The 272148-nt window shown below is 43.7% G+C and overlaps 41 protein-coding genes, 1 long non-coding RNA gene, 1 other non-coding gene and 2 pseudogenes across 64 annotated transcripts in view; 17 read left to right on the forward strand and 28 right to left on the reverse strand.

The window, feature by feature from the left end:
- Positions 1-281: 281 nt before the first annotated feature.
- LOC127769314 (indole-3-acetate O-methyltransferase 1-like) lies at positions 282-4107 on the forward strand. Its single transcript, XM_052294857.1, has 3 exons — positions 282-371; positions 684-1100; positions 3490-4107. Exons 1-3 carry the CDS (start codon positions 282-284, stop codon positions 4105-4107), a joined length of 1125 nt encoding a protein of 374 aa, XP_052150817.1.
- A 2979-nt stretch (positions 4108-7086) lies between these two features.
- Positions 7087-21499, forward strand: LOC127770965 (indole-3-acetate O-methyltransferase 1-like). The gene is made up of 3 exons (XM_052296725.1): positions 7087-7176; positions 7306-7719; positions 20867-21499. Exons 1-3 carry the CDS (start codon positions 7087-7089, stop codon positions 21497-21499), a joined length of 1137 nt encoding a protein of 378 aa, XP_052152685.1.
- A 1706-nt stretch (positions 21500-23205) lies between these two features.
- LOC127772314 (indole-3-acetate O-methyltransferase 1-like) lies at positions 23206-25391 on the forward strand (annotated as a pseudogene).
- A 3830-nt stretch (positions 25392-29221) lies between these two features.
- Positions 29222-30683, forward strand: LOC127772147 (indole-3-acetate O-methyltransferase 1-like; annotated as a pseudogene).
- Positions 30684-44988: 14305 nt separating this feature from the next.
- LOC127769940 (dirigent protein 2-like) lies at positions 44989-46116 on the reverse strand. The gene is made up of 2 exons (XM_052295601.1): positions 45873-46116; positions 44989-45592 (listed from the first exon to the last, which is right to left on the reverse strand). Exons 1-2 carry the CDS (start codon positions 46028-46030, stop codon positions 45241-45243), a joined length of 510 nt encoding a protein of 169 aa, XP_052151561.1. The 5' UTR covers positions 46031-46116; the 3' UTR covers positions 44989-45240.
- Positions 46117-46580: 464 nt separating this feature from the next.
- On the reverse strand, positions 46581-56663 carry LOC127769939 (kinesin-like protein KIN-14I). Its single transcript, XM_052295600.1, has 23 exons — positions 55947-56663; positions 55460-55532; positions 54656-54787; positions 54282-54511; positions 53877-54204; positions 53273-53372; positions 52999-53180; positions 52785-52900; positions 52562-52664; positions 52106-52258; positions 51880-52026; positions 51607-51807; positions 50706-50870; positions 50499-50642; positions 50230-50370; positions 49928-50122; positions 49717-49843; positions 49427-49629; positions 49148-49330; positions 48922-49017; positions 48241-48438; positions 47335-47606; positions 46581-47226 (listed from the first exon to the last, which is right to left on the reverse strand). Exons 1-23 carry the CDS (start codon positions 56087-56089, stop codon positions 47034-47036), a joined length of 3825 nt encoding a protein of 1274 aa, XP_052151560.1. The 5' UTR covers positions 56090-56663; the 3' UTR covers positions 46581-47033.
- A 4123-nt stretch (positions 56664-60786) lies between these two features.
- On the reverse strand, positions 60787-64619 carry LOC127769334 (N-acylphosphatidylethanolamine synthase). 2 transcript variants are annotated; one of them, XM_052294885.1, is made up of 5 exons: positions 64323-64611; positions 63007-63134; positions 62088-62173; positions 61833-61970; positions 60787-61393 (listed from the first exon to the last, which is right to left on the reverse strand). In XM_052294885.1, the coding sequence occupies exons 1-5, from the start codon at positions 64571-64573 to the stop codon at positions 61106-61108; spliced, it is 891 nt and encodes a 296-aa protein (XP_052150845.1). In that variant the 5' UTR covers positions 64574-64611; the 3' UTR covers positions 60787-61105. The 2 variants fall into 2 exon arrangements, 1 of the variants encoding a protein (XP_052150845.1); XR_008016759.1 differs by having other exon boundaries at positions 61245-61393; positions 61833-61942; positions 64323-64619.
- Positions 64620-66339: 1720 nt separating this feature from the next.
- On the reverse strand, positions 66340-71083 carry LOC127769351 (uncharacterized). Its single transcript, XR_008016776.1, has 4 exons — positions 70762-71083; positions 67974-68081; positions 66581-67045; positions 66340-66475 (listed from the first exon to the last, which is right to left on the reverse strand). It is a non-coding gene; the product is annotated as an uncharacterized LOC127769351 (long non-coding RNA).
- LOC127769350 (flavanone 3-dioxygenase 3) lies at positions 66614-70749 on the forward strand. The gene is made up of 4 exons (XM_052294900.1): positions 66614-66784; positions 68013-68251; positions 68358-68942; positions 70096-70749. Exons 1-3 carry the CDS (start codon positions 66614-66616, stop codon positions 68926-68928), a joined length of 981 nt encoding a protein of 326 aa, XP_052150860.1. The 3' UTR covers positions 68929-68942; positions 70096-70749.
- Positions 71084-74617: 3534 nt separating the features above from the next.
- LOC127770977 (2-oxoglutarate-dependent dioxygenase 21, chloroplastic) lies at positions 74618-81114 on the reverse strand. 3 transcript variants are annotated; one of them, XM_052296738.1, is made up of 5 exons: positions 80983-81114; positions 80606-80695; positions 76061-80510; positions 75506-75744; positions 74618-75398 (listed from the first exon to the last, which is right to left on the reverse strand). In XM_052296738.1, the coding sequence occupies exons 3-5, from the start codon at positions 76241-76243 to the stop codon at positions 74819-74821; spliced, it is 1002 nt and encodes a 333-aa protein (XP_052152698.1). In that variant the 5' UTR covers positions 76244-80510; positions 80606-80695; positions 80983-81114; the 3' UTR covers positions 74618-74818. The 3 variants fall into 3 exon arrangements, with proteins under 3 accessions (XP_052152698.1, XP_052152697.1, XP_052152696.1); XM_052296737.1 differs by having other exon boundaries at positions 76061-80513; XM_052296736.1 differs by having other exon boundaries at positions 76061-80695.
- LOC127770978 (ubiquitin carboxyl-terminal hydrolase 3-like) lies at positions 80807-84020 on the reverse strand. Of its 2 annotated transcripts, XM_052296739.1 has the most exons (9): positions 83872-84020; positions 83638-83769; positions 82658-82702; positions 82382-82484; positions 82243-82301; positions 82074-82148; positions 81570-81618; positions 81405-81481; positions 80807-81196 (listed from the first exon to the last, which is right to left on the reverse strand). In XM_052296739.1, exons 1-9 carry the CDS (start codon positions 83965-83967, stop codon positions 81107-81109), a joined length of 726 nt encoding a protein of 241 aa, XP_052152699.1. In that variant the 5' UTR covers positions 83968-84020; the 3' UTR covers positions 80807-81106. The 2 variants fall into 2 exon arrangements, with proteins under 2 accessions (XP_052152699.1, XP_052152700.1); XM_052296740.1 differs by lacking the exon at positions 82658-82702.
- Positions 84021-87345: 3325 nt separating this feature from the next.
- Positions 87346-88660, forward strand: LOC127769638 (heavy metal-associated isoprenylated plant protein 39-like). Of its 2 annotated transcripts, none has more exons than XM_052295240.1 (3): positions 87346-87582; positions 87711-87786; positions 87967-88660. In XM_052295240.1, exons 1-3 carry the CDS (start codon positions 87571-87573, stop codon positions 88290-88292), a joined length of 414 nt encoding a protein of 137 aa, XP_052151200.1. In that variant the 5' UTR covers positions 87346-87570; the 3' UTR covers positions 88293-88660. The 2 variants fall into 2 exon arrangements, with proteins under 2 accessions (XP_052151200.1, XP_052151201.1); XM_052295241.1 differs by having other exon boundaries at positions 87726-87786.
- Positions 88661-90208: 1548 nt separating this feature from the next.
- On the forward strand, positions 90209-94272 carry LOC127769967 (actin-related protein 8). The gene is made up of 12 exons (XM_052295626.1): positions 90209-90673; positions 90774-90859; positions 91168-91238; positions 91398-91465; positions 91633-91694; positions 91951-92048; positions 92486-92567; positions 92876-93018; positions 93175-93323; positions 93403-93536; positions 93656-93774; positions 93868-94272. Exons 1-12 carry the CDS (start codon positions 90318-90320, stop codon positions 93958-93960), a joined length of 1461 nt encoding a protein of 486 aa, XP_052151586.1. The 5' UTR covers positions 90209-90317; the 3' UTR covers positions 93961-94272.
- A 697-nt stretch (positions 94273-94969) lies between these two features.
- LOC127769968 (ubiquitin-conjugating enzyme E2 28-like) lies at positions 94970-97340 on the reverse strand. Of its 2 annotated transcripts, none has more exons than XM_052295627.1 (5): positions 97181-97340; positions 96986-97065; positions 95861-95988; positions 95416-95520; positions 94970-95334 (listed from the first exon to the last, which is right to left on the reverse strand). In XM_052295627.1, the coding sequence occupies exons 2-5, from the start codon at positions 97053-97055 to the stop codon at positions 95191-95193; spliced, it is 447 nt and encodes a 148-aa protein (XP_052151587.1). In that variant the 5' UTR covers positions 97056-97065; positions 97181-97340; the 3' UTR covers positions 94970-95190. The 2 variants fall into 2 exon arrangements, with proteins under 2 accessions (XP_052151587.1, XP_052151588.1); XM_052295628.1 differs by having other exon boundaries at positions 97185-97333.
- Positions 97341-98432: 1092 nt separating this feature from the next.
- LOC127772209 (uncharacterized) lies at positions 98433-102232 on the forward strand. Of its 2 annotated transcripts, none has more exons than XM_052298220.1 (7): positions 98433-98615; positions 98706-98770; positions 98862-99066; positions 99800-99892; positions 100283-100370; positions 100767-101039; positions 101425-102232. In XM_052298220.1, exons 1-6 carry the CDS (start codon positions 98512-98514, stop codon positions 101037-101039), a joined length of 828 nt encoding a protein of 275 aa, XP_052154180.1. In that variant the 5' UTR covers positions 98433-98511; the 3' UTR covers positions 101425-102232. The 2 variants fall into 2 exon arrangements, with proteins under 2 accessions (XP_052154180.1, XP_052154179.1); XM_052298219.1 differs by having other exon boundaries at positions 98434-98615; positions 98859-99066; positions 101425-102231.
- Positions 102233-113857: 11625 nt separating this feature from the next.
- Positions 113858-115691, forward strand: LOC127770285 (F-box/kelch-repeat protein At5g15710). Its single transcript, XM_052295944.1, has one exon. The coding sequence runs from the start codon at positions 114022-114024 to the stop codon at positions 115282-115284; it is 1263 nt and encodes a 420-aa protein (XP_052151904.1). The 5' UTR covers positions 113858-114021; the 3' UTR covers positions 115285-115691.
- A 2194-nt stretch (positions 115692-117885) lies between these two features.
- Positions 117886-120529, reverse strand: LOC127770284 (phosphatidylinositol 4-kinase gamma 6-like). The gene is made up of 2 exons (XM_052295943.1): positions 120327-120529; positions 117886-120140 (listed from the first exon to the last, which is right to left on the reverse strand). Exon 2 carries the CDS (start codon positions 120018-120020, stop codon positions 118140-118142), a length of 1881 nt encoding a protein of 626 aa, XP_052151903.1. The 5' UTR covers positions 120021-120140; positions 120327-120529; the 3' UTR covers positions 117886-118139.
- A 1968-nt stretch (positions 120530-122497) lies between these two features.
- On the forward strand, positions 122498-126244 carry LOC127771832 (uncharacterized protein At5g50100, chloroplastic). The gene is made up of 8 exons (XM_052297774.1): positions 122498-122788; positions 123171-123301; positions 123965-124072; positions 124460-124516; positions 125375-125440; positions 125628-125688; positions 125846-125889; positions 125972-126244. The coding sequence occupies exons 1-8, from the start codon at positions 122662-122664 to the stop codon at positions 126005-126007; spliced, it is 630 nt and encodes a 209-aa protein (XP_052153734.1). The 5' UTR covers positions 122498-122661; the 3' UTR covers positions 126008-126244.
- On the reverse strand, positions 126100-129393 carry LOC127771831 (ubiquinol oxidase 4, chloroplastic/chromoplastic). The gene is made up of 9 exons (XM_052297773.1): positions 128974-129393; positions 128718-128889; positions 128546-128639; positions 128301-128416; positions 127960-128068; positions 127780-127848; positions 127315-127386; positions 127170-127217; positions 126100-126865 (listed from the first exon to the last, which is right to left on the reverse strand). Exons 1-9 carry the CDS (start codon positions 129096-129098, stop codon positions 126660-126662), a joined length of 1011 nt encoding a protein of 336 aa, XP_052153733.1. The 5' UTR covers positions 129099-129393; the 3' UTR covers positions 126100-126659.
- Positions 129394-130109: 716 nt separating this feature from the next.
- Positions 130110-133205, reverse strand: LOC127769673 (uncharacterized). The gene is made up of 5 exons (XM_052295286.1): positions 132809-133205; positions 132660-132732; positions 131969-132033; positions 131399-131508; positions 130110-130711 (listed from the first exon to the last, which is right to left on the reverse strand). Exons 1-5 carry the CDS (start codon positions 132935-132937, stop codon positions 130510-130512), a joined length of 579 nt encoding a protein of 192 aa, XP_052151246.1. The 5' UTR covers positions 132938-133205; the 3' UTR covers positions 130110-130509.
- Positions 133206-135790: 2585 nt separating this feature from the next.
- On the reverse strand, positions 135791-136890 carry LOC127769716 (ethylene-responsive transcription factor 7-like). Its single transcript, XM_052295336.1, has one exon. It carries the CDS (start codon positions 136519-136521, stop codon positions 135949-135951), a length of 573 nt encoding a protein of 190 aa, XP_052151296.1. The 5' UTR covers positions 136522-136890; the 3' UTR covers positions 135791-135948.
- A 3700-nt stretch (positions 136891-140590) lies between these two features.
- LOC127771420 (EH domain-containing protein 1-like) lies at positions 140591-144377 on the forward strand. The gene is made up of 15 exons (XM_052297333.1): positions 140591-140782; positions 140884-140963; positions 141170-141238; positions 141329-141386; positions 141532-141581; positions 141692-141731; positions 141832-141893; positions 141977-142090; positions 142398-142500; positions 142621-142670; positions 142783-142911; positions 143009-143260; positions 143455-143534; positions 143655-143781; positions 143897-144377. The coding sequence occupies exons 1-15, from the start codon at positions 140698-140700 to the stop codon at positions 144224-144226; spliced, it is 1629 nt and encodes a 542-aa protein (XP_052153293.1). The 5' UTR covers positions 140591-140697; the 3' UTR covers positions 144227-144377.
- A 125-nt stretch (positions 144378-144502) lies between these two features.
- On the forward strand, positions 144503-146242 carry LOC127771421 (uncharacterized). Its single transcript, XM_052297334.1, has one exon. The coding sequence runs from the start codon at positions 145088-145090 to the stop codon at positions 145769-145771; it is 684 nt and encodes a 227-aa protein (XP_052153294.1). The 5' UTR covers positions 144503-145087; the 3' UTR covers positions 145772-146242.
- A 4407-nt stretch (positions 146243-150649) lies between these two features.
- Positions 150650-153195, reverse strand: LOC127772048 (probable carboxylesterase Os04g0669500). 2 transcript variants are annotated; one of them, XM_052298023.1, is made up of 6 exons: positions 152853-153173; positions 152711-152763; positions 152504-152627; positions 152293-152414; positions 151098-151205; positions 150650-150998 (listed from the first exon to the last, which is right to left on the reverse strand). In XM_052298023.1, exons 1-6 carry the CDS (start codon positions 153142-153144, stop codon positions 150897-150899), a joined length of 801 nt encoding a protein of 266 aa, XP_052153983.1. In that variant the 5' UTR covers positions 153145-153173; the 3' UTR covers positions 150650-150896. The 2 variants fall into 2 exon arrangements, with proteins under 2 accessions (XP_052153983.1, XP_052153984.1); XM_052298024.1 differs by lacking the exons at positions 150650-150998; positions 151098-151205 and adding an exon at positions 151212-152115 and having other exon boundaries at positions 152853-153195.
- Positions 153196-153383: 188 nt separating this feature from the next.
- Positions 153384-154984, reverse strand: LOC127772050 (probable carboxylesterase Os04g0669600). The gene is made up of 6 exons (XM_052298027.1): positions 154650-154984; positions 154481-154533; positions 154207-154330; positions 154010-154131; positions 153799-153906; positions 153384-153696 (listed from the first exon to the last, which is right to left on the reverse strand). Exons 1-6 carry the CDS (start codon positions 154816-154818, stop codon positions 153565-153567), a joined length of 708 nt encoding a protein of 235 aa, XP_052153987.1. The 5' UTR covers positions 154819-154984; the 3' UTR covers positions 153384-153564.
- Positions 154985-155130: 146 nt separating this feature from the next.
- LOC127772049 (probable inactive carboxylesterase Os04g0669700) lies at positions 155131-157885 on the reverse strand. Of its 2 annotated transcripts, none has more exons than XM_052298026.1 (6): positions 157217-157885; positions 156958-157010; positions 156731-156854; positions 156529-156650; positions 156100-156207; positions 155131-155982 (listed from the first exon to the last, which is right to left on the reverse strand). In XM_052298026.1, the coding sequence occupies exons 1-6, from the start codon at positions 157389-157391 to the stop codon at positions 155827-155829; spliced, it is 738 nt and encodes a 245-aa protein (XP_052153986.1). In that variant the 5' UTR covers positions 157392-157885; the 3' UTR covers positions 155131-155826. The 2 variants fall into 2 exon arrangements, with proteins under 2 accessions (XP_052153986.1, XP_052153985.1); XM_052298025.1 differs by having other exon boundaries at positions 156100-156225.
- A 105-nt stretch (positions 157886-157990) lies between these two features.
- Positions 157991-161129, reverse strand: LOC127772046 (methylthioribose kinase 1). Its single transcript, XM_052298020.1, has 6 exons — positions 160791-161129; positions 160396-160705; positions 160073-160247; positions 159792-159993; positions 159156-159370; positions 157991-158471 (listed from the first exon to the last, which is right to left on the reverse strand). Exons 1-6 carry the CDS (start codon positions 161004-161006, stop codon positions 158297-158299), a joined length of 1293 nt encoding a protein of 430 aa, XP_052153980.1. The 5' UTR covers positions 161007-161129; the 3' UTR covers positions 157991-158296.
- Positions 161130-163666: 2537 nt separating this feature from the next.
- Positions 163667-166958, reverse strand: LOC127772047 (methylthioribose kinase 2). The gene is made up of 6 exons (XM_052298022.1): positions 166621-166958; positions 166214-166523; positions 165941-166115; positions 165662-165863; positions 164808-165022; positions 163667-164369 (listed from the first exon to the last, which is right to left on the reverse strand). The coding sequence occupies exons 1-6, from the start codon at positions 166825-166827 to the stop codon at positions 164195-164197; spliced, it is 1284 nt and encodes a 427-aa protein (XP_052153982.1). The 5' UTR covers positions 166828-166958; the 3' UTR covers positions 163667-164194.
- Positions 166959-169614: 2656 nt separating this feature from the next.
- LOC127769604 (reticulon-like protein B11) lies at positions 169615-172358 on the forward strand. Its single transcript, XM_052295204.1, has 6 exons — positions 169615-169800; positions 169888-170068; positions 170912-171053; positions 171174-171243; positions 171359-171534; positions 172134-172358. Exons 1-5 carry the CDS (start codon positions 169749-169751, stop codon positions 171511-171513), a joined length of 600 nt encoding a protein of 199 aa, XP_052151164.1. The 5' UTR covers positions 169615-169748; the 3' UTR covers positions 171514-171534; positions 172134-172358.
- A 2259-nt stretch (positions 172359-174617) lies between these two features.
- LOC127770491 (uncharacterized protein At4g06744-like) lies at positions 174618-176348 on the forward strand. The gene has a single exon (XM_052296228.1). The coding sequence runs from the start codon at positions 174665-174667 to the stop codon at positions 176117-176119; it is 1455 nt and encodes a 484-aa protein (XP_052152188.1). The 5' UTR covers positions 174618-174664; the 3' UTR covers positions 176120-176348.
- A 57-nt stretch (positions 176349-176405) lies between these two features.
- Positions 176406-179798, reverse strand: LOC127770492 (oryzain beta chain). Its single transcript, XM_052296229.1, has 5 exons — positions 179193-179798; positions 177827-178065; positions 177590-177730; positions 177046-177513; positions 176406-176735 (listed from the first exon to the last, which is right to left on the reverse strand). The coding sequence occupies exons 1-5, from the start codon at positions 179716-179718 to the stop codon at positions 176670-176672; spliced, it is 1440 nt and encodes a 479-aa protein (XP_052152189.1). The 5' UTR covers positions 179719-179798; the 3' UTR covers positions 176406-176669.
- A 2860-nt stretch (positions 179799-182658) lies between these two features.
- On the reverse strand, positions 182659-187375 carry LOC127769322 (OVARIAN TUMOR DOMAIN-containing deubiquitinating enzyme 7). Of its 11 annotated transcripts, none has more exons than XR_008016758.1 (12): positions 187182-187375; positions 186958-187067; positions 186722-186797; positions 186234-186383; positions 185923-185987; positions 185740-185824; positions 185468-185617; positions 185241-185358; positions 184235-184374; positions 183893-184125; positions 183135-183377; positions 182659-183058 (listed from the first exon to the last, which is right to left on the reverse strand). XR_008016758.1 is itself a non-coding variant. In XM_052294868.1 (11 exons), exons 1-11 carry the CDS (start codon positions 187245-187247, stop codon positions 183251-183253), a joined length of 1275 nt encoding a protein of 424 aa, XP_052150828.1. In that variant the 5' UTR covers positions 187248-187375; the 3' UTR covers positions 182659-183250. The 11 variants fall into 11 exon arrangements, 8 of the variants coding, with proteins under 8 accessions (XP_052150828.1, XP_052150826.1, XP_052150830.1 ...); XR_008016757.1 differs by having other exon boundaries at positions 182659-183068; XR_008016756.1 differs by having other exon boundaries at positions 182661-183052.
- A 334-nt stretch (positions 187376-187709) lies between these two features.
- Positions 187710-189611, forward strand: LOC127771068 (cysteine protease 1). Its single transcript, XM_052296885.1, has 2 exons — positions 187710-189169; positions 189363-189611. The coding sequence occupies exons 1-2, from the start codon at positions 187805-187807 to the stop codon at positions 189483-189485; spliced, it is 1488 nt and encodes a 495-aa protein (XP_052152845.1). The 5' UTR covers positions 187710-187804; the 3' UTR covers positions 189486-189611.
- A 1336-nt stretch (positions 189612-190947) lies between these two features.
- Positions 190948-192758, forward strand: LOC127771070 (probable phytol kinase 1, chloroplastic). The gene is made up of 6 exons (XM_052296887.1): positions 190948-191341; positions 191713-191780; positions 191872-192003; positions 192089-192204; positions 192330-192444; positions 192531-192758. The coding sequence occupies exons 1-6, from the start codon at positions 191027-191029 to the stop codon at positions 192727-192729; spliced, it is 945 nt and encodes a 314-aa protein (XP_052152847.1). The 5' UTR covers positions 190948-191026; the 3' UTR covers positions 192730-192758.
- On the reverse strand, positions 192716-196575 carry LOC127771069 (probable arabinosyltransferase ARAD1). The gene is made up of 3 exons (XM_052296886.1): positions 195919-196575; positions 194834-195087; positions 192716-193726 (listed from the first exon to the last, which is right to left on the reverse strand). Exons 1-3 carry the CDS (start codon positions 196565-196567, stop codon positions 193175-193177), a joined length of 1455 nt encoding a protein of 484 aa, XP_052152846.1. The 5' UTR covers positions 196568-196575; the 3' UTR covers positions 192716-193174.
- Positions 196576-197573: 998 nt separating this feature from the next.
- Positions 197574-204073, forward strand: LOC127771813 (plant UBX domain-containing protein 7). The gene is made up of 10 exons (XM_052297753.1): positions 197574-197811; positions 197893-198044; positions 198154-198279; positions 199797-199959; positions 200530-200607; positions 200708-200776; positions 200974-201117; positions 201273-201375; positions 203302-203576; positions 203657-204073. The coding sequence occupies exons 1-10, from the start codon at positions 197707-197709 to the stop codon at positions 203819-203821; spliced, it is 1380 nt and encodes a 459-aa protein (XP_052153713.1). The 5' UTR covers positions 197574-197706; the 3' UTR covers positions 203822-204073.
- An 8407-nt stretch (positions 204074-212480) lies between these two features.
- On the reverse strand, positions 212481-215224 carry LOC127769585 (trihelix transcription factor ASR3-like). The gene is made up of 2 exons (XM_052295178.1): positions 213984-215224; positions 212481-213141 (listed from the first exon to the last, which is right to left on the reverse strand). The coding sequence occupies exons 1-2, from the start codon at positions 215056-215058 to the stop codon at positions 212804-212806; spliced, it is 1413 nt and encodes a 470-aa protein (XP_052151138.1). The 5' UTR covers positions 215059-215224; the 3' UTR covers positions 212481-212803.
- A 2187-nt stretch (positions 215225-217411) lies between these two features.
- On the reverse strand, positions 217412-217484 carry TRNAA-CGC (transfer RNA alanine (anticodon CGC)). Its single transcript has one exon. It is a non-coding gene; the product is annotated as a tRNA-Ala (tRNA).
- A 559-nt stretch (positions 217485-218043) lies between these two features.
- Positions 218044-220565, reverse strand: LOC127769504 (probable adenylate kinase 6, chloroplastic). The gene is made up of 4 exons (XM_052295090.1): positions 220155-220565; positions 219572-219712; positions 218859-219131; positions 218044-218508 (listed from the first exon to the last, which is right to left on the reverse strand). Exons 1-4 carry the CDS (start codon positions 220455-220457, stop codon positions 218368-218370), a joined length of 858 nt encoding a protein of 285 aa, XP_052151050.1. The 5' UTR covers positions 220458-220565; the 3' UTR covers positions 218044-218367.
- A 918-nt stretch (positions 220566-221483) lies between these two features.
- On the reverse strand, positions 221484-224852 carry LOC127771985 (polyamine oxidase 4). The gene is made up of 9 exons (XM_052297950.1): positions 224362-224852; positions 223807-224011; positions 223605-223718; positions 223422-223509; positions 223223-223308; positions 223015-223117; positions 222770-222867; positions 222177-222606; positions 221484-222058 (listed from the first exon to the last, which is right to left on the reverse strand). The coding sequence occupies exons 1-9, from the start codon at positions 224387-224389 to the stop codon at positions 221747-221749; spliced, it is 1464 nt and encodes a 487-aa protein (XP_052153910.1). The 5' UTR covers positions 224390-224852; the 3' UTR covers positions 221484-221746.
- A 1079-nt stretch (positions 224853-225931) lies between these two features.
- LOC127771328 (polyamine oxidase 5) lies at positions 225932-229927 on the reverse strand. The gene is made up of 10 exons (XM_052297218.1): positions 229486-229927; positions 228217-228332; positions 227995-228083; positions 227798-227911; positions 227626-227713; positions 227457-227542; positions 227263-227365; positions 227073-227170; positions 226533-226962; positions 225932-226434 (listed from the first exon to the last, which is right to left on the reverse strand). The coding sequence occupies exons 1-10, from the start codon at positions 229517-229519 to the stop codon at positions 226114-226116; spliced, it is 1479 nt and encodes a 492-aa protein (XP_052153178.1). The 5' UTR covers positions 229520-229927; the 3' UTR covers positions 225932-226113.
- A 9387-nt stretch (positions 229928-239314) lies between these two features.
- Positions 239315-242278, reverse strand: LOC127770293 (protein DJ-1 homolog D). The gene is made up of 5 exons (XM_052295953.1): positions 242137-242278; positions 241928-242044; positions 240634-241074; positions 240152-240514; positions 239315-239696 (listed from the first exon to the last, which is right to left on the reverse strand). The coding sequence occupies exons 1-5, from the start codon at positions 242188-242190 to the stop codon at positions 239508-239510; spliced, it is 1164 nt and encodes a 387-aa protein (XP_052151913.1). The 5' UTR covers positions 242191-242278; the 3' UTR covers positions 239315-239507.
- Positions 242279-244030: 1752 nt separating this feature from the next.
- On the reverse strand, positions 244031-248022 carry LOC127770291 (zinc finger CCCH domain-containing protein 32). Its single transcript, XM_052295952.1, has 3 exons — positions 247625-248022; positions 246507-246617; positions 244031-246282 (listed from the first exon to the last, which is right to left on the reverse strand). Exons 1-3 carry the CDS (start codon positions 247769-247771, stop codon positions 244405-244407), a joined length of 2136 nt encoding a protein of 711 aa, XP_052151912.1. The 5' UTR covers positions 247772-248022; the 3' UTR covers positions 244031-244404.
- A 1879-nt stretch (positions 248023-249901) lies between these two features.
- Positions 249902-257149, reverse strand: LOC127770081 (auxin response factor 12). 3 transcript variants are annotated; one of them, XM_052295755.1, is made up of 16 exons: positions 256985-257149; positions 256696-256862; positions 256481-256590; positions 256267-256365; positions 256084-256140; positions 255810-255965; positions 255623-255707; positions 254750-254840; positions 254500-254664; positions 254295-254417; positions 253903-253978; positions 253543-253690; positions 251939-252933; positions 251645-251835; positions 250602-250724; positions 249902-250275 (listed from the first exon to the last, which is right to left on the reverse strand). In XM_052295755.1, exons 2-15 carry the CDS (start codon positions 256763-256765, stop codon positions 250628-250630), a joined length of 2463 nt encoding a protein of 820 aa, XP_052151715.1. In that variant the 5' UTR covers positions 256766-256862; positions 256985-257149; the 3' UTR covers positions 249902-250275; positions 250602-250627. The 3 variants fall into 3 exon arrangements, with proteins under 3 accessions (XP_052151715.1, XP_052151714.1, XP_052151713.1); XM_052295754.1 differs by having other exon boundaries at positions 255810-255962; positions 256684-256862; XM_052295753.1 differs by having other exon boundaries at positions 256684-256862.
- A 13065-nt stretch (positions 257150-270214) lies between these two features.
- LOC127771084 (phytosulfokine receptor 1-like) overlaps positions 270215-272148 on the reverse strand; it is a 3921-nt gene continuing 1987 nt past the window's right edge. Inside the window, exon 1 of the mRNA XM_052296906.1 lies at positions 270215-272148. This exon is cut by the window's right edge and continues 1987 nt beyond it. Coding sequence (XP_052152866.1) covers positions 270559-272148 — 1590 coding nt within the window. The 3' untranslated portion in view covers positions 270215-270558.

Below are 272148 nucleotides of genomic sequence, written 5' to 3' on the forward strand. Positions count from 1 at the left end.
ACCATCAACCATATGGCCATATGGGTTCGTTCAAATTCTGTGTACTACGGGCCCTAATTAAAATGACTTTATATCCCACTAAAAAAATGACATCATATTCGGTTCAACAAACCAGCGCTGATGTGTTCAATAAAAAAAAAGGCTGAAGGTATCATCGTGGCAAGTTATATATACGATCGATACAGTACAGCTTTGCCAACTCGATCCAACTAAATTACTCAGGAACAAGTTATACACATACACCCCCATTCTCCCGTCGTGCGGTGAATTCGCGATCAAAGATGCAAGAGCAGCAGCAGGACTTCAAGAACGTCTTCTGTATGGAGGGTGGCCAGGGCGAGTCCAGTTACATCAACAACAGCCAATCTCAGGTAATTAACAAATTAAGCAAGACTAATTAGCTAAGTAATACAAGCATAACTATATGCAATTAGAGGTGGCTATTAATTACTATTCCCTCTATCCTAAGATATAAGCATTTTTAAACTTCGATATAATTTTTGAGATGCTATTTTAACTAACAAATATCAATTTTAAATGATTGATCTTTTTTATTTTTAGCGATTAATAGTTAAGTTGAAAATGTTTGACTTAGCATTATTTTAAAAGTAATTATATTTTGGGATGGAGAGTATTAGTAAGATTGCTACGCCTGATCGAGCAAAGTAAAACTGCCGGTGCAGTCCCGAAACCTGAAAATGATGCTGTACGCCCTTGAGGAGACACTGGACAAGATCCAGCTCCCTCGTCACCGTCCGGGGAACAAGCCGCTACTGACGGCCGCCGACCTGGGATGCTCATGCGGCCAAAATACTCTCCTGATCGCGGACGTGATCGTCGACCACATGACCGACAAATCCTTCGGCAGCAAGGACGACGACGGCCTGGAATTCTGCTTCTACTTTTCCGACCTCCCGAGCAACGACTTCAACACCCTATTTCACCTCCTCCCACAGCAAGCTGCTGCCGCGGGCAGAGATGGGCGGCAGAGCCGGCGCTACTTCGCCGCCGCCGTACCTGGCTCTTTCCATGATCGCCTGTTCCCCGAGCGATCCATCAACGTGTTCACCTCCACCTTCTCATTGCACTGGCTCTCACAGGTACGCTGTATAATATACAGTTTAGGTTTTTTTTAGAGTCATCAAATTAATATACATCAAATTAATCATAATGAATGGGGAGTAGATTCTAATCCGTCGAGGGGAGATATCCCCTCGTGTACCTTTTTCTTTTAAATTCGATGCAAATGGTTGTGAAAAATTCTAAAAAAATTGACAATATAGAGTATAGCGATATCTACTAGTCCACCAAAAATAAAATTCAAATTCGACCTACATATCGAGAAAAAAAAAGACATTCAGATATGAACATTATATTATTATTCATATGCTAAATTTGTCTTTTTTAAATCTCAACGTGTGAATTGAGTTTGGATTTAAGATTTTGTGGAGTTGTATAGATATATAGTATGAGTGTTGCCAATTTTTTCCAGAATTTTTCATAACCGTTTAGATGGTTTTGAAGTAAACGAGGGACATCCCCTTTGAGGAATCAAAATAGTTTCCCCAATAAATCCTCCATTTTGTGTTGATCTTCAGACTAACTAGCATATCTTCTCACCCAATTTTGCGTGGAGATAAATATATTGTACATCTTTTCAGTAGAATTTGATATGTATACAATTTTTGCTTCAGTTTCCAATCAGTGGTGTGAACGTAGGATTCTGAGCGTGTGTATTCAAGATTTTCACAGTGAAATAAAAAAAAAACATTTTCTTTTGCGAACGCAATTTTTTTCTTTTAAAAAAAGAAGGGATAGCACACAAGTACTAATGAAAATTAAAAAAACGTTTGTGTTACTAATGAAAATATGTGCTAAATTAGGAAGATAGTACAGAAAAGAAAAACGTTTGTGTTACTAATGAATATGGATTATATTGATTCCAATGTGTTGTTCAATCTGAGAAAAATTCTTGCACGTTATACATGTAGTTAAGTATGGTTGGGATCAAAGTGAGCTACTCGACTGGTAAAATTCAGGTTTTGACTCGAGCAGTTTATGATCGAGTAGGATCATTAAGTTCAATATTTCGATCATTTGCTTAGTCAGCTACCTTGAGCTAATTTGTGAGTTACTTGTGTAGCTCGTTTAGCTTGTGACGTGTTGAAATTAAAAGTCCACTCCACATGCTAGATAGTGTCACGTATGACACAAGCAGCTCACAAACCACTTATTATAGTACAACCTTATATTGTCATGATACATAGCACGTCGGCCATAACTCCAATTACATAGGCCTATAAATCATACCAAATGTAAATTTAAAGGAAGTATATATCTATCTAACGTTCTATAGAAATTCCCCCAAAAAAATTTAAAATGTAAATTAATACGATACATTATAGTACAATAACAATGTAAGTACACATGTACCTAGAATATACTCCCTCCGGTTTCATTTTAATTGACGCTTTGAACAATGACACGCTCTACAAGATATACCTTTGACCTTATTTTTCTATTATAATATATACAATAAATAAATGCATGTTTATTTTTATTATAGTGTTTTGAAAGACAAATCTATATATGTTTTTCTAGTTTCTTTAAACTAAATATTTTTAAAGTTATTGATGGTTAAAGTTATAAAAGTTTAACCTTAACCTTGTTAAAAACGTCAATTAATATAGAACCAGAGGAAGTAAGCGGTATGTAAATAAAAAAAAAAGTTGCACTAGCTCAGTAGGGGGACGCACGCAGGAGCTATTGGTGGTTGCGAGCTAGTTCGATCGACGCCCACCTCACGCAATACGCTTTGGTTTTTAACCCATCCAACGGTCAGGGATCTTAAAGCCCATCGGATATGACGAACAATATAAAATATTAATTTTCTCCCAAAATTTATGTCAAATTATAAATAGCAAATCCTAAATTTAAAATCACTAGAAAAATACCCGTGCGTTGCGACGGGTGAAAGCTATTTTAATTTTATTATTGTTATACAGTTTAATTAAGGTGAAATTCACTATTAGAATTCACTTAAAATCATGAGCTGTAATTAGAGTCCGATCGCCTCAAGTTAGCATACGAGTTTTTTTTACAGAGATTTCTTATATGACTCTTCTGTGTTTCCAAAAGCAAACAAAATAAACGACTCAAATAATAATATGTATTTCCAAAAGTGAACGAACTTGAAAACCGACTTATACACAGATGATGTACTAAAGTACCGGCAAAAATGTCTTCAATTTTTATAATAACAAAGATGTATTGCGTCGTAGCAAGTTTAATAGTTTCAATGAGTCTACTCGAATTTCTTAGCGAACTAAGCTGGGCTCATTTTTAACTTGTTATGTTAACGAGTTGAGCGAGTCGGCTCATTAACTCAACCAATTTTCGGCAGTCAAGCTACAGTTCGAGTTAGCTTATCAACCACCCTTAAATGTAAGCAATAAGTGAAGAAGTTTAATTGGTTTAATTATTACACAGGTGCCGAAGAGAGTCGCCGACAAGCAATCGCCGGCATACAACAAAGGTAAAGTGTTCGTGCATGGTGCCTCTGAGGAGACGGGCACGGCATACCAGCGACAATTCCGGTTTGACATGATGCGCTTTCTACACTGTCGTGCCGCCGAGATGAAGCCTGGTGGTGCCATTTTCATTGTCAGCCTTGGCCGCCTATCATCCACCCGCGGCCCCACGGAGCAAGGCTACATCTATGAAGTGTATTGTAGCATGTTCGAGGACTCATTGCATGATCTCATCGAAGAGGAGATGGTCGATGGCGAGAAGATGGACAACTTTAACGTCCCCCTTTACGCTGCTACAGTAGAGGAGTTCAAGGAGGCTGTGGACGCCGACGGCTCGTTCAAGATCAACCAGTTGGAGCTCGTGATGGGAAGCCCTCCCGTCGTGGATGATCCCGCTAACCGCGGCGTGGTCGGGCGCATGGTAGCGAACTACATGCGTGCCCTCTTTGGGCCACTCGTCAACACACACATCGGCGGGGCGATGGCTGACGAGCTGTTCATCCGGATGCAGCGCCGCGCAGAAATACGTGCCGAGGAGCTTGTGGATGAAATGTGCTTCGCCCATATTCTATGCTAGCTTTCACTGGCGTAATGGAATTTACAAATGTATTATTGGATGATCTTTATATGAAAACTAGGTCTATTTTATGTGGAACTCTTCATATCTTGAGCATAATAAAAGTTATTCTGGATAAAATTGTTGGTTGTCTTATAAAATTCGGGCCCCATATATTAGCCGATCTTAATGGATATATTTTGTGGGAAACTCTTCATTGTTTTAGGCATAATAAACGGCCTTTTGGTTGGGTAATTCAATTTACCCAGGTTTGACATAAATTTTTGGCTAACTTGTCTAAGGTATGACTAATAAAATTAGAACCACTCGTTAGCTAGCATGAGGCACTCCTGCCACACTTTTTTATCTCAATGACATATGTGGACTATGTAATGGAGAATAAATCTTACCATAAATATGGTTATGAACTAAACAATCATCTATCTCAGTTAATTAAGAGATATGACAACACTAAGTAAGTTGTGGGTGTCAACTAAACAGTACCTAAAGTTCATCCAAATAAAAGTGTTTGTTCTCCTATAAAATTAGGCACCTTGTAATTTATCGAAGTGAACCAGAGTAGACCGTGAACATTATTTGGCCTGTACGAGTTCCGATCCTGTACGACTGAGGTGATATGTATGCATGCAGGGGCGCGTCATGCATGCGTTGGGTGTGCCGCCGCACGTAGATCTCGTGGAAGTAGAAGCGAAGGCTTTTGCATTGCCATCGCGGGATTGCGCGGGAGCCGGAGCAGGAAGGGAAACAACCGTTTTTTTTTTTTTTTTTGACAAATTGAACCTTTTCAAAAACTTATTTCGAAACTAACCCCTGCCAAAAACTTCAACCAAAAATAAACCGTCGGCTCCGTGCCAAGCTCATTGGCGCTGAGGTTGGGCGTGTCAGCGCCAAAGGTCCTGGCGCTGACCTCGTGCCACCATGGCGGCCGAGCCGATCTCCTCGCCGACGTGGCATCTACCTCAGCGCCAAGCACATCGGCGCTGAGCTGGCTAACTTCAGCACCCACCCGTCGGCGCTGAGGTGGGACTTAGCCTTTTCGGCCGAGTCCCGACCCAGCAGGCCTTCTGTCTGGCTTGCGTGGGGGGGGGGGGACCTCAACGCCAGCGGAAATGGCGCTGAGACTAGGAAGGTCAGCGCACTACATCCCCACCCACATGGAAGGTCAGCGCACTACATCCCCACCCACAAATCAACATGAACCAAATGGAGCAAGATTAATATGTGTCTTCCGCACTACATCCCCACCCACATTATCCAATTAACATCCCAATCCGAGCCAATAATTATCAAACCACGGTTGGAACCAAAACAATACGAAGTATCCAATAAAACATGGGGGAAATTAGGGTTTCTAGAGGAGTTTACCTTCTCAATCGATCCCCAACTCAATCCCGACGAAATCCCCTTCGATTTGAGTGGATTTGGGGGAGATTTGGTGAGGGGAGAAGAAAGGGCGACGAACCCTAGCGCGCGGTGGGGGAGAATAGAGGAGAGGCTGGCCGGGGGCAGCCTCTAAGTACCAAACCTCAGCGCCAGGCCCGTTGGCGCTGAAGTTTGGCACCTCAGCGCCGACGCGGTTGGCGCTGAGATTCGCCATCTCAGCGCCGATGCGGTTGGCGCTGAGGTAGCTGCCACGTCAGCTGGTTGATCGGCCCGGCCGCCACGGTGGCACGAGGTCAGCGCCATGCCCGTTGGTGCTGACACGCCCAACCTCAGCGCCAAGCGTATTGGCGCTGAGCAAACGGCCTATTTTTGGTCGAAGTTTTTGGCAGGGGTTAGTTTCGAAATAAGTTTTTGAAAAGGGTCAATTTGTCAAAAAAAACGGGGAAACAAGCAGAGAATGAGTTAGCTTTGGATCGTGATCTGATGGATGCCAGACGCCGCAGCAAGACGAGGGGCCGAAACGACCGTTGGATGACGATCCGAGGGCCACCGAGACGAGCAACCGGAAGGCAGCATAACCAGCTGCTAAATCCTCCCCCCCCCCCCCCCCCCCCCCCCGGGGCGCCGCTGACGGGTCAGCACACCGCAATGGCCACAACAATGAAAATTAACGCAATGAAGAAGGGGATTTCCAACAGGTTTGAAGATTTAATATTGAGCCCCCAGAATTACAAGGTATAACAGGACTATAGAGTGAAATTTGAACGCCTTCCTATTTATTCTCAAGCTCTGTGTAGGATTGTCATTGTGTGTGCACTGCTAGAATTGATCAAAGACCATGACTGGTTTGGCCCAAATACCAGTCCTCCAAACAAGCCTTAAATAAACACGTGATCCGGTGTGATCGTAAACGGATCACCCCAAGCATCCTTATCATCTTATTTTCAAACCCTGAAGAAGCCGCCATCCCACCATCTTCCTAATCCAAATTTCTATAGTCGTTATAATGACCTAAATAACACCTCAATGTCATGATTTTAAATTTCCAGAGAAACAAATTTTAGATAGGTTGTTTGAAGCGCTAAATTTTTAATTTAAAAAGACTACGTATACCCTTCTTTAGAAAAAGTGACCTAGCCGTGAACATTACTAGGTCAACTGGGCCATTGAGAGCTAGCGTAGCATCGATGGACCCACGGTGCACACGCCCACCGGCCACCGCGCGACCTCGTCTGTACCATGCGTGAGTCATCTTTTCCTTTTTTTTTTTTGCTCTACTCCTGATTTTTACCATCAACCATATGGTCATAAGGATTCGTTCAAATTCTATGTACTACGGACCCTCATTAAAATGACTTTATATCCCACTGATAAAAAATGACTTCATATTCGGGGTCAACAAACCAAAAAGGAAGCGTTGAATGTTGATGTGTTCAGTAAAAAAAAAATGGCTAAAGGTTTCATCGTGGCAAGTTATATATGCGATCGATACAGTACAGCTTTGCCAGCTCGATCCAACTAATTACTCAAGAACAAATTATACACATACACGGATATACACCCCCATTCTCCCGTCGTGCGGTGAATTCGATCAAGATGGAAGAGCAGCACCAGGACATCAAGAACGTCTTCTGCATGGAGGGTGGCCAGGGCGAGTCCAGTTACATCAACAACAGCCAATCTCAGGTAATTAACAAATTAAGCTAGACTAATTACCTAATTAATACCAGCATAACTGTATGCAATCAGAGGTGGCTATTAATTACCTAGTAAGATTGCTACGCCTGATCGAGCAAATCAAAACTGCCGGTGCAGTCCCGAAACCTGAAAATGATGCTGTACGTCCTTGAGGAGACGCTGGACAAGATCCAGCTCCCTCGTCACCGGCCGGGGAAAAAGCCGCTACTGACGGCCGCCGACCTGGGATGCTCATGCGGCCACAATACGCTCCTCATCGCGGACGTGATCGTCGACCACATGACCAAGTTGTGTGGCACCGGCTCCCTCGGCAGCAAGGACGACGACGGCCTGGAATTGGAATTCTGCTTCTACTTTTGCGACCTCCCGAGCAACGACTTCAACACCCTATTCCACCTCCTCCCGCAGCAAGCTGCTGCCGCCCGTCGCTACTTCGCCGCCGCCATACCTGGCTCGTTCTATGATCGCCTGTTTCCCGAGCGATCCATCAACGTGTTCACCTCCACCTTATCATTGCACTGGCTCTCACAGGTACGTACGCTGTATAATTAATATACAGTTTGGATTTTTTTCATGGTACATCAAATTAATCACAATGAATTAATCCTGCATTTTGTGTTGATCTTAAGACTAACTAGATGTTGAAACAAGATTTCGGCAATAATAAAAGGGGTGGCTATCAAGCTAGGAAAGTGGATGGGTTTGGAGACAAGTAATTTTATACAGGTTCAGTCCTTCTTATTCAAGAAGTAATACCCTACTCCTGTCCGGGGATGATTCCGCCGAGTGTGTTATTGATTGTATGATTGGGAGAAAAAAGAATCGTCCCGAGAGGAACCCAGACCCCTCCTTATATAGGGGAAGGGATCCGTAATACAAAGTACAGTCCATATCCTAACGGAATATGGGATTACAGATAAAATACAATCGTAACCGACTAGGATCCCGGGTACTTTCTTGACATACAAGTTTAGAATCTAACCCGAGTCCTCATAAAGATATTCTATCTATATTTGGTACCGTATATCCAGCTGGAATATAACCGCCATGTAGATATGGGGTAACCATAATCTCCACAGTAGCCCCCGAGACCTTCGCAGTTGACCAAAATAGTCTTCTCGAAACAAAAAACAATAATCCGAGTGCTTCAATTCAACTTGCTCCGGTTTGCCGAGTGCTAAAAGACTGTGAAGGGCGAAAATAAAACATGGTGCATCGAGTAGATGCACCTAATTAGGTGTAGCCCCCGACTATGTGATTAGTTGAAAAACTAAACATATAGTCAAGAACCGAGTGGTTTTATAGCGAAGCACGCATGGTACTTAGTAAGATACCCAGCCGACTGCTTCTCAACTTGAATATATCAAGGATAAAAAATACAAGAAGGGCCGAGTGATAAACACTCAAAAGGTCCAAAAATAGATATATTTGGTAGGAATCCGAGTAAGAAACTCTTAAAATGATCCCCCAAATATGATAAAGATCATGGTAATTAAGAAGTTTATTAGCCTAGGCTATAACCCTTACCATGATCAAAATAAGCATATAACATGCTAGGAGAATGACTACTAATAAACCAGTCATCTCAAATTAACCCAACAGCTTTTGCAGCCTAAAAAAGCTTACAAAAAATGGTATAACACCTTTCTGTCGGGCACCTTTTCATGTGCATCATAATAATTCCAAAGAATTATTAAATCGCGTTAAAAAGGATTTCAACAGCATCGGGCCGCATCATTGTGAGCACATATTGCCAAAGCAAAAAGCGCCTAAGTCCCTAGGGATTACAACGGGCCACGCTGAAAACATAATTGGACTGAAGTACTGTACAGGCCCAGGCCCATTAGTACTCCCGATACCCTAAAAACACCGAAGTCCAAACGTCGTTTCGTCTTCCCCGCCGAGACTCTCGCCATTCCCCACTCCGTGCTACAGTGCAGAACCGCGCCGACGAAGCTAGGGTTCATCAATCTGCTCCAACTCACCCTCAAAAACTTCACGAAATTTCTCCCCGCGTCCACCGCTTCGATTCCCCATTCCTCTCCAGCCATATCCCGGACCAAATTAAACCATCCAGTTCACACTCATGGCGGAAGAAAGAGAAAGCTTCGAGAGTCAGTGGGCGCCCTCCGTTGTGACAGAAGACAATCTGAAGGAGATGGTGGCGCACGACGTTCTCCCAGCGAAGAAGATCATCGGGTGGCGACCGGCGTTCGGCGAAGCATTCCCGACCCTCGACACACAAGAAATCGTGGTATTTGCTCATTTCTTCTATGGCGGATTTTCTCTTCCAACCTCAAGATTCTTCCGGGGGATTCTAAACTTCTACAGGATTAGCTTGCATCACTTGAATCCAAACTCCATAGTGCATATTGCCTCATTAGGCCTGCGAAGCTTTTCTAGGCATTAGGCCTCATTTCGCCTTGTTCCGCCGCATCTTCTTCCTCAAGCCCCAGCCAAACAAAAGCAAATCGTGCGTTGTTGGGGGAGCTGGCTTCCAACTCAGAGGAATTTTGAGCCAAAAATATTTCTCCATGCCCTTCAAAACCTCAAACAAAGGCTGGCATGCAAACTGGTTCTATGTTCAGAATCCTGAGCCCGCACTCCCCGAGTATTGCTGTCTTCCTCCGGTTTACCAGGACACATGGAACTCATTGCCTATGGGAGATGAAGCTGCTCAGGCAATGGAATTGATGGAACGCATGCTAAAACTGTAGGAACAAGGTTTGCAGGGAGAACAGATCACTCGGCACTTCATCAAAAGTCGATTAGCTCCAATCAAAGAGAGGTCTCGCACAGCTTTTGAGTTTGACGGCAAGCATGATCCAAATCGTGAAGACCCAGATTCTCTTGACTTCAAGGTCATGAAGGAAAGGATGTATAAGATCTTTTCAAACGCCATCGTTGTCAGCTACTCACACCTGCTGCCAGTCGTACCGTTCAATGCATTCAATCCTCCTCCACCGGTACGCATTCATACACTTCAACTTTTCTCAAAATATGATCTTGTCTTCTTGTTGAATCAGTTAACAATGAAGGATATTACACCCAGGAATTTGCTTTGATAAAGTCGGATCCCCCAATCGCTCAACGCCAATCTTCCCGCCACCAAACTGGACAAGGGAGCGGAGGACCAAGAATTCGGTCTGAAACTCAACCAAGTGCTTCTGATCCAGTTGGCCAGTCAGATTCTCGAAAGAGGAATCTGGTTCTAAGTGATGACGAAGCCGATGATACCACCAGGAGGCCTGGAGACCGAGAGACAACCAAGAAACTACCAAAACAGGCTACTCCAAGGAAAAAAACATCCAGTCGCCCTGCGCCAAAGATCAGGAAGTCTTCTAGGTACAACTCATATAACGATCTCTCTTTCATTGATGCGCATCCATTGCGGCAATAACACCGATAATCAAATTTGCAGGAAACCATCTGATATAGATCCGTCCGGGAAAGACTCTAACCCGACTAATGTAGACACAAGTTCTTCCAAAGAAACCGGACCAACTGCTGAGGATCATCCGAGTGACAATCAGCCGGCAACCGACAATGTAGAACCCAGCAACGAGCCCCCGATTGGGAACCAGTCGGCCGAAGCTGAAGTCGGTGCTAACCAGGAGCCCCCGACTGGAAACCAGTCGGATGCAGGGGCAAACGAAGAGATTCCAGAAGTCGAAACCCAAGCAGACAACCTCACGGACAAGACGCCAGCAATGACCGGAGATCTGGATCTCCTTTAAAAGCATCCGAGTCCACTCATCCTCGTCCAGAAATCATTACGGGTAAAACTCTTTGTCTGAAACCATATCGACCCAAATAACTCTGACCAATTGTCTAACCTCTGTCAGTGGATACATTAGGGCCAATGATCAGTGATGAAGAAGAAATTCCCCGCATACAAGCAGCTGAGGATTCACGCCCTCCGATTCTGGTCAAGTGGTGGGATGACAACATGCAGCCTCACGGGATCGTGATAAATAAGCAAAAAGAGGACGAAGAGTTATGCCTACTGAAGAAGGCACTTGGTCAGGCAACCCGCATTGTAAATGTAAGCCCTCTGGTACCTGATCTCAACCATCTTGTTTGCCATTTAATTCATGCGCTAATTAAACTGTCTTGTAAAGGATTCATCTCAGGAACGAAGCCAAAACAGTAACCTTAGAGAGGTTAGTCCCTCATCTCGGGACCCTCGAAGCCACCTGGAATCAACTGCATGAAGCGAAAGAACTTGCCAGGAAGAATGAACATGATCTGAGGGATCGGATCGCTGAGCTCCAAGAATCAAATTTTGAACTGAGTGGCTCATCAAAAGGTACGCACAAACTCTGCTCAATTGACTTATACTGTTATCTTTGCAATCTTGATTTACCGTAATCAATGTAGTGCAAGCTGCCAAGATATCTCAGTTGGAGAAGCAAATTCAAATTCTGGAAAATGACAAGGCAGAACTGGCAAGACAAAGAGACCTGGCTTTAAGGGAAGTTGAAGGTATCAACAATCAATACCTCAAAAGCCATTATCCTCCATATGCTGACTAATTAATGTGAATCTGTCGATGCAAACCGCAAGATCAAATCTCAAGTTCAATTCGACGTCCTGGTTGGCAAGATCAAAAAACTTGAAGGAGCCCGGGATGAGGTTGCTAACGCTACTGCCCCAATTGTTCAAGCGATGTTCTTCAATAACAACGGCCCGAGTGCACTTGATGCTTTTGAAATTTTCGACAAGCTGAGAGTTGCTCCGGATACATATTTCAAGAACATCAAAGAAGCTGGAAGTATGGGGGCAAGTCTGGCGTTGGCGATGACTAAATCCCTTTATTCGAGAGTTGATGTTGACGCCATTGATGGCTTTGCAGACGGGACGAGCGAAGAAGCTGCTCTTGACCTCATCAGTGATGCGCAGAAAGCGGCTGACAAAATTGCTGCTGATGTAGTTGAGAGATTTCAGGACACCGATCTTCGTCCGACTGGTCCCGATAATTTTGATGATGAAAAGACTGATACTGATTAATGTACCGATAATTTTGATGATTAAAGATGATGGAGGCACAATTTGTACAATACTGATGAATTTATGCTGTGCCTGATATCTTAACTTAGCTTCTGATTTCTTAAAAGTTTTTGTCAAACCTTGTTGAGCCTAAAACCCGCAAAAGTTGTTAAAAAACTTTCAGTCCTCATTGACTAAGCCAAGAAATCAAACAGGGCAATGATACATCAAGTAAGCAAATTGAATTGATAAAAATTACACTCCATTATTATTATAGTAGCCCCCTGACTGAAAACTTCGAGGAAAAACTTGAAGTTAGCAGTCAAAGAGGAAAGATACAAACAAAATGCCTAAGCGTAAAATCGACGAAGGTGTTCAATATTCCAAGAATTGTTAATGATAGTACCATCTTCGCGCTTGAGTCGATAAGAACCCGGCCGAGTGACTTCAGCAATTATGAACGGTCCTTCCCATAAGGGAGATAATTTATGCCGATCCTGTGTTGTTTGAATTTTCCTCAGAACCAGGTCACCGACTAAAAAGGCTCGCGATCGAACATTCCGATTATGATAACGGCGCAACCCTTGCAAATATCGAATCGATTGAATTAAAGCTGCTTCTCGGGCTTCTTCTAGTCGGTTGATGTCGTCTACTCGGCCCTCTTCATAGCCCTCCTCGTTGAAGTTCCGAAATCGTAGTGATTCAAATTCCACTTCACTCGGCAACATTGCTTCTGCGCCATAAACCAAAAAGAACGGCGACTGGCCGGTAGCCCGACTAGGAGTAGTGCGTAAAGACCAAAGTACGGACGGCAGCTGATCTACCCACTTGCCAGCATAGGGGTGTAGTCGGTCAAAAACTCGTGCTTTGATCCCTTGCAGTATCATGCCGTTAGCGCGCTCGACTTGTCCGTTACTCATAGGGTGGGCCACGGAGGCGTAACAAATTTTAATGCCGAAGTCTTCACAAAAGTCTTTAAATGCTCCGCCAGTGAATTGAATGCCATTGTCAGTGATGATCCGATTAGGTACCCCAAACCGATGCACAATGTTGATGAAAAAATCTCTAGCTTTATCTGCTGTGATCGTGATGACCGGTTTAGCCTCGATCCACTTGGAGAATTTGTCGATAGCCACAAAGAGATGCGTGTAACCGCCTACTGCCCTTTTAAACGGGCCGACCATGTCAAGCCCCCCAGACCGCAAACGGCCAGGACAACGGGATGGTTTGCAACTCTTGGGCTGGTAGATGAGTTTGTCTGGCAAAAAATTGACAACCTTCGCATGTTCGCACGATCTTGTCAGCATCGGACACAGCTGTAGGCCAGAAAAAACCTTGCCGGTAAGCCTTGCCGACAATAGTTCGTGCAGCAGCATGATTACCACAAATACTAGAATGTATATCCTTCAACAATTGTCTCCCTTCTTCCAAAGACACAGCGCTGCAGTATTCCTGACGGACTTTTCTTGTACAGCTCAGTCTCATGAATAATGTAAAGTCTGTTGCGCCTGGAAATCCGCTCGGCTTCATTTTTGTCTTGAGGGAGTTCTTGTTTGGTCAAAAATTTTATGGGAGGTTCTCTCCAGTCGGCTTCAATTATGCTTACGCCTTGAGTATCCATGGCTTCAATTGCTTCTTTTCTGGGCACGGTTGGTTCATAAAGATGCTCAACGAACACATCAGAAGGGGCTGCTTCCCGTTTTGAACCAAAATTGGCCAGTCTATCGGCTGCCTCATTGTTATGTCGAAGGACATGGGTGAGCTCGAGTCCATCGAATTTATCTTCCAGCTTGCGTACCTCTTGTCGGTAAGCGGTCATATTATCATCTAGACATGACCACTCTTTCATGACTTGATTAACAACCAACTGAGAGTCTCCACGGACGATTAGTCGGCGAATACCTAGAGATATTGCAATCCTTAGTCCATGGAGTTGCGCTTCGTACTCCGCTACGTTATGGGACGCAGAAAAATGTATCCACAATACGTAGCTCAATCTTTCTCCAGTCGGGGAGATTAAAACAACCCCAGCTCCAGTGCCTGTAAGCCTCTTCGACCCATCAAAATGCATAGTCCAATATTCCATCTTCTCCTCTGGCATGTCTTCTTGGCACACGGTCCACTTGGCAAGAAAATCAGCTAAAGCTTGTGACTTGATCGAAGTTCGTGGCTTGAACGATATGTCCAAAGACATCAACTCTAAGGCCCATTTCGCAATCCGTCCATTTGCTTCGCGATTGTGAAGTATATCTCCGAGTGGAAACGATGTGACTACCGTGACCGGGTGACTTTGAAAGTAGTGAGATAATTTCCTGACGGTAATTAAGACACCATATAGTAACTTTTGAACCTGAGGATATCTTGTTTTGGAGTCGGCTAGAACCTCGCTAACGAAATAAATTGGACGTTGGACTTTTTGAACATGGCCTTCCTCTTCACGCTCGACAACCAGGACCACACTCACAACTTGGGAGGTCGCCGACACGTATAACAGTAGCGGCTCTTGCGGATGTGGCGAGGCCAAAACTGGTGGAGTAGTGAGAAGTTTCTTGAAGTCTTCAAAGGCTTTCTGTGCTTCGGGTCCCCACTGGAAATTGTCAGTCTTCTTCAGCAGCTTGAAGAAAGGCATCCCCCGCTCGCCGAGTCGTGAGACGAACCGGCTGAGCGCCGCCATGCAACCAGTCAGCTTTTGGACGTCTTTTTGGGAGCTTGGCGGTTTCATGTTGAGGATGGCGTTGATTTTCTCCGGGTTGGCCTGTATGCCTCTCTGAGATACCATAAATCCGAGCAACTTCCCTGACGGTACTCCAAAGATGCACTTTTCAGGGTTTAGTTTCATCCTGAAAGCTCGAATGCTTGCAAAAGTTTCTTCCAAATCCGCAATCAGGTCATCCTTCTGCTTGGTCTTGACGACTACATCATCAACATAAGCTTCGACATTGCGACCGATCTGAGTTGAAAAACATCTTTGAATCATGCGTTGATAGGTTGCTCCTGCGTTCTTCAATCCAAACGGCATGGTGATGTAGCAGTAGGCCCCAAAGGGCGTAATAAACGAGGTCTTCAACCAGTCGGATTCTTTTAGTCGGATCTGATGATATCCCGAGTAACAGTCCAAGAAGCTGAGTAACTCGCAGCCGGCCATTGAGTCAACCACCTGGTCAATGCGAGGTAACCCAAAAGGGTCTTTGGGACAAGATTTGTTGAGGTCGGTATAATCGACACACATGCGCCATTGCCCCGTCTTTTTTCCGAACCAGGACTGGGTTAGCCAGCCAATCGGGATGAAGGACTTCCTTAACGAAGCCTGCTGCTAACAGCTTGGTTAATTCCTCCTTGATCGCATCCTTCCTGTCCTGTGCAAAACGGCGGAGTCGTTGCTTGATGGGTTTGGCGTCTTCCTTAACATGTAAAGAGTGCTCAATCACCTCTCTGGGGATACCAGGCATATCGGATGGTTTCCACGCAAAAATATCTTTATTATTCTGAAGAAAGGTGATGAGCGCGCTTTCCTATTTACAATCTAACTCAGCGCCTATTACAGCAGTCTTATCAGGATCGGAGGGATCTAAGGGAGTCTTTTTTGTCTTGGCATCGCTTTCTTCGGTCTTCGTCAGCTTGGTTGCAGGCACTTCTCCCTCACTTGTCATGGTCGCAGCCAGTCGGATCTCTTCGCGGGCGAGAGTAGCCTCGTGGGTTTGGGCCATCTCGCAACTTTCTTTGTCACATGTGACGGCCTGCTTGATGTCGCTCCGTAGTGATATGACTCCTCGAGGACCAGGCATCTTCATCATCATGTAGGTGTAGTGTGGGACGGCCATAAATTTGGCTAAAGCCGGTCGTCCAAGTATAGCGTGATATGCTGTCTCGAAATCAGCAACTTCGAAACAAACATTTTATGTGCGAAAATTTTCCCGAGTGCCGAAGGTAACTGGAAGAGTGATCTGGCCGAGTGGTGTAGCTGACAATCCTGGGATAACGCCGTGGAAGGGTGCATTACTCGGCTTTAATTCCGTGCGAGGAATCTGCATATCGTCCAGGGTTTTAGCGAAAAGGATGTTGAGTGCGCTGCCACCATCGATGAGAGTCCGTCGGAGCTTGACATTGCGAACCATTGGGTCTAGTACTAGGGGTACCGCCCCGGGTGGACCACTCGGTCGGGATGATCCGAGCGGTCGAACTTAATTGCTATCTCTGACCACCGAAGATATTGGGGCGTGTTAGGCTGAACCGCATTGATCTCCCGTTCTGTCAGCTTCTGTTTTCTCTTAGACTCATAAGCCAGGGGTCCGCCGAAGATGTGATTAAGTTCTTTGCGATGATCTTGAAAACCAGTCGGGGCATCGTCTTCATCATCTTTCTTCTTTGATGTGCCTTGATCTCCGTCTGAAGGTTTACGTGTGTTCTTGACGTATTGTTCTACGAACTGTTTGTAGACGAAGCAATCTTTGGCCACGTGGTTGGAGTTGGGATGATGCGGACATTGGGAGTTCATTATCTTGCCAAAGGTGTTGATGCGGGGACGTTGTCGGGAAGATGGAGATGTGGTCGCCACGAGTTCTTCGGGCTTACGCTTGCGATCCTTGTGGTTGTTACTTCCACTCCCTCCTGCAGTCGGCGTGTCCTTCTTTGGCTTCCAAGTGGTGCCCGACTGTTTGGACGCAGTGATAGCATCTTCGGCTTTGGCATACTCGTTGGCTTTTTCGAACATTTGCTTAACCGTCCTGGGAGGTTTACGTCCGAACTTGCTGACTAGGTCCTCGTGGCGAATGCCTTTAGTGAAGGCGGCGATGATGACATCGTCGGTGATGTCGGAGATCTTGTTGCGTTGTTCGGAGAAGCGTCGGATGTAATCTCGAAGGGATTCTCCAGACTTCTGAACGACATTGTAGAGGTCAAACTGTGTGCCGGGGCGTTCAAAGGTGCCCTGGAAGTTGGCGATGAAGTGATCACAAAGTTCCGCCCATGATCCGATCGTGCCACGGGGTAGTCCGTGGAGCCAGGATCGAGCGGAGTCCGCTAGGGCCATAGGTAGATAGTTTGCCATGGCCTTGCTGTCTCCTCCTGCTGCGCGGATTGCGAGTCCATAGACGGTGAGCCAAGACTCCGGATTAGTGGTGCCGTCATACTTCTCGATTCCAGTCAGCTTAAAGCCGACTGGCCAATCCACTCGACGCAGGTCATTAGTGAAGGCAGCTACTCCATCCACGTCGTCGTCGTAGCGATTTGGTGAGTGGCGGTGACCTCGTGCTGCACGGCACTGGTTGATCGTGTCGCGAAGATCGACGGGGCGCTGGTGAGGTGGAGAGCGAGGCCGTTCGACTCGGCGCTCCCTGTGACGTTCGGGAGGCGAGTGAACAGATCGTTCGTCGTGACCCCTGCTCCTGCGACTAGATCCTGTGCCGATGATGCTGAGGCTTGGCTGATGATGATCATGAGATCGGAGGTGAGGGACTCGGCTACCAGTCGGGGTGCGGGTGCTTGCGGAGTTGGCTGGAACCGAGGCAGCGATCATGGTTTTCGTCTGGTTCAAGATGTTGACAACATGATCAGCCTGGTTGAGCGCGTCTTCCTTGAGGAGGGTGTCGAGGAGAGTGATTGCTGCAACTGCGTTCTGCTGGGGGTGCGAAAGACCGCTGTTCCGTCGACGTCTTGTTGCCCAATGAGCTCTCTCGCTCGGCGCCCAGATTCCAAGGCGCGTTGTCGTCGATCTTCAGCCTCCTTTGCAATCCGTTCGCGATCTTGTTGCTCACGCTGTAGTCGTTCTCGCTCCTGTCGCTGTCGCTCTTCCTCCAGTCGGCGACGTTCAGCTTCTTGCCGTACGCGATCTTGGTCCGCCTCTCGGGCTTGGCGCTGTTCCTCCGTTTCGTTGTCAGCCATGAATACGCCGAAGAAGAGGGGCGTGTAGTTATCCTCATAGCTGTCGTCGAAGTTGTCGAGGTCGCCGTGGTCGTAGTGGTAGCCAAAATCGTCGTAGTCGAGGATCTCGGTTGGTCGAGAACTGACGCCGGGGGAGCTAAGGTAACCATCCAACTCTTCCGTCGAGACTGTCCCAAGAGGTTGGAGTATAACGCCAACCTCTCTGGATCTAGATTGGATTGGGACCGAAGCCGGAGCTCGCCTAGATCTTCGAGTGGGAGATGTCTTGGCAGTGAAGACAGCGGCCAAGTCATCAGGAAGTTTCATCAGGATTGAGGGGTAGGACCCGTCGTCTTGATCTGGTCGCAAAAGAGTAGATTGGATCTCGTCCGAGTGGTTTGAAGCCGACTCGGGAGAGATGATCTTGGAGTAGGCCTCGGCCGAGTTCGGAATACCGAATGGCACGGGGACCTGGTCTCTCCCCGACTGGTTTGAATCCGAGTCAAGGAGGGAGATCTTGCCGAAGTCGTTGGTGATGAAGTTGAGGCTGCCGAACCGGAACGCCTGCCCGGGAGGGAAGGCAAAGTCGTCGATGCCAGAAACGAAACCCATCGCACTTAGTCGGCGAGAACTTGACGCACCCCTACCTGGCGCGCCAACTGTCGAAACAAGATTTCGGCAATAATAAAAGGGGGTGGCTATCAAGCTAGGAAAGTGGATGGGTTTGGAGACAAGGAATTTTATACAGGTTCAGGCCTTCTTATTCAAGAAGTAATACCCTACTCCTGTCCGGGGATGATTCCGCCGAGTGTGTTATTGATTGTATGATTGGGAGAAAAAAGAATCGTCCCGAGAGGAACCCAGACCCCTCCTTATATAGGGGAAGGGATCCGTAATACAAAGTACAGTCCATATCCTAACGGAATATGGGATTACAGATAAAATACAATCGTAACCGACTAGGATCCCGGGTACTTTCTTGACATACAAGTTTAGAATCTAACCCGAGTCCTCATAAAGATATTCTATCTATATTTGGTACCGTATATCCAGCTGGAATATAACCGCCATGTAGATATGGGGTAACCATAATCTCCACACTAGCATATCTTCTCACCAATTTTGCCTAGAGATAAATATGTTGTACATCTTTTCAGTATAGAATTTGATTTGTCAGTGGCGAACGTAGGATTATGAGTAGGGTTGGGATCAAAGTGAGCTACTTACTCGACTGGCATAAAATTCAGGTTTTGACTCGAGCAGTTAATGATCGAGTAGGGTCAATAAGTTCAATCCACTGCTGGAGAAGTGGTTTTTACTATCGGTTCGTAACCCCCTCTAGTCCCGTTTATACAACCGGGACTACGAATCCCGGACTAAAGATGCCCACCCTGTTGAAATACCCGGCTGGGAGTAAAATACATCTTTCGTCCCGGTTGGTAAAGATGGCAGCGTCACGTGACTACTACTGCCATCTTTAGTCCCGGTTGTTATCAACAACCGGGACTAAAGGTCCTTTTTTTCTTTTTTTTAATGTGCTTGTAAGTTATCAGATAATAACAAATTCATTCACAGCACAAGCAAATTATCGGATCATCACAAATTCATTCAAAAAAACATTCGCAAATCAAAAAAATTCACACATATACATCCACGTATCATAAAAAAAAATTAAGAACTCTAGAACAAATCAACAACATCGTCGCTTCTGGCAGAGGGGAGGTCATGACCGCTGCCGCTTCTGCCGCCGCTTCTGCTGAGAGAAGAGAAAAGAGAGATAGAGAGAGCAGAGGGAGAGATAGAGAGAGTAGAGGATAGGGAGATCGAGAGAGAGGATCGAGGAAATCGAGAGAAAGGCGTGGGAGATTAGAGAGGTGGGAGTGAGATCACCAACCGAGATTAAAAATCCCTGGGGGGCCTGACACGGCCTGACAACTATTGAATCGGGAATAAAAAAAACACTAACCGAGGCTAAAGATAAAATAAAATTGGTTGGGCTTTTTAACCGGGAAAAAAATAATGTTTTTTGTCAACCCACCAAGGATGGTTTCTCCAGTATTGATCTTTCGATCCTGTGCATAGTGAGCTCCCTTGAGCTAATTTGTGAGTTACTCGTCTAGCTCGATCGTTTAGCACTTGTGACATGTTGAAATTAAAAGTCCACTGTACATGCTAGTGTCACGTATGACACAACAAGGTCACAAACCGCTTATATTGTCATGATACAACCTTATATTATCATGATACATAGCAAGTCGGCCATAACTCCCATTACATATATAGGCCTATAAAATCATACCAAATGTAAATTTAAAGGGACTATCTATCTAACGTTCTATAGAAATTCCCCCCAAAAATTTAAAATGTAAATACGATACATTATAGTACAATAACAATGTTACTAGTAGTATGTAAGTAAAAACATGTAACTTGTATATAAGTTGTACGTAATAAATAATAAAATAAAAGTGACACCCACCTCACGCAATACGCTTTGGTTTTTACCCCATCCAACGTGCACAGATCTTGAAGTCCATCGGAAATGGCCAACAATTTGATATATTAATTTTCTCCCAAAATTAACGTCAAATTAGAAATAGCAAATCCCAAATTTAAAATCATATATTGCGTCGTAGCAAGTTTGGCTTTAATGAGTCTTCTCGAATTTCTTAGCGAACTGAGCTGGGCTCATCTTTAACCCGTTGAGCGAGTCGGCTCATTAACTTAACCAATTTTTGGCAGTTAAGCTATGGGTTCGAGTTAGCTTGTTAACCACCCTTAAATGCAAGGAACAAAGTGAAGAAGTTTAAATGGTTTAATTATTACACAGGTGCCGGAGGGAGTCGCCAACAAGCGATCGCCGGCATACAATAAAGGTAAGGTGTTCGTGCATGGTGCCTCTGAGGAGACGGGCGCGGCATACCGGCGACAGTTCCGGTCTAACATGATGCGCTTTCTACACTGCCGCGCCACCGAGCTGAAGACTGGTGGTGCCATTTTCATCGTCAGCCTTGGCCGCCTGTCGTCCACCCGCGGCCCCACGGATCAAGGCTACATCTATGAAGTGTATGGCGGCATGTTCGACGACTCATGGCGCGACCTCATCAAAGAGGGGATGGTCGACGGCGAGAAGATGGACAGCTTTAATGTCCCCCTTTATGCTCCTACAGTGGAGGAGTTCAAGGAGGTTGTGGACACCGACGGCTCATTCAAGATCAACCAGTTGGAGCTCGTGATGGCAAGCCCTCCTGTCGTGGATGATCCCGCTGACTGCGGCATGGCTGGGCGCATGGTGGCGAACTACGTGCGCACCCTCCTTGGGCCACTCATCGACACACACATCGGCTGGGTGATGGCTGACGAGCTATTCATCCGGATGCAGCGCCACGCGGAAATACGTGCCGAGGAGCTCGTGGATGAAATGTGCTTCCCCCATATTCTATGCTCACTTTCACTGGCGTAATGGAATTTACGAATGTATTATTGGACGGTCTTTATATGGAATTTACGAATGTGCTTCCCCCATAATAATGTGGAACTCTTTGTATCTTGGGCATAATAAAAGTTATTCTGGAAATTGCTAGTTGTCTTATAAAATTTAGGCCCCATATATTAGCCGATCTTACTGGATATAAAACTCTTCATTGTTTTAGGCATAATAAACGGCCTTTTGTTTGGGTACTTCAATTTACCCAAGTTTGACACAAATTTTTGGCTAACTTGTCTAAGGCATGACTAATAAAATTAGAACCACCCTTTAGCTAGCGTGAGGCACTCCTGCCACACTTTTTTATCTCAATGGCATATATGGTCTATGTAATGAAGAATAAATCTTACCATAAATATCGTTATGAACTAAACAATCATCTATCTCAGTTAAACTTGTCTAACTTAAGTAAGAGATATGACAGCATTAAGTAAGTTGTGGGTGCCAGCTAAACTGTCCCTAAAAGTCATCCAAATAAAAGTGCTTGTTCTCCTATAAAATTAGGCACCTTGTAATTTATCGAAGTGAACTAGAGTAGACCGTGAACATTATTTGGCCAACTAAGCCGCGAACGTTTGCAAAAACACTTAAGCCGTGAACATTTGAGTAGTTGCGATACAAATACTGGCGAGCTTAATTGAGTCGTTAATTAGTATTATTTGGCATCCAAATTTGATAGCCTAATTGTGATATATACTTAAGCGTGAACTTGGGGTGTAACCGCACATTAACAGGCCGGGTTGATAGCGGACCCAACTCTTTAGCCTAAAAAAATTTAAGGGCTGAATTTAAAATGAATTAGGCTCAATTTCTATATATTTTTATCTAAAAATATTTAAGTAGCGGGTAGGGTTGTAAAAGAATTGGTTATTACCGTTGGAATGCAATATACTGTAATGTTCAATTGGTCAATCAAATATCACATACAAGGACAATACGATGTTCAGTGGTCGATGGCTGTGTTCTTGTCCTTTCTTTCCCAACTCACCACTCTCTTTTTTTATGCGCACGCTTTTAAACAGCTAAACTGTGTATTTTTTACAAAAGTTTACTACATAAAAGTTGCTTTAAAAGTCATATCTATCTATTTTTAAAGTTTTTCTTTTCTTTCTTCTTGATTCTTCCCCCACCACTTGTAAATATTCCTATGGTACATTAACTACTATTTATTAATATATTACAGTAGGGGAGCCTCTCATGCTGTTTTAATTGTAAAAATAAATTAGTTAATCACATGTTAATAGGTAACACCGTTTTATATTCGTGGAGGTCGTAGAACTAACTCCATCTCCCAAAGTCAGCCCCCTAGGTACATGTGTTACATGAGATTAGGTGCCCGAAGTCAGCCCCCTAGGTACATGTGTTATATCAGTTTAGGTGCCCGTGCCTGGCCGTACGGTCGCATCAACCAGATTTCCGTTGCTTGTTGATTCATGTGCGCTCAGCCCACCGGCCACCCACGTACCGCGCGTCATCGCAGATATACGCATCAGGTGATCCAGCTCATCAGGTGATAATCTATCTGAGCTAGCCATCTACCTACTGATCCAGGAACTAGCTATATACGCATATACATATACCTCCATTTTCTTCTTGTGCTGCCGATCGATCCCCAGGAACTAGCTATATACGCATACACATACCTCCATTTTCTTGTTGTGCTGTGAATTCATCAATTCAAGATGCAAAAAGTGTTGATGAAGGACGTCTTCTGCATGGAGGGTGGACAGGGGGAGTCGAGTTACATCAAAAACAGCCAAGTTCTGGTAAAACAACAACAAAAATGCTGGGTTACATACCTATTTAGCACAAGTTCATAGTAAGTTCAAATTTAGCATGCTCTGGAGGTTATTTAGAGATTTTTTTTTCAGTTTTGTTACTAAGGTGCCTGATCGAGCCAAATTAAACTGGCAATGTGCAGTCTCGAAACCTGCAAATGATGCTGCCAACCCTCAAGGAGATACTGGACAAGGTCCAGCTCCCTCGCCGGCCGGGGAAACATCTCCTGACGGCGGCCGACCTTGGCTGCTCTTGCGGTCATAACACGCTCATCGTCGCCGATGCGATCGTCGAACACATGACCAGAAAGCTGCGCAGCTCCATCTTCGACGACCAAGATGACGGTGACGCCGCTGATCCAGAATTCTGCTTCTACTTCTCCGATCTCCCCCAGCAATGACTTCAATACCCTCTTCCACCTCCTCCCGCAACATGCTACTGCTGCTGCTGGCGACGGCAGTGAGCGGCGCTACTTCGCTGCTGCGGTGCCTGGATCGTTCCATGACCGTTTGTTCCCCAGGCGATCCATCGACGTGTTCACCTCCACCTTCTCTTTGCACTGGCTCTCACAGGTACGTATCGTTATAGTGAAGTAGCAGATCTTTTTTCCCACACAATTTTTGCACAGAGCTGTTTACTGAAAAAGTAGAGTTGGGGTTTGTTACACAACTCATTTGCGTTATTATTATAGGATTGCTAAAACTGTACTGCCACATTTTTTTTTCACTTAAATTCGGTTATTTTTTTTCCTTAGGTGATTGCTCTCTCTCGTATAATGATAAGGTTAGCTAAGTTTTCTCATTCGGAGATGGATATTCATCCCTCGAGAAGACATCTCTCGTTTCTTACATGTCACCTATTAAATCATTTTTTTAAAAAAAATAACAAGATACAAGGTCAAATTTATTTTTTCCAAGTTATAATAAAAGAACCAATTAAACTGAAACTAGTTAACATACCTTTGTCGTTATATTTGTTTTTTTACGATTTGTAGAGATTGAATTTAAACTTGCATATTTGTGTAGTGATATATTTCATATGTATCTATCTTATCATTTTTTTTTAAAAAAAATCTAATAACTATTTAGGTGATATATGGGAAACGAGAAATGTCCTCACAAGGATAAAAACATTTTCCCGTCTCATTCTACTTTATATTACTACAATAGATGGATGAAAGAGTTTTATCATTATATTTTATTGACCTTGCAAGAGATCTAGTCTTCGGCCCAAGATTAATTTTCTCTTGCAATTGATTCAAACCTGTCGTTCAACTTGGAATCAATTGCACGTTCTACAATGCACTGAGTACCTGGTTGAAGAATAAGTTTACAACAAATTTTATAATCCTGAAGAAAGTATCTCAAGAAAAACCTAAACTGTAATAATAACAGGTCCCGGAAGGTGTTGCTGACAAGCGGTCAGCGGCGTACAACAAGGACAAGGTGTTCGTGCACGGGGCCTCGCAAGCGACGGGCGCGGCCTACCGACGGCAGTTCCAGTCCGACATGGCGCGCTTCTTGCGGTGCCGCGCCACGGAGCTGAAGCCCGGCGGCGTCATGTTCCTCGTCTGCCTCGGCCGCCCGTCACTGCACGCCTGCCCAACAAACCAAGGCCGCGTCCAGCTTCTATACGGCGCCATGTTCGAGGAGTCGTGGCGTGAGCTCGTCGAGGAGGGGACGATCGGGCGCGAGACGATGGGCAGCTTCAACGTCCCCGTGTACGCCGCGACGCTGGAGGAGTTCAGGGAGGCCGTCGGCGCAGACGGCTCGTTTGAGATCAGCCGGTTGGAGCTCGTGATTACGAGCCCTCTCGCCGTGGACGACCCCATCAGAGACCGCCGCGCGGTCGGGCGCGCGGTGGCGAACTACGTGCGCTCGCTCCTCGGGCCGCTCGTCGACGCGCACGTTGGCAGGGCGGTGGCTGACGAGATTTTCGCCCGGATGCAGCGCCGCGCGGAAGCGCGTGCCGAGGAGCTCGTGGACGAGATGCGTTTCCCCCATATTGTGTGTTCCCTTTCGCTCGCGTGACGGATATACGTACGTGCGTATAGACGGTGTAATATGAAGACGTACGTACTGGATGTATTTTACGGGGAACTTTTTCAGCTCTCGGTAGTAATGTCCTGTTTGGCTGTTTCGTTATGAAAGAATAAAACTGTTTGGGCCAACAATGCAGTAATTTATATTTTTCGCTAGTCGTTTAAGTTTTTCGAGCCAGCCAGAGTAAATTAGCAGCAGTGAACAGTTTAAGTGAGATGCCCGTGGAAGTGTGGAGCCTCGCGCGAACAGCCTGCCGATCCTCTGTTCCGACGGGCCCAACGCGCGGATGCGGCCCAGCAGCGTGGCCAGAGGCCTGCCCCACACGCGCCGTGAAGCCGGCCCGACTCGTCCAGCGACGCGTACCGTGTACGTGCACCGCAATGAGGTGATCAGCCACGACCCCGGGTTGAATCCATTTTTGTCGAACACGTTCGTTCCTGTCGGCGAACGGAGATGGATCCACCTATTTATTACATGTCAATTAAATGGTTATGATTTTTTTTAAAAAAGAATTAATAAGATAGATCAATATGTAATATATCACTTCACAAACATATAAGTTTAAATTTAACTTCTATACAACTTGTAACAAAATTAACAAATTTAATTGTATATATACATATAGTAATTTGAGTTTTATTTGTTATTTTTATTATATTTGTAGAATATGAATTTTAACTTGCATGTTCGTGAATTGATATATTACATATTGATATTGATCTATCTTGTTTATATTTTTTTATTTTTTATAACAATTTAGATGACATGCAATAAACAGATAGACGTCCACTCGAGCTGTTAAAACAATTTCCGTCGGCAAACACGTAGACGAGTTCCGATCCTGCACACATGTACGCCCGAGTGATGTATGCATGGGCACGTCATGGTCAGCTACCGGCCGTGCATGCAGGCTGGGCGTGCGGCTTGCCGCTGGAGATGATGACGACGTACGTATACGGTTGCGTTGGCCGTGACGGCGTACGTGGACCTCGCGGAAGTAGAAACGGAGGTTCTCAGCGCCTCATCTGTTCGTCAGGATGCAGCTCTCCGCGGCAGCGATTGCCGAGGGGTTCGTGGCCGAAACGCGGTTGAGTGGTTCCCCCACGTCATGTGTGTTTGATCAATTTTTGGCACGCGTGACGGGGAGTATTTTAATTTGGTGTTCGTGGCCGAAATGGACGTGCGATGCACGGTCTTTTGTAGCACCAAATTCCGCAGCTATATATCACGTTTGTGAAACCGATCTATTTCTTGGGCGTACGCAAGTGTAGTGAGGTGGCTCCGTACATAGAAGAATTTTATACTCCTTTCATTTCAAAATATAGCAATTCAAAATTAAATGTAACACATCCTAATATAACGAATCCGGATAAATGTATGTTATTCGTTGTGTATTAGGATATATATGTGTCATCTTTGGCTTATACGTTGTAACTCGTTAAGCAAAGCCCTGAATTATATTCTATTATCTAAAGAAAATATATGTCAACCAATATTAGGTTATAATATTTTGGAACACAAGAAGTATTAGCTATCACTTGAGGAGTGTCTATATTGGGTCAATTGAAGCATGAATATTGGATTGCCTATGGCAGATTTCCAAAATTTTCAGAATTCCGGTAACCCAATATTAATTGTTAAACCGAAATGTTCAACCCTGAAACACTGTCTGATGAGTACTGTTCAGTTGTCAAAATTAATCAATCTTTCATGCATGTTAGGTAGCTAGGCGTACATCAAGGACTCAAGGTGTTCCGTTCAACTGTGCATGTATGCACGCACGCTATATATAGTTAATTGATCTACCTGCATCATCTCACAAAAAAAAAATCGTATCATCACCTTTCTTTAAATATAATGGTTGCTGGCCTAATCTGGTTGCCTATAAATATAATCTAGTTTAATATCCCTTCTCTCTTACACAAACTTATCTTCTTATGTCAATTTTTTTTTTTGAAACACTATTATAGATGTAGGTGCATATATAAACACATGTAAACTCACCTGTATAAACGTAAGTGTATTGTGCCCATTATTTATCACTTTTTTCAATATATAGACTTACCAACTTCTTTACCTTATATAATCCTTTTCAGAATTGTGTTTCCCAAGTCTTAACTAAAATTTTGAGAAAAAAAATTTCTTGCAGATATTTACTTCTCAATAACTCTATGCACGTCTCCGTTGTATTATGTTCTAGTCTTACAGTCCATTTGGTAAGCGAGCAAATATTCATCAATCTGTTTTTAAAGAAAAAAAATCCCCTAAATTAATCCTTTGGTGCGCTTAAACCACTATATTTAAAAGATGATATTTTTCTCTTTTCCCTAGTGCCTGCTTATAAAATCTCCCCTTTATTGTGTCCACTTTCTTATGGATACTCTAGGAAGTTTATAGAAGCCTATGGTGTATATTTGGAACACTTGAATGTAACAACATGTGATGTTCTCAACCAATTAGAGCCTTTCACCTCTTAATTTTTCCCACCTACTTATCTTCTCAACCAATCACAATATTTTCCTATTTATTTTTACCTGCTTTTTTATAATAATTATGTTCTAACCTAGATTTTTTTTTATTTTTGGATGAAGGTAGTAAGAATTTATCAAAAAGTCGCCTCGCCTTCCCCACTCCCACCAAAAAAAAAAAATAGATGGGTGCTTTCCCAATTATAAGAATTAAATCTCTTCCCCACTTTCTGAATCACGCCATATAACTACTTTCCAACTTTTCCTGTATTAATTGTATGCCGAAATAAGTTATAGGAAACTTCCCACTTTGTAGCTCAGCATATCAGACACTCTTTCTTCTCTCTTTATCAACTCTTACCACAAAAACCATTTTTGCAGTTTCATTTCAGACAAAGCAAATTAAAGAGCAGAAATTTCAAGGCCATTAAGTTTTTGTCAATGACTTTAGCAACAAAACTGTATCATCAGAGACCAGTAGCGGACACAGGTTTAGAATACAGATGGGGTGGCAGAGCTAGCCCTAATTAAGTGATGGCACAATGCACACAAACCATAGTCGTTGGTTCACGGTATTGGCGCAACAGCGCACGGCACGAACATCGAGAAAATTAACAACAAAGATTAGTAGAAAAATGAGAAATGTTGTTAGACAATAAGGGCAACTACTTTCAATAGTTCGGTGGGGGTATAAAATGAGATGAAAAATTATTTAAGGGTTTAAGTGCTTCGTCAAAAGTTCAAGTGAGTAAAATTGATTTTTTTTTATATATATTTACCAATTTAACTATTTACTATAGACTGTATTATGTGCTAAAGAAATAGAAAGAAAATCAAATTTTATGTATGGCCAAAATCAGAAACGGTCAAAATGGTACTACTTATATGCGAACTTTCATAAATGTTTTTCTTTCAAAATGGTACTACTTATACACGAATTTTCATGGTGGTGTTCTTTTCTTCTGAAGATGAATATTAAGTTTTTTACACAAAACGAGGTTGTATTAATGTATGATTGATTGAGTTTTAATTATTACAAACTTAAAAAATAGATTAATATAATATTTTAGAGCAACTTTCATATAGAAAGTTTTCGAACAAAATGTACCGTTTAGCAGTTTAAAAAACGTGCTACGAAAATCTTAATCTTAATCTTAACTCTTATTGGAGAAAAGAACGGGAGTTGATTTATCTGACTATTCAATAGTAGACTGATGACTAATGTGTTAGAAATAGGACTAAAATAAGGTTTGGGGGCGTGGGGCAACACGGACTGTAGCTGGGCCGGCCGACCCACCCTGCCTAATGGGTGTGTCCGCCACTGTTCAGAGACTACTATATATATATATTAGATATACGCCCCCATCAACTCTACTCCCGCAGTGTGCGCACGGTGGAACCAAGATAAGATGCAAGCGCAGGACATGAAGAACGTCTTCTGCATGAAGGGTGAGCAAGGGGAGTCCAGTTACCTCAAAAACAGTAAAGTTCAGGTAACAAATAGAACTAAATTAATTACCTAAATGCTATAACAATTAATTGAAGTTCAAATTCTATTTTTTATACGTAAAGAATTAATTGTTGAAGTTCAAATTCAGCATTCAACTTTAGATTTAAAAAAATCAGCATGCAAGTATGCAACTAGAGGCTATTATGTTTCATTAGCAAGTTGCTTCCCTGTGCTTGATCGAGCGAAAATGGCAACTAAATGCAGTTTAGAAACCTGCAAATGATGCTGCGTGCCCTGGAGGAGACACTGGACAAGGTCGTGCTCCCACACCACGGGCCGGGGAGGCTTCTGCTGACGGCGGCTGACCTCGGCTGCTCATGCGGCCGCAACACGCTCGTCGTCGCCGATGCGATCGTGCAGCACATGACCAAGCTCTGTCGTCGTCGCGGCAAGGGCGAGCATGGTGACGACGCCGCGGCTGATCCGGAGTTCTGCTTCTACTTCTCCGACCTACCGAGCAACGACTTCAACACCCTCTTCGGCCTCCTCCCGCACCGCGGCGCCGCTTCCTCCGGCGAAGGAGCCGTGGGCGGCGGCACTACTTCGCCGCCGCCGTGCCTGGCTCGTTCCATGACCGTCTGTTCCCGGAGCGATCTATCGACGTGTTCACCTCCACCTTCTGCCTGCACTGGCTCTCTCAGGTAACGCACCATTATAGATTTCGAGGCGTGTTCACCTAAATGAGAATCAAGGAGCTTGATTACATATTTACATAGGTGCCGGAAGAAGTCGCCGACAAGTGGTCGCCGGCGTACAACAAGGAGAAGGTGTTCGTCCACGGCGGCTCGGAGGAAACCGGCGCGGCGTACAGGCGGCAGTTCCAGTCCGACATGGCGCGCTTCCTGCGCTGCCGCGCCGCGGAGCTGAAGCCCGGTGGCGCCATGTTCCTGGTCTTCCTCGGCCGCCCGCCGTCCGCCGGCCCGACCGACCAAGGCCGCAGCCTGAGCCTGTTCGGCGCCATGTTCGAGGAGTCGTGGCGCGACCTCGTCGGCGAGGGGTTGATCGACGGCGAGAGGATGGACAGCTTCAACGTCCCGTCGTACGCCGCGACGCTGGAGGAGTTCAGGGAGGTCGTCGACGCCGACGGCTCGTGCGAGGTCAACCGGCTGGAGCTCGTGATGGGAAGCCCTCTCGCCGTGGACGACGACGACGACGATTCCCACGACCGCCGCGCGGTCGGGCGCACGGTGGCGAACAACCAGCGATCGGTCTTCGGTAAGCTCGTCGAAGCGCACATCGGCAAGGAGCTCGCCGACGAGCTGTTCGTCCGGGTGCAGAGCCGCGCAGAAGCGCTCGACGACAAGCTCGTGGACGAGATGCGGGTCCACATCCACATCGTCTGCTCGCTTTCACTCGTGTGACGATACTTAAATCGTACAGTGTCCTAATGAAAAAAGAATAATCAAATTCCGGGTACAATAATTTAATTAAGGTTATATTTGGCACATCTCATAATTTTAGATAAGTTTGTATGTTAAATTATAGTGGTTTAAACTTTTATATTTCAATTAAAATAAAAACAAATGATGCATCCATTATCAATGTAATCGCAGATTCAGATCCATAGATTTATGGAGTTATGGATATTCATCTTTAAGAAATTTCGGATCTAGAGCTATACCAAATAGTATGTAAATATAATAATTGAATTTGTTAAATAATTCTATCTCATTTGTTGGACATGAAAGTTGGGAGTACTTGGCGATGCAAATAGTAGACGAGCAACATGTTTAGTTTGACCAAATTTATAGAAATACATAGCAATATTTTTAAAACAAAATAAACATTGTCGACGGGGGATACCCGTAGACCGGATATAGAGGGTATTGGGGTACGCTGCTACAAGGATCTACGTAATACGACATCAAGTAGGCAGAAAACAAAGATGATACTGGTTCAGGCCCCTTGGTAGGTAATAACCCTAATCCAGTTGATATGGGATTATATGATGGAAACCACAGATTACAAAGGGAATAGTGGAACTCGACGGTACCGACGAGATCGTAATCGAGTTGATCCGATTAGGTCTCCGACGACTTGGCTCCGATAAGCTCCGGCTTCGTAGGCTGTGGTGGATGTGTTGGCTCTAAGATTCGATGCCTTAGGTCCTTCCGGGGGGTCCCTTTTATATCGCAGGTCAACTGTCTCCAAGTAGGACTCGGAGAAGCCGGACCGAACACGACACAATGACGACCCAGTTCTGACCAAATAGGACTCCTTCCATCTGTGAACTCCATGATAAATTTCCTTAATGTATGCCGAGCACGTCCGTATACTCGTGAGCATACCATATCGATACGTGACGTATATCGAAGGGTAGAGGGTATACCTTACCCGTAACCCGGACACTAGCCCCCGACTTCTGCTTAAATGAACTCGTGAAACCGATCGCGACTTCTGATGTCGAAGTTGTCGTCGTTCTCGGCGTGATGACCGAGAGACGAGGAGTGATCGACAACGCCGGGTGAAGCTCAACGGTCATGAGTGAATTTAAATTGAAGTCCGAGAAACTGCCGCGCGTAACGGACCCAGAAATTTCCGGCGACCATCTCTCTCCTTTCCATGGAATTCACACTGTCGGGGGTGCGTCTATTTAAGAGAGTTTTGGGGATCCAATTTGAGGTCCGCCTGTTAAAAAAAACTTTCCAGCTTCCAAGCGTCCCTCGTCTTCACCGCTCCCGCAAGAACCCTAGCTAGTTCATCTCGGTCCCTTCTCCGGCGATCCCTGGCAGTGATGGATCTCGACAAGTCTACCTCCACCAGCGCGTCGCTGAAGAAGCTACAGGTGGATGGCACCCTTCCCGGTCACGGGACCATGGAGAGAGAAGCAGGAGGTATTGAACCCCAGCCTATCCTGGGTCGCATGGTTGCGAATGAGGACTACATTCTCTGTGGTTTTCTTCCTCCGCCTTCTGAATTTCTTCTCTTGGTCTTGAATTTCTACGGCCTTTCTTTGCTCCATTTGAGCCCCAACTCCATCGCTTTCCTCAGCATTTTTTCGCATCTTTGTGAGGCCTATATTGGGGTAGAGCCGTTTCTTGACCTTTTTCGTTTCTACTATGAGTTGCGCTGGATGGAACCCAACAGGGTATCCGGGTGTGTCGGTTTCCGACTCTGGGATGGCCTGAAGTCGCGCTATATCCCCTTCCAGTGTCCTTCTCGTAGCAAATGGCGGGCGAGGTGGTTCTATCTTCAGATAGAAAATTCGGATCCAGTCTTTGTTGTTCCTGAGGAACAACCAGACAAGATTTCGTCTTGGACCGCAAAACCCGCCTTGACCCCATCCCTCCAAGCTTTCATCGATATCATTGATGACCTTCGAGTACGGGGGTTGTCGAGGTATGAAGTCGCTACCGACTTCATTGGTAGACGGATCCAGCCGCTCCAGGCTCAAGCCCATCCAGCCTTTGACTATTCTGGACCGGAGGATGCGACCCGGGTTTCTCCTCGTGGTATTTTTCCTTTATTTACACTGACTTGCTTATGTGCGTGTTCCTCCTGACTTATCGAATTTTGGTTCTCGATTCACAGGTCTGAGCAGCGAAGCCGTTGAGCGCCGTGTGGGCTAGTTGATGATCAGCGGCCCGACAACGGCAAGCCACGTCCCTGTTCCCCTTTGCGAGAAGGGGGCAGCCGAACGCGAAGCTGCCATCAATGTAAGTGTACTCGGCAGCCCTTCTGCACTTTTATTCCAAGATCGCATTGTGACTTCATAAAGCGTAGGCTCTCCCTCTGACTGACATCATCGGGCCGCTCGTGGATCATCAGGCGGCGGTGTCGCTGAAGGAGGACGTCGCCAAGGAGGCGTCCGATGTTGCCGCCGCTGCTGCCACAACGAGTGGCGGCAACGTTCCGAAAAGGGGGAGAAAATTCTCCTCCGTGATCGGAAATCGTCGGAAGACACCCACTCCCTCGGTAAGCTTTCCTGGTCCCTCATCGCGTAGTCGGAAAACTTCCACCTCACATCATACCCGTTATACTCCAGGCCTCGGACGCGTCTCCCCCGCCTCCGCGACGGCAGCGGCTTGTGACGCTTGGCGAGAAGTAAGTGGATGAGTTTGAGGTTTTGTCACTTCGCCAAATTCTTGTAGCCTGTCTCAATTGCAACCTTTCGCAGAGCGGCACAGGCAAAGGGCGGTGCAAGACGGGTCTGGAGGAACCTCTAGCGCGTCTCCTACTGTGGCCTCGACAGATGTCGTGGTCGTGCCCAGGAGCCGCGAGGCGACGCCTAGTGGGCCAGCCAGTGATCTCGCGGCTGGTCGGGGTCCGCCGGCTGCTGTCCTCACCTGGGAGGAGCTCCAAGTCGAGATGGGGCGCCTCCTCGAGGCTGGTGCTTGCGGCATTAGCCGTGAGATCGTGGAGGCGAGGGCGGCAGCGGCGTCGTCGGCGAATGAGCGAGCCGATCAGCTGACGTGTGATTTGGTGGAGGTTCGCGAGGACCTCCAGAAGATGAGGGAGTTGGTGGCCGGCAATGAGCGACAACGACAAGGGCTCGAGCATCGTATGTCGGAGCTTGAGAACAACTTGACGGAGATCCGTGGCTCGCTGCGGGTCACCTACACCGGTCTGCACCAGCTCGCCGAGGAGTGTGGCGTCAAGACTACCATCCCGGCAAATCCCGACGAATTCTCGCTGACGTTTTCACTTGCAGAACTGGCGACAGCGATGGAGACGTCCAACGGGATCTACACCGGGGCACGCCATGTCCTCGCGTGTGTGAGGCTGGCGCACCCTGAACTCGATCTCCAGAAGATCTTGGATCAGGGGGCGGCTAGCGACGCGCGCAAGGATATGTTGGAAGAAGTTGGCGATCTGGGGGAGTCTGTCCTCCCGCTTTTTGAAGAGTAGGATTTCGGCTCCCTCGTACTCATTAGACATGCTGTATAAAACTCTAATTGGTTCCAACCGCCTTTGTGCATGCAGTCATCACCTTAATTTTCTTTAGCATTGTGATCTTGAGTACTTTGTTGTCGTCTGTAGAGACGTTGATGTCGAGGATGTCCAGCAGCGCGGGCAGCCTGAGTTGCCAGCGATCGTTCTAGCACTTGCGTTCGAGTCACATGTGCTGCAGGGCGATGTAGATCGAAGTTCGCCCGTGGAAACGGGCGTGGCGGCGACTTCCTTAGGTTGGTTATTTTTGTTTTCATCTCCTTCACCCTTCTGTCTGGATTGACTAAATTTGTTGTATTCTCGAGAGAGAAGAGCAGTTTGACTTAGCCGTTTCCATGCTGAGCAGACCTCGAGAGTGCGCTAGCTGACCAGGATCGTCGTATCCAGTATTGGAAGACGAAGTTTGAGGTTGCGGAACTCGAGAGGGCTATGCTGGAAGTGAAGAAGGACCAGGCCATGGAGACACTCTAGGGTCGCAAGGTGTGGTTCAACTCGTATCTGAAGAGTTGCTGCATCTCCATGTCGAGAGTTTGTAGAGAGCTCCGAGTACCCCGTGGGGATCCCGAGGAATCGGCGGCCGGATACATCTCGTGGCTGAATAGGGCCTGCGCCCAGCTCGATGGCATCGGCCAGCGTATCGACGAGGCCCTGAAGCAAGAGTGTCATCGATCGAGCCGATATGCCGGGGGGCATGTATTGGCTTGTATACGAGATCATCGTCCGCAATTGCACCTTGAGTTCCTCCACGAAGGGTTTTCTCGTTCTTGGAGAACTCCTACGGAGATAGATGGCTTGGCGAAGTCGATGGCGCCAAAGTTTTCCAGTCAATGGACTGGCGTTGGCTTTCCTGGTAGTCTCTGTGTCCTGTGACAAATGTCTTAGGGCAAAAGTGTAATATAGTTTTGGATTTTGATGGGATTGTAAGAAATACTTGTGAAATAGAAAAAAATCTATCTAACTAAGCTTCCTTACTCTGGATGTAGTGTGTATGAGTGTCTTCTCACTTCGCGACTTCGATCAGTCGTTTGAGTTATACACTCTCCCTAGCCCCCAGCCTTGTCATCGGAGAATTCTTCTCGGAAGATAAGGCTCTTGGACCTTTGACCTGCCTCAGTTGAACAAGCACTGATCCTAGCCCCCAGCCATGAAGTTGGAAAGTTTATTTCCGATTACACGGCTTGGTTAATACGCACGGCGAGAACTCTTACACGACCAGATCTTACATGGTCTTTCGTCTCTACAGGATCTGACAAGGTCTTATCGGCTCTGGGCGTCCCCAGCCGAAGTTCCCTTAGGTTCCTCGGAGGCCTTGTCAAGACAGCGTAAAGGGACATGAGGATAGGTTTCAACGCTAGGTGTCATCTGGGTAAGGGATCCTCGGGAAGGAACACTTCGATTGTGATCTGGACCTAAAAATATGCTTTATTGAAGCTGTAAGATGTCTTACAAGTATGGATACTATTGACTTATACATAGAATTTACGTAATTGATCAATGTTCCAGGAATTTGCCAACTCGTGACCATCACCGTCTGCAATTTTGAATGCGCCTGGCCGCAGAACTTGAGTGATCGTGTACGGTCCTTCCCATTTGGGTGAGAGCTTGTTTCGCCCTGCTTGGCTTTGAACCCGTCGGAGGACGTAGTTGTCGATCGAAAGCGTGCGTGCTCGGATGCGCTTCTCGTGGTAACGACGAAGGGCCTGTTGGTAGCTGGCTGCTCGAATGGCAACTCGTTCGCGATGTTCCTCGAGTAGATTCACATCGTCGTTTCGCTGCTCCTCCTGATCCTCATCGGAGTACTTCTGTACTCGTGTACTTTGGTGTCGTAGCTCGGTGGGGAGCATGGCCTCTGAGCCATACACGAGGAAGAAGGGTGTCTCCTTGTTGGACGTTGTCGGTGTGGTACGCACGGCCCATAGTACAGATGGAAGTTCTTCGACCCACTTCTTGTCATGTGACATGAGCCTGTCGTAGACGCGGGTCTTGATTCCTTGTAGTACTATGTCGTTTGCCCTCTCGACTTGTCCATTGCTCTGAGGGTGAGAAACCGAGGCGAAGCAGATCTTGACTCCCAGCCTGATGCAGTAATCCTGGAAATCGGCACTAATGAACTGGGAGCCGTTGTCCGTTATGATACGGTGGGGCAATCCGAATCTGCAGAATATCCCTTTGATGAATTTGATGGCGTTGTCGGCCTTGATTTCCCCCGTGGGTGTCGCTTCAATCCACTTAGTGAACTTGTCGATCGCCATGAATAGGAACCTGTAGCTACCCTGTCCTCGTGGGAATGGCCCGAGTATATCTAGCCCCTAGCACGAGAACGGCCAAGTGAGAATGATAGTCTGGAGTGCTTGCGCTGGTAGCCTTGTGTGTTTACTGTGGAATTGACAGGCTTCACACCGCTGAACCATGTCGCAGGTGTCTTTGAGGGCGGTTGGCCAGAAGAACCCTTGTCGGAAAGCTTTTCTGACTAATGTCTGATCGGCGGCATGTGACCCACAGATCCCTTCATGTATGTCGAGGAGGAGGTGTCTGCCATCGTCGGACGAGACGCATTTTAGAAGTACCCCGTTTGGTGCCTTCTTGTATAGATCGTTGCCGATCATACGGTAGACTTTTGCTTTACGGGATATTTTCTCGGCTTCTGCGTCGTCCTCGGGCAACTCTTCGCTGCTTATGAATTTAATGAGTGGGGTGCGCCAGTCGTCCGTGGTCTCGATATCGGCAACGGCGCGCTCTACCTCTGTAGCCCCCGAGCTGGTGTCAGGGGTGACTGGGCTATCTTCGCCGCTTGCCTCTTTCACTGATGGCCTCGTCAGGACGTCCAGAAAGGTGCCAGGTTCAAGTGGTTCTCGTCTGGACGCGCGTCGTGCTAGATCATCCGGTTCGATGTTATCTTTGCGGTATATGTGTTGGACCTCGATCCCATCGAACCTTTTTTCCAGCTTCCTGACTTCTGCGAGATACTTGGATAACTCGGGGTTAGAGCACTTGTAATCTTTATGCACCTGGTTTGCGACTAGTTCGGAATCCCCTTTCACGATCAGTCGCCTGACTCCCAGCGAGTAGTCCTTCGTATTCGGCTGTGTTATTGGTTGCCCTAAAGTTGAGGTGAATTGCATGCTTAAATTGATCTCCCGAAGGTGATGTCAAGATGAATCCTGCCCCTGCTCCCTGGCTGTTGAGTGCTCCATTGAACGCCATTGTCCATGTTTCATTGTCGATTTGGTTGTCTGACCTATTATCAGGCATGGTCCAATCGGCTACGAAATCGGCGAGTACCTGTGACTTGATGGCTGTTCGTGGTACGAAGTGGATATAAAATTGGCTTAGCTCGACTACCCATTTCGCAATGCGGCCGACAACGTCTTTGTTTCTCACAACTTCGCCGAGAGGGAAGGAGGAGACGACTGTGACCTTGTGGGCTTGAAAGTAGTGGTGTAGCTTTCTTGATGTCATGATTACTGCGTAGAGCAGTTTTTGGATCTGTGGATATTTTGTCTTTGCGTCGTGGAGAGCTTCGCTGACGTAGTAGACTGGTCGTTGCACCTTCTCTCTCTCGACAACAATGACAGTGCTAACGGAATATGGCATGGCGGCAATATAGAGAAATAATTATTCATTAGGTTGGGGGGCAACAAGTACAGGTGGATTGGATAGGTAGCGCTTGAGTGCAATGAATGCCTCTTCGGCCTCCTGTGTCCATACAAATTTGTCTTGCTTTTTTAGCAGAGCGAAGAAAGGTTGTCCTCGCTCTCCCATCCTAGCGACGAACCTGCTTAGTGCTGCCATGCATCCGGTTAGCTTCTGTACTTCCTTGAGTCTTGTAGGTGACTTCATGTTCTCGATTGCCTTGATCTTCTCGGGATTTGCTTCTATTCCTCTGCCAGAGACGAGGAAGCCGAGTAGCTTGCCCAATGGTACTCCGAACGTACACTTCTCTGGATTGAGCATGAGGCGATATCGTCAGAGGTTGTCGAACGTTTCCCGCATATCGTCAGTCAATGAGTCGCTTGTCTTGGTCTTGACAACAATGTCATCGACGTAGGCCTCGACATTGTTTCCGAGCTGGTCGCTAAGTGCACCTTGGACCGTGCGCTAGAAAGTGTTTCCTACGGTTATTAGTCCGAACGGCATCTTAACGTAGCAAAATACCCCGAACGGCGTGATGAATGCTGTCTTCTCCTCGTCTTCTTTTGCCATGCTTATTTGGTGGTAACCGGAGTAAGCGTCGAGGAAGCTCAACAACTCGCAACCGGCTGTTGAGTCCACCGGTTGGTCTATTCGAGGAAGAGGAAAATGATCCTTGGGACACGCCTTGTTGAGGTCGGTGAAGTCGACACACATTCTCCACTTCCCGTTGGCCTTCCGTACCATGACTGGGTTGGCTAGCCACTCTGGATGGAGTACCTCTCTGATGAAACCGTCTTTGAGAAGCTTGTCGAGCTCTTCTCGTATGGCTTGTTTTCGATCTGGTGCAAATCTCCGCAGTTTTTGCTTACTGGCTTGGCATCGGGTCGCACCATGAGTTTGTGCTCAATCACCTCCCTGGGTACCCCCGGCATGTCGGACGGCTGCCAAGCGAACACGTCAGCATTGTCGCGGAGGAAGGTGATGAGCGAGAGTTCCTATTTCTCGCCTAGTGATACCCCGATCTTGACGGTCTTGTCGAGGTTGGCACTGGAGAGTGGAACGATCTTGATTGCGCCATCTGGTTTCGACGACTTGTTTGTCTTGCTCACTTTCTTGGGTGGCTCTGTTGTGGCAGGCGGGCTGGGCGTGTGCTCGACCATGTCGAGGCTCTGCTTGTCGCATTGTACTGCCAGCTTAGCGTTCCCTTGAATAGTGATTGTTCCCTTCGGTCCTGGCATCTTGAGCACTTGATACGCATAGTGAGATGCGGCCATGAACTTCGCGAGTGCAGTTATCCCAATGATGACATTGTATGCTGTATCAAATTCAGCGATATCAAAGGTGATCTGTTCCGTTCGGAAGTTGTTTGCTTGGCCAAAAGTCATAGACAACGTAATTTTGCCCAATGGTTTGGACGATGACTGAGGAGTGATTCTATGGAAGGGTTGATCGGTGGGTGTCAACTCGCTTCGTGGGATCCCCATCGCGTCCAAGACGCCGGCGAAGAGAAGGTTGATTGAGCTGCCGGCGTCAATCAGTACTCGGGCGACCTTGATATTACGAATAGTGGGTTCGACCACAATCGGATATCGCCCTGGGATGACAGCAGTCTTGGGGTGGTCCTCTTCTGAGAATTCTATCTTCTGCTTGGACCACTTCATCTTGGGCGCAGCCCCCTGCCATGTCAAACAGACTTCACGTTCCACTTTCTTGTATTCTCGCTTTGAGGAGTATGCCGTGGAACCTTCGAAGATGTGTGAGACATGGAGATCAGAGTCTGGGTATGCTGAGTCCGATTCTTGAGTAGGCGCCTCAGCGTCCTTCTCAACCACGCGTACTCGCTTGCCTTTTTCCGATGCCATGTGTTTTGCGAGCGACTTTTTGAAGACGAGGCAATCTTCTAGAGAATGTCTGTCCGTCTTGTGTATAGGGCACCATGCTTTCTTCGTGTCACTGCCTTGCGGGTCTGGGCGCTTGGGAGGGTCCGCGTATTCTGTTGCGAGAATTTCCGATTGAGCTTTCCTTTTCCCACTCTTGCGATTTTTCTTCTTGTTCGACTCAGGTGCGTCCTTGGCTGGTTTCTTCTCTCCTCTGGTCTTTGGTTTTTCGTTCTTGCGTCTCAGTGCGTCATCCGCATGAGCACATCGATCGACAATTTCGAATAATCTCCGAGTAGTCGTGATGCGCCTCGTTGCCAACTCCTGAGTAGTGTGGCGATCTCTGACACTGGATTTGAAAGCGCGAATTACAGAAGCATCGGTGATCTCAGGGATTATGTTTCTGCACTCGTTAAAGCGCCGAACATAATCCCTCAAGGATTCGCCCGGGTTCTGTGTCAACGCATGTAGGTCGTCTTCGATCGCGTGGCGCTTGTAAGTTCCTTGAAAGTTGGCTACGAACTGCTGCCATAAGTCTGCCCACGAAGAGATCGAGTAGGGGGGGAGATGCATCAGCCATGAACGTGCAGAGCCTTTCAGTGCGATTGGCAAGTAATTCGCCAACGCGTTGTCGTCCGCTCCGGCGGCGTAGAGTACCATGGAGTAAACCAGAAGGAACTCTTCCGGGTCGGTGCTCCCATCGTATTTCTCTATTGCTCCAGGTTGGAATCTTTCAGGCCATCAGACATCCCGAAGTGAACGACCGAAAGCTCTACACCCAGCGCTAGGGGCGGTGAGTTGTCGGCGATCATACATTCTTCGTGGATGTCTATCTGATGATGAAGATGACGAGGATGATGACGATGACGATGGGTCGCTTGGTTCCGGCGTACGATTACGGGGACGTCGGTCGGGTTCTCGAGAATCCTGTCGTCGTCTCCCGCTGTTGTCTCGGCACCGATCTCCATCATCGTCATCATTATTGCGACGTCCTCGACCAGTATCGCCCAGCACCCGTCGTTCGTGATCGTCGTGATCGCGGCGGTTGTGGCAGTTATCACGGTCTCAGCCTTCGCTTGAACGGCCTCCTCGATCTTTGTTATTGTGACACCGTGAAGAAATATGACGCCGGGAACGGTTCTCGTTATCTCGTGTGCGTCGCACCTCTCGACGGCCATTCAGGTGATCTCGGAGATCACCGATGCCGCGAGGTGGAGGGGTGGCTCGATGAGGCGATTCCCGCTGTTCAGGGTTTTCACCATTAGCATCGCCAGTTGGTGGCTATTCCGGATGCGCTGCAGCAGCGGCCTCTTCGAACGCATTGCTGAGGTTGGTCACTGATTCCCGTAGTCGTTCTGTCCAACGTGCGAGATTGTCGTTCAGAACGTGATAGTAGGGGGTTTCCCTCAGTATTGTGTTGACGGCTCTGATGTGCTGGGCCGGAGTAGTCACTTCATTCTCCGCTTCCGCACCAGTGCGCGCTGACGTGCCGACATCGTCGATAGCCAATACCTCACGCGGCGTACTCGTTGTCGATGATCCATAGTCTTCGAGTAGGTGCAAGACTGATGGTTCATGGGGATCGATGTCGATTATCCCAATAAATCGATCTGAAATCGGCATCGCTCCTTGTTCCTTGTCCTCATTCCTGATGGGGATGCGTGACTGCTGGACCTTAGGAGGTGGCGTATTCATGGCGCTGAGAAAGACCTTGCATCTCGAGAGGTCGTGATTCTTTGTCTTGTGAATAGGACAATAGACATCACGAGTTGGAGAGGTACGCTGAATTCCACGCTCTTTGCAGGCACGAATTTCAGCATGGACGTTGAGAAAGATCCAGCAGGCTTGCAGGGTGTGTTTCCTGGTTTGTGGATAGGACACCAGGACCTTGTCACCTCGGAAGTAATCCTCGTCGGCTCGTGATTCCTGTCGGGAAGACAAGGCTTGGCCGCACTAGGATCCTTCTCGGGTTCGGACGTCGTCGACGTTCCGATCTCCGCTTCGGCGGGTGGATCCTTCAACATGGAGTCGCCCCGGGTTGTAGCCACTGCGTTCTCGTTTCCGACCATTGGCGGACCAGCTGAGATCGGCATAGTGGTATAAACCGAAAAGACGATTTCGCCGACTTGAGTCCACACCAGTGTTGTTGAAGTAGGAACTCCTTGGTTGAAGTTGGTGTTGACGCTGTTGTCGACGAAGCTGGATGTCATAGTAGTAGAACTTTGAGCACCAAGTCCCCTACCTGGCACGCCATTGTCGACGGGGGATACCCATAGACCGGATATAGAGGGTATTGGGGTACGCTGCTATAAGGATCTACGTAATACGACATCAAGCAGGCAGAAAACAAAGATTATACTGGTTCAGGCCCCTTGGTAGGTAATAGCCCTAATCCAGTTGATATGGGATTATATGATGGAAACCACAGATTACAAAGGGAATAGTGGAACTCGACGGTACCGACGAGATCGTAATCGAGTTGATCCGATTAGATCTCCGACGACTTGGCTCCGATAAGCTCCGGCTTCGTAAGCTGTGGTGGATGTGTTGGCTCTGAGATTCGATGCCTTAGGTCCTTCTGAGGGGTCTCTTTTATATCGCAGGTCAACTGGCTCCAAGTAGGACTCGGAGAAGCCGGACCGAACACGACACAATGATGACTCAGTTCTGACTGAATAAGACTCCTTCCATCTGTGAACTCCATGATGAATTTCCTTAACGTATGCCGAGCACGTCCGTATACTCGTGAGCATACCATATCGATACGTGACGTATATCGAAGGGTAGAGCGTATACCTTACCCGTAACCCTGACAAACATAATATCAAATATATTGAAGGTTAGATTTAATAAAATTATTTTTTTATAAGAGTTGTTATATTTTTATATAAAGTAGCATGGTGGTCCACGCAAATTACGTTGCTAACACCGTTATATTTTCTCACATAAATAACGTATACATTTTCACATTTTATTATTGAATTATATTAAAATGGAAACATAATTTTAAATTATATTCTAACTTATCAAACTAACCAATATGCAATTTTCATATTGTAGTATAGACACGTGGTAGTTTGACTTAGACTAAATTTACTGCGTCTTATGATAGGGGGTAGCTAGCTAGCATTGTTTGCAAGCTTAATTTGGTTGGCTCGATTAGGAAACCCGAGCATATATTCCATTCAGTATGCTACCCTTCAGACGTAGGGCCTGTCTGCTTTATTCATATCCATCTATACTAATAGTCTCGAATAGATCAGTGTCGGAGCTAAAATTATTTTTAACATGAGTGGAGCCAACTAGTTAGGTAATGACTATAGAAAAAAACAACATAACAGTGTTGGTTGCCTCTGTTCCAAGCTTTTCTATGCGGGTCGTTGTGGAACTTATATTGATGCTCTAATATTCTGACCAAGCCGTGTTCTCTCTAAAATTTTTAGAATATAAGGATGGGAACTAATATGTAATAACAATTATTTTCCTCTTCGTGCTAGAAGAATTGAAGTTTGACTAAATTGAAGAGCATAGAAATTAGATCTCTGTGTTCGAAAAAAAATGTTCTCACCGGAATAACCCAACAAAATATCTACCTTGTAATATCGTAAGCAATATGTACTGTGGCGTCATGGAATAATTGATGGAGAAAAAAAAACATAAATTTTGCTATAGGATATCGCGACTTCGTGGTTTTAGCTGTAGGACACCGCACGAAATCACTTTTGGGGAAACACACTCTATAAATATGGTTATTTGCCATGGGACACTCCATCCACTAAATTAATATTTTCGTACCGACTAGACGAGAAGAGGCCCACTTTTTTACGCTCCTTGACCAAATTACCCCTCCTTTCTCCTTCTTTTCCTCTCTTCTTCCTTATCTCTTCCCCCCTCTCTCCTTCCTTATCTCTTCTCCCTGTGGGCAGCGTGGTGGGCGGCGTCGACCGACGCCTGTGCCCGGAGCGTGCGCGGCTTGGCGGCATTGGCGGCGGCGCCCGGAGCGTGTGCGGCCTGCTCGGCGATGGCGGCGCCGTCCGGATGCGCACGGCCTGCTCGGCGGCGTTTCGGTGGCGAAGCTCCTGCAGGGCCGGAGGTGGAGGCGTGGCTCTCCTCCATGCCGCTGGGCAGGGCCGAGCTGGTCGCGTGCAGCCTGCCAGCAGCTTGCTGTAGTGGACGCCAGTTACAAATTGGCTCCAAATCCAAAAGGCTCAGGGCGTCCCATTCCGAGCACGCGGAGAGCGGCTTGCAACGGATAATCAATCCTAAATTTCTAATCCCAAGTTGATCTGTTCTTTTTACTATTTAGAGCAGGTACAATAGTAGGCTATAAGCCAACTGCAAACATATTTTAAGTGGATAAATAAGGAGAGAGAAGAGTAGCGGGCTACAGATTTATAGCCAGCTGTAGCACGGACTCCAAGACGCAGTGTGTGTATGACAGGTCGGACCAGGTATTAATAGTGTAGTATGTAACTATTGTATGAATAAGCTATGGCTATAGATGAATTGGAGCTAGTAGTTGGCTATACTATTAAACTTGCTTTTAGATGCATGTTTGAATATCAAAGACGTTTGTCTAGCTTGCATGTACAAAGTCCTAATCATGCCGCCGAGCAGGCCGCGCGTGCTCCGGGCGCCGCCACCGCCGCCGAGCTTGTCTTCTACCGTGACCACTTGTCCGCAGAGGCCATGTGCCTGCAAAAGATTCGACACCATTGCCAGCCACACCGCGATGCCTCAGCAGCCAACCCCGCCGCGTTCTTGCCGCAAAGTGCCGCAAAGCGCGCTTCTGGGAGCATCTCGACAACCACAGCACTCACCGGTCAGGCAACATGCCGACAACCTCACCGGAGAAGAGAGAAAGGAGGGAGAGAGAGGAAGAGAAAGATAAAGGAGGAGCAATTTGGTCAAATCATGTAAAAAAGTGGATCCCCTCTCATCCAGTCAGCATGAAAATATTAATTTAATGGATGGAGTGTTCCCTAGCAAATAACAATATTTATATAGTGTGTTTCACAAAAGTTACTTCGTGCAGTGTCCTACAGCTAAAACCACGAAGTCGTGATGTGTTGTAGCAAAATTTGCCAAAAAATAACGCTAGAATTAGCAAGCTGTTGGCACATCAGCCTCAAGATGACCGATGACTGTTGGGCTTGTGGGCTAATTGTGCTAGGCGTGCAGCACTAGCAGCAACCTTGGGCTTTGGCCCATCCAACAAGTACGAGAGCAAGCAGCAGCAGCAGTTTGCAAGTCTGTAGGGAAAGAATGATCCTACCTCGAGAATTTGAGGCGAAATGTTATTTATAAGGATGCTTTGCCCTGAGCAATTATAACACCGAGTTTATTTTTACATGAGTGTGTCAGTACAGCGTAGGAGTGGTGAATTGGGCCTATGAGACGATGGGTCGGAAAAGAATTCTCCGAACCCCAGTATTCGTCACGATCGCCGTGCATACATATGTTCAACCGAACACCAAAGCAAGCACTGCACGATATATAACACACCACGGAGTAGTATTCAATGGTCGAGGGTGAAGTACATGTCGAAGACGACGACGATGGCGGTGTCCGTGGAGCTGAGAAGCTTGCTGGTCATGTACCCGCGCGCGAACCGGAGCTTGCCCGTGCCGCCGACGATGCTCCGCTCCGACGGGCCCGTCGTGATGAAGTGGCCCTGCGTGGCCAGCGTGCTGCCGCTGTACGCGCCGTAGTCGGAGAAGACGAAGTTGATGGCCGTGAGGCCGCCCGTCTCGTCCAGCGACGCGTGCACCGCGAGGCCGTGCGCCCTCCCGATCAGCCGCGACGCCGGGTCCGGCCCCTCCCGCAGCGCGTTGTCGAACACGTTCACGTCGCCGAACGTCGACGAGTTCCTGCAGTACATGTTGTACGTACGCCATCACGCAGGTGGTACATACTCTAATTAAGAGCTATTTAGATTATAGCCAAAATAACCTTTACAAATGTCAAAATTTTAACAAGCTTATAATATTATTAAAATTTTGACAGGATCTTTTATGTATTTAGCAAAATTTGACAACAAACTAAATACAGGTACTTTTTGACAATTTTATAAAAAAAATACGGTTGAAAATAGCATTAATCTGAACACGCCCTAATTAAGCTTCCATGGACTCATGGTCAGGTACGTACCGGTGAAGGCTGGCGACGTTGACGACGGTGGCGTTGGGCGTGCCGGCGTCGACCTCGTGGAAGTAGAAGTGGAGATGGGTCAGCTCCGCGTCCACGACGCTGCAGACGATGATCGGCAGGAGGCAGAGGACAAGGAGAGGAAACCGAGCAGCGGCCATGGAGTGAGCTAATTATCTCCTCGATCTGTGCGTGGTGTCAGTGATTGCTGAGCCAATTTTATGGTGAGGAAATAGGAATAAGAGGCTGTGTGGTCTATTACATTGTACTCACAAAAATGACCCTTCGATGCGCCTCGTCTTGTTTGGTTGCGTGACTTCCGCACCTCGCGCGAGAGGAACTAGTGTATTCTTCCGCTGCCAAACGTTGGATAGTCCCAATCTGATGTACCCGCAAGGTTGTTGCATGGAACAGTTGTACTTTATTTATTTGAAGTAACACGCATCTTATTTAGAATAAGACGCCTGTGTTCGTTAGTGATAGTTTGGAAATTTTTTCCCTCCGTATGAAAACTAGATAGTTCATTAGCACATTTATAATTAAGTTTAAAGAATTTAAAAATAGATTAATATAATGTTTTACAACCTTTTAATATATTTCTTTTAAAAAAAGTATTGTTTAGCAATTCAAAAAAACATACTATAAACGAGAGCAGAAGCTGAGAAATGAGTTCAGAACGCAGAGGCTAGCTCACGTAATTTCTACTATATCCTAGGTCAACTTGAAAGGATTGATGTCACACTAATAATTAGCAACTGATAGGAACATTTTATCGAACGATAACGTGGAAATCACCATCCGCTAGTCCATCTGATGCCACCAACATTTGCTACACTGCTATAGAAGTGAGCAGAAGCAGTAGTCGTGGCACACCAATGTTCAGGGGACAAAAAGGAGCTTAGTTCTAATAACTCTTCCACCATCTGATTCTCCTATGAATGTGTGCTACGGTTCCCTTTGTACAAGAGGCATCATTGCCATAATATAATCTGTTACTATACAATTGGTGTACAACATTGTTAGGTCATACCGGAAGGTTCTGTTAGCGGGTGATTGGTGAACACGTCGGCGTCGGCGAGTCGAAAATGATCATCAACATCAGTCACCTCTGCAGACGGTGCAAGGATGCAACCAGGGGCATAGAATTCTGATGGTACCTTGTTCTCAGCTAGTCAAGCGATTATCTGCTTTCTCCTTTGGTGTCCTCTCTTCCTGTATTTCCTCCAGGTCGTCGTCTTCACTACGCTTGCCAGCTTGCTCCTTCCAATAAGCAATTAACTTCTTCAACCTCATGATTTCCTTTGGGGCAACATGCTTGCTCGTATCATTGATAATGCAACGCACTCGTGAAGCATACCTGCAAGATGGAGGAAAAAAAAATGCCAGTCAATACTCAACAGGTGTACACGAGCACCAGGGGCATAACACAAAAAGACTTGTATACTGGAGCAATAGAAATTCATACATGAGTGAATTGTAAGTCTCCTCCAGGTTGGACTCTGCTGGTGAGACATTCACAAACATCAAGGTTTTCGCATTGCCTCCAAGAGAATCACTCATCAGCATTGTCAACTTATGGTTCCGATAAGGTATATGTTGTCCATCAGAAGATAAAGCCCCAATCACATCAGCCAATGCAGAAAGAGACTTATTGATGCTTTGAGCTTCTTTCAGTTGTTTTCCTGCTGAGCCGGACTTTTTCACCCTCTCAGAACCAGCAAGGTCCACGAAACTTAGCTGTTCACACGGAAAATTTTGACAGCTTAGAATAGCATCTCACAGCCTAGCTTAACATATAGTGTGTTCTGTGCAGAGTTTATTTATTCTTAATTAATTATAGCAAATAAACAACACAAGAAAAATAAAACTTAGAACATAGTTTGATGTAGATGCCTAAATCAAATATGCAAGTGCTACAGCAATGCGTCGGTTTTATGAAATATATATTCCGACAAGCATTCTGCGATAGATACTCCCAGTCAAAACTCAAAACAAAAGGCTGTCAAATTACGAAAATAACTAGATGCAAAGAGTTATTATGGGCAAACAAGTGTCATACATAAGAAGGCAAAACTTATCAACTTGAGGTAAGGTATGGTAATCAATCTTCATAATACGTCCACTGAAATATGGACATATATGGTAGATGTTTAGTTTGATATCTGAGGAACGTACCATGCAAAGGTATATGTAAATAGGTATTTTGTAAAAGCGGCAAATTTAAACAATATACAGGTAAGTGATAGAGACGGTTAAATGGAGACAATAAGAATACTCAAATATAGTTTTTTTATAAAAAAAAATTGTGAAACAAATTGGTTATGCGACACAGCAAGGCTAGCATGAGGTTTCCAGTTACAACCCACCATACCTTTCCTCTTGCATAAGATTGAGTCTGGAGGTTGGTACTTTCAATAATGATTGAAAGAATTAAATGAGACCTTGAGCTCTCATCATTCATATTTGTTCCAGCGGTGTGTCTTCTCTCGGAACCTCTTAAAATTATAGCCCTCAGTTCTTCAAAACTTGAAATGTTCACAACTGTCACATTTTCAACAGTAACAACCCCCTAAAAGGAAAATTATAAATTAATTAGCTCTATAAAACTGTAAAATAGCAACAATTCATGAGCAATTAAAGATATACACATTTTAATAGAGGGAAGTCCTGAAGGAAATTTGCATTGGTCAGAGGTTTGTCTCTACTCCCTGGCCACTATTACCCTCAAACTGTAGCTATTTGTGTTATATAGTTCAATTATGGAGGTACAGGAACACAGATGAATGTTACCGATGCATCGTCTTTTACCTAAAAGGTGCTAAAATTGATTGCCTAAACTTGCAACAACAAATGTAAACCAAATTAGCGAAAATTATATTATCTTGCTTGAAATGAGCAAACATTAATTTTATGACAGTACAAGATGTTACTTTTGAGGCACAAAATATAGTCAAATGGGAACATAACTTGTTCTTCTAATCAACAGACTTCAACAAAAGCAGACAACGTGTGAAGCAAGAACAAAGAAGGTTAACATGTCTTGGTCCTATACCTTGGAATCCTTTTTTATTTCCAATTTTTGGCGTGTTGCGTTTTTGGCCAACAACAGGTCCACAAGATTATCCTGATAAAGCTCAACCATATATGCCTGCGTATCATATGAAAGTCAAAATAAATCACTTTGTTAATAGTACAACTGTTGTTTACATAGGCCAAATAAATAGGTATCATCCAATGCATATAAATGTATTTAAGGATGCACACGAAAAAATTGTTACCTTCAAAGAAAATGAATATTTGTGACCATCACGCTTTATCACCCTAAAAAGTTCAGAGGTAGCCCTTGGGGTAAGACCAGGATTGTTTTCAGATCCATAAATTGTAAAAGTTTTTCCAGAACCAGTTTGCCCATAAGCAAATATACAAACATTATATCCATCAACGGCCGATTGAACTAGATACTGCATCACAAAATTCATGATAAACACATGGAGTCCAATTGCAAATAATCTAATGAGCACATGTATGTTAAAAAGAAGTGTTAAAAAAAAGGTCACCTTCGTGTCCTCAAATACTTCTTCTTGGGTAGTGTTAGCATCAAAAACACGGTCATATATATGTTGTTTTGACTTGTCATCTTTCCATGGATGTGCAACTGTAAACTCATCAGGGCTGCAAACAATATTCTTGTCCTTTTCAGTGAGCTCCTTATCATTTAGAGGACGCAGACGACAAAAAACTCTTATTTTTCCCTTCATATCTGTGAGCAATTATGATTCAATTAGAAACCAAGATATCATAAAATACTATAAGAACTAAAGAAAAGTAACTTATATTTCTAGCATACCTTCAATTGTGTTATAATAACGCTTTCTCAGAACCTGCTCTTGCTTATAAAGATTTTCAAGCTCAATCAATTGTGCTCCTTGCCTTTTAAGAATCTCAGCAGTCTGTTGGTTTTTTCTGTCCACATCCTGAAATATGAAAAATAGAATTTTACAAATTTCTGAAGGTCCTATAAGAATATTGAATGTACTTGTCATATATCTTGTACGTACCGCTTTGAACTCTCGTAACTCGTCAAGTTCTTTGAGACTGTTTTGCAATGTATCCACCTCAGCATTTCTTAAGGCAAGAGTCGATGCAGTAACATTCAGGGAACGTGTTCTGCTTTCCAGTTTTTGCTCCAATTCAGCAATACGAGATTTCAGCTTGCAACATTCATCCTCATAAACTCTTTCCATATTACTTTTCTGTATAGTTGAAGAAACCATATATACTCAAAAATATGAAACAAAAAAAACTATGCAATGCTCACGGTGAACTATAATTAGGGGATCCAGGATAAGCAAAAGAAAACCTCTTCACTTTTTGCTCTTTCAAGCCTTTGAACCTTCTGGTCAAGCAGATTATTTTCCATTGTTAATTTCTTTGATAATTCCTTGGATGCATCAAGCTCCTTCTTACAGGATTTTAACTCCTCCTCAAGCTTTGCTAACATCTGTTCAGAACCCCCAAAAGGTCAAATGTATAATAACAATTTGCAAACCTAGGGTTGGCTACAAAAGATACGAGCAAATCATATAAGACAAAACACAGCCTTAGAGATATTTAATTGTTCTAAGGTACCTCAATGCTATTATTGACAGTGCCTACAGTTGGGAGAGTATCTCTCTCAAAATGATTTCCTGATACTCCTGTTCTATTACTGCTTTCTTGGCCCTGACCACTTTTTAATCTGGTCTCCAGTCTAGTTTTCTCCATCAGTGCAGCCTGATAAAATTGCAAGTTAGATTATACAAAATATTTAACCAAGCTGACAGTTTATCACCATACCTGCAAAGAGGAGTCCTTTTCATCACAAAGGGATTTTAGTTTATCAAGATCATTTGTTACTTCTTTAATGCTTTGCCGTTCAGATTGCAAGGCATCCCTCAGACCTTCTAATTCTTTTTGCATATCTCTTTCTTGTTTTGTCTTCTTCTGTAACTCCTCATTCAACTATAAAAAAAAAAAAAGACAACCAGTGACAAATGAGCTATGTAAGTAATGGTTTCTTCCATGCTAAATATACAATGCCATTATCTTCAATATGTTGCAACTTGCAAGACCGAAGTAGGATCTTAAAGATATACCTTACTGTTACTGAGACTTTTAGTATTTATGAGGCAAGGTATATAGACCGTTTTAACTAAAAATGGCAGATGTACTCAAGCACTCCATGAATAGATGCTTAAAAGAAATATGGCGCTAAAAAAATCATGATTTTAAGCCATATTCTCTGTACGAAAATCCACCAATAACATGAGACAGAACTGCCTTGTAGACCTTTCGAGTTTGACCTACTAGTCTAGTTCATTGTCTACCATAAAAATGAGTGAAATTATAACATCTATTGAAATCCTTTGATATGCATGAATTCAGCTTTTCACCTAATATGTTCTTTTTATATGTGATGCTGCAAAAAAAAAAAACTAAGTAATATACCATTCACCTTCTTTTTATCTATCACAGAGGGTTATAAATTGGCATAGGCCAGGAAGCATTAATCAAATAACCGTTTGCAGACAATAATCCAATAACGATCAAATGATCTAGATATTGAATCTAAACTAGCACAGAAAATTACACTAGATCATACATTTCAGCTAGAGGCAATAACAAGACAGTTCTCCCAAGATTATAAACTATAAGCAGTGTTCATTATCAATATTATTTTACGGCTAAAACCACTTACCAGATCTGCTTTCCTTTCAGATTCCTCAACTGCTTTTGACAGTTCTTGGACACGTTTCTCATATATTTCAATATTCGGTGGTTTATATGTTTGAGAAACATCGTTTTGAGAAACCGTGCTAGTAGCAGAGCGTGCTTTTGAATATCTGCGGAGCATCACATCATTGATATGCGTCTGAAGTGCTACACATATTTCCTCGCCCTAAATATCAGATGGTTATTTCACAGCCTACACATAGTATGAATTATTTCCTGGTAGAGATTTAAAACTAACCTGCTTAGTTTCAAACTGAAAGATATGAAGAACACCAGCGACTCTCATTTTAAAGAAAACAGCGGTATTGCTGCTCCCAAATTGCATGATATCTCTCAGTTCTGCAGAATGAAGATATTCCTTGGGAACCGGACGGAAAAAGTGAACCTGCATTAACGCAGAAAAAGAAATTAGCTAAAACTGGCAGAAAACGTATAGCATTTCAACATGTGGTTAGGCATCAGACCCCTCGTTTGTTTATTCCCAGAATGATTCTTCCAGGTAAAAGTCCTATTGGATCATCAATCTTCCGGACACTGAAGAAAACTGAGTTCCCATATGGAAGAGTCCTTAAGATTCTGAGAAACTGTTGCCTTGCATCATCTTTTGACAGATGTTCCTGAATGCAACAATAAAGCACTTAGGTAATTGAGAAGTATCAAGCATATTTTGCATGTAAGTTCGAATTGAGAAATTTACTATTTCATCACAACTTACATTGAAATAATTCATTTGAGAGAATAATAAATTAATTTAGATTTGCAAAACCTCCCCTTTCTTACAACTAGAGGTTAGTCAATCATTGATATGATGGACGCAAGCCATGGAGTTGAATAGGAAAAGTATGTTACAAATTGAATAGACATAAAATAATTAGATCGAGTTTGTGTGGTATCATAAAGTTGTACAGATAGGTAAATACCATTAACTGATAGCGTGAGACAATGTCAAGCTCCCAGTCTCGCTTTGCTCTTGTAATTGCAACTTGTCTGGGTAGAAATCTCTCTAAAAGAGATATCCATTCACTAGGAAGACAAGAAAATTTCATGTCAATAAAACAAAAGGATGTATCTTATTGTTACAATCGCTGAGACTGCATTCAAGAGTGAAATGGGAGATCAGGCAGGGCCTTACAAAATACTTACACACAAGACTCGGGATTGTCAACAAAGCCAATTTCGACCAATATTTGCAGAGCAGATAGCTGTGCAGCATCATCCCTACCTACTGGATAGTTTCCTAAAATATAATCATGTTGTAACTGCATAGCAATTATATTAGTCAGCACTTCCAAGGAAACAATATTACTTCTGTAACGTAAGAATTGGCAGCGCTTCAATCAGCTGCCCAGGCCAGTACCTGGACATAAGATAGCTGAACAAACATTGGATCAGTTATAGCCTCATCGGACTCACGGAAGAGGCGTTTTTTAAATACAAGTTTGCAGTGTAAAATTTCTCCTTTGTTCCGATCCTTGGCTGCCTTGAATTCAGATAGGAGGTCACCAATATATTTGTTATCATCTAAACCAATGTACTCCTCTGTGTATGAAAAGTAAGGAAACAAAAGTGCTGTTAAAAACAACAGAAAGGGAGGAAAAGGTAGCCTTGTGACTTTGTACTGAAAGAAATACCATTGCCAACATCTGAAGACTTGGATCCATTAACAACCTTTCGGCATTCAAAAAGGCTGAAACTAGAATATACTGAAAGTTTGATAATGCCAGCAAGTTCCTGTCATTATAAAATGTTATGTTTCCTTAGATCTTACAACTTCAAATACACCGTACAGAAACAGTAAAAACTATACAAAAAATTCTGATGAATAATACAATAGTGTTTCTGATATTCGAACCGAGTTGTGATGTTGGGAATCTCTGCTCTGTGGCAACCAGAAGCAAGACCTAAGTACCTAATAATTTGAAGTAGAACTATTTTTGTATGGAAACATTGAAAATATATTTTGGCATAAAACATGAAATCAATTAACTGTCCTCAGTCCCCATGCACATAAAAGAGATATATTCATAGTTTTTACTCCCTCCGTCCCATAATATAAGGGATTTTAGAGGGATATGACACATCCTAGGACAACGAATCTAGTCAGGAGCTTGTCTAGATTCGTTGTCCCGTACCAACAAAATATTATATGTGTCTGACTGTGAATTATTCTGAAGAACTCAACAGCATTAGCATATATCAATTTCAAATCTACTTGCAGAGGAGAAATGTAAATACCTCAACAGCATCAGCAACAGTTGTTGCCATGTCATATGTGATCTCTTCAAAAGTTTCATCCAAGAAAAAAACAATTGTTGTAAGCTTACGGCTGGATAAAAGAGCCTCTATCTCCTCCCGTGCAGGAATTGTAACCCTAGGGCCTGCCTTAACTGAGCGTTTCAGTGCATTTAGTGTGTTAAGTGCTAGAACTCGAACATCAGAATCAGTTGTAGCGCCATGAGCAATGTAGTGAACATACTCAGACAAGTATGCTCCAATATCTTTGCTTGGTGGCATGGATGACGCACATAAATACATAAGCTCCCAAGCTCTTATTAACCAAGCCCTGTAAGTACAAATAATAACATTCATAAGATGATTGTATCCCATCGAATTGCTATCCATGAGAAATCTGCTTCATACCTGTCGGGATTGTTACGTGTTTGTTTTGAAATCTGTGCAAAGAGCTCATCTCTCAGTTCAGAACGTTTCAAAGTATGCTTGTAAAGCTTTGCAACAAGTTCAATTCTTTCATCCAAACTTATTATTGCTGGGGAATCGATGCCCATGTACTTCAGTATGACATGGAATAACTTAATTGAACGGCTTACAAGGTCACTACTTATTTTTAGCAATGACGTTGGAATAGGATCCTGCAAAAATAGACCAAAGAAACTCTGAATAATAGAAGCATCGCCATTTTTATCATAATCTTATACTTTTGCAAAGGATTTGAAAACATAAACAAATTGCTCAAAATGCAACCTAACAGATAATGTGGGGATTGATGGCATCACCTTTTGGAAGCACAACATATCTTCCAAGGTGAACTTTTCACGAACATGTGGTCCCACAGATTTCTTCGAAAAAAAACCACGTTTTCCAGCTGAATGGATCTGTTTTTGCATTGCCTTCAGAAAGCCCTCTACCTGTCATATACTCATATTTCAGTACTACGATTAACATGGCAGTCATATTAATTCATTATGCATGCGTACTGACACTAATAATCGATTCTATTGAAATATTTCCATGCTCCTATTGAATCACTGCAGTCTACAGGTACTGAACGCAGGGACAAAATTTACAAATAAACACAGAACTCTAACGAACTAAGTTAAATCCAAGATTCAAGTATGATCCAGTTTACAACCAATGAGAAGATTGTGAGGAGCCTTTCCCAATTCTTCAGCCTGGTAAGTTTCCTACTTGCAAATACTAATGTTAAGGACAAAAGGACTAATGACAACGAGGTAGACAAGCCTATTTATTCAAGTTAGAATAGTGAAAAATGCATAGCTATATGAATATTTATCCTTTCTCTCAATATTTCACCATCCATTTATAGAGAAAACATCAATTCTTAGTTGTTACAGGATCTCGTCAAATTTATTGCATGGTGATAATTATGATGGGCATCTTCCGTCTCAAACAATCAACTGTTGCAATTGTTCAGCAAAACAATGCCTCAGCTCCAAAGTGTACGCTCTTGTAAACCACTAAAGGCACAACATGGTCATCGTAATGTAAACAATTGAACATGGATGAGATATTGCTATCGTCATGGGATGTATCACACCATTGGGAATGCTAGCATATACCTGGAACCTATCAATAAGTGGAATTGCTCCAGCAAGTTCCGGAGGTATGGACATAGACAAAGTCGTCGGGGTACTGCAAAAACAGTAATGCAGAGAGTAAATAGGGATCCATTCTACCTCACAGAGCAAATAAAAATCGCATGTGAATGTGCACGGAACACAGCTTGGTAAATAGGGATCCAATGGCGAAGTTCAGAATAACAAAAAATTTGGTACCCGAAGCATTTAAGCAGTAGTAAGGTAGGCCAGGATTCGAGTACAACAAACACACCCAATTATAGCGACACTAATCCAAAATAAATGAGTAAATCCTTCTCTCAACCCAACTTTTCCTCTACTTTCCAGCAGCCTGGGAAACTTTTAGGTAATCATACACAATAGAAAATTCAAAACCTCAGACGAACAAAACTTATCCGAAATTTCAGCAGGAAATCAAAAATCGCTAAACCGACAGCATAAACACCAGGAGGAGGAGACAAGCACTCACGGTGGCGCGAAGCTGTAGCCGTCGCTGTCGTACCCATCGCCGCCGCTGGCGCCGCCACCGTTCATGCTGGAGGTCGCCGAGCCGTGCAGCGGCGTGGCGGCAGTAACCGCGCCGTTGCTTCCACCGACGCCGCCGGCCGCCATCTCCCTTATCCACCCCGCTCCTCAGAGACGCAACCCCTCAACCTCAAGCCTCAACTCCCATCCACCACGCAGCAATCGCAACCAACCACCACCAGAACCCCCTGAACCCCCTGAATCCCGCCCCCGTTAGCCGGCGTGGAGCAGGCGAGCAGCGCGGCCCTCAGATCCAGCGACACCCAAAAAACGCAAGCAGAAGCACCAGCTCAGAGCTCCGCGCCCCTCCCCGCTCCGTGCAGCTCGACGAATGGACGCAGATCCCGCCAATGCAGGCCTCGAAAGTATAGACAGACAGCTACTCGCACGGCGTGTCGGGGTGTGGGGAGAGGACCGGGTCGCCGCCGCGTCCGCCCGCGGCCGGCAGGACGAGATCCAAGCCAAGGGGCGGCGCGGGGCGGTGCTGGAGGAGGAGGGGAGAGAGAGAGAGAGGTCGAGGTGGGAGGGAGACAGGGAGAGGCGAGGGGCTCACGAGAGGGAGGAGTGGTGGTGGCGAGGACGAGGAGGCGGAGGCGGAGGATTAAAGAAATCACGCAGCAGCGCCAGCGAGGGAATTACTACTCGCTCTCGCTTCGATTTTGATTTTTCGGGGGGGAGGTGCGCTTGAGGAGAACAGTTTGCGTTGTTTTTTTTTAAAAAAAAAAAGAATAAGAAGCAAGGGGGGAGGTGTCCTGTTGGGCCCACTCTACAGTGATGACATGGCCGTCAAGCGTGAACCGCGCGATGAGCAACGTGACACACAGCATGCATCCTGACGTGAAGATTTTTACTTCTCGTACTCTAGTCCAGGCAGTAGATGAGTTGATTTTCATTTGCCTATTTGCAGCTTCACGTAGTAGTATAAACATAGAGTCGTATCTGGTATGCAATGATATGCTAATGGTAATACTGGTAACTCTTTTTTTTTGGATTTTATAGTACGTACTGAATCACGCTATTTATTTGTGCAATGAAGTGAAGCGTACTAAACCAAAATGCATTCATTTACCCCGCATGAGTTGGAATTGAACGAATCCCATGTCGGATGTCCCTCCCCCCCTGCGATTCCACGTGTAGCGATTATGGGTCCTACGGGAGAGCAAATAGGATATGACATCGCTTTCTGTCCCGTTCCTCCCATCTCAAATTCTTAATTTGTCCTGGCATTTTGCAAGCCTATATATTCCTTCAATATTGGGAATGTTGTTGCATCCAGCCTACTCCTCCTAGTATAACGGCAAACAAGAAAAAAAACATTAAGTTTGGCAGAACGTGGTGTCCTCGAACTCGTTTTGCAGTAAAACCGAGAAACATCCGGTATACTACTATCGATTTTGCTGGCGCCGCTTGTGCAGTTGTGCTGATATAGGGGGTGTATAGATGGTAGTGAAAATAAATTTTATTAAATTTTAGCATTAACTAAATGTAAGTATTTTTTAACAACTTCAAAATAATGCTCCCTCCGTCTCAAAAATAACAATATTTATCTCTCAGAATTTGTTTCAAAATATAACAATTTCTCCGTCAACATTCTCTTCTCAACCAATCACAACCTTTCATCATTCACTTTTTCCACCTATCTCACTACTCATTCAATCATAACCTCCACTATTCATTTTTACATACTTTCTTAACAATTGTGTTTAACTCTAAAACTTTTTATATTTTATGATGGATGGAGTACAGGATTAAAAATAATATCAATCAAACATCCCCGTAGAGCGCGAAGCAACTGGCCAGACTACTGTTCGCGTGGCCGTGCACCGCCACCTAACGACGGCATCTCGCGGCCCAACACGCGCGGCGGCAATAAGGGGAGAGACGACGAGCTAGCTAGCTAGCCGCACCGTGCACACGCGCGCCCGCAGCAGAAGCAGCAAAAAATTCCAATCAACCGAGCAGGCGGCGGTGTGGTTATACACGGTGGTGCGTGGGGTTTCCGCGGCGGCCACGGACCATGGCGAGCCGGCGAGACGGCGAGCGAGCTTGACGTGTACCTTTTGTCGATTTCTCACGAGTACGTACTGTACACGGTATCTGAGGCGAGAGATTAATTGCAACACAGAAAGGAGAGGGAGATCTCATCCCCATTTTTATGCTAGTTTTACTTCGATCCGCCTTTGTTCGGGCCCCGGTTGGACGCAGCGTAGGCCTACCATGTGAGATGCCAGGGAGAGAAGTGAGAACACCAATGATGTATCATGAGTACGCACGTACGCTGATAACGAAAGGAATCGTGCAGCAAACGCTCGATGTGTAGTACATAGCATGACACTTGCTGAATGCTGATCCCCTGAAAGCGTAAGCTGGGATTAGTTCGGCATCATCTACGTCGCCGTCGACAGCTATTGTTTGTAGTGTGTGTCTAGCTTTTTTGTTGGTCGTAGTCTGGATATCAAAGTCAAGAAAGCTCAGGAATTCCCTTCAAGTTTTGCCAAAGGGTATTTAGTGGCTACGGCAAGATGGCTAGGACACTGCATCATGCATGTATATTTACTGACCGGTTGTTAGCGGGACAAGCCAACAGATAGCCAGCGACAATCGCACTACGAGTCTAGAATAATGCTACTGATTATCTGACTGTATCTATACATATCCAATTAAGCAGCTACTGTACTGATGTTTTATGAAGGAATGTACAGGTAACTAACCAAAGAGGGGTCCATTAAACAATTCCTATGCTCCAAACGGATCTGTTCTTCACAGGGGTCACGAAGCCATTGCGGGATTGAAAACATCTCTCAGTTTTTATTGAAGAAAAAGGTCCAAATTTATTTGGAAAACTCGTGAAATTTGGACAAAATTTATCAAAAATTAAATTTTAGTTCGATTTTTTAAATCTAATTGGTTTAACAAGGGTTTGTACTAAAGCTATCTCAATTCTCAAAACTTCTTCTTCTTCTTTTTGGCAACCGAATGATGTTCATTTCTACGAACCATGTATGAGGTGAATAAAAGTAAGAGAATATAAACTATTCACTTCGTCTTATAATATAGCAATTTAAAAGTGGATGGGATATTTTATAGTACAATAAATCTGTACAGATTTTATTGTAGTATGAATTGTCTTATCATGGACGGAGAGAGTATAATACAGTTGAATCAACAAGGAGATCCCACCATCGTGTAAAGACTAAAATAAGTGTACCCCTCTTAATGTTTGGACAGCCTTTTCTCCTTTTTGGCTAAATACAGTCGTTTTAATCTCTAGTAACAAGTTTTTTTTAAAAAAAATTCTAACACACTGATGTGTAATCACGAAAGCCGATTATTGCTAATGAACTCGTACCATTACCACGAGGAAGGAACGCCCTGCTGACAGGACGGTTTGGTCTCGGGATGTAAAAAAAAGACCCCGGTTGAATCCACATGTTCCAGCCCCGATTTTGCCACATCACGCATGGTTAAAGCAGGTACAATACCAGGCTATAAGCCAGTTATAAACATATTTTAAAGAGATAAAAAAATAGAGAGAAGAGCAGCGGGCTATAGATCTGTAGCAAGCTGCAGCACGAACTTCAAGACGTAATATGTATATGACAGGTGGGACCAGGTATTAATAGTATAATGCCTATAGATGATTTAAAGTTAGTAGTGGGCTGCACTATTAACCTTCCTCTTTAAACGTTGATAGTGTTGAAAATTTTGCACAGAATTAAAAGATGCGTGTGGAAATTAGCGCGGGGTCCGAATTAGCGGCTGAGCCGCTCTGGCAGCTATTGGACCCCTCAAGCTAGTCCCAAATGGAATGCACGTACGCACCGTCGCACCGTCCACTGCCGCACCAGACGGCCACGAAAACGACGCGGCGCTTGCTGTACGTTCAACGAGGGCGCCGACCCGGATCACCTAACTCGAAATGCACTTGCGTTGAGAGAGACACTGTCACGTACTACGCCGCGGGCCGCGGCGAGTAAAAAAGACGTGACCCCGCCCGCCTCGCGTATATGTAATGTACCGGTTTTCTATCTTGATTGCTCGCGTCGCACCCGGCAAACGCATCCAATCCAACCACCATCAACGTTTTTTTTTTTCCAAGTACAAGGATCCGTGTCGGAGACGGAGGACGGCATTGAGTGGGCGTCACGTATTTCCGCGAGGCCTGAGCCGTGAACGAATGAATACGTCTCGGCTGAGGCTGAAGCCTCGAGTGCCTGGCTGCCTGCTCCTGCTGTTGCCCGTGGAGACAGCTGCTTCTGCCTATACAGAATAACAGAAAAATGACAGTTTCCACCATGGCTGGATGGCTGGCTGGCTGGCCGGCGGCATGTTGGGTCACTTTCGAAAAGAGGAAAAGAAAACAGCGAATGCGTACAGCAAACGGTGCTCGCCCGCACAGTTGTTGCGTCATGTGATCCAGTGGTCCGTGGGATTGCATTTTTCGTCCTCGATATACTAGTAGTACATACCTGTTATTCGTGCGGTTCAGCCGAATAATGTTCAGAAAAAGCCATCGCACATCGGGTCCGTCTGGGCTCGAACTTGTCCCTTCTGGATCTTTGGTCCTTGAGCCGGTAGTATCCAACAACCAACACCAACACTACTGGGATTTGGAAAGTAAAACGGTCATCCACAGGTTCAGAATAAAAAAGGGCACAGCTTGCAACACACTATGCAGAAGCACTACTACAGTCTATCCTCTGGGGTGCAAAGAGGTTTTAAACCAAAGCTGCACATAGTGCCGGGGAAGACAGAAATAACAAACAAGCCAAGAATAGAACATCTAACAAGTTGAATAGGCGATGACTTTATTCATGCCTCGTAAACATGGCAAACCATTCCAAACAATAAAAAGAAAAGTAGGCGCTTGACAAATATTCTTGACCTACTGAAAAAGAAATGCCTCGTAATCTAACATGCTGAGTTCTATCTCTCACCGTCGTCTCAAATTTTCACCTCAACAGATGTAGCGTCCACTGCCTACTCTCAATCGTCTTTGCATCATCTGAAACTGTTCAATGAAGCTATATATCCTACCATTTCAAGAAGGTATTGTTCAAAAAAAGGAGGTGCCTCCTTGGATTGCAAGTAAACAGCCAAATATCAATGTTGCTTCAGGTCGAGAAGTCTCTTTCGCAATGTCTCCATAACTGATTGGATCTTATCTGATATCTTCTGGTAAAGCCATCTCTGAGCCGCTTCATCTAATCCGTCTGGCATGATGCTTGGCCAACCCTTCCTTTCAAAAGATGAATCCTGGGGTACTGTTCTTGCTGCCTGCTTCAAGCTTGGCAGATCAAACTCCACTGGCTCTCCAACGATGATATGTATCTCCTTGTTCCAGAGAGGCACTGGCGGTCGACGCCCAAAAAATGATTTCTCTGGCATGACCTACAACCAAGTGGGGAATATATGGACAATATTCTATCAAAATTATCATAGTTTTTATCCAGAAAAAACAAATACAGATTCACAAGTTGCTTGGGTTCAGTTGAGGTTTCATCAATGGAGAGTAAGCAATCCTCCAATCCATATATCTTGGACCTAGTTGTAATTAAATAAAAAAAGACAAAATTTTAACCTATCAGATCACTTATCACACAACTTAGCTTCTTGCGTCAATTCTTCCCAATATTTTAATCTCATCCAATTGATTTGGGAATCAAACCCAAAATTCAGATGTTAAGTTCATCGAATAACAGAAGGATGGGCGGTACATCATGCAAAATGTTCATATTCCAGAAAGAGGAAGATAGCTTTTGATTTGGAAGATGAAACTGCTACTGGCAAAAAATGTTGACATGCAGGAAATATATAGATTTATACAAACCTTTTCAAAGCCAGAATGCACAATAGGCAAAACAATTGGAGTAACTGGTGCTCGGACGATAAGACTGGCAGTTCCCCACTTCAGACGTCTGATTGGCTGATCATCTTGAGCTATTTTTCCTTCAGGGAATGAATGCAACTGTTTGAATATGTCATGACGAGATTTGAAATTAAATAAAGGCCAAAATTATGAGTAGAGATACAAGAACTGTCAATGATAGAATGGTCGGTGATGAAATGAAGAAAATGTGCATACCCAGTCTCCAGTGCTAAGCACTTCAAGGGCTTCAGTCATATGATCCTGATAAATTCCAGCACCTCGTGTGATCGGCACACATTTCCCTGTGCACACAATTATTTGTCAACAGCAGGATTGTCACATGATGCAGAGAATATTTATTAAGACAAAGATTGCCAAATTGTGATGTGCACAAAAACACCAATGTTGCACGAACTGAATTTCCCTAAAATGTAAGGTCAGGAGCAGCAAAAGAATAAAGAAGCTGAAAACAGAACAGAATATTTCAAATAGCAAATGAACTAGACACAACACATGTGTTAGACACGATAATATTGCTGTTGTGTTAGCACCAGCACAAATAGCACGGAAAGTACCAGAACATATCATTTGGTGGGAGATACTGAAAATCAGAGGGATAATTAAATGGTTAATGCCATCTATATGGCAAGTACAAGACGAATTAATACTATGCCCAGCAGTCTCATAGTTCAACAGGGAAATATTACCAACAGAGAATGGTTTGACAATCAGTAACATATTCCGACAGGGGAGAATGTCAATTAAGGATGGTTGACAAATCAGTCACTTCATTCTAAAACATATAAATCTCCATTGCTAAACTTCAGAAAACCACTAAGAAAATGGTTCATATCTTTGAAATGAACTATGCGCTAGGGATCACACAGAATGGATGGCACCATTTGTTGTGTGGTCTGCCAGTGTTTGTTGCCTTTTCTTTTCATTTCATGCTGTAGCTGAACTTTGTCAATTCCAGAATCTAATTTAAGCGAAGATCAGGCAAAATGCCCAATTTTCTACAAGGTATTCTGTTATGGTTTACCATTCTGAGTTGTCATCAGCCAGCCAGTCAAATCAATGCCAAAAAAAAAAAGAAGAAAGAAATAGGAATATAATGACATATAAGAAGCCTCACCAAGTCGAAATATGTAAGACATGAACACATTCCTGAAGCAGATGTCCTCTGCTGTCAACACCCATCTTTGAAGTTTGGCATCTGTAGTTGGAAAACCCTTGAATCCCCACATAAGTGGGTCATCCATCCTGGTACAAACAAGTATAGCATAACCTCAAGGTTATTGAAATGGCCAACACAGACCAATTTTAAGCAGAGAACTGTACATCCAATTCATAACTATCCATCACAATTATTGTGGCACCGAGATGTTCCATATGTATATAAAAAGATAATTTGTCAACCGGACATGTAAATATTCATCTTCTGTTTGTTTCACATGCATTTTGTCGCAAAGAAAAATACAAAATGCAGTTTCCTTACAAATAAGTTGGCATAGAGAGGATGATCCAACTAAACAAAGTTAGATGAAAAATGAGAGATCCAAATTCCATAAGTACAGTGTCAATCTAGTTACATGCTTAAGTCTAACTAAAATTTCAACAATTTAAATTGAAAACCAGTTATGTAACATGTTCCCTATTGGCATCATTGTGGGGCCAGGGCCAACACAGGTGACATGTGAAGATGCTAGAGCAGCCAAGGGTAGGCGGTTCCCTTTACCTTGCCCATCAAGTTAGTCCTTTGTCCGTTGGGATAAATTAGGAATACACTTAATCTCTAGTTGCACTCCGGCTCTATCTTTAGTTGTAACCCTACATGTTATGGACAAAAGGCAAGCAAGAATTAATCCAATGTATCTTAATATCTCTTCTTATCGCTGCGCATTACCTTCCGAGCACCTTCTACTCTATCTCCCCAACAACGGTGATCTTCCCTATGATTGTGTTTTCTATTATCTTCTTGAGAAATGGTTACTCTCTCTGCACCTTTTGCTTTCTCCAACAAAAGCACCAGAGTGGCGAGGTCCAGGACTTTGCATTGTCATCTTTCACAGGTACAAACTTAGTCGAAATCTACCCCTAATCCACTAAAAAACTAATAGGGCTGCTTAAAAAAAACGTGAGCAAGGCTTCTCCAAGTTGTTTTGATCCACAAGGCAAGTATGACTAATTGACTATATATAACATGCTAACACCAATTATGGAGTCAAATGTTATCAGGCTGTGATCCCATTTAGTTATCAGGCGGGTTACCCAAAAAAACCACTGAGATTTTGCGTACAGGAACCGGATCAGCGACAGATCAAGCGCAACTCAGCAACACGGAATCTCCAGTCTCTCTCCTCTCAGGTCTCACATCAACAAGGGGAAATAGCAATCGGACATGGGGGGTAACATATGACCAGGGAATGGGGATGTTAGGGAAAAACGTACGTTGACATGTGGTTGCTGACGGTGAGGAGCGGCGTGCCGGGGGGCCGCGAGGAGACGAGGCGGAGGAGGGCATCGGCTTTGTGGACGGTGGTGGTGTTGAGCAGCGACGCGTACGCCTTGGCGACCGCCCCGACGGCGGCGATCACCGCGGCGCGCGGGACTCCCCCGAGGTGCCCCGCGCGCCCCGCCCACCGCAGCGTCCGCGCCGCCGCCGCGGCTCCGCCCTCGGCGGCGGACGCCTCCATCTCCATCCCCCTCTCTCACGGTCTCACCCACTCTCTTCCCTTTCTCGACGCGCGTTCTTCCCAGCCTCCCTGTCCCTCTGGTTGGTAGGGACACTGTGACAGTGGGGCCACCCTGTCAGTTGCTGAAGTCGCGTATAAGCGGTCGCTTTCTTTAATGTTTTTTTTGGTAAATGTAAAATATGTATGGAAAAAACTCGCCTTCTTGACTTGGGCGATCCGGAGGCGGCGGCGGCGGCGAGTCGCCGGTGTTTCGCCGGCCACCGCGCACCGGACGCCGGCGAGCTCCTCCTAGTGCTGTGGGCCGGCCATGGTGAGAGGGGGATTATGGGCTGGACTAATGGTACGGATAACCATAGGCTTGTGGTAAGCAATAGATTCGGCCTGATCCATCGCAGCATGGGCTGCAGATTCCCAAGCGGCCGAAGCGGAATTCTTCTTGCAATCTGCGGGCCGTGTATTGGAAATGATCCCGTTGAGGCCAACTTCAAACGGAAATTGCATACGCTCATGTCCTTCTTCGGTGATGCAGATGCTGGTTACTGGTTAGCCAATTTGATCATTCTGAATTTTGTTTGTTAATTATATTTAAAACGATAATATATCAAAAGGAGTCAAACTTCACGTAGAACAATGCATGATACAAGTTCTGTTTCCATGACAACAAGTCTCGCGCCGTTCCAACGAATGCCGACACGGCGAGAGGCTAGCAGCAGTACACATCATCTCAGACCACACACAGCACACTCCCTTGCCGTACAACCCATACGACAAGTACCAGCTAGCTGAGTACTCCCTATGTCTCATAATATAAAGGATTTTGATTTTTTGTTTGCAACATTTGACCACTCGTCTTATTTAAAAAAATTTTAAAATTATTATTTATTTTATTTATGACTTACTTTATTATCTACAGTATTTTAAGCACAACTTTTCGTTTTTTATATTTGTAAAAAGAATTTGAATAAGCCGAGTGATCAAACGTTGCAATTAAAAATTCAAAATACCTTATATTGTGGGACGGAGGGAGTACTCCAGTATCTTCTAGACTTCTACACAAGGATTTCATATCTCATCACACTGCTCTAGCAGAGAACCAAACTAAACAACTAAACAACGAAACATACATCCACGTAGGCAGAAAAGGAACAAACGCACACAGAGAGAACAAAAACGGAGAAGTCCACGCTTGATCCTGACCGTCCATCTCTTTTGCAGGAACAGCTGCACCGCGATACCACCAAGACTAGAGAGGAGACAAAACCGAAACCTGGGCGGCTGTCCACAAAATTTTCACAATTGCAGACCTACGAGAGCTGCCAAAAACGGCCTTTTTTGGGATGCTGCCACTGCGACATTTAAGTGCCGAAACCTTCGAGCGGTTCAGGTTTCATGACCCGGGGGAGCCCCTCCTGGACAGCCAAAAAACACAGTATGTATGGCCAAATCAAACCAACTTGCCTCCCCACAAATATTATCCGCTTGCTCGTCTTCATTTCCTTGGGTCTTAAGAAAATCCAGCGCCCAGTTGCACGCGCCGCGCAGCTTGGCCTGTAGCTCAGCATCATCAATTCATCATCATACTCAAGATTCATATAGTATTGCTACTTGTGCATGATGCAGATGCGGTGCAACATGGCACACCACGCGCTCCCAGCGTACGTAGGTAGGTAAGCTGCCTATGCCCAGCGGCTTCTCCTCTCCTGGACCAGATACAGGATCCATGTAGTCCATTTCGAGACGCTGCAAAGTGCATGAATGGATGGAAATGCGTCGCCTAACTTGACTTCTCCTTTGGAGCCCCCTGTCCAGGTGAGGAGGATCCATCAGGTGTATTATGCACATGTATGCGTTCTGCTTCTGCACAGACAACAGAGAAGAACGGCGGTTTTTTTTTGCACCAACCTGCAGCTGAAGGAGAGAATGAACCATCAGCCTCGGCTTCCTATAAGAAGAGATGCAGCCACAGCTCTCACACTGCGTACAGTTCTAATTCTGCATAACCAATTGGCGTACCTGAGCTGCGTGTGGCTTCTTCGCTGATCAACAATGTCTGACACGTCGAAGGGTATCCCTCAAGAGCAGCTGCCATCACAGGAGCTCCACCCGCCGCCAATGCCAGTGATCAACCTTGGCCACCTCAGTCTTGATGATCCCACGGTGCGGCCCCGGGTGGTCAACGATATCGCCAAAGCATGCTGTGATCTGGGATACTTCCAGGTAAATTTCCTTTAACGCAACGTAGTGACACAGCCTTTTTGTCATGTTCTTACTCTCTAGACTTGGTCTTTTCCTATGTCCAAACACTGAAGACAGTTTACGTCGACGCCATTTTGACATGTGCTAGAATGGTATGGGGTAGTCGACCAAGGAAGCTTATCCTTGTGTCCCAGCCACATTTCTATCTGGCAGAAAACTCCAAATCAAAGAGCAAGTAATTGAACCCTAGGAGCTATCAGATCAGGACCCTTCTTTGAAATCCTGCAGGTAGCAATGGCAGCATAATATTGTTAGCTAACGGTGAAGAATATGGTATGCGCCTCCTTTTTCTGGAAGTGGTGATATGGGCAGTCTGTATCTACTGAACTACATGTTTGATGAGCTGCATCCTATTTTTGCTCCCACCAAAATGGAGAGTTTGATCTGTGCAAGTCTAGGAAAACTGTACATATAGTACAATACACTGCACCAACTCTTTGTATGGGCTAAACAGCTCTTTCATGAAAATGGGAAAAACTAGATAAGGAAAAAAACAACTAAACTTTATCAGTTTGTTATGTGGAAACCCCAAATGATGAAGTGGAAGCAAACCTTGTGCTGTGAGCATGCTAGACTTGATTAGCTTGCCAAACCGAAGGTACACAAATACATGACATATGCAAAGTACCGTATCATTGCAATGCAATGAATGACTTGATACTTTGAATTGAGACCTTAGTTCTTTGTAACAATAAATATTTCAATGATGAACTGTAAATTAGTATTCACAAAATTTGAAAAGATATGCCAAAGTATCTCTTTCTAGGTTAAAAAAGACATATGTAAAACCTCTATATGATCATCTACTTTTTACAAGATTGGTTAACATTTCAAGTTCACAAGTCTGAAACTGACTCTACACCTAATCGATATTTTAGCTTTGGGTTCTAAACCACTGCAATTTTTTTTTCTTTTTCCGTCCATGTGGACATATCAAGGCTGCCAGCACTATCACTGGGGTGTTTTATAAACCTTTCAGTAATGACAAGAACGGACCATGTATATAAAAGTGCAATTTGTGCATATAGAGAAGGACCATTCAAATGCTATTTTTCCTGATTAAGTTGCTACTTCATAAGATAAGTACCAAAGCATTCTTTTCCTACATCATCACTAACTAGCAGGCAGTAAGGGAACAATGAAAGCTTACTTGTGCACCCAAGTCTCTACTAATTCTGCCATTTTGCAGGTTATAAGTCATGGGATCAGTCAATCAGTCATGGATGGTGCTATTGAAGCTGCTTCAGAATTCTTCAAACTGCCAAATGAGATAAAGAAAGAGTATGCATCAGATGATATCCGGCAACCTGTTAGATACGATACCAGCTCAAAGGATGGCATTAGTATGTCTCGGGCATTCCTGAAGCATTATGCCCATCCCCTCTGCGATTGGCTGCAATACTGGCCACAGCAACCACCAATATATAGGCAAGCAGTTTCTTCTCTTAAAAAGTCATTTTACATTGTTGAACAAACAAAATAACAGTGCATGACAGTAAGAATGAAAATGACTCCGTTTGTTTATTGAAAACAGGGAATACATGGCAAAATATGCCGTAGAAGTAAGGGTGGTGGCTCTGAAACTGATGGAAGCAATTCTAGAAGGCCTAGGCATTGGCAAGGAATACATGCACGAGAAATTTGAGGAAGGCTTACAGCTATTGTCAGTGAATTGCTACCCTAAAGTGTCTCAAAGTGATACGTCAATAGGTCTGGCAGCACATTCTGATTATGGGCTCCTAACCATCTTGCTCACAAGTTGTCAGGGCCTTGAGGTTGTTGACCGCAGCAGCAACAGCTGGAAAGTGGTCCAGCAACTCCCACATGCATTGCATGTCCATGTAGGAGACCACATGGAAGTTCTAAGCAATGGCCGAATCAAGACTGTTGTGCACCGCGCTGTTCTGAATCCTCAAGAAGCAAGGATTTCTCTCGCTAGCATTCACGGTTTTGCACTGCATGAGAAGGTCTCCAGTGCCAAAGAGCTGGTCGACGAGGAAAATCCACAAAAGTACAAAGAAAGCAGCTTTAATGACTTCCTAGAGCATCTCACTGCCAATATGGACAACAGGCAAAGGAACTTTCTTGAGAGCCTTAGAATGTAAGGGGCACATTCACGGTACGGTCTTCACTTTACGTCCAAAAGTAGGTAGTACGATGTGCATATGTCTCCCAACAGTTTATCCCTATCTGTTTCAGACTAATGCTGCGTCTTTAATTAGTCTATTTTGTACCTGTGGATTTTGATCTAGTTTTACTAACTTGTTTACTGTCAAGTTGTTTTTCCTTTCCATCATACGGTATTGATATGGGTCTGTAGAAGGTAAGGAAAACCAACCGTGTAAAAAATATACAATAACAATAGGGCTCCTGCTGTTAGCCATTTAAGCTAGGACTTTGTATTAACTACTCCGTATGAAAGTGACACATTTATTCATTTTGTTTATTTTTTCTTGGTGGACACTGTCATCCATATAAAATTTTTACATTTAAGAGCCAAGGAATTAAGGAAGAATAAAGATTTATGAATGAGAAACAATGAAAAGAGTGAAGTACAGAAGGTAATCACATTAAGAAAAATGATGTGAGAAACGCCTAGGAGTCTTCCGGCTAGCTCCACAAGGTGGTGGGCTAGACGACCTGGATTCGAAGTTTCACCCCTTCTAATTATTGAGTAAATTTCACAAAACTACAGGTATTTTGACGAAATTATCACAAAACTACAGATTTAAGGAGTTGTATCATAAAACTACACATTTAGCACCAAATTTATCACAAAACTGCAGATTTTAGGTTAAGTATCACAAAAATACATATTTAATATTGAACTTATCACAAAACTACAACTTTTGGAGTTTAAATCCCTAGCACCATTGTTATGGTGTAGCTATAAACATGATTAAATTGGTTCTAAACCCGTAGTTTTATGATAATTTAGTTTCTAAACGTGTAGTTTTGTAACACTTCATCTTAAATGTGTAGTTTTGTGACAAATTTGGTGCTAAATGTGTAGTTTTGTGATACAACTCCTTAATTCTGTAGTTTTGTGATAGTCTAGTCATAGTATCTGTAGTTTTGTGAAATTTACTCCTAATTATTTGATATTAGGTCCTTCCCTAATATTCGCGTCTTTTTTGTTAAGAAAAATGATGTAACCATCTATAAGGAGCAAATCCAGACCAGAAGTGCTCAATTATATACCTTGTGGTTATATACATGGTCATGTAATTTGTTTTTATGGTATGAGATTTTAACATCACCCAATCATGCAGGCCAATTGGTTCTATGGTATTGAGAAGCAGATCAAGCTAAAGTTTATCTTGGCATGTTGAAATCCTAAGCATCATCATCATCATCAATACAAGCCATATCTTGGCTGCCAGGTGTCCATTTCCAGTCTAATAAGAGTCAGCTGGTTTTTCTTTCAGAGAAACGCATGTAAATATCTTTAGCCATCATCTACAACTTTTAGGATCGAATATATTTCAAAATTTAAAGTGCATGTGTGGTTTACATGTCCCAATGTGTAATTCCATTATATATATTAAGCATGCCATTTACAAAATTTGGGTTTTTGAGTTGACCGCTGTGCTATTCCAATCTACTCTTTTGTAAAGAAAAAAATGAGGTTACTAACTTACAATTCACAACTACGGGTCTTGCACAGACAGCTCATTATGTAAACGGGATTTTGATTGAATTTATGCTTTCTAAAACGCTAGCAAAATCCAATTAGAAGGAAGTTCTTAGCACAGCAAATCCAAAAACTACCGCTGCTCGACTTAAATCGAAGGGAAACGGTTCCCAAGCAAGCTTGGGCACATAATCTGCATAAACAGCTAAGACCGAACAAGGATGAACCGCAATCTCCCCGTGGATGGATTTCAAATTCCAAACGAACGAATTCGAAAGGGGAGTCGAAGAGGAAGCGGCCGTACCTCAGCAGCGGATCGAAGGCGCGAAGCCTTCACGGGGTGCGCCGTGTGCGCGGGCACCACCGATGCAGTCGAGCCACGAGCCCACGAGTGGCATCAATCTCAAAGCAGGCGCGCGTCGGGGGCGCGTCGTCCCGCGAACCCCAAGGCTGCCACGCCCGCGCCGTTCGCCGCGATGCGGCGGGGGAATGACGACAGCTTTCCGCCTACCCGATCTGCTCCCCCCTCGCCTGCGCCGGAGAGGAAAGGGGGCCGGCGGCGACGACTGGTCGCCGCGCCGGCTGCCGCCGTAGGAGATAGGCTGTTTGGGCTTTGGGCTGGATTGTTTGTGGCTCAGCGTGGATGAGCTTGGACTCCCAAGCATAACGGATCTGATTTCTTCTTGGGCTTTCGGCCTATTATCAGACCAGCAGGTATTCCATGTTTCCCTTCTGCAACTTAAAAACTACTCCTTCCGTCCTAAAAGGATTTTGAAAAAACAAACTACTCACTTCCATTTATAAGGACATTTTGCAAATTGGACCCATTTCAAAGTTATTTCCTTCAATATTAAGTTATTAAGAACTTATTTCTTTCGTATAATGAGAATTTATAAAACCCAGCTTCTACACCAACAGGGGTGTATACGGCCACCTCCTAAAATTAAGAGCTCATTTCTACTACTACCTCTCGCAAAACATAACAATTTTTTGGCTGTAAATTTATATATACATGTTCCTAAATTCATAGCTAAAAGTATTTGTATTTTAAGATGGAATGAGTAGTATAGCTTATGCACTGACTTTTTTTATATAGAGATTAAACTTATGAGAAAACCCACAAACCCAGCTAATGCCTGGTTTGTCAGGAATGTCACACCCACGCAAATCTGCAGCAGCGGCTGTCCGCACAGGTAACAGCTAACAACCTCATCGGTCACCTACGTTCCCTAATAAACCAAAAAAACTTATTAAAAAATAAAAAAAATTATATAAAAATTGTATACATGTATTCTTAGTGACTTAAAAGTATTAGTAAATTAAAATATCTTAAAGTTAATATAAAAATTAAGTTCGAATAATTAAAATTTAACTTTTACATCGCGTCCCACCGTCGCCGCGCTCGTCACCCGCCCTGGCCACCGCCTCGCTCGCATCGTCGCTGTTGTCGCATGGTGAGAGAGGTGGTGCGACCCACCTTGACGCTCGCCCCGCCCGCCCCGAGCGCTCGGACGGCTGCATCCGGTTAAATTGGTTTTGGTTGGATCCCTCTATCCGGTATCTGGGGAATATTTCCCTCTAGACCGCCCACTAACCAAACATCTGTAAAAGCAGGTCGCCATGTTCTCTCTTACAACCCTCCGTACGAACACACCCTACATGAAGTACCAGGTTCTTCTAGTTGTAGTGGTTGCAGAGGAGCAGAACCTGACCCCCGCGACGGGTGCGACGCATCCATCTTTCCCGTCTCCTTCAAGTAGCCACGCCTCGCCGCTCGGTCAATCAGAGACCCGGGCGACCAAAATATCCCGCTGTCTCAGTAACGTCACGCGGCGCGCGGGGGAGGCAACACGTATACCACCCGCGCGCCCTATGCTCGCGTCTTTTTGGCGCCGCACGTCCCATTCGCCCCCCGTCTCCCGGATTACGGGGGCCCTGCCCTGCCTCAGCCTCCGCCCTTGTGAGTCTGACCGGTTCGGCAGCAGCGTAGCACTGTGCGACACCGGGGCATATAAAAGAGGGCGTGGAGGTGGAGCTGCCCTTTCCAGCTCCAGAGGAGCGCCAGGATTGGAGAGGAGACGAGAGAAAACGAAGCCGCACCAGCAGCTCGAAGCAGCAGAGTGGCAGCCAGAGGAGAGGCCTCGTCTGAGTGAAAGGTCAGCCATTTTTCTCGCACAGTCACACACACACTCACACTGGCTGCTTCTCTCCTCTTCCATCATCTGTCTATCACTTCTCTTCTATCTGATCTGTCTCTCGCTGCAATGGGTTCCCCTGCTAGTAATGCTGGTCAGCTCCAATCTAGTTCCATGTGTCTGCTAATCTGCTTTCTCGTTGATTTCTTCTCCTTCTTGGTAGTATACCGGTAGTCATCTCTTGTCGATTCTTTTCTGAGTTTTTCGCTCTCTTGTTCGCGGGAATTCGGCCAATGGTCAGTTTGGTCGCTGGTCACTGGTCACTGGTCACTGGTCAGCACTCCAGTGAGCAACCAGTGCTTGGGCCGCTCAAGGGGCGACACGTGCAATCCCATCAGACCACGTTGCGCCACACGCGAATCCCACGTGTTCTCCTTAAATATATAGTAGCCGCCATTTGTTTTTCTTTTCTGAGGCGACAGTCGAAGCCATTATCTTGTGAAAAATCTGCGAAAAAAGACAGCACCCCTTTGTTTATTGTTTTCCAAAGCCTTTAAGCAAAATCTTACTTCGTAGCCAAAAAAGCCATCTCTTTGCTTGAATCTATTCAGATATTTTTAGGCATGTCTGATTAAACTGTTTTGTTATGCCTAATCAGGCTTAAGATCGTCCTAGTCGGTACTCGATCCTCCTCAGCAAAACAGTTCATGTTGATGTTGTATTCCTTTAGCCGTTACATCCGTGTTGAACGTAGACACCGGGTTTTAATCTATTATTATAACTTTTATAAAAAAGAAATCTTAATTGTATTCCTGATATTTATGCCGACAGCTTCCTTGTTATATCTTCTTTGAAGAAAGGCGGTGTTAAATTAGACGCCTTCCTTCATTTTGATCGTCCATTGTACACCGGGGAAATTTCCCCTGACAAAAAAAAAAAAAAACCGACATCCTGTATACACCCAAGATTGAACATATGAGCGGCAGTGCTCATATATGCAACCTTGAATTTTCTCCAACTCAAAGCCCGAATCAGAACAAAATCTTGACGTTCACAAGATTGAGATTGCATCTACAGCAACCCTTTCACACTTTCGCTTTTGTCGGCCAACACATCGACTACTTGACCTGTGGATGGATTGGATGAGATAGCTGATAGCTGCATACACTAGTGCTACGGCGATGCTAATGTCAACCTTGTCCTGCTTTGCCTTTCAACTGCTGCAAACGTCGCCGCCGTTTTGCATTCCCTGCTGGCTGCTGCCTTCGCATGCCACTGTCGTTGTCAGAGTGGTGGCATCTGCAAACTGAGCTTGCAAAACGTTATCTGCGAGTGATCTCCCATTTTCGTCGTCTCACTGAGTTCGTTGCAGGAGAATCCTGACGACATTTTGACAACTGGGACTCACCTTTTTCGTTCTGATGCATAGAAATTCAGTGTTACTGTTTGAACTACCCACTAGCTAGATCATAGATTATTTTGATTTTTCAGCAACTTTTCGAGGGCACAAATGAATGAATGAATTAAATATTTAAAAGTTGACAAATGCATTTTAAAAAGTATTCTAAGAAATCTCTGTGTATAATGTTTTTCCAAAAAATCTCATTGTTTAGAAGCTTGGAAGCGTGCTGGTGATAATCTAGTAGTAGGAGCTGAAAATAACAGGGTACCATTGAAAAGCATGAAATTCAGGAGCGTTGGGTATTTGGGATCCTGTCCTTCCTATTTCTTGTGCTGCCTTGATTGAGAAAAAAAGGAACTATGTCACTGAAAGTATGTGGTTAAAAAAAATGCAATACAAGGATTATGTCAAGTTCTCTGTCAGTACTATTTTGTTGTAGATAAAATTTATGATTCTTGATTCTTGAGAGGTACCTGAGGTTCTGAGATGTACCAAATTCTCTGAATACCTCCTCGGCAAGAAATTTAGTGTAAAATCACTCCAAACTTTTATCGAATGCTAAGCAAGAAGGTACTGAGCACCAAGACACAACTAACTGTACGTACTCTTGTAGCTATAGTTACTAAGGATGTATAACTAAATATTGATTACATGTGTTACAGTGTTGCACAGTACAGATTGACATCACTTTTTCTTTGACCAACAATCCAACATAAAGTCGAACAAACTTCCCGAAGTAGGAGTTTTTAGGTGGTTTAAATACTTTATCCGAATAATGCCATCTTGCTATATATGTTCTGATACAGCACTACCACTGTTCCTCTTCAGGGTTTGTCGATCCTGAGGCTCTCGACATACCTCTTGTACCTGTTCATGTTTGCTGGCAGGAAGTCCAGGAAGTCCTGGAAGCTGCTTCCCCTGTACATTTTGGGGTGGTGTTCATCGACGAGCTCTTCGGCGCAGTGGACCTCTTCATCCATTGAGAGACCATGGATGCTGGCAATAGAAATCCTTGACTCGTTTGGGTTGAGAACGGCTCGATGGACAAGGGACTTGAGCTGGCCATTGCTCAACACTTCCAGGTGGTCTCCTACATGGACATGGAGAGCCCCAGGGATAGCAGGGACAGATGTCCAGGCATCATCCTCATGGTGCATCACCTCAAGCCCTGGGGAGCTCTGCAACAGGATGGTGAGGAAGCCATAATCAGAGTGAGGAGCCAAGCCGATCTTGTCGGCTTTCTTCGCCGATGACTGCGGGTAGTTGTTCAAGGCCACGAACTGCACCCCTCCTTCAAGCTTTTCTTGCAGGTACGATGGCCCTAATCCCAGGCCCTGCAGGATTGCTTTCATGAGCTGCATTGACACTCGCTGCGTCTCCACGGCGTACTCACCCATTTTCTCCCTGGTGTGCCATTTGTCACACAAGTTAGGATGGTTGTCAAGATGCATCCAGTGATCACTCACCACTGTGCTAATGTGGATGATCTCTGCATTGCGGTTGCAGGTTACCTGTAAGTTGGTGGCTGCGTCGGCCAGAACTTGATCCAATCGTCCAGGGGATTGGCATAGTGCTTCAGAAATGACCTGGACATGCTGATCCCGTCCCTCGAGCTCGTGTCGTACCTGATGGGCTGCCGGATGTCGTCCGACGCGAACTCCTCCTTGCGCTCCGTCGATAGCTGGAAGAACTCGGAGGCGGCTTCGAGGGCGCCATTCATGCAAGACCTGCTGATGCCATGGTTCACCACCTGCAGGTAAGTCGAGCACAATGGTCTATCAGCTGTCTCTGGTATATCTGGCGTTCGTCAGTTTCGCATGCAGATGCAGTTTTGTTACTCATTTTCATGAGTTGGCAGCAGCTTCCTTTTCACGTACTACGTGTAAGCAAAACATTCATATCACATTCAGTACTAGATTCGTTTTTTATGAGACGGAGAGAGTACGTGTAAGCAAAACATTCTTGTGTGTCTGGTATCACATGCATGTGTAATAACAACTGACAGGTGTTGGAGGACAGGACAAGCAGAGGAGGATGCAGGGTGGTGACAAGTAAGCAGCACTAACCTCAAAGCAGCCACGTTCACGGCACGCCAGCACGATATCCCGCACGGCGAGCGCCCGCGAGGCACTGTCCATGGTGAGCCGGCCCAGGTTGATCACCGGCAATGGCCGCGGCGGCGGCGGCAGCGGCGGAGGCACTCCCTTGTGCTGGCTCGCCATGTACAAGCTCCCGGCCACGGCGGGCATGCCACCCTTCTATCTTCTCCGGCGAGCTTGAGAGCAAACAACACAGAGGACAGGTCTCTACACTGCACTGCACTGCACTACTACCTCCTGAGAACACAGGATGCCTCCAGCACAGCACAGATGCCCAAGTATTTATAAGCTTTGATGAATCTGCAGCATCAGAGAGACTGAAAGCGGCATGGCATAGAGCCAACTGGGCAGCGGGTAAATCCCCTGCACGTAGACCATCTTGTATCGGCCAAATCAATATTGGGGCTTTTCAGGGCGATTCTGTCCAGGAGCAGGCAATTGGCTCACCTCCTCATCTTGCGTTGCGTTTGCGTATGCACACACAACACAACTACTACTACCACTACTTACTTCGTAGTAGTGCATGCTTAGTAAGTCCAGATGAGCAGCTACAGGTGCAGGCCATTTCGATCCAAGATAGTGGCCACCAGCTGTGTCGCCGTCGATCTGTGACTGTGATGAGTGACCCTGCTGCCTGCCGAACATTTTGTTATTCCTCCCTCAGCCTGCGAGTTGCCGCTGGGTGCATCCCGCTTTGCTTTCTCTCTCTGTCTCTCCCTGGATAATGCTTGTTTTTCAGGCGGAGTTGGGGGTGACTTGTGGTGGTGGGTCTTTTGCTCACGGTGGTGATGGAGACGACGAATCCCGCGGCAAAGTTGGGGGGAGGAGACCTGCCGATGCAGAGGGGGGTTTCCGGTTTTGGATTCTGGGACATGACAAAATGGCTCCTTTTTTTTTTCAGTTTCAAGGGGGGGAAAGCAACAGCCTTGCTTTTCCACGTTAGAATAGTAGTGCTAGCACTTCCCATGTTGTAGCGAGTGGCAAAGAACAAGTAGAAAGCTTTTCTTAACGAGCAGGTAATCATCGTTATTGCGTAAAAATAGTACTCCAAGTGTTGGAATAGTAGCACACTTCCCATGTTGTAGCGAGTGGCAAAGAACAAATAGAGAACTTTTCTCAACGAGCAGGTAATCATCGTTATTAGATAAAAACAAAAGTGCTCCAAGAAAGAGAAAATAAAACAGGATACGGTGCTTTAAACTTTTCTTAGTTTTCTTTTCGCTGGTAATTCCCTTTTTGTGAATTTTTTTGATACTTTTTCAGCGGAAGATACTTCTGAGGTCCTTTTGGTCCCATTGGCGTAGTTTATCACACTTTTTAACCAAATTTGATCACCTTTTTGGCTATTGTTTGGTTTATTGTCAAAATTTAACCCGGTGACATCACACCCTTTCTGCTATTGACGAGGTGTTTGGTTGATGGCTAATCTTGCCACGTCTAACATTAGATAAGAGCCACAGAAAATTCGTGCGAGCAAAATGGTGACTACACCCTGGACTAAACTAGACAAGATATTAAGTCCAATACGTGGGGTGATCGTATGAAAAAAAAAAGTTTGTATGCCTTATGAAAAAAAAAACTGGTAAATCTTACATTTGACGTAGAAAGTTTGGGTGTTCAACCGACCGTTCTAAAACTTGTCAGAAGTGTGTAATAACTTTTTTTTTATTACACAGAAAACACACATGCATCATACTCATACACTTGTGAAATGTGCCTCTTCACACACGTTTAAAGAGATGAAAACCAATACAAATCCTTGACCTTACTAAATTCCAACCGGAAGCGCCCTCGCTAATTTGTAATATTTGTGGGTATTAGGATTTGAACTTTTGATAGGTGAAATCAATACCCACGTCCCACGACAACATCGTCACCCTGCTAATGCCTCCCCCGAGTATGCAACAAACTTAAATCCATATGATCTACTTTTTCCGTTTCATAATGTATGACTTTCTAGTATTGGCTACATTCATATAGATGCTAATGAATCTAAACACATACATATGTGTCTCGATTCATTAGCATCTATATGAATATGGTAATGCTAGAAAGTCTTGCCATATAAGACGGAGGGAGTATTGTCTTACCACATTTCTGGAACATATGTTAGGATAAGCATGACCGGAACATCCCTTCCAAAGAAGTATCGAAAGGCTTTCTAAAGAAATAAAAAGTGTCAAGAACAAGGGAAAGTACCCACAACCACAAGGTCACAGGTGCTAGGAGACGGCTGTTCGGCTTTCTAGCCGACTGAGTTTCAGTGTCTCACCAGATTCAGTTGATTCCTGATCGGATAAGCTACTACCAAGAGCTCGAGTTGATTAGTAGTAGAGGATTTTAGGAGTATCAATCAACTAGAATATATTGTGTCAGTACTAACAAAGCCCAAAGAACAGACTATAGTAGTAGAAAGGTGTCTTGTTGCATTGCCATAAACGAGAGAAAATGAGCAACAGCAACAGTGCCAACAGGTGAAATTTGTCGCAGCTGGTTGATCAGCTGATCTGATGCATCCCTCCTGGAAGGACGGAACCAATGAGCCGTGAGTAATTGATTCATTGGGCGTGGTCACACTTCTCTCCTGCAACTTGATTAAATTTGAGGACCAAGATGCCGAGTGAATCTGCCACGGGAATGAACCTGGGCAGGAGGGCACCATCGCCTCATCCGCATGGTCTCCAGGACTTCTTTATTTGCCGGTAGGCGCCAAAATTGCTCTTTTCTCTGGACACAATCGCCGCGGCGGCGACGCGGAATGCATGAATTTGGGTATATGCATGTGCACCAGAGTGTGTAAGACTGTAAGGGTTTGTTTTCACGTTAAAATTAGAAGTTTGGTTGAAATTGGAACGATGTGACGGAAAAGTTGAAAGTTTGTGTGTAGGAAAGTTTTGATGTAATGGAAAAGTTAAAAGTTTGAAAAAAAAATTGGAACTAAACTTGGCCTAAGGTTTGCATTTTTCAAGCATAAAGAATGGGGGGCCTTCTGATATTTCTATGTACGGAGTACCAACAAATAACAACTGGAGACACGTCAAGTTGATGCAAATGAGTGGTGACGTGAGTACTCCTTCCGTCCCAAAATATAACAACTTTTAGCCCTCAAGATTAGTCCTAAAATATAACAATTTTTCCATCAACATTCTCCTTCCAACCAATCACAACCCTCCACCATTCACTTTTCTTACCTACCTCTACTACTAATCCAATCACAACCCCCCACCACTCACTTATATCTACTTTTTTCTTACCTACCTCTACTATTAATCCAATCACAACCCCCCACCACTTACTTATATCTACTTTTTTCTTACCTACCTCTACTACTAATCCAATCACAAACCCCCACCACTCACTTATATCTACTTTCTTAATAACTGTATCCAACCCTAAAATTTCTTATATTCTGGGACGGAGGGAGTAGTGAGAAAGTCACTTCATTCAGCCACCATGAAGAACATGAACATGGTTTATCCAGATTTATCCTCAAGAATTGACTTTTTTTAAAGATGAATGATGTATATGAGAAGAGAACACTGATTTTTTATATATAGTACCGTTGTTGTTTTACAGCTAATATTGTTCTTGCACTTGGGCAAATAAATACTAAATGATATATAATGGCGATTGATAAAAGAGCTAGGTAGAAACAAAAAGCGCTAGGACGAAATGGCATATAAAAATGAAAGAAGGCGTTCACATTTGATAGCAAGGGAATGGTGTAGCAAACATTCTTAGCGTACTTCCTTTTATCATAAATTCACAATGAGGTCAATATATTATTGAAGAGATTCAGAATAACGTTGCATCAGAAGTGGCAATGAGTGAGCGATATTAGGCAGTGTAAATGTCAAGTCACCATGCTGGTTTGAGAAATAGCTGAAGAAGAGAAAGAAAAAAAATGGGACGATTACTTTAATCTTTCTTAAGACAAGATATGGCCACGGGCTCATGCTGACTAGACTACTACTCCCGTCCCTTAATATAAGGGATTTTGATATTTTTCTTGCACTGTTTGACCACTCGTCTTATTAAAAAAATTTGTGCAAATATAAAAAACGGAAAGTTGTGCTTAAAGTATTTTGGATAATAAAGTAAGTCACAAACAAAATAATAATTCCAAAATTTTGTGGATAAGATGAATGGTCAAACAGTGCGAGTAAAATGTCAAAATCCCTTATATTAAGGGACGGAGGGAGTACGTCAGAACTGACCAGAGAATAGACATAGAAAGGTGTCTTGTTGCATTGCGATCAGCCGATCAAGGGAGAAAGGGAGCAGCTACAGGGCCAACAGGTGAAATATGTCGCAGCTGGTTGATCAGCTGGTGCATCCCTCCTGGATGGGCATGGGCAAGCCCATCTCCTAGGTAACTGAAACTTTATTAAATTTGAGGTCCAGATGCTGAGTGAATCTGCTGCGGGAATGAATTGGGCAAGAGATTTTTAGTGGGTTCAGCAAGATCCATAATTTTGTAGTAGATTATAGTAGACATGACAGCACGTTTACCAATAGTCATGTTGGATCAGTCGATTATTCATGGAAAGTTGTGATGTATACATTCTCTGACTCACGACGGTAATTTTCTTCCTGGTAGACCTGTGGATATTTTATAGTTAAAAGTAACGGGATATTTTTGCTAACTCCTGGCTGGTAATCGAAATTCAGCATGTTTTCTACATGTCCTGATTGTCAGTTTCCAAAAGAGAATTGCTAGTTCAACAGCAGTGCATTAGGAATCTACTTGCCCTTACTTTCATTTGGCATTAAATTATGACAGGCTCAGGTTTTCTCTCACTAAAACAAACAAGAACTGATGGCCACTGAGGCATAACTTAAATGTCTAAAATGACAAATCTGAATGCCCTTCGAGAGTAAAAACATACCGTGGCAGCTCAAGGTAGTTCAAGTAGAAGACAGAACGAGTGTGAAGTCTGTGTAATTTGCTGAACTAGATAGCCCTTCACCTTTATGGCCTCAATCAGTTATCTGAAAAAGCTCTGTTTTGCTTTACTCTGCTTTTCTTGATAGCACTATTACGTTGAAGTTCACCGAGTTGGGAATGTTGTGCATGGTGGCCTTAATGATATTCACAGCATCCTAATTCAATAAAATGGTGACTGCATTTTACGAGCCTGGAGGGAAGCAATTGCAAATGCAAACAAGCAACAAAACAGCCAATAGGCACTAGTATATAGTACTGCCAGACAGTGTGAATCTCTAATAATTAAAAGCTACATCCAAATATGAATCATGTTCTATTCTGAGACATGACAGCTGCAACACCCAATTCACAAAATTGCAGTACCTGCAGTAAGCTTTTAGAGGATGATGGGCCATGATATATTGGTCCAGGCTTCATACCATCAAGCTCATAGAGTGTTCCTACAAACGAATGGTATTCCTTACTAATATACAAATGCAAGTAAAATTGACAATTGAATGGAAGCAGATATATCTATTACAAACTTACCATCACATTCGACAAAACATATATAATGCTCTTCAACGTCATCAGATAGCTGGTAGAAATGAGAGAAGTATTAAATTATATACTCAATGAAAAGAGGAAAGGAATTATTTACAAAAGTATTATGTTTATGTTCTATATTCAGTATTTGTAGTTATGAAAAACCAGTAAGTATGATACAGCAATACAGGTGCCATCCTATTCTCCGCGGGACATTTTAGGTGGTGTTTGAATCTCATGAAGATGAAGATTAAGTGTTTCACGCAAAACGAGGTGGTAATAACGTGTGATTAATTGAGTTTTAATTATTGCAAACTTGAAAAATGGATTAATCTTATATTTTAGAACAACTTTCTTATAGAAAGTTTTCACACGAAACGCACAATTTAGCAGTTTGAAAAGCGTCCCACGAATATCCAAAACTTAATCCACTTTTTTAAGTGGAAACGAACGGAGCCTTAGTTTTTCAGATAAAAATCCCAGCTCACACAAGCAAAGAACAAGTACCTTTGTGTCACCGGCACTGGCAGCCGATAAGTGAGCTCTTGCCATGTCATCATCCTTCTCAAGAAACACAGCACGCTGTAAAAGCATGGCATATGATAATAATATAGACATGAAAATACTGTGAGAGTGATAAAGGAAAATAGAACCATTTTAGTCGAGTGATAGGAACCTCGTATGAAGTCATGCCAGATGTTGATTTGATAAACATGTCCAAGAAAGAATTCTCCGCTACAAAAGAATAGATAAGATTCCTTTAAAAATAATGGGGGACAATGGAGAGTGAAATCATTGTACGGGAGTGACCTTACACAAACTGATTTCTGAATATGCATTTCCAACAGCATGAAGTAGCGCAATAGTTCCACAAGCATTTCCTAGTGATTCAATTTGTTTTATGAAAAACAAAGTTTCCTGTTGCAGAAGGCATGAAAGAAACATGTATGATTAAAGGCAACCGTGATGATTGGTGTAAAACTATCAGGATTAAGGACCCTGTTATAATTAAGAAACAAAATGTAGCACTCTTTACGTGAAGCTATAGCCCTTTCAGGTGGCACTATCATGCCAAAAACACATTTGCTCACCTTCTCTCCAGTAATTAAAAGATGCTGTGAAGGATTACTTGCATCCTGCACCGAAGTAGGGCTAAGTGTGTAAATCAAGTAAAGGCTGAAACCCATAATAGTACTAAGCTAGTAAATGTACATTAAAAAGAGAAAGATTCTTTACACACATTTCACAGAAACAATCAACATGTCCATATATCATCATAAAAAAACACATTTAATTATTGGTTGAGATGCGTATATCACAGAGTAGTTGAACTATAAATGCATAGAGCCATAGAGGTTCTATTACCCTTTTATAAAAGATTATGCACCTAACAACCAGGGAATATCTGACAGAATATATAAATGGAGATATTAAATAGTGAACCTTCTGCCCCAATTATAGCTTATTAGAGATGTCAAACATACATAACAAAGGTCATGGCCATTTTATCTCTCCTCAACAGGTCAAACATGCCACAAAACTAGTTTTTGGGCACTCTTGTGAAGCAATGGGGGTATAGTAACAACATTAAAACAATCACTGAAGCACCTCAGTGATCTCATGTCTATACAGCATATGAAGCACTGAAGTCTGGAACTTGTACATTAATCTGGAGAGATTTCAATGATGACAAAGAGATATAGTGTTCAATGGTCCTTTTTGAGAAGAACAACTCCTGAAAATGATATTTAAGAGTACTGACGTGGGTGTAGCATCGAATTTAGTCGAGCACACGGAAGCCAAGTCAAAAAAATTGAGACACGCGACCTAACCGGCTATGCGAAGGAACAGATATAAGCTCCAACTTGACCCTCACAGCAGTATACATAGTTTCAGTTAAGACACATCGCAAGATGATCATTGATCATCCACTTATATTGGAGTTACACGGTTGTAGAAGGCAAATCAGGAAACATTATGCATTTGTATGGGTGAGCGGAGATCGAGCCCCTGATTTTTCTCAAAACTCGCGAAACAGAAAACAAATTCTGGAGCGAAGTGATGAATGCACCTGGGTTGGATCGGGGAAGCAGAAGACGACGGCGAGCACAGGCTGGGGCACCATCTCCAGCGCATCGGCGTCGAGGCTGTACACGTCGTGGAACTCCGCCATGTCCTCCGGGACACCCAGCGACCACATGAGCTGCGCGCCCCGTGCGAGCGCGTCGCCGGCACGGCGAGGGCGAGGCGCTAGGTCAGAGAGGCAGTGAACCGAAGCGATGGCCAAGGGGGGGGGAGGCGGAACCTGGTTGAATACGTCGGGGCTCGACTCGAGCGGCGGCCATCTCTCGCCGGGGGAGACCGGAACCGGCGGCGCGGCGGCGGAGGGCACCGCTGCCATGGGGGATTCGCCGGGGAAACCTCGCCGCCGTCGGCCGGCCCAGTACTCCAGTAGTAGGGCTGGTCTTCCACCATCCTGTATGGGCCGCACGTTCTACGTGGGCTATATGGGCCCAACAAAGTTGTCCCGGCTTGTGATTCCGGTCCATGTGCGGCCCAAGAAAAATCCGGCCTATGTACGGCCCAATTGTGCCCCGACACGCCGCCATCACGCCGCTCTGCGTTGCTGCAACGACGCGAGCTCACTGCCGCCGATATCGCGCATCCAGAGCAACGACACGGTGGGGCTCCGATGCGGCGATGCTCGCCGGAGCCTCTGCCGGATACGGCGCCGCACCAAGACAGCGCGGAAGCCTCCCAGCATGCACCTCGCCGGTGCCTCTGCCGGAGCTTGAGCTCGGCTAGAACGCCGATGAAGACGACTAGACGAGGGGGTAGCTGTAGCTCTGACCTGCACCGGAGCAGAGTATGAACTGTGTAGCTCAAGAAAATACTGATTTTATTCATTCAAGAAATGATTTTCTAATTGTCCTCAAGCATATGTCAAATTTACTGCCACTCATTTTAACTAACCAAGCATCTCTGTTTTGTAGAAGAAACTCCAGATCCATATGTCAAAATTTACCGCAGAACTAGTGTGCGCGCTCTTTACTGAAACAATGAATCATGTTGCCAGTGTTTTCCCAATGTTTACTGCAATCAATCACTGTGGTTCTCACATCTGAAAGCACGCTTCAGGATTAGTTAGAAGTCGTCAGATACAGTTCACCGGTTTAGAAACGGCAAAAAAGAATCACCACTTTGTCGATGTGAATAAACTCAGTAAAAGCCGGTTGAATTCTTCTCTCGAAGAAAAGGTTGGATCAGTTCGATCACGCTGGCCTGCACTCGCCATTCAGCGGCACTGCGGCAAGTGTGTAATTATCTTCCGTACTACTAGTATAAAATTTCCATTTGCTCTGGCCAACGTGAAAGAGCCTCCAGGCTGCAGGAGCTTAATTAACAAGCTGAAACAGGCTGTGCACTGTGAACACGCTTGACCGGTTTTGCACTAAAAAATTATATGTTTTCAGGTGGATAAACTCCAACGGTGAGGTAGTTGCGTGGTTGTAGCTATCTGCTTTTCGCCTAACCCTAAAGTTTTAAGGACAAGTTGCATGTTGTTTGAATCGTTTTATTTATTTTGTTTTGTCAATTCAATTATTCAGCCGTGCAAAATTCTATTAGTCTATAGCGTGCAGGTGCAGGGCAAGGATAATCAATAAATACACATACATTTTTCTCTCAAAATATCTTATAAATGTTCTGTGTCAACAGGTGTGAAACGATGCAATACGATAGTTCAATGGCACGAAAGTAATCGTTTCAACACAGCAAAACACGAAATTCAACTTCTAGATGTACAATTTGACCATCTGGATTTGGGATTGTTTTGTTCGACAAGGAGCCAAAGGGCTAAGCTTATTTGCATCAGATTGACCGGAAATAGAAGCCTGGGATGATGGCGGTCTCATCAATCACCTTGTCGCTCTCAAGTTTGTTTATGTTAGTTACAGGTTTACTGTACAAAATTCCTAATAATATCCCAGTGCGTGGTCCTTGATGGACGCTAAAATGGATTAAGACATGGTCCACTATAAGCTACGGACTGTGACCGGCATTTTTTTACTCCGATTTCAGGGAGCTTTCGGTAACCAATCTTTTGATTTTTCTGGCGGTTACAAATCCACCGTCTAATAGCTATCACCATCATGCAGATCACTATATCAGTAATAATCTGTATAGTAGCAGGGGTCTAACACTAGATTAGTACTACTAGCACAGTAGCAGGTGTGCTTAAGCACGCCAATTTAGAGCTGGTCAACTGGATATCCTATTCGTGCGAGGCTAGCTGGAAGTTGGACTCCAGCTTCAGAGTTGGGTCACAATTTGACCACTCCTCGATCTAGTAGTGCTGATTAGCTCATTTCTGAGACTGACCGGTTCCAATTTTATTTTGTCTGTGGAAGATGGATCACTGAACGTCTGAATAATTTCAAATTGGACGGAACTAAAGGCATGTGCTACCTTTTTTGACGGCGATATGATCTTGTTTTGCAAGGCACTACTATTCCTGGGAGGCTGGGAAGGACGAACAGAAAGAATCGTGTACATTTCTTTCAGAATTCAGATCAACGCGGCGAGAATCTTTCTGTTGCACGGTGTTCGAGATCGGATCGGATTCTCCAAAGCTGCTCTTTTCGCCGGTGTTTGTGATGACGTTCTCGATGGCTTTTCATCCAGATCACGGCTTTTCGATCAAAAGGGGGAAGAAGTGAACGTGCAGCTTGGAAAACGCACCGCATCCAACTATTTTTCCTCTGTCGCGATTTTTTCAGGCATGCGGCGCGCCCTGAGCAAGCAGTTTTGTATGGTTTGGTTTGATTTCTTCATAAGCTGACGGATGGACGCACTCACGCAGGCACGATGGATAGATTCATAAGGTTGTTTGAACATGTGATCAATAATCGTTCCTTCGCCCTTAATCTTCATGCACGTTGGTATAATTGCTGGGAGATACAAAGTCCTCTCACGTCCCTCTCCTTGATGAAACAGTAGCGATTGTAACATTTTCCGAATGGTGAAAGTCTTCGAGCCCAACGGAGCAGCATTCAAAACTTTCTCATTCTGTCACTGGTCGTGTCTGGTTGGCGGCTAGTAGCAGTAGTAACCGAGTGTCAATGTCGGAGTTGGACTAAACCATTCACTAATCAAATACCACTGCAAACTGCATGCACACACCCACTGATGAGCACTGACAGCTCGCGATATACTCCATCCGTAAAAAAAAAAAAAGACCCAGCTTAAAATTATCTAGATTCGTTATACTAAAAAATATCTAATTCTATTTTAGATCAATTTTTTTTACAGTAGTTCATAGTAATTCATTTCTGACAGCTCTCCCAAGTCAGTCAAGATTCTCGCAGTGAACAAGCCGCATACGTCGACAACGACTCGAGCTTGACCCGATCGCGTCACCGGTCACAGGGCCTCCCCATCCAAACTGCGCCGGAACAGAAGGAATTCCCGGTTGCGATCACGCCGCACACCACGTGGTCGCTCGCATACTGTAGTGTTTCGCTGCGCGTCGCACGATGGCTCGGCCCCCTTCGCCGCGGCTTCCTTTGCCCCGTTGCCGCCAACGTCGCGACCCCATTTTTGGGCAAAAGTATGGGCCCATTTGGTGTTTTCTCGCGTACGACGCGCGACTCGGGTAGCGCCGGGTCGTCGGTCTGCGAGCGAGCATTTACCTTTTTTTTTATTTCGGATGACGCGTTCTCTGGCTCGGCCTCGCGATGCCACGCGCGGCGCCGGCTATAAATCGAGCCGCCTCCTCCACCACCTCCTCTCGTCAAAACCCAAATATTTTTCGGCTTATTCGTTGCTCATAGAACACATCGCCGCGACAAAAAATAAGCCTCTCTTGTTGTCACCTCCACCCGGCCATTTGTCACCGCTGGTGAGCTTTCGTGTGCGCCAGCTGCACAAAGAAAGACCGGTCCATAAGAGCGGCTGCCTGGTTCTGAATTTCTAGTCGCCACAGCGGAGAGGAGCCGATACTTCCATGGCCATGAAGGTACTTGGTTACTGTACAATTCAGAGATGTTTGTTCGATTTGCAGCTGTGTGTTTGTGTTGTGTGTGCGACGTGTTTGTTTTAGCTTATGATTGCCCACTGGTTTGTCTGTTTAACTGACGGCTGCAGAAGCTTGTGCTGAAGCTGGACCTGCACGATGACAAGGATAAGCAGAAGGCGATCAAAGCCGTCTCCACTCTCCACGGTATATACTCCATTTCTGACAAAATTTTCCATTCTTTCCTCTCGATTTCCGCTTGTGCTCTGCTTCTTTACCGCCAAATTGAGCTCTGAAAAGAAAAGGAATTCGCCCAATAATTCGATGAAAACTCTGTTCTTCGTTTGAGAGCAACGATGTAATCTGACAGCAACTATGTAACCGCAGGGATCGACATGATCTCCATGGACATGAAGGGCCGAAAGCTGACGGTGGTCGGCGACGTCGACCCGGTGGACGTCGTCGGCAAGCTCCGGAAGGGCTGGCCGTCGGCGAGCCTCCTCTCCGTGGGGCCGGCGAAGGAGGAGAAGAAGGAGGAGAAGAAGCCGGAAGAGAAGAAGGACGACAAGAAGCCAGAGCAACCCAAGCTCGTCTTCTACCCGCCGCCGCCGGCGTGGCACGCCCACGCCGCGCCGCCGTCGTACAGCTACCCGCCGCCGCAGTACGTCGTCCACAGCGCCGAGGAGGACCCCAACTCGTGCGTCATCTGCTGATCATGGCGTCGTTAGCTTGTACATTTTGCAGTTCGTCTAGCTGATCAACCTACTCACCGGTGGTCACTGATCGGGACCCGGACGTGGCGGTGGTTGGGTGTCGCACGCTTGCACTCCTCCCCTATCATTTGGCTGGTTCTCTGGCTCAGCTCGGTGACGGTGATGATGCGTTTGGTTTTGTGTGTATATGGTTGCTGCGCTTGCTTGTTGCTACTTGCTAGTACTAGACAAACAGGTGAGACAGGGAAGCTAAGCTAGCTATGTGCAGATAGTTTTGTGCCATTTCTTTTTTTTGGTGATGAGATGAGACATGGGATTAAAGAGAAATCGTACTGTTATAAAAGAAGCGTATAATTCGATCTCATAAATTTTCCTGCCTTTTGAAATAGTCTGATTTGCATCACGGTGCACGAACGAACTGTTCGTGTGACTTTCGGGTACTGTACATTGCTCCAGAACGATCTGGAAGTGGGAGTGGATGATACGGTGACGAAAAAGAGAGCAGTACGAGAGGAAATGGTAATTAAAAACGTCGCTGCCTGGACCGTATTTGAGATGTGTTAATTATACGCAAGTTGCTGTCTGAACCGTATTTTGAGGTGTTATAACTATACTCCGTACGGCATAAAGTATACTGTACCTTTCATGGGTCATGTGACGGTGTGACGCAGTATCCGTTAATCAAGCTAACCTCCTACGCTTCGTTATTAATTACAGTATTATTACTCGTCACCGGAAGACACCCTCGTCAGTTCAGACATCGGGCAAACTTAACCAGAGGCTTCCAGCCTTGTGTGGCTGCGGTTTTGCTAAGTGGCCGAGCGCCTCAAGACCCTGAACGGCTGGATTTTTTACATTTTAATCTTTTCTAAAAAAAACTTATTTTATAAATAAATCACTAGAAAAGCATATTCCAATAATAGACCCTTTTCTCGAGGTAATGACATTAGCGCCGTCACCCTCACTCTCCATCAGAAGCTAAATTGCTGATTTGAAAGGAGTCGACATCAATAATGTTGATGTCAAGGATCTATTTGTAAGTTTTTTTTTATAAATACAGTATGTCTTTGGTGTTGGTATTATTGGGGTTTGAAAGGGTTAATTAGGGTTGAATCTTTCACATTAGTGATTTAGCTTTTATGGGGGACGAGGGTGTCGACGCTAATACCGTTGGTGTCGAGATGTTGGACCTTGATGTCAAGGTACTTCCTCCATTCTAAAATATAAAAATTTTTAGGTTGGTACGGGTATTTAAAAGAATATGTGAGAATAATTGAAGAAAGTGTGATTGGTTGAAAAAAGAAAGTATGTGAAGGAGATTATTGTAATTGGTTGAGAGGAGGATGTACATGGAGAAAATAGCTTTATTTTAGAATAAGGGACTATCCTAGAAATAACTACATTTTAGGACAAAGGTAGTAATTGATGCTGACAAGAAAAAGTCTATTTCTAAAATGTTATAAATTTATTTATAAAATAACTTTTCATAAAAGACTAAATGTAAAAAAAAAATCCAGCGCGTAACGGCTGAAGGTAGGCTCCGATCGACCACCAGATTAGGCTGATTAAGTGGATAACCTATCAATCTGCCATTAAAAAACAATAATTTGCCATGTACAGCACGCAACTTGAATTGAACTACTGTCTCATTTAAAGAACGAGAAGAGAAAAAAAATATCTATCTATCTATCTATCTATTAAAAAAAAAAAACTTGTCCTAACAATTACTTCCAATTCGTCAACAACTGCGGTGTCGAAGCTGAAAGCACCACAAATTCCATGCGGCGAGTGCTGCTGACTCCAGCTTGACCTGTAGCTGTGATCCAAAAACGCGAGGCTTCCGGCGCGAGCCCACCGAGAAAAACGAGACGGCTGCCACGTTGGACCCGCGCGGGCCACCCACCCGCTCCAAACTTCTGGTCATCCTCGTCCTCGCCTTCCTCCTCCTCCTCCTCGATCCCAACCCAATTCCCCCGCGGCCGCATGTAGAGCTAGCCCCACCCGGCGAGCTCTCCCACCTCCTCCATGGCGATGGCGGTGCTGCTCCGCAAGGTGTGGGGCTCCGTGCTGGCCCGCGCGGCGGCGGGGGCGGCGCCGCCGGAGGCCTTCGCCGCCGCCGCCTCCCCGCACCGCCCGCAGGCCGCCGGGGAGTACGGCTCGCTGGGCGCGCTCGACGTTCTCCCGATCGACGTGCTCGCGCAGATCCTGCGCCTGCTCGGCCCCGCCGACGCCGCGCGGTCCACCGCCGTGTGCCGCGCCTGGCGCCTGCTCGCCTCCGACAATGGCCTGTGGGCGTTCTTCCTCCGCCTCGGCCCCGATCCGTGGGAGCTCGTCGTCTTCGCCGAGACCCACCTCGCCGCTGGCCCGGCCTTGCACCCCGGGTCCGTACTCCGTACCGCGGCGCCTCTCCCGCTGTCTCGCATACTCCAGTTGTTAGGACTTATAGTATCTTTACCTAACACCATCGTTGTGCGCTTGTAGGCTGTACTACGATAGCTCGCCGCAGCTTTCGTTCAAGCATGTTTACACCCGTCGAGCGGTGGTTCCTGGTTCGATTATAGTCGATGGTATGATCCTCTTCGACATTCATATTGTGAATCTTTGTGTATGCTTTAAAATAACCATTAACCGATGCTTTGGTTAATAATAGTAGACACTGGATAGTAGAGTGACCGAGTACAGTGCACATTGATTGCTTCGTCTGAGTTTTCAATTGCAAAAGTTCGGTATTTATACATTACAACAGCTGTGTGGTTTGTGGAGTATATCGGTATTAGATTTGCTCAATCATGTTTAGTTGGTTGCAACAGAAGGGGGCTGTGTATTAGTTCTTCCCCTTTGAACTCATGTATCCTCTGGTGTTTTTCTTATTAAGGTGGATCGGGATATTGTAAGTACGGATGGAGCAAGTATGCTGCTCCATCTGGGCGTTGTGCAACATTCTTGGTAAGCTATCAAGACCCGCTACCACATCTTAATGACATATTCCCAACTATTTTGTACCATCATGATGACCAAGGCTGATCTATGAACATGAGTATTCGTGTTAATTGAATCAATAAGAGAGATTGCTCAATTGCTATTTATGTTGGGATCAACATTTAGGAATTTGGCAACATCGAGTCACCTATGTATGCAAGGCTTCGTCACTTCTTGTCCACAATCTACACCAGGTTCTAAAACTTCAACAGTACAACTTGCTTATTTCGTCTGATTAATCTTGCCTTAGCTACCACATATTTGTCCAGAATGGATCTTTTATGTTCCTGAAAGGATTTTCTTTTGTGTCGGCATTGGATTAATTCAATTCGATTGTACCATGAAAACTTGACTTCTACAGGATGCAAGTAAAGCCTTCTACTCAACCAATTATTGTTGTTCTTCCACTCTGCCACTCGGATGGTTAGTGTGTAGTATTTTCAGTTGGGTCAATTTTCTAGATGGCAGTTCTGTATTTGAAAATAGTATATTGCAAGAGAAATTTATGGTCAAATTAATTTTGTAAGACCATACCAAGTCAATTTGCTCCTTATAAAAATGAAGGGAGGAGGGTATTCGTGTTGCACATCCCATCAACTCTCTTGTCATTCCTGTTTCACTAAACTAATCCCAACTTCTTTTGCTGCAAGTCACCAAGTCTAATTCAAAATTTACACAGATACTGAGTCTGCTAGGGCTTCAAGAAAGCAATACAAGGACACATTATACTCGGTTCTGTTCGATATGAATGTTCCTGCTGTTTGTGCTGTTGATCAGGTGTGCATTCTTATATTTATTTTCTTTTGATGTTTGCTCAGTGATATGCATCCATGTTGCACACCGTGATATCCTTTGCAGTTCATTAGATGCTTATTCATCATCATCATTTTAATGAACTTTGTTGGGGAGTCAAGATTTGAAGAAATTTTCTTCTTTGGGTTTAGCTTTTAGAAAATTGAACTGTTGGTTTAATTGCCTTGCACCATCACGAGTTTTAGCCCAAGTTGAAGATTTTTCAATTGATTGCTTCGCATGGAGTATATATTTGGTCTTGTGTCCTCAAGCTAAACACATCTCTTGAATTGTAGTTGAAGTACACCATTCTCAGGCTAATATCCTTTTATGTTCATACTCCCATGTATACTCACACTGCATTAATTTTCTGTCTCTGTTTTGATGATAATATCTTTTAACTTATTGCCATTTGCCTGCAGGCAGTTCTAGCTTTATATGCTGCTAAACGAACTTCTGGTATTGTTGTCAACATTGGATTTAATGCCACATCTATTGTTCCTAGTAAGTACTTAACATCAGTTTAATTCATGAATCCTTCCATGATTCAGTTGATTGCACTTATGTTCATTTACTGAGATTTTCTCTAAAAATTGGGAAATTCCATTGCGTCTTTTACAATCTTACATGCTTCAAATTGTCTTTAGAAAGTAATGAGAAGATTTTTTTTTAATGTCAATAGACTACCTTAGCTTATATAAAAGCTAAGCATGGATATCTTGCTGAATATTTTCAATGTGAATGTATCAGCATAGTGTTACAAAATACCAAAATACTCATTGTTTCCATTCTTATACATGTTCTTTCAACAGTATTTCAAGGTAGGGTAATGCATGAGATAGGTGTTGAAACTGTGGGGCAAGGTGCCCTCAAACTTACTGGATTTCTGAAGGAACTAATGCAGCAGAGAAATATAACATTTGAGTCACTGTACACTGTTCGAACCATCAAAGAGGTAAAGTCTTATTTATGCCAAGACAGCTAATGTTATTTGGATGGATTTGACCTAATAGCTACAGTCCAACTAATTGTGCCTGGGGGCCTATTAGTCGGGGCTAACCTTGAATTTCACATGACAGTTGACACACTTTTCCTCTATGTCATTGTAAAGAAACTTTGTTACGTCGCGGCTGATTATGAAGCAGAAAAACGTAAAGATACACAAGCTTCCTGTGAAGTAGATGGTGAAGGATGGTTTACTCTGTCTGAAGAAAGGTTCAAGACTGCAGAAATCCTTTTCCAGCCCCAGATTGGAGGAGTGTATGTCTCTTATCTGTCATATTTCCTATTATGTGATTTTATATGGTTCAATTATGGTTGCTCACTGCTGACCTTGCAGGCGTGCTATGGGCTTGCATAAAGCAGTATCTCTGTGTATGGATCACTGCTACAATTCAGAAGTGTTTGGTGATGACAACTGGTACAAGACAGTAGTTTTATCCGGTGGATCTTCATGCTTACCTGGTTTATCAGGTATGCTACCTTGTGCCTTTTTATTTCTGACTATATCAGAAATAATTGATATGAAAATAAACTGGAAAACTGATGCAAGTTTTCTATCTTGTGAATGATGTCATCTCTGTACATTACAGAGAGACTGGAAAAGGAGCTCCGTGAACTTCTTCCAGCACATATTTCAGAAGGGATAAGGGTTATTCCTCCCCCATTTGGCACCGATTCTGCCTGGTTTGGTGCAAAAATGATTAGCAACGTAAGGACAGCATCTCCCACCTTGATCATTGATTCTTATCATCAATTTTTTGCCACTTAAGTTTTACTAGTTGCTGACTTGATCAAATTTTAGGTGAGCACTTTCACGGAGGCATGGTGCATCAAGAAGAAGCAGTTTCGCCAGAAGACTCGTCGCAATGGTCCATCTTTTGTGAATGTGTGGTAATAGAGCCATATAATTGCAATACGATTGCACGGGAAGAGTCCGTGATGAGGGGAAATAAACATGGGGCTGTCTGTTAGCTTTTCTCCATATCCAGAGTACGGTACATAGCAATATAGCCTAGTCCCAGGTGTATAGAACAAAAGTGAAGTCCACATTGTGTAGAAATGGACTACAGGTGAATACATAATATACTATTGTTTTTATTATAGGATGTTGTAGAAGGAAATGCTCCAACACGATGTACGGACGTGAATTTTGTTGTCGATTGGCAAAAGAGACCTGCTGTTGTTTGTTATATATATGGTTGAGAAATGTGTAACTTATGGTCCCTGTCATAAAAATAAATTTGGATATTGCACAACAGGTTTTCTTTTGATAAATTGCACAACAGTTTTGGAGCAACAGGCGTTAGTCTCGAGCATGGTAAGGCCAATACCGATACAAGCGAGTTTCAACCATATGAAACTAGATGCACAAAGTAAACTATAAAACTGGTTAAAACTAGCATTGGAAGACTTGAGTGTTTCAGTTCATCTAACTATATTCAATTCCATCCGTTGCTATCCAACGTCACAAGCAACCTATGAGACCACGAAATAAAATTACACATTGAAGATCTTATTTTGTTGACTGACTTCAAATCTCTTTGACATACACTCTTGATAACCATGAAATAGAACTCTCCATCCTAATGCTAGAAGGCAACATCGCCTCCGATAGCCCATCTGTACCCATATTAATTTTCTCAGGCGCCGGCCATAGCCCATCTGTACCCATATTAATTCTCAGGCGTCGGCCATGCTGTGCTTGTACCTTTCCTCTTTAACGTATAATGACGTAATGTAACCCCTTTTTATAGCCTGGTCTTAGCAACGATCATTATGATAAGGTGACTGCACTTAAGCAACGTGTAAGCTGAACCTAAAGTACATTCAGCAACACGCAAAATCTTCATCCGAGCCGTGTTGATCACATATAAATCATAGCTATGGCACCGACAAAGCACGAATAATAAATATGATTTAGGAAACGACTTAAATAACAGAACAGTCAGGTAGAACAGACTACCAGACTGAAACGGACTTCACAAGGTAGGGTACATATGAGTTCAACTGGGCACAACAGCCCTCAAAAGTCCATTCATACTTCGTTGGGGGGAGAGTGGTGACTTGATGGTTATTTAGGTGATAACGTCGTTGGGTTTCGACACGTCCACCAGTTTGGCTGGCTTTAGCCCATGGCGTACTTCTGTGTCCAGGAGCGAGCGGTGGATTCATACTTGGCCCTATCAGTCTTGTACATGTGAGCAATCTCGGGCACCAACGGATCATCGGGGTTCGGGTCCGTCAGCAGTGAACAAATTGACAGGAGGACCTGTTAGAATTAATGATAACACAATTCATCAGGTGTCACAGAAGGGCCAAAATGTTGAAATCAGGTCATGCTGATAATTACCTTTGATATGGTAAGTGCAGGACTCCACTGTTCCTTGAGGATGTCGAGGCAAATGCTGCCATTGCTATTAATGTTCGGGTGGAAAACCTTGGTGCGGAAAGAGACCTGGCAAAGATCATAATATATATACAGAGTCAGAGTCCAAGTGAAGAATACAGAGAGCAAAAAATGTTGTCCTTGGGGACCCCCAAGAACTCATGTTATCATATAACATTAGCTCTAAACATCATAACATTGAAATAAACCTTATTTTTGGATGTTGAATCTGATATGTTTATTTCAATCATCACCTAAACATTAGAATCCAAGAGAAAAAATAGATAGCAGACAATGTTTTATTGAGGGCCCCAAGAACTCATGTTATCATGTAAATGCAGTTCTAAACACCACGATATTGAAAATGACTGTAAGGTATGGCGTTGAATCACATAAGCAAAGAAATTACCTTCGGTGGTTTAAAAGGATAATCCGGTGGGAAATGAATGTTCACCAAGAATACCCCACCAGCAAATGGGCTGTCTGAGGGTCCCATAATAGTAGCTTGCCAATGGAACATGTCCTCACCCACAGGACCTGACAACAGACAAAAGTAGTCAGCACTAGATGAGTAAAACAAATTTAGGACATAGAGTTCAGTTTAAATAATGTAGAAAGCGATTCAAGATTAAGCAGGCTATATACTGCCAATTAATGCTTATCTTAAGCCTGACTGCATGAGCTATACAACAGTTGTTATCCAAACAAGTTGAGTAGAGTTTAGACAAATCACAAATGCAAACTGAAATGTCCATGTGGCATTCATGTTGGATATATAGGATTACTATAGATGAAGCAAGATGTCATTCACCTATGTATATGGTAAAAAGCATCTTGCAATCAAAATTACTACACATATTGTACTAAAGCATCCAATACATCTGCTGGAGTTTACACAGAACATCAGGCAACCAGCACACAAATTACAAAGATATCCACCGAATGAAGTGCTCAACTGGTGAGAGACATTCCATAGTGACAGATCTGCCTATTATGAAGTAGGTACTGTTTAAATCGATACTCTAAATATTCATGATTTGCCAGACACATCAAATGTAACTCCCATGATGAGCCTATTGTAGCTTTCTTCATAAACTGTGCTAATCAATCAATGTTGTAATTATGATGGCTTTGGTCTATATGCAGTTGAAGAGCACATAATGTGATCTACTTGTGTAAACAGTTTCACATCTTAATCCAAAAACAGAATAGACATTATCTACAACTATGAAGCCTGATTGCCTTGCCCTGATGAAACTCAAACTAGTAACCATCATCCTCAGAAGACATTACGCATCATCATAATCACTGATTGCCTTGCCCTGATGAAACTCACAACTAGTAACCATCATCCTCACAAGACATTACGCATCATCATAATCACCATATGCTAAACGCAAATAACAGTCTAACATCCGCGTGTCCCGCAAATCAAGCATCTAAAACGCAACAGACACCACACAAACCAACACGTTCATCGCAATCGAATCCGGCAAGATCTGGGCGAAATCCAAGGCAATAGAGATCAAATCACCTGCGCTGCATGAGGTGGGAGGGTCCTTCTGCAGGTCCTTCAACTCCTTCAGGATCCTCTTGGACGCCATCGATCAAACCCTAATCACCCCCACAAAACAAGAAAAAAAATAAATCCACAGATCAAACCTAGGGCACCACAGATCAAACCGATCAAATCGAGAGAGAGGGGGGGGGGGGGGCTAGAGACGCGTACCGACCGGCGACGGGGCGCTCCGGCGAGGGGGGGGGGTCAGTGGTAGCGGCGGCCTGCGGCCTCTCTCTCTCTCCCCTCGGCGGCGACGGCGTGTCGAGGGGGGGGGGTTCGGCCAAGAAAAACAAGAGGAAGCTGCGAGGAGTCGGGGAGGATTTGGGTGGGGGAGACGGGGGGACCAATTTATAGGGCGACGGGGCAACGTGGACCGTCCGATCGGGGATCCGCGCGCGCCGACGACTCGCGTGATGCTTACGCTGGACGCGCTTAGATTCGCCTTTCGGTGCTCTTCGCTTTCTTTTTTTCTTTTTTTTTTCCTAAGGAGAAAAGTAAAAAGAAGTGTTCCTTTTATTGGAAGTTTAGCCTGGACACCTGCATCTTTACAGAGTTTATATCTATTTTTAACTAGCGTTTTTTTCCTTACAACTCTATACAGAGCTTGATTTAAATTGGATTGGAGTATAATTCTTAATATACAACTATTAGATTTTCCATGTACAACTGTATTTTGTATACATCAATGCCAATTAATCCGTACTACATAAATCAATCTACACCACTATATAATATTTCCGAAAGTTAGAATTGAATATAATGTATAACTTGTAGCATCCATACATATAAACCCGTTTTACATACAACTATATCAGTTGACCTGCATTATTATAATTTAAAACCACAAGGAATCGAATTGTTTTTCCCTTTCGACCACTGCAGGAAATCTTGAAAGCGAATAGATGCATATCTTAATCTAATAAAAGTAGATAAATTACACACAGTGAAAGTATTTATATTGGTTAGATTTATGGTGGTGGAACTTACTTTTCTTTCAATGATAAGCAATGTACCAATCGATAACAAAACACGCGTGTAATTTAACTTCATGAATTTTAATAATAGGATGCATGTGGTTTGGCGAGCATGCGTGTTATATAAACATATAAACGTACTCCCTTCGTCCCTAAAAAGAAAGTGAATTTATTATTGGATGTGATATATTAGGGATGTCTAGATTCGTTGTACTAGAATCTGTCATATCTAGTACTATGTTGATTTTCTATGGGATGGAGGAGTACAGGTTGATTTTTTATGAGACGGAGGGAGTACGTGTGTATGTGTATATACTGTGTTTTTAAGAAAAATAGATAAATTACGGTTCCCTATTGTTTAATGAGGTTTCCCTTAACAAATGACAACTATCCAAACAGGTCCCTCTGAAGTTCTGGTGATAGTTGTTCTACTCTGTTATTACCGAGATGGGGAGATAAACGGGATGTGGAGTAAAACTGTGCTTCAAACCATCCGCGGCGGCGTCAGTGCACCAGACGCTCAGGATGGCGGCGGCGGCGGCCATGGCCGCGAGTCGCCGCCTGCTCCATCTGCGGCCGGAGCTAGGGCTGCGCCTGCGCTCCCGTGCCCTAATCCCCTACCCTTCCTGGTACCTCTCCAGTCTCCACCCGCTCCCTCGATCCCCTTTTCGATCTCTCAGCTGTCCTAATTCCCTCTCCTCAAAATGCCTCTTCTTCAGGACGAAGGCGATGGGTCGTTGCCGGTATGAGCCGTCACCGCGGAGGCTCTCGAGCTGCCGGCGAGGTGCGTACGGAGAGGGGAGCGCGGGTGAGCGTTTCAGTTATTGTTCAATGTAGATGTGCAACTGAACTGCTTGTTGTTCCTTTTCCAGCAGCCAAGAATGAGCGGCCATGGAGGTCGAGTTCAAATGAGCAGCTGACTGATGGCGATGGCACAGCCAAGTACATGGGCAGGAATTTCCCCGATGAATTCGCACAGCTTTCTTTGGAAGAGGAGGAAAGCGACGATGAGGTGCACGGAATCAGCGAAACCATGGTGAAAGATGTGGAGAAGGCTGCGGTCGAGTTGCTTGCTGTCAGGTAAGAATTAGCAAGCGATTTTCAACTCAACATCCATCCAGAAATATTGGAGGAATATCACTGAAGCACTGCTAAAGCGCTAATTATAACCAACATTTTCTCTGAGTGTTACTGGCCCTTCTCGTTTGGTGGTATTGGTTGTTGTTCTAATATAAGTGGTTGTTTTCTAGTTGGTGTATTCCCATGAACTTGATTCTGTAGGTGTCATGTCGCCACGAACAATGTGAAGATCTTCCTTGCCACTGTAAAAAAAGTACTTGAAGAAAAGAATCACGCCTTTCTGTTGTGCAAAAATGCAAGCCTTTATTTCAGGCAAGCATGGTTTATGCACAATGGTAAGGAAGCCAAAGAACTAGAACATAACATATGCAGCTAGCTGATTTGCTCATTTCTGCTATCATGGTCTTGTCTTGTTTTAAGTAGCTTACATAGTCCAAAGGAAATTTCTGCGCTATAAATTCTGCTCACTTATCACAGAAGTATATCTTTAATGTGTTGTTCACCACTGTTGAAATTGAAATCTGAAATGCACATCCTTGTTTATTTTGAGCAGAGCATTCACAGTTCATTTCTGCTATCATGGTCTTGTCTTGTTTTAAGTAGCTTACATAGTCCAAAGGAAATTTCTGCGCTATAAATTCTGCCCACTTATCACATAAGTATATCTTTAGTGTGTTGTTTACCACTGTTGAAATTGAAATCTGAAATGCACCTCCTTGTTTATCTTGAGCAGAGCATTCACAGTTTCAGATCTTAGGAAGAAACTACGTGCTAAGAAGTTTCCTGATAATGCAGTTGATTCTGTAATTGATGATTTCAAGTCAAGGTAAACACCTTTCTGTTGAATTGTTGAGCGCACTGACCGATAAACTGTAAAGGAACTTAGTACGCCACATTGCCATCCCAGTTGAATCAACTAGCATAGATACACAAAATCCTTCATACTCACCAATGGTGGTGATCATCTGTCTTTAGAACTTGTCTATATTATATGGAAGTTCCTACAACTTGACTCACCCAGTTTTCTAGATACTCTTGAATGTGGAATCCACAAAAAAAATGGCCTTCATAATTTGAAGGTATAATATTTGGTATTAGATTAAGTCATACTTGTGGATGCCATACACTAGCATATTCACTCTGACAATTTATGTTTTATGTGCCTAGCTTCTTCTCTTTCTTAGTTACAATAAATTTGTTCTTTTTGTTCCTGAAGGGGTCTGTTGAATGATGGTTATTATGCGGAATCTTTTTCACGATCTCGATGGTTATCATCAACTTGGGGCCCAAAGCGTATAAAACAGGTTGGTGGTATCTTTTCCTCTCTTTCTGCACTCAGTTGTTCCAACGAAACATCTTGCACACCCTTCCCTCTTATATTCACTGAAGTCCTTTGTTATCAGTTAACACATGAATATAAACTCACTATAGATTGCAATGGGTTTAGCATAATTTCCGTGTCCAAAAGTTCAAATTCAATGAAGGAAGAGTAGCTTTGTGAAGCAACATTACATTCTGATGCCTTTAGAAACAAATGTCTTTATCTTTCTAGCAGTTGGTCAAGACATAAGTCCACATTGACATTCTAGTTATGTGGTATATTTCGTGTAGATGACTTAACTAATATGAATAATTCATTATATGTCATGTCTAATTTTAACTGTAACTGACTGAAAAACATGTATTTTTGTCTGAATTAGGCACTTCGCCAAAAAGGGGTGCAAGATGCAGAAGTAGACCAGGCGACAAGGAGAGTATTCCAAGATGGTCATTCAAACCAGACAATGTATGGCATTTCTGAGGATTCAATGGATCATCTCTTTGAGCAGGCAGCTAAACAGTGGCAGCGGGGGCAAAGCTTGCCCCTTGAGAATCGCCGTGCACGCGTAGTGAGGTGGCTTCAGTACCGAGGGTTCAACTGGGCTGTAACCAATGCCATTGTTAGGAAGCTGGAAGCACAGAAACCTCCCTGAGTATGGAATTGATCCTTCTCCTTTGCTGCTTTTCAACTTTGCAATTTACAATGGTTTGCTATTTCTGTCGCAAGTTTAGCTTGCAGGTTCCTTCTATAGTTATGTATCTGGTTTCTGATTAACATGCCATTTTGAACAACGGGGAACGATGATTAACATGGTCATCATCCAACTTACATTAACTCATCCAATTTCATGATTAACATGGTCAATCAACGCATAGGAAGCAAAAAAACAAAAAGAAAACAATGAAAAATGAAAAATAAAAAAATAAAAAAATGAGGTTCTTTTAGCCCTAATAATGGATGGGTGGCATGTATATATGTTTGATCGATGTTCTAGGGATGAAGAATCATTCACTTGGGCTTTATTCTTACTCGTTCAGGCGTCAGCGGCGCTCGGAGACGGGCTGGATGCGCTCCTGGCCTCCTCTGCCGGATCGGGGGCTGCCGCTGGTCTGGCCGGGCTCTCAGCCGGCGCCTCGGAGGATGACACGGATATCGCAGAGGTGCCGATGGAGGGAACCGGATCCTCTGACGTAGCGCTCGCTACGACAGAGGGACGTCGGGCGCAGCTGCGCCGTTCGTTCCGCATCCGACGGACAGGCTCGCCCACGGCCCCCCAAAAAAAAAAAAACGGTCCACATCGCCACCACGGAGCCGCAGCCGGCCGTGCCGCCGGGGACGACTGGACGAGACAAGTGGGAGACCTCTGCCGCCGCCGCCACACGGCCGCATCCCCCGTCTCCCCGACGGAGCCCCTTCTGTCGCCACCTTTCTCCTCGTCCCCAACGCCGCCTCCGTGTCCTCCGTCATGCGGGAGGCCTCCGCTGCTCTCCGGCGTAAATTGAGACTCAACAGGAATGAAGCAATTTGAACAGAGCAAACAGTGCATTGTTGTGAGATTTTTTTTTTTTGAGAGCATCCTTTGTTCACAGCAAGAGAGCATTTCTGAAGAACTGAGATTGAGTCAATATTGAATGAGATCTTCAAATGTAATTTTGAGTCTGATCATTGCGATCGTGTAAATTGAGATTGCAAAATAAGAAACAAGTGTTTTCAGTGCAAGATGCTTGGATGGTGAATACTTCACATCAAAAGACATTCTTGTGCTATACTGAAGTCTCAATCTCTTCAGCCATACTGAATTGAAATTTTTTTTTTGATGCAATTACAATCTACGAATTCTCAAATCGATACAACAATCAATCTGAAATTGACAAAGAAATTCAATCATTGCATTTAGTATTGATTCACAAGTCACAATCCCAATTTACATCAATTTATAATTTCCATTATCAATTTACAATCTCGATCTAGGATTCTCATGCTGTTGCTGACTTGCAGTCACCTTCCAATTCAGAAGCCCTCATGAACATTGAAACTAGAATCAGTCAGCAACCTCGAACTACAAGTCTGCAAGTGTATATAACCTGCTGCTCAAGGAGTACAGCGACATGCTCAAGGAGCAGCTCCTCAACGACGCCCGACGCCGTCACCGGCGGTGCCCTCGTCTGTCGTCTCCATCGTCGGTGAGAGCAAGACGACACTCGTATGCAAGGTGTACTAGAGTCCCGAGTGGGTTTAGCGAAAGGCTCGGTGAAGGCGACGTCGTCGAGGCAGGCGGCAGGCCCTGACCTCTATGCGGGATGCGGCATGGAGGTCTGGTGGGGATGGAGACGAGGGGCGAGGCCTGGTGGGGATGGTGGCGGCGAGGGGAGGGGCTTCCTCGGGGATCAGCTCCACCCCCGCCTGCGCCGGAGGAGACGACGTCGGCAGCGAGCGGCCGACGGCCACGGTGAATCAGGAGTTGGATGGAGAGGAATGAGTCCGATAGGCCACCTTGATTTTGCTCTATCCGTCGGATGCGGAACGAACGGCGCAGCTGCGCTTCCCCGATGAAGGCGGCAACGGTCGTGGCCTTTGCGAACGGCGCCACCGCGATAGGGGCGGATCTAGAAAAATGATCCATTGGTGTCATAATATGTCTATTGGTGTTATAGCATACTAATTATACTTAAACTATAGTGTTATAATATATGGATAAGCAGTTTAACCATAGTTTTTACCGAACCGAAAGTCGTCAGTGTCGCCTGACACCGATGCTACACTGTAGCTCCGCCCCTCCACCGTGACAGCGGCAAGGAGGATCATGGCGAGAACAACCGTGCGAGCCATAGTCGTTGCAGCCGTTGGTGCTCATGTACCTTACGTGTGGCTTGATGATGCAAGGGAAGGCGCGCACGAGGTGGATTTATACGTGAGATGGTGACCATTTTTTGTGGCCCTATGAGAGCAAGTTTAATAGTATAGCTAACTATTAGCTCCAAATCACCTATAGCCAATTTAATAGCCAATTCATACAATAGTTATCTATTGTCTGGTCCTACCTGTCATACACATATATCTTGGAGCCCGTGCTGTAGCTGGCTATAAATCTATAGCCCGCTGCTCTTCTCTCTTCTCTTTTGTCTTCATAAAATATGTTTATAGCTGACTTATAGTCTGCTATTGTACCTGCTTTGACAATGTTGTCCTTTTTTATGTGCCCTGCCAATGAATTCGACGTGCGGTTGTTGTTCCCTTGGATCCGTTTTGGTCATCGTGATTTCTCTCCAATTTAGGCAAGTAGATGATGCATGCGTCTAGTTTGTACGACTGCAGGAGCATACAACATGATCTCACAATAGAAAAGGACAAATCGTTTTGATCCCTCGGGGGATGTTTCCTTGTTTGTATAAAAATAATTCAATTACTTATGAAAAATTCTTAAAAATTTTGACAATATTTATACAATATATGTATGTACCATACCATAAAATCTTATGCCTATACTTGAATTTGTCTTTTTGTTTCCAAAACGTGCAGGTCAAATTTAGAAAGTGATTTTTTGGTGAAGTGATAGATGGCAATGCACCCTACATTACCTTTTTTCTATATAAAAAATATAACTATTTGCATTGATTTTTTTTATAAAAAAGATACACGACGGGACATTCCTTGAGGGGTTAGAACCTGTTTCAATATAAAAAGAACGTTAGATCTATTTGGTTGGGAAATTACCAAAGGATGTGTTCTTTTCCATGGGTTCCCAACCCATCTCTCTCGTTTTCCGTGTGTACGCTTTTCAAACTACTAAACGGTATACGTTTTGCAAAAAGATTATATAGGAAAGTTGCTTTAAAAAATCATATTAATCCATTTTTCAATTTTTTATAGCTAATACTTAATTAATCACATGTTAATCTATCGCTCTGTTTTCTGTGCGGAGTGGAGGGGCTCCCAACCCATCCAAAAGAACACAGCCAAAACCGTACTTTAGTTAGAAGAGAGTAATCTTGCCACACTTTTACGTGACAATGACATGTAAAACTCATGTGATAAGGAAAAAGTCTTGTCACAAGTGTGGCTCGAACTAAATGGATGCCGAATCGATCAAACCTGTATAACTTGAGTTGTGTGAGTTGTGGCATTACGAAACGAATTGTATTATTGACTAACACATGAAGTACCTTATGTAGATTATGTATTTGTTTGCTTTTTAGGCAACTTAACTCGAGTTGTAATTCATTTTGTGGTTGGTTGCTTCCTATGTTACGAAGAAGAAAACGTGAGTGTTCAGCTGATTGGGTTTAACACCTAACTATAAACCATATCATATGATCATGTATTGTCAGGGACTTTGTAGGACATGAATCTTTTGGAATACTTCTCTATATGCTCCTTTAGAACAAAAGAGCGGATCGTTGAAATTCCTATGGAATGACCAAATTCGTAGGAACATTAGTCGAAATCTAACATGTGTTCCAAGCTCTTGGAATTTTTTTTGTCATCCCCCAAAGTTGTGTATTGTTTTTGCATGAAACATCCAAACAATACAAATAAACAATTCCTAATTTTTGTATTCGTTAGGATTACATTAACATGTGTTAGCTACCTAACTACCAAGGAGACAAGAACGAACCCATTTACATGATCAAGGATCGTTTTGTCAAGACAACTAAACAGTGGCAGCGTGCGCAAAGCTTGCCCCTTGAGAACCATCACGCACACGTAGTGAGATGGTTTCGGTACGAGTGTTCAACTGGGGTGTAACCAATGCCATTGTTTGGAAGCTGGAGGCACAACATCCTCCCTGAATATTGAATTGATGTAACATCCTCCCTGAATATTGTATTAATCCTTCTCCTTTGCTAGGTACATTAGTTTGTTATTGCAAGTTTAGCTTGCATGTTCCTTTTGTAATTATGTATCAGGTTTTAGATTAACATTATATTTTTTCCGAATAAGCTTTTGATTAACACTATAACATACCATTTGAACAATTGGAAAAGAAAACCTTCATCCAACTTATATCAACTCATCATGTTGCATGATTAACATGATCAATCAACAACAGAGGAAATGATAAACAAAAATAAAAATAAAAATAAAAATGAGGCTTTGTTAGCCTTAACAAAGGATTTTTGGCATAGATATGCTTGGTCAATATTCTAGGGATTAAGAATCATTCACTTGGGCTTCATTCTTACTCGTTCAGGCATCAGCGGCACTTGGAGACGGGGCAGATGCACTGCTGGACTCTTCCGCGGGACCTGGGGCTTCCGCCGGGCCTGCCGGGCTCTCGGCAGGTGCTTCGGAGGCCAACAACACCCTGGAGGTGGTGGTGACTGTGGAGGCTTCCGCAAATGGCGCCACTGCAATCGCGGCGAGGATCACAGCGATAACGAGCGCGCGAGCCATGGCCGATGGAGCTGCTTGTGCTCACGTACTTGCCTTTGGTTTGGCGAGTGATGTGATGGATTTGCTTCGCTTGACGTGTGGCTAATGATGCAGCAAGGTGCACACAAGGTGGATTTATACGTGAGTCGGTGACTATTTTTGGCGTGGCACTTCGACGTTGGTATCCTTTTTTAGGAGCTCTGGCTGCTCGGTCAATGGATTTAACGTGTGGCCCATGTTACCTTGGATTCGGTCTGGTCATCGTGATTTCTCTCGAAATTAGATAATCAGATGATACATGCATCAAGTTTGTGTAAGCAGCAAGGGAGCATACGACACGATCTCACAATAGAAAAAGGGAAACTATTTTGATCCCTCGAGGGGATGCTTCCTTGTTTGCTTAAAAAAATATTCAAATAGTTATAAAAAATTCTCAAAAATTTTGCTAACATTTATACGATATATGTGTACCATTCCACAAAATCTTAGGCCTAAACTCAACTAACATGTTGAGATACAAAGAAGACATTCATCGCATGAATAATAATGGTACTATTTATACTAGAATTTGTCGTTTTGTTTCTCAGTGTGTAGGTAAAATTTAGAAAATGATTTTTGTGAAGTGATAGATGTCACTGTACTCTCATTTTTTTATAGAAAAAAATACAACTATTTGCATTGATTTGTTTTTCAAAACTAGCTAAATATTCGTGTATTGCGACGGGAATTAAGAAAGATAACTTAATTATATGTTGTAAAGCGGTGAAGCCTAGTATTATATACACATAATGGATCAAAACTATACATATTCTACGACTATCCTATACTCTCCTTTTTTAACTGTAATTTGCTATACCAACATATATTATATTAAATATAATTTGATACTATTGCTAGGTCCCACATGTCAGTTGGTAGTGGTGGAGGCAGACTCACTGCCAGTCTACCACCACCACCACTGGCTTTTAAAGTAGTAGAGAAAAGGTACATGAGGCGAACTCCCTTAAGGGATTAGAACCCATTTCCATAGAGAAAGAATATTCAGGTTTGTTTGATTGGGAAATTGCCAAAGTGTGCTATACTTTTTCAGCTAACGTGACTAACATGTGGCAAACAAAATTGAAACCATACTTTAGCTAGAAGAGAGTAATCTTGTCGCATATTTATGTGCCAATGATATGTAGAACCTATGTGGTAAAGAAAAAGTCTTTTGATAAGTGTGGCTCTTACCAAATGGACATCGAATAACATGCATAACTTGAGTTGTGGCATGGCAAAACGAATTGTGATAATGACAAGATAGGGAGTACCCTATATAGATAATTTATTTTTTTTGGTTTTGACCGAATTCAGGCTGTAGTTTCATTTTGTGGTCAATTGCTTCCAATTTTATGAAGAAAAAACATGAGAGTTCAGTTGATTGGACATCTAACCATAATCCATCTCATATGTTTCTGTATACTCCAGGCTCACTTTGTAGGATATTAATCTTTTGAAATACTTCCCTATATTATGCTCCTTTAGAACAAACAGAATAGATCAGGGCCAAGTTCATAGGAACGTGAGAGGAAATCTAACATGTGTTCCAAGCTCTTGAAAAATTTCCTTTGTACCATCCTCCAAATTCATTTATTGTTTTTCCATGAAACATCCAAACAATACAATGAAACAATTCCTATATTTTTGTATTTGTTAAGATTACGTTGACATGTGTTAGGTACCTAACTATCAAGGAGACAAGAAAAAACTCACTCGACACGATCAAGGATCTTTTTGCCAAGGCAACTAAAAATTGCAGTGTGGGCAAAGCTTGAGCCCCCCCCCCCCCCCCCCCCCCCCCCTCGCGGAAGAATCGTAGTGCACGCGTAGTGAGTTGGCTTCGGTATAAGTGTACAACTGGGGTGAAACCAATGCCATTGTTAGGAGCTGGAGGTGCAATAGCCTGCTTGAATATTGAATTGATCCTTCTCCTTTACAAGGTACATTAGTTTGATATTTATGTTGCAAGTTTTCCTTGTAAGTTCCTTCTGTAGTTCTGTAACTGGTTTCTCAATAACATTATATTTTTTCTGAATAAAATTTTGATTAACAATATAACATACCCTTTGAACAACGGGAAACGAAGATCTTCATCCAACTTATATTAAATCATAATGTTGCATGATTAACATGATCAATCAACAACATAGGTAGAGGTAGTGATAAACAAAAAAAAATGAGGCTATGTTAGCCTTAACAAAGGATGTCTGGCATATATATGTTTGGTCAATATTCCAGGTATTAGGAATCATTCACTTGAGCTTCACTCTTACTCATTCAGGCATCAGCACTTGGAGACTCGGCAGATGTGCTGCTGGACTCTTCCGCTGGGCCTGGGGCCGGCGTAGGCCCAGCCGGGCTCTCAGCGGGCGCTTCGGAGGCCAACAATACCCTGGAGGCGGCACTCACTGTCGAGGCTTCTGCGAACGGCGCCACCGCGATGGCGGCGAGGAGGATCACGACGAGAACGAGCGCGCGAGCCATGGCCGATGCAGCTGTTGGTGCTCACTTACGTGCCTTTGATTTGGTGGATGATGGATTTGCTTCGCTTGATGAGTGACTTGATGATGCGAGTTAAGGCGCGGGCGAGGTGTATTTATACGTGAGTCGGTGACTATTTTTGGGGGGCACTACGACATTGGTTCCTTTTTTAGGAGCTCTGGCCTCTCGGCCAATGCATTCGATGTGTGGCCCGTGTTACCTTGGATCTGGTATGGTCATCGTGAATTCTCTCAAAATTAGACAATAAGATGATGCATGCATCTATTTTGTGCGAGCGCCGGAGCATACGCCACGATCTTACAATAGAAAAAGGAGAACTGTTTTGATTCCTTAAGGGGTTGCTCCCTTGTTCATTTTAAAAAATATTCAAATAGTAATAAAATGTTCTCAACAATTTTGACAAAATTTATGCAATATACATATATCATTCAACGAAATCTTAGGCATAAACTCAACTAACATGTTGAGATACAAAGAAGACATTCATCATATGAATAGTAGTGGAATTCTTTATGCTCGAATTTGTCTTTTTGACTCTCATGTGACAAATTTAGAAATTGATTTTTTGAAGCGATAGATGTCACCATATTATCATTTTTTATATTAAAAAATACAACTATTTGTGTTTTTTTAAAAGAAGGTACAAGAGGCAAAATCCCTTAAGGAATTAGAACCCATTTCCATAGAAAAAGAATATTCGGGTATGTTTGATTGGGAAATTTCCAATGTGTGCTATACTTTTTCAGCTAACGTGTCTAACATGTGGCAAACAAAATTAAAGCCATACTTTAGCTAGAAGAGAGTAATCCTGTTGCATATTTATGTGCCAATGACATATAGAGCCCATGTGGTAAGGAAAAAGTCATGTCACAAGTGTGGCCCTTACCAAATGAATATCAAATTCGATCAAACCTGCATAACTTGAGTTGTGGCATGGCGCTTAGTAGATCAACCACAGAGTTCGTGTGCTTGGGTACTAAAAGCAACTAAACAGTGGCACCGTGGGCAAAGCTTTACCCCCCTACGGCTGAGTTCGGTACTCCCTCTTCCCAACCCACCTCTCTCATTTTTCGCGCGCACGCTTTTTAAACTACTAAACGGTGTGTTTTTTAAAAAAATTGTATATACGAAAGTTGCTTTAAAAATTCATATTGATCCATTATTTTAAAAAAAATTAAATAATATTTACTTAATCACGTGTTAAAAGGCTGCTCCATTTTGCATGCAGGAGGGATGCGTTCCCATCCTCCTCTGCCGAACACACCCGTGGTGAGGTGGCTTCAGTACGAGTATTCAATTGGGGTGTAACCAATGCCAGTGTTAGGAAGCTAGAGGCGCGGCATCCTCCTTGAATATTAGATTGACTCAACATCCTGCATGAGTATTGAATCGATCCTTCTCCTTTACAAGTTAGTACATTAATTTGATATTACCGTCGCAAGTTTAGCTTGCAAGTTCCTTCTGATTAGCATTATATTTGTTCCGAATAAGATTCCGATTAACAATGTAATATACCATTTGAACAATGGGAAACAAATATCTTCATCGAACTTATATTAACTCATCATGTTGCATGATTAACACGATCAATCAACAGAAGAAAGCAATAAAAAATAAAAATAAAAATAAAAATGAGGCTCTGTTAGCCTTTATGAAGGAAGGGTAGGACATATATGCTTGATCAATGTTCTTGGGATGATGAATTATTCACTTGGACTTCATTATTACTCGATCAGGCATCAGCGGCGCTCGGAGATGGAGCAGATTCACTGCTGGACTCTTCCGCTGGGCCTGGGGCCGCCGCAGGCCCAGCCGGGCTCTCAGCGGGCGCGTCGGAGGCCAACAATACCCTGGAGCCACCGGTGACTGTCGAGGCTTCCGCGAACGGTGCCACTGCGATAACGGCGAGGAGGATCACGACGAGAACGAGCGCGCGAGCCATGGCCGATGTAGCTGTTGGTGCTCACCTACGTGCCTTCGATTTGGTGGTTGATGCGATGGGTTTGCTTCGCTTGGTGGGTGACTTGATGATGGGAGGGAAGGCTCACGCGGGGTGGATTTATACGTGAGGCGGTGGCTATGTTTGGATAGCCCTACTGTGACGGTGTCCATTTTTAGATGCCTGACCAATACATTCGACGTGTGGCCAATGTTCCCTTCGATCCGGCGCGATCATCGTGGTCTCTCAAATTTGGACAGTCAAACAATGCATGTGCCTAGTTTGTGCCAGAGTGGAGGTATACGACACGATCTCACAATAGAAAATGAACATTCGGGGCTGTTTTGTTGGCATTCCAAAATTGTCAAAGCTTGCCATACTTTTCTAAGCTAACATGCTACGTGATTATGTGGCTAACAAAAGGTAAAGCCACACTTTAACTAGCAGAGAGCAATTTTGTCACACTTTCATAGGTTAATGACACGTGGAAATCATATGACCATGAAAAAAAAAAATCTTATTACAAGTGTGGTATGAACCAAGTAGGTTTCTAGCTCGGCCAAAACCTACTTAACTTGGTGACATGATGAGATAATTAGTGGCAGTTAAACACGCCCTACTTGTTTGTATTTTTGGCGGCCAAATCGGAATATTCGGAACCATATAATTTTCATTTTATGGTGGACCTCTTCCTGTTCGGTTCTTAGGGCATCCTCAATGTATGTTGCAAAAGTTGGTAGTAAGGTGGGCCCATGTAAGATGGTAATAGTAGATTAAAGATGCACCACAATGTATATATGTGTAAAGTGGGTAATAAGGTGGGACCCATCTGAAAAAAAAACCCAAACATGAGCCATGCCACAATTAAAAAATAGGTAGGACCCACCACAAAGTGCTATAACCTGGTAGTAAGCTTATGACTTGATAGTAGCTATTTACTACTTCCACAATGTATCTTACCTAGTAGTAAGAATATTTTAATCCCTAATACCCACTTCTCCACTACATTGTGGATGCCCTTATGAAAGTGTAGGATAAACAAGAATTTGTTCGGTTCTTATGAAAGTGTAGGATAAACAAGAATTTAGACTATTTACCATCCAATTCGCGCGTCTCAACCTTTTTACCACCAAATTCGTATGCCCTCTATAATATATCATTGGGAATGCTAATTAGTCTATTTAGTACCACTTTCTCTATTTTTACTGTGTTTCTCATTTCTTAATTTTATTTGTATATTTTTTCAAGATTTATGGACGTTTTTGCCCCTGGGCCCACCTGTCAGAACCAAAGAGAGATTTCTCTCTGGATCGAAATCGATCGATCCCTCCAGGCAGCGCCTGAGACCGGCATTGGCGCCGTCGACCCCGAGCTCCGCCGGTGAGCGCCGCCGCCGGACGCGACCAACCTCGCCGTCGGGCGCCACCAACCCCGCCGCCGGGCGCCGCCACGAAGCGCCGCCGCGGCACTCGACACCCCACCACCCCCACCGCCCCGTGCGCCGGTAACCCCGCCGCCGAGCGCCGGCACCCCACTGCCGAGCACCGGCTCCGACCACCGCAGCCTGGCGCCGCCGCCCAGGCCGAGCGCCTCCCACTAATCAGTGTGAACCCATCATTTTCAGATATCTATTTACTGTCACTCCTGTTTCTGACGCTATGAACACAAATCAGAAATTCAGGATTCAGAGGAGGCGATGCATTTCCAGGTATCCTGACTGACCCAGTGGGGAGCTTGTCGATGCAGGAGAGCAGCAACGACGTCGGTGTTGCGCACCTCTCCCGCAGCTCCGCCACCACCTTCTCCGCCTCCACCTCCGCCGCCATGATCCCGGTCCCCGACGAGAATTTGGTGCCCGGCGGCGGGGTGGGTCGCGTTCGGCAGCGGGGCGGCAGCGCTCACCGGTGGAGCTCAGGGTCGACGGTGCCGATGCCGGTCTCGGGCGTTGCCTGGAGGCATCGATCGATTTCGATCCAGAGAGAAATCTCTCTCTTTGGTTCTGACAGGTGGGCCCAGGGGCAAAAACGTCCACAAATCTTGAAAAAAATACAAATGGAATTAAGAAATGAGAAACACAGTAAAAATAGAGAAAGTGGTACCAAATAAACTAATTAGCACTCCCAATGACATATTATAGAGGGCATGCGAATTTGGTGGTAAAAAAGTTGAGGCACGCGAATTGAATGGTAAATAGTCTAAATTCTCATGATAAACTTTTGGATTAAAATGGTATGCTTTTCAAACAGCTAAACGGTGCGTTTGGTGGAAAACTTTCTATATGAAAGTTGTTCTAAAATATCAGATTAATCTATTTTTTAAGTTTGTAATAATTAAAACTCAATTAATCACATGTTATTAATATATCGTTTTACATGAAACACTTAATCTTCGTCTTCATCTTCTGAACATTTAAACACCACACAAAACGGAAGTGTTCGGCTGATTGGGTTGAAGGCCGTACCTGAACTATCTCATCTGTTCCTGTATACTCAAAGGCGAACCGAGTGGAGTGACGCCAGCCAGTGCTGCCTGATCCTCTGTCGGATGCAGGATAACCGATAGAAGCCGGCACCACGCCGCTGACGAGAAACCGCACACGCCAAACGCCCAAAAACGTCCGAATCTGCTCCCCAAACGCCAAAAACATCAAATTTGGAGTAGATTTAGGATCAGCATCATCCTTTCGCTTATGCTTATATTTATCAGCCAAAATTTAAAATTTCAACTTTAAATTTGAAGTTAACTTTAAGATTTTCAATCACAATTTATTTTTTCGTATTTGCTTTTAGGTCGTTAAAAACACATGTATAAAAGTTTAATTCATAAGTTGATTTTTATTTTACAAATATGCCGTTTTGTTTTGTTCATTCGATAAAAAAAATGCTTGTACGTTGTAACCGGTGAAATCTATTTTAGTCGTATTATTGTTAGATTTTTTTTCTAAAATGTATATGGGAATTTTATTTTGATAGTATTGATATCTAATTCGGAATCTTTATTGTGATGATGGTCATATATTGTACGCTGCTTTATTATAGTATGATAAAAATTCTTAAGCAATTAGGAGTATAACTCTCGTCTCAAATTAGCTTACAAGTTTTATAAAAGGACTTTTATACAACTCTCTGTGTAAACGAAGGAACTTCAAAACCTACTTACCAAACTACATGCGAAAACATCTCTAATTTTGATTTCCTTCGATATGCCAAAATATGGCCCCGTTTAGTTTCCAAAATTTTTTTCTAAAAATATCACATCGAATCGTTGAACACATGTTTGAAACATTAAATATAGATTAAAAGAAAAAACTAATTGTACAGTTAGGGGGGAAATCGCGAGACGAATTTTTTGAGCCTAATTAGTCCATGATTAGCTATAAGTGCTACAGTAATCTACATGTGCTAATGTCGGATTAATTAGGCTCAAAAGGTTGTCTCGCAGTTTTCAGACGAGTTATGAAGTTAGTTTTTTTCATTCATCCAAAAATCTCTTTCAACATTCGATCAAACGTCCAATATTACACCTAAAAATTTTTATTTCGCCAACTAAACCCTGTGCCCTTCCACTCCATTCCGTCTCCCCCGTTTCTGCAGCTGCGCTTCACGCCTCCAGGAGAGAGAGAGAGAGAGTGGACGCCTACTACGTCCAAAAAAGAAAAAAAAAAAAGAAGAGGAGAGAGAGCGGAGGAGCAGCCTGCGACTCAGGCAGGCGCTGCAGCCTGCCTGCTTCTCCTCTTCAAATCACCCCAGATTTGCGATTCCCCCTTGCCGATCTCGCGGCGATGGGTGACGCGGCCGCGCCGCCGGCGGCGGTGGCGGCGGCGGCGCGGGCGGCGCGGCCGACGAGCCCGTCGCGCCCACCCAAGGCGATCCGCAGCACCAAGCCGCGGGGGCTCGACGAGGAGACCGCCGCGCCCGCCGCCGCCACGTTCCCCTCCATCAAGGCCCCCTCCGCCGCCGCCGCCTCGCTCCTCCACGCCGACGTCCCCATGGAGGCGCGCGTCTGGGCGCCCCTCCCCGACGACCTCCTCCTCGAGGTGCTCGCCCGCGTCCCGCCCTTCCTGCTCTTCCGCCTCCGCCCCGTCTCCCGCCGCTGGGACTCCATCCTCCACGACCCGGCCTTCCTCGCCGCGCACGCCGGGGTCCCCTCCCACGGGCCCTGCCTCCTCACCTTCTGGAGGGGCGCCGCGAGCTCGCCGCCGCAGTGCAGCGTGCTCAGCCTGCCCCTCCGCGCCCGCTACAAGCTCCCGTTCGGGTTCCTCCCCGCCTGGGACCTCTGGCTAGTCGGCTCCTCGGGGGGTCTCGTCTGCTTCTCCGGCTTTGACGGCGCCGGATTCCGCACCGTGGTTTGCAATCCGCTCACGCAGACCTGGCGGGTGCTCCCGGACATGCATTACAACCAGCAGCGGCAGCTGGTGCTCGCGGTGGATAAGAAGCGCAGGTCGTTCAAGGTAATCGCCGCGAGCGATGTCTATGGGGACAAGACGCTCCCCACCGAGGTCTATGACTCCAAGGAGAATAAGTGGTCAGTGCATCAGATGATGCCTGCGGCGAATCTGTGCTCGTCGAAGATGGCGTTCTGTGACTCCAGGTTGTACTTGGAGACGCTCTCGCCACTGGGGCTGATGATGTATAGAGTGGATGCGGGCAATTGGGAGCATATACCAGCCAAATTCCCACGGTCGCTGCTGGATGGATATCTAGTTGCAGGAGCTCGCACACGGTTGTTCTTGGTAGGAAGGATTGGGCTATACAGCACACTGCAGAGTATGAGGATCTGGGAGCTTGATCATGGTAGGACAGTCTGGGTAGAGATAAGCCGGATGCCGCCCAAGTACTTCAGGGCTTTGCTGAGGTTGTCTGCTGAAAGGTTCGAGTGCTTTGGGCAGGACAACTTGATATGTTTCACATCGTGGAACCAGGGAAAAGGTCTTCTATACGATGTGGATAAGAAGGCTTGGTCATGGATTGCTGGTTGTGCAAGCCAGCTTTGCAATAGCCAGATCTGTTTTTATGAGCCAAGATTTGACACGTTGATCTATTGACAATGGTAGAGATGTCCTGCGAAGGCTCAAGCTCAAATGCTTCTCAGTTCAGTATCTGGATTCAGTACATTTTTCTATTGGAGCAAGGCTACCAGCCATATCAAGTGCTGGGATCGATAGTGTTTTCTTCCTCGAGACTGTAAGTTGAGATATTTCAACAAAGAGTTGAGTGGCCAACAATGACAAATCATGCCATTGGAGATCCATCGATCCTTTGTTACTTGAGAAGTTATGTTGTATGACAATGCTGTATGAGGATATATGGAAGGAAGTATCATCAGAAATAGAGGTCCGCTTGTTCCCATTCCATTTTGTTAGCAAATCCGTGACTTGTAAAATATTCCATTTTCATCTCTTAAATGAAAATCATTAGCATCTTGTTCTATAAGAAGGAATGATTGTGTTCACTCGATTCATGGAATCCTATCTGAAATATAGCACAATTTCAGTTTGTCATTGCTTTTACTGGAAAACAGAACTCATGTAGATCAGTGGTAATATTTTTCATACTTGATCATAGCACTGCATTCTTATACTATCCAATTACCTATATCTTTGAATACATGATTCTTGTTCGGGGATAAAAAGGAATTCCATAACTTTAAACCTCCTAACGATAATGTTTTTCAATATGTGTTTTTTCTAGTTTATGTTCACTTCATTTTTCTTTTGGGCGAGGAAACTTGTCAACTTGATTAAGTTTGACAATATAGTTATACGAGATATTGAGATATGCATGACAACTTCTTCTGTGTTGATTGGTCAATGATGATTTAAGTAACCCACAATACTTCATTGAAGCTATGAGGGAATTCTCGATTGTGCATTTCACCCAGGACTCTACAACTATACTGAACAATACCACAAGCTTAGTGTTGTAGATGTAAAAATTTCCTAAAACTGAACATGTGTGACACCTAGAAGATGGAACCGCATACATTTTCCATTTACCCAGTGGTAACCGACTGTTTCTGATGTCACAGATTGGTAGTGTTTAAAATATTGTGCTGTGGGAGTTAATCTTATATTGTTTCTTCAGTGAGGCAGACCACAACAAACCATATGCATTGTCAAATGTTATCAGTTGCTGTGTGCTGGAGTGAGAAAATGACTGTAGTAATTGACTGATTGCATATGGAATTATGCACAATTGTGCAAATGCAGATCTGCCTTTTCACTTGGTTGCGCTTAAAAAGCAAGTTATTTTTCTTAACTAATTTATCAGAGGATGGTGGCCCTCAAATAAGGTCAACTCTGGTGCCACTGTTCAGATCACTGCTGTCAGCTTTTCTCATTATTACAATCCTGCAAATGTTATATAGAATAGTCCACCCTAAAACTTGGTTCCATTTTCAGTTTTTCACTGTTCTAGGAAAAGCAGCTAACTCTTGGTAGCAACATTATTTGCGGTGGAGATTTTGAGCTGACATGGCATAAATAGTTTTTTTTTCCTGTGTAGTCGTGCTGTTAATTGGCTAAAATGGATTAGCTAAGTTCTATTGTTATCAATAGGTAAACTATGCTTGACGGTTGATAATGGTATTGTTTTAACAGATCAGTTTCCTATACATTGATGGAGCATTTACTTTTGTACTCTTATTTTACTCTGAATGCTGCAAACCAAGATGTTTTCATTCATAGCATGTTATCAATTATATGTATATATACCGATCATCTTTTAGTGAACTATGCATATTACAGAATCCGAGTTGGTCTTGGGATGCATTATTTTTTGTTTGTTACTAGCTTCAACATGTTATGAATGAGCATGCATAAAAATCACCGAGGCTAACGTCTCCAATAAATACATACAGAAAAATGCTCTGATTTGTGGGAGACTTGGGAGTTGGGAGGGCATTTTGTATGAACTGCTATGAACCTACTTTGACAGAATTGCCATCCACTGCTAAATGCTGTAGGCTCTGTCTTTTTAGAACAGGAAAACTCTTTCTTGGTATTTTTATATATGTATTTATCGATCAAATGCCTTATCCTCAAATGTCTTTATCATTGAAATGGTTTATTGATGTACCTGGCTATGTCTGTCCTCAGCAGAAGCAGCTTTAAGGCAGCATTTTCCCTCTAGCAGATAAGGGTGGCTTGACTGAACTGTGAACATGCCAGATGCTCTGCTTTGTACTCTCCCAAGCAAGGATTGGAGTATTAAATTGTGCAATCCAGAATGACAGTTTTATTCTGATCAGATATGGAGGCGTTTTGATCTGACCTGTAGGATTTATAAAAACGAAATACGGGAATTTACCATCTTCGGTTTAGAGTAGAGAGGAAGCTTGAACCATGAGTCCATGACCTATGTTACCTGAATTTTCTCTCTACCAAGAACCTAGTCAAAACAAAGAACATCCAATACGTTCAAGGTTCAACAGCAGGTAAAAAGCATTTGCATTCACTACGGAAGTGCAGGTTTACAGCTCATACCACAGAATTTTCTTTGTTGAACAGGGAGGTAAAGCACTTGCATAAAAGAACACTAGGCAAGCATTTACATCAAAAGAGAGCATATTTACATCTCACAGCACAAAGAATGTTCACCAACAGCTATGAAAAACACCATTGACATATTTGGCATCTAACACAATATACACAAGCTGACAAGCATTTATTAAGAAGCACCTGTTTAACATAGTTAATCAACATGCATAATAGCCCTTCTCCACACCCATCACCATCCTGATCTTGTCTACCTGAACATAACAAGTTTACATTGCAACATTGCACAAAGCTGTAGGCATTTCTCACATGAGCATATATCCCTTCCTGTACTCACTCCATAATAAGCAACACAAGTAGCAAGCATTACATTATTTTTCTTCTCTGCTGCTCTATGGTCCTACTCAAAACTTGCAGGAAGTGCCCAGCCGCTGCTTCATCCGCTGCCCTGCAGCCGCCGCACGCTCCTGCAGAGCTTCTTTCAGCAGCTCCTGGAACTTCTCAAGGAATATATTCCACTCTTCTGCATTCATGTCCGACAGCCTGACGAAGCATACACTTGATGGAAGCTGTTCGTCTGCACTCCTGTTCAGAGCATGCACACTGCCGTTAGAACCGCTGGATTTATCAGCACTGGGGAACTTCAACCCTCCAGAATGGACACGCTCCGATGAACGCTTGGAAGATTCACTTCGGCCATCATCATCATCATTGTCCTCATCGATGCTCTCCACAAGCTTTGAAAGAGGGTTTCTGAAACCATTCCCCTTTGCTCCTAAGCCATTGAATCTTGGTGACCTAATCACATCATTGTACTCTCCTAACATGTCCAGTGAGAATTGGAAATCCATGTCCTCCCCTTGTTCGATGACAGGTGAGTATGGTTCCCACTCAGCTAATTTTCTCCTAGCTTCCATGCAGACAACCTCCAGCTTGCTCGGTTCCTCCTCCAACCCTCTGAACTCCCTGGTCATCATCTCACCTATCTCTGCCAAGCAAAGACCAGAAGCAGCAGCCTCCTTAAGGAAGATTGTGCACAGCACCAGGACACGAAGGCAGGCCTCGCGGATTATAGGAAGCTCCCTACGCAGCATTGCCACATCCCTCATTGGATCAAGATTCTTAATGTACTCGAGCTCCTCTTCAGAGAATGGGATTGATGACTGAGCCCAGTGGATCCACTCGAAATAAGGGTCCTCCAAATTCTCTGGCAAGCACAGGCCATGATCAATTGGAAACAATTCCGTCTGACAACCAAAGCGACCGGTGCCACCATCAAGCTTCCTCACCAGCACATTACCAGCATGCCTGTCAGTGTTGAAAATTCTGATATCCAGTATGCCGATCCTATGAACAGCAGCAACCGGGAAGCTCGACGTGCCATGATCACTGGCATCGAAGTCATGCGCGATGAACTGCTGAAACGAAGCGATCTTGCTGGAAACCTGCTGCTTCTGATCATGAGCCGGACTGCCGCCGTTCACCGGACAATTGATATGGAAAATTGAGTGTGTGATCTTCACCAACGCCGTCGGAGGAACATTTGCGAAGTTATCATGATCCAACAGGTACGCCGCCACCTCCCTGAACCCTGTCTCTCCCACCCTGACAGATTTCTTCAGTCCCGGCTGCCCAAGCGCTCTCCCGACGAACCCCTTCGGGTTGTTGGGTGCAAAAGGCTCCTCATCCGTCGGCTTCACGATGGCAACCCTGTCGCCGGAGATGTTCCTGAAGTAGTAGGAGCCACCAAGCCCACTGCCAATGGGGACCGGATCCACGCCGCTCCTGATGGCGGTGACCACGTCGTCGACGAGGCGCTTCACGCGGGCGCAGCTGATCGAGCAGCTGAGCATCTCGACCAGGCCGCTGCGATCCTTGTGCTCGAAGTCCTTGGACACCGGGCAGAGGCAGGGCGTGGAGCAGCTCCGGTTGATGCTGTTGCGGGTGAGCAGCAGCGGCGAGTCCGGGCGGATGAAGGAGAGGTCGTTCTCCAGGACGCGGTCGCCGAAGGTGAGCGAGGTCTCGCCGGTGGGCACGTTGAGCGCGAGCTGCAGCCGGCGCTTCACCGTGTGCGCGTTGTCGCCGCGGTCGAGGTCCATCCCCAGCACGCACCCAGTCTCCGTCTGCACGAACACCCGCCGCCGCCCCGCCGGCGGCAGCGGCGGCACCGGCGGCCGCTGCTGCAGGTGCTTCGCCTCATCCCGCCGCCCCGCCCCGCCGAAGAAGCGCCTCAGCAGCAGCGCCGGCACCTGGCTCTTGATGTGGCTCTCCAGATTGGGCGACATGGCAGCCGCGGCAGCAGCAGCAGCTTCCTCCTCTTCTTGGTGCGCGCGCCGTACAGGCCGGAGGCCGACGCCGTCAGGGAGAGGGGAAGCACCGCTCTCGTTGCTATCATCGGATCACGCCTGCAAACCAAACGAAAACGCAGAATTCTCACTCAAATTCCTCCACTACACACTCCCCAAAACACCAACCCATCAACGAATTCGCCATAAATCGGATAATCTCAAGCATCCGAACCAAACAAGAATTGTAGCGCCCGATGCAAAGAAGCGGCGGGAGTGAAACAACGAAATCCTCTCCGCTCTCACCATGGAGGGGGTAAGTGCGGGGTGCGGGTGCACAGAGCGAGGTTAAGGGGATCGCCCGGCGGCAGCGGCGGCGGCGGCGTCGGCGGCCGGAGCAGGGCTTGATTGCTCAATCCATCTACCTCTCCTCCTCTACTGCTCCCGCACCCGCTGCCCAACGAATTCCGCTGGGTTCGCTTGGTTTTTCTCCTCCTCATCCAAACGACGCGAGGAATTCCGGCGATGTTTATCCTCACAAAAAAAACCCCTACACTCAATACTATTTACATGTGAATCCTCCCACCATGAAATCGTTGGATATGCAGGATGCAGATCTGAAACGAGAGTTTTTGCGAGGGGTTATATGAAAAATGTTAAGCCGAACGGACACGATGGCTCGTGCGCAATCGCGTTTGTACACCCTACCGATGCGTCGGATGGCCAATCTGTCCCCGCAACGTGCGGCGGCCGTCGATCTCGCAGTGGACGGCCCAGATCGACTCGGAGGTTTGTCTAGGGCGGTGTAAAGATCGCGTGGTCAGTCACGTTTTTTCCCCGACCGGAGGAAAGCTCTAGAAGGGAGCAGCGGCTGCCGTCCGATGCGGGTGATGTTAAATCTCCAGCCGTTGAAATCGCTAGGCCCATGGGCCACATGGCCCTCTCGGCGACGGCGATCTGGATAAGAGCGATTGGCTGCTGCACGCCGGATGACGTGGGCCCGTGTCGTTGTGTGGGGCCCCTTTGCGGCCGTCTCCAGACTCTCCATTGCTACTCCCTCGTCCCTTCCATTACACAAGTTTGATCTTCCGTTTTATTTAAATATATTTTTTAAAAAAATAAAATATAAGTTATCTATAAAGCACTATTCATATTTTATTATCTTATAACATTAAAAATACTAATTATAAAAAATTTAAATAAGACAGACGATCAAAATTAGACACGAAAATTTGTGGTTGCGTTTAAATGGAACGGAGGGAGTAGTTTGCTACCATGCGGTATTGCTGTTTCCAAGACATTTTTTGCGTCAGCTGATTTGTGAGAAAGAGAAGTAGGGGGAGTACATTCTGCAACTGTTTTATGTGCACCTTATTTTCGCTTATATGATTTCAGCCTTTCAGGAAAGTCTTGAAAAACATCTGGACCAGTCGAATAGTGTTTTGAGAGGCATGTCTAAGCAACCAGCATATTATGGTTTTGAAAGCAATTGGTAGTTGGTGTGGTATAAGCACACACCTAACCACAAAAAGCTAGTTTTATGAGTGATACTCCGCGCTTCTGCGTCAGAGTATTAAGTTTAGTTAAAATGCAACAACAATGTTCTAACATTAAAAAGGGATTCGTGCATTACCTAATAAGGTAAATCAAACACATTATATAATATATATATATATATATATATATATATATATATATATATATATCTTATATAAACTTGCAAGGACCAAGAAGTGCATCTTTCTTTTTAAAAGAATTGAGAAAACACATCTCGACAAGAATCTGTCTAACTCAAATATTTATGACTGAATGAGTACATTTGCTCTCAACTTTATAGCCTTGTGATGCTTGATTTCGATATACATGTGATGCTACATGACATTCAACCAAAGGTCACATATTACAAAATTAAGATATGCATGCGGGTGTTTTTTTCGATAGAACATTAATTATGCTAGAGATTTGTCACTTGTCGACGTCGCTTTAGTATGTTTTAGCAAGTGTATTTGTGAGTGTGTAACTATCTATAGGTATTCATGTATGTGCACGTATACGTCTTTCATGTAACCAGAAAAAAAGTTATATATATTCATATACATCTTCTGTATAATCTAGAAAAAAAAGATATTACCTTTGTTTTTTATGATTTTTTTATAATATTTGATCATTTGTTTTATTAAAAATTTAGTATAATATCTAAAAATAGAAGTTAAGATCACAATAAAATAGATGACATTTATGTAATTTATTTTCATAAGACGAATGATCAAATATCACACCAAAACTTAACTATTATGTTCATGTAATACAAAACTAGAAACAAGACATACCAACATCACAACATGGGGGTATGATTTGTTGTGCGGGCTAATCCAACGGTTAAGATCAGGCCACGGAGCCCAAGGAAGCTTCCACAAAAACATGAGTCGCAAATGGGAGAAACTCAAGAGAAACTGGCGGTTGCGGAGAGAAGAGAGAGAAGCAAGGAACAAACGGTCACGGTGGCGCAACGCCGACCGACCACCAGCAAGCAAAGGCAACCGCATTTCAATCGGCCCGCCCCGAAGTAACCCAGTAACCCACCTCGATCGCTCGACGCACGCACGCCGCGTGGAGACGTCGCGAGAGATCGATCCGACCGATGGCGAGCTCGCTGGCACGCATGGGTGCGGCGCTGCCCCGGGTGCGGCCGCGCGCCGCGGCGCGGTTCCCGCCGCCACCGGGGCGGTGGGACTCCGCGGCGGCGCTCCGCCGCGCTCCGGTGTACGGTGAGCTAGCCTTGATGGTTTCAGGGCATTTGATTCGCTTTGTTAGAGGGGAACTTGGTGTTCTCTGATGCGTTTGCCCATTTGCACAATGCACGCTCGCAGCTCTGTTGCCTGCTGGTAATCGAACCGGATACTCTAGATTAGAACAACGAAACTGCAAAGTTGCATCTGTTGGTTTGGTTGAGGCCCCCGAGTTCTCCGCTGCATTTCGTGTAAAATTTGATGAAGTTTTAGGCGTGTGTAATTCGGGAAGCATACTTGGATAGTGGGGTATTATGCTTGTGTGTCCTTCAGATGCCGCAACGGCATTAATGTTTTGTTGTTGTTTGGTTTTGTAATTTTTTGTAGTTTATGTAACTAGTAATTGTGATGTCTGCTTCAGGTTTCAGATGTCAAGTTCACTCTGACGTCAAAGTAGGCCCTAGTTCAGGGTTAAAGGATGGGGAAAATTCATCTGGAAGTTGGAGGATCAAGATGCTCTATGATGGCGATTGCCCACTCTGTATGCGTGAGGTTCGTTGCACAATTTATTATTGCTGGGACTTGTTGTATTGAGCTAATGCATGCTTTAGAAGATCGTAAAATAAATACAGCATTTTGTTTTTCTACACTTGCTTGACTGGTGTGGCAAGGGACAACTGATTTGTGAAAACTGCAAATGTGAATGGTACATGAATGGAGCAACTAGTTGCCTAACTCAAATGGAGAGAACAAATCATTGTCTAGACTCTTCATTCTGTACAAATTTCATAGTGTGGATAAATTTCTTGTTGAACTACCCAGTGACTTTTATGTTCTCAAATAAACAAAATATGGCTTGTTTTAAATATGTAGTCTAATTAGAACTTTTCTGACATCATCTTATTCTTTCCCCCATCATACTTTATTCTTTCCTTGGGAATTGCTGCTAGCCGTATATTTTACGTTAAATCGGTATAAAAAACTTTGGTTGGGACGTCTGAGACCATGCATGAAGCTTATCTGTGAGACAGTGGCGAACACTATTAGCTGAAATACAAATACTATGAAGCAGTACCTTCAAAATAGTTGCATATTTTACTCATATTTATAAAGTGCAATGTTGTTTTAAGTTACAGATAAAACATCACATCAATGCTGACCAATATTGGTTTTGCAGCAGAAACTAAATTTGCCCTACCGCTCATGTATTTACAGGTAAACATGCTGAGGGAAAGAAACAAATCCTATGGAGCTATAAAATTTGTTGACATAAGCTCGAAAGATTACTCTCCACAAGACAATCAGAACCTTGATTATGAAACTGTACGTATTTCTTGTAACTACAGATTGACTTGTTTGGTTATGACATACATTGTACTTTCATGTCCTCGTGTCTTTTTAATGTGAAAATACTACTGCAACAAAGATAATCTAGAATCGGTGCACGAGGCAGAGGATTTCTTTGACTTCTGTTAATCCAGCTACTTCTATTTTTACCTAGTCACTGCTGAATTAGTTAGTTGTTTCCTGAAATCATACTTCATCATAACGTTATGTTATAAAAGATGGAAGGCCATAGGCCCAGCTTTTACAGAAAGCTGAAGGATAATGCTTTTGTTATGTGGCCAACTTTGTAGATATAGAAGGTCCTTAAGCATAATATGTATTTGTTTGTCCTCTCTTTTCCCCTGAAGTTTTTTTTTTTTTCAGGCCATGGGGAGGATACACGCTATACTTTCAGATGGAACAATAGTCACAGATGTTGAGGTATGACAGAGGCACTGTCTCAGTGTCTCCTAAAAAATTCAGGAATTTCTCTTTAAAGAAAATCAGAAGATACTGCCAGGTGAACTATTGGGTTATGTTGAAACACATCGGGTCACGAAATAACACATAGGGTTATGTTGTAACATATAATAGTTTGAACATATTTTGCAACTAATGAAAGAAAGAAATTCCATGTGGTCACTAATTCAGCATGAAAGTAATGGATGACTAAATTGTATGACTACCCAAAATATTTAATTCCCATGTGGTCACTTAAATACTCTGCATCTCTGTGCATGTTTCTGTGTTTGTGTGCTTGATCTACTTCAAATACCAAGATTGAGTCTGTACTGACACTAAGTAAGCAAAAATAGCAGTGTTACTCAGCATTATATTTATTGATGACATGCAAGAAGTATAGCTGTATTGCAATAGAGCTTATTGGCATGTATGTCATCACATTCCTAGCAGTAATTGTGCTAACTTTGTGAGATGAAATGAGATGATAAAGAACTGGACTTCAATGTTAGTTGACTTTGACAAAAGCTACCAAATAATCTCATACTGCACTGCCAGGCTAACTCGTATGAGCGTTTAATTTCAAGATAAACAAGATGCTCTTACCTTGTAATTTCGGCAGGCTGTGTTTTGTCATCTATCTCTGCTTGGTGAATGATAGGATGTGAATTATCTTTAGTCCATCATGTAATGCTGCTACTCTGAATGAACTGAAATGGAAGCCACTGTTTAAAAAGGAAAGCAGATGCTCTTATGAATCTATGCATAAGTTTTATGTTAGTATATAGTAGTATTATGTTTTATGCCATTTGATAACAGTAACTGTGGTTGTTATTGCAGGCATTTAGAAAGCTGTATGAGGAAGTGGGACTTGGTTGGATTTATGCAGTTACTAAGTATGAGCCTGTAAGTGCGTATTAACACAAAGCAAATAGCAGGATGTCACAATGTTAACTTTTAGCTGCATGGTTCTTATATAATCAGTAAATCAACTTAAAGAGTTGTTGAGTGCAATCTGTTGTTATAAAACCAGCCTCTTGTTTGAACTTTTAATGCCTTTTACTTTTACTCGTCTCATTCTGATACTCCGCAGGTAGCTAAAGTAGCAAATGCAATATATGGTGTGTGGGCCAAATACCGGATGCAAATTACAGGTTTAGTGACTAAACATTTATCATCGGGTGCTCTGACAATGTTCTCGTTTCATTTATTTTGGTTGTCATCGGATGAAAATGAAGCACTTATGTAAACGAAATATGCATATATTTTTTCTGAATACTTCGGTGATTTCTTTTCTGCGATGTATGACAGGTCGACCTCCACTAGAGGAAATTATGGAATCCAGAAAACTAGCAGTAAGCAATTTTTAATTTTTAGTCACGGGCTCATCTCTGGAAATTCACCGTCTGCGTGTGAATGACTGCTGTTTTTCCGCAGGCCGAATGCAAAGATGATAAAGTGTGCAAGATGTGAGCAACGGAGCATCGGTCTGCTGTGGCTACCATTCCCACATACGCTTAGGTAGACACACAATCACACATACAAAGCTAATCTCACCATACAGATCATTATAATGCATAGTGCTATAGATAAGATTATGAGAACGACGATACAGTAATTTGCCTGAGATGTAATAGTATCATCTGTACACTGAATAAATGACAAATAAATCTTCAGAAAAAACAAAGCAGCAGTATGATTGATTTTTCATTTCGCATTGACTTCTTCGATACTGCAGTGAGCTTCCTTCTCATCTTCACGAAATTCTACGGTTTGAGTCAGTTCCACCTTGAGCTGACCATATTCACCGTATGCTGCCTGATCATCAGCCATCTCCATTTCCCTTACAGAGCAGCTTTGTGAACTTAAGAAGCAGCAAGCAACCGAACTTTCCATAGAACCACAGCACATCAAGATTGCAAATTTTGTAGGGCTTCACAACTTGCAGTAACATCTATCTCATGAATATATTATTTTTATTGTGATACAGCTAGCCTATTCTGAAGGATTATCAAGAATGTTAAGATTATAGTGGTCCCTATCTTTTGAAAGAAAAAAGGAAACCGACTGTTATCAAAACTCTATTCTATGAGACTATGACGCACTCCATTCCAATTAGGATCAGTCACTCTTTACTCACAAGAGATTTTTTGACACAATCCACGATACCTTCACAGTCATCTTCAGGTATTACACACTCGGTGTCAGTTTCTAAGCATTTCTGCATAGAGTGAGGAGAACGAAGGTTTCCATGTGTTTGACAGGCCTTCATCGTCTTGCAATGTTCTGCCTCATCATTTCGTATATTGACAAATACATCATATAAGTTATCTGCAACGCGATATGAAAAACAGTGAACCCAACTTCATAGGCAACACAGCATATATACTGTTGAAAAAAAATCAGGATCCAGAAACTCAGCTAATGATCAGCTGAAAGTGAATCAAAATGTTGGTTCGATGGATCTTAAATTAGAACTGTTTGTTAGGAACTTTCTGATGACTTTAATGACTTGATCAGATGGATCAGTGAAACTGAACTCACATGCTACAGATAACATGCAAGAATCCAAAGTTTCTGAAAAGATTAACTCAAGGAAACTAATAAAGGAGGAAAGAGAGAAGGACATCCGTACCAATTTTAGGTCTCCTAGAACATGGGACTCTTGCTGTTTGAAATTCATCTGGGAAAACAACCATGTAAGCAAAGGGAACAGATGGTAATGCTTAATACTGAGCATAAACGCTTCAAGTGTAAATAAAGCCAAAGCAAGAGCTAACCGAATAAGTAAAGATCCTCATTCAGGTAATAGTTTAAAGCCGCCTCGGGAGCTGGTAGCTTTTTCAACTCATCTGTTAGAAAGAAAGAAACATCTGAAATCATGGAACTGGAAACCAGTTGGGACCAAAAAACTTTGCAACGCCCAGTGTGATACCAAAATTGTTCAAGAAAGACCGAGTAAAAAACGAACTAATAAATGGTTCATAATGACTTTAGTCTTTCAGATTTATTACAGAAATGGCAGATTGATAATTAAGTTCAACGAATTCGGTGTCACCTCAACATTGCCAACTTGATGGTGCAAGCCAAAAAGCCAATAAGAGCCAAGGTATTACAAATCCACCAAAATCAAAGAGTCATAAAATTTACTCTAACAAATATCACTCAGAAGTAGAATTTTACTAGTTGTCATGATAAAATTTTGCACGACAGGAGAGATGTTAAATCCATCAACGTTTTATTACCTTCATGGAGCTTAATAAACTTGTCATAGGTTGAGTACGCATGCCTCTCAACACATTCAGAAAAGTGGTCTGTATATAAGATAAATGATTCCAAGCACTATCATTAATTCATTACAGAAAAGGCATGGAATAAAAATGATAAATTGTTTTACTTCATAATTGGCATAGGTGCACACTTACATGCCATTCTTGGGCTCACCATGTACATCGCAACAGTCATGAAGTAGTAAAAAAATGCAGCAAACCGTGCAAGAAAACGATCAACCCATAAAGAGTTGCCACCCAATTCCTGATATGAACCAAGATGAGGAATAAAGTCAGAACATCAAAGACCATAACCAAGATATTAAAAAATCAGCTAATGTGTCAATAAGCAGTAGGTTGAATTCCTTTAAAGATTATATTAAGGTAAAGAAAACGGGATATGCTAACAGTTAACATAATCTAAAAGGACATCTAAACAGGAAGAAACAGCATATATGAATGCACTGATGTGCAGACAGAAAGAGCTAGAGACATACTTCCATGATTAAGAGGTGATGGAACTCATTCCAGCTCTCAGCAAAGTGCACCTTTATATAATCGGCTCTCCTCCACCAGCCAAAGGTTTCATACATGTGAAGCACCGAGATAAACGCTGTTCAATAGTGAGGCAGTCAGTGAAACAGTAACTGAAACAGTACAGTACTGTGTAGGAACCATACTTGCATATTGCGAAATTCAGAGACCTGCAGGTTATAGCGAGCATGTAAGACGAGATCCTCACCAAAATACGGCACCCTAGCAATCGTCTCCAATACGAAAAATCTAGCGTAGTTGCGGTCACGGTACAATCCATCAAGTATCGTGATGACTGACTCCTGCGGATCGAACAGATTGTAAAATTACCCAATCTGCATGGAATTTGATGTTGATCCGATTTGACTGGTGGAAATTACCGTGAGGAAAATGTTCACGGACTGCTCGAGCTTAACCACCCAGCTCTCCTCGGCGGTGACCAGTGGCTCGTCAGGAGGAGCCGTCTCCCTGAAGGGGAAGGACTCCTCGACGGCCACCTCGGTCTGCTCCTTCTCCCGCTGCGTCCTCATCGCCTCCGCGCGGAAAACCCTCCTGCCACAAGCAGCAGCAGAGACGCACGTGTCAGCGCGCGAGGAGGAGACGGGATCAAGGAGGGGGAGGGGCGAGACGGCCTACCTGGTGGCGACGGTGCCGACGCGGGGGCGGTGCGCACGGAGAGGGAGGAAGGCGGGCGGCGGCGAGCAGCGGGTGGAGGGCGCCGCCGCGGCGGGGAGCGGGGAGGCGGAGGCGACCGCCGCCATGCCGACGACCAGAAGGTGTTGCGCCGCGCGGAAATGGGAAGAGAGAAGAACCGAAGTTGGAGTGGTGTACTGTACCTGTTCTTGGAGACTTGGGATTGGAGTATATTCGCGCGCGGCCGGCTGCACGGTGTGGCTGCGGTGTTTGTCGCGGACTCGCGGGGTTTTGGAGCGGAACGGCCGTTTGATAGTAGTACCAGAGAAGAGGGGAACGCACGGCGGCACAGCGGTGGTGGTGGAGTGGAGCGCGGAGGAATCACCGAATCGGTGGGCCGGTGCCGGCAAAGGCGCAGGATCTCGTCGTCGCTCGCTGATTCATCGCTCGTTAGTTGGGTGGGACAATCGCGTCGTGGTGTAATTAGGGTTTAGAAAATCGTGTGGTTATTACATAGAGTAATTTTTTGTTTTTAAAATTATGGTATACCTTGTAGTAACTTGTAACCGTACGATAACCGTCAAATTGTAGGTGGCGATAACTCTATTCTAAATAGTTTGGTAAATGCTGATCGTGGCACACCGTGCAAACCTTGAGGCAAGCCTACTTTTTATGCAATTTTTTTTCTCTCTTTTTGGGAAATCCTATGAACATTGAACTCTTCTATTGTGGAATTATCGCCGAGGTTGCGTGCTCTGAACCATTGTTCGTTATGTGGAAGTTGCCTGCTGGGTTTTGCTGTCTTGGGCTGTTGGGCATGTGATTGCTGCTGATGCTGCTTTGCCGTGGGCGCTCGGGCGAGGCCGGTGCAGCGGGCCAGTGGATGCCGCTTGCCATGCGACCACGCGTGAGGACGCAAAGACCGCCGCGGAACACGGGGTAGGCAGCACGAGCAGCGTGGCCGAGCACGACTGCACGACCGCGCGAGTGGTCGCCAGTCTTGCGGCGAAGATACAAGCCCAAGGTTTAGGCCAACAGATTTTTCAATGCGTCAAATGATTCTTCTCACCTTTTTTTTTATCTGCATGTTGTAACATTAACTGCTGGCAAAGCCCATTCGCACGAACTGCAACACTAGATAATACTATGGGATCCCTGATATTATTTCCAACTCATCGGTTCCGGACACCAACAAATGCTGTGTCCATCGACGAATTACAGGTGCAATGCCTCAACGAGGCAGACACATTTTGAAAGGGAAAACAACATGGCAAAAAGGACAAATATCAGCCAAGCTAGTAGTAAACGGTTAACATCAGCGCAAGGCATTTTCCTATGAGAATTAGGAAGATAATCTCCCTAGTTCCGATCCTACATCTTATTGAAAAGGATGTTCCAATCCTACAAAATTTGGAACGTCTGCCAGTCATATGAACCGGCTTCTTTGGTTTCTATTCTCAGGCACATGGGCATCGATGTTCATCTGTACTTCAGAGGAATCATGCACATCCTGCTGCCTGAGAGTTACTGTTAACATTTTCAGATGGTGCTTTCGCCTGTCAACCGAGGGGCCTCGACAGTCTTGGCCGCTGGTCGGTTCCTTCTGAGTCTGTTTTTGAGTTTACTGAAAGGCCGCCAGTGCCATCTGTGGTGTGAATTGATTTGGCCCATCAGCTTCTGTTGCTCTCTTCGGAAGCCTCTCCGAGCGTACCAGGCCCCACCCCGCCACCCTAGCGCATACCTAGCAAGTTACAAAAGAAGAGTGCATCTAAGTTTATGCAAACAAATAGTCAGCATAAATACAATTTGTTACTAGCACTATTGTCATCAGTGTCTTGAAATCATTCCAAAACTTTATCAGACAAGTTTGCAGTCTTTTTTCCACTGTTTGGTTAGTAGCACAATCTGAGGCCATTATGCAAACAAGAAAAGAAGGAAAATTCATACTAAAGTAAGGAATTGATGCGTGGCATATGAGGTTTAACACCAGACAGTGAATTTTCCAGTTCAGAGTAAATACATGAAAAGATAACAGTTAAAATATGGCCAGTGTAGTGCATACCTCAGCGGTTTTATAGTTGGAACAAGTCAGCAGGATATACCAACGTAATAAAAAAAAAACTGTACCACTTAATGCTAGTTCTACTGGGTCTGGAAAAAAAATCAAACTCAAACTAGCAAAATAACTAACCAACAGTAGACAGCCTCCCAATCCAACATTTTCATATCCTACGTCAGAAATTTAATGTAACAGACCAATGTTTATAGTTTGCTTCAGCAGAGGATGCATTAGAACCTTATGTAGAAAGCAAGTAGCAGGCTAGTGTTACAACAATTGCATAAAATTTAAACTGTCTGGTAGTAGCGATTTCTAGAGTTGATCAATGTTTGTGAAAATTGAAGTTACATATCAACAGAAAGAACATACCCGACAACTGAGGTTGTCAATGCAGTGGCTACACAGGCTGGAGTGCTGATATTACTGGAAGTGACAATCTTTTTAATCTCTTCATGTTCGACTTTGTGAGTATCCTTCAGCTGTGACAACAAAGAAAGAAAGAAAAAGACAGAGGAAAAACATCTCAAACATTATCCATGGTAAATATTGAGAAAAAAATTACAAGAAAGCACTGAAGGACAAAAAGAAATCAAGGATGAACGAAGGAAAGCAGATGGTCCAACTCCAACCATTGCCATGGACCAGGGCAAGTTGACTATTAGGTGGTAACAAAAATCTGACCATCATCATTTCATGGAAACAGATTTAAGCATCATTATAGTGTATAGATCCAACGTCACACTCACCATGACTCATTTGAGAAACTAATAAAAGAAAAACATAATGCAATTGCAACTAAAAAAAGGTATTTGAGTATGTTATTAACATGGCAGCAAGCATGTCAGATTGGAATAGCAATACTGAACACAGAGAAAGAAACCCAGTGATACATTCAGAAATAAGTAAGCATGCTAACAGACTATACAATAAATGACTTACAGATTGTTCAATTGAGTTAAGTCTCTTATCAATCCTTGATTGTTGCATGTGCCGTAAAGAATAACCTATAAAAGAAAACTCACAGTTTATATTAGAAAATTGTAAATCCAGCAAACTTAAGTAAGAGTATAACCGAAATTCCACAGGGATTGGGCGGCAAATGAGAACGGAAGCATAAAACGGTTGTCAGATTCAGTCATGAAAGAGAAACTCAGTTGGAATGGCGTGGGAGAATGCTGGGATCATTTAAAATAACATATAGCAGGGCAGAAAGCAGTTCATGCCAAATGGAGTGAGGTCCATCAAGGAACTAAACAAAAGAAAAATGAGCAACTACCTTCCTAATTTCCATAAACCTAATCAACAATCAGAAAGTGGGAAAGAGAACAGAGTCCAACTGCAGCCATAATGTGAGAAATATTGGTACAGTTCAGCTCCGGTTTCTAATTCAGGTATTCCCTAAAGTATTCTTGCTGAACCAACTATATAATCTAGTTTATCAGCTCAGCAGTTGCACAATCGATCGCAGCACTCGCTACATCAGCTAAAGATATAGAAAAGGCTGTCCAAATCAATCGGCATACAACTTGGCGCACTTGCTTCCACGCATCACCCACTACCAAATGACCGAAACGCTAAGATCGAGAATGGCAATACGCAGCCGAGGGAGGCAGGTAAAGCAGTAGCGTACCGGCCCATGCGGTGAGGACGGAGGCGATGGAGGTGCCGACGGTGAACACGACGCGGTGGCTCTCGAACACTTCCTGCGGGGCGGGAGCATCACGCATCAGCCGATACGGGGTTGGGGATTGATTGACCTAGGGCTAGGGGGTCGCCTACCTTGGTGGAGAAGAAGGTGTCGCGCACGGCGGCCCAGGAGTTGGACGCGCGGCGGCGGAGGTTGGGCAGCGAGAGCGCCTGGCGGGACAGCAGCGCGCGGCCGGCGCCGCCCAGCCGCCGCACCACCATCTCTCTCTCTCTCTCCGATCTCGGCGCCGCCGCGGCCGCACCGGTGGCGGAATGGGGTTCCAATTATTTTGGGGGAATTTGGGAGGGACGCGAGCGAGCGAGCGAAGCGAGAGAACGAGCGGACGGCTCGGCTTCAGCTCGCGGCGACACCAACTTGCGCAGGAAGAAACCCAACCTGCGGCGCTGCGCCGGCGAGGAAATCGGAGTTACCACTCGTAATCCATCGCGCAGATGCACCGGGCGCCGAATAATACTCCACTAGAATCGTACTCCCTTATTTAAAAATGTTTGAATAAGAGAGTACGATTTTTTTAATACTGCACCGGACGAGGAAATCAAAATGTTTGACATCTTTCATTTTTTTAAATACGTATTTAATCATTCGTCTTATTTAAAAAATTTAAGTAAATTATTCTTTTCATATCATTTGATTCATTGTTAAATATACTTTCATGTACACATATAATTTTACATATTTTACAAGCTTTTTAATAAAATAAATGGTTAAATATGTAATTAAAAAGTCAACGGTATCAAATATTTTGAAACAGAAGGAATATTGTATTTCGATGGCATACGGGAGGGAAATCGTGTATTTCTAATTAATTCTTAGACATTCTTACTGCACTGCCCGTATATCGGTATATGTATAACCATTAATAATTGGGTTATTTGGTATTGTTTGTGGTACAAGGAGTTTATAAATTTTTGGAGGTAGAATATAAGTTATACTTGGATCATATATACTCTCATCAACTGATAATTTGTAGAAATGATATCATTTTCTATATTACTTGGGATCAGAAATTGCCAAAGACGATAGACGATACCACTTCTATATAAACGTAATGTCAGGATTATCTCTACTGTTTTCATCCTCGCTATCAAAGCTAGGAGTTTATAATTTTACTATTTTTAAAAAGATATTGAGAGTTATCATATTTTTAATTGTAAGTTTGATATCTTCAAGTACTATGTATCTCTGGGTATCCCGAGGTACTATTTGTAATATAAATATATTTTAGATATTTTCTTTAAGTATCATAAAATTTCTCATGGAGTATATACATGATGATGAGATGTGCCCATCAGCCCATAATCTGTGGCAAGGCTTGTAATCTTGAATTCTCAGCAAACCAAGCACAGTTTTCACCGGATTGCTCGTATTCAAACTATGTACTACTACTCTACTAGAATTGATTTGCTCGTCAAATTGTTCCGTTCAATTGATCAATTTGCTGGTTGTCGTACACCAACCCGCTACTTGTGGCTTATCCAGTTCTCCTATACATTACTTTTCTCTGGACAGTCGCTTGCAAACCCAATAAATAAAAACAATAATTTTGATATTTTGCTGTTTTGATACATTGCGAGATGAACAAACAAAAGATGGATCAGACCGTATTCGCCCTTAAAGATTGGGATATTTGTTCTATCAAGAACATCATGACATAAGTTAGAAAATCTCTAGATTTTTTCCTTTTTGAATTTGCTAAATATCATTTTAAAAATAGGACCAAAATCTTGCAAATTTTTAACCTTAGAATTTTCTTTGTGATTCGTGCTCCAATCACCTAGCTCCTTTTTCTCCAACTCGGACATAGCTCCAGTGATCGATGATGACTTGATGAGTTAGGATTAAGGATCTTGTGTGGCTATATTGTGCTCCGTTTTTTTTGGTTCACTTGTTACATACGATTCATTACCTTTAGTTTGTTTATAAATTCACGTTCACTTTGTGTTTGTAAGTCATGAAAAAGCTAATATCATTTTCTTTCAAAACATGGTACAAACACAAATACTCGTATATACGCGGACGCACACGTTATTCATACGAGCACATTCGAAAAAATACGATAGTATATCTCGAGATTGATAAGATTGAACATAAGCATCTCGCCGTCGATGGTATGTTGATAACCATAAGTTAGGATTTAAAGTCAAGTTTGCATGTACTATTGTAAGAAACCCAATGGCAGAGCTCAGTTCGCAGCCAAATAGCATTTTTCTTCAAAGATAAAAATTAATTTGCTTTATTTAAAGGTGTCTTTTTCATCAATGAACTATTTCGAAGTGCGATACGTCAATTTTTGCCGTAGAAAAAAGGTTTTAAGTGTACTCCATTCGTTTAAGGCCTACTTGGCGAGTTGGGCACAGAGTACCATTTGCTGGATAACTGATGATTTAACCCATAAAATTATTTAAAAATCACTTTCATGATCATTTGCTTGCCACGATAGAGTTCATTCCCCTTGTTGATTGTTGCCAATGCGGCGATGCCACACCTAGTCCCTACTCCCTACCAAGCAAACTGATCGGCACGTGAAATAAGATTTTGTAAGGGACAGAAAGTTATGGGAGGAGGATCACAAAGGAGATATGTGTGGCTAGAGGAAAAAAGGATCAAAAAATAAATAAAATGCATATGAGATGATAAGTGATAATGCATGCAAGTGGCTTAATGCATGTTTACTTTGATGTCAAAAAAAAATCTTACCAAATTTTGGCATTATCAAAATTTTAGTATAGTTGTCAAAATTTTAGCACGATTTATTATATAGTCACCAAAATTTGACAACAAATTAAATGTAGCTATTTTTTTAGCAACTTTACCAAAATTTGATAAGGTTGAAAATGACATCAAAGTGAACAGCCCTTAAGCTTAAGCTTGTGCAATGATTTACAAGAAGGGGAAAAAAGTTGATCGAGATTGATGCCGACGAACATATGCGTGGAAGCAATGCTAAATAGCTAGCGCGTGTAGAAATCGTAGGCGTGTACTCATGAATTTCGTATAGAAATGTGTAGGAATAAAGTAGATCGTAATCCAAGAAAGCGAGGAAAAATTAGGTGTTTGATTTTGAAACTCAAGAGGGCCATTCCTTGTCAATTATCGCGTAAAGAATAGTGGTACAGACTATTGTCGAGTCGAATACAAGCATCTAATTGGGAAAAGATGACGAGCAGTAGAATCGTCTTCTCCGGTTGCTTCGATTCGGTGTGGATTCCTATCAGAGCCGCAGGTCCGTGCACAGGTCGACGTGGTCCCGGTCCAGCGGCGGCGGGAGGTTGAGGTCGAACGCCGCCACGCGGGACCGAACGGTGGAGGCGTCGTCGGCGTCGTCCACGACGGAGGCCGACGAGGCGCAGTCGCTGTGGCAGCCGGCGTCGGGCGCCGGTGGCGCGGGCCGCGGGACCCGCCTCCGGGGCACCGCCGCCGCCGTGGCCGCCGGTCTGGGCCCGCGAGGCCCGCTTGAGGACTCGACGGTGGAGCTCGCGCTGCACGCGGGGCCGGCCACCGGCGGCGCCGCCGCCGCCGCCTTCCCGGGGAGGTGATAGTGGGGCGACGGGAGCGGGAGGGAGGAGACGAGCGGGAAGTTGGTTCTGGCGAGCGGGCCGCGGAGGTTCCGCGCGGCGACATCGTAGGCCCGCGCCGCGGCCTCGGCGGAGTCGTAGGTGCCGAGCCACACGCGCGCCCGCTTCGCCGGGTCCCGGATCTCCGCCGCGAACCTCCCCCACGGCCGCTTCCTCACCCCCCTGTACCTCGGCGCCGCCGCCTCGCACATGACCTCTCCCCCCACCATCTCCACAAATCAACAAACACCTCCTCGGCGCGGCGCTGCAACGCGAGAAGGCTTGAGCTGCTGCGCTGCTGGGTTGAGCTGAGACGCGGCGGATTTGGCTACGGGGAGAAGAGGGGGTGGAGGGGGTAGAAGAAGGAGGAGGGCGTCGCGTGGTGGGAGGCGACGCGGGGGGGAGGAGGGGGATAGCTTTGGGCAGCCGCTTCCCACCTTCCCCACTGCCTCCTCCCCCTCTCTCTCGTCGTCCTCTTCTCTTCATCGCGGTCCATTACTTTTCGTCCGCGATTTTTCTCTCTCTCTCTCTCTCTTCTGTGTCGTTGCCGAGTTTACTTCGTATTCCCGCGTCGAGTTGTGGCGCAGCAATAACACGTTTCGCTTTGCCTCTTTCGGTGTTAGCTGCTGCCGCCGCTCTCTCTCACGCACGCACAGCACAGGTCGCTGTGCTGTCCACTACTACGTGGAACGGACTCCCGCCGCACTAACCCGAAGATTTCTCCAGGATTTGCTCGAATTAAACACCCAAACACTGACGACGCGGGATTCGAATCCGTGGCTCCGTGCGTCTGGAGTGAAATCGTTATTACAGCGAGAGGTAGGAGTACTCCATGTACCGCGGAGTTTAAAACGAATGATGAATCATGATGACCTTCCAGCTGACTGTCCGTGTCCGGGCGAGTTTTTGATTTGGTCGTCTTGTTTACCGTCGCTAGTAATTACTGTTGGTCAGACGTACTGTAGTTCATTTAGGTCGTGGGTCGCTTTAGAGCAAGTTTAATAGAAGAGCTCACTAATTACTATTAGTCAATATTAAAGCTAATATGTATAGTAGATTGGTTATAAGTTTATCTTTATTTTTTTCATCCTCTCTCTTTCTCTCACCATGAATTTAATGCATATTTCTTGGAGTTTGTGTGCAGTTAGCTCTTGCATGAGAGCCAACACTCCCCACTTTTGTTTATCTCTCTCTTCCACATAAGCATATAGTTTGTTTATAGCCCACTATTATCCTTGCTCTTAATACACCGGCGCTAAGCTCACGGTATGTACTAACTCCGTCCCAAAATAAATGCAGCGATATCCGTGCCCAACGTTTGACTGTCCGTCTTATTTAAAAAATTTGTGAAAAATTTGAAAAATATTTAGTTACGCATAAAGTACTATTTATGTTTTATCATCTAATAGCAATAAAAATACTAATCATAAAAATTTTTTAAATAAGACGAACGGTCAAACATTAAACGTGAACAGTGTAAAACTATATTTATTTTGGGACGGAGGGAGTACATGCTAGTAACATGCATGAGGGAATTACCCACACTGTCATGTCGTTTCATTCTAGCCGGGGTTTGTTAACATGGCGCCATCATCCAACTTATAGCTATTAGTTCAACCATATATCTGTGCAAACCAAACTTTGTCTCCATAGCATTGCTAATTGCTCCTACTCATTAGGCCTCAATCAATGTTTAGACCTACATGTCTAAAGAAACAAACACCGATTGATAAGGGCTATTTGGTTCGCAGCTACTTGTTCCAGTTTCCAAAAGAAACAAGAATTTTAAGAAATTTTATATATAATATATTTTTTTTCACTGATTTCCATACTGTTCACCATTTCAATTATTCCAAAACTAATAAGATGTTTAAAGAGAACCCAAGCAATTCAAATTTGACTAAAGTAGCAAAAAGAAAAATTCTAATATAACCTTAGTTTACTTGTAATAACCTAATAATCATTATATTTTGAAACAAAGGGAGTACAACTTATCTCGTGTAAGTTCAATTGAGTTAGACATCCGTTTGATTCATGCTATACATGAACGTCTCTTACGTTATTGACGCATAAAAGTGTGGCATATGGTTGATTCCTCTAACTAAATTGCCATTCATATGCTAGCCAAATGTTAGGCGTATTAGTAAGAAGTAAAAAAATGTGGCATGCTTACATAAATTGTAGGATATTTAGTTGCCGGGAGCGTATCTTATGTACACATATTCTTGCATATATATACCGTGCACACCAACTAAAAATTGTCACAAAAAATTCTATAAAAATTCGTACATGTACTTCCAATAGTATTACATCTACGTGCAAAGTGGCATCTTCAAATTCATTCTACATAAAGAGTAACAAAAAGATAGAATTCTGACAAAATTACAACCTTAAAACTGTTAGATTTTTTATGGCTAAAATATAATGAATTTGGCGTTAAGATTTTAACCCTATGTGTAATACTATTGAAAGTACATGTATGAATTTTTTAGATTTTTTATGATATTTTTTAATTGGTGTGTACATGTGTACACGTGAGAGCTTGTGCGTATAGGATATGTTGCCTTAGTTGCCAGTCATGTCTAAGTTTTGAAAAATTTAACTAACGCATATGCAGCTATTTGGTTGCGTCATATGTATGGAAAGATTCATTTCTAATAAATTATACCCCATACGTCAATGATAAAAAGTGTGAAAATATTTTCTTAGAAAATGTCCGGTAGCTATTATTGTTGAAAATCACTAAAAGCTATCTTATCTGTCCCAAAATAAATACTCCATCCGTCCTATAATATAAGGGATTTTGAGTTTTTATTTGCACCGTTTGACCACTCATCTTATTAAAAAAATTGAAATTATTATTTAATTTTTTGTGACTTACTTTATTATCCAAAGTACTTTAAGTGCAACCTTTCGTTTTTTATATTTGCACAAATTTTTTGAATAAGATGAGTGGTCAAACAGAGTAAGCAAAAATTCAAAATCCCTTATATTATGGGACGGAGAGAGTACAGTTTTATACTGTTTATGTCCAACGTTTAACCACATGTCTTATTTGAAAAATTTTTACGATTAATATTGTTTTTGTTATTATATGATAAAACATGAATAGTACTTTATGTGCAACTAGTTTTTTAAATTTATTTTGTAAAATTTTTAAATAAGACAAATAGTCAAACGTTAGACACGTAAATCCATGACTGAACTTATTTAGAGACGGAGTTAGTACATTAATTTCAATCTGCGGCTCGCAACGCTGCCGCAAAACTTCCGTCCATATCATTTCACCGTGTAAATATGATTTCACCTTGGGCCTCTTTAGTTCTTCAAATCTTTTTCTCAAAAACATCACATCGAATCTTTAGAGACATGCATGAAACATTAAATATAAATAAAAAAAACTAATTGCACAGTTATGGAGGAAATCGCGAGACGAAACTTTTATGCCTAATTAGTCCGTGATTAGCCATAAATACTACAGTAACCCACATGTGCTAATGACGGCTTAATTAGTCTCAAAAGATTCGCCTCGCGGTTTCCAGGCGAGTTCTGAAATTAGTTTTTTCATTTATATCTGAAAACCTTTTCAGACATCCGGTCAAACGTTCTAACAAGATACCAAAAATTTCCTTTTCCCTAATTAAACACACCCCTTGTACCGATCGGGAAGAAAACGGGGATCTACTGACAGGTCACACAGCTCGCAGCAATCAGGCGCTCGCTGCGGCGCTGCCTCCTGCCCGGACTCGTCCATCCTGTGGCTGGCTGGCTGCGCGCACCGCGCGGTTGGCACGCACCGCCCGACGCACACCTCCCCGTGGGTGGAGTCACGCCTCACGCAGTGGCTCCCACACCACACACGTCGACCTCGACCCCACAAGCCAGTGGCGGGCGCGCAGCGGGTGGTCGCCCGCCCGCCAACCCACGCGGCTGCGCGGGGCGCGCGGCCAGAGGGACGTCGACGCGTGGTGCCGTGGTGGTGTCGCTCGCGCCGCCCGAGAAGCGCACCGTCTTTTGATGCGACGCGATGTGACTCGCCCGACCCAACTCGGGAACTGAGGCCACGCGCGGGGCCCCGTTTTTGACCGCGTCGCCACCGCGACCAGGCCAAGTCTTCCATCCCATCTCCCGCCGCGTGCGCTGCTGTTCCTCTGGGCCGCCTAACCCTTTCGCGGGCTGAAAGTAGCCTGAAACCGCGAGAAGCCCAAGAAGACACCGCGAGGTCCATGGCGCATTTGCCGCGGCGATCGAGCCGTTTACTCTTTAAAACCCGCGCGGGAGCCGATCCCCCGCGCGCGGCAATCGGGGCATTCGCCAGCCACACCTCTCTCCATCCTCTCGTTCTCTCTCTGTCTCCTCTTCTCTCTCCCCCGACGGAGAGGAGAGAAGGCGAGGAGCCGGGGGAGATGGGATCGGACTCGCCGCCCAAGAAATGGGGCCTCAGGGAGCAGCGCGAAGCCTACCTCCGGTGGTTCTCCCTCGCCGACGACGGTTTGCCCCCCATCGCTGAGCACGACGCCCTCTTTATGTTTTTGTCTTCCTCGATCTTTGCCGGTGAAAATGTCTCTGAATCTGTTGGTGTATGTTGGTAGATGGAGATGGGCGCGTGACGGGGAAAGACGCGCTCAAGTTCTTCGCCATGTCGAATCTCTCCCGCCCCGAGCTGAAGCAGGTGCAAATTCTCTTTTAGGCATAATCAGAATTGTAGAAAAAAGGTGCACAATTCTGGACGACAACCGTGATTGTTCGTAGATATATATAAAAAAAGAGAGAGAAAGCCAAACGTTTGGTTATGAAATTATGATGATGCACATTTTCTTCTGTTATGAAATTATGATCACAATCCACAAGCATTACATTTTTCCTTGGGGCATTTAGGTCTGGGCAATCGCTGATTCCAAGCGTCAGGGTTATCTTGGATTCTCGGAGTTTATGACCGCAATGCAGGTATGTTCGTGACACTGATTTATTTTTGTGGGGCATTTGTATTTGATGCTGCAATTGATATGGTACATTAAAGCACATGCCGATGTGCAGCTGGTTTCTCTTGCACAAGCTGGGAATGAGATTAGTCAGGACACCCTTGCACATGCAGGTAAAACTGATGCAATTAGTAATTATATATACTTTTTTTTAGATAATGGAAATAGGTTACATCTCCGGCCTCTGCCCGTAGGCAGTAATTATATATACTTTTCTGAAGAAACTATTGGCATACTCACCATCACCTTTTACATCAGATTTGGAGACGTTGCTACCTCCGACAATGGAAGGTCTGGACAAAAAACTAGTATGTCTGCATCGATCTTTTAGTTTCATTTGCGTTGGAAAATGCTGCAGCTACAGCACACGGACATTTTAATTTCTCTAACCATTTCTCCATTTTTTTGATCCTGAAAGAAAAAGAATTCTATGAGCAAGAGCAACTCTGATATTGTCGGTATGGATTGTTACCTTTACCTAGGGGGGAGTTCCTTTTTTTTCTCTTGGTTCATTTGGCCCATATATAGTTTCCAACTTTTATCTTGCCAATCATGCAGTACGTCATCCGTCAGAATTGCCTGCATCAGCCAACTGGTTTAACTCCAAGTCAGGAAAGAAGGTACAACAATAACGCAGGTGCTGATAATATGAGTACATATTATCACAAATAGTTTTACATGATGCTAATTATTCTCTGCGCAGATTCCTTTAAGATCAGTTACTTCGATCATCGATGGGTTAAAGAAATCTTACATTGAGAAGTTGAGGCCACTAGAAAAAACATATCAGTTCGATGACTTTGTTTCACCTTTGCTGGTGTGTCACCTCCCTTATGAACTTCAAATTTCACATATACTATTCCATCGCTTGTTGGTGAAATAATGCTTGATACATCTTATCTATTCTGAGTGTGTTTAGTTCACGTCGAAATTGGAAGTTTGGTTGAAATTGGAACGATGTGATGGAAAAGTTGGAAGTTTATGTGTGTAGGAAAGTTTTGATGTGATGGAAAAGTTGGAAGTTTGAAGAAAAAGTTTGGAACTAAACAAGGCCTCTATTCCTCTCAGTTGGCATGCATGACTTCCTAATGGAGCTTTCTACGTCATGTTTTTCCATTTTGCAGACTAGCAGTGATTTCGATGCGAAGCCAATGGTCATGTTGCTGGGTCAGTATTCCACAGGAAAAACCACATTCATAAAGCATTTACTGAAGACAAATTATCCAGGTAAACAGGATGAAATATTGTGTTCCTTTTCCTTCTTATTGAGAATTATATTTTCCATTCTCTTTCTACACATTTTCCCTTGAAAAAAATGTAACAATATCTGAGTTGTTTCTCTTGCAGGTGCTCATATTGGTCCAGAGCCTACAACTGACAGATTTGTTGTTATTACTGTAGGTTCTATATGGAGATGTGCCAATTTGCTTTGCCTAACTTTTGTTTGTTCTACCTAACATATCTCCACTGATCTTCACTTCCCAATGATACATCCTCTCACTACTGCAGTCTGGACCTGATGAAAGATGCATCCCTGGAAACACAATTGCCGTGCAAGCAGACATGCCATATAGTGGCTTGTCATCTTTTGGGACAGCATTTCTATCAAAGTTTGAATGTTCTCAGATGCCTCATCCAGTATATTCCTTCTCTTGCACTGATTATTCTACTTCATATTTTTCATTATGTTGCACTCAGAAAGAAGCTAATTGTTAGCATCTTTTACATTGCCAAGCTACTGGATCATATAACCTTTGTGGACACTCCTGGAGTTTTATCAGGGGAAAAGCAGCGAACACAGCGTAGCTATGACTTCACTGGAGTTACATCATGGTTTGCAGCCAAGTGTGACCTAATTCTTCTCCTATTTGATCCACATAAGCTTGACATCAGTGATGAGTTCAAGCGTGTAATTGGGTCACTCAAAGGGCATGATGATAAAATACGTATAGTTCTGAACAAAGCAGACCAAGTTGATGCACAACAAGTGAGTGTTATTGCTATCCCTTTATAGTGTGATAACATATTCCATTTTCATCCTCTTTATGCATAGGAAAAAAAAATCATGGAGTGTGATAAGAAACATTGATTTGTTTTTTACATTTCAAGTGGAGACAAAAAAGAGTAGCTATGTTGATTGAAAGCAAATAACGACTTTGCTTCTGACAAATTTATCCTCAGCTCATGAGAGTCTATGGAGCACTGCTATGGTCGCTTGGGAAAGTTCTGAACACACCAGAAGTCATGCGTGTGTACATAGGGTATGATGTCATCTTCCCCAGAAGCTTCACCTTCACATATGGCAATGCATCGATCAATCTGATGGTTTTGCAATGATCACACAACCTTACCACTGACAATTCCAAATTAACATGTGACAGTTCATTTAACGACAAGCCCATTAGGGAGACAGTAGCTGGGCCACTGGGTAAAGAACTGTTTGAGAAAGAACAAGAAGACCTGCTCTCCGACCTGAACGACATTCCAAAGAAAGCCTGTGACCGTCGAGTGAGAAGCTCATCATCATCATCATCAGAAACACCTTTTCTTGCAAGATTACATATATATGCTCACTCATGCTAACCATTCATTCTGTCACTGAAAAACTGTTTGGTGTTTTCAGATCAACGAATTCGTGAAGCGTTCGAGGTCAGCCAAGGTCCATGCTCACATAATCAGCCACCTGAAGAAGGAGATGCCGGCGCTGATGGGCAAGGCCAAGGCGCAGCAGCGGCTGCTCGACACCCTCGACGAGCAGTTCGCCAAGGTTCAGAAGGAGCTGCACTTGCCGGCCGGCGACTTCCCCAGCGTGGATGAGTACAGGGAGACACTGAGCGCCTACAACTTCGACAAGTTCGAGAGGCTGAAGCCCAAGCTGGTGCAGGGCGTCGACGACATGCTCGCCTACGACATCCCCGATCTCCTCAAGAGCTTCAGGAACCCCTACGAATGAATGAGCAAGCAGCAGCAGTCAGAGAAGGCGTGTTCGACCACAATACAAGCATGGATCTTTCTTGTTCACAAAAAAAGAATGTGATCCGTGAATCGTCAATCCATCTCTTTTGTGCTCCACGAAGGCGCGATATATGGCTTTTTGTTGGCGATTTTCTTCAGTCTTCTGCAGTGATCTCTGAAGAAGGCAGTGTGACAGGAATGTGCAAAGTGAAGCCGATTGGAAAGTTTGGAACAGCGCTAAACTGGGCTTGGGCTTGCGAGATCAGAATTTGCAATGTGCTCGGCCCATGAGACCAGGTGTGTGTGTGCGGTACAGCAGCACGAGTCGCATATGTAATGTACGGGCGTGTTGCGATGCGACACGGGGCTCGGGGAAGACCGAGAAGAGCCGTGAGGAGGACCGTTTACGTGGTCGTAGGTCGTAGCATGGACTCGCGTTCGCCGTCGCGACCGATACGGCGCCACACACGCGCGGTCGCACCGCACCCAACCCCCGATTGGACCGGAGGGAGGAGAGAGCAAGTGCACGACTGCAAGAGAGATTCCCGTACACCACCCGTCAGATTCCCCCGTCTCCTCGGCTAAAGAGTTCGCACCCACCAAACCAAACACCACACGACGCGCTCCTCCCTCTCGCTGCTGCTGCTGCGGAGAACGAAGGAGAGAGGAGGACGAGCTGCGCGGGCGCCATCCAGCAGCGGCTGCGAACAGCAACGTCGTAGCCGACGGGAGCCCGCCACCTACCCGCACCAACCCGTCCCCGAGGTTGGCTTTTGGTCGAGCAGTTGGTGGGCACCTAACCCGGCGAACTCCGGCTGAAGTAAGTGCGAGTGAGTAGTAGTAGTTGGGGGTGAGGAGGATGAAGAAGTTGTACCAGGGGAAGGGCCGGAGGGTGCACCCGGCGCCGGCGCCGCAGGCGCAGGCGGATGCTGCGGCGCCGGCGGCGGTTGTGCTGCCGGCTGCTGTGCTGGCCCTGGCGTCGGCGCTCACGGCGGAGGAGCAGGAGGTGCTCGCCTACCTGCTGTCTGGAGGTGGGGCGGCCGGGGGACGCCGCCGCCGCCGCGGGGCTCACCCGCCGGAGATGGGGTGCGGGTGCTTCGGCTGCTACAAGAGCTTCTGGGCGCGTTGGGACGCGTCCCCCAACCGCCACGTCATCCACCGCATCATCGACGCCGTGGAGGAGGGCGGCGGCGGCGGCGGCGGAGCTGGCCCGCCGCGCCGCCCTCCCCGCCGCCGCCGCGGCGGCAAACGCGGAGGCGGCGACTGCGAGGAGGATGCAAGTGCCACCAAGGAGGCGGATGCCAGCGTGGAACACCACCACCACGCCTGTGGCTTCGATGGCGAGGAGGACGGCGACTACGAGGGCGATGGCGACGACGAGGAGGAGGAGGAAGAGGGCGACAGCATGGACGGCGATGCGGACGACGAGACGACGTTGAGCGAGGGCGATTGCAGCAGCAGCAGCAGCAGCAACGCCGAGAAGAGCACGGTGGGGAGGCTGGTGCGCTTCATCGGGGAGAAGGTGTGGGGAGCTTGGAACTGAGCTCCTCCTCCTCCTGCAGCTGCTGCTCCCCATGTTCTTGTAGATTAGGAGAAGGAAGAAGACGACCAAGAAGGTCAGGTCAAGGTCAGTATCAGTAGTTGTTTTGATCAAGAGCACCTCAGCTCTATGCTCCTTTTGCTGTTCTTTCTTTTGATTTCTTGCACTCTGATGAGCACTGAGGTTTGGAGGGAAAATCAAGATGGTGTAGTGTAATCCAATCCAAATTACAGTTCTTCCCTTCAATCAACCTCACTGTACCATATTTTTGCTCCTTTGGTTCAACAATGAACTTCTTTTGCAAGAGAACAATATCATTTCCATTTCTTCTCCTTGTAATTTAGGAGTAGCTGTTTTTGCATTGACTTCATGGTACTAGCATAGCATCTGGTTCTGATGGCTGCATCATGTGTATGGATGGAACTGTTGAGTGATTCCTACTGCAATGAAGAGGAATGTTTTTAGTTAATTAAACTTTTGTAAAGCTTGAGTGGGCAAGAAATCCTTTTTTATGGGATATCTGCAAATGGAGGCAGTATCAAGTTATGCTTGCCTGGTTGTACATTCCTCCTCTATTAAGGAAAAGCATATGTGCAAAGCCAATTGTTTTTTCCATGATCGTTAAGCGTGTTCCATGCACTAGTTGGGGTTCATCTCCCTGAATAATGGAATCACAGCAGCATCCTTGATGTAGTCAATTCTAACAGTTCCACAGGCAGTGTAATAGTATCTGCTAAGCAACATGTTTTCACCATCTTTTTGAAGCAAGGCTTGACCACAATCTTGAATGTGGTAAAAGAACAGCAAATTTGACCAACATGTCTTCAGCATCTTTTTGAAAGAAGGCAATGTTGTTGTCACAATTGTAAATGTGGTAAAGGAACATCAAATTTGGTTCAGACTCCTTCATGGATAAGTAATCAAGTACTGCGGTGGTGTTAGTCCCTCCTTTCCAAACACCACCTGGGTTTTTTTCCAGCCAAAAAAAGGCATGTTTTTTCATGTTAAATTTTTTACTTCTCCTTTTTGAATTTTAGTACATTTGTACCCTTTTTCTTTTCAGCTACCCTGTTGGACGGCTCGAAAAAGAAGCATTAGAGCTTTCCTCTTGCACTGCACTGGTACTCTTGAAAAGAATGTGAATAGAAAATAGTGCTACTTGCAATGTGCAAATTGCAAAACGAAAGTTAGCCGTGAACGAGCTATAGTTTTCACCCAAGGACGTGTACTCCACAAAATTTGTTAGTATTTCCTTTAGTACAATCAGTGCAAAGCTTTATTGAACTTTAATACTCCTTGCTACCACTGCTGAGATTTTACGACTTCTTTAGTTCTTCCTCCATCTCATCAGTGACACATTGATGTGCTACTATTAAGCACAAGCTGAGCACCAAATGCAAAGGGAGCCCCTAGTGGCTGTGTTTAGATCCAAAGTTTGGATCCAAACTTCAGTCCTTTTCTATCGCATCAACTTGTCATACACACACAATTTTTCAGTCACAATCATCTCTAATTTTAATCAAAATCCAAATTTTACGCTGAATAAACACAGCCTGACTGTCACTGTTATCGTAGTACTACAGTACGAGATGGACAGGAAGCAGGTTGCTGACAATTTATGGGCTCTGCACTGCACCTCTCTCTGTAGAGAGATCAACAAGCTGCAGCACGGAGAGGCAGAGGCAGAGGCAGAGGCCGGTTGGAAAAAGAAACGAGACGTACAAGAAGAAATGCTGCATTTGATGGCTACTACTGATGTTTTCGATCGGCAGTTTGGCAGGCGGGCGCTGCTCTGCGAAGATGCAAAGGCAAAAAGAAAACGAGAGCCATGACGACGCCGCAGTGCGGATGCAGAGGCAGGGGACCCTTGTATGACGGAGGCATCAGTATACCTCCTCCATTATTGGGCTCCATTTGCTCCTGCGAGATTTGATCTCAAATTCGATTTCGATTTTGGAGGATGGTTATCATAGCTCATTCAATTTTGGAGTAGCTTGAATTGAATTCTCCCGTCCTAAATGTCATTCAATTTTGGGGGAGTACGTCTGCACTGCAAGTGTGTGTGGGCCAAACTCGGGTTAAATTTTGATCGGTCGCTCTCACTCTCGTTCAGCACAGTCGCCAGCGACAGCGACAGTGCGCTCCGTGGAGAGGCCAATGGTCAGCGGCGCGGAGCCCTGAATTGCAGTCAGCAGCATATGCGTCCATCATTTTCAAACGCACTGTTTCCTATGAATTTCTTACGAAAATCTTCTCAAATTAGGCCCCGTGAGTTGTATGCAGTGTTTGAAATTTCGGAAATTTCGCCCCCACCGAAATGCTAACATCTCACCCGAAAATTTCGGTTTTTTGTAATTTTTTGTGAATTTGATTAAATTTTATTCAAATTTATACAAAATCCGTCAAAATTCAAAAAATTTTGTACGAATTTTTTCTGAAATTTCAGTTCTATTTCTCAGCTGCGGCAGAAATGCTGATTTCGAAATTTAAAACCCTGGTTGTATGAAAAACACAAAAATTTTAGAGGATTTTAATTCTAAAAAAAATCCTACAAAGATATTTGAAATAAAAGATTGAATTCTTATTTTCCTTAAAAAAATCTTATGAAATGGACAATGCTATACAAATTTCGAAGAAAAGTTAATAAGAGCTTAAAACTTTCTGAAAAGTTGAGTTTATCTCTCTCAGCCAGTTCATATCTTTTTCTTGCTATCTAACTAAACAATCATTTCTATGTTTTACAGTACTCCGTAATTTTTCTATCAACATTTCATGTTTTTTTTCTATTCATGTGGTTTATTTAATCTTTTTTTTTTTGCGGGGATGGTTTATTTAATCTTATGTTTTAAACAAAGAAGACTAAAGTACATCTAAACCTCCAAAAATGTTCGTCTTGTTGGATTGCAGCAGGAAGCATTTTTGCCTAGGATACGAAGGTGGTCTCGACGACGAGGATGCGTTCTTGGCTGTACCTGACTAGCACTACATACATACTCCAAAATTATGGAGTATCATACAGTTTGTAGAGTAAAGTAGAGGCGGTGAAGATGAGACAAAGGGGAGCGGTGGGGAGGCGAGGTGAGATGGTGGCGGTGAGCACGAGGAGCGGGAATGGCGACTTGGGCTTTTGTACGCGTCGGTATTGTCGAAAGGGGGAGGCTTGCTGACCGGTTGGGAGAACGCGTCGCCGTCGTGGTGGTCGCGTTTTTCTACTGCAACATATAGCGTCCTCCCCGTCGCCTGTTCCCCGTGCTGCCGTTGCCGTTCTCGTCCTCCGATGCTTCTTCTCGTTTAAGATTTTCTTCCCTAAATCGCAATAGGTTGGGGGTACAAAAATATCGTTAGCTGGTGGAACGGTTGGCCAAATTGGGCGTCAGCTTGGATCTCGAGAGACATTTGATACATGCTGTTCTGGAAGGAAGGATTGATCTAGAGACGAACACCCATCGTTTCGTTTATTCGCGGAATAAGACAAACGACATATTTATAAATAAAAAGTAATTTGTGAACAAAATTTTTATATACATGTTTTTAGTGATCTAAAAGTAAAGGCTGAAAAATAAACATCGATGAAAAAAAATCTCAAAATCAGCTCTAAGTTTAAAGCTGAAATTTTAAAATTTAGTTGATAAGTATAGGCATAAGCGAAAAGATAAGGCCCGAAGTGTGCTTAGCTCAATTTATCGGGTCTCTTGCGGTAAAACTTGAATTATTCCAGTATTTATATGTACTACATGTTAATTTTGCAAGTTGTGTATACGTATTTCTAATGCAACTTGGGCTGAATTGCATTTTATTCCAAACAAACTGGGGGCCCGAAATACATTTTATTCCAAACGGTAATGACTTAAGTTATTCCGAAATTCTTTAAGTAGACATCTACGATCAGGCCAAATAGGTCAAGCAGAGTAGACTACGAATTTTCATGTACGTATAACATCCTCTGTTTTGAAAGCTAAAGTTCGAAAAAGGCACTATTCGCACCACTCTTCACAAAATCGTTGGCAGCAGCAGCAAAGTCAAGTGTCTCGCGATCACACATCGCTGAAATGGTCAGTGGTCTGCACACGGAAACGATCAACTTGACATTGGGGTTTAAAAGTGCTGACAAGTTTAAAACCTCCGAAAGGAACACACAGTTCAGTCAGTTAAGTTTGAATTTGTGCATTAAAACTTTGAAATTGACATCGTTGTGAGGAACATAACACATGACAGACCAAATGCTTGCTTGCCAACCAAACAACAGTCCTGTAGTCATCCTCCTATGCATCCACCGCCAGCCTATGAGTCTCTTCTGTAGTACTGTCCTTTGTCGTGGGTCACTGACATGTGGACCTGAATGTGGGTCCCTTATATCAGCCACTCAAAGTCAAAGGACAGTAGTGCATATCTTTTTTCCCTGCATATGGCCTTGTTTAGATTCTAACTTTTTTCTTTAAACTTTTAACTTTTCCGTCACATCGAGCTTTCCTACACATATAAACTTCCAACTTTTCCGTCATATTGTTCCAATTTCTTCAAACTTCCAATTTTGGCGTGGAACTATACACAGGCCGAGTTTAGTTCCAAAATTTTTCTTCAAAATTCCAACTTTTCCATCACATCAAAACTTTCCTACACACACAAACTTCCAACTTTTCCGTCACATCGTTCCAATTTCAACCAAACTTTCAATTTTAGCATGAACTAAACACACCCACAGCCTATGTCCTGTCTCACAAAGTGTGGCAATGCATTCAATTTGAGAGTTTAGAATTGAACTAAATAGGGAAGGCAAAAGGGATGTTCTGTCTCACAAAGTGTGGCAACGTATTCAATTTGAGAGTTTAGAATTGAACTATAGAAAAGCAAAAGGGACCGGAATGTTGGACACTTGGACAGTTAACTGGAACACGGGGTATTTATTCAATACTTTGTCACTATATAGTAAATTCTAAGGTGCAGTTGGTCATGCCAGGAACATACAAACTCCAGCGATTGTACATGTGCGGCTATGGCCGTTACGAGTCAAATATCTGTTGACACATTGATCAATCCCAAATAAAAACTTCCAAATGAGTGTCCGTAAAGGTCAACATATTCTCCCCAAATTTTATGTACCACAGAGTGACGGCAGGCCAAAGCAATGTTAATTTTCCTTCTCCTGAGAGGCCTTTAGATGATTCTTGATCCAAGACTCAAGAGAATATAGCTCTTCCTTGGAAATCGAGTGACCAAGACCTGGATATGCCTGATTAAACAAACACAGATGATAACTTGATACAATTAAAACCAGCTTGTAAATCAAAGGTCCTCTTATGTGCAAGAAAAAAAGAAGATACATAATTACCTTAAATTCACAACTGAAACCAGCATTTTGCAAAAAAGGTGGACCAGCTTGACCAGCTTCAAACAATACTACATTGTCAGCTATTCCATGTGACCACAGAATTGGAGTCTGAAAAGTTGAAAACAGACCCAAAAAAAGAATCTAAGCTTAATAAATCATACATATAAATAGTTAATTTCACATCAAATTTCTATCCATACAGAGAAGGGTTGACCTAACATTTATGAAAGTCAAAGTTATCACTCACACATTTATGGAAGTTCAATTACAAAGGAATAAACACTACTAAATTTGCAGCGGCATTCTGGTCTGCAATCAGGATTCAACCCTCAGTCACCTCCGCCCTACTTATGGGGCAGCTACAACCTCCGGCGATCATTCTGGTCGTCGAGTATCGAGCCTTCAACCTGCTTTGCTTCTGGCGCCTTTGGAACCATCGTCATGATGTGGTCTTCCGAGGGGAAGCGCCGTCAATTCAACAACTCCTACGCTGATGCGTAGAGGATGCAATTTTGTGGGCGGAAATAATGAACTATAGAGAACACCCTGTAGCGACGCAGTGGAAACACTGCTTCTCTTCTGCTCTCTCCCTGATGTAATGCTGGATCCTTTTTATCACCCTTTACCTCCCACTTTGTCCATCTAAATGAAAATTTAGGTGGGGAAAATCCCCCCCCCCCCTCCCCCGGGTGAACATTAAAAAAAAAAAAGATCCAGCGTTGGTTCATTTCATCCTACCCTACCACCGAAGCACTAAGGTGGAGGTAAGCTCTTATTTCTAGTGAATTTGATTATACTGACACCCAACTGACATACAATTGATATGCAAGTTTGGGCCACAGTAGATCTTTACATTCATTTGATAACATTCAGGTAAGTCAGATCTTTACATTCAACCAGTTTGACAGAATTGCTACCGTTTAGTACATCCATATTTCTTAAGTTTGCTCAATGACAACTGAACAGTGTTGATCAGTAACTGCTGCGATAGACAGCACATGGATTTTTCCAAATGAATCTGCAACCAAACTTGTGTTTATGAGATATATTTAATTCAGAGACAAATCCTGGGTATGAATTTATGATCATACCAATGCAGGCATATATTCCAGAAGCGATTGAACTAAACTGCTCGCTTGCACCTTATGAAACTTCATTAAACTAAACTTGATGAATAAAGCGATTGATTGCATACCTTCCTTGCTTCAGGTGAAATCCTCTCAGTAACTGACGAACCAAAAGGCACCCACCCACTGAACACTGCGCCACCACCTAGAGTCTTGGGATAAAGCAAAACACTTGCTAATGTGAGAGCACCTGCCAACGAACATGCACTCCAATACTTAGTTCACAGTACAAAATTTCTTACCACTTCAGAAACTTACAATGCGAAGCACTAGTCCTACCTCCTTGACTGAATCCACAAACAAATATGTTCTCTGGAGGGATGCCATCAGCTACCTCCTTATCAATCATGGCGTGCACATTTTCAACAGCCTTAAGAACCCCACTGTCATCTTGTGGAGAACCCTACTCGTTGAAGATTTGAACAAGATCAATACCTACTGGTACAGTAAATTATCAGCTTAGATAAGTGGAATCAGTGAACTCACAGAGCTCATGGGTAGCTCGTGGATGTCGAACCATGACGGCATCACAGCGCCATCTGCAAGGAGGAAGAAAATCTCGTTACTGAATCAGGAGCAAATCCGAAGCAGAGAAGACGAGATGGCGCGGGGGGGCAACGAGGCGTACGGTTGCAGGAGACGGGGGAGTTCGGGGCGGAGGGGAACGCCCATTTGATGAGGCGGAACTCCGGCGCGGAGAAGAAGTTGCGGATGGGCTCGTTGGCCGGGCCGGAGTCGCCGAGTCCGTGCAGCCACAGCACGAAGCTCCGGTTGCGGGCCGCCGCCGCCGCCATGGGCGCGGGGACGAGGCGGGCGGCGAGGCCGGAGGGCGGCGCGCGGCGGCGGAGGGCGGCGGCGAGGAGGGAGGCTGCGGCGATGGCGGCGGCGAGGGAGAAGAGGAAGCGGAGGCGGCTACTCATTGGGTCATGGGCCGAAGTCAACTGGGCCGTGACGCGTCACTCAGCTTGGTCGGTGCGACAGGCTATGAGCCGGTATGGTAGTTGACCAAACTGCAATTGGTGGAATTAAAAAGGTTTGAACTGTTTTTGGGGGTTTGATTTTGTAAGTTTTGCCAAATTGTATGTGTTGATTGAAGGATCGAATGAATCGCAATGCAAATTCTAAGATGGAACGGCAGAAATTGCAAGGATCATAAACATTTATCAGATCATAATTTCACAACATAAAAAGGCATTTCGCAGTATATCAAATGTAGCACCAATGCACCAACAATGAATGGTAGCCATAAATTGGACTAGAATATCCACATCAAGAACAAGATGGAGCTATAAAAATTGGTGCCTAGGGTTTATGCCCTTTGGTTCTAAAAAAACAAGCAGCTACTGGAGATCCATCTTGTCAGATAAGGATGGCACTGGAACTCCAGTTCCTTGAGATAAACGATCCTTGATCCATTGTCGAAAATACTGGAGCTCTTCATCCACCAATGTATGCCCAAGTGTAGGATAAGCCTGGTCATTTTTATTAGTGAAAGAAAAACAGAACATTGTAGTCAGCAAACAGACAGATTCTTCAGAAAAACTGTTATTTTGTCAAATATGCTTCATTACCACCTTGAATTCGCAGTGCATGCCAATTTCTTGTAAAAATGCACACCCAGCATGCCCAGCTTCAAACAGTACCACCCCGTCAGCCATGCCATGAAACCACAAAACTGGTGTCTGCAAATTTTGAAGATTCAGTATGAAGACAAACAAATCAACCCATTTGCAGGAGGATGTGATCACCAAATGCTCGTTGCAAATATATCTGCAGCTCTGTTACCTTTCTAGCTTCAGATGGTATACTCTCAGCAAATGTTTTGCTTAGAGGAAGTGATCCACTGAACACAACACAGCCACCTAAAGTCATTGGGTAGAGTAGAACACTTGCTATGGCTAGAGCACCTGTGAAAAGGCAATTAAAATCATAGTCTTGTGAGTCCTAACTAATGCCATTACCAGAAGCATGCAGATTACTACCTCCTTGGCTTAACCCACAAACGAATATATTTGAAGGACTCGTCCCAGCAGCTACTTCTCCGTCTAACATTTCGTGCACACGCTCCACAGCTTTGAGCACTTCCTTTTCATCTCTGGCAGTTCTCTAAGAAGGACAAACGAATGTTGTTACTTTTGAACCAATAAACGATGCCATGCTAGCAAGAGAAGTCAGTATTCACCAAGCACAAGTATTTTCTTTTTGAATGAAGTTGAACAGCATTTTGGAATTTTAATAGTTAGGAGTACGAATTACAGCAGTAATAGGAACTTCCGGGATGGCGAACCAAGCCGTGATCACCTCGCCACCTACAGCAATGGTGGAAACAGACATTCAGATATGTTCCTGTTTCTCTCTGAAATTTTTTATGCGCCTTGGATTTGGAACAGATTTTGTGTATATATAAAAGTTTGGTTTTGGGTACCGTAGCAAGGGATGGAGGAGGTGGGCGCGGTGGGGAAGGAGAAGCGGACGGAGGCGAGCTCCGGCGCGGCGAAGTATGGGGCGACCTGGGCGCGGCTCTCCTCGCCCGTCTGGCCGGAGCCGTGCAGCCACAGCACGCGCCCGTACCCGCCCGCCGCCGCCATGTCCATGCGGCCGGCGGGGTTCAGCGTCAGCGATCGATCGGGGCAGCGAAGGAGCTAGGCCGCGGGGGGAATCGCCTCGTGGGCAACGGAGACGCGAAACGGAGGCCGGTCAGGTCGGATCACACCTTGGGCGTGCGCTTTGCGCCGTCCGCCTCCATCCTCATCCTGCCGTGCCCGTGCCGTGTAGCGTCCGAACTGTCGCCTCCGTCCTAGGCGAGCTGCGCTGCTGCCGATGCGACGAGAGAGCGCGCGGCGTGGGTGGCCCCGCCCCCGCCTGTCGCCGTCCGCCCAGGCCTAGGCCTAGCGCTTCGTCCGCTCGTGCGGGCCTTCTACGAATTCACCAGTTTTGGGCCTGGGCCCCTTTTGCACGCAAGCGGGATGTCCTGGACCGAAAGTATTACTCCCTCCGTCCCAAAATATGGCAGTCTCATATCCAGATTCGTATTTCTAAATGGGTCTCATCCCATTCTAGGTTATTACATTTTGAAACGTAAGTAGTAACAGTGTGAAAGTTTTTAGATTTTAAATTGGAAGTTTTAAAGCTACAGTTAAAAATTCCACATGATTTGAACTGAAAGTCTCGTATAGAAGTTTTATTAGAAGGAAAATAGTGTGATCAAACAACGCACGTGTACCCATCTCCTGAGAAAGAATACATTTAGGACTTTTTTGTAAGCTTAGGTTTTTAAGTTAGTTTCTTTTCTTTATATAATTTATAAGCCAATAAATTTAAAGTTCTAAATTTAAATTTAAATTCACTAGCTTATAAATCACACATGCCTAAAAAAACTTCTTTTAACCTAGTTTTTAACTTAACGGTGTAAGAGTGTCTTATAGCTTTAGAAAAGGCAAACGAAAAAACTTATTTGTTTAGATTTAGATTTTTTGACGCTTATAAGTCTAAACATACGGAGCCGTAGAAACAAACGGGTTGCTCGAGGCCTTGAGTTGTGTTTTGAAGCTGCAATTCGTACTTCAGTACTTTGATGTACTTGTGTCTTGTGGTTTCTCTTCTTAGGAACTGTTGAAGAGGTTACTGCACAAGAAGATGTTCCTTGAGACTCTACGGATCAGGCCTTCTCTTCCACTCCTGTGCAAAATTTTCTCAATCCACCGCTGACAGTAATCCAATTCGTAGTATTCCAAAGAATGCCCAAGCCTGTCGTATACCTACGCACATACACGGCAACAAGTGAGAGAAACGTTTATATCGAATTCTGAAATGTTAAATCAGCAAGCTACTAGTAGCGGAGCACATAACGAACAGTTGCAAATGTGTATGATTACCTTGAACTCGCAACTCATGCCAAGTCCTCGCAGAAATTTAATTCCATCTCTGCCTTCCTTGATTGGGATTAGAGAGTCTGCTTGCCCATGGATCCACAAAACGGGTGTCTGCAAGCCACATTGTAGCTGTAGCATGATTATTTACCACTGCAGTCATGCATGAGCTGGTCATTAGCTCTAGCTCATCTTTTCCGTTAAAATACTACGAGCATTATTGGTTGCCCTAATAAATCAAAATTAAAGCCAAATTTAAATTTTTAAACTTTATTTTAAAATTATTTTTTAACATAGTTTTTTTTCAGCATTAGCTTTTAAACCGCTAAGAAACACATACATATATAAGCTTTATCTATAAATTAGTTTTTTATTCTTTAATAAGTCATTTTGGCTTATTAAGCAATATGAGCAACGATGTGATCCTACCATTACCTTCTTTGCTTGTGCAGTAACTCTGACAGCAAAAGAGGAATTGAAGGGAAGGAAGCCACTGAAGACCGCACATCCGCCCAATGTTTTCGGGTGAAGCAGCACGCTTGCTATGCCCAATGCACCTAAAATGTGCAGATGTTTAGTTATCAAACCTTCTTCAGATGAACATATATTAATCGTCGTATGACAATGTTAGTTCTACCTCCTTGGCTAAGTCCAAAAACGAATACGTCTTGTGGATTCGTCCCGGCTGCGATCTCTCTGTCGATCATCGCGTGCACGCTTTGGACAGCTCTCAGTACATCCTCCTCGTCCCTTACAGATACCTGCACACATCCAGACTCAAGTGAACATCACAATTGTTCCTTTTCTGGCTTCTGCAAGCATGGCATAAACAGGGGAATTTTCGTTGTGGCAGAGATATCTAACGGAAGTGATGGGCGCGTCGTGGATGTCGAACCACGAGGGCATGAGCATGCCGCCTGAGAAGAAACGGAGATGGAGAGAGTGCATCAGTCCAGCGACGAACACATAACAAAAATTACCAAGATCCGATATATATAATTATCTAATTATTAACTAATATACTTATTAATATGTTTATTAGTTAGAATCGAATAATCGAACGTAGAATCGCCAATGAATCAAGAGGACCAATTGATTGGTGGAGGGGTTGCGATTCACGTACGGTTGCAAGTGACCGGAGCGGTGGGCGCGGTGGGGAAGGCCCAGCGGGCGTCGGCGAAGGCGGCCGTGGTGGGGAAGCTGTCGGCGAGGAACTCGTTGGCGCGGCCGGTGTCGCCGAGGCCGTGCAGCCACACCACGAAGCGGCTGCGCGGCGCCCTGCTCGTCGCGGGCTCCATCCGACCATCCGAGATTCCGGAGGAGGAGAAGAGCGCGAGGCGATCGGTCGATTATTGTGGCTGATGAGTTGACATCCATTCTTCCATCGGTTTCTGACTTCCCGTGGCTGTTGACTGATGATGAGACATGAGAGTGGCTTGACTTTGATGGCCTGTACAATTTCATATATCAAGCTTCCCCATCCAACTCGCAAATTGTGCCAACAAAACAACTCCTGCGGTCCTGCCTGGTTTATGTTAAGATGGAAAAGAAGAGTGAAAAGGTACAGCTGAAATTACTGAACCTCCAAAGCTGGTCTAAGGGTGTGTTTGAGAAGGAGGGGATTGAGGAGATACGTAAAACGAGGTGAGCCATTAACACATGATTAATTAAGTATTAATTATTTTAAACTTCAAAAATGGATTAATATGATTATTTAAAGCAACTTTCATATAGAATTTTTTTTGCAAAAAAATACACCGTTTAGTAGTTCGGGAAACGTGCACGCGAAAAACAAAACTATGTTTCTCTCTTTCTCCTGCGCTCGCAACGCAGCCTAAGTGATGAAAAGGAACAAAAGGGGGACTACATCTCTTTGAAATAAAACAACAACAATCTATTTGCCGAAAACTATCAACTTTATTTGTAATAACACACTCGTCCATATCCATGGACAAACGTTTGTGCTGAACTTCCATTATTCAGCTCATAAACTAAGAAGCCCGGAAGCTGGTGGAAGGCTTAGCCAAGTGGTGAAAAAAAACATCGATCTTGCAGAGTGCACACACTTTTCATGATCCAAAGTACTAAAAGCACAAATAACTGGCCAATTCTGCTTTGTAATAGGCACAGATAATCGCTTATGGTAAACAGATGAAAACTTTTGTCTCCTCAATCAGAAAGGTCGTGTAGATGGTTGGCATTATCAGTCCCGATCAAACGATTGTACATGCACAATCACTTGCCCGATGCTTTCAAACTGGCGTCTTCCCTTCAGGATTGCCTTTGCACAATTAAGGGCACGTCGCTCACACGAAGCTCTCTTGCTGGCATCCTCAATCGACTCAAAATCCTCAACATGAGCAATTCCAACAATTCTCCTACATATGTATGGTCCAATTTAGTAAACAGAAGTCGCTTGAGGATCATGCACAAGGCATCGGAATACAGATAAAAAATTTGAAAATAGCGTTTAAATGTGATTTTAAGTTCTTTACACTCAGCTTCTCACAACATAATATCCTGAATTGCCTCAATTCAACCATTTATGACGGTTTTCAGTCATACTTTATGCTTGTCAAAGGTGGTCTTCTGGAACATCTCTTTTAGGACACCACATACTGACATACATTTATGAAAAAGAAGTGCTGCATCAAAATTGACATCGGAAACCTCTACTTTTGGCCTAAATTAGCGTGCCTTTGAGTTCCTTACAGTTAAAAAGGGCAGGTCTAGTATATCTTCATAGTCTAGACGTAAATAAGATTCAACAAATTAACTTAGTAGTATAGACTATATAATTGTACTGTTTAATATTAGAGTATATGGTAGTTAGAGTCATATTAGGATATGATTGATTTATGTGGATTTTTTCCATATCTGTAATCCTTCCTTATCTCATGTATCTATATACTGGCCCCTGAGGCTCTAATACCATGTTAAATATAATACTTCCTTATCTCTACCCTATTTATTTCCTATATATGCGGGCTCCTAAGGCTCAATAGAATGTGTCCAATATTCGCAGTAATCTCCTCTTCCTATACTATTCAACATTTATTTACCTGATCATTTTTGCTGAACCAAATCCAAGACTGTCATGAAATAGGCTTGTCATGTACTTCTTCTGTGCAAGGCGCAAAAGCTCTGAGCTGTTGTATATAGGGGGCAGGTATGCTTCCCCATTCCCATCTTTGTGTTTATTCCATAATTCGACAAACTTCTTGTGGAACAAATTCCATGAATCTTCAATTGTCTTCAAGATCCATTTCTTGTAAGCCTGAAAAATATGTACAGTCATATAACTTATTTTATGCCCCGTGATACATCATGAAAATACCTTCTAAAATCTAGATGCTGCCATTGCACTTTGCCATATAACTTGTCATTTCTGCTGTTCCCATTACTCAGGGACATTCAAGTGATGAGTAAGGCAAGTTATTCAACTTATTGTCTGCCGAGCACCCTCCTCCCTCTGTTACATACGGCATATCTCAACAATATCAATTGCTAATTATTCTATAGGATACAAGTACACAGGAAGACATGTGGTTGCCATTATCTTAGCAAACGCAAAACAACTTAACCACCCAAAAAGAAAAACTATCTTTTTGTCACATAAAAAAAAAAGAGGACATTTGTGGACCAGGTAAAAGTACACACTTTCATTTACTATTATTAGCCAATAAATCCATACATACCTTACGATCATTTGCTTGATCAGCGTGTCCATCTTGTGAAAAATATGCCAAAATCAAGTTCCCCAGGAAGGCCCCAATGTCGTAACCCATTGGGCCATAGAAAGCAAATTCTGGATCAATCACTTGAGTAGAATCTGGTGTCACCATGATGGAACCAGTGTGGAGATCTCCATGAAGAAGAGCCTGTGCTCTCTCAATAAACCTGCATATGCAAATCATGTCCATCATCTCCAATATGAAAAGAAAAGAAAAGCGCTGGTTTAATCTGGAAAGATAGTTACATTGATTTCAATTCAGCAATCTCCAACTTAAGCTCAGCATCCTCTCGAACCGCTGCAGCATCATTATCTAGGAAGGGTGATGTGCAACGATTGTATTTGGCGAGCATGTATGGGTCTGAGAACACGACTTGCTCTGTGAGCCTACACATCTCCACATTATCGCAGTACTGAGCAACTGCAGTTCACAGAACACAAACATTCCATCAATTTGGTTATCATTTTTCTCCCTTTTCATAGTCACAGAACACAACATTCTATCAATTTGGTTCTCATTTTTCTCCCTTTTCACAGGCAAACCAAACCTGTATAATAAATCAACCAACCTCCTTTCTTGTGATCAGTGGTGGAGTTGTAGAGAAGGGAGGTGAAGAAGAGCGTCTTGGCCATGTAATCCGCCATGTGCTCGGCGAGCAGCGGGTACTCGACGCCAGCGATGAGGCCCTTGCGGAGGATGATGTGCGGCGGCTCGATGTAGCGCATCCCGATCAGCGACATGGCCCGGTCGAAGTGGTAGACCTCGGGGACATGGTCCGGGCAGAGGCCGCGGTGCTTCTGCAGCGCGGAGGCCTCGAAGTAGGCGCGCTCCCTCGTCATCGGCCACGAATCCCCCACGCAGCGGATGTACGGCAGCGCCTGGATTGCAGCGTCGTCAGCGGAGGAACGGAGAGAGAAGATGCGTACATGTGTGGCGGCGGCGGCGCGTGGAGGAGATAGGGACCTGCTTGATGACGACGGAGCCGGCGTCGGAGAGGACGATGTAGACGAAGTTGAGGTTGCCGTCGCCGACCTCCTTGATGGTGAGGGCGTCGAGGCTGCCGCCGAGGCGCGCGGCGAGGGCGGGCGTGGCCTTGATGTAGGCCACCAGGGACGCCTCGTCGAGCGGGCGGAAGCCCTGCTGCTGCTGCTGCTGCTGCTGCTCCGCCGCCGCGGCCATGGCCGGTGCGTGTGTGGCCGTGGCGTCGAGTTGACCGATGCGAGCGCCGGCGGCGAAGTGGCCGCGACCCGCGAGAGGAGTGGGGAATCGAGTGCGCGTGTGTGGGAGGCTGCGCTGCGCGCAGGTGTGTGGGTTTTGTAACAGCTGCTGCTTTCGCGGAAGGGGGCGGTTCTCTGAACCTGGACTTGTTATTGGTACAAAGCGGATTCTTCAGTTGAGTCGTGTCATCAGTGTGAGCTAATCTTGAGGAGTTCATGCTATCTTTGAGTTTTCAATCCAGGCCGTGTTTAGATTCAAATTTTTTTAAAAAACTTTTAACTTTTTCATCACATCAAATATTTAGACACATATATAGAGGACTAAATATGATGAAAAAAAACAATTGCACAGTTTGCATGTAAATCGCGAGACGAATCTTTTGAGCCTAATTACACCATGATTTGACAATGGGATGCTACAGTAAATATTTGCTAATAACGGATTAATTAGGCTTAATAAATTTGTCTCGCAGTTTACAGGCGGAATCTGTAATTTGTTTTGTTATTAGTCTACGTTTAATACTTCAAATATGTGTCCGTATCCTAAAAAAATTGGCACACAAACTAAACACATCCTAGTATATTGCTAATTTTGAACTGAATGTGGCTTCTGGTCATTGGATTTGGTGAATTTTCCTCTCTGTTCCAAAATATACCATCATGTATGTTATCTCTATTATTACCACTCCATCTGTTTCATATTGTAAAAATTTTCTTACAATTGACCATTGTTAATGAATCTAGATATAACATCTATATAAATGTGGGTAATACTAGAAAGTTTTATAATATAATATGAAAGGGAGAAAGTATTAAAGTTGAGTCATCCTCCGTTTATCTCCTTCTCCCACCGCTCGTGCAGTCAATTTGTCCGCTCCTTCTCAAATCATGTACACAACCTCCGTATGATACGGTACTTTATCCTCAATTACCTTCCTAGCCCTTTCTTACTCGTCTCAATTGTATGTTCGATCTGTTATAATGCATGAATATATGTTGCTAATAAATCTGAATAAGTGTTTGTTCACTTATAGTAGTATTTTAGGACGGATGAAATAAATAAAATTGTTTTCTCGAAAAAATAAAAAAAAAGTAATGAATCTTTCACTCATGCTTCAGGCTACCAATGGTGGTGTGCCTTCGGTTGAAGTTGGAATTTTCTAGCAAATCAACCATAATCGAAATGTTCTCATATAGATATATAGAAACATGCCATGCCTACATAATTTTTCTGAAAAAAACAGCTCTAAGATAAGGACCATATATTCATTTGATAGAATGAAACGGTTACTATGTTCGTTTGTGTGTTTATTAGAAAAAGAAATTTATTGTGATATTTTAGAGGATTACAATTCACAATTATTGTGTCCCTTCAATGAACTCTGCGAGTTGATAAGGTAGCATCCGAACGATTAATCAGTTGGTACGCATGTTCCACGCTGTTCTTTTCAACAAACAGGGAGAATATATCGACTGTGTTTGGCCCCATACTTCGGCTTGATGTCGCCGTCAATGCTAGCATCATGTATCTTCAAAATGACATCATATCCAAATAAAAGCAGCATGAAAGTGCCAGTCCTCCATATTAAACGGCATGAAACTAGCTCACAAGACAAAAATCATTCTAGCATTCTCATGACCAAGCGAACCATCGTGAGAAAGTTGACAAATTCTATTATATTCACCGAATGAACTAGAATGTTCAAAGTATAGATAGGTCTTTTGGAGAACTTCTAGCATGTACAGTTTCTTCCAAAATCTCCAATTCCCTAAATAATCATATTATGAGATTTTATAGCTATAGAATCCAGAAAAAAATGTATAAATTGCACGGGTGGTCCTTAAACTTGTAGCGGTGTGTCATCTAGGTCATTAAACTCTCAAAATGCATATCCAAGTCACAGAACTTGTCATAGTGTGTCATCTAGGTCCTAAATCACCACAGATCCTTCAGGATACTACGTGGTGCTGATGTGGCATGTCACACGAACATGATGTGGCATAATTTTGACTGACAAATGGGACCCATTTAAAAATTTTATTTCTTTCTTTTTTTTCTTCTCTTGTATTTTCCTTTCTTCTCCTTTCTCTGTGACCCGAGCAGAAGAGAGGAAAAAAAAACAAGAATAAGAAGAAAACGGAAAAGAAAAAGGAAAGAAGAAAAAAAAAGGACATGTCACGTCCATGTGGCAGGTCACATCAGCGCCACGTAGGATCCAAGAGGGGATGTGTCGATTTGGGACCTAGATGATACACTTTGATAAGTTCTAGGGCCTGGATATGCATTTTGAGAGTTTGGAGATCTAGATGACGTACCGCTACAAGTTTAAGGACCGCTCGTATACTTTACTCGAAAAAAAATCTACGAGGAAGCTAAGGAAAACCTACTTTGTAGATTAAATTCTGAGAAATGGAAATCTAGTTGTGAGAGCATAAAGAAGCAGGGAAAACCAGTTTTTTAGCTTTTATAAAGATACTTTTGAGTCTAGATAAAAAGTTAAATTGTTTGGGGGAGCTTTTGCCATTCAACCGACTGATTCTTACAAACTTAGCCAAGTGGTGAAAAGAAACATCAATCTTGTAGAGCGTCCACACTTGAGCATGCATAATGTATAGTAGAACTAGTCCATAAAGAATACAATATTTCATTCAGCCACCTAACAACATTGTGGAACTAGTCCATATCAAGCAAATAGCAAAAGTCACCTATAAACATATGAGTTGCCTATATAGAATAAAATATATTATTTATCTCTGCTTTCTCTCTCCTTCTAATACTACTAACTACCTATATATATTACTTCCTCCGTTTCACAATGTAAATCATTTTAGCATTTTCCACATTCATATTGATGTCCATGAATCTAGATAGATATATATGTCTAGATTCATTGACATCAATATGAATGTGGAAAATGCTAGAATGACTTACATTGTGAAACGGAGGGAGTATGAAGGTTACAATAGTTAAATCCCACATATGTGGGTCCATCTGTATGGACTACTTTAACTATATACTATACATTGTTGTTGCCCAGCACATATAACCGGCTAATTCTGCTTTATAATAGGCACAGATAATCGCTGATGGTAAACAGATGAAAACTTTTGTCTCCTCGATCAGAAAGGTTGTGTAGATGGTTAGCCTTATCAGTCCCGATCGAACGATTGTACATGCACAATCACTTGCTCGATGCTTTCAAACTGGCGTCTTCCCTTCAGGATTGCCTTTGCACAATTAAGGGCACGTCGCTCACACGAAGCTCTCTTGCTGGCATCCTCAATCGACTCAAAATCCTCAACATGAGCAATTCCAACAATTCTCCTACATATGTATGGTCCAATTTAGTAAGCAGAAGTCGCGTGAGGATCATGCACAAGGCATCGGAACACAGATAAAAAATTTGAAAATGGCGTTTAAATGTGATTTTAAGTTCTTTACACTTAGCTTCTCACAACATAATATCCTGAATAGCCTCCAATTTAACCATTTATGACGGTTTTCAGTCATACTTATAATCGTCAAAGGTGGTCTTCTGGAACATCTCTTTTAGGATAGCACATACTGATATACATTTATGAAAAAGAAGTGCTGCATCAAAATTGGCATCGGAAACCTCTACTTTGGACTAACTTACTGTGCCTTTGAGCTTCTTACAGTTAAAAAGGGCAGGTCTAGTATATCTTCATAGTCTAGACGTAAATAAGATTCAGCAAATTGACTTAGTAGTACAGACTCTACATAATTGTACTGTTTAATTACCTGATCATTTTTGCTGAACCAAATCCAAGACTGTCATGAAATAGGCTTGTCATGTACTTCTTCTGTACAAGGCTCAAAAGCTCTGAGCTGTTGTATATAGGGGGCAGGTATGCTTCCCCATTCCCATCTTTGTGTTTATTCCATAATTCGACAAACTTCTTGTGGAAAAAATTCCATGAATCTTCAATTGTCTTCAAGATCCATTTCTTGTAAGCCTGCAAAATATGTACAGACATAGAACTTATTTTATGCCTGGCGAAACATCATGAAAATACCTTCTAGAATCTAGATGTTGCAATTGCACTTTGCCATATCATAACTTGTCATTTCTGCAGTTCCCATTAAGTACTCCCTCCATTTCATATTATAAGTCGTTTGACTTTTTTCTTAGTCAAAGTTCTTTAGGTTTGACTAGATTTATAGAAAAAATTAGGAACATTTACAACAACAAATTAGTTTAATTAAATTTAACATAGAATATATTTTGATAATATGTTTGTTTTGTATTGAAAATGTTATTCTATTTTTCTACAGATTTGGTTAAACTTAAAAAAGTTTGACTAAGAAAAAAAATCAAACAACTTATAATATGAAACGGAGGGAGTAATACTCAGGGACATTCATCGTCTGCTGAGCACCCTCCTCCCTCTGTTACATACGGCATATATCAACAATATCAATTGCTAGTTATTCTATAGGATACAAGTATCATGTTCCAAACTTCTATCCTATCGAAATTAGTACACAGGAAGACATGTGGTTGCCATTATCTTAGCAAACGCAAAACAACTTAACCACCCAGGTAAGATTAAGCACTTTCATCTACTATTATTAGCCTATAAATCCATACATACCTTACGATCATTTGCTTGATCAGCGTGTCCATCTTGTGAAAAATATGCCAAAATCAAGTTCCCCAGGAAGGCCCCAATATCGTAACCCATTGGGCCATAGAAAGCAAATTCTGGATCAATCACTTGAGTAGAATCTGGTGTCACCATGATGGAACTAGTGTGGAGATCTCCATGAAGAAAAGCTTGTGCTCTCTCAATAAACCTGCATATGCAAATCATGTCCATCATCTCCAATGAAAAGGAAAGAGAAACGCTGGTTTAATCAGGAGAGCTAGTTACATTGATTTTAATTCAGCAATCTCCAACTTAAGCTCAGCATCCTCTCGAACCGCTGCAGCGTCATTATCAAGGAAGGGTGATGTGCAGCGATTGTATTTGGCGACCCTGTATGGATCTGAGAATACAACTTGTTCTGTGAGCCTGCTCATCTCCACATTATCGCAATATTGAGCAACTGCAATTCACATAACACAACATGCCATCAATTCGGTTCTCATTTTTCTCCCTTCTCAGTTTTCACAGGCAAACCAAACCTGTAATAAATCAACCAACCTCCTTTCTTGTGATCAGTGGTGGAGTTGTAGAGAAGTGAAGTGAAGAAGAGCGTCTTGGCCATGTAATCCGCCATGTGCTCGGCGAGCAGCGGGTACTCGACGCCGGCGACGAGGCCCTTGCGGAGGATGATGTGCGGCGGCTCGATGTAGCGCATCCCGATGAGCGACATGGCACGGTCGAAGTGGTAGACCTCGGGGACATGGTCCGGGCAGAGGGCGCGGTGCTTCTGCAGCGCGGAGGCCTCGAAATAGGCGCGCTCCCTCGACATCGGCCATGAATCCCCCACTAAGCGGATGTACGGCAGCGCCTGGATTGCAGCGTCGTCAGCGAAAGAACGGAGACAGAAGATGCATACTACATGTGTGGCAGCGGCGACGGTGGCGGCGCGTGGAGGAGATAGGGACCTGCTTGATGACGAGGGAGCCGGCGTCGGAGAGGACGATGTAGACGAAGTTGAGGTTGCCGTCGCCGACCTCCTTGATGGTGAGGGCGTCGAGGCGGCCGCCGAGGCGCGCGGCGAGGGCGGGCGTGGCCTTGATGTAGGCCACCAGGGACGCCTCGTCGAGCGGGCGGAAGCCCTGCTGCTGCTGCTCCGCCGCCGCTGCGGCCATGGCCGGTGCGTGTGTGGGCGTCGAGTTGACTTGACCGATGCGAGCGCCGGCGGCGAAGCGGGGAATCGGGTGAGCGTGTGTGTTGGAAGTGGCTGCTGCTCGGGTGGGATTTGTAACAGCTGCCGTTTCCGCGGAAGGGGGCGGTTCTCTGAACTAGGGCTGTAAAAAAAGCTGGAGGCTCGCGAGCTGCTTGAGCTCGGCTCGCTGTAGACTCGGCTCGAGCTCGATTCGTCAACAATTCGAGCCGAGCTTGAATAACTTGTCGAGCCCAGATTTCCCTCTGTCAAGTTCTTAAATTTTCAATGCAACAGCTAGTACTACTCCTACTCCCAATGAAAAGCTGTATAGAAACACAGAGCGTGCAGGGCTGCACTGTGCAGGCACTAGCCTACTAGTACTACTTTACTCTGCAGCACTAGCTTATTAGTACTACTAGCATGCATGCAGCTCAATTTAATAGTACTACTAGTTGTCATATTATGTTTGAAAAAGTACTAGTAGTACTCGACAAGCATGCATGCAGCCTCCTTTCATCTGTATTGGTTATTGGAGGGCACACGAGTTAGGCTCGAGAAAGCTCGAGGCTCGAGCGAGCCGAGCTCGAGCCCATTTCTAAGCTTGTAGTTTAAACAGGCTCGAGTTGGTGCCGAGCTCGAGCCTATATAGGTAAGCTTGCTCGAGCTCGGCTCGTTGACAGCCCTACTCTGAACCTGGACTTGTTTTTGGTACAAGGCCGGGATTCTTCAGTTGAGTCATGTCATCATCGTGTGAGCTAATCTTGAGGAGTTCAGGCTATTTTTGAGTTTTGAATATATTGCTTCAAATCTTGAACTGAATGCGGCTTCTAGCTATTGGATTTGGTGCTTTTCGTGCCATACCTTCTCCATTTTAAAATGTAATAGCATTTCTGATATAATTTTGGATAAGTGTTTGTTCACTTAAAGTACGATGAGATAAGAGTTAAAAAGATCGGAAAAATTAAAAATTAATAATTGGATCACTTCAGGCTAGCTGCCAATGGCGGTGTACTGGCGTACCGTCAGTTGGAGTTGGAATTTTCTAGGATATCCACCAGACTCAATATGGTGTACTGAACAAAATGTTCTTCTATGGATAAAAGACGATATTTGGATTCCAAACACATTTTAAAAAAAATTTGTAAGCGCGTTAGATATTGAACACGGGGTCTCAAAATTGAAATCACACACTCCATTCTATAAGTGCATCTTGTTCTTCTATATATAGATACATGCCATGACTATATAGTTTTGCTGAAAAAACAGCTCTTAGGTAAGGACCGTATATTCATTTAATATGAAACGGTTACTGTTCAGGTTCGTTTGTGTGTTTATTATAAAAATAGAAATTTACTGTGATATTTTAGAGGATCACAATTACTGTCTCCCTTCCACGAACTCTGCGAGTTGGTAAGGGCTGTGTTTGATCCAGACTTCAGTCCTTTTTCATCACATCCACCTGTTATACACACATAACTTTTTAATCACATCATCTTTAATTTCAACCAAAATCTAAACTTTGCGCTGAACTAAACACAGCCAAGGTAGCATCTGACCGATTACTCGGTTGGCGTTGGAACGGGTACTCATGTTCCACGCTGTTGTTTTCAACAAATAGGAAGAATATGTCCATGTTTGGACCCATAATTCGGCTTGATTTAAACATGTCGTCGTCAAATGCTAGCATCCACTAATCTGTTGGTTTGGATACTTGTTTTCTTCGAAATGACATCGTATCTAAACAAAGCAGCATGAAAGTGCCAGTCCTCCAAATTGAACGGCATGAAACTAGTAGCTTGCATGACCAAACGTATTTATGGCCATGATATATTCAAGAGAAAAAAATCATTCTAAACAGTATATATTTACTGAATGGACTAGAAGGTCCAAGCACATAATTACTCCATCCATTTTAAAATATAAGGATTGTTACAATAAATAATTTATTTTTTTCACTTCAGTTGTTAGCATTTGAATTTCGAATTACTTGTATTTCTTTTGGGAAATTTTGTAAAAATACACTCGTTATGATCAAAATTACACAAAACTACAAGGATTTTGACAAATAGCACATGACCCATAGGTACTATGGATATAAAGTGCCACAAAACCACATTGTAACCAATTTGACATACTCATATATCAAATTTTTAAAAGGCCATGGATGTAACATTTATATGATGAATAAATAACTCATAAATTCGAGATGCGATTGTATAACTTAAAATTATGGTAATTCAAAGTTAGAATGATAAATATTGTGTTTTTTGAAATGACCATAATACATATGGTTATGTGCTAAAAAATCGTATGTTTTTTTAATTTACTCAATTTGTTTTAAAATTTAGTACTAGATGGGACACATCATATTAATATGAATCTCGACAGAAATTCGTTGAGTATTATATGCTCTATGTTCAAATTCGTAGTACTATAATGTATTCTATATAGTTATAGGTTATTATTATTTGTGATTAAGAGGTAGATCATAATACGGGTGGTTAAATGAAATTTACTTATTCTCTCTTTCCAAGCATTTGATTAGCTTTAAAATTATTGAAATGATGGGAATCACAAAAATCAGTGAAAAATAAGAATATTATGGTGTAAAATTTAAATCTTAAAAGTATATTTTGAAATGGAAGGAGTTATTCCAACACCATCGGGCATCACTTGGCCGCAAAATTGCAATAACTCACCATAATATTTCAAAATAATTCGACGGAATTCATTCGCTCGCGCCGTCTCCGAAACCGAATCCATTTCCTGATCCAGCAAAGGACACAGAGAGAGATCCCATCTCGTCCTCGTCGCCTCCGCCTCGTGAGCTCCACTCACCTACCCCACTTCCTCTCCTCGCTTCGGCCGCGGCCCCAAACCCTAACCCTCCCCGCGGCGATCCCGATGGCCACCACCTCCCGCCGATCCCTCCACGCCCTCCTCGGCGGCGGCGCAGGTACGCACGCGCATTCCCGGCGCTCTCCGATCCGGGTCGAGAATTTGGGTTCGGTTTTCTCCTCACTCGTGTTCTCTCGTCTCGCAGTCGCCGACTTGGTGCTGTGGCGGCGGAGGAACGTGTCCGCGGCGGCCGTGGCGGGCGCCACGGCGGTGTGGTTCCTCTTCGAGCGCGCGGGGTACAGCTTCCCGTCGGTCATGGCCAACGCCCTGCTCCTCCTCGTCGCCATCCTCTTCTTCTGGGCCAAGTCCGCCTCGCTGCTCAACAGGTGGGTTTTTGCCCTGGCTCTACAGCACCGCGTGTTTCTGATCTCATGTAGAGTCGCGCCGCGCCCTGCGGCCCTGATTTGCTGTAGTTGTAACTGCGGTGTTCACTGTAATGTGTATGAGGTTTTGCTGAATAATGTGGACTTTCTTTTCCCCAACCGTTTGGATGTTGCATCTTTTTGGCTTCAAGAAGCTCACTGCCAAACTGTTTCATAGACTAACTTGCTTAGCATTTTTGAATTACGGGTTGCAGTAAGAAACTAAACTTCAGGCCAGAGCAGTTTGTAATTGGAAGTGATCCGATGATCTCCTAAGATTAGAGATTGTTCAAAGGTTTGAACTCTGCATATGTCGGGGTTTCCTAATTATCCCTTTTCCTGAAACCTGCATATTTCGTTTTTATTACATTACCAATAATGCATCTATCCGATCCCTTATCTACAAAGTAAAGAGGCTGCTTTACTTTAAAGCTAAGCCGCGATAGCAGTTCGATAAGTTAATTCTGCTAGCATGTGTCATTTTCTCTAGAGCTTGTAACTGTGCTATATGGTCTCTTCTGCAAGCAATCCACAAGGTTTTTTTCCTAGATTTACATTACATGGTCAATCACTGCGCTTGCCATTCCTTATCGGCTCATTTATGAGTTTGTGTTCCCCATCTGACTTGATTGTTGCCTAGAATTGATATGCATTTATGCAGTGTCTCTGCGATTGTATCGCTAAACCGAAAAGGAAAGAGCTGTTTTTGGCACTTTGGTTGTTTTATGTTGTTCTCTGTGACTGGCATTGTACTTCCATTGCCCATATCATCTATCCAAGTTTGACACAAAGTTGTGATTTTTGCAGGCCTCTTCCACCACTCCCTAAACTAGAGGTCTCAGATGTGGTTGTTGAGAAAGCTGCAGATCGGGCTCTTGTATGGATCAACAAGGTGTTGGCTGTTGGCCATGATATTGCCATCAAGAGAGATAGGAGTGTTTTTATAAAGGTCTCTCTCTTATACACACACATCCATGCCCACTAGTACACACACAACTGTACGTCTATACGGCTGTACCTGCCTTTGTATGCTTTCTTCTTATGCCCCTTATTTTGTTTGGTCATATAGGTTATATTGATTTTATGGGTGGTTTCATACATTGGAATGCTCTTCAACTTCCTTACGCTCATTTACATTGGTGAGTACTACTGAATTTGTTTCTCTTTAACTTCCTGGACCTATTCATGTATGGATCAATCGTTCTTTTATGATAGCTCATATGTAATAATTGTATCATTCTGGCTTTTCTCTAGGTGTAATGTTTTCTCTGTTAGTTCCACCATTGTATGAGAAGTACCAGGACCAAGTCGATGAAAAGATTGGTATGGCGCACAGTGTACTATCAAGGCACTTAGATACCATCATTAGCAAGACTGGAGAATCAACCAAGCAAAAGAAGACTGAGTAACCGGTGTTTTTGCTACATTGGGTGAGCTTCTAAGACGGTTTGAATCTTTTTTACTAGTTCATGGTATACTCTAAATCCAACAAACCAAACTAATAGCTTTTGTGTTTCACATATTTAGTATGCTACACATTTCGTTAACATGATAGCATGGACAACATTTTTGTTTAACTCTTGCAATCTCAAGTTTACATAATGTTGCAATAGTTCAAAAAACCTTTAAGATGCTATAACGGCAATGCCAGTGGATCTTTGTTACTCGAAAAGTCCCACAAAAACCTAAGGGCTAAGGGCAGCAAAGATGAGATAAATTCTCGTTGAACAAATGGATAGAGTTACTTCTCGCCGTATTCTGTATTTCTGTTGTATTTTTCTAAGGCAAAAATGGTCTTTCTTAGAAAGGCGAGGCAGTGATGTCCTCCCTTTGTTAATAAAAAGAGAAACCACCAGCCCAGGAATGGCATTCAAGGCACTCTAAATACAACCAAGTAATCACTTTCAGAAGTTTGTTTTTCTGGAGTTGAACTGTTACCACACATGAAATTTACATATGTTCTGAGACCATCTTCTGTTGTTCCTGAGAAATGATACTTCTCTATAATGATCATCTTTTGTCTTATCAGGAACCTCTTTTGTCATATGTGGTTGGTCATGAACCTCGTCAGTTACTCTCCATACCTGTGAACCACCACTGGAAATATTCTTGGATATCGAAGATGTCATGTTTGACTGCTGATGTAGTTTACATGCACTCTGTTCAATTTGAGAAATGGAATGCTTTGTATATTTTTTCAAGTAACATGACACATGCTGAGGTTTATCATGGGCACATATCTTGTGGATAATGATATATACTTTTCCCCTGAAATCATTTTCTGTAGCCGGCATATACAAATATGTTGGTTGCTGGTGCACTAAACCGTTTTTGTTTAGTGTTCTTGATTCTCATTGTTAAATAGTTCCCTAATAAACTTTAGTGAGCTCATTCGATGCCAAACTGCACACATGCATACCTGAATCTTTGGTAATCGTCTAGGGCCAGCCATTTTTCTCTACTACTTATGAACCGTTGTGTTCAGTTTTTACTATTCTGGTGTATTAATTTGCTGCAAAACTTATGTATCATGTAAGTATTTTGTGTTGGTGTAAAATCGCTATGCTAGAAATTAAGAAAAATTAACAAGACAAGTCAGAGCAACCACATGCATATTTGGAAATTCTGTGCAGTTCATTGTAGAAACAAATTATGCATGAGCCAGCCTTGATAACATATTTTCAAACTTAAGTTGTCTGCTCAGGCTCCAGTATGCAACACCTCTCTTTAGAGGGGCTAAGGCCATTACGGGCACCAGTGGACAAATTGGCTTAGGCATTTCCGAAAGGGGACGCCTATTGGCAATTCAATATGTGTGAGCATTATGGTACAAGACTACCAGTGCAGAGCCTTTTTGGGACACTAACATAAAAACTTGGGTGGGTATCCAAATTGTAGGGTCACTACTCACTGGGTCAAGCAGATAAGTTCTCCATCTTCCAACATTCTTTTTCTATACTCCACAGTACACATATCTGCACACTTATTTGTGATATGGAATATAGTAAGCATTATTCTGGCAAAGAGAAGACACCTTTTTTTTCTGGTTTGCTATTATGAATCAGACGGCAAATATTGCTTCCGGCCGAGTCATGTCATGCTGACTTCATGTTTAGCAAACGCTAATATGCTATATGAACATATCTTTGCTCCTGGCCCAGAAGATGATGATGTTCCACTTGCTACATACACACATTGTGCCTTTTGTCATGCCCCAGTGCCCCAATCATATACTACCGGTATGTACAGACTACAGAGCACTGAGCCCGGTCGTGAGGCAGCCTCTGCCCTCCTGCCGAGGAAAGCCGACGCCATTGCCTTCCCCGCACTGACCCATCATCAACAACTCAACTCAAAATCACAAAACGCCTTGACCGCACACTGCCATACTATTATGTGTGTACTCACTCCGCGAGCTAGGCACGTAGCCACTTCGCCCTGGAATCGAGTGCACGCCCCGCTCGGCTCGGCCAGTGGTCGCGAGCTGCACGCCGCCGCTGCCTGCACGCACGAGCGCTGCTTCATTTCTTCTTCTTCTTCACTCCTCCTACCGTCGATGACGACTAATTAACCGCCAACCCCACTACCGCCTCTCTCTTTGCTGGCTGCCATTGCCTCCTCTCTTCCTCGGCAAAACAACTTCTCTCCTATTCCCACCTCTTTTCACCCATAAAGCGGAAGTGGATTTTTGTCGGGACATCCTCTCGTTTTGTGCATATCGTTTAAAAAGTTATCAAAAAAATTTTAAAAAAAATTATCAAGATATACATTGTGATCAATATATGATATATCTTTTCGCAAACATGCAAGTTAAAATTCAACTTATGTAATTTGAAACAAAAATAACAACAAATTTGACCGTAAATTACGTGTTCTTTTCACAGTTAAATTTGCTATTTTTGTTTCTACTTGTATAAGTTGAATTTAAATATGCATGTTTGAAGTGACATATCACATATAGGGTGTGTTTAGTTCCACGCTAAAGTTGAAAGTTTGATTAAAATTGGAATGATGTGACGGAAAAGTTGAAAGTTTGTGTGGTAGAAAAGTTCGATGTGACGTTTTTGGGATTCAAAGTTTGGAACTAAACCGGGCCATAATCTGCTACACTAAATTTTTTACCATCTCCGTCCCAAAATAAGTGCAGCCATAGATATCCGTGTCCAGCGTTTTGACTGTCCGTCTTATTTAAAAAAATTATAAAAAAATAAAAATATTAGTCACACATAAAGTACTATTCATGTATTATCATTTAATAACAATAAAAATACTAGTCATAATTGTTTTTCAAATAAGACGAACGGTCAAACGTTGAGCATGAACGGTGTTAAAACTGTACTTATTTTGGGACAGAGGGAGTAATGATTTTTTAGTGACATGTAAAAACGAGATGATATCCCCTTAAAAAATGAATATAGTTTTTCCCATAAAGCACGCTCCACTTGTGCTGATCCATTCCATGTCAATGGAGTTCATGGAGCCATGGACCCATCTCCTCCTCCTCCTCCTCCTTAAAACTCGTCTTCCCCCCCACGTCTCACCACCATCTAACGTGCGTCCATGGCGGCGGCTTCAGGCCATAATGCGCGCCTGCTTGCGCTCGCGCTCGCGCTCCTGCTCGCCGCGCTGCACCTGCACGGCGTGGTGTGTGACCCCAGCCATACTCACTTCGCCATGGTGTCGCGCAATGCGCCGTCGTGGAGGCCCGATCGCGGTGGACAAGGGAAGGTATCGGCGCCGTCGCTGGATACGTGTGGCTGCGGGCCGGCGCCGGCGCCGGCGGACCCCCTGAAGGCGGCGTCGCTGGATAAGTGTGGCTGCCCGCCGGCGCCGGCGCCGTCGCCGTCGCCGTCGCCGGAGGACTTCCTGAACGAGAACCTGCAGGCGCTGTACCCGGTGATCCAGGCGTTCAAGGCGACCATCACCAGCGACCCGCGCGGCGTGACGGCGTCGTGGGTCGGCCCCAACCTCTGCGACAGCTACTTCGGCGGCGACATGTACAAGGGCTTCTACTGCGAGCACCCGCCGGCGCCGCCGGGTGCAACGCCGCCGAAGGACAACACCACGCTCACCATCGCGTCCATCGACTTCAACGGCTACGGCCTCGGCGCGCCCAGCCTCGCCGGCTTCGTCGACGCGTTCCCGGACCTAGCGCTCTTCCACGCCAACTCCAACAACTTCTCCGGCGAGGTCCCCGACCTCACCGGCCTCCCGTACTTCTACGAGCTCGACCTCTCCAACAACAACTTCTCCGGCGCGTTCCCGGCCACCGTCGTCCCGCTCGGCCGCCTCCTCTTCCTCGACCTCCGCTTCAACCGCTTCGTCGGCACGGTGCCGCCGCCGGTGTTCGACCTCACCGTCGTCGCGCTCTTCCTCAACAACAACGGCTTCTACGGCAACATCCCGGACAACTTCGGGAGCACCACGGCGGAGTACCTGGTGGTGGCCAACAACCAGTTCACCGGCCCGATCCCGCGCTCCATCTACAACACGTCGGCGAACCTCTCCGAGGTGCTCTTCCTCAACAACCACCTCTCGGGATGCCTCCCCTACGAGATCGGATTGGTGGAGGGGCTCACCGTGTTCGACGCCGGCGGCAACGACATCACCGGACCCATCCCGCTCTCCCTCGGCTGCCTGGGGCTCGTCGAGGAGCTCAACCTCGCCGGGAACCAGCTGTACGGCCACATCCCCGACGTGCTCTGCGCGCTGGCCAAGACCGGGAAGCTGCAGAACCTCTCCCTCTCCGACAACTACTTCCACTCCGTCGGCCGCCGCCATTGCCTCGAGCTCGTCCGGAGCAAGGTGCTCGACGTGCGCCTGAACTGCATCCCCAACTTCCCCCACCAGCGGCCGGCGCTCGAGTGCGCCCGCTTCTACGCCGACCCGCCGCAGCACTGCCCCTTCGTGCCGCACATCCCCTGCGACCTGCCGGGCTTCAGGCCGCCGGCGGCGGCGTTGCCTTCGGCTGTGGCAGCTGAAGAAGGCGGCGGCGGCGGAGGTGGTGGCAACTGAACTGATCAGCGATCACCAACTTTGTCAGCGTTTTGTCGTTCAGATCGCATGATTCCAAACTTTGTAACTGTAGGTCAATAAACGGTAAACGGCCTACCAATTTGTGCCGCAAATCTCAGCCTGACGCATTGCTGACAACAATCTGATATCACATCGCAATAAGAGGGAAGGATGCAAACATGAACATTCTTGCATCCTTCCATTGTATCCTTACAAGTAATCAGTGTTCTGAAATTCACTGATCAGATTGTTGTAGCTATATTTCGACAGAAGTGAATAATGAGAATTTGGAACGGTAAAACAGGATCTTCGTTAATGTATTCTTGAGATGATAAATTATATAGAGTACAAATTGGAGAAGATAAATAAGAGTACAAATTGGATCGAGCTATGTACACAGATCACTGTAAGATAAAAGGCAGGCAGTAGAGTAAATAAGCTGTCCCCTCAAAATGCGACAACGATATATGGAGGCACGGAAGCAGAAATTTCAGAAAGGCTCCACGCTGCCTCATCCCCTCTCCTCGCCGATTACATGTTATCGATGAGCTCATGCGGTGTTCAGCTTAGCGAGCGTGCGCTTCAAAGCCTTCACGCTCAATGGGCTGTTCTTGCTCTGCACAATTCCAACAAAAGGAAGGTCAGTTCGTACGTTCAAATATCTTGCACAATTCCAACAGAAGAAAGGTCAGTTAGTGCATTACAGTTATCTGAACTATCTTTGGAGCCAAAGCAACCTTCATGTCTAGTTTTTTCAGAAAAAGCATGATGACAAATATTTGCTGAGTTCAGATCATGAAAGCCTCGTGCCTTTTCAAAACTGTATAGCTTGTCGGAGCAGAATACTATGATGAAAACAATCTTTGGAATAGAATGTAGGCAGTATAAAGTTGCAGTAAGAACGAACAAGAAAGCAAGGAGATTACCGCTGAGCAGGTTCCAGCCCGGGTGTTGCAGACAGGGTAGTCAGGCGGGCAGCAGCTGGCATGATCCTTGCAGCAGGTTGCACCTTCAACTGGGCAACAGCCCCAAACCAAGCAGAGATTCCTGAAGCCGAATGCGCAGCAGCAGGTGCTGCCCGCTGGGCAAGAGAAGTTATCATCGCAGACATGGTCAGGGGCGGATGGGGGAGGTGGTGTTGGAGGAGTTGGAGGAGTCGGAGATGGCTTGGGTGGGTTTGCTCCGCTCTTGGTAGGGTATGATGCCATCATGGCAATGCCACACTTCCCCGTGGTTACATTGATATTGCGCTCCATGCGAACGTATCCAGACTCACCCCACTTCGGGCCCCAAGAGTTGCGGACAATCCAGTAGTCTTTGCCATTGTCAGTGCCATAACCGACGGCAACCACACCATGGTCAAGGCTTGTGCCACACCTACCGCTGAAGACGCCCTGTAATGTAAAAATCAATAGTTGTTACGACCAAAACCTCCTATATGCATGGGGTGATATCTGCAAGTTCATTTACCGAATGATAGAGCTGGAACTCGCGGCCACCAGCCTCAATAGCAACACTGACTGGTTGGTGAGCAACCGCCTTCTGAAGTGATTTCTCATCATTTTGAGGTACATCCTCAAAGCCATCGATGCTCACAACCTTAGCATTTTCCTAAAACAATGCACCCGTTGAAACATTAGCGATTTGCATAATGTGGGAACTGAAAGATGAATGTATGAAGTTATTCATCAGAAAATAAGTTAATACCCTGTTGATGTCACACTTGCCATCTACAGCTTTGTAAGGATAGTCATCTTCAGTATCAATGCCTCCATTCTTAATGATGAAGTCAAAGGCATCATCCATGAGCCCACCGTTGCAGCCACTGTTCTGTCCATTGGTTGAGCATTCTACAAGTTCTTGTTCCGACAATGTGATCATCTCACCAGTAACAAGTTGGTTGATGCTTTCTACTGTGCTTACTGCGGAGAAGGCCCAGCAGCTTCCTGCATCCCACCATTCAAGACCAAAGATGTCAGTAACCATCAAAATAACTAGTGTCATCCAAGAGAGCAACAACTGCAATCATACCGCAAGCAACCAATTGTAATATGAGGCAAGAACCCTAAACTGTTTAATTGTATCAATATTATCAAGATCAAGATGGATAGTAAGATATTTGCAGACATTTGTTTCACCCCTATTTTTACCCACAAAAGTAGTTTGAAGACACCTGTAGGCTAATATCAGCAAACAGCTCCCAGCACAGGATAAAAAGTTTGCTCGACTGAACACGAAAGGTTGATAAGGTGTGATATCCCTTAAAAGTCTTAAAGGCCCAAAATAGTTGCAATGCAAAGCAACATCATCAAATCGGTTTAATGTCGTAGTAGTTGGTTACAGGGTCACCTTGTCCAAAGTATTTGACTGATAGATGCACCGAAAAAGACCTTTAAAAATATAAAGACAAAAGCAGCACAACCACAGAAACGGCAGTCCTAAAATCAGGAAAAAACAAGCTAAGCTAAACTACAATCCTGGAAACAAGGAAACCACACTGAGCAAGTCAGCCCCAACCAACGGCGGGCTTTGAATCTGTTCAAGTCCACACCGCTGTCACTGCACGATTCACAAGTCACAGCCGTTGCCAACTCCAGAAGCAAAGAACGAAGAGAACAAATACCTTACACAGTTAACCCAATGAGAGGATTTTCCAAGAATACATCCTGCATCCACTACGTAATAAATCCTTACCATAGAATTCCAAACAATTATTCGGTCCAGTAAATTATCATCGTATTAAAAGAACAATAACTCTGTCATTAAATCAGATATGCTCATTCAGGGGGGAAAGTCAGCTTTAGCTAGAAAAATGACCCATCTTTTCTAGAGACTAGACGGTGTGTGACTATATAATCATAATCTACTATTATTATGTATATATCAGAAGGAAATCTGCACTGTTTTGCAAGTAGGGGCAAAAGATTACTAGCTGTGAACCTGAATTAACTGTTGTGAAATTGCCCTACTTAGATCCGAGATTAGCGTGACAAATAGATAATCGCATCTAAGCTTTCAATGGTAAATAATCGCACAAGGGAGATGAGATGAGGAAAGAGAAGAAATTCCTTACCGCATTGGCCCTGGTTCTTGACGGGGGCGACGGCGCCCTTCTCCCTCCAGTCGACGGACTCCGGCAGCTCCTCCACCCCGTCGTGGCGGTACCTCTCCCCGGCGGCGCGGCTCCTCTCGGCGACCTTGGCGCCGAGGAAGGTCGCGCGGAACTCCTCGTTGGTGAGATCGGCGAAGCGGTTCATCCCGAGGCGGAACCCGCCGCGCTCGTCGGCGCGGGCGTTGTGGGCGTCGACGAACTTGAGGTTGTCCCAGAACACGTGGAACCGGCGCTCGTGCTCGCCGCCGAGCGCGTTGGGCGAGCCGCCGCCGTTCTCGGCGAGCCAGAGGTCGTACGCGGCGCGCGCCTCGGCCTCCGTGGGCCCCTCCTCCAGCCCCCGCGCCCCGTGCTCCGCGTTGTAGGAGATGATCGACATGTCCGGCGCCGCGGTGGCCGCGCCGACGATGAGCAGCAGCAGGAACGCGGCGGCGGCGGCGCGGGCGGCCATGGCGGCGACGTGGAGACGAGCGTCTCTCTCCAACCTCATCGCTTTCCTCCTCTCTTTTTTTCCTCCTTTTTTTTTCCTTCTTCGTTGGGTTTGTGGTTTTTTGGGCTTGATAGGCTCGATGCGGGTGGGATTTATAGGCGGCGGATGCGTGTTTGGGTCGGCGACTGGAAGAGGAGTTTGGGTTTGGGAATTGGGATGGGATGAGGTGAGGGATCCAACGCCGCTAACTAACAATTCTGATCTGAATTAGGTTGCTAATCGTAACAATTCCTATCTTAATTAGGAGCGAAACAGGGTGGATATTCTCCCCCGAATAAAAAATTTTCCACGGCGAAGTCGATCGAGTAAAAAATTAGGAACCGAATCCTCAAGTAATTAGTAGTATAATCTAGCTCGTGGTAACTGGTAAGACACCTCATCGGTGTCGACCAAATCCGTTGGATCGTAAATAAACAAGAAATCTGCCCCCCCCCCCCCCCCTTTTCTCATCAGGTAATTTAGATATGCCATCGGTATCTCAATGACATAAAGAAACCACATGAATCAATGACATGTGGGTCAGGATGGTATATTTTAAATTTTATAAAATTATATAATGGCATAGTTCCAATTTTTACTTTCTCTCTTTCTCATCACGCAGTAGTATATATTATCCTAATTTAACATGTACTTCATCGGATAAGACTCTGACTACTTGCTGAGAGGGTAATCTTTGCTTTGAAACGCTTTACACCTCCTAGAAAACCACTAAATAATACTCGCGTGCTGTAATCGCATGCCATAATCTTGTCAATTGTCACTAATAATAGGGCAATACTATCTTCATTTGCACCATGCCGTTAAAGTGATCCCGTCACTGATGGATGGCTGCGGTCGCTGTACTGCAGCTACCCATCGTAGACTGGCCGGTGACGCACACCGGCACACGCGGCCATCGCCGCCGTGTACGTGGCGAGACACCATTTTCGGGCGCCCGAGCGAGGCGTCAACGATGGGCAACTGCCGGCGAGCGCGAGGCGGCGGTCGGACGAATCTCGTGTTCCTTTCGTTCCGTGGTGGCGCGTCCTACCGCGGTACTCGCTACCTCCCAAAATATAATGATTTTAAACTACGGTTTCTAAAATATTAATTTGACTAACAATATCTACAAAACTAATATTTTAAGTTAAAAAATTACATATTATGATAGTTTGTTTAATGATAATATTATCAATTTTACCTGATTGATCTTTTTTAATTTTTTTACTATTAATAATTAAAGTTTAAATTTTTTGATTTTTTTATGGTGGTTAAATTTTTTTTGACTCGCTACTCTGCTACAAAATAATTAGTATATTTTAAGACGGAGGTGTACTAGATACGTATCACGACACCGGGGCAGTTGGTCCCCCAATCACGGCCGTTTGCTTACCCGATAAGGAAAAAGAGTTGGGAGGAGACACAACTCGCCCATGCACTGCACAGAGAGCGGCTGGTTGGTCACCACGGTGGCGTACACGAACACGGTCGATCGGGAGACGCCATGCATGTTCGCGGCCGCTCGCCGGCCGGTGTCAGCGGTGGCCGGTGACCGGGGGTCTGAAATCCTATCCGATCTCCTTGGGAACCGGAGCCCCGTGCGCGAACATGAGCATCACAACGTCTGAACATGACGGGAACGTGGCTGGGGTCCGTCCCTTCCCTTCGCAGCCCGAAATGCGCAACGTGCTGCAGATCAGTGGTTGATTACTCCATGCTTGTTTATGTGCACCACCGGGGACCAGTGAGTAGATCACGTGTTAATCGGCCGCACACACTGACGGGATAGTGCCGTACTAGAATCATCGGCACTGGTGTACGAAGCGCTACTGTAGTAGTTGCCGCTTTTCACCGATGGATACCAGGGAAATCCAACGTGCAATCTGCCGCGAGGTTTACCGGGCGGCGGGCGGCGAGGTCGGCAAATTTTGCCCGAGACGCGGGCAGTCGGCAGTGTGGCCAACTCCGCGTGAATTTCTTTTGCCCACTCGGGGGAGGTTTGCTTCCGCGATTTCGCCTCCGATCCTGCAGTTGCTTGGCTTGAGCGGCCACTTCTCCGCTCCGCTTGCTGCTGTGGCCTGTGGCATGTCCGCGCTGTATGTGCAGCGTCAGCGCGGCTCGCGCAACACGCGTCTGTTGCGTACTATCTCCCCACCGTGTTGGTTGATGGCCACATCGCACGCCTTCCAGTCTCGCCGGTGTCCTGGTGTGCCCTGCTGACCCAATGAACGCACAGTAGCATCGTTTTGCTCATCGAAGAGCCGAAGATATGTCCAGGCAGCTACAGATTGTCTATTTGTCTACTTTTTCTTTTGAAAGAGAATTACTAAATGTCAATTAAAAAAAATCTATCTTTGCCTGTGAGCATTGCTAGTGGCCGGTGTCTACTAGCTAGCCAAGAGCCAAAAACGGGTGATCCAATAGCTGTAGGACACTGCGCCGACCGGAGCCCATCTCCCACAGATTCCAGTCGATTCCTCTTATCGTCTCCTATTATTTTTTTCCCACGAGAATTCAGATGGTATCGACAATATCCTAGAGTAGGCTCCGTCCTCGTGCACCAATTATTCATGCACGCAATAATAATTTGAATAGTGCAACTATGATTAATTGGAAGGATTAGCTTGTTGCCCTACGCAACGCACAACCCCAAACCCAACTGACGGGGTTAATATATATCACCAGCACGACTAATGACATGTCAATTAAACTTTGATTATCCGAGTCATCATCGAATGGCTTTCTTATCTCGCAACTCGCACATTGCTTTTTCAGTGACCCAAAGGGAGCTCTCACAAAGTCCCAAAAGGAAAGCATTTGACTCTGAGTTAGTGCGAGCCACGTTTTGCCATTTTTCTGATTGCAAGATGCTTTCCCTTCCTGACTGACCCAGGAGGGCTTCACCGATTGCTAAGCAACAACCCTGTAGCTTCGTCTTATGGATTTTCTTTTTCTGTAATCACATGGGGGTATGGACTTGTAGCTGGTGAAGTAGATAAGCTGCTTACCAGATAAGATACTTCACGAGAAAACAGTATTATATTAAAACAGATACTTTCACAAGAACATGAAGGCAATTGTGACTGACTGGCTATATATACTCCAGGATGAACCCATTATACTATCCCTCCATCTCAAACAATAGAGCGTATTTTTGTTTTGTTAGGACAGGGAATACTCTATTATGATATAATTCTCACAAAATTAATATGCTTTGCACGACTGATCATTGTTTTACATGGCATTGATCCACAGGTAAAGTATGTATGAAGAAAAGAAGCTATGTATCAACAGCTCATTCATGTTTCTGTGCCCACTGAGATCACCACCTCACCGTCAGTCCCATGATCCCATCCTGAAACTTGGACAGGCTTAACAACAGTCAGTCAGCAGAAGGCAGTGACGTGAAGCCGTCAACTGGGCAAGAGAAAAATCACCATCTAGATCATGGCGTCCAAGCAAGGTAGACCGCAGACATCTCTCTTCAAAACTGATGCCCCGCACATTCCTGGCGGCTACACACTGAGGAGAACATCACCCTCGTCGACCATGTTCATATGCAAAGAGCTCCTAGATCTGGTGCAACTTTAGAATCGTGATCCCGGATGGCTGGTGTTTCATCTTGTTCTTTCTTCTTTTGCTTCTTCCCCTTCTGGCCTTTCCCTTGGCCACCTTTGGTCCTGATAGTAAAGCACATTAAGCAGATAGTATTAGTACATAACACTTCCAGCATTGTGTTAAACATGCAATGCAACTAACCTCCCTAGTGAAAAAAGAAATAGTAATCAGGTCGGTGACTTTCAGGCATATGGGATAAGTGCATATTTTGCAGCAATACTGTTAAGGTTTCATAGGCCAGATACAACAGCAGCAATGCACTATGCAAATACGCTGGAAATATTGATTTCACCCCCCAAAAATTCCATTTGAAAGAATGCTTACAATGCGAACAGCAGGACATAAGTTCAGTTGTAGAATAGAATATGGTAAAAGACAAACAAAAGGACAGAAACATTATAAAGGGGATTAGCTATATTTAAGACACCACATTTTCCACCAAAAAACAAAAAAAAATTAAAACAAAATCTCAATACTTACACCATATTTTTTGCAGCACACACTATATAAGAGAATTAGGATGAAAACAATTAATTACCTACTTGAAAGAGGAGATAGTAGAGCGAAACATACTTACATAGGAGTATAAAAGAATGGTAGCAATCCGAATGGGAAAAAAATGACTGAAATCAAGTCAAAAATGTGGCGCCATATTTTTAGCAAAACCATTATAAAGCCATACTTTGGAGGTTCTCTCGATGGTGCAGTTGTTTTTGGAGGTTCTCTTGATGCTACAGTTGTGGCTAAATTACAAGAAGGCTTGTGCTTCCTAGCAGATCCACAAGAGCATTCCTTGGTTTTTGACTTTCCCTGTGCAAAAGAATAAAGGGATAATTCCTATTTATTCCTTCCAACATAGTGTTTTAACAAGGCAATTCAATGTTTGGAAACTGTTAAGAGTCGTCCACATGATAGATACCTTTTTAGAATGTGAACTGTTGTGTTTCTGAGCTGTTTCGCCTTTGCTAGAACAGTCCTTTTCTTCTTTCTTGTGTTCATCCAGTTGACTCTCATCCTGCTTCATGCTAAGCTCATCCTCTATGGTCTGTACATACTCTGCTGATCCAGGTAATATACACAATAAAGGAAATGAGTTCAGTGCATGGCCAATGTAAAACAAATATTACTTGAACAGGTATGAGAAATTGGATATTAATTGAAACAGTTAATGCCCTCAGTTTACAAAATGAACTACTTGTGCTTCTAAAATAGTGGTCTCCAACAATAACCAGCCAAACAAAAATGTTACCTCCTACAGGGTGACACACTAACTCTTAGTACAGATATACCTCCTACAGGGTTTGATATTGACCTTTGGCAATTGCAGAGGAACTGAACATGGAAAACACCCAGCACAGCAACTGGTATGGGCTGTTTGGTGGGAGCTTAAAATTCTGAGAAACAGCTAGTTGGTAACCGGCATCTAGTTCATTTTCTGGATTCTACAGCTAAGAATCTGGATTGTTTGAGAGAGCTGAAAATTCTGGGAGAAGCTGCAGTAGCTAGAAGCTCTCCAACAAGGCCGTAGTCTTACTTGAGCTTTCTATAACACCGTTCATGCTTCTTGGTACTGTTATCATATTTTGATGATCTTAAAAATAACCAGTAAATGGTAAATATCATATTAGTGAGGCATAAACCCAAAATGCCATGAGCACAACACCCAGTATAGGTTTTACCTACTAGATTTATGTTACTGAATTGAGGGGTGTGCATGAAACGCTTGCTCAGGTGAGGCAGCTCATGTTTGGCAAGAATATGAATAGGATTAAACAATGAAAACTCAATCTATGGAATCCCAGAAGTACTCCAAATTTCACCATAAATTTCATTAATTGTCATAAGCTGAAGTCCTCAAGAAAGATAAGGATGAGATTCATTCATAGGGACAGCCACTTTAGACTTCAGAATAATCAAATGTTTACCATCACATGCATAGTCCAGATAAGGATCTCCATCCGCATCATCAGAACCCAGTATTAGTTGCTCAGCTAACATGTACTCTATAGCAGCATCAATGTCACCATCCATGTCTTTCAAAACCTATGTGATGTGGCATTGACCATTAATATATAATGACTGATTGGCTGCTACGGTCAGCCTAGGCTCGCAGTTGCAATACAAGAAAGTCGATTTGTTGTATAATTCATACCTGTTCAACTGCAGCGACATTAGAACATCCAGTTCCAGCCATCACCAATTTAACCGATATATGATCATACTTTGATCTGTCTGAAGATTTCTTCAGGTCCTTTGCTTTTGTTTGAGCATTATTGCTTGTGCTAGCTACATTGGCATCTGCCTGTAATTTCATAACAGATAAAATTAAGATTAGTAACAGAGCAAGTTGAGCTACAACAGGATCTCACTGTCCTTCCAGGGACACAAAACAACCGACAGTTTACAATTTGGACAGTGAGAAACCTTGATAATAACTGGCATTGCAGGACCTTGACATGGATCTTCCCTCAGTCTGACACTATTGTAGTGCTCACCCTGATGATACGATCTATATTGGAATCAAAACAAAGGAACATGAGAATGTATGTCTTTTTACTGCCAGTATTAGCATATTAGTTTAAAACAGCAGAACACACATTAACTTACAAATGAATCATACTGGTAGCTTCACGATCAGAAAAGTTTCTTATGTACCATCGTGGTGAGTTAAGCTGCAAATCATTCAGTAATGGTACAGGCATCAATCAAATGTTACAGTACGTTCTCTTCTATAGAAGAAAGGCTATAATATGAAAATGAGTACGACAAATAACAGAGAACCATCAGGGGATATATAAGCAGCACATTGATCTATATCACCCATGTGTTTCAAAATACAGACTAGGCAAGGCTCAACTGCCTAGCGTGTCATTCATAGGTTCAAGAAATCATACTGCAAAGCTTGTATTGAAAATTACCATGTGGATGCATATGTTTTTTCTCGTGAGAATAGAAGCTGCTTGCAACTCCATATGACCAGCCCAAGTCCCATCCTCAAGCATAGAGTCACAATATTTCTCAAACGGTTCCTCGTCCTCGATGAATGGCTCAAAATCCACACGGTGCTCCTGTAAGATGCATACAAGAAAGATTATGAAGTGTAAATAGGCCAATGCTTGCTTGCTTGCAGCATGTCTTTTAGATAAAAGAACAACCCAGCCTGGCAGCCTGTACTCTACGCCCAGATCAGATGTACACAGCCAAAGTTTGCAGCATGTGCAATACCTTATTGATTCAATGGCACCCTAATTACAGTTCTTAAGTCACAGTGTTACAAGATGTTTCTTGGTCATAGCCAAAGCTTGCAGTATTTCTAATACCTTATTGATTCAATGGCACCCTAACTACAGTTATTAAGTCACAGTGTTACAAGATGTTTGTTTTGGTCATCTCATCTGATGCATACCTTAATGTATTGCACAATCATTGCACGGTACTTCATGTGCTCTTCCTCGTTGCCTTCGAGCTGGTCGCCCATTGCCCTGCAGACTACGATGAGTAACCATATAACACAAGACTGCATAATGCATATACTATTCCTCCTTTCATAAACTAACAGTACTCTAACATATCGTACAACATCGATTAGCCTCTTCTTGTAAAAAGTGGCAAGAATTTGAGTAATGGAATCGAAAAGAAGACCTAAAGAAGCAGTTGCCATCCGCACTAACTTCGATAATCTTCAACCCCAGCGCGTCCAGCTGCGCCCGGAACTCCGTCATGTCGGCCTTCTTCGCGAACTTCTTCTCCTCCTAACAAATCAATCACCAAAAGGAAAAAAAACGAGAAAATATATTAGCTAAAGCTCAATTCCCCTTCCACCAAAAACGATCAAATCTCCAGCTGACTGAGGCGCGGGGTATTACTGCATCACGCTTCGGCTTCCGGGCTTTGGGCGCCGCCACGGCTACCTTCTTCTTGTTCCGAGCCATTACGACACGTGCGGTAGTAGTGGAGTCTCGCCGAGATTTCCGCGGCGGCGGCGGCGGCGGCGGCGGCGAGGGGGAGGGAGGCGGAATCGCAGATAGTATCAAATCGAACTCTACCAGAAGCCCGGAGAAGAAATCGGATGGGAAAAGGAAGAGGAGAAGAGAAGAGAAGTCGTCAGGTGATATTTCGTGGGCCAAATGGGCCGGGCCGTAACACCTCAATCCCCAATCTGCTACGGCCCGTGTGTGAACGTGACACGTCATCCTATTTAGAATCGAATACCGAACCTGAACGTGACACGTCAGATTTAGGAGTAGAAACGAGTACACTCTACACGATACAGATCCAATACGAGACCGACACGTCGTCAGCGACCAAGTAAAATTCGGTCACGAACCGTACGCCACCAACCTGTATAAATTCATCGACCGCCAAGCCTCTCCAGAACATAGCACAAGCCAACCAAACACCGCACGATTTCGTATCCACACATACTTCTACGTGATTTCGTTTCGACGATCTCGAGGCGCCGCGGCGTGACGTGACGTCGACGACAACCATGGCAGGCGGTGGCGGCAAGTCCGTAGCGGCGGCGCTGGCCATGGCCTGCTTCCTCCTCATCCTCGCCGCCTTCGCTCCCCCGGCGGCGGCGGCGCCGCCGGACATCATGTCGATCATCAGGTACAACGCGGAGCACGGGGTGCGGGGGCTGGAGCGGACGGAGGCCGAGGCGCGCGCCGCGTACGACCTGTGGTTGGCGCGGCACCGGCGCGGCGGCGGCGGCGGCGGCTCGCGCAACGGGTTCATCGGCGAGCACGAGCGCCGGTTCCGCGTGTTCTGGGACAACCTCAAGTTCGTCGACGCCCACAACGCCCGCGCCGACGAGCGCGGCGGGTTCCGCCTCGGGATGAACCGCTTCGCCGACCTCACCAACGGCGAGTTCCGCGCCGCCTACCTCGGCACCACGCCCGCCGGCAGGGGGCGCCGCGTCGGGGAGGCGTACCGCCACGACGGCGTCGAGGCGCTGCCGGACTCCGTGGACTGGAGGGACAAGGGCGCCGTCGTCGCCCCCGTCAAGAACCAGGGCCAGTGCGGTAGCTGCTGGGCGTTCTCGGCGGTCGCCGCCGTGGAGGGCATCAACAAGATCGTCACCGGCGAGCTGGTGTCGCTGTCGGAGCAGGAGCTGGTGGAGTGCGCGAGGAACGGGCAGAACAGCGGCTGCAACGGCGGGATCATGGACGACGCGTTCGCCTTCATCGCCCGGAACGGCGGCCTCGACACGGAGGAGGACTACCCGTACACGGCCATGGACGGCAAGTGCAACCTCGCCAAGAGGAGCCGCAAGGTGGTGTCCATCGACGGCTTCGAGGACGTGCCCGAGAACGACGAGCTGTCGCTCCAGAAGGCCGTGGCGCACCAGCCCGTCAGCGTCGCCATCGACGCCGGCGGCCGCGAGTTCCAGCTCTACGACTCCGGCGTGTTCACCGGCCGGTGCGGCACCAACCTGGACCACGGCGTGGTGGCGGTGGGGTACGGCACGGACGCCGCCACCGGCGCCGCCTACTGGACGGTGCGCAACTCGTGGGGGCCCGACTGGGGCGAGAACGGCTACATCCGCATGGAGCGCAACGTCACCGCGCGCACCGGCAAGTGCGGCATCGCCATGATGGCGTCCTACCCGATCAAGAAGGGGCCCAACCCGAAGCCGTCGCCGCCGTCTCCGGCGCCATCGCCGCCGCAGCAATGCGACCGGTACAGCAAGTGCCCGGCGGGGACCACCTGCTGCTGCAACTACGGGATCAGGAACCACTGCATCGTGTGGGGATGCTGCCCCGTCGAGGGCGCCACCTGCTGCAAGGATCACTCCACCTGCTGCCCCAAGGAGTATCCTGTCTGCAACGCCAAGGCTCGCACTTGCTCCAAGGTTTTAAATTTAAATTTTATGTTTACTTTTAATTTTTAGAGTTGATTTTAGCGTTTTTATAAGTAATTTCTTTTTCATCATTGACTTTTTTTTAAGTTGTTAAGAACATATGTAAAAGTTACATTGGCCGCTAATACGTGTTATGTCTGTGTGTGTTATGTGCTCACACGTTGCCATGTTTTTTCCTTGACAGAGCAAGAACAGCCCGTACAACGTGGAGGCGCTGATCAGGACTCCGGCGGCGATGGCACGAAGCGTTCCGGAACAACCTGATTCAATCTCTTTTGTAGTTTTGAATAGGGAAGATCTAGTATAGAAGCCTTATCTTTGTTACTGTTACCGAGTCCTTTATTATTATCGCTCTTTTTTTTTCGCAAGATGTATAAAGTCCTAAACAGTTACTGTTACTATTACTGATTCAGACTAGTTATTATCTATCTTTGGATATGAGTTCTCCCAAGTACAGCATCACGTGTTGTTACAGCTCTATCGTTTGTTTTTTAGGGTGTGTTTAGTTTACGAAAAAAAATTGGTATCACATCGAACGTTTGATCGACGTTGAAAGGGGTTTTCGGATATGAATGAAAAAACTAATTTCATAACTCGCCTGGAAACCATGAGATGAATTTATTAAGTCTAATTAATCCGTCATTAGCACATGTTGGTTACTTTATCATTTATGACTAATTATGGACTAATTAGGCTCAAAAGATTTGTCTCACGATTTCCATGTAAACTGTGCAATTAGTTTTTTAATCTATATTTAACGCCCGATGCATGTGTCTAAAGATTCGATGTAATGTTTTTAGGGAAAAAAATTGGGAACTAAATTATTAATAAACGTTACAGCTGACAAATGGGATTGTAGCTTTTGACTGAGTTGACAGGAACAGCTTCCTCCATATGGAGAACCCTGTCCTGAAATATCAGGAGAACCATCTCGTATTTGGCTCATCCCAATAATCCTTCTTTCTATAAAACTAATACCTATTAAACACCTAAAACTTAATATGAAAATATACTACCTCTGTTTCAATTTATAAGACTTTCTAGCATTCTCCACATTCATATAGATATAAATAAATCTAGGCACATATATATGTATAGATTCTACTCATTAAGCACGCAAAACTTATAACATATAAACATATAGTAATTATATTTACAATTATTTCATTATAAAAACACAAAACTTAACGTACAAACATATAGTAATTATATTTACAATTATTTCATTATAAAACTAAATATATACATGCTAAACCATCATTCTTCAATCATTTTCATAATATTTCAGTTCAAATCATTTCATCGTTTCTTCAATATCTAACATATAAATTCCGCAGCAAAACGCGAGAGATCATCCGGTGCATGTTATGCTTGTGCTTTGAACGATAGTTTCAGCGCAACTAATTGCATTGGTACTCTGTTTCATGATGTGGAATAAAACTGCCATGTTTAGTTTCCTTCCTATTCCCAATTTTCCATCACATCATACCACATAAAAAACTTTTCTACACATATAAACTTTAAACTTCTTTTCTAAACTCTCAACTTTCTTCGAACTTTTAATTTTTTTCAGAAACTAAACACACCCTACTAGTATGAGTTTCCAAAATATAAATATCAGGAGAATCCTATTTCCAACAAAGATATTACGTACACTCTAGGAGGGTTGGACGAGCCGTCCTATTTTCGGAAAAAGATACAGTATTACACAGTACCGTGGATATGTGGGACGAACCGCTTCCACAAAACTACAAAAGTGCCCCGTCTCAACGAGAAACCCGCGCGCGCCCCGACAAAAATTCGCGGTGACCTACCAGCGATTTCGCTTCACTGTAGTCCGTCTACCGAATGGCCGCGGCGGCGCGGCCCGTCGACGTCGTCCGCCACTTCCCGTGCTCCTCCTCCGCCGCCGCCTCCTCCTCCTTGCTGCTGTCGCGCTCCAAGTCCAGGCTCGCGTCTCCTGCGGCGGCGGCGGCGAGCTCCATGCGGCGAAGGCTTGTGCTCGGCGTGGGCGCCGCCGCCGCCCCGGCCGTGGCGGCGCTCGCGGCCTCGGCGACGCCCGCGGCGCTGCGGGACGGCGCCGCCACGCTGCTCATCACCGCGGGCGCGTACTCCCTGGTGCGCGCCTTCGACGGGCTCACGGCGCGGCGGCTCATCGAACAGGTGTCGGGTTTCGTTTTTCCTTTTTTTTTGTATTTCTTTTTTTTTTTTGAGGTGGAGCTGAAGCTTTGATCTCCGCCATTCTTCCAAAAATATCAATTCTTTAGCTCTGTTGACTGTTATCCGGAGAGTAAAATATGGTATATACAATTCAGTGGATGTGATCTGTATCTTGAATTTATTTTCAATTGCTTGGAAGATCTGACTGGTTCAGATGGACTGCTACTGTTCAAAAAATACAGTAGTTAGGATAGATAAAAGAGAAGTCTTTCTTTATTGATCAATCAAAGGAAAATAGATTATTCAAGCATAAAATTTATACCTTTCTTAATTATATCTTGTTAACTTCTGATTCTTTTCATCATTAATCTCAGAACCTGAGCAGAAAAATTGTGCATGTGCTCTCCGGAGTCCTGTTCATGTCTTCCTGGCCACTATTCAGGTCTCCCTTGCCACTGCTTCTTCCAGCATCGAAATGTTTTCTACAACCAAATCAGACTAGAGATCTTAAGAAAATCATGTCCCTTTCGCAGTAATTCGACAGAAGCACGGTTCTTCGCGGCAATTGTCCCGTTGCTGAACTGCATAAGGCTTCTGACCTACGGGCTCCGCCTTTCCACTGATGAAGCTCTAGTAAAATCGGTGACCCGTGAAGGAAAACCAGAGTTCGTGCTATGATCCTTATTTCTGATACTCCTTCATTCAAAAATCAAAATAGTATTCCTTGACATGATCTTTGGTTGCTTACAGGGAATTGCTGAGAGGTCCTCTGTACTATGTCATTGTGCTGCTGGTCAGTGTTTTGGTCTTCTGGCGCCAGTCTCCTATTGGGATTGTTTCGTTGTCGATGATGAGTGGTGGTGATGGTAAGATGTTGGATCTCCTGGGAATTTAGGAAAATCTGCAGTTCTTTTTTGTAATACCCCAGTTCACTTGATGAAATGAATGCTTCTGCTAAGTATATCCACCTTCTTGGTTCTTATTTTTTCAGGCTTTGCTGACATTGTTGGGAGAAGGTATGGCTCCGCGAAGCTGCCATTCAATGAGAACAAGAGCTGGATAGGAAGCATCTCAATGTTCATTTCTGGCTTCCTTCTATCTGCACTGTAGGTTTTTGCTTCAGAATGCATTGCTGGTTCTTTTGCATTGTTACTCCTTGTTATTGTTAACTCATGGATCTTTTGCATCACAGGATGCTGTTCTACTTCTCTTGCCTTGGTTACTTCACTGTCTGCTGGGATCTGGCACTTGGTAAACTGGCTCTTGTTGCATTAGCAGCTACTGTAGTGGAGTGTATTCCTGTCAATGATGTTGTGGATGACAATATCTCCGTTCCTTTGGCCACCATGTTGGCAGCCTATCTGTTATTTGGCTACAGTTCATGTTGTTGAGACTATAAAATTTCTCCCTTTGCTTTTCATGTCCTGAATTTGGTACTGCCAAACATCATAGATTGGATCTCGTTCTGTTGAATCAAAAGGTATTTTGCTCATGATCATGCATGCATTTTGGGTGAACGCTAGCCAAATCATTTAGAAGCAACAAATATAAGGGACTACGTACTGTCTCAAGCTTCTCTCTGAGTAATATGGAAAATTGTCTGCCGAATGGGCAGATTCATATATGAATTCTCATGGCAGTGAACCAACAAACCTCACACATGGAGCAATGCGGGGAATCACTCCAGACGAAATACAATTGACAACAAGAGCATAAACCTACTGTTGAAATTTCTCTCATATTTGCACTACAAACAATCCATAAATTGGCAGGGAATGCTAACTAACTCCTCCCATGGGGGATTGATTGCTAATACTAACAATCATGTCTCGCGAGTCATGTACAATGGCACCGAAGAGGGATCGATGTTCCATCAGGTTTTCGCTTCTCCCGGGTAACCGCTTCTTGAATCATCGGCAACTTCTGGTGAATCTTTTTCCAGATGTGGTTCACAGCACCATCTTGTGCAGCAGAGGCCATCCTACCTGGGTAAATACTATCATACTCAAATATAGGCTGGACGTGAGCCATGTTTCTTCGGAATTCATCTTTCTGCTGCCTGGGGACATTTCTTAAGTAGTTTGTGAGCCATTTTGGTCTCATAGCATTATTGACTGAGACAAAAATGGCGAATTCTGTGTAATCTATCATCCCTTCAAAGGGCAGCTCAATCTCATCGCTGACAATGACAGGTATGCACAGACTAGCAACAGCATCAAAGAGACGACATGAAGTTGGGGTGTCACCAGCTGGGTGCAAGCAAAACTCTGATGTCCGCATCCCTTTTATTGATTGTTCACGTCCTGTGGCATTAGGATAACCTTCTTCCATGACAACATCAGGCTCATTAACCATCAAGTCCCATAGTTTCTCCCGTACCAAACCACCCTGAAAGAAAATTTCAGAAGTTATAGTAAGATAAAGCTGTATAGAGATGCACAGTAGTACAGAACAACAATCTCATAAGTCATAAACAAAGCTGGTTTGTAAATAAAAGTTCTGTTGAGAGCATAATGCTTCAAATGACAATAGTTTCCTTGTAGATACATAAATAATAGAGTAAAGTCCATCACCGGTCCCTAAACTTGTACCGCTGTGTCATCCCGGTCCCTAAACTCGCAAATCGACCGTTCAGGTCCTTAAACTTGTTCGACTATATCATCCCGGTCCCTAAACTTGCAGATCACTCGTTTAGGTCCTCCAACTTGTTCAGTTGTGTCACCCCGGTCTCTAAACAGGACGGTCTAAAAACTTTATATCAAAAAATAATTCATAACTTTTTCATGTGAACTCTAATAAAGACAAACTTTATATCAAAATTGTAGCCCTCGACGCGACCTATAACTTTGTAGTTGAAAAATTTTTGAATTAAAACTGTTTAGGTTCCCAAAATATTGTTGCATGTTTATAGATTTTGTAATTTTAATTTTAAAATTACATTTTGGGACAAAAAATGACTTAAAATAAAAAAAAAATATCAACTACAAAGTTGTAGATCGCGTCGAGGGCTACAAGTTTGATATAAAGTTTGTCTTCATTAGAGTTCACATGAAAAAGTTATGAATTATTTTTAAATATAAAGTCTTTAGACCGTCCTATTTGACCCAGATGATATTCAAATCCAAGTTTAGGGACTGGGGTGACACAACTGAACAAGTTGGAGGACCTATACGAGTGATCTACAAGTTTAGGGACCGGGATGACACAGTCGAACAAGTTTGAGGACCTGAACGGTCGATTTGTGAGTTTAGGGACCAGGATGACACAACGATACAAGTTTAGGGACCGGTGATGGACTTTACTCTAAATAATATCAAAGAGCTGTGGATTCAGACTCAACAGGTTCTAAAATAAAATTTTAAGATAGCCCATATCATACTAACATGTTCTTTTATTCCATTTTCATTTCCAATTGCTTAGATTCAGATACTACAAAGAAGATAAATATTGCCATGCATACATTAAATGCTTATTAGTATGATAAATGGTACGAACCCGATGCCTGTGTTTGGCTCCCTTGAAGTACAGAAGAGTGGGGCGGTCCTTATTCTCTGATAAGTGCATTGTAGGGAGCAAATGAGTGTAAGGTACAATGACATCTTTGAGCAATGACACTTGCGTATGCTGTATCATATGAGAAACATTGCTGCTTGCAGAGTTTGAATCAAGTTTGTACCATCCGCCAAAATCAACCACCAAAAGAATTGCAGGAGCAATCTCTTTACGGACATGCCACATCGCCACAGGGTCTGTCAAAGAATGCCTCAATATTTAACAAAACCTGAGCATACAAAAGAATAATAAGCTACTATGCAGATCAATTACAACGAAAACATAAACAGTATATCTTGTATTCCTACATTGCTTGCAAAACAGTTGTGTCTTTTGCTCCGAAACACTGAGGATTACCAATATCCCCTTGATGACAAATGTACAGAAAGTCACATGGTTCAAAATCGTTTTTCTTTAATGATGGCATTTCAAGGGTATGCCACTCCCTTACACAAGAAAACATGTAAAGCGTGCCTAAGAAACCAAAACCAGCTACCTTGACCCCCCTATTCCAAGTATGCACATAACTAATTTCAAATTTATGAGTGCATTGTGAGGTTCCTGTCATGGTTAAATCTACATGTCAATGTGCTCACTGTTCTGGGCACACTCCCTCTGTTTGGAAAAGGGAACTTGGTAAGTCTTACACTGAGGCGCCGAGCAACAAATCACATGTATAGCCGGTAACTAACAGAACACACAAAATGATTTCAAGCCTAAATCAGCTCACAGTTTTTAGAGTTGAGTAGCTAAACCCTGTAGATATCAGTCAGAAAGTGGGATTGAGTATGGAGGAGAAAAAACTAGTTTCCAATCATATACTAGTTGAGAGTTGGGATTGAGTATATAATAGACGGACAACAAGCATAACTTAACCTATCGAATGCTTAACATATAACCCACACCAATTGGGAGCAATGGAGGGTTAATATGATCAACAGCCCGTTCCATTATGCCATTTTGATCACTTAAGTTCACTCAGGAAAAAATAAAAAGCACATTTCCAATTTCCAACTGAATCACAGTACCTGTCAAGACGAAGACGTGGTCACGGCCACCGGAGCGCCGCCACGCTGGGTGGGCGGTGACGCGGTCGACGACCTCCCGCTGGCGGCGGTAGTCCTCGTTCCCTTCCTTCCTGCGGAACGCGCCCTTGGCGCCCCACCCGAGCTCCATCTCCGCGGACAGCGTCGCGAAGAAGGGGACGAACACCACATCCGCGTCCCTCCAGTCCGCGACCACCCTGACGGCGGGCGCGGACGACGAGCCCGGCTGGAGGGAGGCGAGGAGCCAGTACTCGGCGCTGTACTGCTTAATCAGTGGGCTATCCGGGTACGGCGAGTGCGCCCGCGGACGCGGCGGCGGGTGGTCGGGGTCGGAGGAGGCCGGGATGCGGGAGTCGGCGGCGGGGAGCGACCAGTAGAGGTCGAGGAGGCCGTGGTTGAGCGCGCGGGGGAGCTCCGCGACGTAGACCCTGAGGAGGCGGCGGCGGTCGGGGCCGGACGCCGCTTGCTGCCGCGAGAAGGGGAGCGGCGGGGAGGCGGGGCGCAGGAGGAGGAAGGAGAGGGAGAGGAGGAGCGCGACGGGGACGGCGAGGAGCGCGAGGCGCGCCATGGCCGCCTTCCAGATCTCGCTCTGCTTGCTTCGGATGGGAGGAGGAAGAGGAGGAGCCGCCATGGCCGCACTGCTGCTTGTGCGATGCGTTCGTGGGCCTGAAACTAGTATACTTAACTGGGCCGGGCTTTTCACTGTGTCCGTGGTCCATTTGCCGCGAAAAAACAAAAAAAAATCCTCGTCTTCTCTCTCGCCGGAAACCGCTTAAGCCAGCGCCACCGTGTCCCATGCGCTGCACCGGCCACCGAATCAATTTTTGTTTATCTTTTTAACCTTTTTTATTTTAAAATTTATTTATATATAAGATCTAAACATTTTGACAACGTTATTTGGGTTAGCGTGGCAAGACAATACTACTACGTCGATCTGGCTAATAGTACGTCTATTATCCTGACATTGCAGCAGTGAGAAGGGCACGAGAGAAATAGAAGTCGTCATCCACGTTGCCTACTCCCTCTTGCTGCTCCCGCTTCTCACCTCCGCAGCCATCCTCCTAGTCCTCTCCATCGTGAAGCCGCCTGTGGACAAGAGTGGCAGCGGCGGCTGGTCTGCCACTTTCTCTAACGACGCCCGCCTTGCATTCATGTCCACCGCCATGCTCTGGCTCAACTTCTTTCCTACCTCACCCCGCTGGTCTCCTCCCCCCCTCCCCCTGATCTGCCGGCCTGCTCAGACGAGGAGAAGAGGACAGGGTAATGACTTGGTCACCATGACATGCGGAGCCTACGTGGGTCCTGCGCTGACCCAGCTGCTTTGTTGAACAAAACCAGGGTCAATATCACCTAAAGACCAAGAATAATTCGGTTCTGTAAGTTGACAATTTTGTAATTCGCTGAGGGACCTCAGTTGTACTGTTTACTGGAATCTGACCAACTGGACAAACGACCCATTTTATACTTCCTAGGCCCATATACTACGTGGCATGGCCCACGAACTGATCGAATCACGAGGCCCACGGCATGAGCATTTCTGGGCTCGGGACGGGCCCTTTCTTCCCTTCCAAGCCGTACTCCCCCCAACACTTACCATCTCCAATCCTATACTTCCCCATCGCATCGCATCGCACATTCGCACTCGTCTCGTCTTACTCACCCCGCACGTTTCCACTTCCCCTCTCCCCCACCTCACCAACACTCCTCGCCGTCCCACCAAACCCTACTAACCGCCGCGCGCGAGAGGGTCCCATCCCCGACTTCGCCGCCATGGCCGGCGCTCCCCCGACGGAGGCGGAGAAGGAGTCCCTCGTCACCTCCTTCCTCGAGATCGCCGCCGGCCAGACGCCCGAGACGGCCACCCAGTTCCTCCAGGTCCGTCGTCTCGTCCCTCCCCCCTCTAGAGTCTAGCTTCTGATCGATTCGAAGGGTTTGATGCGATCCCGTCTCTCCCAGATGACGAGCTGGCATCTGGAGGAGGCGCTGCAGCTGTTCTACATCGACGGCGAGGCCGCCCTTGCGGCGCATCCGGCCCCATCGCCGGCTGCTGCGGCGGAAGCGGCGGCGGCGGCGGTGGCAGCAGCTGCTGAGGTGGAGGACGCGATGAGGTAGGTCATAGGTGGATCGGCGCGAGATTTCTCGGGTTTGGGCTTTGGTTTTTGGTTCCTTGAGTTTTCTGTTGGTTTGTGTACGCTTACCGTGTGCTGTGATGGGCAGGTTCGCTCCGCCCCCAGCTGCTGCACTGGGTGATGGAATGCTGCAGGGACTTGGGGAGGAGGAGGATGTGCGTGCACCGCTGCCCACAAAGCGGGAGACTCTCTACGGCGATGCCCCCATGGTCGTGTAAGTCTAGTGCTTGGTTAGTAAACTCTTTATGATAGTTGGGTTCCTGGGATTGAGTTCCTCAGTATAAGTGTTAAGACTTTGTGTGAGACAACTTCTAGTTCAATGCAATATCTGTGCTGCCCCTGTGGTGATTGTGGTTTATGTGATGTACTGATACATGTAAATAGCCAAATAGGGTGTATCGGTGGCACAAAATCGGTACTAGTAATGCCTAGAATCATTGGTTTGGTTCAAAGAGAAATTGGGATAGGTTACATGGGGCATGTGATTGTCTAAAAAAACTCTTATCCAACAATGTTAAGGCCATGCTGTTTAGGGGAGCTTTAAGTTTTTGATGGCTTCTAATCGAAGCTTAAGTCCTCATAAAAGGCATGTGTGTGTTTGGTTGGTGATGAATAGATGTCACTAACCTATAGTAATTTTGTTCTCGTCCAATGGAATTAGCATGTGTTGTTGGTAATCATTGTTGGCTTGCTGATGGGATATAAACCTTTTGGCCTAAATTGCACCTTTGGCTATGTTAATAGCTAGCACCATTTTCTAGTACCACTAATTTGCAGTCAAGCCTCCTGCCCTCTCTTCCCCTGCCAAGTGGACTAACATCTCTTTCATATAGTTTGCAACCAATGAGATTATTGGTATTTGGTTGGTCACCAACAAATTTCGTTCGTGGCTACAAGTTAGATATCTTTACTTGTCACCAACGGATATGATGACAATCACTAGCTCGAACTCAACCAGAATTTACTGATCAGAAGAAACATCTAGTCATTTCATTTGCTGCCAATTATTTTCAAAACAGGAGAGATTGTTGCCTCCTGAAAAAGATAAAGTTAGGAATGTTTTTATTCGGGGTGTTATCCTTCTACCCATTAGGACAACACAATCACCATTAACATATCAGTCACAGCTCTTATTTTATCCCTTATTCTCTATGATACCGATGGCATATCTGGGACTGCCCCAATGGCACTGCAAATTAAGGGGGTATACTTAGATATATATACTTAAATGCGCTGTGCCAAGTATTTACTATAATTGGGGTTGATTTTGCTGATGTTTAGCCATTTCTTTGGTAGATGCAACATCTCTTGAATACATATGACATTATTACTATGGTTCTTTGTTATAGTCCACTTTTGTTAAATCTGGAAGGAATAGCGCTGAGCCACACCTAATGACCTAAAGTGTGGGAAGTGATGCAATTTTTGTTCTACTCTTTCTTTTGGAGATGATAAGGCCCAAATTTTGTTGTACTCTTTTCTTTTGGGCCGACATGCTTTGTTAGGCTTCTATGTCTTGCTTTGCTAAAACCAAAATTCTAAAACAACAGCCTTTTACTCTAAAGAAAATTAGAATAGGCTAGAGATGAAACTCAAGTTGAGCCACAGTAACCAAAGAGAAGTATAGCACTAATAGAACCAAACTTTTTGCATGATTTTCCTGGAACGTGGACTACTAATTTAAAATCTATCATTTTCTAAATTTGAAACGGTTTTATGACTTCTTTTCAGCGTTCGGCCTAATTCAACAGTTGCATTTCGTAACTTTGAAGAGGAGTCAAGGCAATCTGCTGTTTGGGATTCTGAGCAGAATGCTGCATCTAGTTCTCGTGATAATCTGGCGGCATTGTATCGTCCACCATTTGCTTTGATGTTCAATGGACCCTTCGACAAGGTCAGCTATCCTTTTTTTCTTATTTAACGTCTGGTGTTACCTTTTTATCTCTAACATGACCATGTGCTGCCTTTGCCTGCAAACTTCAATAACCTGCTTTGTCTGTGGGCATTTGGTATGCATTGGGAAAATTGCAATATTCTATTAGTGACATACTGAATTGTTATCATGGAGCAGCACGCCATGTAACCCACGAACTCTTCATTTATCTCAGCTGCTAACAATCCTACCTGTCAAATAATTAGTTCGGTTTATTAGCTGCTAAGGTTCAGTTTATTACTCAAGCAAACATTGCCTCCCTTTTGTCAACAAGAGGCATGGTCAAACATGCTTCTTAATGTTCTTTGTTCACACTATTTATCATTGAAAGTACATTGATGTTTTTATTAGTTGTTGCAAATTCATTTGTTGTCTAATGACCAGTGCACGAGAACTAGTAAACTGCTACTAATTTTCATGTGAAAGCCTGGAGCTGATGAACTTCATAATACTAATTTGATTATCCTTTAATTTTCTATAACCTACCAATTTAATTCAGATTTCTAAAAACAATGAATTTCATAAATGTAGGCAAAGTTAGAGGCTTCTGTTCTGGACAAGTGGCTCTTGATCAATTTGCAATCGACTGAAGAGTTCAGCTCTCACATGGTACAGATCTTACCATTAATGTCATGCAGCCTTGTGTTAACCCTTCATTCTTTTTCCTGCATTGGCAAAGTTTTTACTCTTGAGTGTTTCTTTCATGAAGCTTAATCGGGACACTTGGGCTAATGAGGCTGTGGCTCAGACAATTCGATCGAACTTTATTTTCTGGCAGGTTGGTCCTTACTCCTTTGTTTCGCCTTCTATACCTGAGCCACATAACTGTATCTCCAATTTTTATTCCTGATGTATTAGGAATAGTATTGGAAAGAAAGAGTTTCTTATGTTCACTTTTTTTCCCAAACCCCAAGATGGATCAAATTTTTAGCATCTCTAGTTGTCTACTGATATGTTCTATCATCTTAAATATAGGTTTACCATGACACCAGTGAGGGGAGGAAGGTATGCACCTACTACAATTTGGTCTCTGTTCCTGCCATTCTTCTGATTGACCCTATCACTGGGCAAAAAATGCGTGGGTGGAATGGAATGATTCACCCGGACCGTTTGCTGGAGGTAATTTGGTAACCCTATCAACCTACTATCTTTCATCTCTCATGTTACTAACTTCTGTAGTGATAACATTCTTACTTCCACATTCTAATACTGGAATCTTAACTGTGATTTGACATGGTATTCCTTGTTACTGTCTGCATGTGAACTGTCCACAGGATTTGATGCCTTACCTGGACAAAGGTCCAAAGGAGCACCATGCAGCTCAACCTCAAAAACGGCCAAGAAAAGTTGATCAGGAAACTTCTATCGGCAAACAAGGTATGGCTTGTGTCCAAAGATATGTTAACTAGCAGTGATGTTTTTTTTTCCCTTTGAAACATTTAAGCTCAAATAGTTTGTTTCTGCAGAACTATTATATGAACCAAGCACATTAGTACATAAATAACCATATGTTGAGCCTATCTTTTTTCGTTGCAATCTTTCTTCACATTATATGGATTTATCTTTTAACACGGTGAAATAACTTTTTTGTGGAATAGATGCATAGTTAATGCTAAGTTCGTGACAATCGAAACTTCATCTGTTAAAGATATGGGGCTTCCATACAATCAAAACTTTCAAACCTTGTGAGTGGATGTCCAATTCTTGAAAAAGTAGCAGGGATGATTGTCATGTGAGGGTGCCTCTAGGTGCATTGTGTTTTGTTGTCTAGTACTTAGTATAACAGCATCAGCCTTTGTTCCCAATCAAGTTGGGGGTAGGCTAGCTGTACTAGCATTTGATGCTTTACAAAATTGGATAAGGGGGAGCGGTGTTCATTTGTATCATCCAACTACAGTTAGGTCGTTCTTACACTACATAAGCGTGATTTCCAGGAGCAGTTGGTCATTGGGAGGTTGCTTGTAATTGTTATGAGAGTAAATTTCACAAAACTACAGATACTATGACCAAATTATCACAAAACTACAGATTTAACTCGGTGTATCACAAAACTACATATTTAACACCAAATTTATCACAAAACTACACATTTAAGATGAAGTGTCACAAAACTACATATTTAGTAACTAAATTATCACAAAACTACAGGTTTAGAATCAATTAAATCACAAAGTAATGATGTTTATAGCTCCACCATAACAATGGTGCTAGGGATTTAAACTCCAAAAGTTGTAGTTTTGTGATAAGTTCAATATTAAATATGCATTTTTATGATACTTAATCTAAAATCTGTAGTTTTGTGATAAATTTGGTGCTAAATATGTAGTTTTGTGATACAACTCCTTAAATCTGTAGTTGTGATAATTTGGTCAAAATACCTGTAGTTTTGTGAAATTTACTCTTGTTATGAATTATGATATAACGATGATTATCTGGTGGATGTGCCTGGCATAATCACTAACCTTTATGGGAGTCGGAGGATTGGCCTTACGAGTCATTCTATCCTCATACATCATCTGTCACCAGATTTTATCCTGTTGGTGATAGCTGGCAATAAGTTTTAGTGGTTTATTTCAACTTGTTTTTGGCAGGTACTTCTAGATATTAAGGATTCTTAATGGCCCAGATAACACAATAATTGGATAGTATGGACACGAGACTCAATGGACATTTTTTATAATAGGAAAATCATTGGAAATGTATGGTTTCTGGCAGGACTTGTCTTAGCCATGTTTCAAACTTGGATATGAATCATCGCTGACATATCACTTTCCATTAACACTCATCTTGAACAATGATAATGCATAACATAGACCAGACGCAAGGAAAAAAAATATTTCAGTAGTCTATATGTCAACAACAATTTATTTGTTGTGTAGTTAGGAATTGGAATTTAAATCATGTCTAATCACAGTTATCTTTAGGCAAAAGTCACAACTGGTTTTGCCACCCTCTGACAACGATGGTCTTTGTGTGTCGATTGTAAGTTAAGGTTATTTCAAATTTGACTTGTGATAAGCAGCTAACCAGATTTATTTGCAAGAGGGGTAGGCATAACAAAAGTTAGCGTTAGCTCTCCATGCATGGCATGACATGCACAAAGAAAATTTGTAATTTTCAATATTACCGGTATGGTCATATGGATGCCACTACTTAAGGGGATATTTTGATGGATTAATTTCGCAGCATTGATTGTGTGTGTGTGTGTGTGTGTGTTTTTTATTATTATGTTAGGATCTGGTTACGTGCAATGCATTTCAAGGTTGACCAAAAGCACATGTTCACAGTTCCATTTCTTTGTAGGTAAAACCCCTGTACCCGTAGTAGCCACAGAGGATGAAGACGAAGAACTAGCACGGGCAGTAGCGGCTTCTCTTGAGGAGAGTAAAGGCTCTGACACTAGTGAGGAAAAGATTGAACCTGAGGTAGAAAATGAGACTAGCCTGAGTGCTAAGCTGAACTATCCTCCTCTCCCTGAAGAACCCAAAGGAAGTCGGGAGCTTTTGTGCAGAGTTGCAATTCGCCTACCTGATGGTAGGAGGATCCAGAGGAATTTCCTTCACACGGATCCTATTAAGGTTAGAACACTGAAATAAATTTCCATAGTTTTGTCTCTTCTCCTACATTGTTCGCTGATGCTTTATCCATCTCGCCGCAGCTCCTGTGGTCATTCTGCTATCCTCAAGTGGAGGACGGGGATAAGAAGGCTTTCCATTTCGTACAGCCCATTCCTAGGGCATCCACAAACCTGGAGTACGAGAGTGATAAAACTTTCAAAGAAGCCGGGTTGGCCAACTCGATGATCAACCTTTTGTGGGACTAAAAGCCTATTTTATCAACTCATGTTATTTCTTTATTGGCTCCAAGTCAAGATTATCGAGTGATTTTCTGTGAGGGTTCATTAATTGCTTCTCTTATTTTTCTTTTTCCCTCCTGGTGCTTGGAGCCAAATGACGAATCTGGTTTCTTTGGTGTGGAAATGCCCATATTCCTTTTGTAGTGGTTCCTAGTATGTTTATAGAACTCTTGAGTAGGTTTACTCCAGTTCTCTTTTAATGCATATAATATTATTATACCTGAACAGATGCTGATAAAATCTTGTTCTTCTTACCTTTGGATCTTTGTCAAATGCTGGAAGAGAAAGTCCACTAATAACCATGGTGCCCGTGGTAATCCTTGCGCTTACCTGCATCTTACTTTTTGGGAAAAGACAAGGGTGTGATGGTTTTGGTTGGTACTCTTGAGTTCTGTTTCGTTCAGGCAGGCTCCAGTTAATTGTGCCGAGGGAGTACTCTTGGTGATCAGAGCTGCTGCCATACCAGCCATGTCCGTACGGGCACAGTTTTATCTTGTCTGATCGAGGAGCGTGAACAGTTGCTTTGCATGCCATGTTGACTGTTGACTTTGTCTGGACGTGAACCATCATTATATATTGGATGTTGGTTAAATGTCTCCGGGACTGACTGTAGACTGTAGTTGGACGCAAAAGGTAAGAATGCTACAGCTCTTTTTATCAAAGTAATTTTTTAAAAAAATAATTTAATAGGAACCAGTTCAGTTTTCATGAATTTCCTTAATTATAAGACCACCTTTTTAATGTAGGATTAAGAAAATGTAGTAAAAGGTAGCGCACGATTTAGGACAGAGATATAAAAGAGGATTTTCAAACATTTGAGAAATGACCATATATATATATAACACAAGAAAAATGCAAGAATGAGAAAACACATTAATATGAAAAATGTAAAATTTTAAAAGAAAAATAGAAATGTAAAACATGGATTTTCAAGCAATTTTATGTTTTTACACGAACGACAGTTTGGATAGATTGCAAGAAAAATTGCAGAGATTTTCCATGACGTTAGATCTCATGCTAATTTGTCCATAAAATTTTCTTGTCATAAGTCATTCCTTTCTAAACCAAGTTATTAACTTTCTACTAATATTTAACTCGTTTGATTGTTTTCTCCTATAATTGTTACAAAATTCAGTTTTTTCTATCATCCATAATTCACAATATGTTCCATGCTCTCACAGACAATCTACCGACTAAAATTAAAGTTCTAGTACTACCACGGAATTCTCGTTCCAGCGCAGCATTCAAGGTTTTTAACCCATGATTTACTACCATGTTTAGTTTCAAAGTTTTTTTTTCAAACTTTTAACTAAGTTTTTTTTCCAAACTTCCAACTTTCCATCCCATCAAATCTTTCATACACACAACTTTTCTATCACATCGTATCAATTTCAACCAAACTTCAGTGTGTACTAAACACAGCCAATTATCTCTCTCCCCATGGTAGAATAATATCATATACTGTCACCGCCGCTACCCTTGCTGGACAAGTACACGTACGGTGCTGGATGGATGGGTTTGTGTGGGGCTGAAACACAGTGTGGGGGAAGAGAACGGTGGAGTTTTGACCGGGTCCGTTTGACTGGCACGCAGCTGCGTGGGGGCAAGCCTTATGATTTGCCTGCCTCTTCTGCTGCTGCTGCCGCTGTTGCATTGGCCGGTGTCACCCTCTCGCAGCAGCGGCATCGGCAGTGGCTGTGGCTACGCATTATTATTGCAGCTGTGGGTTGGCTTTGGCTTGGCTTCTTCGTTTTCACTGGCCCCCGTGTCCCTCCCGGATAGGAGAGGAGGGGTGATTGGTGGCGGTTTGGCCCCTGCCCATGGGCCGGGATTGCATTTATACAAGCTGCCATCTCCGGCGCATCCGTCGACGTACCAGTACCACCGTCTCGCTGCCAGTAAACTCCATTTCAATTACTCCTGTGTGTGGTCGTTTAAGATAGCATCGTAATTCTATTCTTGTATGACTAGCTAGCTATGCTACTGTCGTACTAGAGGACCCTATATATTCTGGTCAATCAATCCAGGATCTCTCGACTAATAACACAAGATTAAGGGCTCCTTTTGTTAAAAAAAATTAAGGCATATTTTGTTACGTTAAGACATGATTTAGACCGATAATTACTCCATTAGCATATAATTTTTCGACATCAAATTGGTGTTAATAGTTTTATATTCAGAAGTACTTTTTATGATTATGCTTTTCATCACATGAATAGTATATAAGTAGAGCAATTTATCAGTCAAAGTCTTATACTAATAATACAAAATACTAATATTTTTAGATGCAAGAACACTGTATATCACTTATCAGTTCGGCTTGCCTCTGCAGCTCACTTCAACTAGTTTACAAATCACCTGATCATCAGTAACCCACTGTGTGTGTACTAATTTCTCGGATATAACCAGCAGTTCATGCTTTCGTTTTATTTCTTTTCCTCCAATATAATAATGCAACTATTTATGCAAGGCTCCAACCCAAAAGCCTGAAATAAATGGCCACAAGCTCAATTTATGTCCTGCATGTATAGGCAGATTGTTGTAAGTAGGGGCCCGGCCTACGCTCCTCCAATGGCACCACGTCCTCTGACGTCCATCCATGAGCTTATTGTTGTCTTAACTATATAGGTACGGCGTTTCTCGTCGATCTGGCCGTCGAACCATGCATTCACAGTGTGTTGTTTGTAGCTGCACCTCATATTCTTTTTCAGGAAGTACTAGCTTTTTTAAAGAAATTAATTAAAGCTGACTCACAATTGGCTCATTAAGGGGTTGTTTAGTAGCTTGAAAAACTGCTATACGTACTTGAGTTAGCCAAATTCAGTACTAGCTTAATTAGAGCATACTGTGTTCAACTGAAAATAATCCAATACCTTTTTTTTCTCGAAGAAAGTTCAGTTTTGCAACTAGTGCTGGTACGTGTTCCACTTCCTCTTAATGAACAGTTAAACAGTATGTATCATTCCATTCTACCGGGCTCATCTTTTCGCTTACGCTTATACTTATCAGCTAAAATTTAAATTTTTAATCTTAAATTTAAAGCTGATTTTGAGTTTTTTTATATAAGTTTATTTTTCAGTATGTGCTTTTAGATCACTAAGGACACATATATAAAAGTTTTATTTATAAATTATTTTTTGTTTATAAATATGTTGTTTGGCTTATTCCAGATATAAGCCCAACGATGGGGCTGTATTTGTGGCACATAATTCAGGCAAAATACCACCAAACATTCCCTTACGAATTAAGGTTTTTATTCTGAGTCATACAAAGCTCTTTTCTGGCAAATATAAGTACACCGTACTTGTTGGACGGAACGGGAACGGGGGTCCTTGTGCGTGCGTGCGTGCGTGCGTGTGTGCGTGGAGAATCGTGCAGGCTGTGCCTTTTTTTCTTACAGCTTGCATGCACCGCTAGCTCGCTCAGCTCCGGATCCCCTGCACACGCACTGCATCTGCATGCCTTTTTACAGAGCGCGGCTCTCTCTCTCTCTCTCTCTAGAGCCCATTTCAGTGGAGCTACTAGCATCCAATGCTCCAATGCTTTTGCTCTTTGCAAGTACGCACCTGTAGGCCCCCCTGCTCCAGCGTTGCCACACCATTTTCTCTTGAGAAATTTGTAGTCCAAGGAGGAGTAGAAGTACAAATTTTACGATTTTTTGAGCTTAATTAGAGACATGCATAATGGCATAATGCATTGTGTAGTACAATAGAGATTGGGGGTAGCAGCTAGCACACTGCACTGTCTGTACTGTAGCAACAAGATGACAACGAAGCGTAACGTCAAAAAACTACTCGTAGGCGGCTATGCATTGCATGGGCGGTGAATTATAAGGGTGATCGATACGATCGGTGAGGTGAATTGAAAGGAGCAAAGTTGGACTCGTACTAGTAGTGGCTACTTCTAGCTAGAGACATGTGGAATTAGCTTTAAGACCTAGGCTGTGTTTAATTCACATTAAAATTAAAAGTTTAGTTGAAATTGAAACGATGTGATGGAAAAATTAGAAGTTTGTGTGTGTAAAAAAGTTTTGGGGCCTATTCACTTTGATGGCATTTACAACCTTACCAAATTTTGGTAAAGTTACCAAAAAAGTTGCTACATTTAGTTTGCTATCAAATTTTGGTAACTATATAAGAAATCCTGCTAAAATTTTAGCAAGTTACCAAAATTTTGACAACTTTACCAAAGTGAACAGGCCCTTGATGTGATGGAAAAGTTAGAAGTTTGAAGAAAAATTTTGGAACTAAACATGACGCTAGGGTGTGTTTAGTTCACGCTAAAATTGAAAGTTTGGTTGAAATTGGAACGAAGTGACGAAAAAGTTAGAAGTTTATGTGTGCAGAAAAATTTTGATGTGATGGAAAAGTTGAAAGTTTGAAGAAAAAGTTTAAAACTAAACTCGGCCCTATTCGGGAAAGCTTTAGCTTATAATTCAGATTCTATATAGTTATAGAACCAGAAAATAAAGTAGGAGTTAGAATCCGAGAAACCTAAATATATTTAAATTCTTTAAAGCTAACTACTTCCTCCGTTTCACAATGTAAGTTATTCTATCATTTTCCATATTCATATTGATGTTAATGAATCTAGATAAATATATATGTCTAGATTCATTAATATCAATATTAATGTGAAAAATAGTAAATCAATTTACATTGTGAAACGAGGGGAGTACCATTTTCTGTTTCTCAGAATTTTAAACTTCTCGAAACAGTTCCTTAACTAGGGTTAAGTATACCTTTGTGATTGGAAGGGAGGGGCATTTCGGGGATATGAGTGAGTTGAGTGGCATGGCATCTACTCTGTCCGGTCAAGGGGGTTTGACTACGGCTCTGAGCGGGGATGACAGCTAGGGGAGATTGTCAGGGCCTTTTCTGACACCACAAAGCGGGGAGAGGAATCCATATACTCCCAGTAGTAGTAGTAGTACGTGTAGTACTAGCACTCCAAGCCAACCTCACCACCACCGCCTGTGTCCAGTGTCCAGTGTCCTGTCCACTCTCTTCTCCTCTCACTCTCCCACCCCACACCAAAATCATCGCCATCGCCACCAAAATCAATTAAAGCCTGATCGCCACCAAACGTACGAGTACTATCCTATACGCTGCGCCGCCATCTCAGTATATGAGGTCACCCGTAATAGTTATTTAGGGCACCCACAATAGTTATTTATAGGCTCTCTATAAGAGATCCATGTCAGCATATTTTCCTACTTGGAAGAGATTAAATGAAGAGAGAGAGCAAAGCTATCTACTAACCTAGAGATAGTCTATAGAGAAAAATGAGGCAATTGATTAGAGAGCTATAGATACCCATGTATAGATATACTATTGAGGTGGTTTACTATTAATCTAGTCTATTGCTGAGATGTACATGTTTTATAGATAGCACCTTATTTTACCATTGTGGGTGCTCTTATAGACTATATATAAAAGATTCATGTCAGCATATTTTCCTATATGAAAAAGATTAAATGAAGAGAAAGCAAAGCTATCTACTAACCTGGAGATAGTCTGTAGAGAAAAACGAGACAATGGATTAGAGAGCTATAAATACCCATATAGACATACTATTGAGGTGGTTTACTATTAATCTAATCTATTGATGAGATGTATATATTTTATAGAGAGCACCCTACTTTACCCTGATATCTTAACCTGATCTGTTTGCTTGCTTAGCGTTGATGAACGATGTAGATTACCATAACTTGTGTTGTCGTAATATATCATCTTAAAAAGTTAAAAATTAATAAGATAAATCAACATATAATATACCACTTCACAAACATATTTATAAGATTAGATTCAACTAATACAAGCTAAGCAAAAATATTAATAAATTTGACTACGAATATATAATAAATAGTTTATGGGTTCTTTTTCTAAATTTATAGGTTGAATTTTAATTTATATGTTTGTGTAGTGGCATATCATGTGCTATCTTTTTATCTATATTATTCAATTCTTTGAAAAATTTAACTTTTTACACAACATACATGAAACAGGGAACATCATGTGAAAAAGAAAACAAATCCATCTCCAAGGAGTACAAGTACACCTTACGTCTCAAAAAACTAATTTTTAACAATGAATCTAATTAAGATAAATATTGGTCAGGTTTATTATCAGAAGTTAACTCTTTTTATGACTGAGACTTCCTTTTACAGTTCTCCCTAACATGGTTTCTCGCCGTTGAATAACCAGGCAAGACAATGGAAAATTAGAGGTTGTTTTTATGCCCAAAATGAAAAGACCGAAATGCTCCTATCTGCACTGCCTTTGGGGACGGTGAGGTGAGGTGAGGTGAGATGATGGGAGCAAAGCGACAAGACAGCGGTCCACCCACACCCACTCTCTCTCTCTCTCTAGTCTCTACCTTCCCTCTCTCGCTAGAATAGATTAGCATAATAGCCCAGGTAGTACAGCACAGGGCGGTGCCGGTTGATCCCCCAGCAAAGCGCAGCCGTCGCACCAACCCCGCGATTCGCCGGCCGCCTACCTCGCGCGACGGCCTTCTCCTCACCACCACGCCGCCCGCGCAGAATCGCAGAATCGTGTGTGCGTTTTGAGCCTTTTTTGACCGCGCGCGTCCCATGCGATGATCCATCGATCGCGAGCTTTTGGCAAAGCTACGCTACCCACCACACAGGCAGCACAGCAGAGTAGCTAGTGGAATCGACCAGAGAAGAGAATCTCTCCCCTACTAGTTCCTTCTCGCGTTAATTTCTCGGTGGAACACAAGCTACGTACTTCGTATAAGTAATTAAATTCTTTTCACAAGAAGAAACAAATCGTGAGGAATCATGCAGGCTAGCTAGGGATCGAGGAGCTACGTACTACTGTCTGTAACGTAAGCAAAGCATCTACGAGAGCTAGCTGGTTGTTAACCTGGAGAATCAGCACGTACTACGTACTACCACATGATTAATCTGTCTACGATATCGTCTCTAAACTAACAAGCTAGTAGTAATATATGTGTCGTGCATGCAGGGCTAGCTATACTAGAGAGGTGGTTGTGTGTTCGCTGCTGCTCAGCTCGGCTGTTCGATCCGGCCGCCGACCTATGCATGTGGAGAACAACTTATCCGCTCGAGGAAGTATCCTTCCATTTTGTGCGTATCATATAAATAGTTAAAAATAAATTAAAAAATTTAGCAAGATAGATTAATATGAAATGTATCACTTTACAAACATATAAATTAAAATTCAACTTCTATAAGTTATAAAAAAAATAACCAATGTAGACGTGAATGTATGGTAACTATTTTCAATTTAGTTTGTTCTTTTTATTGCAACTTATAGAAATTAAATTTGGTTTTGCATGTGATATATTTTGTATTAATCTATGTTATTATTTTTTAATTTTTTGATAACTATTTAGATAAAATATAAACAGTAAGGTGGTATCCCTCAAGGGATGGAACTTATCACTGTTTTTTTCTCAAACCACAGTTAAGTTTGCAGTGACCAGGAGTTCAATGCTGTGAGACGAGACACATGCATGCACGCGAGCAAAAGCAGGTGAGGTGAGTGAGGGTTTAGCGCGTGTGTCGGCGAGCGTACATACGTGTGGGACTGTGGGGTAATCGCGGTCTTGATCACTTGGCCGCGTGCGTGCATGCGTGCGTTGCATTAATCCGGACTTGAAATGGGAGCAACGTACTTGGCTTACCCGGCAATGCAGAGAGACACACGTCCCTACAATTAATTGTCATTTGCTCAGATTACCATCTGCAAATCACAACATTGTGCTAGCTAGAGTACCGTACTAGTGATACCATTAATTAATTGACAGAAGAGTGTAGCCAGTGCATGCATGGATCGGTACAATGCACGTCAATTCCATGTACTCGATGGACATGGACGGGCGTCGTCGTATCAGGTGATTTGCATGAGTACGTACTCCGCTGTGCTCGATCTCATGCTATCTTGTGCTCAACAATTATTACACCACACGAACGTAGTACTGTACTAGTACTCCTTTTATTTTTATTATAGATAAAACATACTTTATGCGTGATTTTTTAAAAAAAATCATATTTTTATATAAGACAGACGTATAATGTTAGACACAAAATCTCATAATTACACTTAAAAATAGGACGGAGGGAGTATATTTTTATACTCTCATAATAAATCAACCTAAGATTGAATGTGACACAATCTAATATAATGAATTTGGACAGGCATGATCAGATTTAATTTATTATATTAGGTTATGTACAATTCAATTCAATGTTAATTAGTTTAATTATGAACGGAGTATATTGCAAGTACACCACGGGGGCAAAAGCGGAATCTCGAATGTAAAGTGGTAGCACAAACTCTGATCTGATTCGGCCAACACCACCATAGCACAAAAGCAAGCAGAAGTAGCAGCAAAGCTTGTATAGCTCAGCACGAGCTCGTTCTCGCACGCAGTTGCAGCAGCTATAGCGGTAACCGTGGCCCCCATGCGCAGTAGTGATCACATGACAGCGCAGCGAGACCAAGCGACCTGCAGCTAGAGCTCAGCTCTCTCATCCACTGTGCCGCTAATGATCGCCGTCCACGACAAACCCAACACCCGAGAAGAAAAAACGCAGCAACAGCAACAGCACCAGCAGCAGCAGCCACACTAACCATTTCGATCATTCACACCACACACCTGCCAGTCTCTCCACTAATTGCACGAAAAGAATAAACAACAAAAAAATCACAGGACACAGGAGAGAAAGAAAGAAATCAAGAAACGGAGGCGTTGTGCATGCAATGCACCGTACTCCCAATACTCGCAGACGACGCGATGGCGATGCACACTCAAAAAAAAAAAAATTAATCCCCTAGCCTAGCTACTCCTCTTCTTGCAGCCATTCCAAACAATATAATCCGATGCCTCGATCCATGCATCTCCATGGGTTATTTACATCGATCGTCCTTGCTGCATTGCATATGATTGCAATGGCGATCATCGGCCGGAGGAGTCGCCGCTGCGGTGGTCGGAGACGAGGGCGTGGATGGCGGAGGAGAGGCTGTTGACGGCGGCGATGAGGCCGGCGAAGCCCTGGCGGCGGACCTCGGTGCGCTCCTCCTCGAGGCGCAGCCGCCGCTCCTCCAGCTGCAGCAGCTCCCGGTGCCGGCGCTCCCGCTTCTCCTCGCACGCCACCAGCGTCCTCGCCACCACCGTCGCGCTCCTCACCACGCTCGACCCCAGCCGGCTCAGCCGCCGCCGCTTCGCCTCCGGCTCCCCGCCCGACCCCTCCTCCTCCTCCCCCGACTCCGACGACCCCGACATCTCCTCCTCCGCTACACAAATAAATCACACACACATTAGTCAACCACTTAATTAATCCATCAATCAATTACTCCCTCCGCCCCAAAACAATACAGTTTTAAACTATTCATATCCAACGTTTAATATTTAACTAATACTTTTATTGTTATTAGATGATAAAATATAAATAGCATTTTTAAATGTAACTAATTTTTTTAATTATCAAAAATAAGATAGAACGGTCAAAGGATATCTACAAATGTAGTATTAATTACTGCTAATATAGGTATAGTTTTGCTGATCGATACAAAAGTCCAAAGTAGTTCAAGATAGGCAGCGCGGCATGCATGCACGAGGAGAAAACAAAAGGTGCTTTTTTTTTGCTCCAAAGTTTTAGGCTTTTTTTTCTTTCAAAGCGAGTGATTTCGCAATGTAACGCATTACGTATGCTTGCAGCATGGCAGGAGTACAGGGTAGTATCGTCGTGGAGTAAATCTTTCAATTAAACCCCCATAAAATATCCGGATTCGCATCACCTTTCCCATGCATGAACTGCACCACACTGCACGCAGCTTTATTCTCCCAACCCCTGAGTTGAGGACATTATTATTACCGCGACCACCCTCTCCCGAACCCCACGGTAAAAAGGTAAAAAAAAAGTAGCGGTAGTAAATAATTACGACCAGCTCAACTCAACAACGTAACTAGCCCAATCATAACGCGGGCTTTTAATAACGTATAGTGGCGGAGCTCAGCTCGCTGCGAGGTGGGCCCCACATGTCAGTGTGAGAGAACAGTAGTAAATGGTTTGGAGGGGAGGGGATGTAACAGCTACTACGAGTATTAAGTGTACGGTGCGCGCACCGACCATTACCGGAAACGGACGCCGGCGGCGGAGCCACGACCGCCGGAGGGAGCTGCAGCGACGACGGCGGCGGCTGAGGAGGAGGTGGGTGGTGGTGATGGCCGTGATGGTGGTGGTGCTGCTGCGCGACGAGAGGCTTCGGCGGCGAGGGCGGCGGCGGCGGCGGCGGCAGCGCGAGCGGTGGTGGCGGCGGGGTGGGCGCGATCGTGGCGCCGCCGCGTCGCGCCGCGCGGCGGGAGAGCACCTCGGAGAGCGCGTCGTAGACCTCCGGCGCCAGGTTGGTGGGGAGGTTGCAGTCCTTGCGCTCGTGCCGCTCCATCGTCCAGTACGACGGGAGGGGGGCGGAGTTGGCGGCGGCCGCGCCGCCGGTGACGGCGGCGGCGGCGACGCGGGACTCGTAGTCGCGGACCTTCTTGTAGTCGCGGAGGAGGTTGTCCCACTTGTCATTGCACTGGTTCTGGCTGCGGAGGCAGCCGTTCTTCCAGCAGTAGTTCTCCACCCACTTCCACCGCTGCTCCGCCGACCTCGGCGTCGGCGGCGACCCGGCGCCACCGCCACCAGCCGCCGCGCCACCCCCAACGCCGGCGCGGCGGTCGTCGTCGAGACGCTTGGCGGTGATGAGGATGAGCGTCTCGTGGAGCGTCCAGTTCCCCTTGCGGTAGTCCCGCGGCGCCGACCCCGACGCCGGCGACGGCGGCGGCGGCGCCGGCCCCGTCGCCGCCGACGGCGGCGTGAGGTGCCCGTGCCCGTGCGCGCGGAGCAGCGCGAGCGGCGAGGCCGCCGCCCCCGCGGTCGACGCGGATGGCGAGGGGTCGGCAGCAGAGGAGCCCGACATGCTCGCTCGCTCGCGCGCGCGCGGCGCGGCCGTGTCGTCGCGGGCGTAGCGACTCGCGAGAGCCAAGGCAAGCTGAGGCGTTTGGTGTTCGGGTAGCGATGCGCGTCGGCGTCGCCCGTATTTACAAGGCCTCACGGCGTTGTGTGTTTTGCGTGTGTTTCCACCGTTTTTTCCCTCGTTTTTTTCTTCTCTCCTAATCAACCGAGCGTTTAGCTGGTTAAGTAGTCGCGGGGAGCAGAGGCGTTCCATGTGAGCGAGTGGGGGCTGAGCTGAGCTGAGCTACTTCGCTCTCATCTCATGTGACAGACCTGACACTGCTCATCAAAACTCTGTTCGGGTCTTTTTTTTTTCCCTTCTTCTTCCCGGTCTTCTTTTCAGTTCGCTGACTCTTGTTTGTTTAGGTTTGTAACTGCACTGCTGCTTTACCTTAATCGCAGGCTTTAATTAATTACTATACTACTACATAATTATATTCTTTCTGTAACACTCTGATACTACTATCTTAGGCTAATGGTGCCAAATACTAGCATGCGTTTTGCATTTGCCGTGGGAACGGAGGGAGAAGTAGAGAGCACCATGCATGCAAATGCAAAGCGTCCGCTAGCTGCCGGGGCGTCCTCTCCTCATTTCCGGGCAAAACCCGGGGCCCCTTTTATCTGCACCGGCCTGCCACGCCATACTAGATACTGCTACCAATAGCTTTTTAACACTTTAACCCCACACTTTACCATGGGCAGGACAAAGCTCAATATAGTTATAGAGTTTTGATATAAAGTTGGGTGCAATGCTAACATATTAGGAGATATTTAAGTATTTGCTACTCACAGATTACTTGATGTTTCGCAATTTGTTACCCTATGCGTCTATGTCACACGAGTGATAAATTGTTAAACATCAAAGGTGGCAAATAATTAAATGCCTCTCATATACTTAATCTGTCTTTTAATAGATGACATTATTGATTTTTTTGTCACACATTTGATATTTCGTCTTATTAAAAGACATGGTGTGATAAAAAGTGAAATACGCCATTTATTAAAAAAAATATGGAGAGAGTATGTATATATGCAATTAAAAGGATTTATGCAAATAATGCAGCTATGGGATGGAGCACACGTACAAGGTGAAGGTACAAGTAAATAGTGCCTAAATTGTTCGCATGAGATGTTGCTCAAAAAACCATTTCCCAAACGTGCTTGGTGGAACCGTCCCTATATATGTTACTGTGTGAGAGGTGCAGCAGAGCCCTGTTTATATGTGTGCAAAAATCCAACGGTGGCGCACTGGCAACTCCCCCAGAATCCCTGCACTTTTCATCGAGGAGCCTTTTCGCCGGTACTCTGGGCCTGTTGGTTTTTTCTGCAGTTTAGCACATGATCAATCAAAGTATCAAACAACAGACACATGGAAAGAAAATAAAATAAATAAATAAATAGGTGAATAAACGAACTCTTTTGCAATCATTTAGTTTGCTTTCAGGAGTCCCCACAGATGTGGTTTTGCACATTAAGGCTTTGACACTTGGGAGCTTGGGACACAGAAGCAACTAGGCTTAGGTCCACTCCATATGTTCCATTTGTATAGAGACGTTTGCACTTTGGACTGGATGACATGTTCTCTTCTCTCCTTTTTGCTGCATTATCTTGGTGCTAGCTAGGCCCCTCCTCTCCTCTATTGAGCCTGCAAAAAGAAATGAGGAAAATTGAATGCGTGGATGATCCTGCTCTCCTAGCCAAATCACCCTACCATGCAAATGCAAGCTAGAGGTGTTACCGTACCGCTGCTAATCAAATCCAAGAACATTCTTCGCCAATTACGGCTTTTTTCCTTGTCCTTTGCTTGCAAAGTAAACGCGCGTGAAGGGAGGGGGTTTACACCGGTGGCGCGGCTCACGGTTTTCCATCTTGTCACCTCACGCTGTCACACGTTGCGCTATGGATGGATGGATAGCTCATAGCCTCATAGCCCCATCGGTTGCCCCAAAAATTTATAATAAGTCAAAACCAAAATTTAAATTTTGAAATAAATTTTTCAGCATTATCTTTTAAGTCCTAAGAACACACACATATATAAAAGTTTCATACAGTCACTGATAAAGTCTAACGATCCCTTATTTGCTGAAACGGCTCGCTCGGCAATGCGTTTTCCGGCGTTTTTTGCAGGGAACGCGCGCGCGTTGTTTGCTACGGAGTACTTTTCACGAAATTGATTGGGTCACATTGGCCCAAGGATTTACGGGTGACGCCTCTGAAAATGGCCCGTTGGGTTGTAAAAAGAAGCGATCTGCAGACTGTGAGATGGGCTTGACTTCTACGGCCAGCGGATCAGCGGACAGCCAGAGCCCAGAATCATAGGCACCTTCTACGGCCTATTCCAATTTTGTACTACCTAAATACGAAGTTCTTTGTTTTTCATTTCATTTCATCACAATAAAATAAAGTTCTAAGTGATGAAACTGTGGTGGAATGAAAAAAAAGAACAAAAAACAGATTTTAAGTTATGATGAAATGGAAGTTCTGAGTGATGAAGCTGTGGTGGAATGAAAAACAAAAAACAGGTTTTAAGTTATGATAAAATGGAAATCAAAAAAAGATCATAACATTGGAGGTGCGGGGAATCGAACCCCGTGCCTCTCGCATGCGAAGCGAGCGCTCTACCATATGAGCTACACCCCCGTTGTGACGTTGAGTTTCTACCGATGCTGTAGTATAACAATTCCTAACGCCTTTAACCGTGATACCTTCCTCTAATCCGGATACTATTTGGTTCCTGCTAAAAGGGTAGACACATTTCTTACCGTGAGGAGATTGCATTCGAAAAGACAGATTTGCTACTTGAACTGAGTCTGTGACCTATGCTGTACTTCCTCTGTCCCAAAATAAGTGTAGCCATGATTTTCCGCGTCCAACTTTAACCGTTCGTCTTATTTGAAAATTTTTTTAAAAAAATTAAAAACATAAGTCACGAGTAAAGCACTATTCATGTTTTATCATCTCATAACAACAAAAATACTAATTATAAAAAAAATTCAAATAAGACGAACGATCAAAGTTGGACACGGAAACTCATGGCTACACTTATTATGGGACTTATTATGGGACGGAGGTAGTATTCAGCAGGTTACTTGCATATTCAGATAAGACCCAACCTGGGGCAAGGGAAATTTCAGAACCATGTGCAAACACTCTCAATGTGTCAATAGCACCAGAATTTCATTACAATGGTTGCTCTGTATTGCTTTCAAACAGGCATAGTTGCAAGGAAAATATTACTGTCATCACAAGGCTTGCCTTGTATTGCTTTCAACAAGCATAGTTGGCTACAAATAAATGTGTATTGGTTTATTGGAAGCTTTCTCATTTAAGAATAACAACCAGCACACTCATCGATCATGGCATCATGCAAGATCGATGATGAATCACCTATACAATTGAGTGCTATATCAATATAATTTTGGTAACCCGATTGAACTACTTCTAGAGGTACAAGGAATACTCATTACTTAACTACTTCTGGCGTAGGGCTACAAATACATAACGAACATTCCTAAAGCAAAAATCATGCTGCTGCAGATCTTTCATTGCCAGGGTCTAAATTCAATGCTTGCAGTAACTTCGGCCATGATTCTGGAATTCCTCCTGGTAGATTGAACTCCAAGAGTTTACCACGTGCTCTGTAGAAGTCCTCCACTGGCTCACACTGCAAAAATGACAGCTTAGAGAGGACGGCACGATGCCAAAGTAAACTAAATGTAAACTTTCCCTTATTCAGCTTTTCATTTGCACATAAAATAAGACAAGCCATTAGTGCATGATAAATTGAGTATAAATAAAATTAAAAAATGAGTTTATTTGTTTTTTAAAGAAATTTCTATATAAAAAGTTTTTTTTTAAAAAAGAAACACATTGTTTATCAGTTTGGGAAGCATGCTAACGGAAAACAAGGAATTTGCAACTGCCGAATGCCCAAACAAACAAAGCCTTAGTCTTTTACTAGCAAATTACAAGTGAGGAATTCAATAAATAAAAATAACACAAGCTAGAACATACCAAATCATGATAAACACGCAATCGCTCCTTTACCACCTCTTCAGTATCATCAGGCCTAGTTATCAACTTTGATTCACACTGTGGAGGAGGCAGTAGTGGAGGCATGTACATTCGAGGACCACCATTTTCGCCCTCCATATCAATGGACGCTACATTAAAATTTCCACCACACTGGCTGCACATCCTTCTACCAAGGCATTTTGCAAGCAGAGCCTCTTCTCGGAGTTTGAGGTTGATGACCAAATCAATATCCGTGACTCCTTCAAGTATCTCCTACCAAAGCACAAAATAGTTCCAGTGGATAAGATTTAACAAGTAGTTGATGATTGTTGGCCTCAATGATATATGCAATATAGGCACAAAAATAGCATCTTAACTGATCCGTTTATGGAATTATGGCACACCTAAGTAAACTAATGCATAGCTACCAACTTATGCAAAGGTTAACAAATTGATTTGTCTAGTCGCCAAAATGCTGCTAGTAACCAGATCAAGCTGATTAAAAAGGCACAGCGTCTTAATGTTGAACTGCCAAAGATTAATACTACCTCAGCAATCAAGTTACACATTATGTGTATCAAATTGCATGCTATGTATATGATTTCACCTCTTAAATATGAAAATGCAAATTTGAAGGCAAATCATAATTGTATACTGAGAAGTTGCAAGTATGTGTTTTGCATACTTACAGTCAGGTCAAATAACTAGCTCACCGCTTGTCTTATGGTTCTTGGAAAACCATCAAGGATGAAGCCCAGCTCACCCTTTTCTGCTCCCTCTTCAAGCCGCTTTGACAGAAGATTTATTATGATCTCATCCGACACTAGCTTTCCATTATTCACAATCTCCGCAAGCTGAAATCGGATCAGACACAGAACAATGAAAAACATAGAAGTAATACATGACTATTCTCACATCAAGCCATCTCTTTAGGCACCCTAAGGATCATTCTTTTCCTGTTCGTTGTTATAACCACACGTACTACAAAAAAATCTTACATAACTCTTACAAACAATGATCTTAACCGCTTGATTTAACTAGATGGGGGTTAGAGGAAATCTAGATTTACTTATAGCATAATAAGACTTTAGTAAGAACAATTTAGTACTTAAAGCCTTTTCCGTACTCGATGCAGGGGATCCATCAACTTAACAAAAGCAATTGACAGCAAGAAATTGGAATCTGAAAAACGCATGCTCTCTTGTTCATTATCATCCATCCCCATCACCATCATTGTGAGACCTCGAAGGGCGAAGGCCAAGAGAGAGGAAGAGAGAAACGGAGGCGGCGTTTCACCTGCTCGGAGAAGGGGCCCGGGGAGGCGAGGGCGTCGCGGACGAGATCGCCGGTGGCGATGTGGGGAACGCGGAGCATCTGCGAGAGGCGGCTGGCGTAGGTGCCCTTCCCCACCCCGGGGCAGCCCAGGAACACCCACTGCACGCGCCTCCCGTCCTCCTCCCGCTCCCGCTCCCGCCCGCGCCGCGCCACCGCCGCCGCCGCCCGCGCCCCGGCCGCCGCCACCTCCTTCGCCGACGACGCCATGCTCCGCCGGGACCCCGCGGCGGCGCACGCCCGGATCGCGCGCGAGATCGCCGCCATGGGAGAAGCGAACGAATGGACAGAGATATTTTTTTCCCCCGATTTTCTGTTTGTTTTTCGTGTCGGAGTAGTAGTATTTTTTTGACTTTGCCGTTTGAGACTTTTTTTTTTTTTGATCTCTTGGAGTTCGGGGAAAGCGTTAGGTATAGAGAGGCGTAGCGTGGGTAGCGTGTAGTCAATGACGTGTGGGTCCCACCCCTGGCCCACCGGCTTAAGCGGTGCGCTCACGTGCGTCAATAGGAAAAGGGCTCTCATTTTCTTTTTGGAAAGGGAAGGTTAGGGTTCCACGTGGAATCTTGGGAGATTCTGCCATCGTGGACATGTCAGCTCAACCGGTCTCCCTCCCAAATCTCTAAGTGATGATGGAGTAAATACATATCTGTATTCGAGTCGGTTTTTAAAATTGTTCATTTTTGATAATATAGAAGGAATCATATAAGAAGTCTGTTTAAAAAACTCATATACTAACTTGAGACGATCTCGAACTCCTAACCACAACTCATGATTTTCTAAAAAAATATATATTCAAGCGAACTCCCACAATGAATTTCATCTTAACTAAACCATATAACAATAATAAAATTAAAATATACTTCACCCAATTAAAATATACTTCAGCACGGACACTTTTTCTAGTATTTATAAAAATTTAAAAATATAGTTACGTATAAAATACTATTTACATTTTATCATCTAACGAAAATAAAAATACTAATTAGAAGATTTTTAAATAAAACGGAGAGTTAAATGTTGTATTAAAAACTGATTTTTTTTTACGAAGGAAGTAGCGTTTTATTGTCGTCACAAGATGACCTGTCATCTTCAGAACTATGCGTGGCGCCAAATTTGTGTTCCACCACGTCGACGTCGAGGTCAGCTGCCATCCACCGCCGGCGACGGTCAAAGGCTCAAAGCAGGCAGCCAAGCAAAGGCATGAGACGAGACAGCCGTGCACTTCTCCCTCGCAGGTTGCAATCACAGCAGCTAAAGACGAACAAGCAACTCCAGCCCAACTACTCGCATTCATTCACTCCAAGGTTGTTACTAGCATTAATTAATTGAATCTGTGTCCCAGTACAAAGATCTCAAGCATGATCTCGATTTATTTATTCAATAATAACATGACGATTACATAATTATTAATTAATAACTTCGATTCATGCAGTTAATCCCCTGCATGAACTTGAACTTGTATGAGTGATTAATCATCCAGATTCCAGGGCATGCATAGCAATTGAATCAATCCAGATTCCATGTCAATGACAGGGTGTGGAGCAGGTTCAGTCTTTTCAGGTCCTGCAAATCTGAAGGGGAGCAATGACTCCGGCCATCTCCTCGTAGGCCTTGACCTGGACGAGGTCAGGGATGCCCTTCTGCATCAGTATGCGCTTCCGGCACTCATCGGCGGCGTTGATCCCCGACGAGTAGGCGCCGTGGACGGACCCCGAGTGGTCGGCGCTGGCCGCCTCGCCAGCGAAGTAGAGGTTCTCCACCGGTGCGGCGAACCGCGCCGACACGTCGGCCGGCTTCCCGACCAGGTCGCACGAGTAGGAACCCAGCGAGTTCGGGTCAGAACCCCAGCGTGACACCAAATACTTCGTCTGCGACAACGCAAATCAACAAGCGCAAATTGTCAGTCGCAAGAACAATGAATTCATTCAGATAACGCGAACTCGAAAATGGAACTAACAGTGGCATGATCTGAGATGGCAAACTCACAGGTTCAGTGGCATCAGGTAGCATTTTCTTCAGGTGAGACATGACCAGATCAACGGCCTCCTTGTCTGACAGTTTTTCCACTTCTTGAGCAAATCTACCGGCGGCCATGTAGACGAGGACCGGATTGCCGGTGGCCTTGTGGAGGTTCAGGAAGTACCCACATGCTTTAGGCGTTGGGCCAACCATTCCCAGCACCTCAACATTAGGCCAGAAGACTGTATCGAAGTGCATGGCGATCTTGTTCTCGATACCGACACCAAGGTCTGCGATTGCAGAGCTCTTCCATGAGGGCAACTCAGGCTCGAACTTGATTATGTTTGCCTTGAGCACACCGAGCGGTACTGTAATGATGCAAGCATCGGCAGAGTAACTTGTTCCATCTTCAGTGGTAACTGTCACTCCATTGAATTGGCGGGCAATTTTGGTTACCCTGAAGATTTAGCAGTAGCAAAAGCGAGTAAGCAAAACTGTTTAGCAATATTGACAAGTGAAACGACAAGTAATTTTGTGGAGCCAAAATACACTGAAAAAGGGACTTCAGTATGCTGAAATTAATTGTTGTGTTTGTATGCTCGGGAGGTAAAAGAACACACCTTTGATTAAGCCGGATATCTAGACCTTGTGCAAGAGCCTGAATTATAGGATAGTATCCGTTCACCATCAGACCATGGCCACCGGTAAGAACATGCTCCTGCATAGTTAAGAGGAATACAAACATAAGTAACTAACTATGCAAGATGGCAAACAATTCGATGTAATTTACCAATATCCTTCACTAAGCAAACTAATGTCACTATAAGAATGTGCAGTGTGCTAATATAGACTGATTTCAGCTAACCTGATCCCAGTTTTTCAGAGATATTTCATCAGCATCTGCAGCAAACCATGCCTCAAGCCGACAGACACACCATTGCAAGACTTGATCATCTATCCCTTGTAACCTACAAATAATGGTAACCATATCAGTCAACCTCTCATGATGCATCCTAGGAATTTATTAAGTATGTTGTGAGTAAATTGATAGCATGGTACAAGAATGTGCATACTTCAGATGGGGGTGCCTCTCAAGAACAAGTGAAATCGCCTGTAGAAGGGGCATGTCATGTTCCTGCTCATCACGCACTTTAACTGTCTGCAATGCAACAGAAATTTTTTTTGGAACATTAATGCAACAGAAATTAGATAGTGAGCTGAACATGCTCTTCAAAAGGCACCAGAAGTAGTATAAATAAGTTCATTATGTACCTCATCAAGAATTCTTTCAAATGTTTCTTCAACTTTAGCAACTGTCTCCTTTGAGACCTGATGGCCAGCCTTATCAAAGAGTGCATAACTGTAACAGAATCAATTGATAGAGTTGATGTAAGAATCAACAAGGATTGTGCGGATCGGTAAAGAAAAGCGTAAGATCAAGAGCTAAAAGATTACCTTTCTAAATCATGATCATACAGAACAGAGTTGTCGCCACTAGTGCGATATAATTTCAGCCCAAGATAGCCAATCAATGGTGCCAAGGAGTTCTCATTACAAACGCCGTGGAGCCTGAATTTTTGGAATGAACAGTAAGTAAGCTTGTATGAACAGAATCTAAAGTGAATTTCTCACACTAACAATTCAGGGTGAGACTGACCATGAGGCTCCCATATCAATTGGGCATCCGAAAGAGTAATCGGTATGGACACGACCGCCTACGCGATCTCTGGACTCCAAAACAGTCACCTCAAACGAAGCATTGGAGAGAGCACGGGCTGCTGCAACCCCTGAAATTCCCCCACCGATCACGATGACGGATGGAGGCGAAGCACATTGCCTCTCAATGGTCGGAAGCAAGAGGCCTGAACAAAAAATGTTTTTTACTGTCAGGTATGTGAATCATAAGAGAGAGAAATCACGTTGAGCATCAAGCTCACTAATCTACATAATACTGTAGATACCCAAGTTACCAACTAGCTAACCAATTTGTACCCAACTAGAATTATAAATTCTAATAATCTTGTAAAATCTAAAGTCTGATGATCACCTTCCCTATGTGGAAAATTTAATTCTAAAGTACAATAGATAGATTTCTAAAAATACTATGATCAATGGGAAAAATTCCCACCTTTCACGACGCACCACTACGAAGTACTCCTACCAGATAAAATTTCAGAAAAAAAAATTACAAAAAAGTGGGAATAATTCATACCTCCAGTTTTGAGGCTATTGGGATCCATAGCCGCCAGCGCCGAAGCCGAAGGAAGAGAGGAAGAAGAAGAAGAAGATGAACACGAAGAGGAAGAAGGTCCTCCCGTCCCCGTACACGCAGCCGCGAGGAGGAACTCCGCTTACAGGAGATTACTCCTAATACTACTACTGGAATTACAATTTCTACTACTACTACTACTACTAGTACGTATGGGAATCGAGATGAAGAACATGAACACGAGGAGGCCGTCCTGGCGGCGGCTGGCGGCGTAGCAGCGGCGGTCCGCGAAGCAGCTCATAACCCTATCTTGGGCTCCAAACCGGCAACACCCGCGAGGTCCCCCTCCCCACAATTCAACTCCAAATCCTCACCACCACCTCGAGGAGAGGTAGATCGCTTCTCTTCTCCTGCGAGGTGGGTTTGATCTGGTTGGCGCGTGTGATTTTGGGGGGGGATTGGAGTTTGGCTTCGGTTTGGTTTGGTATGAAGTTGATGAGGGGGTTGGGGCGAGGCTTATATGGAGCGGAGGAGGAGGAGGAGGAGTCGGCGACGACACGGGATCCCAGCTTCCGCCTTTGCGTTTGCGTTTGGGTCGCGTAGCCGCGTTTGGCTCCCGGACATGTGGGCCCAAATGCGGTGGAAATAGTTGGCGTCGGCACCAGTTTGTTTTTATCTTTTCTTCCTTTTACAAGAGGAATTACTAGAACACAGATAATATATATACTCCCTTTGTATTTTAATAGGTAACGTTACGTTTGAGTATTCGTCTTGTTAAAAAATTGTGCAAATACGTAACATATAAATAATGCTTTAAGTAATTTTAATGATAAAACAACTCAAAAATATGGTAAATGATAATTACGTATTTTTTAATAATATGATTAGTCAAACGTGTATTCAAAACTCAACGACGTCATCTATTTAAAAAGGAGGTAGTATGGAGTCCATTTTTTAATATGTGGTTGTTGACTTTTAGACATATATGTTTGAATATTCGTCTTACTTAAATATTTTGTGTAAATATGTAAAATACAAATCATGGTAAAATGCATTTTATGATAAAAAAATATAATGACAATAAATAATATATTTTTTTTAATGAAATATGTATTTTTGAAAGAAAAAAATGATTTTTAGGTGGTGGGGGAGGGAATTAATGTATTCTCTGTTTGTGGCTATTACAATTTACAAGTCTGATGCTACAGGATGGGATGGACATTGCAAATTGTGGCAGCAGATGTTACAGTGGAATGAATGCGTTTGATCTGGTTCACACGATGGTGGAATCGTTTCCGAATATGCAGGATGCTGTATGGTTTATTATTAGTGGAGATCTACGTATGAAAGTAAAGAAAGAAAAACCTCCACTGTTTATGACCATTGAACTGCAACTAGCCTGCATCTACAACCCTTTATACATGCAAAATGAAGCAAATGGGGGCGCAAGCCAAGTTCGATCAGACGATTACTAGTTTACTACAGCCCTCCAGTCTCAAGGCAAACACTGAAAACTAAAATAAATTCAGCAGTACTGGCTGGGAATGTGTAAATGAAAAGCAATATCCATGGATTCAGAGAACAAGGTCTGTGATATATAATTATTCTGTTTTTATTTGAATACACATAAACGATCAAACTGTGAAACGGTACAGGATCTGAGATAATTAGGAAACTACAGAGCAGCAGCTACAATATTAACCATAGCAGCTGCAGGATAAACACGGTGCTAAATAGGCAGGCTTTGTTCTTCTTTCACAGCCTGGATATCTGTAAGGGGACCATGACTTCAGTCATCTCCTCCCTCATGATAATCTTCCCAACCTGGAAAAGGTCGGAGATGCCTAGCTGCGTCGACAGATGCCTTTGGCAATCCTCTGCAGCAACAATGCCTGAAGAATAAGCTCCATGCACGGACCCAGAGTGATCGATGCAGGCGGCCTCCCCAGCGAAAAACAGGTTGCCCACCGGAGCACAGAATCTTTCATACAAGTCAGCTGGCTTCCCAACAAGGTCGCAGGAATAAGAACCAAGCGAATTCGGGTCGGTTCCCCACCTTGAAACCAAATACTGGACCTGCAGTTGTGTAGCACAAGTGTTAGAGCTACTGTTCATAGTCTGAAATTGACAGTACTCAACTGTACATGGTCTGAAAATGAATTTTGAGGATTTACCGGTTCAGTAGCTCCTGGTAGCATTTTCTTGAGCTGAGACATGACAAAGTTTACGGATTCTTCATCGGATAGCTTCTCGAATTCATATGCGAATCTTCCTGCTACCATGCATACAAGAACCGGATGCCCTGTGGCTTTGTGAAGGTTAAGAAAGTAACCGCAGGCATTTGATGTTGGGGCAACCCTGCCTAGCACTTCTACATTTGGCCAAAATACACTATTGAAGCGGAGGGCTATTTTGTTCTCAATGCCAATACCAAGATCAGTTATTGATGAAAGCTTCCAATCTGGGAGCTCAGGTTCAAACTTGATGATATTTGCTTTAAGTACACCAAGAGGGACAGTTATTATAGCAGCATCTGCAACAAAGCTTGTCCCATCTTCAACACATACTATAGTTTTGTTGTACCTCTGGATGATTTTGGTAACCCTGGAGGAAAGTTAAGAGATAAGATACTATAGATTTGGGATTATAACTATGAAACCTATGAAACAGAACTTATGTGAATTACTTGGCCATGAGGATATGTAACTGCATACCTGTGGTTCAGGTGGATATCAAGATCTCGCGCGAGAGCTTTGATAACAGGATCATAACCATGCACCATAAGCCCATGGCCACCAGTAAGAACATGTTCCTGTAAATTTGAAAGGTCAGTCCACTGCTCTACGTGAATACAACAATTCTTCATGTGCGCATGTAAATACAAAAGTGCCCCCTATTGCATACCTGATCCCAATTTTTCAGAGATATATTATCCACATCTGTGGCAAACCATGCCTCCAGCCTACATATGCACCACTGCAGTACTTCATATTGCAAACCATCAAGCCTGTAAGAGTGAATGCATATCATTAGAACATTTCACCCCGTCGCTAAAGCACCGCCATTCCAGATATAGGTGAATGCTAAATTCCACTTACTTTAGGTGTGGATTCCTGTCAAGCACAATTGAGATGGCTTGAATAAGAGGCATGTCATCTTCATGTTCAGCTCTTACTTTCACCGTCTGCAATATTAACAAAGTAAGCTCACAAGAGTTGCATAAAAGCATTTGATGGATAACAAATGAAATGCAAACGATGACAATACCTCCTTAAGAATTTTCTCAAATGTTTCCCCGACTTTTGTCACTATCTCCTGGGGAACTTGACGACCATCCTTATCAAAGAGAGCATAGCTAAATGAACAAAAACAACAATTGTAAGAGAATGAAAGCCCATCAAGTTGAGGATAAACTTATGGGTTAGGAATAACTCCTAACCTCTCCAGATCATGGTCATATAGCACAGAGTTATCACCACTGGTGCGATATAATCTAAGGCCAAGCAACCTAATCAGTGGTGCCAATGAATTCTCATTGCATACACCATGCAACCTGAACCACATGATAAAACCATGAGATGAAAACCAAACACGTTGCAAGGCGGCGAAAATAGCTACTTCTGGGATGCAACTAACCAAGATGCTCCCATGTCAATTGGGCAGCCAAAAGAATAGTCAGTATGCACACGGCCACCAAGTCGGTCCCGTGACTCTAATAGTGTGACCTGTAGTTATGTAAAAGTATCTAAGAAAAAGGGCCCGGGAAGCATCAAAACATTAACTTATTTTTGGACAATAAGCTAATAGAATATAGAAGACAGAGATATAGTTATTTCATCTTTCAATGACAGCATTTACCTTAAACGAAGCATTAGACAGCGCACGAGCAGCTGCAATGCCTGAAATCCCTCCACCAATCACAATGACAGAAGGGGGAGAGGCATTTTGCCCATCAATGTGACGAAGAAAAAGACCTGAATGCACCGCACAGTAAATTTCTGGGTTAAATATTGAAATCAATTTGGAATTGTAGCTCAACTAATATCACATATTTCTCAAACATGTACATGAATAAGCACATTTAAAGTTTCATTCAGTGCAACCATGTGTCATTTGTTAAATTTATGACTGAAAATAGTTGTGCTTTCGAGCCCACAAGTGGCCAACTGAATAATCTTTGTTAGTGATTTATTCATTACAGTTGGTTTTTGGCAATAAAGTGTCATGTGCGAATTAGATTGAGCAGAATGATCCATAGAGTTATTTGACGCAGAGCAGTCTGGATTAATCGATGCAGCAGCATATTCTGCAAAAAATGCAATCAAGAACAAGGAAACAATTCGGCCTCGGATGCTACTTCTTCTGGACAAGGGATACCATTTTTTTCCTATTGACCTTTTACTCTTTTAGAGACCTCAATTTTTGGAACCTTGTTCCACATCTCTTTCACAGTTTTGCTAGCAAATTGCCATCACAATCCCTTCCTTTCCTCTAGATTCTTGCTGATTGATGGTATCTACACTACTGTGACTCATCTGATATTGCAAGATTTAAAACAATGGGGGATGGTCCCCAATCAATTAAAGGATCCTTTTACAACATTTCGTTTTTTAAAAAAGAAAACAGTAATGAAGGGTCCTACTTTATGTATTTATATAATTATTACATAGAACAAAAAAGGTATAAAGTTAAAGATATGTACACATTTCATATTCGATAGGATTTTAGCTTTGTTTTCACCACCTTAATCCATGGCTACGCAACCCCTTTTGCGTATTCACCGGAACCAAAAAAAAAAAAGAAAAAAAAGGATGGCTCCATATCAGCATTTACTGAATCGAAACATTCTGACCCCTACGATTTGTGACACTAAAGCACTGCACTGTCATACTCACACAATCGATTGCGATTGGGACGCCAGTCCACGACAGGTCGACAGCAATATTTGCCGTAACACAATCAACTTGGATAGTAATCTAAAGTTGCGTGTGGGATTTGTATGCATGGTTGAAATTGAATAGCACTGATGAACATATCAAATTGCAAAAAAATAATAAAATAAAAAATGACTTCTCTACCTAAAAATGGAAAAAAAAGAACAGGGGAGTATTCTGATCGGAGACGCACCTCCGGCGGCGAAGCCATTAGAAGGCTGGTCCATTATCCTCCCGATCCGAGTTGCGTTCGACGGCGACGAGGTGGAGAAGATCGAATCGAATCGAATCGAAGCAGAGAGAGAGAGCGGGATCAGAGAGTGTGGGGGAGAGGCGAGATCGGCTAACAATTAGAGGAGGAGATTAACGAGTGGTCGCGGCCACCACGTATAGGAAGCGAGAGGTAGAAGACGAAGATGAGGAGGCCGTCCATGGAGCCGCGGCGGGGGACGCTCGTGGTCGGCGCCGCATGGGTAACCCCTCTCATACCCAAACCAGCTCGTCGCCGGCGAGTCCCCTCGCCGCCGCCCTCCCCACACCGGCGTTCCCCTCCCTCGGCGCCACGCCGCCCCGCCGCCGCCGCCGCGCGAGCCGAGCCGAGCCGGTGCTAGTGGAGAGCGCGAGAGAGACACAGCGAGAGATTGGCTCGAGCCGGAGGGAAGCCGATGATGCGGTGGATTGGCGCCGCGGAGCCGCGGTTTTATAGCGATGCCCCTTTTGCGTTTTGACCCCTCTTTTTTTGGGTTATTTCGAAACACGGCCGGCTCGTAGATCGAGCCGGCTTGAACAGCCGAGCTGGATGGGCACCTGTCCATGTGGCCCATCCACTCTCACTCTCTCCGTCGATGCAGAGTTTTTTTGTAATTATTTTTAGAACGATGCAGAGTTCTTGACTCTTGTGAATTCTCACAACCAAACCAAAATACAACGGCATTGTTAAAAAAATGTGATGCTGAAAATCCTGTGTGGTTGGAGTGTTGCAATGTTGCATGCATTGTGATTTACGGGTAAACTTTACAAAACTGTGTGGAAGTTGATTAAATTGTCGTAAAAGTATATATTTAATATGTTGTATTATAAAATTATAGGTATGCTTTATACAAAATTTATTGTAAACCTATATATTTAAGATCAAGTATTTTAAAACTACAAATTTAATATTGAAGTTATCACATTGTTTAAATATCTAGCAGTACTGTTATGTTAAAGTTAATTATAAATATTGTAGTTTTGTACTTGGTGGAAGACATAAAATTTTTATGATAATTTTATTGCTGAATTTGTTGTTCCGTGATAAATTTAGTTCTAATTATATACTTTATGATACATTGATTTAAATATATAGTTTTCTCATAATTTTAATTTTATGAAATTTACGCGTGCATTATCATCAGTGTTGTGTAGGACCATGTCAGAATGAAAGACTTCACATCGCATTTTTTTTTACGAAGGCTGCGCACAACTTTTTCTGAAAGCTTCTAACTGACCATGACACGTGTGCTTTGGTTTCTGGGCTCAATGCATGATGCATGTGCTCCTTTGTTACTGTCAGCAACAGCGTAGATAGTCTGATACTGTACCATGAAGAGCACAGCATTTCCTTTTAAAAAAATTGAAGAGCACAGTATTGTATTGTGACAGTTTTTTCTTTTCTCCGGACGAGAAGAAGAATCAAGCTGCAGAGCAGACAAACACCAGTGACAGAATAGCCAATCTGATGGTCCAGTATGAAACGAATGCACTACAAACAGAGAACACTTCTTCAGTATTGTATTTAACATCAACCACGAGCAATGTAAGGCCTGTCAAATCTAGATTATACTGCCTGTTAATCACAAGGGGTTCTGAGAAGTCGATTTTTAGGGAGTTTTCTGCCTGAATTTGATAAGTTCTTCAGAGTAATTTTCACATACCGCCTTAATTGTGTCAGCTGAATTCTAAACTTCAACTCCAAACTTCAGCTTTATTATTTTTCATTAGCACGTTTTCTGAACTAATAAATGATATGTTTTTTTAATATATAAGTTTTCTTAAAAAATTAAATAAGTCTATTTTTAAGTTTATAATAATATATATTTAATTAATTACATGTTAATGAATCATCCCGTTCTACGTGTGGCTAACGCGCTGTTTAATAGAGGGTTTCAAAGACACCATAAGCTGCAGAAGAAAATGGCCCTCCAGAGTAGCCGAGAGACCCGGTGGTTGGCCGAGACGTACACGGACAACTCCACATTCGGCAAGTAGACCAGACATGCATGGTCCATGGGGATCTCCATATTTAGGGTATATTCCCCTGCTTTTCCTTGATAAATTGTGCTATCTATTAGCTGGTATATTCCAGGGGAGAGAGGAGGACAACCAGGCTTTCTGGACTCGATGTGGTAGCGTATTCTCTTTGAGAGTTTCAGACTTTCAGTTAGTGTGCCATGCAGCATGTTACTGCCTCTTTCAGCTCTTCTATAATCCATTCGTTCATTGCTACTTGTATGGCAATGATTCTCCAATCATATGAGCCAATTGTTTACTCCCTCGTTTCTCGAATTACTGCCACTGATGACTACGATCATCTTACTTTCACTAATATAACACTCTTAGGTGTTTATAAATTTCAGGAAAAACCAAATTTGAGCTTGAATAGTACTGCTAGTGTCAATTATTCGAGAAGGATGAAGTAATTAGTTAGCTAGTTTCCAAAAAAGTGATTTTACTGTGATCTTTAACTTAGCATTAGGTGCTTTGTACACATCCGACTGAAAAAAGAAATGCAATACGCTTCAGAAGAGTAGAGGAAACAAGAAGACAAGCAATGGCAATAGCAACGGTGATCGGCTACAGCGATTGCCATGCCAGGGCAGTTGATGCAGCTGATTATAGCCATATATAAAGGGGAATTAGGTCGTACGTTAATTGCAGGTATGATTGATCGCATCTGGCTCTTGATGGATCGATCGAGCTGTTTTGTCGAGGAGGAGGCGCAAAGTGCAGGCCTCCGGGCCCCACCACCATCAAAATTATTGGATTGATTGTCATGGCCCGCGCGCGAGATCGATGATATTTTTTAGCTGATTCATGAATCAACGCAGCTGCTTTCAATTAGATGGTGATGTAGTTTTAGCAGGGAAAGAAACTGGATAGAAAAATGAATGCCACGTAAGGTAAGAACAGTCTCTAAGTGTTTTCTCGGCAGGTTCAGAGATTATTAGCTTAGCTGTTGCAAGATGATTCTCTCGGTGACTGTACCTGCAGTGAGGCAGTCACTGTTCATCTTTGAATTAGAAGATACAATGCATCAGCGTCGCTCACATGAAGACGAAATGATTCGTGTTATCAGCAATAGTTTTCCAAATTCCAAGATGGAGGCTGTGCAAATGCAAATTGTGCAGCTCCATACTGCAGTTGCAGCGTGAGAGACGAAAGAGCAGCATCAGAAATTCAGACAAAGCTAGTAGTAGGAAGGAAGGCAAAGGGAAGCTGTTTCGGTTGTCCGTTGGTTCTGTGTAGGGCCCACCCCCTTCCCCGGATTCTCTCCACGTCAATCAGGCTGCAAAAATATCACTGCAAAGTTGGGCCCACCACGAACTGTATACACCTGTTTTGGTTGTCACCATTCAGCAGCAAGCTTAGCTCAGTTCAGGTCCCGGGACAGAGAGCATTTGCTGTTAACGAGTTCTTGAGCTGACAATCCCGCGGCCGGTTTCACCGGAGAGATGCAGGTTTTCAGGTTTGGACCCATTAACTTCCTCGCATGATCATCACACGGATTCAATTGCTTATGCGAAATTCTGTGCCACAAATTTATGTTTTAGTAAATCTTAAAGTTCAAGAATGGGATCAATGTATTGGGTGGAGGAACCTGGTACACTACTTACAAGAGTTTTTATAAGGTGTAGACGAAAATATCCCTACGTTTATGTGACAGGGACGATATTCCTTCGACCCTGTTTCCTATTTTTCTGTGTCTAACAGCGGAAATTTCCACTGAATTCAGAGTTTTATCTGTTAAAACCGACAACAGGGTATGTAGTGTGTATCTGATCAACTTGGCAGCTTCTGTTTTGTTTTGGGATCAGCTATCATCTGTTCCATTCCATCTGGATCTTCCCTGCTTTTATCAGGGAGGAAGGGTACTCCAGTGCAGTAACAATCCTTATGATAAAAACCTGAGAAGAATGATGTGAATGAATGATTCATCCTGGCCCAGTTGACGGCCGGTGAAGAGCATTATTCGGTTTCCATACCTTTCAGCTCATCAATGAGAAATGTGAACTGCGATAGCAAAGGCTCACAAAAGATATAGTGGTGTAAGATGTGCAACGCATGAAATGACGACCATGCAACCTCTCTCTTTCCTTGCTTTTAGATGCTCAGATGAGGATGTTAATGAAGGTCTTTTGCTTTTCTGCGTATTTTACCACATCCAAAGAACATGTTTCCTATGGATAAGTTGGTTTTAAAAGATCAGTTGGACTGGGTGGAGTACTAACACTGAATATTCTAGGCAATTTACCATGTGCCTGAAGAAAAACACAGAAAGGGTAGCTACCAAAGATTAGGTTCATCATTCTCGGTTGTTAACTTTCCAAATATCTTTTCAGCAAGGGGAACAATCAGACATGTATGAGATGACAACGATATGGTGTGGCTTTTCTAATCTAAAGATATCAGGGGAATGAATAAGGAAGTTTCAAAAGATTGCATATACCGAATTACATCCCATTCATAGGGTAGGTGCCTGGATTAGTTTATTTGTAACGAAAAGGGCCCTTCTGGGGCCTGCATTACTCATATGTATGGACATGTTGCGTATCTTGTAGCCTGTTCTTGTTGTTTGTCTGATCTGCACGCGTAGCATCCAGCATGACGACGCCCAGGTAACTCTGTTGACAGATGCCATAGATGATAGATCCTCCTGCAACTACCAATTATCGCAGTTACTCTGAATGATTTACTATGTGTGCAACTCTTCTGCTCAATTTACCTCTATGTAACACTTACTTCGAATAACTGTAATTTGTGCAGCTGAAGTGTAAACCGTTCTGTTGGCTAGCTGCTGTCATTTGTAATATGAAGTTTAGACTTTATACATATATGTGCAATACTATTAGAAGTACATATATGTTTTTTTTAGAATTTCTTGTGTCAGTTTTTTAAGTTGATGTGTACGATAAATGTATCGAAACTTATATGTCCTCAGTCAATTGTCGCTAGGATCTCGAACCTTAGGGTAGTTATGTGTTGGATTTGTCAATTGTACAGTATATTATCATAGATTCTAAGCAATCAAAATGTATATTCATTGATTGATAAACCTGCAGTTTTCTAGAGGCTGGATGTCTCATCAGCAATGATCAATCAGCAGCTAGATGTTGACTGCATCTTTATTACCAATAATGCAATACTCCGTAGGCCGGTGGATTGGATCTGCATAAAATGGATGATGATAGGAGTAGGATATTTTGGTGCTTAATATGCCCGTGAATGCATGGTCTGATTGATGGCATATAATTTGGCTAGCTAGCCAGAGGTCCATCTTGGACCATGTCCGGCACTAATAACCCACTTGCAATTCGATCTGTGATCCTGCATGTGTTGTGCGTACCTTCAGAATCCCTGAATATTAATTTCAAGCTAGAGCTGTGTCTTTTTTTTTGCCGGGACGGCCAAAGGATGGCCGGCCAATTTCATTAAGATAGGAGAAAAAAGAAGTTACAAATTACAAGATTTACATCGACATGAGGATGTCGAGGGGGAAGAAAGCCGAAACAGAGTTGAGCCTAGGGGAACAAACAAACGGGACACTGACTACTCGCACTCTTGGGAAAAAATCCCGGCTTCCTTCCACATCAACGCTTCTTCTTTTATGTCTTCCACTAGATGGTTCGCCGTTCGAAAACGATGCTCAAAGATCCTAGCGTTTCTTTCCTTCCAAATTGACCAGCAAGTAAGAAGGACTAGACTGTCAAAATCTGTCCTGTAGCTTACCCGGCAACGGGCTCTCGACTGAAGCCACCAGCACATTAGTGGGCAGTTTTCCTCGGCGGGAATCGGGAAGTTGAAATTCACTCTGCTCCTGATCAATCCCCAGACCGCAGAGGTAAAGCTGCAGTCAGCAAACAGGTGCTGGCAATCTTCCTCTTCTCTTTGGCAAAGAACGCAGTGATCCTCGTGGGGCCAATTTCTTTTAGCAAGATTGTCGGCCGTTAAGCATTTTCCTTTGAGAGCTAGCCACATGAAGAATCGAACCCTGGAAGGTGCTCTTGAGTGCCACAAGAGGTCGCCCACAGGACAGTCCTCTTTGGTCGTGAAAAAGAAGTTGTAAGTTGCCGATGCTGAGAATTGCCCGTCGGGAGAGACCTTCCATCGGATAGAGTCATCACCATTCTGCAGCGTGGTGTTTCTGACCTCGTCCCAGAGCTGAAAGAACTCGCATAGGGCCGCAGCAGACAACGAACCCACCTGTGATTGATCATCGCCTGAGCCACCGTCAGACGTGATCTCCCAACATAAGAAAACAGGATGGGCCATCTCCAAGCGAAACCTCCCTTTCCCGTCCAATTCGACGTCCAGAAGTTAGTGTCAGTTCCATTGCCGATGACGAAATCCGCCACTGAATTGAAGATAGCATTGACGTCGCTACCCAGATGGTAGGAAACCAGAGTCCACAGCCTTCCTTTCTGCTCAAGGCTCTTGGCATGCCATTTCAACCTCAACGCTTGCCCGAACAGATCTAGGTCCCTCACCCCGAGGCCGCCTTTCTCAATGGGCATACAGAGCTTGCGCCAGGAGACCAGACAGTGACCACCATTGACTTCTTCTTGGCCTTTCCAAAGGAAACCGCGACACTTACGCTCTATGTCTTTCACCGCCCACTTAGGCAATTGAAGAACTGTCATGAAGTGCACCGGCAAAGCCTGAAGAACAGAGTTCACGAGACAGAGGCGTCCATCAATGGAGAGGAGTTTAGGTTTCCAGCCAGCAACCTTTTTAGCCAATCTATCAAGAATCGGTTGAATCTCCGCCTTAGTCGGCTTTCTGGTTGAAAGAGGGAGGCCTAGGTAGGTAATTGGAAAATGCTGAACCTGACAATGCAAAATAGCCTCCACAGCTTGTATCTGCGACGGGTTGCACTGTATTGGCGTGATGGCACTCTTTGCGAGATTTGTTTTCAATCCAGTGGCCTCCCCAAACAGATCCAGCACAGCCTGAATAACCAACGCTTCCTGAGTCACCGGGCGGAAGAATGATGACCGCGTCGTCAGCATACACTGAAGTGCTGGGCAAAAATCTCGCAGCATTGAGAGGAGAGAGCAATCCCGTCGTCCTGGCTTGGGTCATGATAGCCTCAAGCGTATCCATAACCAGCACAAAAAGAAGGGGTGACAGCGGGTCACCTTGCCTCAACCCCCTCGCCAGCTTCACCGGATCAGAAGTGATCCCATTGAGCAGAATACTTGTCTCAGCCGTTAGAAGCAGAGCAGACAGGCATCTTCTCCAACCAGCACCAAATCCCCTGAATTCTAACATCTCCAAAAGGAAACTCCAGGAAACGGTGTCGAATGCCTTAGATATATCCAGCTTGAGCAAGATCATGTCTTTCTTCCTTCTGTGAAATTGCTGCGCCAAACCTTTGACAAAAATGAAGTTTTCATGAAGGTTTCTCCCTCTGATGAAAGCTGTTTGCGTGTGTGGGATTAGATCATCCATCTTTAGGGCCAGCCTCAGAGCCAGCTAGAGCTATGTCTTATGTGTAGCTTATAGGCTTTAGTAAGCCTCCAGATCGGAGAAACGTCCATCAGTCTTCCGGCTAACTTCATAAGGAGGGCTAGTCGGCTTGGGTTCGAAATCTCACATCTTATATTTATTTGATATTAGGTCATTCTCTAATATTCGCGTTTTTAGGTAATTAACCTCCACGTCTTCAGTCCAGTCTCAGTGTAACATCAATGTCAGTAACAGTTAGGAGCAGTGAAACAGATTCGTCGGTGAATGCTCCAAAACTTCAGAAAGTACAATAAGCGGTTACACACCATATTCGATCTTTTGGCGAGAGGTTCTCAGGCTTCATCAGCTTACAGTTACAGGGGACGTAATAACGTAACTGAAGATCACTTATGTTTTTTTTTTTTCAAAAACATAACTGAACATCACGACCTAAGAATAGCATTATGTTTTCTGGAAGAATGGCGTGTGAGAAGGATAAGGTAGAAGAAGCGGTAGCGCAGAAAGGCCAAGGGCACGCTAGGATTAAAGGGCTCGGAGCTGCCGTTTCGTCGCCATCTTTAGCGTAAGTGGCGAGCTTTTCTTGAGGCAAAATTAGGTGGCAAGATTAGCAGCCTCAGATCATCATCATCATCATCATCATCATCATCAATTCAGTGTTTATTTCGTTGCCGCGCATGAGCGAAAAGCCGGCATAATATATTGAGGTGCAATCTTTTTACGCGTTCACGAAAAAGCGAAAAGCCGGCAAATTAAGCCCAAAGCTTAGCTAGAAAGAGTAGCTTAGCTTGGAGCAGGCACACATACGTGATGTAGTGCGTGCTTGCGTGGTGACCTTTCTCTGCTTATCTCATTTCCTGCCGCTTTTGGTTCCATCGATCGGCAGGTGGCGCTGGTGCCATGCGCTTTACCCAAACCTTAACAGCGCCGTACCTAATTTTTGCAATATTGGAGATGAAATGAAAGGAAGATTCAGAGTTTCAGACGATTAATTTATACATGGGTGTGACTATTATTACTCTGTTACTCCATCCCTGCTAAAAATAATCCAAATTCATTTGTACTAATTTGGAATAGAATGTGTCACATCCACCCAAAATCTTTTACTTCATTCGTTTCACAATTTAAGTCATTCTAGCATTTCCCACAGTCTAGATTTATTAACATCAATATTAACATGGGAAATGCTAGAATGACTACTCCATCCGTTTCACAATGTAAGACACATATGTGTATAGATTTATTAACATTTATATAAATGTGGACAATTCTAGAAAGTCTTACATTACGAAACGGAGGAAACAGTATAAAGGGCAAATCGATCGAAGAAGCTCTGCAAGCTCTGTAGCCTGCAGAAAGAGGAGGGATGGGAAAGGGTGGTGGACGTCTGTCGAGAAGGAAGGTACAAAAAGCAAGAGGGAGAAGGACCCGGTGCCATAGCCTCTAAGGGGAATTTCAAAGGACTTGGATTTCTAAGGATTAATTTCTATGAAATCCATTCGGTTCGAAGAAATCTAGATATAGGAAAAAAAATTCTTTCCTACAAGTTATAAAAAGAAAACATAAAAAAAAATTCATCCGCTCTGACCAATTAGAAAATTCCTATGGATTGAAGTTCGCATGCATTCCTATTCCTTCACTTCTCCTATTCTTATGTGTTATTTTTTTAAAAAAAATGAATAGGCCCTGAGAGATGGAGATCAGAGGAGAGGAGAACAGCCAACTCAGGTGGTTTGACCAAGGGCAATAAGCCGTCAGCGAATACCACCTTCAATACTACTTTGAAGTTATTTTATACCGGTTTAAGAAGTCATCATAGCTGCGTTCAAGGGATACAAATTAAATTCAACCTATATGGCTGCGTTCGTTCAAGAGACATTGAGTGAGAAATCACATCGTTTTCCGCGCGCACACTTCCCAAACTACTAAACGGTGCGTTTTTTAAAAAAAATTATAGAAAAGTTGCTTTAAAAAAATCATATTAATCTATTTTTGAAATTTATAATAATTTATACTCAATTAATCATGCGCTATTGGCTCATCTCGTTTTACGTATCTTTCCAATCTTCTCAATCCTCTTCTCCTCAAACTCAGTCTTAGGGAGTAGCGTTGGACTTTTTCCTTCTCCGATCGCTCTCGCGGTGATGGGCTGACTTTAGTGGGCCGCACGGTGAAGCACGGCCCAAGAAGTACTGCCCAGGTCGGCGAGAGGCGAGAGCTCATGAAATTCAACTGCAGTTCATATCATACACAGGCAATCCCCAGGTGCAGCTCCTTCTGCTCGTACAGACATAATACTATAAACACGCAAACCCTTTTAGTAATTATCTTATTATTTCAAGCACAAAAAACGACAGCAGACGACAGTCTATCAGGTGTGCATAGTACAGTCTGGTACAGTATCGGTAAGACTGTATATATCTTAGAGGAAAGCCCAAAGCTGTTTCTTGCTATATCGCGTGCAAAAACGCTGGGACCTGACCTCTCGTTGCTTCAGAAGGAGACCTTGATGCCAAGCAATGCCATGAGCTGGGAGATGAACTCCGGGTGGCCAGGCCATGCCGCGCCGGTCACAAGGTTGCCGTCGGTGAAGCAGCGGTCAATGGGATTGGGCTCCAGCCATGTCGCCCCGCCAAGCACCACGTTGAGCTTCACCGCAGGATACGCCGTGCATTTCCTTCCCTGCATATCATATTATCATCCACAATTAGGGAGACTGGGGAGCATCGCTGCGTGCATCAAACAGGTTTGTGTCCATTTGTGTGAGATTTTCGGAAGCAATTCAGTGATCCTGAATAACTACGCTAAGAAGGATAGTGACATACTGATACTGTAATAGTACGTCTTGTTGCCTACCTTACCACACTATGAAAATGCTTTTACTTTGCAGGAATGATTTAATCATTTAATTATCCATTAATCAAGAATAGATATTGTTGCATTATTTTTGTTTTGTTCAAGGTAAATTTTCCTATCGCTAGGTATTGAGTTGCATGCACCGACCAGTTCAATCCAAAAGCTTAAGCTGATGAGGAAAGACGGACAATTCACTTTATATTCCAACACTAGGTATAGAAGTAATCAAGTAAGTACGATTAATGTAGAGCAATGGTAGAAAATTAATCATTATCATGTACCTGAAGGACTCCAGCAGCAGATAAAATCTGTTGGCCATGGCAAATTGAGGCGACTGGCTTTGCTTTATCCATGAAGCCCTTCACAAGGCTAATGACTTTATCGTTCAGTGCAAGGTACTCAGGAGCCCGTCCACCAGGAATTACAAGTGCATCATAGCTTGATGCATCCACATTGTCAAATGATGCTGTCAAAGCAAAATCGTGACCAGGCTTCTCGCTGTATGTTTGGTCACCTTCAAAGTCATGTATGGCAGTTGGGCATTTCTCCCCAGCACCCTTGTCAGGGCAAACTGCATCAACATGGCAACCAAGGGCTTGAAGAGACTGAAATGGTACCATAACCTCATAATCTTCCATGTAATCCTGTTATAAGCATGTAGTTAAGCAAAGAGGTTCAGCAGAGATGGTATGACTTATGAAAAATGAGGAAAATAAGAAAGTAGTCATACGAATTCAATTGAATGAAATTTCCCTAAACATACCCCACAAAGGAACAATATCCGTTTGTTTGAGCCAGTTACAGAGCCTCCAAGCGCTTTCACAAAAAGGCTGATGAATTCAGGATGTGCATCGTAAGCCACTGCAGTGACAAGATTTCCATCAACTGTGCATTTGTCCATAGTATCAGCTTCTTCCCACTTAGCACCAGCAGCAACCAAAACTGGTTTAACAGCAGGATATGCGGTGCATTTACGGTTCTGGACTACTCCAGCTGCTGCCAAAATCAACTGTCCATGGCAAACTGATGCAATAGGTTTCTTCGCATCAGAGAATTTCCTTACTAAATCAAGAACCTTTTCATCCATGGCGAGATACTCTGGTGCACGGCCTCCAGGAATTACCAAGCCATCATATTCATTGATATTAACCTCATCAAACGAAGCATTAAGTGCGAAATTGTGGCCCCTTGACTCAGCATATGTCTGCATGATGAATCAAAATGAATCTAATTTGTCAAAGCAAACTTATGTTAGAAAGACGAAAAGTACCACCATACTATCACACCTAAAAGAACCAACAATACAGACGATCCTTATAATCGAGTGCTTCAGAGAAAACAAAGATTCCATTACTAAAGGGAGTAGTAGTCCAGTAGACAAAGAGGACCCCCAAATTAGTTTTGAAAGAAGCAACACCATCTAAAGAGAAGCAGGAACTAATGCAATAATATGGGAAACAGACAAGGATATGAATTTATAAGAAATCTCTACAGCAACAGTTAACCCCCAAATCATGAACCAATCAACAGTTCACTTAAGTGACGAAAGAAATAAGAATGGCTGTCTAAGTATATTCAGTATCCAAAATGTTCAAATGATTTTTCCATTCAATCATGCAGAAGAGCTATCCCATTTTGTAGACAGTTAAGGAATATTTCTGCTCATGACTGATTATTCCGTCAAACTTATCTCGCAATGCTAAACCAGATATTTGGAGAATATAAAGAATAACAGATAAAGCTAATGGATCAATCATACCAAGAAATCTGTCATTTCATTATGAGCTCTCAAAAATAAACCTAGTTGCACATATGTTTTCCCTGTCCCGTTGTGTGACTGTGTGTACTCTCCTTTTCTTTCCCCCTTTTGCCAATTGCGATGAGCAGATGTGTATAATCCTAGAAATTACATCCTAAAATTACTCAAAGGCAAGAAAGCGAAGATATTCCTGACCACTCTAGAATGGGAATCCGCCATGTTCAATTCATCAGACCAAGCCCTAACTAGTTATACTAAACCCTATCCAAATCGAGCGGAATCGAATCATTCCAAGTACCTGGTGGCCAATCCCCTGATGGACGGCGGTGCGGCACGAGTCGCCGGCCTTCTTGCCGGGGCAGGCGGCATCCACGGACACCCCGTACGCTTGCAGCGCTTGGAACGGAACCATGGCCTGATCCACAAGATTCCAAGAAAACCCCATTGGAATCGCGAGGACACGAATCGAACACACAAGACACGGAACAAGAGGAAGATTTGCCTCACCTCGTAGTCCTCCATGTAGTCTCCGCAGAGCAGGAGCACCTTCTTGGGAGCCATCTCCGATCACTTCTTGTTCTTGGGTTGGTGAGCTTCCCTAGTCTAGAAGCCTAGAGACTGAGAGTAGTACAGTAGTAATCCAGTTTTTATATATGCCACTGAAGGCTCATCCTCTTCTTGTCTTCTTCTTCTCATGATGCAAACTGTTTCATTCTTTTGAGAATTTCTTTTTCAGTTTTTGCGATCGTGATTTATCCTATCTTTTTTTTATAATGAAATTGTTACTAGTATTTTTGAGTACTTGCTAAATGCCGAAATTCTTAATTAGGAGTAACATCCAATGTTGTTTCTTTGGGGAAAAACCACAAGCCGATTGTGTTTTACAGAAAACATTGCATTTCAGGATTACTCTCTCAATCCTCTCTCTCTCTCTCTCTCTCTTTTTGAGTTTTAATTTGACTTGTAATTTTTGATCTAACGGAAGAAATACACATGCGCCCTAATACAATTTTGAAGGGCATTTGATGATGTGCAACAATATATGCATTTGGTTGTTGGTTTCCCCGTCCAGAAAGGTGTGCATTTGTTGCTCTTAAGAAGGCCATAGAATCTCACGATTGCGTTCAATGATCATGCAGGCAGATAATTTAGCATATAGCAGTACAGTTTGCAAGGGTATACATGTGAGCTTCCCAGGAGACTTAATATACTGATAATCTCGTGGTTTGCGAGCATTGATTTTCAGTCCTGTGATGATTCAATGCGGAACATTTTGGTCAGAAGCAGAGATCCAGTAGGCGCGGCACGATCACGAGTATATTTAAAAGATACTAATTAAGACTAGAGAAAAAAATACGCTCGCGTGTTACAACGGGTGAAGGTTATTTTAATTTAGAGTAAAGTGCATTGGCGGTCCTTAAACTCGTAGGGTTGTGTCATAAAGGTTTCTAAAATCTCAAAATGCATATCCAGGTCCCATAACTTGTCAAAGTGTATCATCTAGGTCCCAAATTGATATATCCCCTCTATAATCCTACGTGACGCTGATGTGGCAATGCCATATGGACGTGACGTGTCCTTTTCTCTTTTTTTTCTTCTTTTATTTTTCTTTTTCGGTTTCTTCTCATTCTTTTTTTTCCTTTTTTTCTACACGGGTCATAGAGAAAGGAGAATAAATGGGAAAAAAGAGAAGAAAAAAAGAAAAAGAAAAAATAATGCCATGTCATGTCTGTGTGGCATGTCACATCAATGTCTCGTAGATTTTTGAAGGGGTTGTGACGATTTGGGACCTAGATAACACATTATGACAAGTTCTAGGATTTGGATATGTATTTTGAGAGTTCAGGGACCTAGATGACACACCCCTACAAGTTTAAGGAATGTTCGTACACTTTACTCTTTAATTTATTGTTGTTATACGATTTATTAGCTAAGATGATATTCACTCTAGGAATTCACGGCTTGGATATATATTTTTCTAGAAAATCATGAGTTGCAATTAGGAGTTGGATCATCTCAAGTTAGCATGTGAGATTTTTAAAGAGATATCTTATATGACTCCTTCGATATTTTTAAAAACAAACGAATTTAAAACCCGACTAAACGGATGTGTATTTCCAAAATCAAACGAACTTAAAGTACTAGAAAAACATTTTCAATTTTTTAATAGTAGAGATAGAGATGATCGTGAGTTGAGAATCACACTCCGTTAACCTGATAAAATAGTTCGTTATGATTATAAGATGATTATATTTGAATGAAGCAGCAAAATTTTACAGAGTCCCAGACGGCCAAATTAGTTGACCTGATAAAATAGTTCCTTCACTCGTTCAGAGGCTGATGCCATCTTAAGAATCTTAGGAAAACTGAGGAACCACATATGTACAATCACACATTACTCTTTCGTGAAGAAAAGAACCCCTCCAAAATGGGGCTGATTATATTACCCATATCAGGCAAAAAATTTATCAAAGAAATATCTTGTCTGTTAGTTAGGAAACTAATACAATACAATAGTTTCAGGATAGATCAGATATATGCTGAACACAACGAGTGCAGCAGTTTTTACACGTAAAGCCCTTTTAATTTATGAAACCTACCCCCGCTTCATACCTGACCTATACTTATCAGTTATCAGCCTTATAAATAAAGGCTTTGGCACTATGAACTTCAAGAACAAAACACAAAGCACCAGAGGAATTTATCCAAATAGATTCACTAAGGCAAGCATTTTCAGCTTTGCTGCATGCAACAAAACCAGAAGGCCCACAGAGCTCAAGAGAAAACAACCCCTACTTTCCGAGCAAAATCATCATCGTCATCATACTCTTCATCATCATCTTCATAAGCATTCTCGTCATCGGATTTGTAGTCCTGGCCTTCGATAGGCTCATAGTAGGACTCCCCCTCCCTCTGGTCATAATTATCAGCATCTTGATTTTCCACGGGATCCACCTCAATAATATCTTCAGCCTCAAGTTTGTCACCATGAGATGAAGATTGCCCATGGCCCTCCACAGGGATGTGGCCTTCGTCTCTGAATTCTTCATCGCCAGATCCACTTTTGTATTCATCAGAACTAATTATGTTGTCACCTTCCTTCTCAGCTTCAGCCAGAGAAGCTTGCCTGTGTGAGACCTCGGCAGATTTATCTTGTTTGGGGCTACAGGCAGATGTGCCATTGGCCCATGCTGCCTCTCTTTTCCGCTGTAAGATGACACTAAGGGGCTTTGGGCCCTCAAAATCAAGCGATGCTTCAGGCTCAACACTTCCATTGGCCTTACTGGAGTCCCTCAAGTTTTTGCGATGAGGGAAGTTGTGTGAGTCAGGCACATCCTTTGTCAAATGCTGGCCATCTGCATTCCTGGAACCTAAAGCAAGTTCACTTGATCTCCGCTGGGTCTGCTCTTCATGTTGTCCTGCCTCCCTATGCCTGGTACCCTGAAATTCCGTGCGCCTAACTGGAGACAGCCTGTCCCGGAGTCTTCTTCTATCTCGCTCTTTCTCGGAGCGAGTATCAACTCTGTCAGGAGATCTTCCAGGAAGCTTTATTCTGCCTTGCAGACGAGAGCTAAGAGTGCTTCCTCGAGAGCTCTGGTGATGATCCCTGTGTGAACGGTGACCATGTGCCCTTTCCCTGTAGCGCTCATCCCTCCGCCGCTGCTCTCCATTGCATTCTGGACTAATTGCCAATGAAGACTCATTTATTCTTCTCCTACGGAGCCGATGACGTAAATCCGATCCATCCATCTCGACACGGTCTCTATCTCTTTGCAGAAACCTTCTTTCTGAGTGGAAAGGCCGTTCCATGCTCCTCTCAGATGATCTACGCCGTTTTCTCTCATAGCCATCATACATATGTCCCATCTGGTCTTGCTCATCCATACCATTGAACTGCTCTCTTTCATGATGTGCACAAACATTAAAATCAGCTGGAGCATATTCATAATCTTCCACTGGATACATATCTCCTCCAAAATCTTCATCATGTAAATAAGCAGCACCATCTGCATCATTGTCCACGAGAACATCAAAACCTGGTGAAGATTCACCCAAAAGTTCATCAGCCTCCCTACTGTTCTGGGGCAGATCATCTGCAGGGGGCATTTCATAACTTTGGTTCCAATCTCGCACAGGATCACTATCCATTGGAAAATGGTTCTGGTAGCACTCAGGATGATCCCCACCTGAAGAAGTAGTGAAGCTTTCCTTAAGTGCTGCTGGCGTACTATTTTTTACCTTCTCTGACTTAGGACAAGACATTGCATTGGAAGCAACCGGTATTGCAACTGTAGCTGTCCTGGCAGAATTAACTGTTGACCGATCAACGGCTGTTTTGCCCCTCTCATTAGTTATTGGAGCACCATGCTGAATGGAATTAGTAGACTGCACAGAATCTTTAATGCCCAACAAATCATTCTTTTGAGTCTGAAGCTGCTCCAAAGGTAAGGAAGAAACTTTTACCACCTGTTCTGATGGATTATTTCCCACTGATTGTGGTCCATGATAAAATGCGCATCTGTCACCTTTCAAGCAGTTTCCCTTTTTAAAGTAATAGCATGGAACCAACTGCTTTCCAGAGTTAAATGGAGCGTAGTGTGAAGAAACCGCAGGCATTCCAGTAGTTGGAGCACCAAACATACCATCAATTGGCTGGGTAAAAGTAGAAGACAGAATTAGACTCCAAATAACTTCACTGGACAAAATAACCAAATAATATTAAGCTTAATAACTAGGAGCAAACACCCTGTTAGTTTCTGATGAACAGAAACATAACAGCAAATTTACTAGTCTTAGACAATGCTGCTTGCTGGCAAGTATTGATAAAAAAACATAATACCAGTGCATAAGGGGAAAAAGGAAGGAAAGGGACATACCGGATGGCGAAACGGACATTTTGGATTCAAGCAATTGCTATTTAACCAGTACCAGCAGTCTCTAGGGTTCATACGAGCATTATCACTGTGACGAAAATCACATTCGTTCCCCTGATGCAAGGAACAAAAAGAATCATTATCAATTAAAATATTCAAGCTAGAAGTTAGTAACAAATCCATGATGGACAAAATATTCATGGTAAATAAGACACAAAAGCCCATAAGGATTAATGTAGCATTTTTTTAGTGTTACATTAATGTTTATATATAGAGAATTGCACATATTTGCATTAATGTAGCATAATTTTGATAGTATTATCAAACAAGATTACAAAGTTACAACACATCAGATTGTGTGACAGATTTGATTTATGGCAAGCGTTTTGCCTCTCTCTAATTTAACCATAGTTCATCAGAACAGCTCCAGAACTAAATCAGTACAGCATCATACGTATTCCAAAATAATAGAGGGGCTAAAAGTAAATGGAATTCTGAGCCGAGCAAGGATTCCCAAAGAGAAACAAAAAAATTGTGAAGCAATGATCTTGAATAACTAGACTAATAAGGATACTGACATATTGTTATAGTGCTCCTGGTGACAAGGGAAGCATTACAATTCCTACCTTACCGTACTACTAAAAGCCATGTAGCCACTGCAATAGCGATATATTGGGAACAAATGCGATAGTAAATTACATTGTTTTCACTTTTCACCCGAAGGAGCATCAATTCAGGACAACCATACCATTCAAATTTTAAATTATAGAGCAGATTCAGAATTTGACCTAGCATAGAAACCCTGAAAAATTCAGGGGCTAACACCAAGAGGCAACAAATACCCCGAACCTGAAGGCACTACGAACTTATATTATTACGTTATCTACATTAAGCATCACATCTTGGATGAGGGGGAATAGCCATATGAAAAGATTCCATCTTGAACCAAAGAAATTCGTGTTTACTTAGCTCAGAAATCAAGATTCCCGAAACGAGGTGCGGAATTCAAATTCTAAGCTCCAATCGAGCAAAGACGAATTACCACCCCGCCCCAAAAACCAAACCAGCTTATATACGAGGGAAAAGAGACGACGAATCGTCGAGAGAGAACGAGCACACACCTTCTTGCATGTGAGGGGCGAGGCGAGGAAGTAGACGCAGTCGGTGTTGCGCCGCAGCGCCTCCTCCTCTGGCGCCAGGGGCCTCGCGCCGGCCTCCGTGCTCGCCTCCCCCGCCGCCGCCGCAGCCGCGGCACCGTCCGCCTCCATGGCCCCCGTCTCGAGAGGAGCCGCCGTCGGGCCCTCCTCCTCCTCCCAACCCCACCCCGCACGAACGCGGCGGCGGGAGGACGCCGATCGCGCGCGCGCGCGCCTCCGGCGGCGGCGGGGAGGGAGGTGGGGCGGGCTAGGGTTCGGCGATGGCGGCGGGATTGGATCTACGTGGAGGGGAGGCGGGTTAGGGTTGGGCGCGACGGGGGAAGGAGGGGTTCGCGTTGCGTTGCGCCCTTCGCCTCTCTTGGCTGCGCGTGTCGACTTGGGGAAATAGGGTTGGGTTGGTGGAGGCCGCAGGTTTTTTTTTAAAAAATAAATAAATAGATAAAATAATTGGGAAAAGGTCGGTATTATAGGCAACGGCGACGGGAGGGTTTTTCTGTAAATCCGATTTGGGTTGCGCTTGCGCCTCTCTGTCTATGCAATAGGTTGACCGTTGAATAGCACAGTGCTACTCCGATTTGAGTACCTCTGTGATGTCTTTGACTCACTGCTCGGTGATGTTAGTGACTTTTTCCATCTATTTAACTCAAAATAATTTTTTATTTAATTATTTATTCATCATATCAAAGTTTGTATAGTAAGACATAAATGCATTGAAAATAGATAAAAACAACAATAATTATATTAGGATTTAATAAAGTGGGATATTATACTATTTTTATTTTTGTACGTACGTGCATAATGAGTGAAATATAAATTTATTTTGAGAAGAGGGGAGTAGTACACCACTACTAATAGAACAACTCTATTTTACATTTTCCTTTTTTTCTCTCTAGGGAATACGTTTTACATTTGAATTCACTTGTTCAATTATTGGATTTGTTCATACGGCCTAGCTGTGGTTGCACTACAACCAGGCATCTAGCAGCAAGCAGCAGCTTCCTGCGCCATGTGTTTGTGCAGCCGAACGGCTACGCTGTGCAACACAGCTTAAAAAAAGCTGTAGCAAAAGTCTACCGAACAAATCCGTTAACTCATCACAACACCCTTGTAAAAGAATTTATTATCTACACTTCTCAAACATCTTTTATGGTAGCCCTCGCCTAATGTGATGTTATTGTCTCCAACTATAACAGGGCCAGCAGTGACGTATCCAGAAAAAAATAGCAAGATGTCTAAGAAATTAGACAAAGGAACAGCAGCTCCCTTTCCATCTATGTATGACAAAAATAAATTTGTAGAGATTATGTGAGTTGTCCATAATCCTCGCATCAATAGTAGAGGCTTGAGCCACATCACTCTTCTGATAGAATTGCCCCAAAGAACTAGGATTTACAAAACTAGTGAAAACCGGATGGTGACAAAAACTCGATTTCTCGGGCTGGTTCGAGGACATAAACCGCTTAGTTTAACAATCAAATTCAAAAAAAGTTCAAAATAGATTTTTATTTTTTTATATAAAAATTAATCGGATTTTGTCGGGATCAAAAAGTTTTTTAAACGGCTTTGGTGAAAACCAAGAAACCGCTCCCTCTTTTTTTTTCTCCTTTTTTGATCGGGAACAGTTTAGTACTATGTGGTCGGGAAAAATAGGGGAGGCAATCGGATTGGGATTCTGTGACATTCAAATGTCACCGAGAATGTCACGGGGGAATGTCACAGAATCCCAATCGGGGGCAATCCAGGTTTCCTCGTCAGAAAGGAGGTGCGATAACAACTGCGACAGATCCTACATTCCAATCCTTTATAACGGCATACGCCGCCATGGATCATGGATCCCATCTCACTCCACGCGAAAGCTCCCACAAATTACAGCTTCCTCCACCACCAGTTGATTCCCTCGCCGTCGTCGCGGATAAGAAACTCGGCGCACACGACGGTGGCAGGCGGCGCAAGGAGAAAGGCAAACACAAACAAGCCCACGCAAAACGGTATTTGCTCACTCTGCCTCAAATCTTACTCTCTTGCCAGTTCGTCGATCTATGTATTCTGTAGAGTGAACCATCGGGAATTCTGTTCTTTAGATTTGGATATTCAACAACAGAAAATATCACAACAGTATATGATTAGCATTAATAATAAAAGCAAAATATTAGGCACTACAGAAAAAACTTCAGATTGACAGCTCCTCTCGAAACTGACATAACCGGACAATCGGTGAAAATCCAGATCCTACAACACGAATTGAAACAATCCTCGTGCGCTTCGATTATTGCAGTTTTTTTTGGTTGAAAGCATGTAGAGGAATCTCAATACACATAAATCCTGATACAATATCAACTAAGTTTAATGTCTAGGAAGACTCGATGAAACATGAAAACAGTGGACTGCCGTGCGAGTTACAAATCATCTAGGATAAGAGTTAAACCGATACTGATTCCTAAGTGGAACCTACAAAATATCAGGTTTCGTGGTTCCGGTGGCCTGCACCGAATAGGTAACAGAGAGTTCTGGAAACATGTACGGCGTACATGCAAGATACAAATTTGGGACTTCTGACGACGTGCATTGTCGAGAGCAAGAGTGCCACCATGCACCGCAGAATCCTCCTGGAAGCCCTGTGATAGTATACCAGGACATGTTAGTATGCAGAGATGAATATGCATAAAAAGACTCTAAATTAAATTTGAGTCGTCAATTAAGATGTGAGTTATTCCGAGCAATAAAAATTAGAGCAAACAGACATACTTCAACCCGCACAATGAGACCATTTTACATTCAATAAGGGACAAAAAACACATGATGCCAATATGTCAACAACTATCGGAGTACACAACATGATAACAGATTACTCAGAAAAGAACATCTCTATCCAGTCATAGGTTTTTAAGGATTAGTGTGGGATTTGGTAATCGTTACAATAAATATAATTATGACATCTTACCAGAAATGGCACCATGTTCTCTCACTTCAGGACAGATACCGTGGATCATTTCCTTGCTTTCCCATCTTATGCACATCCTCAGGTGAAAGTATCTTGATGTACCATACACTATTCACAAAGGACCTACATCATATGAGGAAGGTCAGTTTCAAGAAGAATCATGTCTGATGTTTACTCTCACGAAGGGTCTTGGGTAACTGAGCATCAACATATAGTGACTGACCAACACATATTATTGAAGGAAGAACAGTCTAGTAAAAAAATTTAACATATTAATACACATTAAAGATGTATGACTGAATGCACATGAATTCTGTTTGAGATCACAATTAGGCACCGAACATTGCAAAAATATACTCCATATAACACTAGTACTTTTAAACATATTCATTAGATACTGTCCATGAGCTGTCAACATGTCTTTCAGTGAATGAAGAAGGGATATCCATTCACATTGTACATACCTTTCCTCGATAAGCTATTAGTTGCGGAAACCAGGAAACCAAAGTATTGTACTCCCTCCGTTTCATAATGTAAGACTTTTTAGCATTGCTCACATTCATATAGATGTTAATGAATCTAGACACACATATATTTCTAGATTCATTAACATCTATATGAATGTGGGCAACGCTAGAAAGTCTTACATTATGAAACGGAGGAAGTATAAGATAGCCACTTTTGCACTTGCTAGTCAAGCCAAATTTTGTTGATCTTAGGCACGTTTAATATCTTTAAATTATTTAGATATACAATGAAGTTACAATGCCTGATGTAGATTTGAAATTTTTACTTAGCATGTTAACTTGGCCGTTTTGAGGCCAACATCAATTAAGAGATTCAGTTTGTAGTGTGCACACATGGACAGGGTATGCCAAGTGTAGTACTAAAATTTAAGCAGATTTTTTTGCAACCAAAACATAGAACGGTAAGATGAAACTTAAATTTATATTGCTTACTAAAACTTGAATTTGTAGTGCGCATGCATGGATATTGATTACTAAAACTAATAAATAAATCAGAATTCTGAGAATATTTCTTACTCCCAAGGGTCGTCTCCAAGGAGAAGCACATCATTCTCCCTGTCGACGAATACAAGCTGCCAGCCTGATCTATCAGGGTCGTCCAATTGACCCTTAATGCCGAACATCTGACCCAGTTCTTCTCGAAGTTCAGCATAATTAGAGAACCGGGTGATGTCCAACGACCTCCCAACCGAACCTGACTTGTAAACCTGCAATTTTACAATGGTTCCATGAAAAGAAGAATATATATTTTTTGGAGGAAAAAGAGGAGCTCATATTTGACCTAGCAACAATGCAAATTATACTAGTTACCTTCACAAATGTTCTGGTTGCTGGATCGTTCTCTCCTGTATTTTGCAATAAACCAGAAGAGTCGTCCAAGCAACCATACATTGCATTCTGCAGATAAGTTGATCCAGAAGGGATCGTTGATAAGTTGCCATCCGAAACATTCGAAGTCAGATTAGGAACCATGTTGTACAGGAGGGATGAAGAGTCAACTTGTGGACTAAAAAGGGACTGGTTTTGCACATCACGACCAATTTTGTTTTCAACAGAACCATCTTTGCTTGTGGGTGAGTTATGCAAAACCGAGCCCCCAAAAGACACTGACTGTGAACCCATAAACTTCTGCTTCCATGCCTGTTGCTGCTGCTGCTGCTGCTGCTGCTCACTAGCTACAGGCTGATTAAATCGAGATAAGTCCACAGCTTTCGAACTTCCCTGAAGGAAGCTCGAATCCAACATGTTATCACTACTGCTAGAGGTGATGAAGCTTGAAGAATTCGCATTAGGATCAGAGAAGCCAAATTTTTCTCGCAAATGACTCGGTAATGATGTTGGACTTGGGAGAACTGCACTTGTAGGAACTTGGTAGCTTTGATCTGGTTGAATCTTCTGCTTCTGATCATTCTGAACTTGCTGCATTTGCTGTAGTTGCTGGAGTTGCTGTTGTATAGCACTTGGGCTCAACATCGTTTGGATATTTTGGGCATCAGGATTAATTATCTGTTGCTGGCTTGCTTGCTGCAGAATTTGTTGCTGCAATAATGGGTTGAGGTTGCAGTGTTCTTGAGGGGACTGCATAGGTTGCTGAAGGTGCAAGAATTGCTGTTTTAAGTAACCACCAGAGTGGGAAGCAGCAGCAGCAGCAACTACTGCTTGGTACTGATCGTGATCGCTGCTCAGTAAGGATGGATGGAGCCTCTGTTGTCCCCAGGAGCCAATACCAGGTGACTGAAAGTTCAGAGACTGAAAACCTCCCTCACCAGCAACTCCTCTCAGCCACATTAAAGCATTGCTGTCATCTTAAGTGTGATACAGCAGTTAATAAAAGAACAGAAATATGAATGAGAGATACTAGAAAATGGAATTATGTCAGGCAGATCAATGCATTCTCCATAACAAGAATGCACAGAAAGACAATGAATAAAAAGAATGCATATTATAGAACGTTACATTTGCTACGGAAAAGCCTTATCAAATAACATTGATCCACCTTGGGTGTTTAAGAAATGGAAGGAAGAAATCAACTTTTCACTTACACCATAACTTGTTTTACTTTTAGCCTATATGAGCATTTTATAAAGTTCCCTGATCAATCTCTGTATCCAGAACCATCATTTGAGGCATATTGTTCACAGTAGAGAACACTGACTTGAACTATAGCCTCTTGCTCTTGCACCACAATCTCAACTTCAGGTTATTTTAGTTAGAATCATCAGCTGGTTGATGTGGCAGGTTCAGAAATTTATTAAGGCTGTGGCTTCAGTAATTTGAGTGTGATGGCTAAAACACTATGTAAATGCACCAAATAAACTTCCACATGATAGGCGCACACACATAGCAAGCATACAGCAAAATAGCTTCAAAACTAGTTTATGCCTGACACACAGTAACAAGAATCTTAAGCGTACCATGCAGGGAAGCAACTCCTGAATACCAAGGATGCTTAACTCTCAGTGGGAACAGAGATGGATACATTGGAAAGGTTGTCAATGGTTCAATTTCCCATAAAGAAACTCTTGGTGGCCTTTCCCCTGCAGTTGATTCATCCCAACCAACCTGAAAATATCACACTAGTTAGTGGAACTGTGGAAGCAAGCACTAGTGCAATAACATCTGAAGGCAGTTCCATGATTGTTATAATGAAAACCAGAGGTACAGATCATAAGAAAATGCAACTAAAGAAGATGAAGATAATCAGGAAAGACAACACAAATCACGTTTAAACCCCCACAGCTCTTTAGAACAACCTCAAGTAATATAAAAATTACCTTCACAGATCTCCAATAGGAACTAGGCCAACGGACTGGGTCTGCATCACTAACTTCAGTTATAGTCCCCATATACCTGTGTTTCATTAAAGTGTGCATTGGGCGCATTAGTATATTATGGATTTTTATAGAGGCCCAACTATAAAATTCCCATAAATAATGGGGTGATGTCCTGACAGATGCGCAGATTTTTCAAGAACATCAACGCGTGAAAGCATAAAAAGTACAGATAATGGCAATTTCAGCCACTGGCATAGTCACATACATCCTACAAACATGTATAGGATCTCCTGGTGCTAGGTAACCAAGTATTATCTAAAAAAAGTACCATCATTTATATATTTGGCCTAGATTATAGAATAAGGACTGAGCATTGACATTTGCTAGGTCACCTGCGAACGCTTGATTCCTCAGTCTCAAACAACATCCTGAACCGCATCCCAACCGATATCCGGGTGTGAAAAACAGCCTTGATGTATTTTGACAGTGGTATGACAAATTCTGATGGACTTGCCCTACAAACACTCTTTCTATTAACGGTGTACATGGGGAGGAAAAACAACAATGCATATATACTAATTTAAAAGTCCAACTTACCGGGGGTTGTAGAAAATAGTGAAACGGCTGTTTGTAGCAGCAGCATGAGCTGCTGCTGCAAGGAGACCTATGTGCATGCTATCGCTTGAAAGAACAGAGGAAGGCATCACAGTCTGTGGCCGACTGGCACGTCTTATTCCAAGTAAAAGCTGGTTTTTCTCGTTCCTGAGTCAGAGAATCAACAATGCGCCCTACTCATTAGCACAGGTAAAAAAGAAAATCACAAATGCAAGAGAGATGGAAAACAAACCATATGAAAAGCACAGAATCTCCAGCAACAAGTCTCTTAGCACTGACAAAAACGCTCCAGCCAGTGGTTAGCAGGTGTCGTTTGGGTTGGCCTGTCAAAAACAGCATATTACTACAAAAGATAGTAACATGGCATGTTCAAAAATATAAAACTACTAAACGCAATTACTAACAACATCATTAGTGTTGAGCAGATCCCATTTCATAATCAATACAGCACAAGTACCTCAAGCATATGTACTATCAATATTTATGTTAAGACAACATTTTTTTAGTTATTGTGATCAATACAAAGTACATTCTGTGTCAGAAAACACACTAACAATAAGTTCAACCCTGCAGAAAGATGAGAATTCAAGGCATACAAAAAGAAGCCTACACCGAGAATTATACTGTCCAGTACAGTGATTGCTCATTGTGCAATTTTGTAAGACCTGCGAACTCTAGTAAATATTTCAGTACGCCTCTGAAAGTATCATGTATTCATGTGTCAATTGTAACTTGATCCACTGCTAACCATCCTAACATATTAAAATTTGATATTTTTTATGTGCTTATCCAATTAATGATCTCGTAACTTCATTTCTATGCATAACCCTAATTCAATCAAGTATCTCTTGCTCCATTCACACCAACTGATTTTTAAGTGAAAAAGACGCTTACATCACATTGTGTGAGAATGGTTGAAGTTTTTCTCAGAACACTTGAAAATGTTTTTATTAGGAAGGTTTTAAGCCATGATTACAAAGGGTGAACTTATCGAATGGAAAAGGGGCAGAGATGATTATTAGGAAATTCCCTTTAAGAATATCATAATTCACCGTTATGAAGAATTCAAGACTGCCATAAGCTCTACAGATTTTTAAGAAGTTACCTCGAAAGATGTGCCTGAACTTCCACTCGATGTCATGAATATCCCGTGCAATTAGCTCCTGGGCTGGAGGCTGCTGTGTGAAATCCTACAAACCACACTATACCACCTGTTATTGGCAACAGCAAAACCCAACCACCCAAGAAGTACAAGAAAGGAGCACAGCCCCAAATTACACCACTCATCACACCAGAGGGGGGAAGACGCGCTCAGCAGCACGGCGGGGCACGGAGAACCCCCCGTGCGTGCTGGTGTCGCTCGCCGTCAATGTCTTGCAGAAGTAATTCGTCGGCTGCTTGCTCATTATCCCCATCTCCGCGGGAAGGTACGCATCGTTCTGCTCCTGCTGCACGAATGAACACATCCAAAAAAACCATCAAATTAACCGCATAGAATATTTCACGCCTTCAAACCATCAAAACCTCAGCACTGCAAACATCATGCAAAAACCCCAGGCGCCTTACTGGGTTCAGTGGCTGGAGCGTCATCTGCGCGTACACCTCGTCAGTCTCCACATCCGCCTGCAAAAAAATTGCCAGCCCAAGTCAGCACCGACAGCCATGGAGATAAACCGGAGGAGTGGAGTGGAGGTGACGCCGCATCGATCTGAGAAATGCCCCGAGAAATTAGGGCAAGGAACCACGTACATGCATTGTGACATCGTGGAGCTGGCAGATCAGCTGCGCCGGCAGGTTGGGGTAGTTCGGGATGTGACCCTCCACCTCCTTGTTCGTCGACGCCGCCACCTTCACGTATGCAAAGCTCACCCGCGTCAGAAACAAGAGAAACCAGCAGAGATAGAGAGAGAGAAGCAAAGCAAGCGCGCCCACGAGACGGCTGAGGAGGTGAGCTCAGCCTCACCTGCTCGCTGTGGCCTTGCGGGAAGTAGACGACGCGCGTGCCGACGGTGGGGAGGCAGACGAGCGGGCCGGCGCAGGCGTGCCATAGCTCCGAGTTGAGGCACTTCTTCTCTGCAGCAGCAGCAGCAGCAGCAGCAGATCGAGTCATCAACCAAACGAGAAGGGAAGTAAAGCGAACCGCGAAGCGAAGCGGCGGAAACAAACCTAGCCACCCACCTTCCTCGGGCGGCGCGGGGGGCGGCGGCGGCTGCGGCGGCCCGATGCTGGCCGCCGACGACGAGCTCATCTCCTCCTCCGACCAAACCAGAGAAGCACAAACTCTTAATCTATCCCCTCACAAATCCACCCGAAAACCCCATCCCCCTCCTCAAATCGGCCGCATTCTGCACCACCACCACCACCACCACCAACACCAACACCAACAACAACAAGCATCAACAAACCAGAGAGCAAAGCAAAGCAAAACCAATCCAACCCCCACCCCGCCGGCAAGGGACCAACCAACCTTTCTCTTCCGCTCACCCGAGCTCGGAGATCGCCACCATGGTGGGGAGAAAGGGTGGGGTTGGAGAGAGAGAGAGAGAGAGCGCAAGAGGGGTGGAAATGATTAGGTTTGTGGCATTTAAGCGAGAGAGAGAGAGAGAAGGGTTCGCGTGGTTCGAGTAGTGCGAGTGCGTGTGTGCGTGTGCGCGACGAGGGGGGGCGCAGCGCAGGGGGCCGTACAGTAGCGTGAGCTCCCGCACAGTGTCTGAAGAGTTTTGAAAAAGTTGGGAAGCGAGGGGGTTTTGAAAAAGCCGTATTTTATGGGCTCATGTAAGCGGCTGTCGGGTCGGTGTAACCACGGCCGTTAGAGCAAGTTTAATAGTATAGTCCACTAGTAGTTCCAATTCACCTATAACCAATTTAATAGCTAATTTGTATAATAATTATTTAATATATTATTAATATATGGTCTCACATGTCATATATATTGTGTCTTGAAGTTCGTGCTGCAGCTGGCTATATATCTATAGCCCGTGATCGTTTATCTTATTAAAATATGTTTATAGCTGACTAATAGTCTGCTATTATTATATATGATCTAATGGTGATGAGAGAGATCCATCCACCACCCCGGCATATGCAGCTCTCCATCGCACGCAGCGCAGACTGGTGTTCCCGTGGGGCAGCACTGTTATATCACTGGAGTACTACTACCGTTCCTTGTAACCTGTAGCCCGTGTTGGTTTGTGAACTCCTCCCCGTCTGTGTTACAGTAGTACTGCTCCTCCTACGTGTTTGTCCAGTCCCGTCCTCCAGATTCTACCGGTATCATGAAGTATTGATTTCATTATTTGGGTTAATAATATGGTCTTATGGTGCTAATTTTGTTATATGCTCCCTTCGTCCTAAATAAAATCAATTTCTGTAGTTTAAATTTTGTCCCAAAAAAAATCAACTTCTATCATCCTACCTAACCTTGGCACATAAAACGAAAAGTTTTCTCCCTTAAATACCCTTTACCTACCTATCAACATTACTATTTTTTTAAATAATAAAAGGGCATTTTAGTCATTTTTACTCTTCACTAGTCTCACCTTGGCATGATAGGAATGGGTTTTATGTGGGAGGGAGTACTCCTACTACATATAATTACATATAATGTTAATCGCTCAACAGAATATATTCAACCGGATGTAGGCAATATTTTATATACGTAGAGCTCCGGTGAACAGAGAGGGGAGCATCAGGTATCTTGGGACATACTTTCTCGATACACTGACTATAGTGCTTACAGTCTGTCTAATAAAAGCCATGGTAAAAGTAGGAACGGGTCCATCGAGTTAGTACATAAATATCTCGAGACATTACTTTTTATGTTAGTAAGGGACATATATTATAGGTATAAAAAATTATGTACTTGATGCTTCTATTTTATGAGTTGGAAATCACAATTAGTCAAAAATACCATAATCATGACAAGACTAATCAAGTACTATCTTTTTTTCCACTTAAAGAGCTGCCTGCGGATTAGCGACTAGTAGTACTTAATTAACTGGGAGCCACTTGTGATGCTTATATAATCAGTCCTTGTATGCTTGTCCTCCTACGTACACATATGTTTGATTACAGCTAACCTTGCCTCCTTAACCCATGTCGTCATCATCATCATCATCATCATCCACACCCCAAACGGGCAACCTGTCCTAGAGCCTTTGATTCCACGAGTCCGGCCGGTTTTTACCATCCCCAACAACAGCAACGTAACGTCCCCTACGTGACAGCGCACAAACAGGGGGTCATTTTTTAAAAAAGGAGGAAAGGGATGGGGGTGTGTACGTACGGAGCAATCTTGTCACATCAACCCAACCCTAGTGTGCGCGACATGCCGGTCGTACCGTGACGTGACCAATCCAACCGTGAAAGAAAAAGAAAAAAAAAGAACTCGAGATTTTTTAATTTTTTTATTTTTTTGCTCTTGTCGACCACTGCATGCCATGTCCATGGCGTCCTCGTCCTCTTTCGCCGATTAAAAAAAGAAGACGCGACATAGACATGGAAAACACGTTTGACTCGTACTACATGGATGACTTGACGTTACGTCGCAGGAGGGGAAAAAAATCTTTTAACTCGTCGTAAGAAAAAACACAAGTCGAATACATGAACACAAATTTAATATATTAAATATGTATTGTCTAATAACAAAACAAATTAAAGATTTTACCAGAAAACTGTGAGACAAATTTATTAAGCCTAATGAATCCATAATTAGAAAATGTTTAATGTAACACCATATTATCAAATCATAGCGCAATTATGTTTAAAAGATTTGTCTTGCAATTTACACGTAAAATATGTAATTGATTTTTTTTCACATTTAATACTCAATGCATATGTTTAAACATTCTATGTGTTGGGTAAAAACCTTTTTTTTTAAAAAAAAAAAGAATGGTACTAGTCGACCAGTGTACGTTGCATGCATTTGCCCCTATCTACTGATCGAGTGAATATTTTGCCCGTAGTTTCGTACTCGTGCTGTGCATCGGATTAGTGCATAAGTACTTTCTAAGAATTTCGGATTGGCCCTCTTGATGATCTCTCGCTTTCTCCATAGCTGTACAAGCCTGTTCGATCGCTGTACCGATAGTAACACTGAAATTGCTTCGACGTGATCATAGTCTTCATTGCCAAGACTGTCGACATCCCTATATCTGTAGATTGACGTCAATATATATGGATGGGAGTCTTAATTTCTTGATGTTGTTGTGCTAGCTATAGCTTCCAACGTCTGCAAAAAAGATGAGTCATGTTAATTATGGTGGTAATGGGGGGGGGGTGTAAAGTGTAAATTAACCTTCCAAAGGAAATGTGACCTGAAAAGTTGATGACAAGTGAGGCTCATGCTTTATATCCTACTTACCTGGGTCCAAACTGGTAAAGTTTATGGCATATTCAGGTTAATCTTTTGTGTTATGTTAACCCAAAAATTAAAAGAGAAAAGATCATCTCAGCTGCCAAACGAGAGGCTCCGGAGCCATCCGTACAAATGAGCTTTTGACCGTGCGTATCAACTTAAATGAGCTTGACAAGGAGTACTAGTATGAATTGGGTGCAGCAGTTCAGTGTACTGGTGCTCCGGCCTGCACTACAGTACTCCTATGTACTGTATGTACTGTACGCGAGCAAGTTGGGTTTATTTGTTGAGAATGATAAAGAGTGGGAGTATATGCTTTTATTTACCTTGGGTTTATTAGGATAGTAGACTTTGTACCAGCTAGCTGCTCTATTGATCAATACTCCTATGTTTGTTCCCAGAAGTGCAAATGAACAGTAAATTATCAGCAGAAGTTCTACTAATTAAGATATGGACCAGTCTGTGTACACTCTATACAGCTATATTTTGTTGTGTTTAATTAGTAGCCGTATTTTTCTTATTAAAAATTTGGAGGATCAAGACTGAGATTAGGGACAGAAGGAAGTTGTTTAGATGGAATCTCCCTATTTTATTGAGTAAGTACAGTTGCAACAAATATCCTAAGACATGGAGCATGGTAGCTGGATTTCATCATCTAGCAAACATATCCAGCACCTACTATCAGAGGATGATTTTCTGTTTCCCATCACTGGCCTGCGTCCACGATTCCTGTCGCGTGGACCGAGCTTAAACGGGGAACATGGGCTTGAAAATGTGGTTTCCTGTCACACTTAGCCGAACTAAACTTTAGACAAGCTTGACTATTTGTGTCTCGACGTGTTTCACGGTTATAGCATGGCATGCATGTCGTGCCATGGTATACGTTTGATTAGTCCTCTTTACTCTTTACTATTTGCGATAGTACTCTTTTTAATCACAGATAGTATTTGATGTTTTTGATAAAATTTAATCAAACTCTTTCAACTTTTAACTATTAATAATCTCTTAAATATTTAGTTTTAAAAAATGATGTGTAGATTCGTCTTAAAAACTACCACCACACAATATTAAGAAATTATAAGAATTTATACACTATAACTAATATAAAATTAACAATAAAAGTTAAATTAAATCTTGTCCTGTACCCCTTTTTTTTTTCTTTTTGATAGGTCAAACATCAAATATTTGTAGCCGAAGACAGATTGACCATCTCATGTCAAATTTTGGTAGATGAGTTAATATAATTAACATCAGTTTTATAACACCAAAATCCGAGTCACATGTCTGCTACATGCATATGGCTCACTGAGAACGTATAATAGGAGTTTTGTACAAGACTACTGTAGTTATTATTTCAAAATCCATATTTTTCTACCTCTAATACTAAGGGCTTATTCGTTTCTGAGTTTGGTAAGACACCCATGAAAACTCATTAACATATGATTAATTAAGTATTAACAACTATATAAACTAAAAAAATAATTTATTTAAAATTTAAAATAAATTCTATATAGAAATATTTAGAAAACATATCATTTAGCAAGATGCATGTGAAACGTGCCAAGGAAATTATCGTTTAGGTTCCAGTTGAATAGCATGATTGAAAAACAAAGTAATAGAAAAAACACGGGATTCTAACATGAATGAAAGTGTAAAATAAAGAAATGAAAAACATAGGAAAAATATAGGAATGATCGTTTGATTAAACCACATGAAAAATGCATGAATCAGATAAGAGGGATAGATTCATTGAATTTTTTTAAGTGGTTGAACCTCCTGCTAACTTTTGTTCAAAATATTTATAGGATTACTTATTTCATAAAAATTTTAAAGAATAAGATATGATTAAATCATTTGTTACAAAGGTTTTCATACGATCGAAATCATCCAAAAAATTATTTTTTCTGAACAGATCAATGGTATATGTAGCTAGGTGGCGGTCCATCAGGTGGAGGCGGTGGACGGCGTCCAGGAAGGAACCCGGCGCCGGCGGGCGGGACAGCGCGGGAACAGCACCACCCCCTACTGAATTTTCCACGCTCAACAGAGCCGGGGGAGCAGCGCGCTGGCCCACCCCGCTGCGCCAAAAGCTGCGGGCTCCTCCTCCTCTCCACCCTCTCGCTCTCTGCCGACGACCACCGTACGTGCGCCCCTCCTGGCCATCCCCTGCGCTGCGCCAAGCCACCAGCTTGCACCCGTTCAACTTCAACTCGCCGCCCATGGCTGGCCACCGCGCGCTGGCGTGGCTGATGAATTCGCAGCACGCACAGGCACACAGCAGCGGAGCGGCAAGCCGCTTAGCTATTGCTTGACTAGACTAGCTACCACTCGCTTCTGTTCCTTCTGTACCCGCGCGTGCCGGGGCATGACTGACGACGAGTCATGCTCATCTCGTCCGTCTCCTACAGCTACAGCCTTATTCCTCCCGTTCGATCGGTTCGTTCCATGCCGCACTCGCGCGTGCGTGCGTGCATACGTGGGCGGCATGTGCGACTGGGGCGCCCGTGCACGTGTGCGATCTGTTTGCGGTGCACATACCCCCGAGCGAGTCCTCACAAAGCTAGGGATTCGGATGGCCAATCATCAGGGTTTCTGTGGAGGATCGCCTTGAATTTACCTGTGCCTTTGTAACCGGTGGTACCACACGTACTAGTGCTACTACTACTTCCGGCCACGGCGTTAACTGTTACATGCACGTGTCTGCTGCACGGAGCACATAGTAGCCTCCTGTTTGGTTGTCTACACGGAGTGGCATCAAATTCAGTTTGATTATCTTATGAAGAAAGCTTGTAGTAACCCCACAATTGATCGATCCCGGGTTTCTCAAGTCCAAGCCGATGCATGATAGATCGAGCAAATATATGCCAGTAGATAATGTTTTCGAGCAAAGGGCGAAGAAAGTTGGCAGCCCAAAGTTGGGCAGGTTCACAGCCACAAAAGGGAGAAGCACGATCTGGAAAAAGCTACCCACAATGTTGGGCGGCACACTGGATCAGATCAGCAGTCGGCCCGTGTCTCCAAGAAAAAAAATTGAAAAAAAAAAGATCGATCGATCACTACTCATCGAGAGCCCACGAGGCCCCACCGGCCACTCGCGCAGTCGCAAACACCAACAACAACAGATCACAAAATGGTGATCCATCGATGAGATGAGAGGGAAAAGCTTGTGTGGTTTTTTAGTATGGTCCCCGTATTGTTGAAACCCCCCCCCCCCCCCCCCCCCGGGTCGAGGCAAGTTGCCGTGCACCATCCCCCAACTTTAGCGGCAAAACTCTGAATGATTCGTCCATAATTCACCCAGCACACATCAGTGAGAAGCTATAGCTTAGCCTGCTGCTCCAGGAGGCAGCATAGATCTCCGTCTACGTCCCGTTTTGCTCTTTTGCTCCTGGAGGCAGCAGCTGCAACATTAGTGGTACTGATCCTAGCTCCTCCAGCTAGCCATGCATCCTCCAGAATAATAATAATAGTCAAAATTCTCCTATTGCCACAACACATACGGCTGTTGGTCTCTTTCTTCTTACAACCTCCGCCCCAAAATACCCAAAATATGAGTTTTAGATTTGACATACTAGGTATTAAAAAAGTAGGTAAAACTAAACGTGTGATTGTTGTGATTGGTTAAAAGAGAAGGTAGGTGGGGATATTAAGAGGTGGAAGTTTGTTATTGGTTGAGAAAAAAAATAAGTTGTTATATTTTGAGATAAATGTTAAAGTCTATAAGTTACTCCCTCCGTTCTAAAATATAAGAAGTTTTAGAGTTGAACACAGTTATTAATAAAGTAGTTAGAAGTGAATGGTGGAGGGTTATGATTGGATGAGTAGTGGAGGTAGGTGGGAAAAGTGAATGCACTATTGGAGAACTCATATCTCCCGGTTCGCAACCCTCTTTACTCCCGGGTAGCGAACCGGGAAGGAGAATCCGGGACTAAAGATGTCGGTCTTTAATCCCTGTTCAAATAACTGGGAGTAAAGATACATCTTTAGTCGACTAAAGATGTAGCCAAGCCAGCATCGATCGCTACTTTTTTTTATTGCCTTTAACATTGAATATTGATTTCACTCCATCCCCAAATCACCCCCAAATAATCATCACAGATTACAAATCCAAATCACAGAACAAAAATTATCTCCAAATCCTCAAATCGATCATCTCCAAATACAACACAAATTCTAAAAAATTACATCACAAGTTCTACAAAAATCATCACAAATACATCACATGAATACCTCACACACAAATCAAATGCATCTCAGATCTCCAATCACAAATTATATAGAAAAAATCGCTGACCCGCCGCCTGCCGCCCTCCCGGCCTCCTCCGCGCGCGCGGGCCGCCGCCTCCGCTGTCGCCAGCTCCTCGCTGGTTCTATGAGAAAAGAGGATAAGACTGTGAGAGAGAGAGAGGGGAGGAGGAGGAGGAGGAATAGGAAGATAAGGAGAGGATAAGAGCGAGGATGAAGAGGAGATAGAAATTTTTGAGGATACGTGCAAAGGGATTATATACGGTATATTGATTTTTACTCCAGGTTGGTATTACCAACCAAATACCAACCGGGATTAAAGATCTCTATAAACTTTAGTTCCGGTTAGGAACAACAACCAGAACTAAAGTTAGGATCTACCAACCAGGACTAAGATCTTTGAGGACCTGACAGCCTCTGACACGAGGTGAACCTGGATTAAAGATCACATAGTCCCCTTGCACAAATAAACCTGGACCAGAGATCATTTTTAGTCCCGGTTTTTCAAGCAACCGGGACTATTGTGGAAATCGACCGACCCAGCAAAGATCACTTCTCCAGTAGTGATGATGGAGGGTTGTGATTGGTTGGGAATGGAATGTTAACGGATATGTTATTATATTTTGGGACAAATCCTAAAAGCTAAAAATTATTATATTTTGAGACGGAGATAGTATTATAATTTGGAACAGAGTGAGTAACTCCCAGTCACCAAATAACAATGTTTCCGCTCGCGTTGCTCTGATTTAGGAGCAGCGAAAACAATAATTCGAGCTATCCCAGGAATCTCCTGTGGATCGCCGTTACTACTCCCAGGAAGAGTACGTCACGATAACATTGTTGGTGTACTACCTCATCCCATATTACTTGTCAATGTAATATGGTTTTTATTTGTCAATGTTTGATTATTTATCTTATTTAAAAAATTTTAGAATTATTATTTATTTTGTTTGTCATTTGCTTTATTATCAAAAGTACTTTACATATGACTTATTTTTTTATATTTGCACTAATTTTTTAAATAAAATTAATGGTCAAACGTTGCACATAAAAAGTCAAAAACGTCATCTATTATGGGACGAAGGGAGTAGCTTGCGTTGGTCTGCTAGTACTAGGATCTGCCCAACAGGGAACGTAAGCCTAGTTTGCTCGGTGACGCAAGCCCCAGTAGCCTTTGTATTGATTGTACAAGTAGTACAGGAGTATACGGAGTACTCCTACATACTAGCACTACTTCTACAGTAGCAGTATTGGTAGTCTAGGAGTTAAATCAATACAAGTGATTAGTTTGCTACTACTCCTAGATGATATGACATGTAATAGTCCTTCAAAGGGGAAAAAATGCATGTTTACTGGCCACTTTTAAGATGATAAATTTAAAGTTTAGAACTTAATTTTGAAGTTTCATGACTTAGCTTTAACATTTGGACCACTAAAAAGGGTGTAAAGTTTTTGCCTAAATATTACTACCATATATGTTTAGCTGTTTTGGTCACATGTCTTCTATTAAAAAAATTCGAGGTCTTGATAATTTAAGTTTGAAGGGGATAATTAATACTTACCGAGCATGCATGTATGCATCCTTGATCCTACTAGGAATGGCTGAGGACAACTTTTGTGCTTGGGAGCTTAAGATGCAATGAGCCAATAACATGGCATCCCCATGAAGAGGCACGATCACGAATTGTGGATCTACAGCAATAGCCTCGCTAAATAATTGCTGCATACTTGAGAACCAACACCTTATGCAATCCCAGAAAGTGCTCGTCACACACCACCCAACAAGCGAGTCAGCCAGCATCCCCAAGGGAAAGGAAAGGGCAAGTTCAGTGGAGATGTCCCGTTAACCCGTCCAAAACCACAACTATCTCGTGGACTCGATCGCTTTGCAAACCTGATCTGTGCTCGGGGCATCTTCCGTTTCCTCTCCCTCCTGGTGTCCCTTTCCTTGCCTTCCCGAACATGAACATGATTTGATCATGCAGTGGCATTGGTTGGCGTCGGCTCTTCGTGGTTGATCTAGAAAACCAAGGAAAAATGCGATGAAAAAACACCTAAAAAATTTAAAATAAAGTTTGAAAATTTAAAATTTTGCTGCGGTTTATAAGCCAATAAGCAACAAACGAATCAACGATAACACTTTTTATATCTCTCTCTCGATTTTTCCTTCTTTCTTTTTTCTTCGGTTTTGCTATTTCACTTATGATAGACTTTTAGGTTTTTATATTTCGTATGATGCACTTACACTTACACTTAATTACTCCTACATAGCAATTACGCTTAGTTACAGCACATTTACACTCAGTTAAAAGTGCATCAAAGCTAGAATTTTACAAATGTTTTTCTCTTAATTTATGGATTTTTTTTCCTTTTGGGGGTGTGTGTTGAACCACATGCACCGCCTACTGCGTGCTTGGGCAGGCACGCCATTGATCAGTGTGGTTGTCTTTGAGAAAAAGAAGAGGGGGGATGGGGGAAAACCGAAAAGAAAACGCTCTCAAATCGATCAGTGGTGGCTGATGGGTCGATGCCGTGCGTGCGTGCGTGCGTGCAACTGGAGTATGTGTAGTATGGTGGTGGTGCGGTGGGGGCGGCGTGGTGATCGATCGGCCAACTTTTGGCCAGGTGCGCGGCGCAGTGGGGGGAAGCGGCACCGCGGGCTGCAGGCACACACAGGCTTTGGCTGCTGCGAGTGTGAGACCCCAACATGGCAACGCATCGCATGCATGGGTGCATGGGCCTCCTCTCGCCTGCGCTGCGCCACTGCGCCCACTGCTGCTGCTTGGCTTGCCTGGGGGAGGAGAGGACTTGCCTTGGCTTCGCCTTGGCTTGAGTTTTGGGATTAGCACTACCTCCGTGATATTGTAGATGTTCGCTTTGACTTTTTAATTGTAACGTTCGACCATTCGTCTTGTTTAAAAAATTAGTGTAAATATAAAAATGATAAATCATACTTAGAATACTTTTTATAATAAAGTAAGTCACAAACAAAATAAATAATAATTTTAGAATATTTTGAATAAGACAAATGATCAAAATTTATAAATAAAAATTCAAAGCGACGATTATTATGAGACGGAGTAAGTAGAAAGCAAAAGTAGCCACCCACCAATCCACCATCACTATAAACCCGCCCTCTGAGATCTGCTCCCTCGTCTGCACTGCAATGCAGTCCATCCAATGACGCACTGCGTTTGCAACTTGCAAGTCGCAACTACATGCTGGTCCTTGTAGAGAGAGAGAAGGAGAGATGGAAATGGCGGCTAAAGAACAAATCATTTACCTCTCAAAAAGAAAGAACAAATCAATTTTTTTTTTCATATCACTACTACTATAGTAGAAGTAGTACAACTCTATACATGGATGATGGATCATCCAAGCTTTGGATTCCAGGGCACCGTCGGATGTGCCCCGAGCACATACTATCAGCCTACCAAATGTTGTACCAACGTGATCGAGGTGTGGGTCAGCCGCTGGCGTGGCGGCGATCGGCTTCCGCTTGCCGCTTGCGCTGTGCGTGCGCGTAGCCGGGCCGAGGGGCACCACCACCATTGTTGCGGTCGAGAGTCCTTGGTGGTAATAATGGTGGCCGGAGAGGACCAGAGAGAGATGTTGCACTGCATCCCCTCTGGCCCCCTGCATCGTGAGATGACAATGCAATGCCAATGCCATTGCCGCCAAGTACTACTGCTGCTGCTGCTGCTGCTGCTGCTGCTACCGGGGTCCCCACCCAGCCAGCCTGCAGCCTGCCCCTGCTTCCGTGTTGCATTGCCTTCTCCTCTGTGGATGGGAGATGAAATTATTCCCATGGCTCCCTTTTTCCGATTTACTCGATATAGAGAAATTTACTTAGGGTGTGTTTAGTTCACATTAAACTTAGAAGTTTGGGCCGTGTTTAGTTTCCTCCTATTCTCAACTTTTCATCACATCATATCACATCAAAAACTTTCCTACATACATAAACTTCTAACTTTTTTTTAAACTCTCAACTTTCTTCAAACTTCCAACTTTTTTCATGAACTAAACACATCCTTGGTTTAAATTGGAACAATGTGACGGAAAAGTTAAAAGTTTATGTGTGTAGGAAAGTTTTGATGTGATGGAAAAGTTAGAAGTTTGAAGAAAAACTTTGGATCTAAACTCGGCCTTAGGCCTTGTTTAGTTGGGAAAAAAATTTGGGTCTGAGTGTCACATTAGATATACGGACACACATTTAAAGTATTAAACGTAGTCTAATAACAAAACAAATTACAGAATCCATCCGAAAACTGCGAGGAGAATTTATTAAGTCTAATTAATCCATCACTGGCAAATGTTTACTGTAGCACCACATTATCAAATCATGGCGCAATTAGGCTTAACCGATTCATCTCGTAATTTACACGTGAACTGTGTAATTGGTTTTTTTCTACATTTAGTACTTAATGCATGTACCTGAACATTCGATGTGATGGGTGGAATTTTTTTTCTTTTGGGAAGTAAACAGGGCCTTACACGATCGACTAGCTCGAAGCCTCGAAGGCGAAACCCCACGCTGTCAGTGTTTAGTGCGTGTTATTGCCTCTGTTTGGCTTACTGCACGCTGTGTTCTGGTTGATTTTTATGAGGTGCGACCACCACCATCTGGTACAACTAGGAGTTTGTGTGTAAACCGATGGATTCAGACTACGTGGGGGCAAGTACAGTCTGTACAGATTGCAGAGGTGAAAAAGAGGAGAGAGGAGCGAGAGGCTGCACTGCATAAGTTTTATGGGACAGGAGAGAAGAGCTTTGGCTAAATAGGCTCCACAGTGCTGGATCGAGATCTAATAACTTTACAGGCCTAATCCACTCCACGTAGGTAAGGATGCCCGTTGCTAAGATTAAGATTTAGCGGTCCAACCAAGCACATATATATAGTTATCAAAAAAAGCAACCATATATACGTACACTACACAAGTGAACAAGTGTCGTGTGATACTCGAAACAGCAGGGCAGCAGGCTACAGCGAGCAGCTGTAGTCGTACGACCAGCACTGGTCAGGTGTTGCTGTTGTTGAGCTCATCTGCATCTGCTTGTAGTTCCCGTTTTTTGGCCCAACCAGTGGAAAATACCAAGAGAAGAGAATGCGAATAGGCTTATTTTGGGCCGAGCCGCTCGCGTGAGAATAGGCCGAAAGGCCGCCAGCCAGCCACGCGGGCTTTGCCGTTCGGATTCGTCCGGCTCTATCTCCTCTCCCCCTCTTTACGCCGCCTACGCCGAGGGCTTGCCTTTGCCTGTGATGTGCTCGGGTTCAACTTGAGGGAGCGAGGCTGGAAGAAACCATTAACCATGGAGCCGCGCGCGCGACGGGCGGCCTCGCCGGCTAATCCCCTGCACGCGCCGTCGATTCACGGGTGGTGGTTGATCTGGTACGCTGTACTACGCCGTTCTCTGCTCCTTCCGTGTTTTTCCTCTGCACTGCAGAACGGTCGACAATTTTGTGCATGAGCAAAGGAGAGGCCTATCCAGAATAGGTCATAGCTTTTTTTAAAAAAAGAAAAAAAAATAAGGCTTGGGTACTACAAGTTCCCTTCTAAACTTCTACTCGCTTCAAAAATAATTTTTTTTTTAAAAAAACCTATAGGAAAATTGTTTCAAAAATCAAATTAATCCATTTTTCAAATTTATTTTAGCTATAATACTTATTTATTCCTGTTCTAATAAGTATCCTGTTTTACCTACACGAAAAAGAGTTCCCAACCTTCACTTCCCAACCTAAATCTTTCGAACAAATATGAGAGAACAGCATGCAACGTGGAAGAAATCACCCCTGCCAAAGCACTGCAGTGCCAGTACTGCATGCTGGCAAGGTCAAACCATCAGCCAAATGAAGACAATGGAGCTACTACAGATCATAAAAGATAAAACCATACAGCAATTTACCAGTATAGGCTGAATGAATTCCAAAACAATGTAACTGGCCATACCATCTGTATCTGACTCTGATATGGCGGTGCTCGCATTCTGCAGCGCTGCATAAGACCTTGATTTCTCATATTTTACATGCAGTGAGAAGGATCAGATGTGAAAAATGGAAAATGGACATATAAGATAGCACTAGCTGGAGCAAATCACTGAAAACAAATGCCCCACAAAAGTTCATTCATACCATAGCAGTAGCTGAAATTACAGAACATACAATAAATCTGTAGAAAAGCCGGTTATGTAACTGCTAGGGTGTTATCCTGAGGGTTTAAACCTACAATGCATTTTTTACATTGTGGTGATCTTGCAACCACCTTATGAAGAAAGGAAAGAGGATGATATGAACTATTACTTGAAGGGTGGCATGAGAAGGAAATTGAACTCTTGGCATTTCACGCTATGTAAATATTATTTACAGAACTAATCATCTTAAGAAACTATCAGGATGGATCTTGATCGATCAAACTGAAACCATTTAAGAACTTGACTGAACCTTAACCTTCAGCGATATGGTCAAGCCATTCGACTAGCTGCTGCGATGTTGGTCTTGACTTAGGAGCAGCAGTCACACAAAGCAGTGCTATCTCCAGGATTCTGATCAACTGGCTTTCATTCTCCTTGTCATATATGGTTGGATCAAATACTTCAGTTTCCCTGTCTTCCTTCTTCATCTGAAGCACCCAGGACACTACATCTCTGCTCCCTTTTGGCCTGCACATGTCCACAGGCCGCCGCCCAGTGAGTAGCTCCAGAAGAACAATTCCAAAGCTGTACACATCACCCTTGTAAGTAGCCACAGGTGACTGCCCATATTCAGGTGGAATGTAGCCCAAGGTTCCCACTACATCTGTTGTGACATGCGTCTCGTATGCGCATATGAGCCTTGCCAACCCGAAATCAGCCAAATGAGCTTCAAAGTTCTCATCCAAGAGGATATTGCTTGACTTGATATCTCGGTGCAATATATGGGGCTCACACGACAGGTGCAAGTATGCCAGCCCCCTTGCCGATCCCTGTGCAATCCGTAGCCTCTTCTGCCAATCCAGCAGGGCACCACCATCAGCCCTCTCATGAAGCCAGTAATCCAAGCTGCCATTCTCCATGTATGCATAGATCAGTAGTCTGTCATTGCCTATCTTGCAATAGCCTTCTAGCAGAACAAGGTTGTCATGCTGGGCACGTGATAGTGTTTCCACTTCAGCTTGAAACTCCCGCTCAATCTGAGAGTAATCGCCTGAAAGCCGCTTGATTGCAACTCTCCTCCCATCTGGTAGTGTTGACTTGTAAACAAGTCCAAAACCACCACAACCAACTATATAGGCTTGATCAAAGTTGTTGGTTGACTTCAATATATCTTCAATACCAAGATCCTTGTTGTTCTGGAAAAGCAGCACCAAGCTTGAGTTCGGAGACTCTGAGCAGTCATCAGCATTCGCTACTGCCTTTGGATTATGCTCCTGCATTCTTGAATGAATAATCCTTGATATAACCACAGAAGCAATACACAAGACAAAAATAACCCCCACTGCAGTACCAAGTCCAAGGGCCACAAGGGTTGCTTTGTTCTTCTTACGATGTGGTGCTTCCGTATCAGGAGAATTCTTTGTGCTGGAGGAATTCCGAGGAAAGTGTAGTGCATGATTGCCTGCAAAATCCTCACTAGTGAACGTGGAGAATTGGCCTCCTGCCGGGATATCTCCAGACAAATTGTTGTACGAAACATCAAACTTGGACAGAAAGTTCAGCTTCGTTAGAGATGATGGTATGCTCCCACTGAGATCATTGTGGGCTAAATCCAATATTTCCAAGCTCGACATATTTGATAACTCATCAGGAATTGGCCCAGAAAAATTGTTAAAGCCCAAGTCCAGCACATGAAGCTTCACTAGACGGCCAAAGGCTGGCAATATTGGCCCAACAAGCTTGTTATTTGAGAGGATCAGTGATGACGGGAAGCTACTGAGTTGGTTGTACTGCAAGCCTTTACCAGTCGAAGTCGAATTCTTCTTGACGAATAATGGGAGGTCTCCTGTTGATGCCTGCCCACTTGAGCCATTACTTGAAATTAAACTCTTCATCTGTGT

Source organism: Oryza glaberrima, chromosome 4 (genome assembly GCF_000147395.1).
Source record: "Oryza glaberrima chromosome 4, OglaRS2, whole genome shotgun sequence".
Lineage (NCBI taxonomy): Eukaryota > Viridiplantae > Streptophyta > Magnoliopsida > Poales > Poaceae > Oryza > Oryza glaberrima.

Bases quoted from the DNA above. Each gene is read 5' to 3' on its own strand.
- LOC127769314 (XM_052294857.1), top strand. From the start codon at position 282: ATGCAAGAGCAGCAGCAGGACTTCAAGAACGTCTTCTGTATGGAGGGT. The intron at 372-683 runs GTAATTAACAAA...CTGCCGGTGCAG, and splicing joins TCAACAACAGCCAATCTCAG to TCCCGAAACCTGAAAATGAT. The intron at 1,101-3,489 runs GTACGCTGTATA...ATTATTACACAG, and splicing joins CATTGCACTGGCTCTCACAG to GTGCCGAAGAGAGTCGCCGA.
- LOC127770965 (XM_052296725.1), top strand. From the start codon at position 7,087: ATGGAAGAGCAGCACCAGGACATCAAGAACGTCTTCTGCATGGAGGGT. The intron at 7,177-7,305 runs GTAATTAACAAA...CTGCCGGTGCAG, and splicing joins TCAACAACAGCCAATCTCAG to TCCCGAAACCTGAAAATGAT. The intron at 7,720-20,866 runs GTACGTACGCTG...ATTATTACACAG, and splicing joins CATTGCACTGGCTCTCACAG to GTGCCGGAGGGAGTCGCCAA.
- LOC127769940 (XM_052295601.1), bottom strand. From the start codon at position 46,030: ATGGCCGCTGCTCGGTTTCCTCTCCTTGTCCTCTGCCTCCTGCCGATC. The intron at 45,593-45,872 runs GTACGTACCTGA...CATGTACTGCAG, and splicing joins AACGTCGCCAGCCTTCACCG to GAACTCGTCGACGTTCGGCG.
- LOC127769939 (XM_052295600.1), bottom strand. From the start codon at position 56,089: ATGGCGGCCGGCGGCGTCGGTGGAAGCAACGGCGCGGTTACTGCCGCC. The intron at 50,371-50,498 runs GTACCTTAGAAC...GGTTCTGAACAG, and splicing joins CTGTCAATAATAGCATTGAG to ATGTTAGCAAAGCTTGAGGA. The intron at 48,439-48,921 runs GTATAGGACCAA...TTTTCCTTTTAG, and splicing joins AAATAAAAAAGGATTCCAAG to GGGGTTGTTACTGTTGAAAA.
- LOC127769334 (XM_052294885.1), bottom strand. From the start codon at position 64,573: ATGGAGATGGAGGCGTCCGCCGCCGAGGGCGGAGCCGCGGCGGCGGCG. The intron at 61,971-62,087 runs GTATGCACATTT...ATATTCAAACAG, and splicing joins TGCTTAGCACTGGAGACTGG to TTGCATTCATTCCCTGAAGG. The intron at 61,394-61,832 runs GTTTGTATAAAT...ACTTGGTTGTAG, and splicing joins TGCATTCTGGCTTTGAAAAG to GTCATGCCAGAGAAATCATT.
- LOC127769350 (XM_052294900.1), top strand. From the start codon at position 66,614: ATGTCTGACACGTCGAAGGGTATCCCTCAAGAGCAGCTGCCATCACAG. The intron at 66,785-68,012 runs GTAAATTTCCTT...GCCATTTTGCAG, and splicing joins GTGATCTGGGATACTTCCAG to GTTATAAGTCATGGGATCAG. The intron at 68,252-68,357 runs GCAAGCAGTTTC...TATTGAAAACAG, and splicing joins CAGCAACCACCAATATATAG to GGAATACATGGCAAAATATG.
- LOC127770977 (XM_052296738.1), bottom strand. From the start codon at position 76,243: ATGCCCGCCGTGGCCGGGAGCTTGTACATGGCGAGCCAGCACAAGGGA. The intron at 75,745-76,060 runs GTTAGTGCTGCT...ACTTACCTGCAG, and splicing joins GTGAACGTGGCTGCTTTGAG to GTGGTGAACCATGGCATCAG. The intron at 75,399-75,505 runs GTAACCTGCAAC...ATGGCACACCAG, and splicing joins ACGCAGCCACCAACTTACAG to GGAGAAAATGGGTGAGTACG.
- LOC127770978 (XM_052296739.1), bottom strand. From the start codon at position 83,967: ATGGCAGCGGTGCCCTCCGCCGCCGCGCCGCCGGTTCCGGTCTCCCCC. The intron at 82,302-82,381 runs GTAAGGTCACTC...ATTCTTTTGTAG, and splicing joins ATATTCAGAAATCAGTTTGT to CGGAGAATTCTTTCTTGGAC. The intron at 81,619-82,073 runs GTACTTGTTCTT...CATTTCTACCAG, and splicing joins CCAGTGCCGGTGACACAAAG to CTATCTGATGACGTTGAAGA.
- LOC127769638 (XM_052295240.1), top strand. The intron at 87,787-87,966 runs GTATATACTCCA...ATGTAACCGCAG, and splicing joins AGCCGTCTCCACTCTCCACG to GGATCGACATGATCTCCATG.
- LOC127769967 (XM_052295626.1), top strand. From the start codon at position 90,318: ATGGCGATGGCGGTGCTGCTCCGCAAGGTGTGGGGCTCCGTGCTGGCC. The intron at 93,324-93,402 runs GTATGTCTCTTA...CTGACCTTGCAG, and splicing joins CAGCCCCAGATTGGAGGAGT to GCGTGCTATGGGCTTGCATA. The intron at 93,537-93,655 runs GTATGCTACCTT...TGTACATTACAG, and splicing joins ATGCTTACCTGGTTTATCAG to AGAGACTGGAAAAGGAGCTC.
- LOC127769968 (XM_052295627.1), bottom strand. From the start codon at position 97,055: ATGGCGTCCAAGAGGATCCTGAAGGAGTTGAAGGACCTGCAGAAGGAC. The intron at 95,989-96,985 runs GTGATTTGATCT...GTCTGTTGTCAG, and splicing joins TCCCACCTCATGCAGCGCAG to GTCCTGTGGGTGAGGACATG. The intron at 95,335-95,415 runs GTAATTATCAGC...TAATTCTAACAG, and splicing joins CTGCACTTACCATATCAAAG to GTCCTCCTGTCAATTTGTTC.
- LOC127772209 (XM_052298219.1), top strand. From the start codon at position 98,512: ATGGCGGCGGCGGCGGCCATGGCCGCGAGTCGCCGCCTGCTCCATCTG. The intron at 98,771-98,858 runs GTGCGTACGGAG...TTCCTTTTCCAG, and splicing joins GCTCTCGAGCTGCCGGCGAG to CAGCCAAGAATGAGCGGCCA. The intron at 99,067-99,799 runs GTAAGAATTAGC...TATCTTGAGCAG, and splicing joins GTCGAGTTGCTTGCTGTCAG to AGCATTCACAGTTTCAGATC.
- LOC127770285 (XM_052295944.1), top strand. From the start codon at position 114,022: ATGGGTGACGCGGCCGCGCCGCCGGCGGCGGTGGCGGCGGCGGCGCGG.
- LOC127770284 (XM_052295943.1), bottom strand. From the start codon at position 120,020: ATGTCGCCCAATCTGGAGAGCCACATCAAGAGCCAGGTGCCGGCGCTG.
- LOC127771832 (XM_052297774.1), top strand. From the start codon at position 122,662: ATGGCGAGCTCGCTGGCACGCATGGGTGCGGCGCTGCCCCGGGTGCGG. The intron at 124,073-124,459 runs GTACGTATTTCT...TTTTTTTTTCAG, and splicing joins AGAACCTTGATTATGAAACT to GCCATGGGGAGGATACACGC. The intron at 124,517-125,374 runs GTATGACAGAGG...TTGTTATTGCAG, and splicing joins CAATAGTCACAGATGTTGAG to GCATTTAGAAAGCTGTATGA.
- LOC127771831 (XM_052297773.1), bottom strand. From the start codon at position 129,098: ATGGCGGCGGTCGCCTCCGCCTCCCCGCTCCCCGCCGCGGCGGCGCCC. The intron at 128,417-128,545 runs GTGAGGATCTCG...ACTATTGAACAG, and splicing joins TGCTAGGGTGCCGTATTTTG to CGTTTATCTCGGTGCTTCAC. The intron at 126,866-127,169 runs GTACGGATGTCC...ATCGCGTTGCAG, and splicing joins TTCTAGGAGACCTAAAATTG to ATAACTTATATGATGTATTT.
- LOC127769673 (XM_052295286.1), bottom strand. From the start codon at position 132,937: ATGGTGGTGCGGCGGCTGGGCGGCGCCGGCCGCGCGCTGCTGTCCCGC. The intron at 132,733-132,808 runs GTAGGCGACCCC...CCCGCCCCGCAG, and splicing joins ACACCTTCTTCTCCACCAAG to GAAGTGTTCGAGAGCCACCG. The intron at 132,034-132,659 runs GTACGCTACTGC...TTTCTTTTATAG, and splicing joins CGTCCTCACCGCATGGGCCG to GTTATTCTTTACGGCACATG.
- LOC127769716 (XM_052295336.1), bottom strand. From the start codon at position 136,521: ATGGTGGGGGGAGAGGTCATGTGCGAGGCGGCGGCGCCGAGGTACAGG.
- LOC127771420 (XM_052297333.1), top strand. From the start codon at position 140,698: ATGGGATCGGACTCGCCGCCCAAGAAATGGGGCCTCAGGGAGCAGCGC. The intron at 140,964-141,169 runs GTGCAAATTCTC...TGGGGCATTTAG, and splicing joins CCCGCCCCGAGCTGAAGCAG to GTCTGGGCAATCGCTGATTC. The intron at 141,732-141,831 runs GTATGGATTGTT...CCAATCATGCAG, and splicing joins GAGCAACTCTGATATTGTCG to TACGTCATCCGTCAGAATTG.
- LOC127771421 (XM_052297334.1), top strand. From the start codon at position 145,088: ATGAAGAAGTTGTACCAGGGGAAGGGCCGGAGGGTGCACCCGGCGCCG.
- LOC127772048 (XM_052298023.1), bottom strand. From the start codon at position 153,144: ATGAGTAGCCGCCTCCGCTTCCTCTTCTCCCTCGCCGCCGCCATCGCC. The intron at 152,628-152,710 runs GTGAGTTCACTG...TTCAACGAGTAG, and splicing joins ACGAGCTACCCATGAGCTCT to GGTTCTCCACAAGATGACAG. The intron at 150,999-151,097 runs GTAATTATGTAT...TTGTTTAATCAG, and splicing joins GTTTCAGTTGTGAATTTAAG to GCATATCCAGGTCTTGGTCA.
- LOC127772050 (XM_052298027.1), bottom strand. From the start codon at position 154,818: ATGGACATGGCGGCGGCGGGCGGGTACGGGCGCGTGCTGTGGCTGCAC. The intron at 154,534-154,649 runs GTACCCAAAACC...CCATTGCTGTAG, and splicing joins CTCCTCCATCCCTTGCTACG to GTGGCGAGGTGATCACGGCT. The intron at 153,697-153,798 runs GTGGTAATGAAG...AAAAATGACCAG, and splicing joins GCATGCACTGCGAATTCAAG to GCTTATCCTACACTTGGGCA.
- LOC127772049 (XM_052298025.1), bottom strand. From the start codon at position 157,391: ATGGAGCCCGCGACGAGCAGGGCGCCGCGCAGCCGCTTCGTGGTGTGG. The intron at 157,011-157,216 runs GTACGTGAATCG...GTTTCTTCTCAG, and splicing joins CGCTCCGGTCACTTGCAACC to GCGGCATGCTCATGCCCTCG. The intron at 156,855-156,957 runs GTTAGATATCTC...GGATGTGTGCAG, and splicing joins ACGACGCGCCCATCACTTCC to GTATCTGTAAGGGACGAGGA.
- LOC127772046 (XM_052298020.1), bottom strand. From the start codon at position 161,006: ATGGCCGCGGCGGCGGAGCAGCAGCAGCAGCAGCAGCAGCAGGGCTTC. The intron at 159,994-160,072 runs GTAACTATCTTT...TTGCATATGCAG, and splicing joins ATTGCTGAATTGAAATCAAT to GTTTATTGAGAGAGCACAGG. The intron at 158,472-159,155 runs GTAAATAAATGT...ATACATATGTAG, and splicing joins GGTTCAGCAAAAATGATCAG to GAGAATTGTTGGAATTGCTC.
- LOC127772047 (XM_052298022.1), bottom strand. From the start codon at position 166,827: ATGGCCGCAGCGGCGGCGGAGCAGCAGCAGCAGGGCTTCCGCCCGCTC. The intron at 166,116-166,213 runs GTTGGTTGATTT...TGTGAATTGCAG, and splicing joins CACTGATCACAAGAAAGGAG to TTGCTCAATATTGCGATAAT. The intron at 164,370-164,807 runs GTAATTAAACAG...ATACATATGTAG, and splicing joins GGTTCAGCAAAAATGATCAG to GAGAATTGTTGGAATTGCTC.
- LOC127769604 (XM_052295204.1), top strand. From the start codon at position 169,749: ATGGCCACCACCTCCCGCCGATCCCTCCACGCCCTCCTCGGCGGCGGC. The intron at 169,801-169,887 runs GTACGCACGCGC...CTCGTCTCGCAG, and splicing joins CCTCCTCGGCGGCGGCGCAG to TCGCCGACTTGGTGCTGTGG. The intron at 170,069-170,911 runs GTGGGTTTTTGC...TGATTTTTGCAG, and splicing joins TCCGCCTCGCTGCTCAACAG to GCCTCTTCCACCACTCCCTA.
- LOC127770491 (XM_052296228.1), top strand. From the start codon at position 174,665: ATGGCGGCGGCTTCAGGCCATAATGCGCGCCTGCTTGCGCTCGCGCTC.
- LOC127770492 (XM_052296229.1), bottom strand. From the start codon at position 179,718: ATGAGGTTGGAGAGAGACGCTCGTCTCCACGTCGCCGCCATGGCCGCC. The intron at 177,514-177,589 runs GTAAATGAACTT...TTTACATTACAG, and splicing joins AGTTCCAGCTCTATCATTCG to GGCGTCTTCAGCGGTAGGTG. The intron at 176,736-177,045 runs GTAATCTCCTTG...GGAATTGTGCAG, and splicing joins GGGCTGGAACCTGCTCAGCG to AGCAAGAACAGCCCATTGAG.
- LOC127769322 (XM_052294866.1), bottom strand. From the start codon at position 187,247: ATGGCTCGGAACAAGAAGAAGGTAGCCGTGGCGGCGCCCAAAGCCCGG. The intron at 185,618-185,739 runs GTTTCTCACTGT...ATGAAATTACAG, and splicing joins CAATGCCAGTTATTATCAAG to GCAGATGCCAATGTAGCTAG. The intron at 183,378-183,892 runs GTAAGTATGTTT...CTTTACTATCAG, and splicing joins CCATTCTTTTATACTCCTAT to GACCAAAGGTGGCCAAGGGA.
- LOC127771068 (XM_052296885.1), top strand. From the start codon at position 187,805: ATGGCAGGCGGTGGCGGCAAGTCCGTAGCGGCGGCGCTGGCCATGGCC. The intron at 189,170-189,362 runs GTTTTAAATTTA...TTTCCTTGACAG, and splicing joins AGGCTCGCACTTGCTCCAAG to AGCAAGAACAGCCCGTACAA.
- LOC127771070 (XM_052296887.1), top strand. From the start codon at position 191,027: ATGGCCGCGGCGGCGCGGCCCGTCGACGTCGTCCGCCACTTCCCGTGC. The intron at 191,342-191,712 runs GTGTCGGGTTTC...CATTAATCTCAG, and splicing joins CGCGGCGGCTCATCGAACAG to AACCTGAGCAGAAAAATTGT. The intron at 191,781-191,871 runs GTCTCCCTTGCC...TCCCTTTCGCAG, and splicing joins TCTTCCTGGCCACTATTCAG to TAATTCGACAGAAGCACGGT.
- LOC127771069 (XM_052296886.1), bottom strand. From the start codon at position 196,567: ATGGCGGCTCCTCCTCTTCCTCCTCCCATCCGAAGCAAGCAGAGCGAG. The intron at 195,088-195,918 runs GTACTGTGATTC...ATTCTTTGACAG, and splicing joins CCACGTCTTCGTCTTGACAG to ACCCTGTGGCGATGTGGCAT. The intron at 193,727-194,833 runs GTTCGTACCATT...ATTTTCTTTCAG, and splicing joins GAGCCAAACACAGGCATCGG to GGTGGTTTGGTACGGGAGAA.
- LOC127771813 (XM_052297753.1), top strand. From the start codon at position 197,707: ATGGCCGGCGCTCCCCCGACGGAGGCGGAGAAGGAGTCCCTCGTCACC. The intron at 200,777-200,973 runs GTTGGTCCTTAC...TCTTAAATATAG, and splicing joins CGAACTTTATTTTCTGGCAG to GTTTACCATGACACCAGTGA. The intron at 201,118-201,272 runs GTAATTTGGTAA...AACTGTCCACAG, and splicing joins ACCCGGACCGTTTGCTGGAG to GATTTGATGCCTTACCTGGA.
- LOC127769585 (XM_052295178.1), bottom strand. From the start codon at position 215,058: ATGGAACGCCTCTGCTCCCCGCGACTACTTAACCAGCTAAACGCTCGG. The intron at 213,142-213,983 runs GTAATGGTCGGT...TTATTTGTGTAG, and splicing joins GCCGCCGGCGTCCGTTTCCG to CGGAGGAGGAGATGTCGGGG.
- LOC127769504 (XM_052295090.1), bottom strand. From the start codon at position 220,457: ATGGCGGCGATCTCGCGCGCGATCCGGGCGTGCGCCGCCGCGGGGTCC. The intron at 219,713-220,154 runs GTGAAACGCCGC...ATCCGATTTCAG, and splicing joins CGGGCCCCTTCTCCGAGCAG to CTTGCGGAGATTGTGAATAA. The intron at 218,509-218,858 runs GTATGTTCTAGC...TCATTTTTGCAG, and splicing joins TGCGTGTTTATCATGATTTG to TGTGAGCCAGTGGAGGACTT.
- LOC127771985 (XM_052297950.1), bottom strand. From the start codon at position 224,389: ATGGATCCCAATAGCCTCAAAACTGGAG. The intron at 224,012-224,361 runs GTATGAATTATT...TTTTTTGTTCAG, and splicing joins CAATAGCCTCAAAACTGGAG to GCCTCTTGCTTCCGACCATT. The intron at 223,719-223,806 runs GTCAGTCTCACC...CCAAAAATTCAG, and splicing joins ATTGATATGGGAGCCTCATG to GCTCCACGGCGTTTGTAATG.
- LOC127771328 (XM_052297218.1), bottom strand. From the start codon at position 229,519: ATGGACCAGCCTTCTAATGGCTTCGCCGCCGGAG. The intron at 227,543-227,625 runs GTATTGTCATCG...TTAATATTGCAG, and splicing joins TTGAGAAAATTCTTAAGGAG to ACGGTGAAAGTAAGAGCTGA. The intron at 227,171-227,262 runs GTATGCAATAGG...TCAAATTTACAG, and splicing joins CTCTGAAAAATTGGGATCAG to GAACATGTTCTTACTGGTGG.
- LOC127770293 (XM_052295953.1), bottom strand. From the start codon at position 242,190: ATGGCTCCCAAGAAGGTGCTCCTGCTCTGCGGAGACTACATGGAGGAC. The intron at 242,045-242,136 runs GTGAGGCAAATC...CTTGTGGATCAG, and splicing joins ACTACATGGAGGACTACGAG to GCCATGGTTCCGTTCCAAGC. The intron at 239,697-240,151 runs GTACATGATAAT...TATGATATGCAG, and splicing joins CTGCTGCTGGAGTCCTTCAG to GGAAGGAAATGCACGGCGTA.
- LOC127770291 (XM_052295952.1), bottom strand. From the start codon at position 247,771: ATGGAGGCGGACGGTGCCGCGGCTGCGGCGGCGGCGGGGGAGGCGAGC. The intron at 246,618-247,624 runs GTGTGTGCTCGT...TCCTTGCATCAG, and splicing joins CGCCCCTCACATGCAAGAAG to GGGAACGAATGTGATTTTCG. The intron at 246,283-246,506 runs GTATGTCCCTTT...ACTTTTACCCAG, and splicing joins AATGTCCGTTTCGCCATCCG to CCAATTGATGGTATGTTTGG.
- LOC127770081 (XM_052295753.1), bottom strand. From the start codon at position 256,765: ATGAGCTCGTCGTCGGCGGCCAGCATCGGGCCGCCGCAGCCGCCGCCG. The intron at 251,836-251,938 runs GTAACTAGTATA...GTAAAATTGCAG, and splicing joins CAACCAGAACATTTGTGAAG to GTTTACAAGTCAGGTTCGGT. The intron at 250,725-251,644 runs GTAAGAAATATT...CATATGATGTAG, and splicing joins CTTGGAGACGACCCTTGGGA to GTCCTTTGTGAATAGTGTAT.